This window comes from Tinamus guttatus, unplaced genomic scaffold (genome assembly GCF_059628265.1).
Source record: "Tinamus guttatus ecotype Peru unplaced genomic scaffold, ASM5962826v1 Tinamus_guttatus_pri_ptg000649l, whole genome shotgun sequence".
NCBI classification, from domain to species: domain Eukaryota; kingdom Metazoa; phylum Chordata; class Aves; order Tinamiformes; family Tinamidae; genus Tinamus; species Tinamus guttatus.
The window spans coordinates 872,830-1,158,547 of NW_028289183.1; the positions used below are offsets into that span (position 1 = coordinate 872,830).

The 285,718-nt window shown below is 43.1% G+C and overlaps 9 protein-coding genes across 15 annotated transcripts; 8 read left to right on the plus strand and 1 right to left on the minus strand.

Annotated features, from left to right (window-relative positions):
- Positions 1-1,059: 1,059 nt before the first annotated feature.
- On the minus strand, positions 1,060-77,522 carry MAP2K4 (mitogen-activated protein kinase kinase 4). 6 transcript variants are annotated; one of them, XM_088535932.1, is made up of 13 exons: positions 77,405-77,518; positions 65,784-65,816; positions 52,682-52,784; positions 39,419-39,514; positions 33,209-33,383; positions 22,817-22,936; positions 18,889-19,008; positions 18,037-18,088; positions 17,192-17,319; positions 6,735-6,812; positions 5,580-5,728; positions 3,308-3,353; positions 1,060-2,011 (listed from the first exon to the last, which is right to left on the minus strand). In XM_088535932.1, exons 1-13 carry the CDS (start codon positions 77,505-77,507, stop codon positions 1,898-1,900), a joined length of 1,317 nt encoding a protein of 438 aa, XP_088392058.1. In that variant the 5' UTR covers positions 77,508-77,518; the 3' UTR covers positions 1,060-1,897. The 6 variants fall into 6 exon arrangements, with proteins under 6 accessions (XP_088392058.1, XP_088392059.1, XP_088392060.1 ...); XM_088535933.1 differs by lacking the exon at positions 65,784-65,816 and having other exon boundaries at positions 77,405-77,522; XM_088535934.1 differs by lacking the exon at positions 39,419-39,514.
- Positions 77,523-83,623: 6,101 nt separating this feature from the next.
- Positions 83,624-88,148, plus strand: TMEM220 (transmembrane protein 220). 2 transcript variants are annotated; one of them, XM_088535888.1, is made up of 6 exons: positions 83,624-83,710; positions 83,838-83,867; positions 84,410-84,470; positions 86,458-86,581; positions 87,560-87,619; positions 87,977-88,148. In XM_088535888.1, exons 1-6 carry the CDS (start codon positions 83,624-83,626, stop codon positions 88,107-88,109), a joined length of 495 nt encoding a protein of 164 aa, XP_088392014.1. In that variant the 3' UTR covers positions 88,110-88,148. The 2 variants fall into 2 exon arrangements, with proteins under 2 accessions (XP_088392014.1, XP_088392015.1); XM_088535889.1 differs by lacking the exon at positions 83,838-83,867.
- A 4,093-nt stretch (positions 88,149-92,241) lies between these two features.
- SCO1 (synthesis of cytochrome C oxidase 1) lies at positions 92,242-98,008 on the plus strand. Its single transcript, XM_088535938.1, is given in 7 exon segments — positions 92,242-92,326; positions 92,329-92,546; positions 92,645-92,735; positions 93,633-93,830; positions 95,365-95,457; positions 95,583-95,698; positions 97,126-98,008. Coding segments are annotated over 7 exon segments (930 nt in total). The 3' UTR covers positions 97,255-98,008.
- Positions 98,009-99,201: 1,193 nt separating this feature from the next.
- Positions 99,202-127,400, plus strand: LOC104566362 (myosin heavy chain, skeletal muscle, adult-like). The gene is made up of 40 exons (XM_088535828.1): positions 99,202-99,235; positions 110,160-110,207; positions 111,487-111,729; positions 111,817-111,960; positions 112,054-112,210; positions 113,533-113,560; positions 113,661-113,772; positions 113,865-113,957; positions 114,091-114,154; positions 114,241-114,339; positions 114,445-114,548; positions 114,630-114,768; positions 114,997-115,115; positions 115,216-115,365; positions 115,757-115,927; positions 117,307-117,616; positions 117,712-117,785; positions 118,278-118,365; positions 118,460-118,577; positions 118,782-118,905; positions 119,328-119,464; positions 119,554-119,809; positions 121,008-121,250; positions 121,340-121,516; positions 121,602-121,747; positions 121,834-121,924; positions 122,013-122,402; positions 122,652-122,778; positions 122,876-122,994; positions 123,262-123,458; positions 123,976-124,159; positions 124,246-124,411; positions 124,576-124,700; positions 124,866-125,174; positions 125,275-125,478; positions 125,760-125,885; positions 125,978-126,148; positions 126,235-126,339; positions 126,487-126,582; positions 127,117-127,400. Exons 3-40 carry the CDS (start codon positions 111,523-111,525, stop codon positions 127,270-127,272), a joined length of 5,826 nt encoding a protein of 1,941 aa, XP_088391954.1. The 5' UTR covers positions 99,202-99,235; positions 110,160-110,207; positions 111,487-111,522; the 3' UTR covers positions 127,273-127,400.
- A 13,127-nt stretch (positions 127,401-140,527) lies between these two features.
- On the plus strand, positions 140,528-155,482 carry LOC104580538 (myosin heavy chain, skeletal muscle, adult). Its single transcript, XM_088535811.1, has 38 exons — positions 140,528-140,734; positions 140,822-140,965; positions 141,059-141,215; positions 142,510-142,537; positions 142,636-142,756; positions 142,845-142,937; positions 143,068-143,131; positions 143,218-143,316; positions 143,413-143,516; positions 143,614-143,752; positions 144,397-144,515; positions 144,605-144,754; positions 144,940-145,110; positions 145,539-145,848; positions 145,993-146,063; positions 146,516-146,603; positions 146,693-146,810; positions 147,167-147,290; positions 147,376-147,512; positions 147,612-147,867; positions 149,143-149,385; positions 149,492-149,668; positions 149,753-149,898; positions 150,013-150,103; positions 150,192-150,581; positions 150,732-150,858; positions 150,993-151,111; positions 151,669-151,865; positions 152,334-152,517; positions 152,604-152,769; positions 152,934-153,058; positions 153,214-153,522; positions 153,623-153,826; positions 154,109-154,234; positions 154,328-154,498; positions 154,585-154,689; positions 154,798-154,893; positions 155,308-155,482. The coding sequence occupies exons 1-38, from the start codon at positions 140,528-140,530 to the stop codon at positions 155,461-155,463; spliced, it is 5,832 nt and encodes a 1,943-aa protein (XP_088391937.1). The 3' UTR covers positions 155,464-155,482.
- Positions 155,483-166,927: 11,445 nt separating this feature from the next.
- Positions 166,928-183,043, plus strand: LOC104578057 (myosin heavy chain, skeletal muscle, adult-like). Its single transcript, XM_088535812.1, has 38 exons — positions 166,928-167,419; positions 167,507-167,650; positions 167,744-167,900; positions 169,746-169,773; positions 169,874-169,985; positions 170,074-170,166; positions 170,298-170,361; positions 170,448-170,546; positions 170,652-170,755; positions 170,838-170,976; positions 171,470-171,588; positions 171,687-171,836; positions 172,500-172,670; positions 173,191-173,497; positions 173,599-173,672; positions 173,930-174,017; positions 174,112-174,229; positions 174,550-174,673; positions 175,284-175,420; positions 175,527-175,782; positions 176,378-176,620; positions 177,138-177,314; positions 177,397-177,542; positions 177,619-177,709; positions 177,798-178,187; positions 178,327-178,453; positions 178,635-178,753; positions 179,180-179,376; positions 179,786-179,969; positions 180,056-180,221; positions 180,384-180,508; positions 180,714-181,022; positions 181,123-181,326; positions 181,576-181,701; positions 181,796-181,966; positions 182,049-182,153; positions 182,301-182,396; positions 182,808-183,043. Exons 1-38 carry the CDS (start codon positions 167,216-167,218, stop codon positions 182,961-182,963), a joined length of 5,820 nt encoding a protein of 1,939 aa, XP_088391938.1. The 5' UTR covers positions 166,928-167,215; the 3' UTR covers positions 182,964-183,043.
- A 2,819-nt stretch (positions 183,044-185,862) lies between these two features.
- LOC104574428 (myosin heavy chain, skeletal muscle, adult) lies at positions 185,863-202,571 on the plus strand. The gene is made up of 38 exons (XM_088535813.1): positions 185,863-186,069; positions 186,157-186,300; positions 186,394-186,550; positions 187,904-187,931; positions 188,030-188,150; positions 188,239-188,331; positions 188,468-188,531; positions 188,618-188,716; positions 188,813-188,916; positions 188,999-189,137; positions 189,607-189,725; positions 189,824-189,973; positions 190,636-190,806; positions 191,402-191,708; positions 191,810-191,883; positions 192,142-192,229; positions 192,324-192,441; positions 192,750-192,873; positions 193,442-193,578; positions 193,755-194,010; positions 195,270-195,512; positions 195,619-195,795; positions 195,880-196,025; positions 196,145-196,235; positions 196,324-196,713; positions 196,852-196,978; positions 197,160-197,278; positions 198,417-198,613; positions 198,863-199,046; positions 199,133-199,298; positions 199,448-199,572; positions 199,756-200,064; positions 200,201-200,404; positions 200,720-200,845; positions 200,940-201,110; positions 201,193-201,297; positions 201,443-201,538; positions 202,323-202,571. The coding sequence occupies exons 1-38, from the start codon at positions 185,863-185,865 to the stop codon at positions 202,476-202,478; spliced, it is 5,832 nt and encodes a 1,943-aa protein (XP_088391939.1). The 3' UTR covers positions 202,479-202,571.
- A 29,371-nt stretch (positions 202,572-231,942) lies between these two features.
- Positions 231,943-247,616, plus strand: LOC104574439 (myosin heavy chain, skeletal muscle, adult). The gene is made up of 38 exons (XM_088535814.1): positions 231,943-232,146; positions 232,235-232,378; positions 232,472-232,628; positions 233,790-233,817; positions 233,918-234,035; positions 234,124-234,216; positions 234,884-234,947; positions 235,078-235,176; positions 235,286-235,389; positions 235,466-235,604; positions 236,531-236,649; positions 236,749-236,898; positions 237,445-237,615; positions 238,348-238,657; positions 238,755-238,834; positions 239,289-239,376; positions 239,466-239,583; positions 239,729-239,852; positions 239,938-240,074; positions 240,173-240,428; positions 241,287-241,529; positions 241,636-241,812; positions 241,898-242,043; positions 242,128-242,218; positions 242,307-242,696; positions 242,889-243,015; positions 243,120-243,238; positions 243,485-243,681; positions 244,069-244,252; positions 244,339-244,504; positions 244,675-244,799; positions 245,032-245,340; positions 245,460-245,663; positions 246,229-246,354; positions 246,446-246,616; positions 246,704-246,808; positions 246,957-247,052; positions 247,461-247,616. The coding sequence occupies exons 1-38, from the start codon at positions 231,943-231,945 to the stop codon at positions 247,614-247,616; spliced, it is 5,835 nt and encodes a 1,944-aa protein (XP_088391940.1).
- A 17,149-nt stretch (positions 247,617-264,765) lies between these two features.
- LOC104564870 (myosin heavy chain, skeletal muscle, adult-like) lies at positions 264,766-279,084 on the plus strand. Its single transcript, XM_088535815.1, has 38 exons — positions 264,766-264,969; positions 265,060-265,203; positions 265,297-265,453; positions 265,826-265,853; positions 265,954-266,074; positions 266,168-266,260; positions 266,770-266,833; positions 266,914-267,012; positions 267,106-267,209; positions 267,291-267,429; positions 267,818-267,936; positions 268,037-268,186; positions 268,882-269,052; positions 269,302-269,608; positions 269,715-269,791; positions 270,326-270,413; positions 270,503-270,620; positions 270,767-270,890; positions 270,981-271,117; positions 271,216-271,471; positions 272,793-273,035; positions 273,153-273,329; positions 273,409-273,554; positions 273,630-273,720; positions 273,809-274,198; positions 274,458-274,584; positions 274,805-274,923; positions 275,215-275,411; positions 275,686-275,869; positions 275,956-276,121; positions 276,291-276,415; positions 276,645-276,953; positions 277,076-277,279; positions 277,892-278,017; positions 278,109-278,279; positions 278,367-278,471; positions 278,614-278,709; positions 278,929-279,084. The coding sequence occupies exons 1-38, from the start codon at positions 264,766-264,768 to the stop codon at positions 279,082-279,084; spliced, it is 5,832 nt and encodes a 1,943-aa protein (XP_088391941.1).
- The last annotated feature ends 6,634 nt before the right edge of the window (positions 279,085-285,718 follow it).

A 285,718-nucleotide genomic window follows, 5' to 3' on the forward strand; every position in this document is an offset into this window, starting at 1 on the left:
GGAGCTGAGGCCCCTCCATGTCCCACGGGATCATCCCGGCGGTTCCCTTTTCCCCGCAGTGGCAGACAGGGACGGCTCCAGCCAGCCACGCTGGAGATGACACTACTGCCCGGATGGCTAGGAGGGCATCGCATGAGCGGCCAGAGAAACGCCAGGAGTCCACGGGAGCGCTGCCCTTCTGGGGCTGTCTGCTGTCTCAGCTGAGCAGCTAGAGCAGGGATGTGAGCGAGGTGCTGTTCTTCGGCGCTTTCGGCCCTGTTCTTCATTTGGTAGCACTGGTTTCGCAGCTGGAATCCCCTTCCACAGAGATCCTGCCAGTACCACTGTGTTTTCACTCCACTTCTCTAGCCCGCTGTGTCCTGCATCCAGTTGTGCTGCACAGCTTCAACGATTAGTTGCTCTAATATTAATCAAGTCCTACCAAGTGCCCAAGCTAGTCAACTCAGAAAGACATACTGAAAGTCAGAGAGACCACAGGCCCCATTTCATCACTGGCATGCTACTAAATGTCTGGATATTGCAACATTTTGGAAAAAAAAAGTCTATTTTCATGAAAAAAAAAAATCATCCTTGAAAATGATGCCAAATTAAAAAAAAAATCTACCACCATTTCTGCCATCTTCCACCAAACAACCTTAGTAAACTTCACTATGGAGGAGCTATTCGGGGTCAGAAAAGAGGGTAAAAATACCCATAAGATGAACAAGGTCTCCAACAAGCAAAGCAGTATCTCAGATTTGCAGCAATGCAACTAGCCACAGAGCCCCAAAGCGGTGGGGTGGGAGAAGATCCCCACCATCCTGCTTGAACTAGAAGGAAATGCTGAGACTTATCTTTTACAGCATTCTAGGCTGGCAAGCAGCAGTGTTGCAGAGCTAGGCTTGGAGTCTGTGGAGAAGCGCTAGCGTCAGGATTCAGGACAGCGAAGAGAATGATGAAATCACAGACATTCATTTGTGGCTCATTAGAACAGCTGCACACTTGTGAACTGCACTTGTCCAAGTCAAAGCAAAGCCAGCTGGTGAGCACTGTGCAGCTATAAATCAGGTCACAAGCAGGTTAAATTCAATCGAGTAGTTTAATAATTCTTCAGGTCAAAGGTCTTATCTTACCAGGTAACAATTTACAGGACACCTAGTTAGAGTGAAGAGTGGCTGGCTTGGTAAAAGGAGAGAAGAATACATTATATCCCATCTCTGAATATTTTAATGTTAGCCTCTTTCAACGCAACATATTTTTGGTAAAGACATATTCACTATATTTAACATGATCTCTCTTTAACAGGAAGTTCAGCTGAGCACACTGTCCCCAGAAAGTACACTGCGACTGTAAAGCAACAGAATTTCATAGCAGTAAATCTATTGCACTTTGTGAAGAATAAAATTCTCCTTTGCCTTTCTAGCTCCAGAAGGCAAAGTATCTTGTTGGTTAAGCAAGTTCTTCTCCCTCCAGGCAAAGTCTCTTAATGTTCAGACAGACAAAGCCTAACTTTTGTTTGTTTGCTTTTTATTATTACTTGAAACAACAATTGGAAGAGTTTGAGAGAAAAATCTTTCCAGTAGCTGCTGAGAAGTCTCCAAGTTTCGAGTCTAGAAATGAATTTTAGGTGCTATCCAATCACAGTCAACAAATAAATGTACTTATTTCCACATTTCATGAATATGTCCACAAAAGAGCAAGATGAGGTCTCTCTTTGACCAACACTAACACTGTGTGATCAGGTATTACACGGATGCACTTTATATGTGACAACAGTATACAGACAGGATGGAAATAACACCAATATTATTGCACATGGTGTCTGGGCGAGCATTAAAAACACTGCAATATGTGATGAAAATTCTTTACAGCTTGTTTTCTCTCAGCCCTTTTTCTAGAGTTTGATGTAGCAGCAATATCAATCGACGTACATTGGAGAGCTGGGAGTTGCTGGCATTTGATCCAGGATTTTACAAACATAGCATGCAACATCCACTGTGCGTTCCTCATACATCAGAATGAAGGGATGTTTCTGGAATTAGATAAAAAACAAGGTTACTTCACTGCAGTGACACAAATTGGCTTCCCCAGTTAAAAGTATAGTATATAATTTGACTGAATCAAGAACAAAAGACTCAGTAGTGACTGCAGGACCTTAAGATATGGCCTTGCCTGAGGTACTTGCAAAAAAGGAGTTAAATGTGCAATACAGAGAGCTGCACTTCCAGAGCTAGCTTGGGGCAGCCATCCACGTGGCAACCTGCTGAACTGGATGCAGAGAGTAACACATTCACTGAAATACTGGGAACAGAGATTTTGACATCAGTCTCTTCAGCAATGGGGAGACAGGAGTGACAGGAATACAGGACCTGTAGAGCTCAAAAAACAGGCCAGGTCCTAAACCCAGTTGTCCTGAACCCTGATCTTCTGCTCTGCCCAGGAAGCTGTTTAAGCTGGACCTAACTCAGAGCAGCTGGGAAATGACATAATGACTTTTTAGGCAGGAACTGTTCTGCTTAGGGCACCTTGGTCCAGATATGCTTTCTGCTCGCTCTTTGCTACCTTCCCAAAACATCTCTATTTCAAACCTTAGGATCCACACTCTCTGTCCTGGAATAAGAGACCAATGATTATAAGCAGGCTGGCATGCTGAAACCACTGAGTGAATACTGGAGGACAGAATGCCATTGACCAAGGTGAAGTCCTGCATCACCTCTGAAGAGATGGCTTACATACCCTGAAGAGCTGTGGTTGCTACATGTGACCTACCCAACCATCAGCCCCTGTGAGTTCTCTCCTGCAGGACCCCACCATCACCAGCTCTGCTGATTCCTTGTTCCAGGACACTGTGTTGTCCTCTTGAGGACACAGTTTTGCCTGTACACTCACAACCTCATTGCATGGCTAGTGCATTAGAAGTATTTACATATTAATGTTCATGTGTTCGTCACCAATTTGCCAGTGGTTCTGAGTGTAGGTGCCAGGATCTCAAGCAAAGGCAGAATTTATAGGGCATATCTAGGTTTTGCCTGAGCCTGTGCACTTCAGTGATCTCACAGGCTAGCCATGTCAGCTAATTCACAACAACACAGCATTTCTCTATGTGCTGATCTCCTAAAACCCCTCAGCTGCTTATGTACAGACATTAATAATTATAAACTGCATAGGGCCAGGAACAACGGCATCAAGGAAGTGTTTTCCTAAGGCTGTGGAGATGGACACTCTGTCTTAATCCGAAAAAAAACCCCACAGAGCTACCTCAGATATGCAACTCAGCTCCACTGCACAATCCAAACAGCTGGCACAGTCAGCCGTACTTTGCACTTACCAGAAGCTCTTTGTACTTTGGCCTTTTGGACTCGTCCTTTGTAAGGCTAAAGAAAGCAGGAAAAAGTATTAGGATAAGGCAAACTTAGGAAGTTATTACAGTAAATGTTAATTTTTTACAGGATAGGAGATTGATTTTACACTGGGATTCATAGCTGGCCAAGCCGTTCAAGTCCAGGAATTTGGCTCCCAAAATGAACATAGTTTTCCTACTGTGAGTCACCACATGGAGTCCCTTCCTCTCCACATGACTGAAGGTGCTGGCAAAAGCCTAAATACCATGACCACCACCAAATCCTGCTGGAGACAGAGCAAGCTAAAAGCCCATCACAACAGCTGCTGTCTCCGTAAGGAAGCAGATTTGACTCCAGCCTAACTGGATTTTTCAGATGGCCGCAATTGGTGACTCCGGCCTGCTGTCCAGCCAGGACGGCAGCCTGGCACATGTGCAGAGGAGACTGGACGCAGCCTGCCATGGAGCACACACTCTTCTCAAGGTAAAACAGACAAAACACATTCTTCTTGGCATGTGTGAGGGCAAGGATGGAGCTGTAATACACAGAAGACACACAAGTCCCTCTGGCTAAGAGAAGAGCCTGTCATGCTGGCCTAGCTCCACTTCACCTTCTCAATCCTTTCTGTCTCCCTCACAGTAAGCTGAACCTGCTGGCTGCCACCTTGCCCCAGACCTGCAGGGTGGCCATCAGGATGGGACTCTGGGTGGGAGCACAGCCCCAGAGGCAGCTCTTCGGCAGCATCAGGCTTGATTAAAACCTGCTGCTGTTCAGATGTGTCCTTCATTACCAGACACCCAGAGACAGGCTGGACACACTTGCAGGGACATCTTCCCTGCAAGTAGGCACAAATGCCTTGCAGGGTACGAGATAACAGGCCACACAGATGTCCCAAAAGCCATCAGCTCTGAGATGATCCCATCTCCTGCCTGGTTCCTACAGCAGGGAGACAACCAGCCTAAGGACTGGGCCACTGCAGGCTGGGTGATAACCCAGATCATGGCAGGGACAGCAGGTGGCAGCAAAGGCCATGAGGAAAACCCGTGGTAGGTAAGGACAACACAGGGTGGGTGCCCAGGGACAAGTCTGGGGTGGCAGAGGCTGTCTGGGGTGGCAGAGGCTGCCTCAGGGTACCTGAGAAAGACACAGGCCCTCTGAGACCCAGTGCAGGGGCCTGCATGAGGACACAAGATGGAGGTAGCCCGTACCAGCAGGCCTAGACTGGTATCTGCAGAGCTGCTGGCCCTGGCACATGCCTGGTAGGCACAACGGGGTAAACTCAGAACGCCAGGCCTGGCACTGTGCCGGGTCTAACCAGGTCCCCTCTCCTGGGTGGCGAGACAGGCTCATCTGTAGTGCTAAGGCCCTCACAGACATCCTGGCCGAGTGATGGGAGCCAAGCGGATTCACAGGCTAATTGGAGATGTCCTCCCCTTCTAGAGAAGAAGAGAGGGTGCAGTGTGGTGCCACTGCAGGGCCTGGGCTGGGAAGGTGCTCAACAAGGTGACACACAGTCATCTTGACAGTTAGAATCACAAGGAAGAAAGAGGACAGAATTAAACTAAGGCTTGAGAGCATATTTTCAGGGAACATTTTCCATCAGGACTTGAATTTTTCAAATATTTTCTTGCTCTTCCAACCAGGCAAAGACACCCCACCTGGACTGTTGCACTCACCCCCAACTTTTCCTTCTGTGCATGGGGGGCAAGCTAAGGTGTTTGCAGAGGCATCCAGCAGCCTCCCAGCCATGGGGAACAGGAGGTGGGGACAGAGACAGCCTGAAGAGAGGGCTCCTCATATGCTGCCATGAGGACCACCAGTTCCAAGCCAGCAGTTATCTCTGCAGAGTCATGCTGAGAATGGCAGGGTTACATGGGGGTGCAATGGGATGCGGTGGGGTGTAGAGTCTTGCCTAAACTAGGAGAGTTAAACCTGATTTCTAACAGCAGCATGGATGAAGGATCTCTTTGAAGATGAGCCACAGTGTGGTCACAAATTATTCAGAGAAACAGAGGGTGACTACGGTACATGTCTCAGAAGTTTTCTCCTTAATCCTATCCTGAAGAGCCGTATCCAAAGGTTTGCCATTCAGACTCCACTCATCACCTCCCAAAGAAGTGAAATGCAAGCAGCCTTCACCCTCATGGTGGTGCAGGCATGTGAAACTAAGTGATGAAGCACTCAGCCTACGACTCTTACCAAATATCTGATCATGACAATACTAGTGGACTGCATGCACCTGAAGCAGGAAACACTCACCACAAGTTGACGAAGTTGATGAAACTTGGGGAGAACTCCCTTTCCTCTGAGTTGCTCAGCTGTGGTGGGTCTCCTTTTACTACTTGTGTCAACTGGTCAAACACGCTGTTCCATTTGGGGTAGGGGAATCGCCCCGTGGCCAGTTCATACTGCAAAAAGACAGCAACCGCACCAGATAGACAGGTTAAAAAAAGAGAATTTCAATAAAGATAAGAAAATCTCTGCAAGTACCTCAGAAGCCCCCAAGGGAGAACTTTATTCTATATCTCCTCTACAAAGCTCAACTGACAGAAACGGGGAAGTTACACTCAATAGCTGTTTTATGTGTCTACATTGGGAACTTGGTCTCCCCATACAATCAACGGAGAGAGACACCTTTCAGATTTAACTTGGCTGTGCCATACCTGCATGCTGTGAATGTTTCCACTGATTTTATAAAGTGGACCAATGTTCTTATTAAGGTGCTTAAAGGCTGGAGGGCAAAATCCTTCCCTAGTCCCTTCCCAAACATCCCACAGTCACTAGAGAAAATGGACATGGACAGAAGGATCATTTTAAAATATCAGCAGGAAAGAAAGCAGATTGATAGAGGATACTGACTCATACTCATTGCTCACATTTTCTCTTCAAATTCAACACCTTGGGAATGGATGACTTTTTCACACTATCAAGGCACATACCCACCAGTATTGTGGTTAGCCAGAGTGGAAACAGAAGCTGAGATCCAGGATTAGTAGCAGTTTTCTGCACAGCCCCAGCACCCTAGAAGCCAGGGCTACCAGAAGCTTATTCTACATGGGCCAAGTGCTCCATTCTGCAGCACCGCACTCACTAACTAGTCTTTCTGATCTGAGATTTTGAAGGGAAAAAACTCTTCTACCATATTTCCTGCTCACATCTCTTTTGCTGCAAAACATAGCTGCAGCTAAATGCATCCCCAGGGGTTCAGGGGAGCCATCTGCCTTGACAGGATTTCTATTCTTTATGAGCCAAGAGATGCCCACCTCAATCACAGCATGCAAATGCTTCACAGCAGAGGGGCTGGGCTTTGCTTCATGCACACGTTTGACACCAACTCCATTATGCATTATGGGTATTAAGGCTACCTACTAGGGAAGTACCACGTAGCAGAGGCTTTAAATGACATTCACTTACCAATGTAATTCCCAAGCTCCAGACATCTGAGCGGACATCATAACCTTGCCTGGATGCACTGGGATCTATCCTTTCAGGCTGAAACAACAAGAAGAACCAGTCAAACAAATATGCAGTGTGGGAAGGAATAACAAGCATCTGCAGACTCAGAAAAAACCTCTAACATGCCCCTGGGAAAAGCCTGGCATGTCTCTAGAGGCAAACCTGTTGCGAGGCCATCCATTTCCAGCAGAGAAACATCTTAAGACCTGGTGGAGGTCTAGTCTAAAAGGTGATCTGCAAAGGCAATTCAGCACAACCCACTCCTCTTTTTTTCTGCAAGTATCTCAATTAACTCTCTACTATTACTCTCTACTATTTATTTAACCTCAAGATCTCTTTAATATAAAGTCTAACTTTCTCTGTTTTTGCAGCAGAGTTCTCCCTAGGGAAACACATGAACTCAAATAAACATCATCTCATCCATCAGTGCAGGGGACTGAGGTTTAGCAGCATCTATCAGATCTCCTCTTCCCAATTGTTTTTTTTTTGGGGGGGTTCCTAAACCTCAAGAGGAATTAAAGATGCACTTTAAGAACCACTCTTTTCTGTGAGTTTTCAGGCATCCCTGCAAGGCAACTATGAGGTCATGGTGTTACCAGGTCTTCAGACATTCAAAAAGTCTTCTCTTTTAGATAGCTCTATTAAGTCAAATGTGAATGACCTATCAGCAAAGAATGGCATATGCAGAGAGACTACTCATCATCACGCGCCAGCTCATCATGTGTGCCCTCACATGCATGCACCCCATTTGTGCCCTGCTGGGAAAAAGGGGATGGAGAAGAGTTGAGAAGTGACCTCGTCCAGGCAGAAGAGTGACCTGGAAACAGAGGACAAGTCAGGAAACGTGAGGTGAAATGGAAGCACTAAGTCTCTGCTAAAATAATGAAAATGGCCACATGAATAGCCCTTCTTGCCAGGACTTCAGAGGTACATCCCAGTCTTTGAGCAGGCTAGACATCTCTGAGGCACCATAGGATCCTTGAGGATCATTGGGAAAAGAGCTGGCATGTTCAGGTCTGAACCACCTGCAGAAGGGCAGCTTTCAACTGTGACCAAGCAGAGAGGTAGCAACAGGCACTTGGCCCTACACAGTGGTGGCACAGTTATAGGGAAGGCAGGATGGACCAAAATAAATCCCGGCTAAATACAGAGCAGGAAGAATCCTGGGAATTTTCCATGTGGATGACATGGGGGCAATTAGCACCAGTGAAGGAAGAGTCAGTGTGTAACACTCCAGGGATCTGGAAAGAGAAATGTAGACAAAATGCATCTCTTGCCAGTTGTCCTTCTAATGCCAAGTGCAAGTGAGGAGACAAAATGGCTGAGATGGAGATCAACCACTGGAAGTGCTGATGGTGTAAAGAGGCAGGGTATGAATGCATGAAATATGGCTACAGATTGTCAAAGAAGCCTCTACTCATTTGAATATGCACCTAGGCACAAGAATCTGGCTTGAAATATATGAGCAAGGTGTGGAATAAAATCCTCCCTTCTCCTCCAAGCCCCCTGTCTAAGCAAATGCATACAAGTCAGGGTATGACACAAGCTTCCTATGTTATTTGGTTGTTTTGTGTTGCTAAAGAGTGAAATACATTTCTAGGAAACTACAATACTTGAATCTCAAATCCTGGATTTTTACTGGTTATTTAATTGAGGAATTTTATCTCACATGCACTGTAAATTTAACAGTTCTGCCTAGACAGCATTAAAAGGTGTAGAGCAATTTATTTGCATCTTAAACCAATGTGTCACTGAAGTCAAAGAAATAAATGGTTATAAGGAGTGAAAAAAATGGAAAGAGCTAAAATGTAACAATATAAAAAGCAGAATGAATTCTCCAGTATACAAACTTCCCTTCCCCCTAAAACACAGGAACAGATGGATGTGGAACAGAGGCCGCCAGCTTCCCTTGGAGACGGTATCTTCAGACACAGATAACGTGACCAAAGAGCTTTAGAAACAAAGTTAAAGGGACTTCCTTGCCTTTGATTGATAACAGGAGCAAGGTAAAGCATGGTACATCTGGAACCTGGTCATGCAGACTGCAGCTGCAGACTTATCTGTGCCAGATTCATCTGCAAGTTGCACACAGAGTTACAAACGGGGCTTGCTAGAGTTAATAGACCTTTACTGCTCTGCCAAAACTGGGTAAGAGTCTTGCAGGCAAGAACAGTGCTCCTCGCACCACACTGCTCTGCTGTCATGTTAACCAATATTACACATACGTATTTGTTTAGGGAAGGCTCATGACAAAAATGTCCCCCACTTCTTAGTGATGACCCCCTTACCATGGCTTTGCATTTACATGGCTGTGCCCTGTAACGGGCTCAGCATTCAACTCCAAACTGAAGCCACAGAAAGGAGGGGAGCGATGTTCCTGAACAGCTGCCTGCAGAGTCGTGCAACAGCAGTGGAAACCATCTTTACAACCATAAATAACTAGTTTGGGAAATACTTCTATTCAGTAAAGGAAAATCCCATCGCTCGCTTTTCATGTTTCTGTATTTCTCAAGAAGAATATTCCTATGGTGGAGAGCAACTTCTTTGGAGGCTCTCTGCCACACAGGCCCCTTGCACACTCACAAGCAGAGCACGAAGGGATGGCCAGTGTCAGCATAACATCAGAGAGCTAGGGTTGAAAGCCATGGGTAGAAAGGAGAGCAGGAGAAAGGCACTGACTAGCTGGGCTCTCAGCCCTCCCTCATGTTTCCTCCTTCTCCAAAACATTTGGATGCCAAGGGCAGCTCCCTCTTGCCTGCTGAGAGCTCTGAATTTTGTATTCCTGACTGTATAAATATCCTGGAAAGAACATGAGTGGAGGGACGCCCTTCCCCGAGTCCTTTACAGGGCTGGCATGGAGTTCAGGTCTTGTTAGATTAACTGGTTCACCACCAGCCCTGCAGACACAACCCCCGTTACAAACCAGCACCTTATGGAAAGGTTCTGCTCTGTGAGGTGACCCTCCTTGGGGGCACTTGCCATGTTGCTCCTCAAGCAGATCTTAGCACCAAGGCGCAGTGCTGGTGCTGGAGTGGGTGCTAGGCCGGTATGGACACCCGGCCTCCTGCTGCTGCTACTCTGCTCTACAGGAAGGTCTGGGAGATCTCCCTTAACACCTCCTTCTTCTACTGGCTGCTAGGGAGCTGAAGGGTCTAATTTCATTTGGATCTCAATTCTTCTGTAAAGTGATGCCTAATAAGCTTTCCGGATCTCATCCTGGGCATGTAGAGATTCACAGAATGCAACCTCAGTGCTGGAAAAGCCTTATCTTAGAACACAGATGCGAGTCATTCACACAAGCAGTGAGAGCAGTGCACTGTCACATTTTACTGGGTAATTTTTTTCTAATTATATTCTCCTGCACTAGGTGACTGATTTTCAAAAGTTGTTTACCTTTTATTTTCTCTGTGCCCGTTAACTCAGCATCAGTCACTATAGGGATCATGCAACATCTTATGCAACAGCCTGTCCTGGTTGCAGGAGGTGACAGAGCTCCTCCTAAGGTGTGACAAAGCGGGAAAAAGGCAATACAGCACCATGGAGGAGAAGCAGAAAACACAAGTGCTGCTGGCTGACTGTAGACAAGCCACTTCCCCTTGCTCCCCAGTTTACCATCTATAAGATAAGAGCAGTAATGCTCCTCTCTGCCTAAATTGCTTTCATACCTACTGATGAGAACACTACCTGAGAGATTAGAGTATTATGATTATCAAAAATGCATTAGCCAAAATATTCATCCATATTTTGACTTTTTATTCAGACATTCCTTCAAAAATCCCCTCTGTTCTTGGATTTCCTGTTCCTCCCCCTCACCCAGGTCAGCAGCGAGGCCTGTGGCTGCAGAGAGATTATCAGTAGAGATCATGTTTCTAGAGAATGGCCTTTCCTCCCCTCCTATTTCCTTTACATATTTACTCTGAGAGAATGTTTCATTTAAAACTTCTCCAACAGCATTTTCCAGGTGGAGACACCAGTTTCCGTTTGCATAGGAATACCATCTCCTCCCAGTTTGCTTTCCTACCAGAATCTGAATTCCTCAGTTTGGATCTCAAAAGCAGTAGAATCCCAGGAAAGCAATGGTCCAAGAACATTAACGAAGGCAACAAGGTTTTACTGAGCTTAAACTTTCTCATCCTGTTGAAAAAAAGGCAAATGTTTTGCCATAACATACTTGGACTAGTTCAGAGCATCATCTGGACCACAACTAATCAAGTGCTGATACTTGCATTAGTAAATGATAAACAGACAGAGTTCAAGAATGTAACTGCTCATGGAATGTCACTAAGCAGTGGAGAAGACAGCATTTATAATGGGCTCTCAACGCAATCTATCCTTTGCCTAAGGCCACTGATATCCTCTCCCTTCAAAAAAAATCTATTTCTGCTTATTTCTGTGTATTATAAAAATGTGTTAAATAAGGGTTCTTGGCAAGCTAGTGTGATTTGAACCACTTGATATAAGCTGGGCTCATTTTAATATGCCTGGATGTTGACTCACACAGCCACAGACAGAAAAAGCAGCACTCTGCGAGGAGGGACAAGGTCCTAGAAAAGGACAGGAGAGCACAAAATTCTGTAATAGCATCATGGTTAAAGGAGCATAACAGAGATTATGCACTAGCAGGAGGCATTCTTATTATATTCACCACAGGTGAGATGACTGCTGGACATTTGTCCAATTTCAAGGTCTACTTTTGCAAAAAAAAATTGCTAAGAAACCTAGAAAGGGTTTACAGCAGAGCCATAAAATGCAATCCAATCTACCTTAAGGGCATAAGCTGCTCAGTCTATTAATCTTCTCAAAGAAAAGCTTAAGAGGTGACTTCATCACAGTCAGAAAGTACCTACTGGGGAAAGAGTTTGTGGCAAGTAAATAACTCCTTCACTGTGCAAACAAAATAGGACCAAAGAGCCCATGGCCATCAATAAAATAAGACTTACTCATACTAAAAAGGATGGTAGTAGAAGGGTAATTACTGATCAGGCCAACTTCATGGGCAGTATGGTAAATTCCGACAGTTGAAGAGGAATCCAAGAGTAAGACTGAAGCCCTGGAAGGGCATCTGCGTCTGGTGTTGGTCCAAAAGACCACGCATCAGTATGAATCCAGCTCCATGAATCTCCTTCAGTGCCATGTTCACCACCTCTTCTAAGAGGTTGGAATAAGAGGGCCAAATTCTGGAAAGGAAGCAGTTTTGGAGGGTTGGGAGGCATTGTTTCAGCCCCATTATGCTGCATCAACACAGAATCTATCTGAGGGTCTCAAGTTTGGCAGGTTTGTTCTGCAATTTCTTGCATGTATGAATTCCTGACGTGCAGTCCATGATCTTTAGGCCTAATCAGCCTGCATGTGTTCAATACATAGTGATATAAAGGAGGAGTCCAGAAGAACGCAATGAAATGGGAAGATTTCTGATCCTACAGGATTCTCTGATGCAGCAGAAAAAGGAAAACAAGAGAAGGGGTCTAGAGACGGAATTTTACACATTCTAACTAGAAATGAAGTATGACAATCCCTCTTCAGCCTCAACATCATGAGCAGCAGGAGTCAGAGAGTCACACCAGGAATTGTCAGATAGGTCAGGAACAACAGGGGAGACTCAGACCTATGGGTAACCCTTCACCTTCATCCTTTACCTCCCTCTGCATCCCTGGGCCTGCCCTATGAAGCTGCATTGCTGTAATGATTATTTCCTGCTATGACTGGCTTTGAACCAGCTTTTTTATACGTAAATAGGATCAGTGGGGAGCTACCCCAGCCCACCTCAGCACAACCAGCTATGCCCCATGCAGAGCAAACCCATGTCAAGCAGAAGCTGCTGTTTCCAGCTTGAACTCACAGAATAGGAATGTGAATCAGATCCGATCTGCTTCCTCTTCGTTTAAAGACACAAGCTCTGCTCAGAAACCTGCAATACCTTCCTAAGGCTACTATCTCCAAAACCTGATTTTTAGGCACTACCCATATAAATCCCAGTAGCAAAAACTCCTCTACGAAGCTCACATCCTTCCCGAAACACTTCCAGCTGAATGGCTTGCTTACACAGGTGGCTGCTAACACATTTCCCTAGGTTTATATAAATTGTCTGTGCAGACAAGTGTTTAAATGGACTAGATGGAAATCCCTTCCCGTCTCCGCTCCAGAAGGAGAGCCTGGAAGTGCTGCAGCACAGACATGACCTCAGCGCCTGCAATGGAAGCAGTTCAGCATGGGCTGTGCATTGAGTGATGTAAGGAGCTAAGTTTGGAGAGGAGAAGTCCCACACGGGGCGAACCTCACGGACGATTTTAGCTTATGAATGAGTAAGCAGAGGTATGTTCTCAGCCAAAACCACTGAAGTATGTGAGTGACATCACCAGCATGCGAGTGAGTGACCGAAGGGGTGTGCTCAGAGCGCAGGCATCTCCCCAGTTATTTGCTACACTGCCAGTGTCAGAAAGTGGAACCAATCCACACTGCTCAGACAGGGACAATTTTCACCAAAACCCATTTTTTTTTTAAAATCACTGGGTGTCAACTTTCAGGCCAAAACCAAAACAAAAACAAATAAATCCCATGTGCAGAGTACAATCCAGAAGCATCCCAGGGGACTCCTAGCTGCCTGAAGTCAAACCTAGAAACAGCCTGACTGCTCGGTGCAATGACTGACTGAGCCCGATGAGAACCTGGGCACTGGGTCAGGAATGCGAGGCTGAAACGCAGCCTCCTGCCGCCGCTCCGACGGGATAGAGGGTTCACAGAGCTGCCACATCCACGCAGCTCTCCCTGCGCGCGCGGGGAGCCGCACAGAGCCACCATTGTCACTTGCCTTGGGAATTCTCCCTTTCCGTGCACGGGCTGTACCGGCCATCTGGTCACGGTGACGCGGCCTCCGCGCGGCAGTGGAGGCCCCAACCGCGAGGGCCCTTCTGCACCGAGGGAGAGGGGAGGTGAAGGCAGGGAGTCTTTGGGCCGCAGGGAGCGCGTTTGCTGGGACAGGCAGCGTGTTAGCACTGTGCGGCCTCTGTGTCGCTTCTCATCTCCGTGTGCGCTGCCTGGCCTTGGCCGTTTGGCCAGGAAGAGGACAGCAGCTCAGTTCAGGTCTCACAACCAAGGTGACAAGTCCATCCTTTGGCCAGAGCAAGGGGTGCTATGGGAGGGCCTCCCAAGCTAGGGGACTGCTTGATCCCCATAAAGGGTTTCTAACTACCAGTGTAATAAATCAGCCTCTCCAATAGCAGGTGACTAGAGGAAAGGGTTTGGGGGACAGAGGACAGTTCCAAATCTGTCTCTGTGGAGATCTCCAAGCAGCAGAACAGGGCAGATCACCTGTCTGCACAACAGCTGGTCCTGACCTACATAGAAACCAGATGCTTCTAATCAGGCTTGGTCATTTGCCTCTGATACAGAAATTGGGTTCACATCAGTATTAAGAAGGCAAAATGCAGCAATGCAACAAAGCTTGTAGGTCAAAGAAAGTCCAGGCCCAAATCTGAACCACTCATTCCAGCAGGAGACAACCACAGGGATCACAGGGAAGGTAGGGCCACTTGCCACACTCCTCAGGTTACTATTCCCAGAGAAAAAAAGCAAATGCAATGACGGCAGCAGAGGCAAAGCAGAGGGAACACATGGGGAGGACCAGGTGCTGGCAGGGAGCCATCTCACCCGTTAGCAATAATCTTTAAGACTGAGGATGCAAAAACTCACCTAGAGCAAGTCTACGTTGCTGGCACCAAAACAGGTGTTGCAAGAGCAGTGTGACAACTATCCACACAAATGGCCTCAACTACTCTGCGGCAGCTGGGGAGAGTCTCCAGTCTTCTCATGTCTTTCTTTCTTAGAATACAAGTCTTTACTCCTTACAATAATGATCACATCAAATGTAAAGTCAAATGCAAGATAACCTGTCCAGCATGGGTAGCTCCAAGGCTAATGCTCTGCCTTCCGTGAGAGCTCTAACAATTTGGGGTAAAATACCCAGGCACTTCCTCAGCAGCTGGACATGGCTCCTGCTGCTGAATCGGACTGGCACTCAAACTGGCAGACATCCAATGTTATTGTTATCGATGGCTATTTGGGGATCCAGCTCCAGTGGACACAGTGTTATCAGGTTCCTTTGATGGGCAAGTGCTCATGCAACAAGAATTACTGCAGGAGCCAAGGGTGAAGTGGGCCTTGCAGTGCGACGCGTTCCCATGGCCACAGAGCATCATTCTGCAGCCAAGATCAGACTCACCCTGGTTACACGTAGCTGCAGAGTGACAGTCTAGCAGGAACCTTTAACCTTTCTGCATTAAAAAAAACAAATTTTCCTTTTGAAAAGAACTTGTGACTGACTTGACTCCCTCCCAAGTACATTCAGGTTTGCTCGCAACACTTGCAGCCATGAACCCTTGCTAGGTCAGAGAAAGAGCTGGCAGTTGTAGCTGGGATTCTGTGTGCTGGACACATCTCCCCATTTCCCAGGCTCTCCAGTACGTGGAAACGCACATGTACTCGGAGGGCAGTTACTGAGTCCAGAGAGGAGAAGGGAAGAGGCCAGCAGTCTCCCACACCAGTTGCCAGCTGCTGGCTCGCCCACAAACCCTATACCATGCCAAGGCTCTTAAAAACACAAACTGAATTGAAACACTTTCACACATTTTAAAAAAAAAAACAAATCCAACACAATCTGGAGCTGGTAACAGGGATGCCCGAAGAACACAGTGGATGCATTTTGTCCAGTATGCACGGATCACGAGGAAGACCGAAGGGTTACCAGAAGCACACACCCACGCAAAGCCCAAGGGAAAGAGAGCAGCTCAGCTATTTGCAAGGATGCCAGCACCTGTAAAGCAGTAACTAAACCAACAGTAATTTGCGATCCTAGTCCACTGAACTTGTGGGGAAAAACAGATGAGCAACCATTTACAGAACATATATACATCTCAGAGAACCTATAAGCAATGTTCACATGTCAGCGTTACGACTATCAGAAGAACTACCTGCAATCTGAGGGGTGAAATGACCTGCCTTGGCTTTGGACATGTCAGTGACTTTGCACTAGCTCCAGTCCCTTCTTGGGGTACTTTGTTTTATAATCTCGGTTGTTGCCCTTAGGATCTCATTCCCTATATCACTGCAGCTCCTTCCTTATGGGGAGCTTGATAGCCCTGCAGAAAGTACTCAGAGAGGAGACTTATGTCTACCCTCTCTCCAGCCTCACAAGGTCTTTATTTAAATAAACTGCCCTGTTTCATTAAGTTATGGGGATCTGGAACTTGCACACACTGTTGTACCACAGCACAGGACTCCAACAGCAGATCTCTTCTGTATTTTCCCATCCACTTAGGTGAGTAAATAGTTCTGCTACATGGACAATAAATAAACATACAGCTGAGGTCAAATGCTTAGAAATACAGACTCTGTGTTTGCAGAGATCAGAATCAGGGTTCTGCCATGGGCAATGCAGTCAGAGGAAAACACATGAGGGCAGTTATCAGGACGAGAAGTGGACTTACTTAATCTTAAAAGGGAAAGATTTTCCTTTCTTTCTTCCCACCCTAAACTTCGAGAAAACTAGATAAGACAGGTCAGAAAAACACATTGTATTTTTCAGCATATTAAGGAGTCAGGATAAGCAATAACAGTTAAACAGCTGCTGTGAAGTTACCTTCACAACAGCAGAAAAATAACTACATACACCAGTCCCTCCTCAAACCCTGAGTTCAGGTGAAATCAAGAAATATGTTTTTAAAGTAGCTCTGATGTACAGAAGTGCTTAAACGCCTTAGAGCTGAAAAATCATAATCACAGCTTTTATCTCTTGGAGAGGGAGGGAAGCAAACAAGCAGAACAGACTCTCAGGAGCCACCGCTCAGACTGAATGATTTCCATGCAGCTGCTGTTCTAATGTTGCTTTCCAGAATTACATACTCCTGGAATAAGCCATGGCACAATTTGGAAATCAAATGGTTTTCAAAAATCACTATAATTCTGCAAGATTTTGCTTTGCAATAACTACTGTGACATAATCCCACCATAGCAAATGGATTTCTTGCAGACCAAGAAAACATTGTACACAGACTGCATTCCCTTTGCCACTGAGCTGTTCTGTTTATTTTGGAGCATAAGTAAGTGCTGCTGGAAGATGCAGGAGAAATTTTCTGTTCTGCAGCACTGGCAGCAGCAGAGGAATCTAGCTAAAAAAAAGGAGTTTGGTCACTTTGCCACAGCCTGGATGTCTCTGCTGATACTGCCAGCAACGGCACTCATTCTAGAGTTCAGTTTCTTTTGGGAAGGGAGTGTTTACTCACATGAAACAGGGTGACATTTGAGTCAGCTGGCAGATGACAGGCCCTGCCATGCTGAACCATGCCTGCAGAAGGTGGGTGGAAGCCTGAGCACTCCCCCGAGCAGGCCAGCTCCCTGCTGGCCTGCCCATCTCCACTTACCGCCATGTACGGCCGGCACCCGGCATCTCTTGTTTTGGCGATGGAGTCCACAAGCTGTCCACTAATGCCAAAGTCACAGAGTTTAATATTTCCATTTCTGTCCAGAAGAATATTGGAAGGTTTGATGTCTGTAAGGGAAAGAAATTAAACTGGTAAGTCATGGCTGAAGGTTTCTATTTCGAAAACAGCAGCTGCAGAGAATCAACACCAGTAGTGGTTATGTCACGCGGCCTGCCTCTTCGTGTGGGGCAGGTACCAACTAGATGGGTTCATCACAGGTATCTAGGGTGCCCAGGGACAACAGGAGATGGAACTAACCCCATATGATAGAACCACAGAACAGCTGGAGTAGTAAGGGGCTTCTGGAGAACATCTCATTGAACTCCCATGCCTAAATACATCGCATGGCTGTAGGTGGATGCAGCCATCCCATTCATTCTTGAAATCCCTTTGGAGCCTGCTCGACATGGCTGGGTGCAGGCCATGCCACTCTGCTCGGAATCAATAGTCAGATGGGAAATTTGGAAATAACAGGTAGCAATACTAGTCTGGAAATATTAGCACACCCCTACTATCTTCTCTTTTCTCTGACTGAATGGGAAATATATCTGTGCTACTTCATATATCCTACTCCAATCACTGGTTAGAATGAAAAACTTCTAATCAAAGAAGTGACGAAACATTGACCTAACCACGAAGGTCATATTTGTGCAAAAGCTGTAGTGCTCCCTCAGTGCTCACATTCACTGTAGTACGAATGCTTATGACATTTCAATTTGAAACAAAAGCCATTTAAAATCCTTACAACTATCCTTGTAGGAAATAAGAAAAAGACAAGAACTTACCTCTGTGAATGATTTTCAAGTTTTCTTTTAAGTGGTTTAGTGCTTTCACAGTCTAGGAAAGAAATATAAAATTAAAAAGTAAGCCAATGTCATAAGATTATTATGATTATTAAACTTTTGGATCTCCAGTAATGGGAATAGGAGAAGAATACTGAAGGCATTAAGATATCAATCCTGTAATACGTTATATAATGAAGCGTTTTTCTTGCATTTTTTTAATACAGAGGTGATATAAAAGAGGGCATGTGTTAAGTAAGACATATCAGCTGTCGCAAATTAAGTTTGGAAAAGGAGAACGAGATGAACTTGAATAATTCCTGATATTAATCATTTTTAGTAACATAATTTAAGCCCTATGCTGTATTTTTTACTACATTACAAGGCCCCTGATCTGCCATTCTCATTCTACTGCCAAGCACCACCTCATCCCACTGTGTGAGCAGCAGCAAAGGGGCCTGTTCTGCTTTACCTGTTTGCCATCAAATGCAAGAGATGCCAGAGAGCCTTATTTCATAGGACTGTTATAAAAGTATTGGAAGTTTATCATTTTTTTTCATGAAAAAAGAATGAAAGGAAGGTGAAGATGGTTTTGTTCTCTCCAAGTTGCTGGGATTCAGGAAATGGGGAAAATCTTCTTTATGGACTGGTTACAGTGCCCAGCACCTGCTTCTCTATCACGCAATACACTATGGGACAGTTAGTTATTAGCATACTCATCACCATTAAAGTCAATATAATGACAGCAGTTTTGCTGCATGCAGGGTGGCCAGCTTTCTCACAAGCAAGTGAAAGAAATTTGAGTGTTTAAGTTATCTTAAAAAATGTACAAAGAAGATTTAATAAAATACTCACAGCTAAAGTGATTTTGCCTAAGATTTCTTCTGGAATAACATCATCTAATACACTATATACATATTTGTAAAACTTATCAAACGAGGTAGACATGAGCTCCATACAGATCCAACAGTCACCCTACAAAAAGAAATAATCTCTGTTACTGTCAAGCTAAAATAATAAACCAAAATTTGGATAACATACAGAAATTCTTTGAACTGAGTCAAGCACATAAATAAGCAACATACATTTAATATGAAAGATTCAATTCCTGTTGATTAATTTTAGTGATCAGACTAGTTTTATTGATCAGCTCAGCAGCTTTTCTGCTAGTAGTAGTCAGCGAGGGCAGCAGAAGAATCACTCACACATGTACCTCTCCCCAACTCCCAGTTACCAGTGGAGAGGTATAACCAGCCAGCTTAGACTTCACATTTAATTTAAGATGTCTGAAGTTAGATGAATGCAAACCTCAAAAACTGCCTGGCTCTCAAGAAAACTGACAGCATACTGAAACACTAACATACACAATAAGACTAAAAAATTCCTTGGAGTTTATGGCAACTGTACAGAGGATGTTTCATACAAGACTAATAGACAGGATATGGGCAAAAGAAAATGTAAGTAAATCCAAGTATGAGCTATCTTCACTTCTGATTTACATTTTACAATTTAAAAGAATGTAAAGGCAGAGAAGTATAAAACAAACAGACAAGAAACTTTGTTCAATCAAAACCTAAACTAAATCAAACTATCAGAAAAATAACATGCTATTTTTTTCGAAACTCTCCCCGAGATCTGTGAATATACCCCACACTGTGAAGTTTCTGGGGATGAGAAATGGATCTCTTTAAAGATGATCTACAAAAGGATTTCATTTTTTGCTCTAATATGTATTCACATATGGTGAAGACTGGCTTATCCATGGATTAATCTTAATTATTTCAGTATTTCTGAATGTTTTATGTACAGCTGAGGACAACACATGGGTTTGTGTGAGCTATTCATGGTGGATTCTAAAGCACTTACAGCAACTTTTCATTGCGACAGATCCTAGAACCAGAACTGTCTTCAACAGAAACAACATATTCTTTCACACACTGTAGTGTAAGTGCTAGAAGTGAATTAACTTTCAAATACTAAGTGTAGAAACACTTCTGTAAAAAGCAAAACCTAATGTAGGCAACATTGGCTTCATCTACCTTGCTGTTGGGGAGTACAGGTCAAAGGGTTTCTGGTTATGAGTAAGCTCCACTCTCTTGTGATATAAGTAGTAACAAATATTGAAGACATTTCCCTATATAATAATCTTATAGAAGGTAAAGTTTTTCCGAACGGACAAAAACCAAGCCAAGCTATTTGTTAATATATGGAAAAGAAACCAGAAGGAAACTGGAAGATGCACAGTGGGAAGTTGCGACAAAGGCCAGCGCACTCACCTAGCAAACCTCGAGTCACCTCTGTCTGAGGTGTTCTCCTCAAACACCTCCAGGCGTTTGCAGCAGCCAGGAGGAATTCTAAACTTACATTCACATGATTAAAAAAAGTTTGTATAGCCATGGTTTTAAGATCAAAGGTTTGTATAGCCATGGGTTTGAAGTTAAAAAAGGATTTTGGACTTACTGAGAACGAGCTCCTGTGAAACATAAGCCAAGGAACTTAATCGGTCAGACCTTGCACCTCCAGGCCAAATGCTTGGTTTAGTTGGAACAGAACTGCGCAGAAAAGGTTCCCTCAAATGCTGTTTGCTTGCCCACTATGGTGCTGAGTATCAGCAGAAGCAATGGTAACATCCAGCTCTGCTGGGTTACTCACACACATGGAAAACTGTTTTCAGCAATGATGAATAGAACACAACCTCTTGTCAAAGGAGCTGGGTTGCCTTTGAGAAGATACACCTATTTGGAGAAGCAGTTACCAGACTCCCTAGGAAGGGCTGAGTTTCTCCTGTACTAGCCAGCGGGGAAGGCCCTAGAATTACAGTCATGGGAGGGCCCATTTTACACTGCTCCTTTAGTACCAGGTTTTTTATTTCAGCACATGGTAAAGCAGGATCTAATGACACCTGTCTAAGGGGAACGGGTGCTAAAAGCCTGGACCTAAAAAACAAGCATTTCACCTGGAGCAACACAAAAGCAACTGCTTTAAGAGACATCATGGCAGAAATGGTGATAGAGAAGTCACAGAGAAGGAGGAAACTGCAGCATGGGAGGACATTTCAAATAACTGACATGAAACATGGAGAAAGGAGCAAAGCTGAATCAGGCAGCTGGAGAAAGAGAACAAATTGGCAATGCTTAAGTCTGGCTGAGAACCTGTCCAAATTTAAACTGTAGAAATGAGGTCAGGCAATGAATGTAGAACTCGGTTTTCTTTTTCAGCACTGACAACAAATGCAAAGTGTTATTGCTGCATTTCATATTACCAATAGTGGCTCAAAGAAGGATAAGGATTCAGTGGTAGTTATGTATATAAATTAAATGAAACTTGAATCACTAACTAATCCTTAAAAACCTAGATGAAATGAATGAAAGCAAGCATGGAACTGCTCTACGGTAGAGTTAGTTAAGATACTGTTACTGTTTTTACCAGGCTTACATAAAAATCTCCGTACAACAAGGAAATACAACAAGGGAAACATGCCCTTTCATACTCATAGACCAGATAATGTGCAAAGAGCAGGTTGTAGGTCCCTTACATTTCTCCTTCTAGTGTCCTAGGTTTAGGCTGCAGTGGAAGCATTTACTGAATAACTCTTTCTACAGTATATGATATGCATGTGTATAAAAGGGCCAGGCAAAATTACAGCCCCTGGCCTAGCTACTGTTGATACTGCTTCTTTCAAGAACAGTCATGAAACTTGGTATCTGCCTCAAAAGAACAGAGCAGAGCTGTAGGAGACACCAAGAGTAATGGGAAAGAAGATCAAAGGTCCGGAATGGGTCTTGTCACATGGACTTGTCAGATTGGAAAAGACATGACAGAGGGGGAATACAACAAAGGTCCATGAAATCCTTGGTGGTCTGGAGAGAAGGAGTAATGGTCGTTTGCTGTCTCTTCAGATACAAAAGCTAGAGGTACCACCCAAAACTAGCAGAAAGCAAATTCAAAATAAACCAAAGTGGCAGGACAACCAAAGATAGCAGTTGCACTGGAAATATGAAAAATGTACATTCATTTAAGAGAAAAATGAATGTTTTCATGGAAAAGTAATCCATTGAGAATCACTATGTATACAGGTACTAATTCTCCCTCTGAAGACACCCACTACATATAACCAAAGCCTGAAGGGAAGAATCACGTAAGCTTCTGTTAGCAAAAACTCTGGGCCATTGCCAAAGACAGGACACAAGCCTAGCAATTCCATTCTGAACAACTGTAGTTGCCCTCATATTCTGCAGGTACAAACCACTAAAGATGAAGCATGTCAGCCAGGAGTCTCCTGACACAGCCCTGATACACGGTATGTATGTCAGAAGCTTATGAGGAGCTTATGAGGATCCGTGGCTACTATCACTGCAGCAGCTTTGCCGCAGGGGTGCCGAGTTTGTGCAGGACTTTCATTAGGCTGCATGTGGTAACAGCTCATATGAAGCACATTTGTGATCAAACGGGGTGTTGCAGAGTGGCAGCAAAAGCTCTGGAGAGCCACAAACTCAGGAGCTGCTCAGAAGGAGGGAATGGCAGGAAGGAAGGAGTGACTGACACATGCAGACAGACTGGATAGTGAGTGGGAGAGCACGCGCTCAGTTGCGCTCAGACATCTGGGCTGCTTACTTAAATATGCTTGATTAAAAGTGGAGGTCTAAAAATACCAACACAAATTAACTTTCTCCTCCTCACTGCAAGTGGAAAACTGTAAAAAAAAAAAAAAAAAGGAAAAAGAAAAGAGAAGAGAAGCAAAATACAAACTCTGCTATGAATGAAGCAAGTTTGGAGTGCCCACCTCTCTGAAGAGTGCGCCATAAAACTGAACAATATACGGGCAGTCACTGCTTCGCATTACTACATCAAGGTCCATCAGAAGCTGCTTCTGCTCCTTCTCATCCACTGTCGACCGAATTCTCTGAAAGAGGAAGATTAGCAAAGATTTTATCACTTACACGTCATTACTGTGCTTAAGAATGACTTTTGGAGAAACATGCTAGGGACCCCAAACTCAAAGCTGAGCACATAATCCCCAAAGCAGGCTCAAACACACTCTGGAGAATTAAACTATGGTCTCAAATAAGACAAGACCTGCGACTGAGAACCCTCCAGGCCATTTAATTTGGCCTATAAAATCTCAGATCAAATTCTACTCTAGTCAGCATTTCCACTTTCAGTTGAAATGTCAGCATTAATTGCAGCCCAGAGATTTCACTGAAACCTGCAACAAAACACTACACTTAGGCTTTCTTTTCAAAAGTAATTCCCACATAGTTGCTATCCATGTTAGGTGGGACACAAAGACAGTTTTGAAAGGTAACCATGAAATACTATGTTTAAAATTACTAAGGAAAGCCCAGAAGATAAAGTGGCTCCCTCCACCATGTCTACGCTACATTAGTGCATGTGCTCATTGCTTATCTCGGACCAGAAGGTCTTTATTGGGCAGAATACGTCTGGCATGGTGAAAAGGGACCAACATGTCACCCAGAGAAGACATGGTAATTTTAGAGAGGAGACTCTTCTCATAAAAACTACCTTTGAATTCTTTCTTAGCATTGGCCTAGGTATTACTAGCAGCATACAAAGGCCTGTATAATTTCAATAATTTTATCTTCCTAAAACACTGATTAGGCAAGATCACCTCATTAACAGCCCAGTTTCAGAGGCAAGGGAAAACATACTTTTTCCCATCTTAAAAAAAAAAAGAAAAAAAGAAAAAAATAATTGAAAACCCTAGGTTATTTACTTTTTAAAGGCTACCGTAACACTGAAACGGCTCAAATCAGAAAGACACAGCTGTCATGGAAATAATCTCCATTGAAGGACACTTTAGCACCACATCCCAGAAAAGTCTGATTTGGGTTTGAAAGAAAAGTACAAGCTTGAAAATAGGAAACTGTAGAATTTTAACCATGCAGCCTGTTAAATGAAGGATAGGGTAGACCATCCACACTCTTTTTCTGTAATGTTGCAGATATATTTAGCATCTTGTGGTAATTAATCCATTCCCTAAAATGGAGGTGAGGAAAAATGAGATGCTGAAAATGTGACTCACGTTGAGAAATCATTAAAAAACATGGAAAAAACTGACAAGAAGTCCAAGCCAACAGAAGCAGCCTGGGCTCTCTTTCAGGAAAAACTGCTGGACTATCCAAAAAGAGATTATTCGAGATACTACACAGGTTGTGGGGAAAAATATGCATGATAGTAGCACCCACTTCCACCCCCATTTCTTAGCAGAGAGCTCCGTGCCCTGTGTGCAACCTCTGGTAGCAGCAAGACCACACAAACAGAGCAAGCAAAGGCTAAATACATGAAGGCACTTTCAGGGCTGGCCATTTATATTGCATCATTTGAAAAATCAGCAACACAATTATGTACTTTAAGACTATTTTGTGATGACCGCCACAAAATGAGGACAGTATTGACACTACAGTTTTCCTTACCTTTGGTGTATCCTGATATTTTGGCATTTCACCATTAATTCTTAGTTTTCCAGCTTTAGTTTGGCCTAGACCAATAATCATTATGTTTATACTGCCCTTTTCCTTCCCAATGAAGTCTAGAGTACTTGGGAAAACTGGCAAGGGACTTGTCCAGCGCACCAGGAATCTGTAACAACCACATCCTGCAACACAATCGAGTGGGTGGCATTTTGTAGTTGCAAGCAGAGCAAGAAGATGGCTCAAGGGACAACTAATAAAACTAAAACACTTCACCTCTAGGTCACTGGTTCAAATCTATTCCACAAAGCTCTGTCCTATCAGTGAAGAAAGTCTGATAAGTTTCATCAATTCTTTGTCTTATGCCTAAATTGTATAAAGCAGTACAAAACCATCTGAGATATCAAAGACCAAGCAGATGCAATGTTACCTTCCAGATGGCTCACCATCAGCACTGCGAGTATGAAATAATATTGCCACTGCTGTGACATGGACAAAAAATGATGGATTCAAAGGACACTATGGTGGGATCTGTCAGGAACAGCCGAGGCTCTCATGGAGATGCTATCCATTTCAAAAAAGTTCAGGAGCAGGTGAGGAGCAACATTGAAAAAAGCTTTTCACCACTTTCCACTGCAACTCGGAGATCCCTGCTGTGCCATCTTTAGCTCCCTGCTTTCTGAAAGCCTCTCAGGGTGTTTGGCAGTCTCACCAACTTCTTTCTGCATTCCCATCCTAGCTTGCTTCTCAAACTCTACAGCTTCACCTGAAAGTATCTCTTCCTACTTCTGACATTTCCTCCTCTTCTGTTACTTCTCCAGCTTCACAAGGCATGCAAGATACCTGTTGTATGGAGGACATGATTGTAACTGCACCCCAGAACAACGCTGAACCCAAAGATTCCTCCTTTTTCCAAACACATTATCCCCAGAGCGAAATAGAAGTGGCGGGAAATTGCCTAAAGGAGAGGGGGTCAGATATAATGCAGAATTTGCAGGCAGAATGGGGAGTTGAATGATGCCTTGAAACGCCAGCAGACTCCTCAGCAAAGGACACTTCAGAGAGTGAAAATAGCTACACATTGCAGGACTGGGGGAACGGCACAAGGGTGCTCAAGACCAGAGATTTGCAAGTTCAAGAGGAGGGGAAAAAAAGACCGGAGGCAGCCTGCAGCACAGCTGCCGAGCTGGGGACAGCCCTGGCCCAACACGACGGCTCTGTACAGCCAGGGTGCACCAGGGAGCCTGCGGGAGGTATCCCAACCCACCAGCGACGGAACGAGCGTTCGCCAGCGAAACAAGAAAAGGAGAAACAGCAAAAGGGGCTGAGGTGAACAGCGGCCACTACCCAAACAGCACAGGAGGCCCAAATGAAGACGTGTTATCTAATTCCCAGCCAATGCAAGACTGCAGTAGCTCTCAGGCTGAACCCCCTGAGGATGCAGGAGATGGTGGAGGAAGCGAGGCCAGGCAAGGCAGACTGAGAATGCCACGTAGGAGAGGGATGGAAAGGTCTGACTTAGCTCCAGGTCTTTCATCTCCCAGCCTGGTTACTCTGCTGCATCAAGTCACTGTCATAGCCAAAGAAGTCACGTACATGAAAAAATGTTTTTGTAGAGGCTTACGGGAAGTCCCTTTTTAACATTTCTTTTTTTTGGCCTCAAACTTAAACTGCATCAAATCCTCCAAGACAAAATTTCAGTATAAATCCAGGTTGAGACAAAGCCTTCCGATGTCAGAAGCAAGAATTGTCTGCTCTGCCCTAGGTAGCATCAACAGGACCGAAATCATCCCCCAGTCCCACCATGCACAGGAAAAGATTCAGGTGCAGTGGGCAGTCAAAAATAATAATAATAAAAAAAAAACACCCAAAAAGCTATAAACGCCAAACTGAAAACAAACTTCTTGAGCTGACAGCAAGAACAGTGCTGTTCTGTTCACATGTCATAGGACTCACAGCTGTCCTCAGCTGTGTTCAGCTAAAAAGCACAGCACAGCAGTGCTTGCCAGAGTCACTGAAGGGCTGGATATTATCTGGGGAATTACAGTGATTTAAGGATGCAAAATGGCCAGGAAGAAGGGTGTTTTAGCCCATTCACTGCTCAGGAAGAGAAGGTTTACTCACCCATCTGAAATATTTTTACTGCTGACAGAAGTATGCAAGGTCTTTCACTGATCCCAAATAGCTTCCCATCTCCTTTAACAAGGCTTACTCTCTCTCCCCATTTCCTTTTAACCTCTTTCTCATCCTCTCCTTTCTCTGTGCAGTATCAGCAATCCTTGGAGCGCTGATCTGCCTCTCAACTAGCTACCAATACAGATGAATGACAGAGGAAAATCTGCTTAATAAACAATAGCAAAAAGGCATCAAATTCAGAGAGGATACATGTAAGTGCAAAGAATGGAAATAATACTTTAAAACAAAGCCATATCCCAGCTTGCAAAAGTCCCTAGACTTCTCTTCAGAAGTCATATGGGAAATAGGAAGGACAGAGAAATTTGCCCCTTGACTGAACTTAATACACTAATGTGTCATCTCGGTGGGTTTTTACGAACTATCTGGCTGCAGGATGAAGAAATTATGGAGGCATAAATAAATGTTACATTTCTGCTCTCAGGGATATCTGATATATGGCAACCTGTTTCAAAGTGGGAAACTGCTATCAGAGAAAACAATCTGCAAAAGCCAAGCAAAGACGTGAACATCTATTTAAAAGCAATGGAGAAGAGAGTAAACAGCAAATACAAAGCAAAATGATGTGAAAGAAGCACTATGCTTTGAGCAAAAAATGGCTCCACAGCTTACCAAGTCCTCTGGGAAGTACAGGAATCTTTTATGAATATTTGATAAGCTTGACATCCTACTGAATTTTATGCATCTCCAAACAGCACCTTGACCAGCTTCTCTGATTCCTCAGCTGATCTTGAAATTGCTTCTGATTTTTTTCAGGACAAGCTTATACAAGAAGAAATAGAAGGCTAACAAAAAAATGGTCAAAATACTGTAGGAATAAACAGGAAACAAGAAAATGGAAACCAGGTCAAAGGGCATTGGCTGGAAATGAAAACTAGACTAGGCAATGCTGCAAAGAAAGGCAACTGGATTGATTCATTCGGTAGATACTGGAATATGAAGAAAATTCTGGTGTATAAACAAAAAATATATATTTTCTTGGGTAAGGGAGAAGTGAAACACAAGGATTCTGGACAAAAATGCCCCTTTCCCAATTCACTTACATTCCTAGGCCCAGTAATTTCTGACAGAAAAAAAACATTCAATAGAAAAGTGGTGTAAGATTCTGCCCTGTGGCCACGACAGTATGTTTGAGGGTTAGCTGAACCACCAGCCATTCTGCCAGTCTCTTGACGGTTGATTTTTCAGACAGTTTAAAACAACAGAACAGGAAGAGGAAGAAATAAGTAGAAAATCCTAATACCAAAACCCAAATATCAGAGGATTTCCCTACTAACAATGGTCTAACAAAGAAGGTCTAAGGATGCTGATCTGATAGGAGAGAGGGTTTGGGCACAGACATCTGAACTGCACGTTTTTGCCAACCTTCCGAGGGCTCAAAGATGTCACTGTCACTCTCAGACTTCTAATCCTTTGCAGATTAAAGGTTCACTATTCAAAATATGATTATTTTCAGGGTGAACTCTTCAAAGAAGAAACTCTCCTAGCCTCCAAGGGATCTTTCAAACATCCTAGGTAATAAAATGCACACTATGTACAACATGTACTCCTTAAGTAATAAGCGTCCTGTTCCAGCAGCAAGAATACTGCCTAGCTTTCATTCAGGTTTAAGCTTTTATTTTATTTACACACATTTATACCAGTCTGGAAAATCAAGTATGTCAAAGATTTTCAAAGCCCTTTTTTTGGGACAATGATCGTTAAGGTCAGAAGAAAACCTAAGAACAGGAAAACAAACAAACAAAACCCTCACGTTCTCCTGAAATTTCACTTGAATGAAATGGGGCTTCTCTAAACTTTCTTTGATATACCAAAGACACTCGTATCATCAAGGAACAAGGTTCATAACCAACAAGGAGCGGTAAAACACATAGTGATATGAGGGGCAAATACCAAAGCAGGCTAGAAAATGGCACATGTTGTGAAGTCTCTAGACATGAACCGAAACAACCTGGCCATATCCTGGGAAAGGAGTAGGGTTCTCTGCAATGCAGACCAAGAAGTCAGACAGATCCATGAGTCACTTATGAACTTCTATGGACTGGCCAAAAAGAGTTACGATCAAAAAGAAAATGAGAAACTAGAAATAAAGTCAGAGGACACCAGAACTGGTAACCAGAATAGGCAGAAGTGTGGAGCAAAAATTCTGTTGGGGCTGTTGGCTAATGCCTGCAGCTTCCTTCACAGAAAACATGGAGTCCAGAAGAGAAATCTGCCAAGGAGGTGAGCAGTGAACGTAGGACCAACTTTGTCATCATGGATTTGCACAGACTGGGCTGCTACTGGACAAACTTGAGCTGTCTCTCTTCTATGTGGGAGAGTCTTCACTTAACATGGATGCTAATAAATTCTCAGAAAAATAAACAGTTTCTTCTGGCAAGCAGAAGACTGCAATACTAGCTGCCTGACAGGAAGGTCTGTGAGAGAGTATTATTTTTTATTAAGATTGTGAAAACATACTACAACTTTTCCCAGGGAGAGAGAATAAAAGGTTTGGACACTAATCCTTCACATTTCTCTTCCGGCTCCTTTGCTGTCTCCTTTCTGACATCTCTAGGAAAAGGCCTGCTTCGCAAGAGAGGGTAGGAGGTGCAAAAGCATCGCAGAAAACACCGGCCATCGACCTCCCAGAGGACAGCCCAGCTGCCGTCTCCGCCTCTGCGGTGGCCATCTTGCTGCTCCGGCCTCTGGCCTGCCCCTTGAGGAGTCTTGGTAATGCCTTTTTGATACTCAGGTGTGTGTTTATAGAGGCAAAGAACGAAAAAAGGTGAGGAAAGCAAGGAGCAGGCTCGTTACCAAAGGCCCCTGCTTGCTCAGCAGGGCTCTGGGAGGCCGGAGGCTTTGCTGAAGTGGTTTCACACCAGGCACATTCTCCTCTTCTCCCCCTGACGTCTCTGTACCAGTTGAGAGTTCTCTGACTCATGCAGAGGACTGGCAGGGCTGCTGGTGTGAGCAACCAGACACCCTCATTAAAGGTGCTAGAATCAACGCTGCCAGGATCCATAAATTGGCTGAGTAGGCCAAACTGCCTGAAAGACAAGGAAACTGGAAAGCAAAAGAGAACTGCATCTCCCTCTGGTTATTCTGGTCATCTTTTAGCACATGCGGGATGACAGCAGAGGCTGAGTGGCTTTCCCTCTGTGGTAAGAAATGTAGACAGTGAGGGAAGCAAAAGGCTTTGATGAGAGAGCTCAGGAATGATGCAAGTGAGGACCAGACGGCCAGCAGCAGGAGCCTGGGTGCTCGGCAGCATCTGTGTCACACAGAGAATGACTTACACAAAGCAGAGAGAAACTGGAAGGCTAAACTAAACCAAGCTTCAGAAATCAAAGACTGCAGAACCCCGTAAAAGTGGTGTGACAGGCTAAAAAATAAAAGCCAGAGGAAGGAGTTGGAAAGAGCACCTGGTTGTGTGCTATGGAAGAGACACATCTGCACAAGGTGAGAGGTGACAGGACAACTGTGCAGAATCCCCCGTCTGCCTCCACGTAGCAAGAACTGCAATCAGAGGGAAAGGGAGCACATTTGCATCTGCTCATGAAAATATAAACGTGGCATACTTGCAGAACAAGCAGAAGTTTAACCTGTCCACAGCAGAAGGAGGCTGAGAAGTCACAAGGGGTGGCCCTCTGAAGACAGCAACTGCAAACAGGACTTGGCCCTTTCAGAAACACATGGAGGAAAACTTAAAGATGCTTTGGAAAGCCGCCGTGGGTAGTGATGGCAGCTGGAGGAGGCCTATGTACCAATTTCCTCTGCATCTAACTAGCAGCTTCTGGAGACATCTCTATTTCACTCACCAGTAGAGAACAGCCAACAGCTTTTGGCTTCTGGCCTCCAAAAGCTATTTCCTCCAGCTGAATGTCCTTCCAAGGATGATTTTCCTGCTGCACTGATGTTGCTGTAATCAGCTCTTGGGGAAGCAAAGGAAAAGCAGAGCAGGTCCACCAAGTAAGGATGAGGGCTTGGAAATTCTGCAGGATTAAAAGCAGTCCCGAATGCCCTGCATATAGCACCATGCCATGGCAGTGAGTTATGAGCAGGTGCCATTTAGATCTTAGCTATGATCTGAAAGCACTACCTGAGCACTGTACTTGCGTGATTTCCTCTCAAGCAGCCATTCCCCTTCTAAACCTCCCTCTCTTACAGAAGGGCAGCGAGTGGAGGGAGAAAAAAATCCAAAAAAAAACAACGTAATGGGGAAAGTTCCTGTCTATAAAAGCAAGGAGAGACCATAGGGAGCAGATGACTTACTTAAATGCAGGTGAGGAACAGGGGCTTCTCCAAGCAACAGCATCATCAGCTGTCAGGACACTGCAGGCTTGAGTGACACACCAGAGCAGAAGGTACACAGGGCTCACAAGGTAGAATAAGATAGTGCAAGGGCACAGAGAGAAATGCACAACCTAGACTGCCCCAAAAGAAACAGTATAAGCAATCTCAGAAAGACAGACTTAATAGTCTGGGATCAACCCTGCCTTGAAAACTATCTATAACTATTCCAGCCTGGGAGACCTCACACACTGTTGCACTCACAAATTTTCCTTTTCTCAGTTTCATGCTATATCTCCCCTGGGCCATAGAGAACAGTCTTTTGTTTTGCTGCTTGAAGCTTCAAAACGAATACTGTTTCCCCAGACTCTCCATCCTTCCTTGCCACCTCAGGGGTAAAAAAGTGATTCTGGCTTAGCCATGCACACCCAAGGGGAGTGGGGTCAGAGAAAAGAAGGTGCCTCCACTCCAGCCCCAACTTGGACATTTTAAGGTTCAGACACTGTAAAAAAAAAAAAAAAATTGAAATGCCTTTTTTTTTTTTTTTTTAATATCGACTCCCCAAGTCAAGCACCCTACTGGGGTGCAACCCACCTCCCTACCGTTGGGACAGGTTGTGCAATGGGATGCTCCAGCCGAGCTCTTCAAGAACACAGCACTGGAGCCCTCCACCTCCCAGGTTGTTCTTGCATCACGGGTCTTTGACACGGGACACTGGCAGGACTACCCTGTGACCCGAGGAGTCCTTTGTGCAAACACAGACTGGGGCAAGAGAAATGCTGCACCGGTGGACCTGTCCATTCTCCATGATGGCAGCTACGCCAACAATCTTCTCAGCCTAGCTGTAACTACTGCAGAGCTTTTGCTAACAAAATCATTCAGTTATGGGTTTTTTTCTACCCACAACTGACATGTTCAGGGTAGCAATACTTGTCACTCAGGCCACATAACCTAGGCCTGAGGCTGGGGATGCCAGGGCAGCACCACTTCAACACACTGGCATCATTTCACCACATCTGCACTTTCAACCTCTGCTCTGCAAACTCCATCTAGAAGTTCCATCAAGGCAACTAACAGAAACAGGCCTTTAGCTACAAGGACCCTCTGCTTCCACTGGAGATTTTAAGGGGTAAAAAGAAAGGTAGAAATATCACTGTCCTGGGATCCAAAAAGCTCAGAGAGACCTGCCCAATATCCCTTTACTGTGAGGAAGTCAACATTTATCAGAGAAAAATTAGAGGACGGTGGTTACTCTGGGTGTCCTGACACACTTGAGACAAGTATGAATTGCCTTCACAGTAGCCAGAGCTGGGGCTTAGACATGTCTACCTTATACATGACACCAGCAGAAGTGAATATTTCCAGACCAGATCAGAGAATATCCCAAAGAAGGCAGAGCTGAAAAAGAAAGCAATGCAAAGTTGTGGAGTTTGCAGCTCTGTTCTACTCTTTCATTAGACCCACAGGAGCATTTGCAAACGATCTCATCAATGGAGCTAAGTCACCACCCAGCAACAAGCAAAGGAAAGGACATGAGAGAGAGGGAGGGAATGCCTGCTGTCCACCCCACCCAGCTCCTGGGACAAGCGATTCCTCCACAGCCCCCAGCGAGCTACTACAGGAAGGCAGGAATTACTCCCTATTGCCTAGCTAGGAGGTGAGGGGGCACGTTGTTCTTCAGATGAATTTCTGGATAGCATTAGGAACAACAGGGACAGTTCTGGAAACCACTACAATCTCCATCTTCAGAGCAGCTTCAGCATGGTAAGCACAGAGCAAGGACACTATCATATAGTGACACAGAAGAACACTCCCTGGAATGCATTTTCCCCATCCAGCTCCTCTTGGACTACAAGCTACTACACCATGGCCAAATGCTGCCCAAAACCCACAAAATTTAAACCACTACCTTATTTCACAAAATACACCAATGGATGTTAACTTGTGCCTACCATCAATCTAGGCTATATCTGAACCAGTGACCCAGAGGTGAAGGTCCATTTCATGTTATCAGTCTCCAGAGATATGCGGTCCCCTCAAAACAGTAAATTTCTGATAGGCATTTTCAAAAGGGCAAAAGCAATTATGAGATCTTCACAAATCACTGGACAATATGCCCATTATACAATGTATTTTCAGGGAAAAAAAAAAGCAGCCTTTATACTGAAAATAAATAGAAAAGAGCAGTGGATAGGTGATAGATGGAAGAACATTAATTCTCCATCACATTTCAACCCTAAATGGACTGAAGTACAAACGTAAGTATGGGCATCACCTACTTTAACTGCCATAATTTGCCCACTTGGTTTGTGGACCATTTTGTTGACAGAACCATAAGCGCCTCGTCCAATTTCTCCAAGGTCTTTCAAGTCCTCTGCTGTAAAATCCCAATGCTGTTCAGGGGAAATCTTCAATTTTCCTGATGATTCAATGCTGTGTGTTCTCAGTCTCTCTCTGTCAAAAATATTGGGAAGCAATTTTTCCACATTTTAAATAGTCTGTAAATTTCTCTTTTTCAGCACTTGATTAAACATTAAAAGAGAGGGGTTCACAAAGGCTACAGCAACAATCTGACTGCACGCAGGATTTTGGTTGGGGAGGGAAGGAGGGAGCAGGAGGGGGAGGGAGGATGTTAAATCAAAAATGACATTTGTTTGCTCACAGCTTCAATTAATGGCACGTTTCTCCAGCTGTGGCATAAAAATCAATATGTCTCATATATTAGAGTCATTCTACTCACTCATTTACACAGTTCTTTCTGCTTTGCACAAAATACATCAGGCTTAAAGCAGGATCTGGTAACATGCAGAACCAAGAGTCTGAAGAGCACTCCCCAGTCCCAGAGCCCCAAAGCTGCTACATCTTTACACCGTTCCGCTCCACAGCAACTGTCTCATTTTTAGTTTGATTTTTATTCCACCCGGGCTATGTCTTCTCTTTGTTATCAGGGGGACTTTAAAGAGAGCTTGCTCTTAATGGAAAACTGCAATTAATTTCAAAGCATTTTAGGTAACCATTTGATTAAAAAAAAAAAGCCAATAATTTATGTTCTATTAAAAAAAAGAAAAGCAAAAAAAAAAAAAAGGGCAATATAAGTTGTGGCATTTGAAAACACAAATTGCCTATTCAACTGCATCTTTCTCAAACACCTACATTAATACTCTTGGGCAAAAATCACTCCCACTAAAGCTTAAAGGATTTTGGTCAAGTAAGGAGCAGAATGATGCTCAGAGTCTGTGGGAGAAAACTAAAAGACTTCCACAGCTGATTTATTTAAGGTGCTTCCAATTACTCATTCAAATGCAGTAATGCTATCACAGGTTTAGTAGGTCATGTGCATGCATTTTCAACATTTTTCACCTTAAAAAGCCACTCAAGTTTCCAGGTTTTCATTAATTAATGAGCATAAAGGTCTTTGGTCATAAAGGATGTCAAAGGCCTGAGGTTCCTATTTTATAGTAGTAGTAATAGCATTAAAGATGCTTCTCAATGTAGGACACATGTTAAAGCAGAGAGGTATTTTTAAGAACCTCATGTACAAGGGAGATTCTGTCAAACTAATCGTTTGGACTCTGATCACTTCACCTGGGCATTTGACTGAGCAACTGGCTTTTCCAACATCTGCTCCCATGAGCCCAACACACACGAGGTATTTGATCAAATGGATAAAACTGATCAAGTTTATCAGCCAGAGGAATAAACACGTTACAGCTGATTCCACGCTGACAAATACAGCTATTTGTCAACCAGCAGCTGCAAGCGCTGCCCGGTTTGATGATATTGTGGACCCAAACCTGACCCTCACGGGTTTTTATTTGGAATCTGGGTTGTGAAAGGGCAATGAGGTCAGGTCCAAAGGTCAATTTACTGGAGTAACTAAGGCTCCAAGGGCTTCATCTGCTGCACGCTGGCTTCTCCACGGCACGTTGGTTTAGCACTCCCTGCGCTCTGAACAGCTGCATTTTCTGAACCTTTGACCCATCTGACAAACTATGTCTCCAAACTGCTCCCCGCCAACATTATGCTATGACTGTCCTGTTCTCTCCCCTTCTCCAATTTTCCTAGCTTCCCATGTCCAACCTGCCACTCTCTAGAGCCTCCCTTCAGCTTCATCGCCCTTAAATTCTTAATTCAGGGGAAGACCTATTAATAGTGCTGCAGATGTTAAGTACACAGAAGCCTGCAGAGGCAGAGGTGGCATCCATTAGTTAGCATTATTTACATTCTTTACGTTTTGGTGCATTTTATTCCTCAAACGAAACCCTGCATTTGGTTGGGTTTTCCCTGGAATCTGCTTACTAAAAAGCAATGAATAAAAATAAGTAAGTAAGAGCAGAGAAGGGAAAAGAAGAGCAGAGAAAGAAAAAGAGCTGAGAGAGAAAAAAGAACAGAAAAAGCAAGAGCAGAAAGAAGAGAAAGGAAAACGATAAAACAGAAACATGGTCTCCGTCCTGCCAGCTGTCTTTCAGGCAGCTTACAGTGGAAGGAAGGCTACACGAATCAGCTACTATTTAACTGTTCAACCATCCTGTTTTGTCAGTACCATAAAAATAGTTCTTTTGATAGAAGAACTAAGGTGACAAGCAGCCTGCCGGGGAGGCACTGCTAAATGGACATTTCCTGCCTACCTCCTGCGAGCTGGAGGGAAGGAAGAAGCAAGACCATTCAAAAAGAGCAAAATCTTGTTCTGAAAGGCAGGAAAAAAGAAAGGGCAAAGAGCTAGTTCCACGAGGAAATGAGAGCGTTGATTTTTTTTCTGAACAAATTTTCTCCCTCTTTGGTTTCTAAACGACACTCAATATTTCAGTTTTCAAGGTAAAAAAAATTTAAACGTTGACACTGTTTATTCAAAGAAAGGAATTAAACCAGTCTCACGTCTTTCCTTTGTCTGTTCCTCTGCCCAGGAAACTTTGCTTTTCTCACCCTATGGCAGAAGAGAAAGCACATCTGAATCCATTCATCTCTCGTTGAACAAGAAGCCTGTTTCAGCAAGTGCATGCACTGTCCCTGCAGCTGCAGGAGGGGGACCGAGCAGCAGGGATGAGGATGGGAGCGAGGAAACACTCCTCTCTTACGGGTTTGTTTAGGTGCCTTCTGCAGCTATTCATGAAGCAGAGTAGCTCCAAGGAACTACAACACTTCCCAGCCTATTGGGTATATGGTTTGAAATGGGATGTGCTGTCAATGTCCACCTATAAAAACTCAAATGTTTTAGATTGGCTTAATTCCCATTATTTATTTATGATGCCATCTGCCTTGCATCGTGATCAGAGTTCCTGCATTTTTTCTTTTTTTTCAAATACCCAGAGAAATGGTCATAAACCAAAGGACAAGCTTGACAGAGTGACAGACATTTTAATATAGGTTTTGCTCATTTAGCTAGTTGTCAAATATAAATAGTGCAGTTTTCCTTTAAGCAGCATGGCCTAGCTTAAAAATCGTAACCGGAACACAACAATTACTTTTAGCATCAAAATGCTATGCTTTATACCAGCAATTTTTAAATGTAAAGGAAAAAAAAAAGACCCAAAGGATTTCAGGAAGGCAGCTCAAGAATGCAAATCCAGCACTGACTCTCTGCATTGATATAAAACAGGAAAATTGTGATGTAAAACCGAGTGAAGCAATTCAAACAAATAAAGCATCAATGCATTATGTCTATTACTAGATTTGCACTGCTGCAGATGTACGAGTGCATAAATCCCCTGTGCAGACATGCTCAAAAAATACAAGGCCTGCCTAAACCCTACACTACATCCTATGGGGTGGGTATTATATTATCCTAGCTCACTCTAGAGAATAGAAAACTAACTGTACGGAATGGGGTCCAGTGAAGGTAAAATTAATGTCTAGTTCCTGTTTCTGCAACTCATCAGATTTCAATGACTGTGTTTAGTGCTCATTACATTTTGCACAGACATTACATAAATCTCTTACCATTTCTTTTTAATGCCGTGCAACCCAAATCTCTCTAAAGCTAGCAATATTTGTGTAAAACTGGGCATATATTTTTTAAAAGAACAGGATGCCTAGAATGGACTTGATGGGCTTTGATTGTTTAAACCTTGCATTAATACCTAGAGAACGTGGCCATATTCAGTTAATCCTCAAATAATTTTAAAAAGCAGAATTTTCAAGTATACCTTTGGGATTGTAACTCCTGCTGATTTGTCCAGCACTTGAGTTTTTAACTCTCTTTTTTGCCTTTGAAAAATTTTAAATGCAAAAACTATCATAGGCTTAGGAGGTGGTGGTGATGATTGCACTGGAAAGACACCAACGTATGGGGCTCACTGCAGATGGTTACTATGCTTGTCACAGCAGTTATCCCAGGGATTAGGAACACCGAGCAAGACAACAACTCCTCCTAACAGTTGCCCTTTGTCAGAAATAAAAATGTTTGTGGATCCAGCTTGGCAGGAGGCACACAGACTGCTGGCGCCAGGCACCACAGCTGGGCCAAGGACAGTGTCACACACAGGCGGGACATCAGTTTGCTCCCTGCAAGCCTGGGGAGCCAGACCCGCACCGGAGAGCCCGCCACGGCCACGAGGCCACAAGAGCTCCTGGAGAGGAACCACAAAGACATTCGGAGCTTTTGGACAGGCCGTGTTAGTTATTCAAGCCCCGCTATTAGCACCTAACTGAAGGGACACCAAAACTTTAAAACGAGCAGTTTTTTTGGCATGAAAAAAAGGAGGACTGGGGAGACAAGCAGAGAAAAGTTGGTGTGTTTTTAGCAAAATTGAAAGTTACCAGACATGAAGCAAGGCCAGAAAGATGCTACAGGTTAACTGCCTAAATCTACTGCTTTCTGCATTGCTTTCTTAAGAAATCTGTGGGATTCAGGGCAAAGAAACTCCAATGTGATGGATTCAACATTACAGTTGACATGAATAAAACAGATCTGCATAGGCAAAAAGATCCAGACAGACCAGCTGTGCTTTACAAATCTGCCTAATGCCAGATTTTTCAAGAAGGTCTCTCCTTAAAGCTTCTATTTATGCTTTGGCTAATGAAAACACAGCACAATTCTAATTCTCCACAAGTTTGGTAAAAAAGATGGTGGAAACGATGAAATTTTAAAAACGGTTCCGTGGCAGCATGGTCAATAAGCCCAACAGGTGCTAAAACTCAAATTCAAACAAAAAATCTTCCATGCAAACTTCCAAGTTTTTATAACATTGTGCATTGTTCGCAATTTCAGAGAAAAAAAATGAGGCTTATGACTCTGGCTAAAACCTTTCTATCAAGTATTGTAAATAGCCTAGAGAAATTGCATTCCTTCTATCTAAATGCCCAAGACATTTTTAAAACATTTCTTTTTAGACCTAATGCAGGCTAATGCTCATGAAACAGCAATCCTGCTTTAAATTTCACTGGAGAAAACCTCCAAAAGAAAACCTGCAGCTATTTCTGGAAGTCTGAAAATGTTAATGGTCTTGCAAGACTTCGACAGATTCACAGGAAGAAATTTATGCCGAACAGTAAAAAAAAGCTAATAGGCAATGGAGGTCCCTTCAAAAGGGGCAGAATTCAAGTGTTTTTGCTCTGACTCATTTAAGCTGTCTTGAGGCTTGTTCTTACCACTAATAACTCCAGATTCCTAGGATGAAGAAGAGCTACAGGAAACATATCAAAAGAGGAAATAATTTAGCTCTGCATCTCTTACCTAATCAGATTAAAAGCAAAAACACTTTCGCTCCCTATCACCAAGAACAAGTGGCTGAAGTTCCCTCTTAGTTTTTCTCTGTCTTTCTAAGCTCCTCTGATCATTAAAAGCAAGATAGCAACAAAGCATGGGAGGCTGCACAGGTCCTTGCACAGCCCCTGTGTCTCGGCCCAGCACACGTTCAAGCTTGTTAGGACTGTCCCTGAGTTTAGTGGGGTTTGGCTGAGGCATTAAAAATGTCAATATTTTATATTAAGCTCCCTTGGTAAACTACTGAGTTACAATGAATTTTGATTAACCCTGCCCTTGACGCAGAGGAACCCTCTCCATTCGTCATGGTGAGACCTGTCCTGAATTTAACTAAGCATATTAATCTCAAACTCATTTTTATTTGGACATGAGCCAGACCGCAGCACAGTCACTGAACCTTCCATCCTCGGCTGGGTATTCTGAGCCTACGCTGGTTTTAAGCATGTTGGAATAATACTGAAAAGTCTGCGCTAATTAATTTAAATAACCCTTCTGAGAAGGCCGACTCTTTTCCTGACACATTACATTTCCTGAGCCATGGCCAGCTATCCGTGAAAGAACAGGAAACAGAGACATGAGCACATCAATGAGAATCAACAAAGGAATCAGAATATATATATATATATTTATACTTTGGCAAATGATACTGAGATGCAATATCATTATCATTACACAGAAATCACTCATGGAATGACGCTATTTCTGAGACAAATTCCAATACTTTACAGATGCCATTTTTGCGGATATGGAAAATATGTGACAATGGCTAACAGACAGTTAAGCTTACTGTAGCCTGCTGGAAAGTTTCTGGATGAGGTCCGCTTCTCTCCTTTTGAAACTGAACGGGACAATGTGATTACTACCCAGTGTTGCTTGTGCATCACTTCAGCCAGGAAAAAGTTGTGAAAATGACAGGAAAACATGGTGCTGTTATCACATGACACAATAACGCATAACACAATACTCATCTAGTCACACTACCTTTGGAGTAGTTAACATTAGAAATTAGTGAGCTATGTATTTTTCTTCCAGATTTCACCTAAAGAAACCTCTCTCACTAGCAGCAAAACAACAGCATATATAATTGATGATCAAAACTGTAATTTAACACAGGAAATTGCAAGCAATTTTTTTTCTTACAACAGTGGCAATTATTATTTCCAATTGTACCATTATAATGATTAAGAACATGGCTAATTAGATTAACCTCACTAACCAAATATCCATACATAAGTGACACATTGCCTCAAGGCACATTGACCATCACTGCATTGCTATTCTTGTGGTACAAAAACCAGAACTTACTAAAAAAGAACCCTAGCTCCCATTTTGGATCCACCAATCTAAGACTGGTGGTCTCTTCCTTGTGGATTTGTCATTCCTGACCTACAAAGGTAGGTCAACTCATCTCTTAGTAAGTTTCCACCTCTTAAATACACTATGTAGTTAATTTTTACCTTTAGAGCTGCATAAGTGACAAATGAACCACACATCAATTACCACTCTATGTTATTAAAGTCTTTAAGAACAAAAGTCAGGTTCTGGAGCTTGCCATCTGAAAACGTCTCTTTCCAATATGTAGATCCATTATCTCAGAATGGTCCTAGTAGTTCAAGCAGGATGGATTTTTACTAAGCATTTTATGGATGACAAACAAAACAAACTTACAGGCACTTTACAAGTGAACAATGAGCTATGTCCAAAGGTTCAGAAATACCTACTTATAATTTTGTTCAGTTCCTTAACGGAAACACTTGACAGAACTGAATAACTAGGTTATTTTCTTATTTCACTATGTTCTTTCAGCTCCGTGAAGTATTTTTGCTTCAATTACTCTAATGAGGAATTTTTCTGATTTAAGCTTTTGCATGTTAAAAAGCTCCAACTCTAGCACCAGAAAGCTGGAATCTTTTTTTTTTTTTTTTCTGTTTGGGATAGAAAAGCTTTTAGTAATTTCACATGGATTAACTTGAAATTCAGTGCACCTCTGGAAAAATCTACCTGGCGATATAATTTTTCTGGTGACAGACAAGGAAAAGTGGGAAACAAAGGAATAACCCAACTGCAAGACAGATATTGCTTTTTCAAAGACGCATCTATCATATTCAGTGCTCAAAAGAGAGCTCATAACAAGACTAAATGAATCAAATCTGATTTATATTTTAAAAGTGCCTCTCCTATAAAACCTAAGATTCCTATACGCCTGTGCAAGTAACTGCCTGCCCACTGCCCCCTTGCTCCACAGTTAATGGTATCACTACAAGATTTAAAATTTTGATATCATCAGACAGCTGTTTGGGCACAGTTTTATCCACTCTCAGTTAGGGTCTAAGAGGTAATTAATATAAGGATCCAGAGCTCTGTAGGGATGCTCTGCTGGAGCTAGGCCAATAGCACAGAGTCACCTTTCCCATCCTGCACTGGCTTGAAAATCCACGTAGAACATCAGAGAGCTTGAACAGACCCAAATGGAGCAGGCAGAAGCCCCTCACATCCCGCAAAGATGGCAACACCTTCACTCTGCTCTAGCAGAAGGTATTCGAAAAAAACCACTTTCAAATGATGTACACTTCTGTCAGCAAATGTATTAGTTGTATTTGGCACAAGGGAGCAATTGTCTATCCAGATCTATTCCAAGCACATTTCAGAACGGAGAGAATTAAGACTAGCTCGAGGAAAAGACTATTTAGGGTCACAATGACAGACTTGGCCTTTTGGTCTCTTTTTTTTTACTTTTTTCCAGAGGTTTTCCAAAATGCAGGGACCTTCACGACAGGAAGCAACAACATCCAGCTGAATCTCAAAGAGGAGGCCTGTAATTTCTGGCTGAGCCCAGTTAATCCAAGTCCTTTTCAGAAGTCAACCCCGCGGAGCAGCAAAGCCGCTTCAGCCCTGCAGGCTGTTCCCACCTCCATCCAACGCACCCAGTGCGTACGCAAGCCATTTACATTAGGGTTTTTTTGTACAATGGCTGTTTTTCTCTGTGTGCATCCCATTCATTCAGCCTCTGCTTGTGCAGATACATGTTGGAAGTCATTCATATCACGGGAAGAAAATAAATTTGTTGATGCTGAGCTGCATGGTCGAGGCAGGCTCTGAATCTGCAGACTCTCTTTTCTTTTCCCTCAATTTCTTGGTGGCTACAAGAGCCAAAAGGGATAATCAAATCTATCAGTTTGGACTCAAAGCAGAAGACTCAGATCACTTCTCCGTAACAGAGAAAAGTGCGAAATATTTTACTAAAAAGAGGTGATCAATATTTGAAGAGATGAATTATGTAGCTCTTTTCTGAGGAAATATAGTGACCCTGAATATACAGAATAGCAGGGAGCAAAGTTTGTTTCTGCTCTTCGCAGTCCCTTAGGGTTTCCTGAAGAAATGCATTGCACCAGGTCCAAACCAGCAAACTTAGGGTTCAAGGCCAACTTAAATCACACTTATCACAATCATATTTACCTGTACATGAACCCTTTCTCATTTTCTCTGTGTCACAAGATGATCAAAGACTTCTGTGGCTAACCATGAAACATTAAGTGAAGCCCATCAGTGACCATGACTTAAGGTCAGACACTAGATAAACCATCCACACAATACAGCACAGATGATTGCTGCACACAGGCATTAAACTGGTTCCAGTGATGTATCAATGTCCTACTTTGATACCTGTAAATAATTATTCAAACAAAACATTCATCCCCCCCAAAATGAGAGTACAGAAAAACCTATTTATGTATATATACACATATACAAACACACAAACAAACACGCAGATGCATATGCATATATATACACATACACAGAGATTTTGCATAAGAACTGTAATAAAAGAAGGTATTGGTATCTGCTGGTTGGCTCCTAAAAGATAGTTAGACACTGATGTGCAGTCATGTAGTACTGGACAAGCAGCTTTAGGAGCAGCATGAGCAAGAGACCTGGATCTATCACAAGCAGGCTAAGTGCTAGGACTTGTCAGTTAACCCATATGGTGCAAAGTAGGGGGCATCTGAGGTTTCCTCACCTGAGCTTTGGTCCCTATATCGGAAACTAGAGTGGATGCTGTACATGCAGTTAGAAGACATACCCTGAAATTATTTCCTCTGCATCGGAGAGTAAAACATGCATAGGAGCACAGACTGCTGGACCATCATTTTCCTCTCATAAGACCAGCAGATTTTGTGTATTAAGAAAGTTGTTATTGTATCTGGAACAACATCCATGAAGAAGGGTGTAAACCTTGAATCTAGGCTTTCTTTATTCTGAGGACTTAATCCACATCCCAAGAGACTAAATTACAAGACATGCAGGATGGGACACTTATTCTCCCTGTTGAACTGGGATCAAACCACAGCTAAGAAAGTAAGATTCATCATTCCAGAAGAAAAAATGCTAAAATGAAAATGCCAAGAAAGTACTCTAGCCTCTAGCCTATTATCTAAAGATGAACAACAGCATCTCCTACCCCCTAGTACTGAAATCAGTAGCATCTTAAATGTTTTCAGAGCACACCTTGCAAAGTCTTGAATTCAGACATGGCAATGCTTGATTTCCTCTCTCCTTGATGCAGGATAGCAGCAATCCAGAAAGCTCAACGGATCCCAGTGGCACTTTGGGGGACGGGCCACAGTAACATACAGGTGCCACAAGATATTTTTATCAAAAAGCTCAAGTCCTAAGGACACCTCATTGCTTGAGGAAGGAAGGGGGAAATTTTGGGTCTCAGGCATATTTACCCATCTTGAAAAGCTTACTGCTGATTACAGATAATTAGACCCCTGAAGGCTGACTGAACATTAAAAAAGGTCAGAGATGGAAACACAGAACACTTCCTCTACAAGGTATCAAATAGAAGTTTTAGAATGGCTTGTAATATTTGTTGGGTAAAATGGTTAAGCTTAGTTAAGCTTAAAAAAAAATAACAGAATAATCTGAAAATACACTGAGATTTAAAAAACTCATTGGAAAATCCAGTATGAATGGACCTATGCTCCTAAATTTTCTCTCTCATCCTCAGAGGACCCTAGGCTGTTTTTGTGTGCTGAATGCTTTTAACATCTCCTCACATCAGGCTTTTATAACCTTTAAATATGAACATGTACACTGCTGTCCTTGCTAGGGGATGCAACACCTAGGAACAAAAGGAAGGAGAAGAGAGAAAAACGTGCTTGCATTAACAGAATAACACAAAAGGAACACAGAGCTGATACCGATTCTGAAACTACTTGACCTACTTCCACTTTTCTCAAATAAGCATTGCATTTGTTACATCTTCAAGTTAATAATACGGCTCTGCTAGGACCAGATGAGTTCTTCCTGATATACAAATAGAAAGCTGAAACTCAGGAATCCCTGGAGTCTCCTGAATACTAATGTTACATCTGCTTCTCCAAAAAGACCTAGTACATTTGAAAAAGCAGGATCCAAGCAGCAGAAACAAATAAACCCAAGTTCTTACACCACATCAAGCTCTCAAAACTTCTTAAATTTTAAGCTGCTTTCGAACAAAATCAGCATTGTCCCTCACCTGAAACACATCAAATCCTTAAATGTTGGGAAGAATATTTCTAAGTGGGCAAGAAGACAGACAGACAGACAACTTTTGCAACAACTTACTTGTTAGGTTACAGAAACTTACTGAAATATCCACTCCACACTCAAGTTTAGAAAGCTGGGCATTGAAACAGGACTGATTGAGCTCTGCAGGTCCCTCCAGAGCAGCCCCCTGAGCGGGCTGCAAGCTCCTGCCTTTTGCCATGGGTGTTCATGGTCTCCTAGACCACTAGTGTCCCAGCATTAGTGTTCTGTATAGATCCTTGTATGTGGATAAATAGACAGCAGATTTTGAGGACTAATAAAATTGAGTTTTCTTTGAAAACGAGCATTTCCACCTTACTTCTCTACCTCATAAATTTCTTATCTCCACAGAAGTAAATGCTTCGCCTCCTTCCACATTTTGAGTATAAGAAATACCACTCTGCAGGAAAAAAAAAAATGCACCTTAAAACTAACAGTCTTCAGAGGATCTCCTTAGAAGCCATCCAGATTTTCCTGGAGAAGGAAAACTGCAGAGAATAGCACTAAAAATATCGTTACAAAAAACACAAAGTAGCTATTTGGCATCTATCACCTCCAGAAAGGACCATTCCTCTGTTCCTGCTCTCTACAGGCCAGTGAAAAAAGCCTTAAAGAGGCAATGTGAAGCTCTGAATTAAAAAATTGAATTAATAAAAAATATTGCTGCAAATTTGCAGGAGTTTCCTAGGTGTGTTTCATATTCACATTGCTGGAGAGGCAGACTGCAGAGGATCATCAGAAGGAGGGATGAGTCCCACACCCATGGCACTAGGACAGGCTGGAGGTTGCAAGGCCAAATTCTGCTCCCAAACAAGCAACCCTGACAACCCTTATGTGCATGTGAGGGGCCAGGAAAACAGCTCCTAACTACATAAGGGATGGAACAGCAAAGTAGAAGTTAACCTCTGGGCCACAAATGAACAGGAGATTCATAGCAAAGTCCTACCCTGCCACAAGCTTCTTACTCAACCTTCATATTTCCCATATTGTGATACTCTCCAGATTCCCATCTACAAAATGAGGAGCATGGGTCTGTCTTTAACTATGTAGCCTTGCAAAGCTAAATCAAGGGACAAGTGTGAAGAACTCAAAACCCATGGTAATGGGAGCCAGATAAGCTTTTAGCATCAGTGAAATCACCCAAATGCAGGTGATTTCCAGGTTTCTAGGTTTCCAGAAGCTCTGAGGACTCCAGGTCCCACTACATTAAAAGAAAGCTACAGATGCTCAGCACCTTTGAAAAATCAGTACAGGTTAGCTTAATGTAGAGTTCCAGGCTCCAGATTTTGGTCTTTAAAAAATGAAAAGCTCTAATTCAGAATTAGAGCAGTACCAAACCCATGCAGAGAGACGTAAACAGTCCTACTGTGGCTCTAAAGGACATGGAGCTTTCTACGGAAACTCACTTTGAGAAGCAAAAAGCTCCCCTGCTAAAACAGAATTACCATGTCAGAGAAAGTGTGAAATTTAGAAGGTGAGAAAAAAAGAGCCTAAGGTAGTGTGTTCAATTAAAACCTCACACTAGCTTTGGTAAAAACCTCTCCAAATAGCAGACCTACTTGAAATCTAAGATACTGGAGAGAGATGTTTTAAAAACCATACCAGCTCTTTGTCATTGAGGCCACAGGGATCACTGGCCAACTAAAATTGATGCAAAATTCTGGAAAGATGCACAAGTGTCAAATACTGACAAAACTCATCAATATAACAAGAAAGCTCCTCAGAAATTATATGTAAAGAGTGCTGCTCTAGCACTCAATCTGCTGCAATGTTCCTGTTAAAAGTGCAAACCTATTTAAACATTTTCTGTGGACTCTCTCAAACATTTAAATGCTCTGGCTGAGTCCTGGTATCCCTTTTACTTCTACTTAGTTGAAAATACAAATAAGCTTCCTGGTAACTACATCTAGGTACTGCAACTCTTAAGAAATGTTGCAGAATGTTCACAAGGAAAAAAAACAAATCTCAAATGATACCTTTTCCACTGGAGTCTCCAAGATTTCCAGGCATTCAATCATGTAATAGGAAGGTATCATGCACCAGAAAGGTATGAGAAACTTGTAATATTAAAGATGTGGAATAACTGTGATAGAAATGAGGAACAGTCATAGAACTATTTGCAGGTAATTTCACCCAAGTAATTGTGAACATGACTGGTTCAGAAACTTTGATTCATGTTTTAACATTTTTCAGAAAAATACTAAAAAAGGAATTTCCTATGGAACGCAGCCAGCTGTAGGTTAGGCAGCCAGGGAGCAGCCTGAAACCAGGTGCCAAAAAGGTTTGGGTGAGGGTAAGAGGAGATTAAAAGAGAAGTAGACACTTGAAAGAGACTTTGGGACAACAAGAATTTTTTTTTTCCAGGTAAGGACAGTCCTTAAACTATGCTGAAATAAAGGAAGCAGCAGAGTCTGAAATTCAACTAACAGGACCTCATTCAGCTTCTGAGGAATCTAACCTCAAAGCCTGTTAAATACATGTTTGACAACACATCTCTTGTGTTGGGCATCTTTCTGGAGAGGATGTTTGAATCTCTCAGATGTCACAAGAGGAAGAAGGTGCACCATGCAACTCCAGAGGTTCAAGTGATGGTGAACGCAGAAAAAGACATTTAAGTGCTACAGGGAGGTTACAGACCAACACATGGTTGAGATGCTGGAATCATGATCATTAAAAGAGGTCATTTCACCTTGACAGCTTTCCAAATAGGACCACAATGTGCTGTGCTCAAGTTCTAGAGAAATGGTACACCTAAAAGACAACACATTTCCCAGGCAAAATGCTCAAGAAATAACATGCTGTGAAACAAGAGGCCAAACAAAATCCTTTGTGCATGCTCACTTTGTAGCAAGTGGATGGATCTAAAAGCTAATCTAAAATCAAAATTGAGACATCTGCACACCAGAAGAGTACAGTGCTTCCCAGAAAACCAGGGAACACATCCATAGCACAACCCAACAGCTCGCTCCCACTGTGCCCAAAGGCAGCCAACACCGTGCACACTGTCACCGGGCAAAGCCATGCCCAGCTCTACCAGTCACATCTCACACTGTTGTTCTAGGGTTAGTGTTATCTGAGCCTCCTTGCAGCAAAAGCCACCAGTTGTAAGTAGCTCTGTGGGCTTACATACAGATAATTTAAGTAATCTAATTTTGCTTGTGACCTAAATCCTACCTGGATGCAGAACAGAGGAAGTAAAAGGTGTGACTGTTTCAGTAAGTTGGAAGTAGCAATTAAAAAGCAGCAGTTCTGGTATTTAAGGGATCACTCTGACCATGGCTGGTGATCTCTAGCCTCTAGCATCTGCTGCAGTAAAACGCAGTGTTTAACCCTGTGTAAACCAGCAATGCAGGCTAAACTAGTGAGGCCATGCTAAGGTCTCGAGCACCACCTCTCCAGAGCATCCACTGCCACCCAGTCTCCAGAGCACAGCACCAACATACCAGCTCTCCTCAATCTGACCAGGCTTACGCAGGTGCAGATGCTTTCCTGGATTGGGAGTTCAGCTGTCAGTAAAGTATTTACATCACTCTTGATTGCACCCTTTCAAGTAAGAATTTCACTCTCTGAAGATGGTTTAACTAGCTGAACAACCACTCCGAAAAGACATTGCTCTGCTTTAATGTAGCATGCAAGACATAGATTTTATTTTTGCAGAAATAAACTGCTTAAATACTTTATTCTTCAAATTAATCTCTGTAATAAAGGCTTTATTCGGTCTTTGCTCTGCATAGGTTGCATGCAGAACATTACCATGCTAGATGCTCTGTAGACAGGCTGGGAAGCATACCATAATTAGAGAAAAAAAACACTCACTGAACTCATAAAATAGAATTGGTAGCAACAGTCACAGTTAGACTAACCAAGATGCTCACTCTTTTTAGCTTTTTCTTTACGTGGTCATGCTCCATTAGTCACATGCAGTCGCAGAAGCAGAATTCATCTTCATTTCAAAACTTCTGCCTTGATTCCTGTTGCTTCACTTCACCCTGGGGCCCAGCCCTGAAAGATGCCATCACAGGAACCAAAACCACCTCACCTCTCATAAGATCAGTTATTAGCTCAACTTCTGAGAGAAGTTCTGGATTTTAGCAGGCATCAGCATTTTAAAAGCACTGCTATTAGCACACAGATCATGATGAAAACTCCATTTTATTGCACAATATATTCTATCCATGAAAGAAAATCACAGGAAACACAAGGCTACAGTAGAGACTTTCAAAAGTCAGCTCAAGCTCTGCCCATGCATAGGGTCAGAGTGGTTTTTAGTCGCAAAAAGGCAACAACAACTCTCCACATCACCAGGATGGGAGATTTCGGGGAGCCATAGCCCAAAATACAGCACCTAGCAATGTACCCCCAGTTTCAAATCTCATTCAAAGAAAGTTCAAGTCAGTTTCCTGTTTAAAGGTCACTTTAAAGCCCCTAATTTTACCAGATGTTCTAATTCACAAAATATTAAAGGCAAAATCCTAGCCCCACTCACCCTGATGAGTAGCACTTAGTTCCATCCTACACGGAGCTCTGTCGGCCTCCTCCTTGCTCGGTGTCCTGCACATCTATAATGAAGTTTGGCTCCTTCACAGATGTCCCAGTGCAGCTGATAAGATTTCAGGGAAGGGGAAGGAAGGGCTGGGCACAGAGATGTGCTGGCAGGGGCAGAAGCCTGTTGAAATATGGGCATGGAGGGACAAACAGGAGCACTGGAGTCCTTGACAGTCCCCCTCGCTACCAGCCAGAAACTACAGTCCTGGCCATCTCTCCTCTCCAAGGCCCACACCAAGATGTCACTGCTAAGCCCAGATGTCCCAACCACTCATAGGCTCTGTCTGCTCCTGCATGCTGCATAACTAACTTGCCCTCACCCATATTGTCCGATCTTCCGTAATGTTGCTTTGCACACTCCTTTGCTCCCTATAGATCCATGGCAGCACATTGCTTTATGATATATCCCAGAAGGATGCAATCCCATCCTGAGAATGGAGCTGTAAGATGTAGTTCAAAAAACACTGCAGAAGATGGGAAAGATAAGATAGAATGGGCAATGGAGGGGGAATGATTTGGGCCAGAAAAACGTTTGAGATCCTGTGCTCCAGCTTTCTCCATTAGGTAACAACTTTTCTCCACCCAGTAGCAATGTGTTAGGTAGGATCTCTTTCCCAGGAAAGAACATACCAGGGATCCCTACATATTAACAAAAAAGCTTTTACCCAGGCAAACTGTGAAGTTCTGGAAATAGCTTGCTAATAGGAGTACGACTTTCCTGATCCTATCCCACAGCTCACTAGGTTATATAAGGTTTAACACATGGTTTGCAACAATAGAGAAACACAGCTAGTAGCCCAGGATATTCCAAAGCTCCTAATAATTTCATATCTTGAAATTTGGATTTCATAGCATTTCAAATATTTATTCCAGATAGCATGCCAATACAAACAAGCAACCAACAGGAATCAATGGAGTCACAGATCAAGCATACATGACTAGGGTCACCCTTCATCGCCTCCTGTGGAAACCAGACCAAGTCCTATCTTCAGTTCACTTCAGCCAATATGAGAATCATCTCTTTCTTGCCACAGTTGAATTCTATCCCTTGCTTAGGGGTAAACCCCTGAATTATTTCCTCCCCAGCTTCTTTTTCAACCCTTCTAAGACCTCTCACACCACGAAACAAACCCTAAAAACAAGACTAAACTCACACCTTGACAGGATATGCAAGGGCCACACACATTTCACACGCGCATGAAGCCAAGAAGCAGCTCCACAGACCAGTAAGAGAGATCAGAGAATGCAGATAATTTTGGTCTCTGGTGGTTACACCTTCTGCTTGATGATGAGAATGGCCACGACTGATGATCTGAAATTTTAAAGGTCGTGTCTGGCATGACATGTTTTTTCTGTTTCTTTCGCTTCAGGAATGTTGTTCATTTGGAAGCTTTCTCCTTTCTAACAAACGCTGCACTAGTACGAAGAACCCCGTTTTGTTACTTTGCTCTCTACTTACACAATAAGAATCCACATTCTTACCTGAATATCCACCAATCCAGCCTGATCAGTTCCCCGATCAAAACCTGTTAATCAAGCAAAATACAGCTAATAGGCAATTTACATCTTGTGGCACCTGCAGGTCACTAAACTGCCTCCTCTCAGCTCCCCATAGGTTATTTCCAGAGCTCAGAGAAGAATGAGGCGAAAGTGTTTGATGAGGGGAAGCTCTGCCCTTCTGGAGGCAGATACAATGGGACAGCCTCCGGATTGGTGGATCCAAGTCACAGAAACTGAAATTTCCTGTGAGAAACTGACCTCTCTGTATCTTCAGATCCACCCATCTGGACCAATAGGACCTACACAGGGAAATCCACAAAAGGAAGTGTTGAGCCAGCACTTATCATGAGAAGTCAAACAACAGCAACACGACCAAGTCCACTTAATTCCATCAGGCTGAGAATCAGTTCCATGATTCAGTAAACAGAATCATGAATTAAGAATGCATCTGAGCCAAGTGGTCTGGAATATCCAGTTTAAATTTAAAGTCTAGAAAATCTTCTGGACAACAGAAGACAAAAAAACCCCAAAACATTCCAGCCTATCCAGAGGACCTGAGGACCAGATAGGGAATGCAAATATATTGCAGTGATGCACCAACTGTGAGAGGAACAGCTCTTGGGAGAAGTGCATGACCAGAAGATGTTACCATTGCCTTTGAAGAACAGAATCCGTAACAGACAATATAAAGATGTGAGGATATAATAGTTATATCCAAGCTTATTCAACCTCCATACAGAGAAAGCAGTCCAACTCACAACATCCATCTCTTTCAACTAGGAATGGTTATTACAGTTTGTAGCCTCACAAGAAAGTTTTAGTGCAGGCACATGACTTTCATTTTCATTTTTTGATATTTCCACATCTCTCATATCCAACCCAAGACATTTCCAAACCTTCCACACCAGTTACACTATTCGCCAGCCCAAAATCCAACCCATGCCAGCAACTGCAGTCCCCACAAAGAGAGAGAAGCACCTTCTTAATGGAAAATGTAGGCAATCACTTGCACAAACATGGAACTTAAGATGTCTCCAATTACCAATGGAAGCTCTTCTATTCTAGACAGGAACCATTGTGACTGCCAATGAATCCAAGACAGAGATCCGTGTAGATAAACACAGAAAAGTCAAATCTATAGAGAAGACTGATGGGAACTCACTAGCTGAGACTAAACCCCTTATATATTGAAGTGAGGGAAGTTTGAGATAGGAAATGGTCCAAAAGGGGCTTTCAGAAAATTATTATGAGGGTTTGATGATGTTGAGGGAGAGATACAGAAAATGGAAATACAAAGCTTAACCCTACGACCAATTAAAAACTATTCTACAAAGGAAAAGAGAGAAAAAGAGAGAAGGAACAGTTGTTAGAAAACTCACTGGAGGTGGTAAGAGTAATCTTCTAAAGTAGTCATGTAAAAATCTTTATTTTTAATTACCAGAAACATATTTCTAACACAGTAAAAGCTTGCTTGAAAATCTTCAGCATGAAAGAAGCTACCAGAAATAGAAACAGACCATAGAGAGTATATCCTGGGGAAGCAGAAGGAACTCAGCAAAAGGAGAGAGGCAGCAACATGCACAGCAAAGCAGAAGCACGCTATAACCAAGGTCACCCCTGAAGAGTCCAGGCAGCAGGAAAGTTTCACGTGCACTTTGAGATTTGCCATTGACAAAACTCTTGAGACCCAGTAGGGAATCTAACAGGGAAAAATCTGGTCTATCTTTGCATGTTATTTGGGTTCTGCCAAATGTTCAGGCTGTGGGTGGGTAACCCATCAATCTAGATTGGTGGATCTGAGGATACAAAGCTAATATTTTCTGTGACAAAGTATTATCATTATTTATTAATGTCAGGAACAGCTCTGTGCCACACGTGTATTCAAACTTTAGACAGGGATGCGTCGTAACTATCTATCCTGAAAATTTGGTGAGGACTAATCACTGCATAACTCCCTCAAATCTCCATTTTGGTGGTTTTATATCCCTCAGTTCCTCCTTCTTTATTTAAGTGCTAAAGATTCTATCACAGTTATGTCTTTCACAAGTAACACAGAAATAAGATCTTCTCTCTAATGAAAAGTAATAAGCACTGAATAAAGAGACAGGAAAATGACAGTGAATAAGTCCAGAAATTAATTATAGGCATAACTTGCATTACTAGCTACAATTCAGCTAAAATTAAATAATTCTGGAAGACAGTAGCTCCAGTGTAAAACAGATGATCCCAAACTTAACCTTTTTTCATTCTGAAAAAAGCGTGTGTTGGGGGGGAGGGGGAGGAAATCACAAAAATTCTTTTACAGTGATTCAAACCTCATAACTTGAACAACCTACAGACACCTGAAGAAATTAGACTGCTTTTAAAATAACACTGTGTTGGCTAAATAATTTCAAAGATGTTCCACTATATGTGCCTTTGGCTTTATACTCACATGTGTGGATTTTGGAAAGGAACTCCAGAAGTATTTAGAGTAAATCTTGCTGTGGACTTGAAAGGTGGATTTGCAAAATTTAACTTCAGCGCTTTGCGTTTACCTGGGAGACAATGAACATAAAGTAAACTTTTTGTCAGCAACAAAATATTATTTTGTAAGAGCACCCAGAAATAAGCAGGAAAAGAATAAGTAAATAAACACACTGTAAGGAAAGGCAAATGTGTTTTACCACAACGTTAACAAATAATAACTGCTGTGAGAAAAACAGGAACAGAGAAATGGAGTCAGTTCTCATCCCAAGGGCCTCCTTGATCTCGCTGTACCAGGTTGGTAGGTTACTTAGAGTTGTTCAAAATCCATTCTTGGACAATGGGAATGCAGGGAATGCCACGCGTTGGCTACCAGCTACCGTGACCCTCGGTGCCCCTCCATCCCATGCCCCTCCACGCACACTCATTCCTTGGAACATGGCATTCCCTGGCAAGCCGAGAGCTTCATCCTGTTGCACCAAAGGTGGCCAACCTCTTCAGCACAGACATGTCAAACAAACCCAGAAACAACGGAGATTTCGTTAAGGAGGGAAGGGCAGCCACTGCATGTCAAGTGTTGGCTTGACCCTCCTCAGCCAAACAGCAAATAGACGTAACCAGGCTTCAGCTAGGACAGCAGAGATCTACTGAACCCTTCTGCTGCCAAAGCAGATCCCTGAGCCAAGCCGGGAGAGAAAGCTCTGCTCTGTAGTTCAACAAGAAAGACTTAAAGCGGGGGGAACCAGCCTAAAAACAAGGAAGCCTAAAACCAAGGCCGAGCGCACACTCTGACAGGCCACATAGGGTCACACCTGTGTGAGGGACGTACCTCACACCTGTGTGAGGGACGTACCTCCCGACCTCCCAAAGGCCTCCAGAGACCCTTTCTTATCCCTGTTCTGCCACAGCAAACTTGCATTCCTGCCCCCTGAGTGGTCTAGAAACAGGAACAGGAGACTGAAACCCCCTCAGGGTGAGCAGGGCTCAGCCCAGATTTGTGACTCGGTGGGTGGAAGCCTTAACCCTTCACTGTTCATTTAAAAGGTTCGTCCCGCCACCTCCCAGCCCAGGAGGCAGTGGCCATAATACCTTGAATCCCAACACCCTGCTTCTACTCACGCTTGTAAAACAGATGTCAGAATTCGCTATACCACAGGCTTCTTGGCCTGAAAAAGAACTTTAGAGCAAAAGCCCTGTGCAAAAGCGCCCATCAGCTTCTGTAATATTCTTCTCCCTTGTATGTGTGGTTTTAGTAGCTCCAAAAGCAAAAAAAAAAGAGAAAAAATAGAACTCATTACATGTGAAAGTGCTGAACAGCAAATTCAGAGCACGAAGTATTACAAGGATGGTGCCATTCATCTAAAACCAACATGATAAAGCTAGAAAACTTCAAACGAAGGATGTAGGCAAAAGACATTTAAGCGCAGTGCAGTCTGAAATGCAAGTCAAGGCAACAGCACCGCGATGTTGAGACCACCCGATGTTCACACACCCCCAACCAGGGCTCCTACATGGTTGCAATTCCCATTTATATTAACTAGATGTTACAAGACAGGTTAGAATATATTTGATTTAAATTCTGCCTTCCAGCACCAACTGCAGGACACAGTTACAGCTACCTGTGTTACCGCACCTAAAACACCGGAATTTCTGCAGTGCCAGTCTGACCTTTGTGGGTATCTGGTTTTCACTTAGAGCTGATTATGTATTTCTTGTATAATATCTTCTACTTTTAAATTACTGATGCATACTTTCAGCTATGATCCCACTGTGATAGAGCAATTGCTGTGGAAATACCCATACGCACTTGCCTTTATTTTTCTCTCTCTTTTTTAATAAAGTCACCCATGAATGCCAAGAAAGAAACTTGACCAAAACCCAGTAGTGTGAAACCATTTAGCAATAACTTTCTCAATCACCTAGAGTAAACTACAGATCACCATTTTTAGGTATCAATTCACAGACAGATTTGCCACAGAGTCGTTCACACTGGGCTTTTCATCATGAGTAAAGGTGCAGAAGAAAAACCCATCGCCTGAAAGTAAAGGGTATCTAACTTAAAGCCCACAGCTGGTTGGGGTGAGGACTGCTCTACTAAGGAGCCCAGTGTCACAAAATAGAGGGTTAGGGGGTCAAATTCCATTCCTGATGCATTTTTCTTGGTCACACTGCCCCTGCAGAGATGATACAGTCGGGTCTACGCTGCAGAACTCTAAGGAGACAACCAACAGACAATCTCCAAAGGTCCCTTCCTGAGAAGACTGCAACTAGACAAGCACTAAATGGCTCTCTCCTTTCCAGAGTAAAAATAGAGATGTCTTTGTCAGAATATGGATAAATATCACTTTTGGTCTGAGAGCTGCTCTGATTTGGTTTATTTTGCCTTTCACAGCATCCTCTTATTTTGCCTTTTATTAAACCCACTCTAAAAACGTAATTTCTTTTGCTCTTATGTTAGAAAGTGAAGGAATGCCCAAACTAACCATTTAACTACATCTGTCCAATATTCTGTAGCCCAGAAAACACCTGATCTACTGATCTACAAAACCAACTTAACCTCACAAATAACACAGAGGAGGGCATTTATAAACTTAATACTGTCATATTTCTAAGCAGGACAATCAAGTCGCAGCTACTACTATGACTTTGTCACTCCAAAGCCTTCCAGAGCAGGCAATGCAGCTGAAGTCCCATGTAGACAGTGAAAGCCAAATACCTCTGGATGGAGAGAGCAACAACGTGACCTTCCAAAGAATGCCAGGTGTTTTTAACATTTCTTTCTTCTTTAAATACTTGCCTATCCACATGTCCTGATCTCCATTCCTTCTTCCTTGCATCCCTGGCATCCACCAGCTGAGAGGTGCCAATCATGCATTTACAGCAACACACCCAAAGGAGCAAGATAGGTCTCTTGTGCAAATATCAGAGAGAAGAGTTTCTAAGCGCAGTGGTAAACACGAGCCCAGTGAACTAGTGGGGAATCACTTAAACAAAACGTGGGAGATCAGTCCTCTCTCATGTATAATCCAGAAACAAAGGAGTTGACCAGCACCAGCAAGGTGGCAAAATCAAGTCTACCATATCCTGTGTAATGAAATGGCAGGACTCATTACCTCCCCACACCTTCGAGGCCAATCACCTAGGAATATTCTTAAAGATCAGACATTTGTGGGAACAACAGGAATACCCAGATAACACTAACGGGTCTCTGAGCCAACAGAGAAGCAGAATAATTTACATCTCGCACCTGTCTCTTGGCAAGTCCTGCCGCTTTCCTCCGGAGCTCCCAGCACGGGGCAGCTCTGACACCGGAGAGGAAACAGCGATTTCCTGGCAGGGGCCCCCGTGAGCAGCCCCAGCCCCGCACCAGCACCCAACTCATCTCTTCCAACAACACCCTTGACAGCGTCTCCCTTCTTAGGGCAAAGCACAAACACTGAATTCCCTCCTGTGAGGGATTTCGGATACTTCCTAGTCTCAGAATGCATTCCTAAAACCTTCCCCTCCTTATTTTTTCTTTCTCGGTCCTGCCCCTGCCGTTGTGTCGACGTGCGTGGGTGTTAGCTCCTCTTGGCAGGTACTTGCAGATAATGGTTATTCAACCCCTTAGTCACTTTTCCTGTTACGGCTGCACAAATTCTGCTCTCCGACGAGGTCCGATGATTTACAGCTTTCATCATTCTTGTAGGTTTGTTTTATTCACATGCCTGAAACACTATCCCTCTCTTTGAAGGGCAATAGTACAGTGGCATAAGATTTTCCATTTCTAACTACAACATTTACACAAGTTAATAGAATGCTTGTCCTTGAAGTGGCACAATATTTTAAGTGACAAAATGCCTACCAATAAAATCTCTTCTTCTCAAAAGCTTCCCCTATTCTTTCCACAGTTGAAAAGTCCCAAAGACTTTTAATATCAAGTCTCCCTCTGTTTTCAAACTGTACCAGAACACTTTCTGTCCAAGTTAAACTCCAATCTATTGACTTCTGTCTCAACAGTCTTCCACTAATAGTTTCAATATCATAATTCCTCCACATAGATCTAGATTTCTCAGAAATACATAAATAACAGGATTTATCCCTGGGACAGAAATAGAATGGCTTCTTTTTGCTCAAGTGATGAACAAGACATGTAGTAAAGAAACGTATCCTGAGGAATGCCGGGAATTCCCGTCTAGCACAAGCCATGCGGAAACACACACTGTAAATGAAACGGCACCTGCAACAACACAACAAAACGAACGAGGAGGCAGAGGGAATCAAAACAAGTTGTCATCTCTGGCAGCCTTTTGAAATCAAGGATTTCAGATAGGAAGCTTAAGCTTCAAATGCTGCCCTTGGACTAAAAAAAAGACTGACAAATAGCTTTTTGATGGTAAATAATTTTACATTCATAAAATTACAGCCTTCCTTGCCTCAAATCACTGTACTCATAAAATAACAGTTTTCTTGTTTTCCTACTTATAAAAAGAGGCTGTTTTAGCAACAGGCCACTGCATGACAGCAGCAGTGGCTTGACCAACCAACAACTCTTGCTGTCCAAATTGTCAGATCTTGTCCACAAACAAAACATAGGCTTTAATGTACAGACATAAGAGGAACATTCATCCACATTCAGAGTTGTAACCCTGATGTTGCCGATTTGCTGATACATAAGAAATTCACTGCTCATTATCTCTAGTGCTGCTAGCACAGTTCTACCTTCCTATAAACTCTTCCCAGCTACAGTCCTCCAGCTATATTTCCTTCCCTTCCAATCTTGATGATGGATGTACTCCAAAATCAGCACTACTAACATCCAAGCAAGGTAGGCTTCCAGCCTTAACCTCAAGGCATATTGAATTAAAATTTTCAAGATAACAACTATTTTGAACCAAAACGTGAAGAAACTCAGTACATAGAGTAAGTTAATTTGGGAGTCTGAATGAAAGTGAAGATTCTGTTAATAGCTCTAAGAACTGTAAGAAAAGGAAAGGGGACTTGGTCTTGATGACCTTAAAGGTCTTTTCCAGCCATAATGATTCTATGATTCTATAAAAGAAACCTACTTTTCAAAAGTAATAGCACAAACATTTTCACTATGTCTTCTGCAGTCTACTGACATGTATTGCCCCTTTAATGCACATGTTAGAGAAAGAGAACCTTTGATTTACAATAACCTCTGAGTCAGAATTCAGCTGAAGATCTGCTCCAGAAACATACTAGGCATGTTCATTTTTAGAAGTCATTTCATTAGAAACAGGGTTTATCCATAATTCATTTACAACTCCAAGCATGTTTTCACTTAAGAGTTCAAAAAAGAGGCCAGATCAGCCAGGATTCCAGAACAGCTCTTAGTTGTTACCTTCTCATGTCATGAAAGCAATAAGCAATATAACTTTTCTCCCGAGTAATACCTTACCAAATACCCTTTGGTAATTTAACCATGAGGGATAGCTAAGAGTTGCAGAGATGCTCTCAGCACCAGCATTCATTCACCTACACAGCTTGCAATATATGTTTTATGCCACATCCAACAGCACTTGCAACAGCTTCTATAAATACCTTCCCAGGAAGCCTGTCTAAAGTAGGTTAGGCTTCAAGTGCAAGAAATTCCAATCAGATTAAGATTAGTTCTCTCAGACTGAAAATTCCCCAGCAGCAAAGATCTGAGAGCGAAGTCCTTCAAATCTCTAAAATCCACCATTAACCTTTAGCATTTTTTATCCCTGATGCTGCCCTACACAGAAATATCATTCGTATGAATAGCCATAAACAGGGTCAAAACTATTTGAGTCTTGGGAGCAGATGAGCTGCAGTAAAAGAGCTTAAACCTGTGACCTGGGCAAGCGTTCTGGGCTGATTATAGCTGTTTGTACCAATGTGCCCAACTGTGTCCATATCAGGCCATGAGGAGCAGTTCTTTGCCAGCTGGATAGAGCCAAACAGTTATTTTAGAAGGCAAATTTCCAAAGAAACTGGAAATTGGGAAATTTCTAGATGGAAATATCATTCCTTAGTCAAACAACGAGTTTGGCAAAACCCTGTAGGAGACAACTTGGAAAGCCCTGTTCAGCCAGCCTACATTTGGAGGCAGTGCCAGACCAGGTGGCTGTGAAAACGGGGATGCTCTCAAAGAAGTGCTTTGTTTAAGATGCAAATGTTGAACATTTTTCATGAGGCAACTTTGCATTTCCTTCTGCTACAGCATAAGCCTGTAAAGACTGTACTCGAGCAGCTGTCAGAAGGAAATGGTGATGTTCCTCAGGGAAATTTACTGTGAGGCACCTGGAGCCATTCTGCAGAAGACCATGCCAGGTACTTTTTCATCATAAAATGGCATAGCAAGAATTTATCCTGTGGGGAAGAGAACTGGGCGATACATATATACAGTAATATATACATATATAGAGAGATGAATATAATGTTAAGAGCACAGAGTTAGATTAAATGTTAATTTAAAAAAATCTGCCCTTGAGGCCCTTGCTCAAGGTCAACGGAAAGGATTTGGTTTCTTTAGATAAAGCAACAAGTATGTTTCCACCATCTCTCTAGTTACCTTATGCCAGAAAAGTGGCAGTGTCAATCACGGTCTCCATCCCGCTAGCTGTGAAATACCTCGGACCGGCCACTGATCGGCTGACCAGCTCTCAGGAAGAGCAGCACAAACCAGTGCGAGGGCTCTTCCATTTTAAGACACAATTACCTTTGGGGGAAGCAACTGAATCTGTTTACCTTAGTGATGGAATTACTATTTTTTATGGTGCCTTCTGAAGTCTTCCTTACTAACGTACTGAAAAAAGAAAAAATATAGGAGGAATCCATATGTTTTACACTGCTGACACATGTAGGGAAACCCAAGAGACAGACATTGTTACTGCAACCAAATTTGCAGTTTTAATAGAACTGCAGCACCAAAAAGTCTTCAGAAACACGCACAACACTGGCATTTTTCCCTAAATTTTCATTCAGCTGTCAAAACAACTGAATGTTAGTAGTAAATCTTGCTGCTCTATTTCTGTACTACGCTTCTGGAAGGACAGAACTCACCCTGGTAGCCAGTATCTCATATGACCCTCAAGCTGACTGCTGGATACAGCAACAAAGATGGTCAGAGCTCTCAAAACCTTGCAGATAACCTGCAATTGCCTCCAATAGGACAACCACAGGCCGCTACCATAACCTCAGATGCTGGAGGATATTTATCAGCTGGCATTTTTGTACTCTCTCCATAGTATGACAACATTTTTGCACTCCTGGGATGGACAGAGAACTACCTGGAGATGCAGATTCAACCTGTTATTCTTGTTCCTTTCTTTTGGACACTCGTAGAAAAAGCAGCCAGTGTCACTGAGACCTCATACTTACTGCGGCAAACCTTGAACCCTTTCTTTTAGAATAATCCTGCCCAATAGCTTCCTAAATTTCCAGTTAGCCACTAATAAGCTGTTTTGATTGCCTCAAGGAATGCATGGAATTCTTAAATCACTTCTGGTCACTGTGTTACCAAACTGGATGGTGACTGGATGGTGTTCAAAGAATAAAGACGATCATAAGGCTGGAGGTGATTTGCAGGAAGACAGATTAAAGAATTAAATGTCTCTGCTGTTTGTCAAATGAATAATAAATAGAATAACTTACTGGAACTGTGTAAATACCAAAGTGGGAGCTGATACAAGAAAATAATCAGCAGTGATAGGAGACAGGAAAATCCTGTGGCATGACATATTTTGAACAATCTCCCAAGGAAAGAGATGAAGCCCTTGAAAATGAAAGCAAAATTTTAAAACCAATTCTTCAAAAGAGCAACATGCTCCACTAACACTAAAACACTGAACAGTGGAACGAGGAATGTGAAAGGCCCTTTGAGGATCCACGTACACAACGAGGAGAAGCCAGCCTGACTCCAGCTACCCGCACATCCTGTGCCATGAGCACTGCCCCGCTCAGTGCCGAGAGGGAGGCCAGCTCCAGAGCCTCCGTCGATGCTCTTGTTCCTCTGAAAACAGCCTGAATAAAATGGCTAAAGCTCCTTTCAAAACGAGAGGCAGAAAGAAAAACAGTAAGGATCACATGGGTTTCATTCTGCTGCCACTTGAGAAACCCCAAGACACTCTACAATGAGGGTCTCCTGTTTCAAAGTTTTCGAGTGGTCCTCTAGGCATGAGACATCCCGCAGATACTCTGCATGCTTCACCTCTAGCTACCTTTTCAGCTTTTGTGCCTGTTATTCTTTACAGTTGAGCTATATTATGCTTCAAAGTGTTATTTTTCCCTTCAAAATATATACTCCTAGTTACTGCTGGCACTTTTGAACAAGAAGTTGCTTAACTGAAAATACTAATAGTTTTAAATATGTATTACAGTAAATAGCGAATTTAACCTCCCTGAAAAAACACAACTGCAGTGGTTCCCTATCTTCCTAAAATCACAGGCTCCACCAATTTTGTGTTCAAACCATTGAAGAACTGAATCAGTGACTGAAGTTTACTAACAGAAAGCAGCATTTTGTGTCTCATCCAAAGCGATGCTTCCCAAGCTCTCCCAGTGTCATTCCCTTACAAATGCAGTCAATTAAACCTCCCAAAAAGCCCAGTAACCCCTGAAGGGTTCACTTCCATCTACTGGAAACCTCTGGACTAATGTAGTCTTTAAGCCCATTTTAATTAACATCAGGATTTAACATCTTTGATGGGGGAAACAAAAGTCAGTATCCTGAAAATCTGTTCATATATATATAGGTAAAGTAAGTATGTATTGGGAATATCTTATAACAAATGCCTCTGTTACAGCTGCATCTTTCTTCATTTACAGGAAGAAAGATACATATGAAAACTAGAAGAATAGCCTTTTCCCCCTCAAATCATTAAACCCATGTTCTGGCTTCTTGTCATCAAAGGGATCAACCTCTCTAAATTATGACTCAAATCAGTCTGTTAGAATCAAGTACCTGATCTTTTCCTCTACAATCCAAGTATAAAAGCGAATTTCACCTGCAAGAGGAAGAACCTGCCCCTTTGAAAATACATCCTCATTGACTCGTTGCTTGGCCAGAAGCTACAATCCTTTCCTTTATCCTTCACTTTCTTGAGAGCAGCTCATCTTTTATTCAGAAGCCTCTTGAATAACATATATGCTTTCCATTAAACCTCCTAAATATGCCCCATCAAGTCCAAGATATGCAGAATACTGCACGATGTGCATGCTTTGAAGAATATCCTTTTGAGCAACATTGAGTCTGATTTCGTATTTCAGTCTCAAGGGCCCCTTGAAGCCCACTCTGTATCAAACCCTTTACATACTGAATATCCATCCTGAAAGATTAGTGAGCCTGTTCCACAGCAGGAAAAGACACACAAGTTGATTAATTATCAAAACAAAACCTGAGAAAGAAGCTCACGATAAAAGCAGAAATTTGGCTGCTATGAAAGTACAGTATGTTCCGATCACACATTTCTAATGTGTGATCGGAAACACACAGTATTAAAATAAGAATAATAATATAAACTTATGCAGCAACCAAGCACTGACAGAGCTACCCTAGAAAACACAGAATATTCCTGTAATGTTACCTGAATGCCTCAGGTTTTTAGCAGAAGAAGTAAAACTACATGGGGAAACTTCCTTAGTATTGAAGTTTGGAAAATGCGCTTCCAATAGGTTTAACATTTGCATCCACTAAAGAAACAGGGGGGAAAAAAGTACGGAAAAAAAAAAAGAAAAATAGGCTCTGGTTACGTTCTTGTCTATTGTAGTCTTAGGTGTTTTTTCTTACAATATATAGACTTATTGACAAATAACAATAAATGAGAAAAAAAAAAAGATAGCTATAAGAATACTCTGTGCCCCTTCCTACTGAAACTTTCATAGCTGGACAGCAAGGAAAACGAGGTGGGATCTGCAAAGGTCTTGGTGCTGCGCACGAGCAGACTCCAGCTACTCAGTTACGGGGCATTTGATTACGCTACGTGTACCACCTTTGCAAAAAATGCCACGGAAAAGAGAAATAGAAATGGATTTAAACTAGCTACACAGTTTTTGCCATGCAAGGTTTAGTTTTGCACTCAGTTACTTGCAACTACTGCACACAGCAGAAACTGCAGAGGGAGGAAAAAAAAAAGTGCTTTCTTTTTATGGGAGCAGGAAGTAGATCACATTGCAACCTTTTTCCTGCCCTCATTAAATACTTTATTAATAAAATGACTGTTTAGTACTTTGGTCTCTCAACTACCGTCCAACAGAAAATCAATATCCCTCATTGGAAACATGCAATTTTGCCAGATTATTTGGAAAGGGAAAGGAATAGAGATATTCACTATTCTTTTTCCACAAGAAAATTGTAGATCACATAGTGCCACTTCTCAATGCCTTACAACTGAAATGTAGTAGTCTCTTTTACTTTCATTTATAACAAAAAGAGAATCTGCAAAACAACCCCCTGCGCTGCACATCTTTGATCTTTGCATATGAAGAACAGCAACAGCCTGTTCAATTCTCAGTGTGAAGAAACATCTTCAGATAAAAAGGTTAGATTGGTTTTTCCTGGTTATAAAAAACAAAAAAGAAAGGAGGTCTGCAATAGAAATCATTGCTTCTCTGGAGAAAGCGGAGTCAGGAGGAGAAGCAGATATATTTAATTTAGTATCAGATGAAACTCGATCATGCCAGCACACTGCAAGCTCCACCAGTTTATCTAACACTTACAGAGCATCGATTGCAGACTTAAAAAGAAAAATAAAAAGAACAACAACAAAAAGGAAAATCTCCTGTCATTCTCATCAGAAGCTGGTAAACACTTCCTAAAACTTTGCCTGTAAGACAAAAGGCCTTTAAGTAGGTAAGGGAATTCATAAATACATTAATGCCCTCATTACCCTTTCATTCTAAATAAATGTGACATTTATGTATAACATGCGGAAAATCCGCTAATACTCCGCTAACATTTTTAAACCAGTGCTAGGAGAAAAATGCAAATAAAATACATATCGGGGCTAATTCAAATGAACAAACTGTCACTGGGTAACAGGCAACAGCGTTTTTAATGGAAAACATTCAACATCAAAGTCGGCTTTTGCTGGAAATCCACTGACAAAACGGTTGAGATTTTTTCTTCCTAAGCTATTAGATAGTCAATGTATTTAACAAAATATGTTGTTCAGAAATGACACGCTAGTTATTCGATGCTTAATCCTCAGAAGTTGCCATCTTCTGCAGTGGGCAAAGTGACAAACCCGTGACAATCTCCTCCACCTGAGATCCTGCTACCAGGCTGCCTCGGGGCTATCTATTGCTGATGACTTTTGGAGCACCTAAACACTGTCCAGAACACTGCGAAAGGCAAAGCTTATTTTGTGCTGAAATGCCTTTTCTGATGAAATTTTTTTCTTTCTTTTTTTTTTTTCCAGATTTCAGCTCCTCCAAAGCACAGGGACCACCTATGCCCAACAAAACGATCCCAGCCTGAGGTGCCAGGGACTAGCGGGGAAGGAACTAACACCCCACAGAAGCATTTACAGGGTTTTGATCACACAGGGCAACAGGGAATTTGTAAAAAGACTGACACAAGAGCAAGATGGTGTCCTAAGTAAATATTAATCCGCCTTTTTAATTTGCCAAGATTTATATAAGAAATGACAGGCCAGCTGCTCCCAGCAGCAAATTCCGTCTCTACCACATAATTGAACCTGCAGAGCCATTAACACATCTCCATCAGCCAAACGCCAGCAGACAACTGCTCCTTCTGCTTGGCTGATTTTCTTCCATCACCTCTTGCATTTCAGGATCCTCCGTCTTAGGGACTTACTAGAAAGGTCTAGAAGCCTAATTCAACTCTCAACAGATTTGAAACAGATTTGAACTCATTCCTTCATACATTAAGTTCCCTAAACATGTATATATGTATATTAACAGAAAAATATTAGAGGGTAAATAGGTGTTTTCAAATCTTCTCTTAGGGAAATATTATGAGACACAGGAATCACTCTGCATTGCAACTCTTTGCCACTTTTTTTTAAAAGAGACAACTTCTGGTCAAGCTATGGACAACAAAGCATTTTCTATGTGTAAACACCTCAGAAGAAATGTTTGGGAACACTGGTCACATTAACTGCATGGGATAAAACCCTACAACACCAACTATGAATAAAACAGGAACAATGATCTCCCTAAATATTCCAATTATCATAACACATATGCATAATAAGTGCAAATAAAACAATCTAAATGCAGATTGAAAGAAATGCAGAGTCAAAAATTTTCTACAATTCAGCCAAAAAATCCAAGCACAGACTAGAATTGCTGTCCAAACTTTTACTTTTTCTTCTAATAAAGCTTTTGCCTTATTGCAAAGGGTTCTTAGACTGAAGGACAGAGCAACAGAGAGCATGAGAAGCCAATGAAAGAAAAAGAAAAAAAATTGTAAAGAGCTTCCATTAGTCATCACAGATTGTTCTGCAGTATCTAGTGTCCTGCTGCAGATTTTAGTGTTAACTTCTGCAGCATCAACCTGAGCTGAAATAGCAGTCAACTTTTTACTGGTTTGAAAACCCGCTATACTCTTGTAACATCTCAGAGGAGAGTGGACAGAAACAACTTGATAGAATCCAGTGGCAATGCTGCCAGCTGTTAAGAGGAAAATTTTCAGTAATTTTAGAGTATATAAGCATACGGTATTCCTCAATTCCATTTTTTTTTTAAATGAAAGAGTACATACAGAGTCAGGAGTTTATTTAGCAGAAGGTTTAACTACTGTAAATCAAACTGCCAAATCTTACCTAACACATTTCATAGCGATTTGTCTGGGAGCAGATTTCCAACATCTCCTACCCTTGCTGTAAGTCTAGTTCACTTGTGTATTTCCAGAGCATTGTTCATTTGTTAGGGGCAAATAGAAGGCAAAAGGCCATTTTTTTTCCAATTAATGACCTTTTAAACCTCTTAATTTAGTTTTTATTTTATCAGCACTGTGAAAAATGGAAGCTCTCTTAGAAGTAGGACTGCCACAGTTGGTTAGTTGGAACAAAAAGTGGACACATTCCCAGAACCAAGATTGATTTAAAAGCAGGATAATACTATAAAAATATGTAGCTTACTTTGTGCCTTTTCACAGAAGTTTATCTGAAAGCCTAAAGCAAAAGAGACAAGTTCTTATTCATTCACTGAAAGCCAAAGAATCGCACAACTATTAAGAATCATGTTTTATGTTTCAACATTCATTATTTAACTCTAAAATCATAAATAAATCTACTTTATTACATAAATTTTTAGCCTGTGCTGAATATGGAACAATCCCATCATTGCAGGATCCCTCATTCATAACAGCCTCAGGCAACTGCACTGTTCAATGTACCAGGAAGGCAACCAGTACTTGTACCCATCAGGTAAAGAGAAAATCAGTTTACATTAAGGAGTGTTGTTAATACTGGAATGGGAATTATTCTGGGACTTCTTGCTAATTGGTAGTAAAATTACTTGAATATAACAGTTTCATTATGAGAATTCTGTGGTAACAGGTAACACTTTTGAAGATCAAAGAGGTTGTTCTTGTCCCCACAAAAGTCAAATGGTTTCATTACATGTGCTGAAAATCAGTGGTGTTTGAGAAGGAGCATATTATAGTACATTTTAATACCCCAGCCTTCTCTCTTCTCTATCCAAAGACTTCTTTACCTAGATAGTGGTCATCTCTCACGGCAATGAGCTAAAATTCACAAGAGCAGTAACTACATTAAGTACCAGCTAGACGGGCAGTTATTTGGGGGCACAAATGGGAGCCATGGCAAAGTTCGAACACGTCTGAAAATATACTCTGGGTTCACACATTTATCATTTACAGTTTATTTCTGCAGGGTAGGAACAAAGCAGCAATAACAAATCAAATAAAATTTCCAGTTTGAAGCATAAACAATCCCAAATCCTGTCCCAGCATGTGCACCCTGAGTGCAATAAGAATTCGATTGCCAAGCTGCTGTTTTAGGGTCTCCAACCCTTTACTTTTAACCACCTTTTCTTTCAACTGAAGTCAGAGATCTCTCCTAATTCCTTTGCATAAACTTGTATACACACTTCTTGTACTGTAGAGTCGTATTTTCTAGATCTAATAGTTGGACTACATTAGAACAGAAGTTCTCAGAAAGGCGAGAGTTGTCCTCTACTCTTCCTTGTATCAGCAAGGAAACCAGCTTTAAATCAAGCTTCCCAATACTCCAGTTTACACGGGATGAGGAACTACCCTGAGGAAAAAATCCTTTGAAGAAAGAACTAAACTCCCATACCCTGAAGCAGCATGTTCACTTCTGAACAGCAGGACTACATTTAATTATGCACCAACTTTTTTCTGGACAGTAACACCTTTCCAGCAGCACAAAACATTTGGGGTGTATTTAGTCTCTACAGCTGCATGAGGCTGTGAAAAGAGGAAAGGCCACTCCAGGCTCTGGGCTTCCAGCCTTGACCAGCTCTATGAAGCAGTTCAGGTCATCCTCCTGCACAGTTTTCCCCTCAAACAGCTCTTTCTGATTTTCCATAAGCCACATTTCTGAGGGGAAAGGGAAGACAGGAGAGGACATCAAAGGCAGGAAAAGGTTTCCAACTGTTTGGCAAGATACCAGGTCCTGCACTGACATTGATTCAGCAGGGGAACTGGTCGTTACAGGAGAACTCAGACATGGTTCCATCATTCCCCAGAAGGGATTTCCAAATGTGATGCTTTTATCTTAATCCATAACCCCTCCCAGGTCAAAGAAACATAGTCATGTGTTTTTAAAGGAAACTGTTTTATCTCTGTCCACAAACCCCTTCAAAGTACAAACACTTTGCTCTCCAGTCCAAAAGCACAGCGATGGCTAACTCAATTCAGAGAACCTTTTCCAGAGAATCAGGTCCAAAGCAAACCATAAAACCCTCTTGGTCCACAGGAAAAGCCTGGACATAAACTGATAAAAAAGGCCAACTCCTCTGCTGAGCTCTATCTGCTCTCTTCTTTATGCCAAAGGGCATCTCAGAAAGAATATTGGATGAATTATTCAAAACACAGGCTAATTTTTGGTGCTTGGATTCTGTGCTCACCCTATGATCAGTGCAAGACGTGCGCTTTCAGAAGGGCTCGCACTGCCTCCAGAAAAGGGCAGATACAAAGGCTTTGATTTGGACAGGAGGAAATCAATTTAGCGGCTAATAAATATGCAATTTGTACACTATACATACTCTTTGTCTCCCTTGATGCTCATACAAAAGTTAATGTGTCCTACCCTGCTAAGCACAAAGTTATTGCACACATTCATGTTAAGTGCTATTTAGCTCCTTTCAAAGCAGAACCGGGCAGCAGGCAGGGAGTAGATGCTTGGCAACATCACGTTGTATTTCCTCATAAATAATCATAGCGGAGTTCCCTCCAAGAGGGCCGAAGTTGAGAAAGTCCCGGTCACACATCTTGGAAGGAGCTCGGCAGCATCAGCCGTCGCTCCTGACATACGTGGGCCAACAACACACATGTCCTGTGCACGGTCCATGCAAGCACGGAGCCAGCACCCAGGGGGCTCGATGGACTCTGCAGAGTCTTAACAGGACATTTGCTTATTGATGTCTGGTCTTTTTTGAAAAATTCTCAAACTTTGTGCACAGAAACTTAATTGATTCTAGGACACCTGACAAAAGTCTTATTTGTACCTTTCAGCTTAACCACAGGGAGGCACAAACACATGCAGCGGTGCTAATAAAAGAAGGCAACTGAAGCAACAGAATGACCTAAGGAGAGGTCACAACTCTACCAACAAAAGCATATTACAGAAAGCTTTCAAGTCTGAAGTCTCCCCCCTACAGGGGTCTGTTTACAGACAAGAACTGACTTTGGCTGAGATTAGTTTAGTAGGAACAGCATTTAGGATAGCCATTTGCCCAGTGTTTCTGTGCACAGGTATGGTTCCACAAGCGAGGCAGCCAGGCCAATCCAAAGCTAGGCAGCTACCTCTGAAAAGGTGTTTTTTCTCCTCCGTGCCACCTCCAGCAGCACATTTGTGTCTGCTCCCTCTCTGCAGTGCTGGGAGGAAGCTCTGCAGAGCACTTTGGGAAGCTCTGCCACTTTTGGGGGTACTTAGATAAGCAGCATGGTCTGAACAAGGGAGAAGGCAGAAACATGCAACCATGGGCAGGTCAAAGCCCCTTCCCACAGTAACCACCTTCTGGATCCATTCAGTTGAATCAGGCAGCACCCAGTGATTCATCCACACTGGTTTAACCACCAACAGGACTGCCCCACATCCAGCTCTGACCATGTGCTCAGTTCTCTTCCTTGTGCTGGCACTGGCGTTTGTGCAGCAGGGAGCTGAGCCAGCTGCCAACTGACTTATTTTCCTGAGCTTCACTTTCAGCTGGAACAGTTTCCTGACCCGGCTCGCTGGAGGGAAGGCAGCAAGAAAGGAGCAGATTGGGGAGCCAGGCTGGGGCTGATGGGAGCAAAGGAGCCACCTCATCCAGGGGCAGGACAGACTTACGAGAGATTAAAGCAACCGCGCTACCTGTGTTGTTGTTTTCCTATATAAGCAGGCAGTTTTGTTGGCTACAGTCCCTCTCTGTTTAAATCCAATGAAGACAAAGCTGAAGTGAACTCAGATGGTCATAACCTCCAGGGCTGATGTTGAGACACAGGCGAGGTTGAAATACCCAAGATCCCACTTACAAAAGGCTGTCTATATTAAAGGTTTAACTTTATGAGCCCTTACAGTCAATATGAAGCTCCTAACACGGGAACCTTGTGCTTCTCATAACACATATCCCTTACAGGGGCTGCCACGTGTCATGCCACCTGCAGTGTCAGCTTTCCAAGCTTCTTATACACAGTTTATAAAGCAAGTTCACCTAGCAAAGAGAATCAGCATGAGATTAACGACAGAGCCAAATTTTCAATGGGATCGCGAGGTGGGGCAGGGGCTCCCAAACATGCCAGAGTCGCAGCAAAAATTATTTTGTCTTGTTTATACCTCCAAAAGAACACTGAGAAAATGCAAAGGGGGTTTCAAGGCTACACAAATCCTTCCTGCAACTGTTTCCCAGAAGAATGCAATTGAGTGCACCCTCCCTGCAATTTCATGCTTTGCAGGCAACTACTTAACCCCTAAGCACCTTCAAATTAAGTCAGAACACAGTCTTTCTTACACATTTTGATAATTAATCATTTTGACCTAATCACCCTAAACATCCAAGTCTGTTGCCTATTGAAGGGGGCAATTCTCACAGCAATTTTTTCAAGCACTCTGCAAATAGAGGTGTCAACATCACTGAAGACTGGCACATATATATAGGCAGATAACTGACATGCATTAGCTATACCACTGTCAAGGCCTAGAAGAGACACTGCATTCAAGCTTAACTACAAAATGAACTGAAGAAACAAAGTGTTTCTCACTAGGGATTTACCATGAGTTAACTACCACACAGTAATTAAACCAGGTTCAGCAACACACCTTTTTAAAAGGAAGAGTTTTCAGGGCTCAGCAGGCATTGCACTGTCAGCTACCCACTGTTCACAAGTCTCTTCTGCAACCAGACCAGCCTGCAACGTTAAAAAGAAACCTGAGGATCTAGAAGACAAACAGAGGCCCTATGCAGGGAACAACAACAAACTTGAATAATACAGTGTAGGATTTGCCTCACTGAAAGTAGAGCTGCCAGGCAAACAGACTAATGTGGTCAGTAACTGCACAGGAAGATTTCTGAAAAAGGGCTACCCGGCCAGCAAAATAGCGCAAATTGCCCAAAATGTAATAGAAATCTACTTAAAAATACAGGAACTACTGGAACACCATACTCTGGGAAGCAGAAGATTCTCCCACCTTGGCACCTTTACAGGAATTGGGTTTCTTTGTGTAAAAGGGATGCTGTGACCCAATCACAAACGATCAGCCTTAACAGACAAATTACTGAAACTCTTGTTCATTTTTCCTAATTAGGGAGCCTGTGTGGATAGTTATAATAACCCTTCTTGACCATGATATCGAGGGAGGACCCATGCCCAAAGAGTCTATGTGACAATCTCAGAATCACAACGAAAAGGTTCAACTGACAAACTCTGCTTAGTTTTCTCCATAATTTGTTGCAGCCCAGTAACTACTACCTCCCTGAAAAGGATACTGTGGTCTCAGTACGCAACTGAAATGCACGTATCTAGGAGGCATTTATCTTTAGAGAACAGTGTAGGGTATTTCAAATAAGGTATAAGAGATCTGGGAACTTAGAGAGAATGCCAGAAGTGCATTCGTTCAGAGATTTTTTTGATACCCTATTTGAAAACATCACTTCAATGAAACCTGGACGGACATCTGCTGCTGCGTGCTTCCCACACTGCCGGACAGAGCAGGACACAAACACATGGAGCAGGTTTTCTCTCTCTTGCATAGATTTTGGTGGGGTTTTTTCCCTAACTTTCACAGGTTACAACAGCTACCCTCCCCACTGGAAGGGAGGCCTCCTGGAAGATGCCAGCTTCAAAAGCAGTGATGATGTCCCAGCTAGAAGATATAAGCAAGATGTTTGTATTTGTTTGAAGCACTGGGAGATGGCAATGGCTACACAAGACTTTCACGTCAAGCAGCCATAGCATGCCTTGGTCATAGTCCCTCATGTAGAATAAGTTTAATTTTGGTGGTCCCTTTTCAAGAAACTCCATTTTGGGAAGTGCACAATCACTGTTGCTGCTTCCTCACACACACTCCTCTTTCTTTCACAGGACGGTCACAGTTTTGACAAGCAACGGGGTTGCTTGTCAATCCTGTCAACTCAATCAAGACAGGATAAAATAACTTGACAAAAAAGCATTCTAGCACTTGATTAGACTAACTAGCATTTAGGGGGGCCTTTGCTCCCCTTCGCTAGGAGAACGGATGTGCAGGAATGTCAGTAGATTACAAGTAAACCAAAAGGTAAAGCTGAAGTGCAAAAACATACACTTACATATAAATATGATACTGCATGCACAGGTGTAAACCAAGGCACAAACACATAAAGCAGACCTGGTCAGCTATATCCTGGCAGAACTACTGCATGTGAATAAACTGGCAGGTACAAATGGGTTAAAACATGTCGATTTGCTCACCACACAGTATAATCATCTTCCATATTAAATGCAAACAAGTCCAAGATGAGACACACACACATCTATAACAAATCTACAAATGTCAGCTTGCAACAGCCGTTCACATGAACAAAAACTGGTTTTATAATTCCACGGTGGGCAAGAGTAATTGCAGTCAACATCAAATTATATTCAGTCAGTACCTACATGTTAACAATATCTCACTTTGCCTACATTAGAATAAGAACAGCTGATTAATATGCATTGAAAGATAATATGTATTTTACTTACTGAGTACAAGCAGTATTTCTCCCTTCCACTCCCTTCTAATTTTATCATGTTCTTTTCTATCTTCCATCTTTTTTATCTAAATTATATGTTTCATTTTCCCGGGCTATTCAAACATTGCTTCATACCTAATCTACCCACTTACTGCTCCATTTGCTTCATGACCTCTCCACATCCTGACAGTCTGTCCTCTTCTTCCTCGAATTCTGGAGCTTCCCTAAGCAAACGTCTGTTTACTGGGACTCGTCCTTCTTAACTTCCCCACAGATTCTGCTTTTCACTCACAGACCAAAGTCCATCCTCCAGACTTCTGGCCTTTTATCTGCCTGCTGCACCCTACACACACTCAACTCCCACGGCATCTTTCTCTCACTTTTGCTGGGCTGGCATAAGCTCCTTGCCAGTAAGGTAAAGAAAAGTGCAAGGTGGAACTTCCTTAGGCAGAAACATACCTACCAACCCCACCGCTTCACATGATGTTCTGGATGGCAGCCAAGGGCAAGAGCTGACCCAAATTAGTCACTTGGAGCACTTGGACAAACACCCCTTTGCCCTTTCCCTGCTATTCTTCCACACCAGGTTCCTCGCCTCATATCCACACAGGAAAAAAAAAAAAAGCCTGTCTAAACAAATACCGCACATTACTGATTTTCACCGAAACCAAAAAGATTAAGGCTGGAATAGGGGCAAGGGAGTAGAGATGGAACAGGCCTGGATGGGTGTACAAAAAAGATGATGTCTGAGAATCCCAACTTCCAGTGAATATTTTGGGAATTCCCAGCCCACCTAACATGCCTGATCTATTCCTGCACATCCTGAAAAGATGCATTCAATATATATTTTTTGATTTTCAAAGAAAAGAGCATATTCCAAGGAATGACTATTTTAAAAAGTCCCAGCTACCCTCCAACTTCCACTGAAGACAGAATCTGATTCTGCAATAGCTTGTCATAAGCATTTCTAAGTTTTACTTGGATATGGAGGTATAATGAGAGATTCCACAGGTTGTAACTTGAGCTGTTTTTCTCCTCTGTCTTTGAATTGATAAAATTTCTAAATTTCATACAGTAATTCTTCAAATGATAATTTTCCATATAGCATCAACAGAAAAGACTATTATTAGTTTTGGCAGGAGAAATTAAAATTGCTCCAATTATAGTTTGAGGTGTTTTTTTTACTCACTTTCAAAGTTGCATATCCTAATTCCCACAGAATCTCAGTTTTCTCCATAAAACATCTAGGACACAAAGCACACGAGACTTCCTGCATTTTTAACATCACACACAACTGAGAAGACAACAACCCTTCACACCAGCAGTCACTGGTATCCAGACAAACTTCAGTTTGTAGATGAAAAAATGAAAACTACAATTTCAATAATGTTGAAATCACATCTATTTTCATTATGAAGTTCCAGCTCTTCTTTGTTTCCAATCTATCAGCTGTGCATTGTCACCACTGTCACTTAGACTTGCCAGGGGAACCTTTTGGGAAGGAGGGAGGCTCTTGGGTGCATGGGCATGAAAGGCTAACAGAGTTAGCCAGGAGAAGACACACGGGCAGGAGGCTGGGACACGCACAACGCAGGGATGCAAAGATCTGAAGCAATGCCCTGTTTGACCGCAAGGCCTGAGCGTCATCACTGTACAATAGGCCTAGTGTGAGGACAGTGAAATGTCTCTTCATCTCAGTAGCTCCATTTGAAGGGCCTCTTGCCTGTGTACAAAGGGAGAAATGATATAGAACATCCAGTAAAAATAAAAGAAACAGGGTGATGACCTGTATGGAGGCTCTCCAATGCCCTGGGTCTGTCCCAGCTACAGAAACCAGCATGAGGGGCCTATGAAGTCTTCCATAAAGCCTTTTCCCCCACGCTGCAGGACTTCCAGGGCTACCCTGTATCCCACTTATCCTCTCTGGCAACAGATGCCCATTACAAAACCGCAGCCCCTGTTCCAAAACAGAAAATGCCCAGCAAAAGGCTCGATCACAGGGCAGCCTTTCCAAGCATGTGTCCTATCAACACAATCATCTACAGAAGTAATCGCAGGCTAAGGGAGTGGTTCTAAAGCCACTTTGAGGCTCATACAAGCGTGGGCTGAAGCTAAGGGAGTCGTCCCACCCCTTCCGTCTCCACGGCCTCTCATCCCATTACTGCCTTTGCATCAGCCGTTGCACAAGCTGGATCGGAGAATGTTTCTGGCTGAAAATTAACCCAAACTGTTTTCTTGTTTTTGCTGTTTTTTTACTACAGTTACTTTTTTCCAGCCTAATGACTTCCCTGCTCCACCCCCCTGAACAGTTTAAGCCAATTAAGTCAACACCAACACAGCCTTACTTTCTTTTCTCCCTGTCCAGCACCGCATTCCTGCCGCCTTCCTTGCACCAGCGCTCACCGGAGCCTACAATGAGCCAATGCCCCTCATATCCACACGACAGAAAACTTTCCACTTCTCTTTGCTGGGTTCATTTTCTCATAGCTTAGCTCACTGAACCAGCCTTGGTATCAACATGGAAGCAGAATCAGCGAAGGAGGTAGGAAACACCCCTTAACATGCCGTGGTACCACAGCTTCAACACACTGCTCAGCAAGCACTTGAAGCCTGACGAGGACACAGAGTCACCCGAAGAAATGTTCCTTCCCATCCCACTGTATCCCCCCTTGCTCTGCATGGAATGCTGGTGGAGGGTTATCCCCCTGAGAAAGAGCTTCTTGACAGCTACAGGAACTTTCCAAGCAACTTTTATTTACCACAATGTTACCGTAGTCACTTCTGCTACTAGGTCTCGCTTTCTAGAGCCTGCCTAGGATACACACACTCAATTCCTCCCAGGTTACCACAACACACGTGTTACCTTAAAAGACATTACAGATTTGGCTAACACCATCCTTCTCTGCAGATGCACGTGCACCATAAAACTACCCTTTGTCTTCTGAGCATTTATCTTCCCTTTATATTTAAATACACAAATGAACTGCAGAAGAAATAACTGCCCTTCCTCTAACTGGAGCAAGATGTGGATATTTCTATGCCATCACATAGTTGCATTGAATCACATATTCGTTGGTCACACAAGGGCACAAAAACAAACGATCAGCCCCAAAGATGCATCAGCATTAGGGGAATGATTCGTAACAATAAAAAGTATTGGCCAGGTAGAAATACAAGGGGCAACACAAAGAGTTATAAATTGCATTGCAATCCTTCCATCTCTAGTTTTATTGATATTGTTTTTGTTTTTCCTGCCTGCAGTCAAGTTTTAATTGATGCAGTTTGCATAGGAAGTTTGAGGCTATAATTTTTGTAATATATTATAAACACACATAACAGTAACTTCCCAAGGCCCAGTAGTGCCCAACTCGTTAATCTAGCAAGTGTGAGGCATTCATACAGCTGAAGTTGCTAACAGCATAAAATCACCATCTTGTTGTAAGTACACTAAAATCTTCAGTTTATATAATGAGTTCTGTACCCAGACAACTCCCCACACCAGTCTCCATTTTCAGCACAATCTAATCTAACAGGACAGAATACTCCTGAGTATAGGAGACAACTGCAAACAGATTTGTTATTGAGAGCACCTGCACCAACGCTATCATCACGGTGAGCTATTTTTCTTTTTTTGTTTTGTTTTGTTTTAAATTTAAAAAGTTCCCTAAATAGGGCAAACAGCTTCTTTAGTATTACAATTCCTGCATTAAATAAAAATAATAATTCCATTCTGTGTGGCCACAGTCTGATGTTGCTCAAGTACAGAAATCTCAGCGGCCTAACTTTAAAGAAAAAAAAACTCCTGTGGCTTTTCTGAAAATTAAACATCCACTGCTTTTGCAAGAACAGTCAACCATCAAAAAGTACAGATGGGAACTCTGGCAATATTACTCTACCATAATACTCTTAAGTTTCCACCAAAATAAACCAAAGCGTATTTTAACCAGAAGTTCACCATTAAACTCTTCTTACATCTGCCTTACAAAAAATATATATAAAAACAGATATAAAGGAGTACTACACATCAAGCAATAACAACTGCATGGTGACTGAGGAATACGCCAGGAGTCAGAGCAGAGCCATTTCCCTGCCGTGAGCAAGACGCTGGCTACTGAACTGGAACACAGGCAGCAACACTGTAAAAATATTAACCCAGTTGCCCCTGTGGCCGCCCTACTCGCCACAGGTCTACCACGTCTTGCCAGCACAAACACCCATGTGTCCATAAGGAGAGAAGAAGACACGGGACGTGTCACGCTTCCTTTGTCAGACCGGACCGGCCATCGGGAAGCTGCATGGGGGCAGAGGTGGCCAAACGGTGCCGTGCACCCACCTTGGTGACCCTGCCGCGCGCTGCCTTCCAGAGCGGGTTACGAGCAAGGGAAGAGGGGAGGAAGGGCACAGAGCAGCGCGGGTCCGAAGGAAGCCAGAGCAGAGCCCACCCGGCCTCCATCTTTCTCCCGGCCGTTTTCCTTCCCCTCTTTCTCGCACCAGAAGAGTCCTGTCCTCTCGGGCAAGCACACGCGGGGTGCAGCACCTGCTCTGGCTCAGCGCAAACGGGAAGAGACAACTGGTGGCCCCAGAGCCACAGCCCCAAAGCTGCAGTTCGGGCCCGCACGTGTGGCAGCGGCACCGGCCCCTCTCCCAGCAGCAGCGTGGGCAGCGCGGGGGACACGGCCGCCGCGAGCAGGACCGCGCTCCCTGCCAGGGGCACCTCCAGGTACGGCCTGCATGCCCCAGCAGGCCAAGCACAGCCAGGAACGGCCTTCGGAGAAGGACCGTGGGGAAAGGCCCTGTGGCACCCACGGCGCAGGGGGGTGAGGAGCGGGCCCAGCGAGCCGGCATGGCCTGGGCTGCAGCACTGGGGGTGGCGCTGGGGAGACCAGAGAGCCTAAGGACCAGGGGCGCAGTACGAGGTGCGCAGGGGGCACCCAAATCGTGGCCAGCGAGAAGCGCCGGGGGCAGCACGGGGCTCCGGGTAACCCCGGCACCTCCGCGCTGCCCCTGCCCCGGCGCCGCCGCTCCCCGCCAGCCCCAGCCCGGCCGCGCGTGGCGGGGCCCGGCGCCGCCTCCCCGGGGCCGCGGGGAAGCCGCGACGAGCGACAGGGGGGCAAGACCGACCCCCGCGGCGGGTGGCCCCGCTTGTTTACGCGCGGCGGCGGAGCCGGGCACGAAAACGCCCGTCTGGCCCCCAAATAACCTGCTGCTCGCGCGCGGGGCCCGGGCAGCAGCGCCCGCCCGGCGGCCCGGGGAGGCGGCGGCGGCGCTCGGCGGAGCGGGGCCGCGCCGAGGCCTAGAGCGGGGCGCGCTGCCCGGCCCGGAAGCGGCGGCGGGCGCGGCGCGGCCTAGCGCGGGGCTCGCTTACCCTGCATGCTGCTCACGGCCGTGTGCGGCGGCGGCCCGGCCGAGCCCGCCGCGCTGCTGCCGCCGCCCGAGCCCGAGCCGCCGCTGGCGCTCGGAGTCGCCATTGTGTGCGCCAGACGCGGAGCAGCGCGGAGGCTGCAATGCAGCACAGGGACCCTCCTCCCAGGCAGGACACCTAGAGCCCCGACTCCGTATAGCAGGCGCCGGAGCCTCCCCGTCCGTCTGTCCGCCCCCGGGCTGGGGCTCCCGCTTAACCCCTCCCAGGCAGGGCAGCCGCGGCCCCGGCTGCGCGGAGCAGCGCAGGGCTCCGCGCTGCGGCGGGCGGGCCCGGCTCCAGGGAGCCCCTCACCGTGGCCGGGACCCCCCAGGCCTGCGGGCGCGCGCGCCGCTCCGCAGCCAGGCCCCCCGGCTATGGCCCCAATATGTCCTGGCGCCGAGGCGCTCCGGTTCGGCCGCTGGGAACTCGCCCCTCTGGGCCTCTTCCCGCCAGGATGGCAGTGCCCCCGCGCCGGGGTAGTGAGGCAGGAGTTCCTGTGGATCCTCTCCCCTCCTGTCCTGCGGCACCATGTCACCTCGTTCCCCTGCTCGCAGAGGGTGCCCCAGCTCTGGCCCAAGGAAGCACCACTTGCCCCTTTCACCATCAGCTCCTTCTGGATCGCCTCCTTCCCTCCAGTGCCCTGTGGCCCCAGTATGGCAGCGATGTGTCCCTGGGTTTTGCCCCAGCAGCCTTCTTGACTGCGGAGGTGCCCACCCCGCTCCAGCTCCCAGCTTGGTGCTCCATGAGGTCCTTTGAGGGCTTTGAGTTTGTCCAAGTGGTTGTATCAGATTTCTCACCTTCACCCAGATTTTTTCTCTCGCACAAGCAGCTACTTTCAAACTTATTTTTTCATGTTTTGTTTGAAACTCTCTCCCTGTGAGGGAGCAGAGAAATGTGAGAAATCTTATTTGAAACCTCTGTGGAGCATCACTTCACCTTTTGTTTTCCATGGTACCCAAGACCTCACCCCCTTTCTGCTGCCATCAGTCTTCAAATCCTTGTGTTATTTCTTCCATTGGAGTCTGTTGTTCATTCCAACACAGTCTCTGCCTCATTTCTGACCCTACCTCTATCTCCAGCTATCTTCCAGCTTAGTTTTAGGGACAGTATATTCCAGGGATGAGAGCACTGAAAAGGGCCCCAAGAGATGTGCGCTGTCTTCCCAGTCTACTACATGACTTGGTCAGAGCCCTTCATTTACAAAAGCCACTGTTTCCTCATTTATATAATACCAACGTCCTTTGTAAATTGAGATCCCCTGATGAAAGAGCTGGATATCTGAGAGCTAGATAGCAGCATTGGAACTCTTTCCCTGTTCCTCCTTTGCCCAGACTTCTCAATGCACCTCATGAAGGCGATGATAGAGCAAACATCCTCAGATCCTGAACTGGTATTGGATGTACTTCTGAAAGTTGCCTGACTGGTTAGCATTGTACAACTGCAAATGTGAAGAGGAAGAAAAAGAAACACAGAATCACAGAATGGCTGAGGTTGGAAGGGACCCCTATAGATCATCCAGTCCAACCCCCTGCTCCAGCAGGGACACCCAGAGCAGGGGCACAGGGTGGCATCCAGGCAGGTTTGGAAGATCTCCAGAGAAGGAGACTCCACAGCCTCTCTGGGCAGCCTGTGCCAGGGCTCTGTCACACTCATAGTAAAGAAGTTCTTCCTCACATGGAGATGGAACTTCCTGGGTTTCAACTTGTACCCATTACCCCATGTCCTGTCACTGGCCGCCACCGAGAAGAGTTTTGCCCCGTCCTCCCTACATCCTCCCCTCAGGTACTTGTACATGTTGATCAGACCTCCTCTCAGCCTTCTCTAGGCTAATCAGGCTTTGCTCGCTTAGTCTTTCCTCATACAATAGATGCTCCAGTCCCTTAATGATCTTTGTCACTCTGCGCTAGACCCTTTCTAGAGGCTCCACGTCGCTCTTGTACTGGGGAGTCCAGAACTGCACACACACAGCTGAGTAGAGGGGCAGGATCCCCTCCCTCAACTTGCTGGCAACACTCCTAATGCAGGCCAGGATCCCATTGGCCTTCTTGGCCACAAGGGCACATTGTTGCCTCAAGAAAAAAAAAAAAAAAAAGAATGCTTCACGAATTTGCATGTCATAGAATGGTCAGAAGGGAAAGCAGAATTGAGGGAAACTGAGGACAAAACAGAAAGAAGGAATGACTGGAGGGTAAAAGACTGATGTTTTCTCTCCCACCTCTACTAATAGAGAGAGATCAGCTACCTTCTCCTCCCATTCATGCTGGCTTTGTTTCGCCTTGGCTAAATAGCATTATCCCTCTTCACACACTCAGGCCAGAATCCTACTAGCCCATTTGCTGGATTTGATCTTAAACTGCTACCCTGCAGCATCCCACCCTGTGCTCTGCTCTCTCTAGAGACTTTGATGGCTCTTTCAAAGCTCTATGTTGTCCTCCACATCTTCTGTTATAAGCCCTCATACAGCACTTTCCACAAAAACAGGCCATATTAAATGTGCTGCTTGAGCATCACTGTTGGTACTTGTCAGTGCTGTAACTTGGCACAGTCAGTGATAACGACCATAGACCCCACTGTATAGGGCAGTACAAGCACATATGTCCAGGAGAAGGTATGCCTTTATCTTCTCCTCCCAATTTCCATACAGAACATCACACCACCTTGCAAAAAATAAGATGCCAACCCTCTATTCTCACCCAACTACTGGCAGGGAGCAGCAAGGAGAGCTGCTCCTCATGAAAGGTGATGCAAGAATCTAAAGTGATAACAAGGTAAGCAGGGCAAGGACCCAGTCCTCAGCAAGGCAAGCAGAGCAGATCCTATGACAGTAACCAGGTTCAGCCAAGAGCCCAGACTGACAGATGACCACAGTCATCAAGCAAGTCTGACGTTAAGCTGGGATTTCAAGTGCACAGGTCAGGGTCTGGAACCAGATCAACAGGGTATGTGGCCAGGCACAGGCAGAGCTGCAGTGCAGCTGCAGTACAGCTGCAGCGTAGCTCACTTTGGGGCTAAAAGCTTTGGTTTAAAAGCAGCTCCCAAGGGAAGAAGGTGAGCACTCCTGCTGAGGCTTCTTCTAGATTTTTTTCAAAGTGCTCCAAGGCTAACAAAGACTTCTAAAATTGCTTACTCTTATCAGCAAAATGACCTTAAGTGCATAAAGATAAACTTGTAATAATAGGGTATGAAGGGGTGGGTGTTCCAGGCCCTAACACCTAAGATATGCCCCTAGCTCCACAACATTCCTTTCTTTTCCCTGTCTTACTTAGGCCTTCTCTTATGCCCCAACCAAGAATGCTGGTCCAAAGCTGGGTCATACAGACTACAATAGAGAAACACCAATATCTGTTGATATTCTGAAACACTGACAGAAGCTGACAGCTGGCCTCATGCCACTGAGCTGTGGCCTGCTTACAATTACATACAAATTATAGAGTTTATCCTTCCCCTGCAAATCTGGCAGGATCAGGATCAAATCTTTCCTGACAGGTATTTGTGAAACACGTTCTTAAAGGCCTCCAATGATGGCAATTGTAACATCCCCTCAGAAATCTCTTCTGGTATGCCACTATCCTGACACTCAAAATATTATTCTAAAGCCTAATATAAGCTTTCTTGACTCAGCTGAAACCTATTATATCCTGTTGTGATCACTATGGCCCTGGAAGATGTAATTCCTTTCCTTGTATTCAACTCTTACAAGATCCTCAGATCAGCCAGTGTTAAAGCCTTCCTAAAGTCAATGTGTGCGACATCTATTATTTTTCACTTCACACACACACATAAAAATGTGCCATACCAGGAAATTAGATTGATTTTGACAGCATTTGCTCCTGACGCGTTCGTGATAACTGCTCTTCATGCTCTTGTTATACTCCAGGTGCACACGAGTGCCTTGTTTAATGATTTGTTCCAGAACTTTTCTGGGAATTGAGAAGGACTTTAAATTATGATGAAAGAAAGCAAGTGACAAAAACATAAACAAGATTAATTTGATTGATTTTTAAAAACTAATGAGTTAGGAAGAGGGTTGTTCATATAGGATTTTAGTAGGACAAAAAGGAGGCCAATCACACTGGTTTGAATATAACAAATGAGTGAGGGTTCTTCCCCTTCTGAGGCAGGTGATCTGCATCCTTCCCTGACTGCTCATGGGACTTCAACCACTGGTTAAGGAGACTAAAGCCTTTTACAATATCAAGTGTGTAACCATGTATGTATTTGCAGAATTTCTCTACTTGAATTTTAGTCTAGACCCTTGGAAACAAACAAACAAAACAAATAAACAAATAAAAAAGCCCAGTCTCGTGACTCCTTCACCTTTCCACCCAAAACCTCAAAACCTGTTTTCATCTAGTTGAAGACAGTCTGTGGTTATCCACGGTAGTGTCAGCAGTATCTACAAGAGTGAGCATTATAATGAAGTGGTCACTGGAATAGAATAACATCTCTGGTACAGATTCCTGGGGAGGCAACATGGGTCTCCCACTATTACAGCCTGGTTCTTGAATCTGTCCCTCCAGTACTATCGTTTAAAAACCTCTGTCTTTTAGTGATGGATTCACCTGACTGAAGAAAACTCAGGTTTCTAAGGGCTAACTACTAGACTCCAGAAAGTTATAAGGAGGAAGGATGTTTTATCCCATATTGAGGAACTAATTTTCCAGTGGCTTAAATTACACTCAAGAGTACTAAATGTTCTTGGCCTCCCTCTAATGGGAGAAAGTAGTATTGCTCTCAGAGAGAGCAATTCCCTTTTTATCCACTGAAGGAGAGGTTACAGAAGTGTTTGTGATGGGCTTGTGAGTTGATGATACTTTGAAGCGAGCAGCCTCTGCCTTTTATTTATTTATTTTTATTTCAGTAACTACACAAAAACACTAAAAAGCGTTTGAATTTCTAAAGCAAACTACAGGAAGATCGCTTTTGAAATAGGGAAGCAAAGAATGAGGTTCAGATGAAACGATTTGTAAACCCTTGCAAAAAAGGGATCTTTTGCCCTGTCTTGCTATTGGGTTGGTGAACCTTGCTAGCTTATAGGGCTGCCAGACACTCCACGCAGTCCCTTCCAAGCGCCTGGAAAAACTTATCTTCTCCGGCCCCACAGCAAACCCTCTCTGGGACAGTCCTGCCTCCATGGCTGCTTCATAAAACTGCAGCAGGAGTGTGGTTTGCTTCATGGGGCCTCGTGATGAGGCGGCTCTGTGGGAACACACAGAGAAACTGTTGCTTTTGCTAATCCACATTTCAAACTGGGTCTGATGAGAGATAAGCAAGATGGATGGATGTATCCCGGGGCAGTGTAATCCCCCAAGTTTTTTGAAAAGAAAACTAAGCATTTGTATGTCCTCCCAGAGGGCCTGTGAGTCAGGAAGTTGTACTTAAGGGCACCTACAAAGAGTTGTTTAATTTTCCCAGGCTTCAGGGTGGAAATGTGAATCAATTTAAATGTTGGGATGGATTTTGTTTTACTGAGCATGGTTTTCCTTCCAGCTACCCAGCAGTTTAATGTACAGAATAGCTAAATTATTATGGACCATAAAGCCCACTCAGTGAAGCTGTACGAATGGCAGCCTTTTACAGGGAGGGCACTTCCAAGGGATGTTCTCTGCAATAAATTAATTTCTCACAACCTGCACATGAAAGGAATCCATTGAAATGACAAGTGGAGAGGAGTATTAATTCTCTCCACAAATGCATCCACATGTGTCCTCTGTATGATAACCCAGTGAGATCCAGTTTTACACGAGATATGAACAGGGTTATTATCCTGTTGCTGAAATTATTGCATGAAAGAAATGTATCTGAACGAGACTTGGACTTGGTGGGTGGGTATGGTAGGTAGTACATTTTCTTAAGGTCTCACTCATAACTGATCATTGCTTTGGGTCATAAGCAGTCAGCAACTGATGAGGAAGTATGTGCTTCTGAGAAGTATACTTTTTTTCTTCTTCAGATATACAAAAAAAAAAAAAAAAATCGAATCTCTCCTTAACTTGCAGTCTGGTAGCAGCGCAGACACCAAGAAGCTCCCTGCCCCTCACGTTCCCCATCTTTCACTTCATGCTCCAGCTTCCCGCCCGCTGCCCAGGCCGGCCCAACGGCGACACGCGGCGGCGCCTCAGCCCGGCGCCCTCCGCCATGAGGGAGGCGGCGGCGGGGGCGGGAGCGGCCGCGGCGCCGGCCATGGCGGGCGGCGGCTGCGCGGGGCGCCTCTGGCGGCTCTGCAACCTCCTCATGGCCGCCTTCTTCGGGCTGGCGGCCGTCGTGCAGGTGAGGCGGGCGGCGGGGGCTCGCCTGGGGCTTGCCGGGCCCCCGCGGGCTCTCGTTGCCCGCACGACGAGTCGCCAGATCGGGGTGTCTCCATTAACGTGCTCTGCGCTCTGCTTCCTCCCCGCAGGTGAACGACCCCGACGCCGGACTGTGGATAGTGAGTATGGCTGCGTGCCCCGGCCCGCCAAGCCCTGCTTGGCTCTCCGGGAGAAGGCCTGTGGCAGGGCACAGGTCCAGGGCAAGCAGAGCCCTGAAAATGGTCCCTTTTCTCCCCGTACTGTCACTGAGCAGTCACTGGAGCGATGGCTGAGGTGTGACACTGTGTCCAGGATTTTTTATTTTGCCTCAGATTTGCACCTATCCCTGTGCCAAGCACTGCTTGTCTTGTTCCTCCTTCCCTGGGTCTAAGGCTGTCTGACAAAGCCAGCTCCATCTCCACATCAGTGGATAAAGTTGCTTTAAAACCCTGGCTTGACTGCCTTGTGTGCGGCGCTCAAACCATGAAAGTATAAAAGTACTATTGGTCTAGAGGTATCTGGACCAGTGAGAGAAAGATCTACAACATTCCTGCGCATCAGACGAACTATTGAAATGGAAAAGAAGGGGAGCCTGGACTCAAAACTAGTATCCCCGTGGATGAATGTTTCTACTTCCTAATACTGGGGATGGCTGCAGAGTTGATGTGTGTCTTGTTAACAGGTTGTCTACCTTGTGCCAGCTGCCCTTACGCTGCTCGTTGGCCTTAACCCCTCGATAACAGGTACGATACTGTGCGTACGACAGAGTGTCTGGGCAAAGTTCACCCCCCACACTTCTTACTGAGTCGCAGATTAAGGTTGGGCCTCATGGAAAGTCAACCTGCTGGTAGCCTTTTTCTAGAAAAGATGCCCTTTGCTTTAGTATTTGTGGTTGACGTGTCTGAGTGAAACGTAACTCAAAGACCCCGCAGAAGACATACCACTGGGATACTCTTATCACTGCACTCCAACAACAGTTCTCCAAGAACAAATGAAGTACAAGCCTGGGGGTGTGTTTTAAACCTGACTCTGATATTGACATGTGCAAATTGTTTAGCTCACATTGTTTCCCTGTTGTAAAATTGGAATTTTGCTTATTTTAAAGCAGTCAAGCTCTGTACAGTATTTTGAAGAGCTAAAGGCGTTACTTAACAGTAAATAGTAATAATATTTAAATATTATGACTATCACACAAAGTGCATGCACAGCAATGCAGCCTTCTAGAGAATTCTGTGTTATGGTTGAATTTCCACAGATGTACACTAAGAGGGCAAAATTAGGCTAAAGCTCCTACGTGTAGAGAGAATCTATGAGATCACATTAGACCCAGGACTCAAGAAAACATGCATTTTTAAAAAACAGTGAAAACAATTTCAAAATATTTTTGTATGGAAAAAAATGATTGTACCTCTCCTGGATGAATACTGCTAAACCACATTTATGCCCCAAAATAAATATTTTCAGGAGTGCAGGTTATTGTCACAAATCATAACATGGAAGTCTCTCAGCATTTCGGCTAGCACAGCATGTAAGCTGGCAGCATTCAAAAACCTAAGAGCTGGTGTCTGTGTTTTTGAACATTTCAGAGGAGGTTTATGTGGTATGTGTATCTTCAACATGTGCCATTTGCCTTTTCAAGAGAAACTGCATGATACAATTATAAATAGGCTCCTGGTGCTCATACCAAGATCAATGTAACTAAAGATTACAAATAGTACAACTGGTGCACAGCTGGACACTTCCATAAATTCACTAAGGTGGAGGACCCAGACCCTGTCCCTACAAAGCTGCAGCAAGCTTGGCCAAATGATTAGTTTTCCATGGAATTGCTGACAAAGTTGAGAGTCACAGTGAGTTCCTGAATTTTGGCCGCCCATCATCTTTAATGCTTGTCTGGAGGGGTCAATGCCTAGAAAAGACTGTTTTTAACTTCGTGGTTTCCTGCTGTTGACATTACAGAGGTCAGCTGGCAAACTGCCTATGTTGTTTGCTCACCTCTCTTCCATAGGAATGGGAGAAAAAATCTTCCTGGGAATGAGCATGAAAAAAAAACAAAAGAATCTCTAGGCCCATTCAAATTTTTCATATCATCTGCATTTCTGTTTAAAACATCAGTCCCTAGCCCACAGAGATGTCATTAATATTGCTAGTAATCACAGGCAAAAGTTCAGAGTCTTATCTGGGAGTGTAAATGAAGGTAATAAATTCCCCACAAGGGGATAGCTGCAGTTGCAAATCCTGGATGATTAGCTGGTAGGAGTTGGGAATTGCTCCCCTGGAGTCCTGGTTTTCCTCTGGTATCACTGCCGAGAGTCTGGCTAGTGCTATAAGCTCTGGGGAAACCATTCCTCCTGCTTTAGAGAACTTCCATTTGTAATCCTCCTCATCATTTTCTGTATATATTGGATCCTGGGGCCTGTCTCATTTGCTAGGGAGAATCTGGAGTTGTTTTCATTTAGGCACTGCTGCCAAGAAATTGCATTTCTAGGAAAACAAGCCTCCAGTCCACTGGCTTACATTTTCAACAAGACTTTTTAGCAGCTTTGCTTGGTCATAAAGATGCTGGTATTAATTCCATCCTTCCTGCTTAAGACAAATATGGAGGCATCTGTTTGCTTGAGACATCTGTTTTTCAGCAACTCAGATGTTATTCAGTTTCCAGGGTATTGTTCATTATACACTGTAGTTAGTGCCAGTCTGTTTGTTTGTTTGTTTTTGTTTTTTCCTCAGATAATCTTGTTTGGAGGACCCTCTGTGATCTTCATTCTGCTGGTTGTATTGTTGGGGCCATTCTCTTGGCTTATTCTTTGTTTGCTTACACTCGAACAAACATCTTGCATGAAGAGGAAGGCAGGTGAGTAATGAAATTTATCTGTGCACCAGGGCCTTTCTGAGGTAGCTGTGATAGGTCTGATAGGTCATGATAGATCTGATAGGTCATCTTTAAGTGGAACTGTATGTGCTGAGCTGTTGCAGTGAATAGTTTTGGTCCAGAAGAGTGAAGCCAAGGAGTATCAATCACAGTATTACAAACCAGCAATTTGCTGGGCGAAAGAGCTAAACAGACAGTGAATAATTTTGCTTTAATTCCACCTGATTGGGTCAGTTAAATGTAATTAGGTGCAGTTCTGGCTTTCAAAGACCACTACGGTAGCACTGTGAAATCATAGAATGCTTAAGGTTGGAAGGGACCTGTAGAGATCATCTAGTCCAACCCCTACACTTGATCGCTTCTCGGCCTTTTGGCTAAGATCAAGTGTACTGTAGTGTAGTGAAATAACCTTTTGTTCTGTTATTGGTGCTGTAGAAATTGGAGTTATAAAGTGCTACAGACTCTTGAGATGATTCCATGTGCATGCGTATCTGGCAGGTTCTGTTCGAGTCCTGAAACCCCTAGGGACTGGAGGGAGAGAGGAACAAATTCTCACTTGGTAAAGACTTAAGATACCCATTTGTTTGTTTAAATTAGGTGCTTGTTCACTATAGAGGGTGAAGTACTGGCAGCTGCTGCTGCTGTTTACAGTATGAAATCCTGGGGTGTTGTTTTGCTGTATAGTAATGAGGTAGATATATTGTAGAGTATAAGTTTAGTGGTGGAACAAGAGTTGAAAGCAGGAATTTCTGCAGCTGTATAGCTGGGTTGTACGTTTGCAGATTTGTGGTATGAGACAAAGTTACTCAGTGCAAATGCCTTTAGAACTATTATCCTTGTAAAATACAATGAACTTCTACAAAGGAGGAGTGTATACTTGCCCTGCTCTTGGAGGCTTTTTTTTACAAGCAAACATCTCCATGCATCATATTCTGATGTAGTTTTCGTTTGTCTTTTTAGAGAGTTATCTGGTCTGCTGATTATTACAATATGGATGAGCCTTTGCCGCAGTTCAGCAAAGTGAGTTTTTTGTTCTTTTGCTTTTTTATCCACTCATATATTCATATTTAGTTGGCCACCTTCTTGAAAGCATATGATATTGGCTCCTTGTTTTTCTATTTCACGTTACTGTCCAAATCTTCTCAAATACTTAAGCAGTAGTATTTGGTGTTGCAGCCTGTAAGATCTTGCATAAATAAAAGTGTGCTGGGAAAAAAAAGTGAAGCTAAACAAAAGATTTTTTTCTGCTTTCTATGCATGGGGCTTTCCATGCAGGTTCTCTACTGTCTCTTGCCAATATACCAACCACAGTCCTATATGAATGTTTGGTAAGTGAATCTGATTTGAAATAGCACTTACGTGTTTGTTTCTTTGTAGGAATCCACTGGGTGGAATTCGTTTGATTGCTGCAGTCCTGGTCTGTTTCTTTCCCTTTTTTATGTGGCTGTACATTTACATGAACAAAGAGATGCGAGCATCTTGGCCAACTCACTGTAAAACAGTGGTTTAATCAGATGGGAGAAAATACACAATAAATATTATGACCTTACTTGCCTCTGCTGTTCAGTTCTTAAAGCAAGGCCAGTATCAGTTTGACAGGACCCAAGAATTCCTGCCTGCTTGCCACAATGTGGTTTTGAGATTTGTTAATGAGGACTGGAAAAAAAACAATGCTGCCAAACCTGAGTGGAGATTTTTTTCCTATGGAAACTATTGTTCAAACTGCTTCTCCATATGTTTTCAAAGTACTGCTGAAGTAGTGACTCCTAGTATCAGTTATTCAAGATATCCTGCCATCCCTGGTTTCTTCCTTCCTAAGGCCTAGTTATTTGTTAAACATTCTACTATGTGGCTTACAGGAAAAGTAGTTGCAAACTTTTTGTTTCAACAAGTAACTATTTGCAGCTGTAAAATCTCCAGCTATCTCTCTGAATAGTCTACTAATGAGACTAACTGAAAAAATAATTTAAAAAAAATCTGTGCTACGATCAGATATAGAATATTTCCGAATTATTACTAACATTTGTTTCTATTATCTCTATATTACTGCTTTTATGAGTAAAAATATTATATATATAAAGTAATAAATATTATTTTTATAAAGAAATTCAAAGAGAGCTTGCCTATATTTATTTTCTGTGAGATCCATGCTCAGGACTGCCACCAGCAGTCATAGTGACCACCATAGTCACAACTCTCTTGTTTCACGGAATGTCTCTGTTTCTGGAAAGCAGAGAATATACAGCAGTCCAGAGAGCATGCCCTGTCATCAATAATCCTGGAACAGGAAGCACAGATGAATACCCTGGACACACAAAGTGACTGGGTGAGGGCCCATATAGATGGGCCATATGGAGCACAGCACCATGCGTTAAGTGTTTCCAAGTTAGGAGGTTTTAGCTTAATGCTGACACAAGATAACACAGCTAGCAGATGTGGATTGTGGCTGGTGTATCTGTAGCATTATACGATGCCACAGTCTTCCTAGCTTGATGATTTTTAACTCAAGTCTCTCAGTACTGTGTTGATGTAGCACAGATAGTCCCTATTTTCCTTGGGCTTTGCTTTACAAGTCTAAGGTAATTTTGAAAAAAAAATCTATTCTAAGAAGACTGTATTAGGCTACAGGACTATTTTTTTTTCTGCCAAACTGGAGATGTATTCTGCATGTCATAAATCTGACCAATATTAAAAAACAAATAGGTGGATTTTTAATAAAACCTTGTTAATATAGTATGTTTTTTCACAGTAAGTAACAATCTATTCAGGATTGGGTATTTAGAGCCAATGCTTTGCAATTAAGTACATTTATTTCACAGTTACTGACCCTCTCTGTTCTGCAAGAAGAGACCAGATTTGCTTCCTTACAAAATAAATAACGTATAAAATTTTGTATCTGAGAGAAAAATGCTTGAGGACAAATTTGTGAGCATCAGCCACACAGATCTTTCTATAAGCAAAGATAGGCTGAAACCCACTGCTGCAGATGCCATTATATTTTAGTTTCAATATTTCCTGAAGAGCATTTGTAAACTTACCATTTTCAGTAATACATTACTCTGTCTGAAATTCTGCCCCTTCCCTTTAATACCATTTTATCATCATAGACATAAATAGTTCCAAAGGCATTGCTTTCTGGTGGAGTTTCAATAACCCCCTCCAAAGTTAGATGATGAACTCCATGGGAGTCTAAGCAATAGCCACCGTCGTGCAGGTGCCCTGCAAGGTAGCACACCACGCACTGATGAGCGTGTATGACAGAAAGGGCCTCTTCATAATTCCAGGCTAGGCAAACTCTATCTGAACAGTCTGGATGAATGGGAAGATGACCTGCAGTTGGGAGGGAATGAAAAAAAAAAAGGAAAAGAATTACTTCAAGTACATAATAGACATACTAGCAACACTCATTACAGATACCCCCATGTTTGGGATGACAGAATCACTTTGGTTTAATGCCCAGGGAAACAATTAGAGCATCTTTAAAGTTCTCATTTCTCATTTTATGAAATTTGCTTAATTTGCTTCTTTATATAGCATCTGGGTATCTAAATACAGAGTCCCCTCTCAGTGGGACTCACTGATACGTCTAAGATCACTTCAGGTTTGTCACTCGGTCTAAATACATATTTTGAACAGCAGCAGCAACAACTGCCTGTTCATGGGAAGTTTAGCCTTCTATCTGTATTCAGAAAGCCCACATTTAGTGTGAAACAGCATTGCTTTTTCCATACTTTACAGGTTACATGCATATCTCACTGCAGCTATGAAGCTGCTGCACAGCACTGGATGCATTTTCCCCAGCTGGCATACTCTGGCCACACGGCTTTTTGTTTGTTTGTTTTGGCATATAACTTGTGTTCACCAATACTTACCTACCTGCTCTGTGCTGTTCTTCTCTTTACTGTCATTTAGGTATTTTTGGCATGGTAGCAATTTCCCTATCAGCTTCCCAGAACTAGTTCCCTAACAGTTATTCCTCAAGTACCTGTCATGCTGTTTTCTGCCCCTAATATGCCAGTCCCTCAGTAACAAGTATAATTCTCAGTAACATTATTGATACTTGCTGAACAACAGCAGTGTTTTTCCCCAAGCCCAGGACTGTTCTGAAGATTCTGAATGTCCTCAAAGCAGTATAAAGTACTGGAGAGAATAAGTGTTTTCAGTTGAAAGGACAACTAAAGCATGCTAAGATGCTCAGCTTCTGCAGAAATAACAGAGCATGAGAACAACTGGAATATCCATTTCTCGCACCCTTAGTGTCTGATTAAGATGAACAGATGAGACTCCCTTCTAAAAGCCTCAACACACATGCATTCAGTCACATGTATAAGCAACAGACCTACCCATAACTACAACTTTTTCTTGGTTTTCATCAGAGATCTTAAGGACTTCATTGAACCAGTCCAGCTGGTCTTGGCTAAATCCCCCGTTAAACTCCACAAACTGCGGTTCTTTGAGCCCTGCAACAAAGAGAGAAGGTCAAGCATATGCACGTGCACCCAGTGCAGCTTCTCTGTCTGCTTTTTTTTATGTGGATCTCTACACATGATAAATGGTTTTCCTTATTCTTATACCTCCTTTTGCATCTGTGGGATCAAAACGATCAGATTCCAGGAAAAAATTCCAGCTTACATGGATAAGCAAGAAAAAAAAAAAAAAAAGAAAAAGAAAAAAGAAAAAAAGGGGCTGTGAGTGTTTTGGGAGAGGTTGGCCATACAGCATGCAGAGGATTTCCACTCTGTAGTCCCCATGCTCCGGCACTGACCGGGCTTCATGGGCTTCACTCCCAGCAATGGCAGCTGTGCCAAGAGGTCCCTGTTGTCCCGATCCCAGAGGACACACAGAAAGCCCTAGAATCCTAGAGTGGATGAGGTTGAAAGGGACCTCTAGAGATCACCTAGTCCAGCTCCCCTGCTCCAGCAAGGACACCCAGAGCATGTGGCACCAGAGCAGCAGGACAGCTCCGCAGGGCACATCCTGCGACCCCCTGCATCTCCTGCCATGGCTCTCAGATTGCTGACAGGAGACCAGAGAAGGTGGAAGGTGTCACAGGCCCTGTTTGCCCGGACAGTGTCCCTGGAGCACAAGGAGCTGTGGAAGCGGCGCGGGCCCCGCGCGTGCGGCCGGCGGTACCTGCGGGGCTGTTGCGGTCTGCGTTGGGGTTCTTCTCCTGCAGCAGCCGCAGGGCCTGGCGGTAGCGGGGCGCCGTCGCCTCGCGGCCCAGCACGCTCACCTCGTAGGCGTCGAGCAGCACGAAGCGGAACCGCGGCGCCGGGCTGAACGCGTAGGCCTGGCAGTCCCCGCCGGGCGCGGCGGCCGCCTCGGGCCGGCTGTTGAGGCCGCTGCGGGCCAGGCGCTCGCGGCTGAAGTTGTAGAGCTCGTGGTTGCCCCAGACGTGGTGCACGGGCGCGCGGAGCGGCCGCAGCGCCGCCAGCACCCGCTGCAGGGCGGCCTCGGCCGCGGCCGCGCCGCTCCGCGCGTTCGCGCCGTCGATGGCGTCGCCCAGCTGCAGCACCAGGGCGGGCGGCGGCCGCTCGGCCGCCCACGCCTCCACGGCGGCCCGCAGCAGGCGCAGGCTGTGGCGGTAGTAGCGGCGCCGGCTCCCGCAGAAGTCGTAACCATCCTCGGTGTCCGCGTACTGGATGTCCGCGATGACGCCGAAGGAGAAGAGCGGCGGCGGCGGCGGCGCCTCCCCCATGGCGGCCGCCGGAAGCGCGCGGCGGCGGCGCCCGGAAGGGAGGGCCGCGCGGGCAGCATGGCGGCGGCGCTGAGGTGCGCGCGGCTGCCGGGGCGCCTGGCGGGCGGCGCCGCCGCCCTCGCGTGGGGGCGGCCGGGCTGGGCGCGGACGTGGGCGCCGCTGCCGCCTCCCGCGGGGCAGCCCCGCGCCGCCCTCGCGCACCTGCCGCCCGGCGGCGGCCCCCGCGGCGGCGGCGGCCCGCAGAGGAAGGTGAGTGCGGGCGGCCTCGGTGGGGCGGCCGGGACGCGGGAGCCTTCCCCGCTGCCCCGGGCCCCGAGCGAGGCGCTCACGCGTTCCCTTTCCAGTAGCTGGTGTCCTGGCGGTCGCTGGCGGCCACCTTCGTGCTCTGCGGGGGCCTGCTCGTGGCCATGAAGAAGATGAAGAAGATGAAGGAGGAAAGTGAGTGCTCGCCTGCCCCCCGCGGCCTCCCCACAGCCCATTCCGCATCGCGCTCCTGGCATCATCCTGTGCCCCGGTGTGGGGTCTGGGCCCTCCTTTCCCCTTCCAAACCCTTCCCTTTTTTGCCAGGCAAAAAAATCCCCAAGCTATAATGGCCTATTTTTTTGGTGTAACTATTCAGTTTTGCTGTCATTCTGTAGCTAGTTCTGAAATGAGTTGGATCATGATTTATTCTGTGCTGTTGTGTGAGCGGTGTGCGCATAAATGCTCTTATACTGCAGAAAACTTGAAAATTAGGTATTATAAAATCCCCCCAAAACACTTTTGCTGTTGAAATGGTTATGCTTACTTATATTTGCTGTTATGAGTAAACATGGTATGGATCAGTGCAAAAGCTGGAAAGGAGAAATCTCTTTGTAATCATGGGGCACAGATCTGCAGGTAGTATTTTTTGAACGCATTGATTTCTATATATGTTATTTCTGTGTGTGTTTACTCATTCTGCAGCGACTGCTTACTGTCTTAATTTTCATGTTTTTAAGCCAGAAACTCAGGTATAGCATAGTTGCTCTCATATGTTGAATTTATGAAGTTGCCTTTGCTTGTTTGTTTAAAACCAGCCCAGGCCATGTACTTGTCTGTCTTGAAAAAGAAAAAAAAATGAAAGATCTGTTTGGATGGCAGTGAAAGAGATGTATATTTCAAAGGAATTGTGATGCATTTGATAGAGGAATTCGCTCAAAATCAGATGCTCTACTCTGAAGTCTTCTTCGTGTTGGGCTTTACAATGACTATTGATCTTGATGTTTTGAGGTGTTGTTAAATGATTTTGAAACGTGACTGGGAAGGGGTGAGTACGTGTCCTGGAACTTTATGATCTACAGTTGTTTCTTTTAGAGCTGGAGAAGGAACGGAACCGAGGTATTGGGAAACCACTCCTGGGAGGGCCCTTCTCTCTTGTTAATCATGAGGGACAGCCCAAGACCGACAAGGACTACCTTGGCCAGTGGGTGCTCATCTACTTCGGCTTCACTCATTGCCCTGATATCTGTCCTGATGAACTGGAGAAGATGATTGAAGTAGTAGAAGAAATTGGTATGTGAATTTGAATAATATGGAGGTTATATTTAGAAGAGTTTGTTGTGAAATGCTAGGTATGATGGTAAGTGATGATCTTGTGAAAAAAATAGCGTTAATTACTAGTTAGTGTCTGAGTCGAGGAAAGGATGAGAGAGCTGGGGTTGTTTAGCCTAGACAAGAGGGCTAAGGGTAGGGTTTTATCGATGTGTATATATATCTGCAGAAAGAATATAAAGAAGATGGAGCCAGGCTTTTTTGGTGGTGCGCGGTGACAGGAGCATGAGGCAGTGGGCACAATCCAAAATGCAGGAAGTTCTAGCTGAATGCTTTTAAAAAAAAAAAAAAATCACTGTGAGGATGACAGCATATGGAACAGGTTACCCTGGAAGATTGTAGCGTCTCCATCCTTGGAAATGCCCAAAAGCCACCTGGGCACAGTCCTAGGTTACCTAGTTGAGCTGGGGAGAGTGGATTTGATGATTTCCAGAGGTCCTTTCCACCCTCAGCGATTTTGCAAATCAGCAGATTTATGCACGAACCTGTCTGCAGCTTGGTGGAATGTCAGTGAGGTTGATGTTTAAAGCATGATGAGGCTGCCCTTTCTGCAGCTGGGGACTTAGGGACTTCTCAGGAACATGATGGAAGAGAGAACAGTTCCCTCACAGACTAAATAATTTTGCCCAGAGATGTTATTTCTATTGCTTATTCTTTCTCACTTGTGCTTTCTTGTGTTCATTCACTGAGTATTTGTTTCTTTGCAAAAATACTTGCGTGTTCCTGGGAAAAAGCAGTCTGCTCAATGTTGATTTAATAGGAGGTAAAGGCTATGGAGCAACAACACTGAATTTAATTGGACTTAGCACAGTAACATGTTGCCAGTCTCTATGGTTCATTCTCTTAAAAGACTTTTCTAGCTTTCATCTTTACTTTGAACCTCTGTATGACACTGAAGGTTGATCTTGGCCTCCTTTGGGTATTTTCCCTTGTTTTCAGGAATCCTGTGACTCTAATACCCTTTTAGACTTCTGAGAATCACTGTATTTTGGTGCAAATGTTTTTCTCAGGCTGCAGAGTTACAGAACAGGAATAATAGTAGCTAAGCAGGTAGAAGGATGAACTATAATACAGAAGATATAATGCAGGAAGCAGGGGTGTGGAGGATATGACTGGAACGTGAGGAAATGATCCTGGACTACGGCTTTACCTTTGCACCCATTCCGTTGTCACTGGCATGATTTCACTGTAGCCACCATCACACCTTGATCTGTGGATCGTGCCCTGGCACGAGAGCTGGTTTTTCACTTCTTATAAGTATGGCAGGGTGTCCCAGAGAGTCAAGAGAGAGAAGTGTAGCAGTGTTGGATTTTGTGTCCCTGACTTCTTTCAGAACTTGTAATATATAAGTTCATCTGCACAGAATATATATATTTTTTTTTTACTTAGAATTGATGTAGATTTATGTTACAGTAGCTTGATTGTTACTTTTTTGGAGGGAGCTGCGAGGTGGTTTTCTGAGGAAAATAACATTTGTTAATCTTTCTCATCACAGATAAAATTCCATCTTTGCCAAATTTGACTCCACTCTTCATCACCGTTGATCCTGAAAGGGACAATGAAGAAGCTATTGCCAGATATGTTAAAGGTACTGAGTTTTTTTTCTTCCTCATTGTTTTATTACATGTAATATAGAGCATTGAAAAGGAAGATCTCAGTAGTATTCTTTTCACTAAAATATGTAAAATGTCTAAATGTCTTCTTCCCATGTAGAATTTTCTCCTAAGCTGATTGGATTGACTGGTACCAAAGAACAGATTTGGCAAGTGGCCAAAGCCTACCGTGTGTATTACAGCGAAGGTCCCAAAGACGAAGACAGTGATTACATAGTGAGTAAATGTTGGGCCATTGCCTGATAGTAGACTGGGAATAAAGTAGGTTGTAGATTTTAAATTGGAAGGCAACTGTTACAGTATGTGCTGAGCTCCTATATGATAGAGTCATGTTAAATATTCGTGTTTAGATTTTCTCAGTGATCTCAGTCAGAATGTTGTTCTATGCCATTTTCCCATATTCCTCAAAGTGAAAATATAGCTGTGGAACTGTGGAAGGTAATAGACAAGAAAGAAAGGAAGAAAAAGTGAGTAACAAATCATCCCATGCCAAACTGAGATCAGTAAGTTACTATTAAATAATGAGGCTCTATTTAATCTTTCTTAGACGAGAAAAATTAAGATATTCCGAGCAGGCAACTTCATTTTTTGCCCTGGTTTCCAGCTGAAAGACGACAGGATCTGAACTGTGATTTAATCTTTTAAAAATTATAGCTCCTGGTAGTTGATTTTTGTGATCGTATCTTGAACATTTAAAAATCTAGAGGAAAATAATTGCCTTAAACCTATTAAAATAGTTGACTTAAGCCTACATCAATAAAAATACTAAGAAACAAAAATTCCTTTGACTGCAGAAAAGAACTTAACACATTTTAGCTTCTATTGATGCAGATGCTAATGTGCTTTCTTAAATGCAAAGGCAAACTTACTTTCACAAACAGCTTCTTTTTCTCCAGTGAGCCTAAAATTATGTACTGGAGGAAGGGCTTGCCGATTTGTGGCTGCAATTTTCAGTATATTATGTCTTTGCTCTTAGGAAATGCCGTCATAGTTAGGTGCAGATCATACCTGCAGTGATGTTATTTAGATTATTTCTGATTCTTTCCAATTACCACTTCTCTGACTGCACCGTGATTTCTGTAAATGTAGATAAGCAGACAGTAGAGGGAGCCCCTTCCCAGGACACTGCATTTCCTTCCTTGCCGCATCCTATATCCACAGCTTTCGCCACCCAGTGGTGTCCTTAGACCTTTGTTTGCTCCGACAGGGTATTTGGTTTAATGAAATACCTTAATTTATATAGAATTTGCATCATACTCACATCAGAAGCTTGAATACCTTGGGAGTTAAGAAGGACAGGGAGAGTCAGAGGAAAATGGTGAAAAGAGAGGAGGGCAAAGTGCCTTAGTTTGTACCTTCCTTACATTGTCCTCAGTCCCATCTGTGCTGAGGGGAGGGTGCATGCAGCTCAGGAAAGACCTTTCTGCTTTCAGTATTCTTTCACACATCTTGAACATACTAGTTTTCTCTTTTATTGATGGGGTGGGGGCATGATGTAAAACAACAAATTGTATGAGGTGCTGCTAAGTTGTTCCCTGGTTGGCTCTAGCTAATGAACTGGAAGCTGAGTGGGGCACTGTTGCTGCAGACATTGACAGGCGTGTGGGATCTGTTTTACCAAGCAGCTGTGTGCTCTCTTGCAGGTGGATCACACAATCATAATGTATCTCCTTGGGCCAGATGGTGAATTTGTGGACTATTATGGCCAGAGTAAGAAGAGCACTGAGATTTCTGCTTCTATTGCTGCACACATGAGGAAATACAAATCCTAAACCAGAAGATTTTCCAAGATTGATGCAAACATCCACTGTAGGCTTGGCTGTAATTGCGCATTGTTTTCAGTGGAGTTACCATTATTAAAAATTGGTAAACAGCCTTCCCAACGGATGTCATTTGCATCAAGATTTCAGCCATGAGATGAAACTTGGGACTGCTGTGAAACGTTGTTGGGAACAAAAAATAGAAAACACGTTTCATTTCGAAGGGACACTGTATCACTGATAAAATTACTTTGTATCTTTTGGGCAAATATCAGAGAAGGATGTTGGCCGTAGGAAGGTGATTACTTGATGAAAAGCCATGTAAGCCATGGCATCCTCAGAGGACCCTGCTGTTCTCATTTCTGCACTATTTTGCCTGCTGGCAGAGGCACTGTAGACAGGAAGCCTTAAGAGTACTACTTTATTTACGTTCAGAAGATGGAGAACACTGAAATCATTAGCAGCTTGCACATATGGGACCAGCCCTGTAATCTGTCTGATCTTCACCATTTGAAAACAGAAGTGAAATGTTTCTTCATGACAGTTTTCCCCATTATTAGCATTAGTTGTAAATGAAAAGGGTATTGGATTGCCAATATATTTTTCTTCTGGTCTAAATGTTTTGGAGTGTACTCTTAGCCTGACTTGTGCTATGCCGAATAGTGAAGTGATGGGGATAAAGAGAGTCTGTTTCCATGCATAGGGCTGTTGATCAGATGAATTTTATGCAGTGCTGCATTTGAAAATAAAAGATTGCTTTGTACAATTGCTTTATTCTTTTTTACATTTTGCAGGAAATGCCTTCTAGGCAATGAGAGTGGATGTAGTATGTGTGTGTGGTACAGTATGAGGTCTTCAAATAATGATCTTCCAACAGGGACAACATGCAGAGGAGAGAATCCAGACTGTCATCCCTTTCAGTTGTACTAAGGTTTATGCAAAATGATCTCAATTTTAGTATGATTGTGGAGGTGTGTTTTCTTTTTATTTCTTAGTTTGAGATAACTGGTAATAGAATATTACTAGTTTGCACATGCATCAAACTTCATATTCTTGTTTTTTTTTTTTTTAAATGCCTCTGCAGAAAGTTGTGCTGATCGATACAGTATCACAAATCATGGCATAGGCTGTTCTATTTATTTATTATTTCACTTAAACCTAAAGAATGACTCATAAGACATATAAGAGAGAATTTCTTGTTATAAGTTCCCACAATATTTCAAAGTGAATACAAGTGCTACTGCAGATGCTGTTTTTATGAACTCCTTTGTGCACAAAATTACCTTATCTGGTAAGATACTGAGTGGAAAAGGATTGAGTGGAAAATTGCAGATGTCAACAGAGATAAGGAAAAAATTAGAGAGAAACGCATGCAGATACTTTGAACATGTGTTTTTATGTTTCAGGTAGAGTTGAACCATTGATACTCAGTACAGGGAAGAGCCAGATCTTCTTAACTCTCTGTCCTGTGTGAGGGTCCAAGTCAATTGCTGGTTAATGCTCCAGCTCTAAGAGTCAGAACCTGAGCTGGAAGGAGAACATAAGCTGCAGAGGCTATGAAAAACATTTGTAAATATAAATGGCCTGTCAAAGAACTTTCCAGATGGATGTAATTAGAAAGCCATTTTCCTAATATTTTATCTCCCAAGGACATATAATTGCACATTCCCTTTCTACAGAATGAAGAACACAAGAAGAACATTATGAGGTTGCAAGATCTGGCAGATAAACTGCAGATGAAAGTCCTATCCTGCAAAAGACAAGCTGAGGAAGACGTGAGTCACCGAACTGAAGCAAATACTTACTCAGAGTTTTCTAGGACCCTCATTTCAAATTTTATCTCTGTGCCTGGACATGTTACTGGACGGTTTTAATTCCTTTTGTTCTGTAATTTCAGAAAATACAGGATAAGCTGTATTGTGGCTGAGGAACATGTAGGTATTGCTGACACTCAATGTGAAAAGCTCAGGTCAAATAACTTCCTTCTACAAAGGTAAGCCTTTAATGCAGGCAGCAGATATACAGTTTATTTTGAATTGCTCTAGCAAGCCAACCAGTGGATACATGCTTTATAGACAGATATAGCTGTCTTGCAGGAAAGACTGTTATAGAAGGAAAGGACTTCTGCATTTCAAAAACTGGTGCATTTCTTTCTGGCTATTGTCATCACTTCAGTTTCATCAGTTAAGAGACTTTGTGAAAGGAAAGAAACAGCAATGTCCAGCGTTAGGTTAGTTCTCAACATTCCCAAAACAGCTTTCCTTTAGTAGATGATCTATGAAGATTTTCCTAGCCGTCCTTGTAGGAGGAGATCCTAGGAAAACTGCACTGCATTTTACCTTTCACGATCCCTCCCCTCTGGGCTGCAGACTTCTTTAGCTTACACATTTATAGATAGTCATTTTAAATGTGCTTCCCTCCTTCTGTGCCCTAGACCTCTTTCTTCCTGTCCAGGTAGCTGTGTGCAGGACAAAATTGTTTTTCTCCTGTGCTGCTTCCTACATATCTCAACCCTTTGACTCTGTAGGAATATGGGGGGGGGGAAAGTCTAATGTAGATGTGGTTCTGGTTGTCAGCTTTAGGCAGAATTTATGTTCTGATCTAGAAGTAGTCTTGAATATGCATCAGCACTGTATCCTTAGCTCAGCTTACCTGGCAGTTATCTGTCTCCATTCTAGGACTGGTACTAACTAGTGAGAAGAGGTTCATATCAGTGTTGGTTCTGCAACTTTCAGTGAGCTACTTGGCCACATTCCAGTATGGCAGACCTGGCAACCTTAGGAGAAAGGCATCTCCAAGGGGATGTGGCTTTGGCAAGATAACCACCATCTTCACCTCACCATCTCCCTCCTGCAGGCAAAGGAATTCTTTCTCAGTCCAAAGTACTCGGTGAACTCCCATCCTCCTTTCCTCTGGCCTAGGGCTTTGGCTCTGACTCACCACAGGTTTGGCAGAATAACAGGCAAATGAGGCTACCTGGCCTGTTCAGTGCACAGTCCCAGCTGCCAGCAGCACAGAGAGAGCCTCTGAGGAAAAGGTAGGGGAGCTGCAGCTGACATGCCCACTACACAGCCAGCTACTACATTACACCCAGAAAGAAGCGTTGAACAAATTTATTTAAGATCCTGCCTGAGGCTCCTGGTATGATTGTATTGGAGGAATACTGTAGAAATCTGAGTCCCCTCATATGGGTCAAGCCTTTGTGTTATAGTCAGCCTGATCTTTAGGCAAACTGTCCAGGAGGGGCTTTTCACACCACCTACACCCTTTCCTGGGCAAGCTCCAGAAGTGTGGGATAGATGAGTGGACAGTGAGATGGATTAGGAACTGGCTGGATGGCAGGGCCCAGAGAGTGGTGATCAGCGGTGCAGAGTCTAGTTGGAGGCCTGTAGCTAGCGGGGTCCCCCAGGGGTCAGTCCTTGGTCCAGTCCTGTTCAATTTATTCATCAATGACCTGGATGAAGGCACAGAGTGCTCCCTCAGCAAGTTTGCTGATGATACCAAACTGGGAGGAGTAGCCGATACCCCAGAGGGCTGTGCTGCCATCCAGAGGGACCTGGACAGACTGGACAACTGGGTGGTGAAAAACCTCATGCAATTCAACAAGGCCAAGTGCAAGGTCCTGCACCTGGGGAGGAATAACCCCAGACACCAGTACAGGCTGGGGACCGACCTTGTGGAGAGCAGCTCTGCAGAGAAAGACCTGGGTGTCATGGTGGATGACAAGTTGACCATGAGGCAGCAGTGTGCCCTCGTGGCCAAGAAGGCTAATGGAATCCTGGGCTGCATTAAGAAGAGCGTCTCCAGCAGGTCCAGGGAGGTGATCCTGCCCCTCTACTCAGCCCTGGTGAGGCCACATCTGGAGTATTGTGTCCAGTTCTGGGCTCCACAGGACAAGAGGGATGTGGAGCTGCTGGAGAGAGTCCAGCGCAGGGCTACAAGGATGATCAGGGGCCTGGAACATCTGCCCTATGAGGAGAGGCTGAGGGAGCAGGGCCTGTTCAGCCTGGAGAAGAGAAGGCTGAGAGGGGACCTGAGCAGTGTCTAGAAGTACCTCAAGGGAGGGAGTGCAGAGGACGGTGATGGTCTCTTTTCAGTGGTGGCCACTGACAGAACTAGAGGAAACAGCCACAAACTGAAGCATCCAAAGTTCCACAGGAACTTAAGGCAAAATTTCTTAACAGTGAGGGTGACAGAGCGCTTGAACAGGCTGCCCAGAGAGGTGGTGGAGTCTCCTTCTCTGGAGATCTTCAAAACCCGCTTGGACGCAGTCCTGTGCCACGTGCTCTGGGTGACCCTGCGTGTGCAGGGGGGTTGGACTAGATGATCTCTAGAGGTCCCTTCCAACCTTAACCGTGCTGTGATTCTATGATACACACAGTTGCACTTGCTTGTGATAACGCCTGGGTTGGACAAAGCTAGTACGGGGGTGCCTTGCAAAGCCAGGCCTCTGACTATTGGAGTAATCAGCCTAGCTCATTAGCTGGTGCAGAAAATAACTCACATATCAATGAATAATTGTGCCTCTGCTCTGTCAATTGAATCAAGTGGTTTTTCAGCTGCGGGAATGGATAGAAATAGATAGAAACAGGTCAAGAAGCTGCAACTGTGCCAAGGGGTGTTTTGACAGGCAATCAGGTCAGCATCAGGTCAGTCCCCTAAGGCTGTGGCTTCACGTATAATGGCAACACTTTTTTAAGATACTTAATACTTAGTCACTGTCTTGACCATTTGTTTTTGGCTGATACTCCCTGGCTGTGCATTAGCCTGTGTGAGTGTGAAGTACTAAGAGAGACTCACTGAGCATCAAATAGGCAGCAGCAAGACCCAAGCTCAGGGACAGGTGCCTGCCCTCAGGGAGGGCTTGTCATAAGTGCAGCTGGAGAGTGTTTGTGCCTGATCTTGTGTCCCCAGCAAATGGGCAGATCCTGGGCTGTGAGATGCCAGCAAGTCACCCAAGAGCTTCCTGCAGCCCACGCTTGGGAGGAAGAAGCCCCTCCTGTCCCCCAGGGGTTCAACAACCAGTCGAGTGGGACTTCACAGGTAAAGAATCTGTCCCCCAGAAGGGGAGACGAGGCAGTGGGGGCTGCACACAGAGGCCAGAGGCTGCCCCTGCCAGGAGGGTCACTCAATCACTTGTCTCCCTTCATCTTCAGAGTCATAGTTAAAAATAGGTGCCTCTTGCAAGACTCTGGAGCTGGGTCGTGCCTGCTGCTGTAGATGATACGCTTCCACTAATAGCTCTCAAAGACATTCCTCAGAGGGTAGGTTGCCATCTATATCCCACCGCAATGTGTTGCCCTGTCAGAGTGGGACAACTGTGTTGTGCCCTAAGAAGGCAGATGCTATTCTTGTCTCAGAAAAATTTGCTCAGGCACAGCTCCTTTCTCTGCCAAAATGTTAAAATTCAGCAGCAAGACTGAATGTTCTCTCACTTGCAAGGGTATAAATCAAGTAATCCCTGTGAAGTGACACTGCACAAACCCAGCAAACGGGCTTGCACTGTGCTGTCCTGGGACATGGCATGGTCATTTGAACCCAGTCTTGATTCCTGCTTGAGAATTGATTTGGGATGGGTGTTCATCGTTTTTCTTGGACATTAGCAAATGAAAAAAAAAAAATAGTCGTCTTGTGGCCCTGAGCCCCTTTTGCAGATCAGAAGGAGAGTCCTGGTTCATAAGTCCTACTCCTGCATGTGAAAGAACTGTTGGTTACTGGAGGCTTCCTCTAGCCTGGCTTGTCAGGAGAGATGGTGCTGTAGAAAAACATTTTTCTTTGCTGGTCCAAGCAGAGCAGGAGCAGTCCTTGAAGATCTTTAGATCAAATACAAAATTGGGGGCCACGTGCATTAGGTGTAATGAGAGCAAGAGGCTCTTGCAGAAAGAATTAATTAGCTGAGAGTGAGAAATGGAGAGAGTAACCACAGTGCTGAAGTAGGGTTTATGCTGTACTTGGGAGCGCAGGGAGGTGTCTGGGTTGGTAAGGAGATGAATGTGTGTGAGAAGAAAGGACAAGTGATTTAGATGCTGGGGAATGACGAGGAAGAAGAGGCGTCATCTCAGTGTCAGGTTTGGGAGAGTTGAGAAATCTGAGGGGAAATAATCTGAAACTGGCAATCTGATTTTAAACGTACCTCGACAGAGCTTTTTAAAGCTTAATTTTAGTTTTGAAGAAATGACTCATTATTTTTAGTTTGTAAAGTAAAAATATGTTGTTTTGTTAACACTGCTCATGGGGCAAAATTCACTAATGATCGTGCACTGCGCTATGTGGTGCTGGCTGCACTGTTGAGAAGGAAATATCCCCAGGGATTTTTTCAAACTAAGCACAAACTGTATTGGGAGGGAACTGTGAAAAGTCAGGTTAACTCCTTGCCTTTCCAGAGAAAACAGCCTAATAAATGTAATGACTACAGGGTCTGCTGCTGTAGTGTGGAAGCTGCCATAGAGTACCAGACCTCAGCTGTCCCTGAGCACTCCTAGAGCAGGGAAAGTAGCCTAAGTTGGGATCCACTGGCCACGGCAGCTACTGCTGTGTCTAGCAGGGAGCCCATGGATGGGGATGCGCAGAATGGCCCGAGTTGGGTGCTGCTCTTGGTCCTGTGGCTCTCACCACGGGGACCTGGACTTGTCAGTGTGTGAGCCCTGCTCGTGGCTACTTCCCGTGCATGCATTTTCTGGAAGTTGAAGAATCTGTAAAGGAGAGATTAAAAAAAAAAAAAAACCCACAGGAAGAGATGAGAGTAGGGACTGAGCAGCTCTGAGTGCCCACACTCTTCTGGGGAGGAGAGTGGAGATGCGTAACAGAGAAAGGGCTGAGTTAGTGGGTCTGAGGCAGGACAGGATGGTGCTCAGAGCGTGTTCAGAGGAGATCAGGGACAGAGGCTGGGAATAAGAACTCTCTGATGGTATCACTGTAAAGCCTCCTGGATTATCGGGATCAAAGTGGAGCACTGATGTGAGGGAAATGGAACATGAATCTCATTGCTTTGTGGGGAATGAGAGTCATTTTGTGTGGATACTCTATTTGTGGAAACAGGCTGCTTGTCACCTGATAGGTGCTGGTGCAAAGGTCTTGAGAAAAACATCGGTCCATAATGGCCATAAACAAACATCTCTCAGAGAAAGTTTAAAATAGATGGATCTGATGGGGTCGTATACAGCTTCTATATGGACTGCAGGGGATCTCTTGAACTCAACAGCAGCAGTCCAAGAACAGCAATACCAATGGTAAAGAACGTTTCCCTTCCAACACTGTCAGTAAAGCCAAATTCAACGGCTCACCCCATGAGCTCCTATCATACCCCATGGGAAGGAGAAATCATCTAGCAATTGAGCCTTGCTGTTAGGATTTCCTGCCAGTGCCAGTGCCCACCACCTCACACATACCCGCAGCCCTCCTGAAGTGAGAGCAGTGCTGTCAGCAGAAAACGTGAATCAGAAGGCACGAAAGCTTTGGAACTGGGGCATAAGGGGGCAAAGACCAAGCTTAGCAAATGTATGAGGAAGACAGTAGTGCAGGGTCACAAGACAGCTTTGTTCCGAGATGCCATGTGGCATCGTGCTCCAGGAAACTGGCCAACCCGAGGGAATTCTCAGCATTGGACAATTTGAGGGACCTAGAGGGGCTAATTTGGGAGGAAAGCAATATATACTTGTGTTGCATGAAAAGCAGTGACTGAGCAAAGCTGGTACAGCATCTCAAGCTGGAGAGGATATGGGATATATTTTCTCAGAGCAGAATCCTTATTGAGATTTGTAATAATATTCCCTTCTCCTTTGGACTAAACACAGATCTTCACTCATCTTCTGTGATAAGTCGCTTGGATAGAAAGGACTGACCTGTGTAGCTTTTAGAGGGGAAAACAAGGAATCTCCTCAGTCTGTGGGGATACTAGCGCTGTTAGACCCCCTAGTAACTCGTCTCCCGTAGATGAGCACACTGAGGCCCTGGCTGCTGGCGAGCTGGTGGAGTGTCTCCATCGTTGCCTCCTGCTGGAACTGTTCTGTTTTGCACAACTGACTTTTCTCTACAGAGGGAGGAGGGACTTGCACCATTCCCTTTGCGTCTCAGATGGATGCTCTGAAAGCCATTAAGTGTCTAGGCTGGTAACCAAGGTAATCCATCTGTCAACACAAAGTGTGCAGTAATTCAAAAATTTCCTGAGGATGCAAAAGGAACTTTTTTTTTGCAGTATAAGAATGAGAAGTTGTTTTGGAAAATGTCTCTGGGAAATCCTTCTATGTATTTTGTTGGTAACTGCACTGTAGCAATTCTGGCACTCACTGTGGTCACCTAATGGGGGTGTCTTACCCTTGAAAAGAGTAGTGTTTTACATAAACAGATTTACACAGCTTCCAGTGCAATTAAATTCCGCCTTACAGCACTGAAACCTGTGGTATTTCTGTGGTATTTCGGCTTCTGCCACAGATGAATGTCAGCAAATGACATTTCTGGTTGCTGTCTTTTTTAAGATCCATTTGCTGCTGGTGCTAATATTGTGCATCTAACCCTGATTTTCCTTCCCTCCCTCCCTCCCCTCTTGCCACTTGCTCTTTTTTTTTTTTTTTCTTTGTCTTATCCTGAGGCCTCCAGCCTGCCCACCCCACTCCCTTGCTCTGTAACAGGAGACCCTCAGCTGCTTTGGTGGGTGACGGAAAGGACATTCTGAATGTCACCTCCTCAGCCAGGAGGAGTCTGAGTAATGGTGCCACTTAGAAACTCGTTCAGGAGAAGCTGATCCTCAAATACCATGTTGCTGGTTTACCTGTCTCCTTTGCCCTGTTAGCTGGTTCTCTCTCTCTCTTAGTTGGCCGCCCCTGGGTGTCACTCACTGTCGCTTTGTTGAAAGTCACTAAGATGTCATCCTTGTAAAGCAGTCTGTGTAACCACTAGCCATAAAAACAAAGAAACAACAAAAACCCCACCCAGTCCTGTGTAGCTGAAACACAACATGGACTTCTCCGTCCATACAATGTCCTTGACTGCAGTGGGGCCAAGTACTGTAGAAATTCAGTGTCCAAAAGGAGAACTAGAATTAGAAAATACAAAAGTCACCAGAATAGAGAACGGCTGCCTGCAAACATTGAGTCAGTGCTCAATACTGACTCAGTCAGTGCTCACTGGTGGCCACAAAAGGCAAATAGAATATTAGGAATTACTAGGAAATAACGAAGAACAAAATACATATTATTTTATAAGGGTAACAAATCACCTGCTACCTGCAGTTCTACCCTGTACAACTAGAAAGAATATGAAGAAAGGTGAGAAGGGTCATAGGAACCTTGTAGGGAGAGGTTGTCCAGGTTAGGACGTTTCACTCTGGGGAGGCATCGGCCAAAAGGGAAGATGATATACTTGCATAAAATTATGAATACTTTGGAAAATTAGAAATCAGATTTTCACTGGTCAATATACACTTATGCAAAAACTACTACTGGACTTCTGCTCTGGACTGGCTTGACTGCCCATACTTTCTCAAATTTATGAGACAATGTCTCTGCATGCTACTGTCCTGCTCTGATTTTCCCACAGTGGAGCAAGCCTTATAGAGATACTGTCTTCAGCTGGGAGATGGACAAAGTATCACACACAGCTGCTGTTTTGTATCCTCTCAAATGAGCTGGTGGTAAGTTTCATAAAGTAGTCAGCAGAGCAAATTATTTTGGAGTAAAATTCTCCGAAGCTGTGAGGAAATGGAGGGAGGGAAGAAAGAAGGTAAAACAAAAGCTTATCGTTTAAGAAAACCCTGCTATAGTCAGCAATTCTTTGAAGCAGTGGAGGAGCATAATTATTGTAGCAAAACCGTTTTGCCTGTGCCAGACATCTGCAGAGCCAGATTTGGCACCATGGGAAGGCATACAGGAACAGTGGGTAGTGCTAAATAGCTGCTCCCAGATACAATGGTCACGGTTCTTTCTTGTCTATCCTACCAGCTGCGGGCTGCATGCCCAGCAGCTAATTCCTCTGACAATAACTAACATGCAGCAGAGACAGAAGTCTCTAAATTGCTCAATATCCAGTCATATGTGGTACTTATAAATGAGAGATGCATATACAGGCAAAGCTGCTTGTGACCACATCTGTCACATCTGTAACAGTGTTTAGAGAGAGCTGATAATATAACAAGTGTTGATGTGTGCATAAACATTGAACAGGTGTATATAAATATTACCTCATGGAATTTTCACTGTGCTTTATGAGGGTCTGGAAATTGGTCACCCAGCAGGCTGATCAGGTTGGAGCAGGGCAGAGCAACCAGCAGTTAGCACCCAGCACAGGTAGGACTGACTTCATTTTACTTTAGTTCAGGTGTCTACATCACACGTGTCAAGAGTAGCATCTAGGTTTGCTGTAGTCAGACTGAGCTTGACGCTCAAAAGCAGGTAACTCTTGTATTGCCCCGTACGTACCCTCTGCCAAGTGAGGACCTCCTTCAAGACTGGATGCAGTGCTAGGTGGGACAGTGTGTCCTGCAGTCTCTTGACACCCTGAACATTCAGACAGCATTCCCAATCTTCCTTTCAGGAGCTACTGTCTGTAGTTTTCTGAGTTCTGTTTTGAAGCCCTCCTACATGTCTTCTCATCTACCAGCGATGATCTTCTCCTGGAATTACTTTCACTCTGTATGTGAATGGGAGTCAGTTTCCCTACCTCCCTTGACTCCATGTCCACAGTCATTTGGATTCACATTATCTTCACTGGACCCCCAAAGCTGATTCCTGTGTCCCATCAACCAGGAATAGTGTCCTCTGCCCATTCATGTTAACAGCTTTCCAGACCTCTTCCTCTAGAGCAGCCCTCTGTGCCAAGATACTGCAGGTGGAAACACCCAGACCTTCCCAGTTCTTGTTTAAATCTTGCATCATTTCTCTGTAGGCAAGGCAGCTTTCCCTCGTTATGTGGTGACCTCAGACATAGCATCGCTGCAGTGGTAGAATCCCAACGTCTGCGGCCTCAGAGCGAGGGCGATTGATGGGCGGAAGGTTCCCTCCTTGTTGACTCTGGGGCAGGGAACCCACTCCTTACCTTTTCAGTGGAACAGCTTTATAATGACCATTTATGACGACTCTGGCAGCTTCCCCATAGCAGAATGAATCACCAGGTTCCTTGACTCAAAATGGTTGTTATAAGGCTATTCTACTGAAGAGATAAGGAGTGGGTTTTCTATCCTCAGAATCAACAAGGAGGGAACCCTCTGCCAATCCGTCCTGCTCGCTCTGAGGCTGCAGACGTTGGAGTCTGCCGCTGCAGCACACTGTGCTGGTGGTTACCCCATAACAAGGGAAAGCAATCTTGCCTACAGGCAACCCTCCCTGGGTAGGGTCGAGGGTATTGCCATTGATTCCCCACGCAGGGGAGGACCCCAGGAGTGAGTTCTGGGACTCTAGGCTGGGGCCAAAACACCCCAAACATGGGTGTTGCAGTGCCAGAAATCTCCTTGGAACGGGCTCTACATGCAGAAAGCATTGACCAATGCTCTTGCAACTGTCTTGCATCCCACTCATCGTTTTTTCTCATCTTGTCCATGTGTTTTTCACTGAAGTCTTTTATAACGAATATGCCGGTGTCCAGGAGAGAAATGTGTTTTAATCCAACAGGATTTAAAGTGCTTCATGTAACAATATGAAACTTTCTTCTTTTCTAGAACTCTTATCTGTCACACCAAAACTACCAACAAATTCCCCCTTTCCTGCATTGTCAGTATTGTACAGGCATGCCTGCCACTTCTAATGCGCTGGTGTAGGTAGTACCATGTTTCTATATTTTGAATTGTGTGAATCTGCAAGTTTACAAGGTATTTGTGGTGAGATGGCAGTGGGGAACTGAGGAGGTATCAGATGCATCTAGACTGAATATTTTGTGTGCATGTTCCTAATTTTGTGTACAAATATGGCTGGCTGGAGGAATTCTTTTGGCAGTTTTAGGTAGAAACCTGCAAGGGCCCTTCCTAGAACAGAACAATCTTTCCTGGGGTTATAGGCATGGAAACACCTGGATGAAATCAAATCTTGTCAGCAAAGGAAAAAAAAAAAAGGATATATAGTATGTGAAGTATATAAAGAGAGGCAACGTGCACGTGTGTATGTGTGTGCGTGCCTGCACTTCTCATACCTGAGGTTGCTTTACATCTCTTGGAGGATCCAGCTTAAAAATTCAGTTAGACCCCAGCCTCCTGGTACTTTGGCTCTTGGCTGACTGTCTTGCTGTTTCTGTGATGTTTGTGAGCTGCTATACAGCTTTACACTTGTGCTTTCATCACTTTACCATCAAAACTGCCGAAAGTTTTTAATAAGGTTACTTTATCTTTTAATGAACTGTTTTATCTTTTTAACCGCTGGGATAATTGCAGCTCAGACATACCAAGCAATCCATCCTGGATCATACAGTGAGTCGGTGGGAAAGCCAGCAATAGAATCCATAAGTCCTGAATCCAAGTTCTCTAAGTGCCTTGACTAGTCCAGATTCCCCCCTTAACACCCTTGTCAAATTGTTTATAGGAGATGTATTCATACAGTCTGTAAGACATCAAAATTTTCTAATTATATCTAGTCATGTCAAATGACAATTATGCCCTTAGTTCAGTTTGCCAGACAATGCTTTACCAAAGAAGGTTTGCCAAAAATGTTTTGACCGAAGAAAGAGTAGGCATCTGCAGCATCTGCAGGCTAGATCCTATAAAATGTCCCTGTGACAAGTCTGCCCTGTCTCTGCGGAAAGCTTCAAGGTAAGTGTACGTATGGGGTCTGCAGGATTGCAGAAAGAGGATGGTGCCCACTGTATTCCTTCAACTTCCAGTACAGGAGGGGACTCTATTTCTCAATTCAGGCTTTAAATTTGCTTTTAAGGCACCTCTGTATTTTCCCTCTGGAACTCTGTACAGTAATAAATTCTGATTTGCTATGTCTATTACACAGTACTGACCAGCTGTCAGCGTGCAAGTTGCCTACCTGGTATCACAAGAGGTAAGGAGCAGATTTATTAAATCTGAGAGGACACAGAGAGACACTGATTTCTGCATGGCTGAGTGAGCAGTTACAGTTTCACTCTATATTCAAACCCAATATGATTACAGTAGATTAATGCTAGCATGGCTTTACTAGCTTGGCTAGTAAAGTGGTTGGGTTTGAAGCCTCTGGCCACTGATGGCACAGAAAGAATCCTCATGGGGGTATTCCTTTTTTCCTTACCTGTTATAGCAGAGATATGCTGACTTTCCATCTTCGATATGGCAACACTAGAACTGGACAGAAATTGACAAAGGATGCAAAAGTGCAGAATTGTACATTTTGTCTGATCAAATATGAATTAATAAATTATTTGAGCATATGGACCTATTAATCATCTGGAAGATGCCAAAATTCTCTTTGATATTCGTTTCATTACTCCAGACAAAAAGATTTATTAACTGATGAACAGAGGGAATCTTTATTTAACTAATATAGCTAGAGAATTTTCAAGCTTAGTGGGCTGAACTTAGATACTTACATATTTATTAAAGACTTTAAAAAATACCTGATTTTATTAAAGTTCTGAGAATGTATCTATTCTTAGATTTTTTTTAAAAGTCAATGTTTCAAGTGTTTATTGAGGAGCTTAATGCAGTCTTGAAATTTCCGTTTCTGTGCTTCAACTCAATTTCAGCAGAAGTTGAAACTTTGAGCTTGAAATTATTTTAGTTACTGAAGAATGACAAATGTGTAAGCAAATTAGGTTATGGCTATTAAAAAGTAGTAAAAAATTCCCTTTCATACCTGCTTCGAATTTCATTAGCATAATTCATTCATTTTCCAGTCACTGCTGTAGATAATAAACATCTGACATGTTAAATGTTTTCAAGAGTTTGTAGTCTCCTGAACTGCAATTTTTCAGGAAAATTTCTGTTTAGTTCTTCCTTTTAACAAAATGTTCCATCTGCATTTACATTTCTAATGATCATGTGAAATGAGTTCAGCCACTTCACTCTCAACTTACAAACACAGTATTCCTAAAAGAGCCAAACTGGAAGTTGTGAAAGGTCATTAATAAGTTATCACCTGTAAGTCTGAAGACATAGATCACTTCAGCACAAAATTCTTGTTTTCTAAATTGACCTAGCAATTATATTCTCCAGTTAGCTCATGTTAGATATTCCAAATGTGAAACTCAGAGCAAGAACAGAAACCCCTGTACAGGATATAAAAATTTTCCAAATCTTACAGAATAGAATGAAATAATCAATGCTATGTTGTTGTTCTCCATTAGACCCTTCTGCTAACGTACCTTCGGTAAAGCGCAGCCATGGCCTCTTCAGACGCTGAGATGGCCGTCTTTGGGGAGGCAGCTCCCTACCTCCGGAAGTCAGAAAAGGAGAGAATCGAGGCCCAGAACAAGCCTTTTGATGCCAAGTCATCAGTCTTTGTGGCTCATCCTAAGGAATCCTTTGTGAAAGGGTTAATCCAGAGCAGGGATGGAGGGAAGGTCACTGTCAAGACTGAAGGTGGAGAGGTGAGTGAAAAGGAAGCTTCAGAGCAGCATTTACTTCTCACTCTGGGCTCTTAGCTGACATGCATGGATCTCTCATTTCCTTGGCAGACTCTGACCGTGAAGGAAGACCAAGTCTTCTCCATGAACCCTCCCAAGTACGACAAAATCGAGGACATGGCCATGATGACCCACCTCCACGAACCCGCTGTGCTGTATAACCTCAAAGAGCGTTATGCAGCCTGGATGATCTACGTAAGTAGCAGCCACAGGCTTCCTGCAACTCGCTAGGAAGAGCCAGTCTGCTAAAGCCAATGGAAGCCAACTTGCTGTGTCCTGTCCTTGCAGACCTACTCGGGTCTCTTCTGTGTCACTGTCAACCCCTACAAGTGGCTGCCGGTGTACAACCCGGAGGTGGTGTTGGCCTACCGAGGCAAAAAGCGCCAGGAGGCCCCTCCCCACATCTTCTCCATCTCTGACAACGCCTATCAGTTCATGCTGACTGGTGAGGAAACTTAAGGGAATCACAAAATCATCTGGAAAACATAATACTTGTTTTATAAAAAACTGAACACATTCAGAGAGGTAAAACTCATCATGAACCTTACTTTTTTTAGCAGTTATCACTACAGCTACTCTGAAAGAGACATGCTCTTTTCTAAATGTTTATAAAAATTAGCTGATGTGTAAAGTTAAGGGCACTGAAAAAGTTATGGTTTAGGATAATTAATGGATTAAATTGTGTCAGATGAAACAAAGGTTCTCCACTACAAATTTTTTAGGTCTGAACACTGGTCAAATTGTCACACAAAATATTGTTTTATCATTGAAAAATGTAATTCAATTATTTAAAAAATACACTTTTACTTAAATTCTTGGTGCCTTGATTTCATGAAGACTTAGATTGCAAAAAAAAAGCTCTGATTTCAATTGTTCTGATATTTTCAATGTATTTGTAAAGAACAACAGCAGAATTATTGCACCACCAAGAAATCACGATAAATATTTTCATTTCTAACTAGCTAGTAGTTAATACTCTTGTATTATGGATTTATTTCTTCTGAAATATGGTATGAAAACTAGAACAGATTAGGATTCTGTACATAGAAACTGCAATATGGAGAAGGGAATCAGTGATCTGATGTCCACACATTTGTAGTTTCATGAATACATGTCAATCTAACAGAACATTACAGTGATAATGCTGTGTTTAAAAAAGGCCTTAAAATTTAGGGAAATCGAATGATCATCTTTTTTTCTCCTTCTCCATGTTTTCTCTCTGTCTCTGAAGGAGGATTATGAATTACAAGTAGGAATTTAGCCTCTCATTTTCAGATTTCTTCATTATTTTCAGTATCAGCCCTAAGGCAGAAACTTTAAACTTTAAAAACACTTGCAAAGATGGAAATACACCAAAAATGAAATAAACTGAATCAAGAAAATAAACAGGACAGAAAATCCTGAAATAGTTAATATACTTACTCACTCTGGAAATAATTCATTCTTTTGCATTCTTGGTGAGATGGAAAAAAAGAATAGGAAGCTTGTAAAAATGTTTTTAGCACTGGTGAAATATCCAAATTTGCAGGAACCACAGGTTATCCAGAAGATAACATTTATAAGAACAGTTGGTGTGGAGAGAAAATCAGAATTCTTTCGACCTACAGTTTTACACACAATCTCAATTACTTTTTTATGCATTTATTTAATAAGATGAAAAAAGGAATGAAAAAAAGGAATACGTGGAAAATTCTACTCTGGTGCCTCTGTTGCTTGAATGTTGTATTCATTAGCACTACATATCGTCCCTTTCTGTCTCTTTCATAGATCGCGAGAATCAGTCAATCCTGATCACGTACGTACATTCCCTGCTCCGATTCCCAAGGGCTGGCTCTGTGTCTGGGGACCTGCTGCCTGACCAGACGTTCTCTGCTTCTCTCTCTTTTGCTTCCCAGCGGAGAATCCGGGGCAGGGAAGACTGTGAACACCAAGCGTGTCATCCAGTACTTTGCAACAATTGCAGCTAGTGGGGAGAAGAAGAAAGAGGAGCAGTCTGGCAAAATGCAGGTAAATTAATAAATACTGCCTTGAATGATTTCTATTTCTTGTTCTTTATATGATTTTTGAAATGATAACAACCACTGTTTATCATGCTCTAGGGCACGCTTGAGGATCAAATCATCAGCGCCAACCCCTTGCTGGAGGCCTTTGGAAATGCCAAGACCGTGAGGAATGACAACTCCTCACGCTTTGTAAGTTGTTGCTTGGGGCAAAATCTCTCCCTCTCCTTACAACAGTAACGATGGACCTCGTGCTTTTCCTATCAAGGGAGATGGCACTGGAATGCAGCTGGGCTGAAATGCTTCTTTTTTTCCACCTTCCCAGGGCAAATTCATCAGAATCCACTTTGGGGCCACAGGGAAACTGGCTTCTGCTGACATTGAAACATGTAGGAGAGCTTCCTTGCCTGATAATGTATTTCCACCCCCATGCACTGTTCACTTCTCGGTTAACTCTTTCTCTCTTCCTTACCAGATCTGCTGGAGAAGTCAAGGGTCACTTTCCAGCTCAAAGCGGAAAGAAGCTACCACATATTTTACCAGGTCACCTCCAACAAGAAACCAGAGCTAATTGGTAGGAAGGGTTATTGAGCTTTTTTTGGAGGAAGGTCACTGAGTAACAATTAATTACATTAGATTTACAATGAAATTTAACCCAAGAATATCCATTTGTTTTCAGAAATGCTCCTCATTACCACCAACCCATATGACTTCCCTTTTGTAAGTCAAGGTGAGATCACTGTTCCCAGCATTGATGACAAGGAGGAGCTGATGGCTACAGATGTAAGTAACATATAAAACAGGTCATCTGTTGAGTAGGTTACCTAGTATGCATACATTTTACTCTTCTGATTCTGTCACCAGAGTGCCATTGACATCCTGGGCTTCACTGCTGATGAAAAGACAGCTATTTACAAGCTGACAGGGGCTGTCATGCACTATGGGAACTTGAAGTTCAAGCAGAAACAACGAGAGGAGCAGGCAGAGCCAGATGGCACAGAAGGTATTAAACTGAATAACACATTTCTGTAAGTTATTCAGTGTGTCAAAGACATACTATTAGTCACCAAAATTTGGTCTTAGGTGGACTTTAGGGTCCAAAGGAAAACAGCGAGAACTGAGATTAACAGATCGCAATAACAGATTGAAACTGCAGCTTCTTGGAGAATACTTGAGAATTCAAAATCCGAGTCCATAAATTCTTCCTTTTTCTTTTTGTTCCAATCTTTAGTTGCTGACAAAGCTGCCTACCTGATGGGTCTGAACTCAGCTGACATGCTCAAGGCCCTGTGCTTTCCCCGAGTAAAAGTTGGAAATGAATATGTGACCAAAGGTCAAACTGTGCAACAGGTTAGAAACATATGGTAGCCTAAAACTATCCTTTGAATTGACACTCCACTGACTTGCTTCCACTCTCCTTGGTAACTCCAGACCTTCTCCTGTGCTTCAGGTTCACAATGCTGTAGGTGCTCTCGCAAAGGCTGTCTATGAAAGGATGTTCTTGTGGATGGTTGTTCGCATCAACCAGCAGCTGGATACCAAGCAACCCAGACAGTACTTCATTGGTGTGCTGGACATTGCTGGATTTGAGATCTTTGATGTAAGAAACAAAGCCAGTGTACTTGGAAGTGGATGTGCCCACTCAAAAGTAAAGAATGGCCCAAGTACAAGATTTGTTTGCTTTAAGGGATCAAGGACAGGATGGTGTAAAAACATATATATCATGATAGGCCTAACATTCTGCACTTTCTTTCCCCGCATAATTCCTTTTTAGATAGTGTAGGAAATATGTTTTATGTTTACTTTTATTTCAAAGAGAAGATTTGATGCATTGTTCTGTTTCATTATACAGATATAAAGTGCACTGAAGAAATGCAAATACTTGACAGTGAAGCCAAGATAACTGAAATTCTGGTTTTTAAAGGAAAAAGGAGTTGTAGTCATTGCTATCTTGCAAATATGCATCTTTCTCTTTTTTTTTTTTTTCACAGTTCAACAGCTTTGAGCAGCTGTGCATCAACTTCACCAATGAGAAACTGCAACAGTTCTTCAACCACCACATGTTTGTGCTGGAGCAAGAGGAGTACAAGAAAGAGGGAATTGAATGGACATTCATTGACTTTGGGATGGACCTGGCTGCTTGCATTGAGCTCATTGAGAAGGTATCCTTTCTGTTCACTAGGTGTACACAAATTCTCTTATTCTATATCTTGGCCTTATTACTCAAAGAGCTTTTCCTTTGTCCAAACATTCAGATTTTGCTCTTCAAAATACCATGTCTTGTACTTTATTTTTCTGTGAAGGGAGACATCAGAATGTTTCACAGAATTTTATGAGGGCAGCTCTTTACTGATCTCTTTTCAAGTGCCAAAAGATTGCTAAATTCCAAATAACAGTATTCTTTCAAAACAGATAGAATCAGTCTTCCATTTAGAGTGTCTTACTCATTCTCCAGCTCAAACAGACTAGGACTCAGACTTATATAGCAGAACAGCTATAGAATTGTAAAATGAAATATAAACATTGTATATGCATAGCAGTTAGCTAACAGTCACACATCCTTTGATTGCATCACTGAGAAGGCAGTCACATTGCACATGGGATGCAATTCTCAATGATAGCAAGATAGTAAGAAATTAGAATCACATAAGGTCAATAGCACCTCTGGGGACTATGTAGGCTAATTCCCTTCCTCAAAGTAGCGTCAGTTAGAGCAGTTGTGTCCAGCTGGGATTTGAGTATCTTCAGTGACAGACTCTTAACAAGCTCCATGTGCAACCTTTCCAATGTTTGACCACCCGCCCAGCAAAAGTGTTTTCTCTTAGGTGTGAATGGAATTTTCTGTATTTTGATTTATACCCACTAACCTTCCTCCTGTCACTGGGTATCATAGAGAAGAATCTGACTCCTCCTTCTTCTCTCTCACTCATCAAATATTCATACACATTTATTGATAAGATCCCCCTGAGACTTCTCTTCCTGAGTCTAAATAATCCCAGGTCTCTCAGTCTCTCCTCATCCGACAAGATGTTCCTATCCTCTAGTGGCCCTTCAATCCAGCAGGTCTATGTCCCTCTGGTACCGGTCAGCCTTGACCAGGAAACCACACTACAGATGTGGCCTCACCTTTGTTGAGTAGAGGGTAAGGATCACCTCCCTCAGCCTTCAGAGAACACTTTTCCTAATGCAGTCCAGGATGTGTAGGCCTTCTTTACCAGAAAGGTGCACTGCTGACTCATGTTCAGATGTCAGATAAGACACCTGTGTGTACTGTGATGTCCTTTGGATAAGGTTTTGTCTGTGTTTTATAAAGAAGGTTTTTGATATAACTAGATGAACTTCCATTAATCATTATGATTTATCTGGAGCTAAAACACATATGTATCGACATATTTAATCTCACTTATTAGGAGAAAACATTATATAATAATAATATTTTCTGATGTGTATCTCAGCTTGTGCTCCTCCACTCTGCATAACTGAAAACCATATTGTCCTGAAAATTAATTTGCAATTTGTCTCTCTTGCGCATTTCTTCCAGCCCATGGGCATTTTCTCCATCCTGGAAGAGGAGTGCATGTTCCCCAAGGCAACTGACACCTCTTTCAAGAACAAGCTCTATGACCAGCATCTGGGCAAGTCCAGCAACTTCCAGAAGCCCAAGCCTACCAAAGGAAAGACAGAAGCTCATTTCTCCCTCATACACTATGCTGGCACAGTAGACTACAACATCACTGGCTGGCTTGAGAAGAACAAGGACCCCCTGAATGAAACTGTCATTGGGTTGTACCAGAAATCAGCACTGAAAACACTGGCCTTACTTTTTGCCAATTATGGTGGAGCAGAAGCAGGTCAATATTTTAACCATATTTTACAAAAGGTAAACTATTAAAGGCAAAAGCAAAAATCTAACACCCATTTAATGTTTTTTTTTTCAATTTTGCAGAGGCTAGTGCTGGTAGCAAGAAAGGTGGCAAGAAGAAGGGTTCTTCTTTCCAGACTGTCTCAGCTCTTTTCCGGGTATAGTATCTCTTCCTAAGATAAGGTGTAACCACATCATTTAAAATGGTAGGCTTCCTTTTTGCTTACTTGTGTAAAAAGATCCCTGCCTCTATCCATTAATTATAGAGGCTAATTACTTTTTAATAAATTTAATATAATAGTTATAATTCATGAGATTCATTTCACTTAGTGGAAGATGGATCTCATTTCTACTGAACATTTTTAAACTAGAGTAAGCCAACTCCTCAGTCTAATTTCACACAAAATATACTGAAATGCCATGTATGTTGAAAGTACAATATTTTCCACTTGTTAAACAGTAGAACTTTATATCTTAATTTAAGAATAATATTTTCCATGGAAAGTAGGAAAAATGGGTACAGGTGGCACCAATTCAGGATTTTGCAGGAAAAAAATTGTCTGTATTATCATTACCTCATTACAGAGGGCTTGATTATTATAGTGGAAATAACATTTGCTAATATAAACTTTCGTTAATGACTCTCCCAGGAGAATTTAAACAAGCTAATGACAAATCTGCGGAGTACTCACCCCCATTTTGTACGTTGCATCATCCCAAATGAAACAAAAACACCTGGTAAGAGACTTACATATAGAAGGTTATAAATATGTTGGAGCTTTTCCTCTCTGTAGCAGAGAATATAGTACTCATATGTGCTCTCAACTCTTAGGTGCCATGGAGCATGAACTGGTGCTGCACCAGCTGCGGTGCAACGGTGTGCTGGAAGGGATCCGAATTTGCAGGAAAGGATTCCCTAACAGAGTCCTATATGCAGATTTTAAACAGAGGTTAGACTCCCCCCCTCTTCCTGCGTCCTTTTGGTAATGTATAGCACCTTGTGGAATTTAAGCATCTATGGTGACTAAAGCCATTTGTAAAGTTTAGATTTAACAGCTGTTTAATGTTCTCAAAAGTTCTTAAATCATTTCTTGCAGTCTATTGTCTAACTAGTTTCAACAATAGACATCTTTATATTCTGTTTTCTCCCCCAGATACAGAGTATTAAATGCAAGTGCTATTCCAGAAGGACAGTTCATTGACAGCAAGAAGGCTTGTGAGAAACTTCTGGGATCAATTGATATAGATCACACTCAATATAAATTTGGTCACACCAAGGTATCAGAACTGTTTGGTTCAAAAACTGTGTGTGTTTTGATTTGTATAGACTGAGAATGATGCTCAAATTCTGCAGGCAGGGTACTGAATGATCAAATATTATATTTAAAACAAATCAAAATTAAGTGTTTTTGGACTCATTATAACTTGGAAATTCATTGCATAGGATCGTAGGATGATCCTGTTTCAGGTTTCCCAATTTAAGACATAGTTGTAGAACAAAAAAACAAGAGCTATCAAAAATAAAGGCATAAGGTCTAGCTCATATAGGTTCTGAACTGCAGGTTAATAGAAACTTAGGGATATCACTACATGCTTTTGCTCTTTTTCTTAACTTCCCATATTATCTACCTATTCCAGGATACTGGACGACACTGAACAGTGATCAGATACACAGTACCTATTTTTATGTTCTATCTAAGGTGTTCTTCAAAGCTGGACTGGTGGGTCTCCTGGAGGAGATGAGAGATGAGAAGCTGGCACAGCTCATCACCCGCACACAGGCCAGGTGCAGGGGCTTCCTCATGAGAGTGGAGTACCAGAAAATGGTGGAGAGGAGGTACACATTTCTTCAAATTAGGCTCACTGTACTTGGCTTGCTGGGTCATCACTGTCTAAATATTTTAATTCTTTTGCATTACCTTTTAGAGAGTCCATCTTCTGCATCCAGTACAACATTCGTGCATTCATGAATGTCAAGCATTGGCCCTGGATGAAGCTGTTCTTCAAAATCAAGCCTTTGTTGAAGAGTGCAGAATCTGAAAAGGAGATGGCCACTATGAAACAAGAGTTTGAGAAAACTAAGGAGGAACTTGCAAAATCAGAGGCAAAAAGGAAGGAGCTGGAGGAGAAAATGGTGAAGCTGGTGCAGGAGAAAAATGATTTGCAGCTTCAAGTGCAGGCTGTGAGTACTGCCAATGCATCTGATCTGAACTGTGATTATCAACACAGGTTTATATGTAGAGCTGCATTTTTATAAGACATGTAAAAACTATGATATTAATGATATAGTATTTCCTTAAGTGGTGCTCTTAAAAATGTAATTAGTTGCAATGAGGATTGTCACAACATTGTGGTCAAGGCTTCACAAGATGATCTTTATACCACAGGTGAGACTTTTCTAGGATGGTTCCTGAGTTTTCTAACATTTACCTTTGATGAAAAAGGAAAAGATAAAAGGGCATATCATTATTTTCTTTATTCTCAACTAAACAGAATTTAATGTTCTCGTTCATCATCCTAAAAGCCTCATGAACATGAATTAGAATCACTGTACAGCATTAGGATATATCTAAGACATTGCAAACCTGTGATTTCTAAACAAAACCATCCATAGAATCAACTGTATCCACAAAATAATATAATGCAATACATATGATGTAGTTAAAGATAAGTGGTCCCCTTATTAAAGCATCTTTAACTGCAAAAAGATTTCAGATCTGTTCTCCGCTAAAGTTATCATTTTTCTAACATAGAATATTTGCTAGATTGAAGAGGGAGGTAAAATGCCAACAACAAATACTGCAATATGTCTGCTACGAGAAATCCAGAGTCAGGTTTTCAAAACGGTTCATTTTCCAAAAGCTCCCGTTCTTCTTAGTTGATGGGATGCTAAGCATTTTTGAGAAATGTTGATGAAAATCTAAATCATAAACAGTTGCTCTCAAAAGAGTAGGGTAGACAAACAAACACAGGACTGATGTCAGCACAACTTTGACTTTGGTATTTATATGTAGGATAGCATACACTCATGGCTCAGCACTTTATACATATGTGAAAACACAGGAGATCTGTGATTAAACCAAAATTTATATCCTTGTTGTAATGTTGATCTTGATGGGATCTACACATTATACATGTATATAAATACACAGGCCCTCATATATATTGAAAACAATTGTTTGTTGTTAGCTTTCAATACTAGTTGTTAGGAAAAACAGTCAAAACAATTTAAAGACAATTTTAGGTTACTGTACTTTATGTTACAAAATTGCTATCCAACAAATCTAATTGCTATTGCAGCAAATGATGCTAAAAGGTAAAGATAAGAATCTCGGTATCCCTCTGAAGACATATCCAGAAAAAAAATACTTTCCCAACAGGAAGCTGATGCTCTGGCTGATGCTGAGGAAAGATGTGACCAGTTGATCAAAACCAAAATCCAGCTGGAAGCCAAAGTTAAGGAAGTAACAGAAAGGGCAGAAGATGAGGAAGAAATCAATGCTGAGCTGACAGCCAAGAAGAGGAAACTGGAGGACGAATGCTCAGAGCTGAAGAAAGATATTGATGACCTTGAGTTAACACTGGCCAAAGTTGAGAAGGAAAAACATGCCACTGAAAACAAGGTATAATGCACGAGATGTGCTTGTCATGCCAGAAAAGAACTCAGTGTTGTTACAGCAGTGTTCCGTATCCATTTGCTCCCTTCTCACAGGTGAAAAACCTCACCGAAGAGATGGCAGGCCTGGATGAAACCATTGTAAAGCTGACAAAAGAGAAGAAAGCCCTCCAAGAGGCCCACCAGCAGACACTGGATGACCTGCAGGCAGAAGAGGACAAAGTCAATACACTCACCAAAGCTAAAACCAAGCTGGAACAGCAAGTGGATGATGTAAGGACATGCACATTAAGTGAGACCAAAACAACTGTGAATTTAGAGCTGACTGACGGAGCGTTCATATCCTTGTTGTGTTTAGCTTGAAGGGTCCCTGGAGCAAGAGAAGAAAGTGCGCATGGACCTTGAGAGAGCCAAGAGGAAACTCGAGGGTGACCTGAAACTGGCCCATGACAGTATAATGGACTTGGAAAATGATAAGCAGCAGCTGGATGAGAAACTGAAGAAGTAAATGTGGTTGTGGGGCACCTTTGGGTTTTGTAGGTGGGTATATGTGTTTTGTTGGGCTCTAACGCAGTTTTCTTCGTGCACAGGAAAGACTTTGAAATCAGCCAGATCCAGAGCAAGATTGAGGATGAGCAAGTTCTCAGCATGCAACTGCAGAAGAAGATCAAGGAGTTGCAGGCAAGTCTCCGTTCCGTCCATTCTCTCACACTGACAGAGGTCCAGTTGGAGCAGGGCATGGGTGTGATTGGTGCCTACTGTTCCGCAGGCCCGAATTGAGGAACTGGAGGAGGAAATTGAGGCCGAGCGGACCTCTCGCGCCAAAGCAGAGAAGCATCGGGCTGACCTCTCCAGGGAGCTGGAGGAGATCAGCGAGCGCCTGGAGGAAGCAGGGGGAGCTACGGCAGCTCAGATCGACATGAACAAGAAGCGTGAGGCGGAATTTCAGAAGATGCGGCGCGACCTCGAAGAGGCCACTCTGCAGCATGAAGCCACCGCTGCCGCCCTGCGCAAGAAGCACGCGGACAGCACAGCCGAGCTCGGGGAGCAAATAGACAACCTGCAGCGTGTCAAGCAGAAGCTGGAGAAGGAGAAGAGTGAGCTCAAGATGGAGATTGATGACTTGGCCAGTAACATGGAGTCTGTCTCCAAAGCCAAGGTACAGAGATGTTTATTAATAGCCATATGAAAACAATGGAATATTTATGTTAATAACCTTACCTTTAAATATAATCGGGTTATAATATAAATGTCTTTTTCTAAATCTATTATGTGGAACAGAATTCGTAGACACAATCTCCAAAGGAGAAATACAGGATTCTGCATCTTCTGATCACATGTTTCTGCTAGAGGAGTTAGGAACAATCTTGATATTAATCCTCTTTTCTTATATCTACTTGACACTTAGGCAAACCTGGAAAAGATGTGCCGCACTCTGGAAGACCAGCTGAGTGAATTTAAATCAAAGGATGAGCAAAATCTGCGCATGATCAGTGATCTCAGTGCTCAAAGGGCTCGCCTGCAAACAGAATCTGGTGAGACACTATCTGTAGTTTGGAAATGGAACTCTCTAAAAGGCTTTATAAGATTATGAATAACTACTAAAATATTTCTAACTTCAAACTTCCCCAGGTGAATATGCACGTCAGGTGGAGGAAAAGGATTCTTTGATTTCTCAGCTTTCTAGAGGAAAGCAGGCTTTTACTCAACAGATTGAGGAACTGAAGCGGCAACTAGAGGAAGAGATAAAGGTGAAAATATTTCATACTGCGTATGAAATACATATTAAAAATATAACAACATAGTAGGATACCCATTCAAGGCTAGTGTAAAATTCCTCCGATATATATACTTCTCCCTGATATACGTATTGTGCAGAGAATACCTTCCCTTGTTTCAGCTTTAAATGATTAATGCAGTGGTTTAACTACTACTTCACTGGGATAACATTCCAGCGTCTGAAGGAAAGTATGAGGTGATTTTCCTTCTAATCCTTGTTGCCATCCTGATCTCCTTAGGCCAAGAATGCTCTGGCCCACGCCTTGCAATCTGCTCGCCATGACTGTGACTTGCTCCGGGAGCAATATGAAGAGGAGCAGGAAGCCAAGGGGGAGCTGCAGCGTGCCCTGTCCAAGGCCAACAGTGAAGTGGCCCAGTGGAGGACCAAATACGAGACGGATGCCATTCAGCGCACTGAGGAGCTGGAGGAGGCCAAGTATGTGGTAGTGGCGTGCAAGGAAACCAGAGGAGACTGGAAGTACGAAAGGGACTTTCAACTATAGAACGTGTCCTTTGGGAAGGCAAAGACAAATATGCTCATCAGGCTGAGAACGGCTCCATGGGTGGAGAAGGCTGAGAGACACTAGTAAGGGAAATTTGAAAAGACCATTGAGAAGGTGACTGAAAGAGGCCAAAAGTAGGTTGGGGAACATGGGAGGGTAGAGCAGAGTGCTATAAAGCAGGATGCAGTTAGGAAAAGGCCAAGGCAAATAGGCTTTCTGAAAAAAAAGCAAGAGAGACCATATGTGGGATGTGCAGAGAGCAGCAGGATCACTAGCACCCAGGGAAAGGAAAAGGGAGCAAAATTACTTTCTGGGACAGAGTATACACTGTGTGTGCATGGGACCAAATACAGAAAAGTGGCTATGCATGCCACTGTGAGAAGTACCATGTCTGCCCAAAACCTGTTCCCCTTTGCTTCTTCACTGGGAGCTGTATTTACCACCTCCCAGGAAGAAGCTGGCACAGCGTCTGCAGGAAGCTGAGGAACACGTTGAAGCCGTGAATGCCAAATGTGCTTCCCTGGAAAAGACAAAGCAGCGGCTGCAGAATGAAGTGGAGGACCTGATGATAGATGTGGAAAGAGCGAACGCTGCCTGCGCAGCTCTGGACAAGAAGCAGAGGAATTTCGACAAGGTAAAATGGGCTGTAGCCTTGTGGTCTGGTGAGAGAGCATCCTCTTGTGATTGTCAGGTCCATAATCAGGCCCTGCTGCTCTTCAGATCCTGTCAGAGTGGAAGCAGAAGTATGAGGAAACGCAGGCTGAGCTGGAAGCCTCCCAGAAGGAGGCTCGCTCTCTCAGCACGGAGCTGTTCAAGATGAAGAATGCCTATGAGGAGTCCTTGGACCACCTGGAGACCATGAAGCGGGAGAACAAGAACTTGCAGCGTAAGTCCTGAGCACTCTGCTCCTTACAGGGTTTTCTCACAAGTTGTTGATCCACCAACCCACAGGGATCTGGGCCTGCAGTCTTGCGAGGGTGCGTGTCACCTATGCATGACAGGGCCTTTCCCCTCCTCTTCAGTGCCTGACATTTTTCTCTGTCTCTACAGAGGAGATTTCTGACCTCACGGAGCAGATAGCAGAGAGTGGAAAGGCCATTCATGAGCTGGAGAAAGTGAAGAAGCAGATAGAGCAGGAGAAATCTGAAATCCAGGCAGCTTTGGAAGAAGCTGAGGTACATGGCAATAGTCATACGAGCACCAGGGACATTTGGTTAGTCAATGTGCTCTAGTTCTAGAGCAAAACCAACTCAGATTTCCCAAAGCACTGTGTACGAAAATTCTGGAGGATTAAGCAGTAGGTTTAGTCATGCAATAACTCCCCCCATGCATTTGTCCAGGCCTCCCTAGAACATGAGGAGGGGAAGATCCTGCGTCTCCAGTTGGAGCTCAACCAGGTCAAGTCTGAGATTGACCGGAAGATAGCAGAAAAAGATGAGGAAATTGAACAGCTGAAGAGAAACCATCTCCGAGTTGTGGAGTTCCTGCAGAGCAGCCTGGATGCTGAGATCAGGAGCAGGAATGAAGCCCTGAGGCTGAAGAAGAAGATGGAGGGAGACCTCAATGAAATGGAGATTCAGCTGAGCCATGCCAACCGTCTGGCTGCAGAGGCCCAGAAGAACCTGAGAAACACACAGACAGTGCTGAAGGTCTGTTAAGCAAAGCTACATGTAGAGGAATGGTTTATCTGTCATTTTCAGGACCCAAGGATGCTGAGCCACCTCATAATTTCTCTTGCCTCTTTTACAGGATACACAAATACACTTGGACGATGCTCTCAGGACACAGGAGGACCTGAAGGAGCAGGTGGCCATGGTGGAGCGCAGAGCAAACCTGTTGCAGGCTGAAATAGAAGAGCTCCGGGCAGCCCTGGAGCAGACGGAGCGGTCAAGGAAAGTGGCTGAGCAGGAGCTGCTGGATGCAACGGAACGCGTGCAGCTCCTCCATACCCAGGTAAGGGTTTGCTGTGGAAACCAGCTGTGCAGACACTTAATGCTGAGGACTGCTCACAGGTCAGAAGATTGGCCATGACAATGGTCTAGAGTCACCTCTCCTGCAGTCTAAAGGGAAGGAATGCTCACAGAACAGTCCTTCGAGTTGCCACTGACATTCTGACTAAACCACTTAAAAAAGAATTCCAGATAGTATTTTGGATAGAAAACTGGAAAAGCAGAGACTCCATTCCAGTGTATTGAGATCTAGGAATACAAACCATGCAATTTCTGTTTGCACAGAATACTAGTTTGATCAACACCAAGAAGAAGCTGGAAACAGACATTTCCCAAATCCAGAGTGAAATGGAAGATACAATCCAGGAAGCCCGCAATGCTGAAGAGAAGGCCAAGAAGGCCATCACAGATGTGAGTTGGGGGCTCCTTGTCTGGCTGGTGGTGGATGAATTCTGACCCAGCATGTCCCTGTCTCAAACTGGTGCTGTACCTTTGCTGTGCAGGCAGCCATGATGGCAGAAGAACTGAAGAAGGAGCAGGACACAAGTGCCCACCTGGAGAGGATGAAGAAGAACTTGGACCAGACAGTGAAGGACCTTCAGCACCGTTTGGATGAAGCTGAGCAGCTGGCACTGAAAGGAGGCAAGAAGCAAATCCAGAAGCTGGAAGCCAGGGTGCGTAGGGCTGAAATTTGTGCATGGGGCAGCATGTCCCCTGACACCCCATGAGTGAAGGTGCATGGCTGGGCTTCTCCTTGCAGGTGCGTGAGCTGGAAGGGGAGGTTGATTCTGAGCAGAAGCGCAGCGCTGAAGCTGTGAAGGGTGTGCGCAAATACGAGAGGAGGGTGAAGGAGCTGACCTACCAGGTAAGGCAGGAGGCCTCCTTTTGCTGACACTGCCATCCCCCAAGCAGCCAAAACATTTTCACGTGATTCTCATGGGGAAATGTTATTTTTGGTGTGGGGAAACAATGTACTCCCTTTTCTCTCTTTTCTGCTCACCACCTGCTCTAGTCTGAGGAAGACCGGAAGAATATTCTCAGGCTCCAGGACCTGGTGGACAAGCTGCAAATGAAAGTGAAATCATACAAGAGACAATCCGAAGAGGCTGTAAGTCTTGCACTGAGAACTGAGAAAGAGTCCTTAGTTAAGAATAGAAGAATTGCAATGTCTCAAGTAGCTTTTAAAAGAAGAGGTTCTCTGGAATTTCATCAAAAATGTGTTAAATTTCACATAGAGATCTCTACGAAGGGTACCTGTGTGCTCTTAAGAGCTCTGGGTAGATGATGGGTGAGATCTCATAGACTCGCCATCTCTTAAAAATTCCTTAGCTTGTCTCAGCAACTTAAAAGGACCAAGGGAATTACCAGAGAATTAGTGAAATCTTTAATTGCCAAACTAACATATCTTCAGTAAAAGCACTGTCCAGTGCAGAACCCCTTTCCTTCACTGGACAGAGCGCCTTCTGCTCAGTCTGGAGATCTTCTTAATTAAGGGAGGATGAGGAGGTCCATGTAAGATCTATGGGAAAGCCGTGGTGGGTGGTGGATGGAGGGTCCTGTCCAACCCCTCAGGTCCCAGTGGCAGGAGCACTAGAAAGCTCTGACCTGGGCTCTTCACCACCATCTCCGTCTCTCCCTACAGGAGGAGCTGTCCAATGTCAACCTCTCCAAATTCCGCAAGATCCAGCACGAGCTGGAGGAAGCCGAGGAGCGGGCTGACATTGCAGAGTCGCAGGTCAACAAGCTCCGAGCCAAGAGCCGCGAGTTTCACAGCAGGAAGATAGAGGAGGAAGAGTGAGAATGTCAGCAGGCAGCAAAGTGACATGGGTGGTGCACAAAATGTGAACCTCTCTGTCACTCTCTTCTGTAACTAGTCTTTGTAATCGCCTCAGTGCTTAGAGAATAAAGACCATAGAATGCTTTGCACATACACCCTGAGCAGTGGCTTCTTTTCTCCCTTCCTGGATCCCTCATTAGGCTCTGCATATTGCTGAATGGTTAACCTTACCTCCCACCATCAGCTACCAACATTGCTGCACATGTTTTCAGTGTCCAGTCAGGACAGCCTGCATACTTTTCCTGGCTATTGCAAACTCTGGATGGAGGAACTGTGAACACTTGTGGTGGTGTTTTGCATTGTGAATCACAGACGGTTCCATAGGAGAGCTGATTTTCAGTGGACACAGCACTGTAATGACCCTTCTGTAGACTCCTAACGGTGCAGTCTTTCCTACCCTAGATGCTATGATGGAAGGATTCCCCTCCATGGCCCATTTCCCATATGCTGTGTAGTGCCAGCCCATCTCCTCAACACATCACCTCATAGACCAGACTTGTCACCTCCCTGCAGGCTACCTGTGGCCTTTTGACTAGGCAGGAGGAAGGGTAAATCTAAGGGGCATATACCTCCATTTTTGGTACCTGCACCTGCCTTTTGGCCTAGGTACCGGCTAAGCTGCCACAACAGGTTTGTTGGGCACAAGAAGAAACTAGCAGATACTTTTTCCTTCGCTTGGACCCCAGAACAGGGGAGGCACAGTGGGCTCTATGGCTGAAAGCTCTCATATCAGTCCAGGCTGTAGTATGTTGACCTGTTTCACCTTGTCCCTAATTTGAGCAAAAGACACACAGGCAGTGTCAAGGTACGTTAAGAAAAAGCCATTCACACAGACACATCTTACCTGATATTTTCACAGCACCAGTGGCTCTGCACTTCCAGCTAACTTCTGTTCCTTATTTTCAGGAGGACCCGAAAGCCTTGGAGGATTTTCTCATCAATCACAACAACTTCAGGGCTGTGGAGTGAACCAGACACAGGATAGCAGTACCCGAGAATTCCTAAGTTATTTTCTGTACAACTGCATCTACCCTTGAAGGACTAACCCTGTCTGAAGTGTTCCCTGGCAATCTCCTACACTCTGGCTCCAGAATGAAGGGGCTATTGGAGAGTTCATTCCGCAACAGAGTGAACCAAACACATGTTAGCAGCAAGCGAGGAGTGAAGGGCAGCTGGCACTACAGGGAAGCAAGAAGCACATTCAGGAGCAGAGGCCAGAACACCTTCTGAGGTTGGACACTGTGAGAGTCTACAGCTTGAGGACTTGATCTAATCATGTAGAAGCCCCAGTAAAGGCCTGGGCTTTGTTTGCAATGGAGCACGCACACTGCTGGGAAATTGTGACCAACTGCTCTGAGGCTCTATGCTTAGGACAAATTATCCCAGGGGATCCCAGGTTACCTGGCTCCAAGTGCAGCCTCTCCAGTTCCAGCCTGCTTCCAGAGTCAGTGATGAGGATGGACAAGTAGAAACTCAAGATGCTCTGTCATTGTGGCCTGGAAAAATTGGAGATGTTTCTTTAGGAGAAGACCCCAGGTTTCCACCTCAAGAACCTTAAGAAAACCTCCTGACACACCATACAGATGCTGGCCTAGTCCTCTAGCACAGTCAATTCTTTTGTCTTCTAGTCTCTTGTGTGTTTTGCTGGTGCTAAGTTACACACATTCTGGTATCTCTCAAGCTCCCAGAGCCCTGGTTTGAAAATAAAATAGGCAGCAGCATATCCTAAAGCTCAGGGACAAGTGCATGCCCTCAGGGAGGGCTTGCCATAAGTGTAGCTGGGCGGTGTTGGTGGAATTGTGGCCTGGACTAGTGTCCCCAGCAAATGGAGAGATCCTGGGTTATGAGTTAGCAGCAACTCATGCAACAGCTTCCCATAGCCCACGCTTGGGAGGAATAAGCCCCTCCTGGCGCCTGGGAGTGCAACAACCAATTGATTGGGACTTGATGGGGACACAAGACAGTAGGGGCTGCGCACAGAGGCCGGAGGCTGCCCCTGCCAGGAGGGTCACTCAATCACTTGTCTCTCTTCATCCTCAGAGTCATAGCTAAAAACAGCTGCCTCTTGCAAGACTCCAGAGCTGGGTCGTGCCTGCTGCTGTAGATGATACGCTTCCACTAATAGCTCTTAAAGACATTCCTCAGAGGGTAGGTTGCCATCTATACCCCACCGCAATGTGTTGCCCTGTCAGAGTGGGACAACTGTGTTGTGCCCTAAGATGGCAGACGCTATTCTTAACTCAGAAAGATTTGCTCAAGCACAGCTCTGTTTTCCCTCCAAAATGTTAAAATTGAGCAGCAGGCCTGAGTGTGTTCTCACTTGTAAGAGCATAAATCAAGTGTCTGCCTCACTTCTCTTGGACACCAGCATAGGAAAGAAAGGTCCTATGGCCCTGACCATATATCATTTTTCCTCCCTCACCTCATAAACACCATCCACTCTGTTTCAGAAGCACGACAGGACTGAGGGGGCTGCTCCAAGCTTCTTCCAGCCCAACTTATCAGAAGCGACAGCACTGCTGCAGAAAGCCGTGTCCCTGTGCTCAGGCTGTGTCTTCCCAGCACCCACTGAAGGAAGGAAATAGGGGTGTACACCAGAGATCCCTTCTGGGCCAGGGGAACTAGGAGAGCCACGTGACCACCTCTGGCCCAGGCAGTGGCTACCACATGGTGCTTAGTCCCGCTCAACCCGCAGCCCGGCTCTAGTAGCCCTTCCTACAGCTCGGTAAAACAGGTCTCCCTGCTTGCTACTATGGACTATCAGGCAGAGAGGAGCCAAAGCCCGCGGACACCAGCAGGGAGGGTGGCCACCCCGTCGCCACTTGCACTGCTGCTCTACAGACCCAGGATCAGCAGCTTCCTCCTCCGGGGGCACCCTGGGCTCCCGAGGTCTCCTCCCTGTCAGGGGGCCCGGCCAAGCTCCGCCTGTCGCTCTCCATCACGCAGGGCACAAATTGCCAGGAGGTGGCAGCAGGGAGCCACAGAGGTGCCCCCTCCTCCGGCCAGCCTGACTGCTGGGGACCTGCAGCTGGGTCCTGAGTGACAGTGGGTGGTTTGAAACCTGCTCAGAATTCCTGGCCAAGGTGTTATCACCAGAGTCAAACAAATCATTCAACTAACCCTGTACATTCACTGGAACAGCACAGAGGGAAGTGGAGTGAATCCAAGAAAGACTGGAAGTGAGATAGTCATTTGATGTTGCGAGAAAAGACCCTGAGGTAACAGAAGCCTCCACTTGTCACTGCACAACGGGCTCTCTGCTGAGAAAGGGCGGCCGTGTAGACGCTTGGAAGGATGTGAGCTCTGGGTGGATGGAACTTAAGAATGCGGGTCCTGGCAGAGGCTCGGGGCCTTTTGCAGGGTGAAGGGTAGAGGAGTGATTCTCGGAATCTGCTTTTCAGCTGTCGCCCATGAAATGTATGTGAAAAGAGCAGATCCTGTAGGACTATGAAACCAAGCAAAGCTGATCTAGACCTCTTGTTCACACACAGAGACAGAGCAAGGATGGAGGGAGGGGAAAAAAGAAATTCTGCCCCTCATCCTCTTCCACTTCGCCTGTCCTGCTTCATCTTGCAGAGAAAACTGAGCAGGTTGCACAGTTGTGTATCTGCTTCCACTTGCCTTCTGTGGCCTGTGAACAGGACCAGCTTTTTTTGACACAGATCCGCTGAGAGAGGCAAGGTCAGTCATTAACTGCTACTCAAAACAAAGGCTCGCTCTTCCTTAGCAAGGGGTCTGGGGGCAGAGCACTAGGTGCCGAGGATCTGGCACCTATAGATTTTTTTTTCTTTTTTCAATGGGGAAAGGGTGTGATCCTACAAGGTGATTTAGAAGCTCCCTGGAATACACTGCTGTATGGATTAAAGTGTGAAATGATGCAGGACTCTGCTTTAGGACTTTCTCTGCCACTGTTGTGTAGTAAGCTGCTCATGACTGTAGAAGGTGAGGAAGAACAGACACTTTCCTCATTTAGGCGGGTTGTGAATCCTGCGCTTGGCTCTGCAGCCCCCGCTCCAAGGATGCGTCTGTGTGCTGGTGGCTCAGAACACTGTGTTTCCTTCACAGTACAGCCACTGAGATGGAAACACCTGCCCTAACATGAGCCTATGATGGACCTATTTTTTCCAAGGCAGGAGGATCTGGAATAAAATTCACAAACACCATTAAAAATGCACTTGGGCATCCTGCTTTGTTGGCTCATAAAATATAAAACATAAAGCAGTAAGGACCCACACAGTATCACTGCCACAGGACGGGCCCTTTTCACTGCATAACGGCAATCACCTGCTCCCGTCTCCTGGAGGGACCATTACACTGAAGACTTTGGGAAGGGCCTCAATCCTGGGAGTTTGTGTGAGAGGACTATTAAAAGGAGCTTTGGAAAATTTGAGTGAATGTTCCTAAGTTTTGAGGGGAAAATTTAAGGAAGAGGAACAAAGCCCTTTGGGGAGATGAAGTAAGACAGAGAAAAGCTTGTGGAATGGTATTTACGCCTTGGAGAAGAAGAAATGTGGGCACAAGATTCATTTACAGTCAGAAATGTGAAACTGTTACAAATATATCTAATTACTGTGAGTATCCATAGAAATGTTATTTTTAAGATACAGGATGTGATTGTTCACTTACTCTGTAATGGACTATCTTGGCATAGTATAAGGTACTCTGAGTACAGTATATCGTAGCATTAATACAGCATATTGTAGTAAAAAGAGAAAATCTGTTTTATGGAGTAGGGAGAGTAGAAGTCAGACCTGTAAGTATGGAGAATATGATTTAGGAAAAGCTATGGATGGAACTTCATGTGTTTAGTCAACAAAGATAGGGTGAGATTTTTGAGAATAATTTTCTCGCATAGAAAGATCTATTTGAAGAGGTAGGTGATTCTATGGCCAAGGGTGTACCTTTTGAATTTGCTATAAATTTGTCATGGAATAAAGACTGGGAAAATATTAGAATTTAAAAAACTGTGTAAGCTGGCCCAGAGTACTTATAACCTTCAACCTATCTCCTTTAATGAATACTTTCCAGGATCTGCTTTAGACAAGCATCTGTCAAGGATCATCTAGATATGGCTGGTACGATATGCACTTTTATAGAAGAATAACACGTACTTCATCATCTTTCTTGCAACTGAACCCGGGATGATGTCTGTATCTATTTTTATGCTCATATTTCATAGTCAGTTATTAATCCTGCCTGGAAAGGACATATATCCCACTTTGCCTGATATCACTTGTATGCAATTCTGCTGGTTATTAATGCCTGTAAAATGGTTTGAGTCCTCTTTTTCCAATTGGAAGGAAGTTCCTCTTTCAGGCTTCTATTTATTTGCTTATCTAAACAACAAGGTTATTTGGTGAAATATATAAAAACAATTTTGGAAATTGTTTAAAAAACATCTTTCTTTTAAAATGTGAATTCTTGTTGTTTTTATGGGAATATAATGAGATTTCTTTGTGTAATTAATTTGTAAAAAAAAAAAAATCTCTGTGGTAGTGCAGTATAAATTATATACTTGAATGTGCTAGTCTAAGTAAGATATACCATATACAGATAGAACAGCCGGAAATAATTCACAGCTTTAAGCTTTGTTTTCTGCTTAGCTAACAGTACCATTCAGTGGGGGATCCCTTAATTACCAGAATTAAAATCATGTACCAAAGGGTGGAAATTAAAGATTCCTTCCCCTTGGTTGTTTACTGCTATAGCTGGAGAATGATAGTCCTTTTGCGCAGACATACTATTTGTGGAGTTGGGTTGCCTTTCAGCTGGCAAGCGCTGATGCAAAGATAACTGTTGATGAGGAAAATATTGTTCCAAAATGACCATAAAGAACCATCTCTGAGTGAAAGTTTAAAATAGATACTGTCCTTCTACTCCAACAACTCAAGAAGATCTGAGATCTGTGACCTCTGGGTCTAGGGAGCTATGTGTACCTCCTGAGCAAATAAGCACCGTTCCAGTTCTTGTCAAAGAGTGTGAGGAGGTTAAATTCAACAGTGGAGTTTTCCACGAACCTGCAAACCATATAACAAAAGCCCAGCTTGGCAAATGTGTAAGGAAGACAGCAGTGCAGGACCCTGAGACAGCTCAGCTCTGAGACCCTGTGAGGCCTCTTGCTCCAGGGAGATACTGGCAAATCGAAGGGAGTTCAGTCTCCACGTCTCCATCACTATCTCCTGCAGGAGATTTTCTGCTTTGACAGATTCATTCTTCAGGGGAGCGGGGCCTTGTACCTCTTCCCTTCACATTTCTGACTGATGTACTGAGAGCAACTAAGGAAACATTTAGGCTAACCACTGAGGATACCTTTCTACTAACATTACATAGGTGGCTGCAGAAGAATCTGGAGTGAAAGGAGACTTAGTGTTTGGAAGAAACTGAGCTAGGAAAGTACTAATAGAAAAATATCCTGCTGAAGTATAACTATGTGCTGTAGACTGTAGTATAGGTTACTCCAGCACCTGGGAGATACTTTTTGCAGGTATTTTGTTCTTGGTCAGGTGTACAACTTCTTAGGGAAAGGACATATTGAATTTTGGATAGAGTGCAAGGAAGATAGTTATTTGCAGCATTCAAAGGGGACAGGATAGTTAATTTAAGGTTCTGCTGCGTAACTTTACTCTCTCTGTAGGACCCAATTGCCTGCAGGGGCTAATATCATGCTCCTTCCTTACTTTCCTTTCCCTCCCCTTCCTTACTCTTCTTCTACTCTTACTCTTTCTTACTCTCTTACTCTGCCACATAAAGTTTCCATTATCTTTTCTAGCTGGAGGACCCCCAGGCTACCCACCCTACTCACCGATCTGTAGCAGGAGCCCTTCAGATGCTTTGGTGGGCGATGGAAAGGGCATTCAGAAGGTCGTCCCCTGAGCCAGCATCTACTGGCCAGACCTCTTCCGATGATGTTAGCCGTGGATTCAGGAGACGTGTGAGTAATGGTGCACCTGTGCTGCACATTTGAAAGCTGACCATTCTCTAAGACCAGATTATGGATTTTATGTGCATCTCATGTTCAGTTAACTTGTTCTGTGGACTTCCAAGAATGTCACTCTGTGGGAAGTCACTTAGCCCTGTCACAGGAAGAAAAATTCATTAACGCAACGAAAGTTTATCAAATTACCTCTAGGACAGATGCATTCACCTTCCCTTTCTTACAGTGAAGGTAAATCACAACTGTATTAAAAATCTGAGAAAATAAGATCCGAGTAGAGGAAGAGGGATAGAGACAGCAAGGTCATTGCAATTCTTTCCTGGCCTGTCTTCACAAGTGATTAAATATAGACCTAGAAATTTCAGCTTGCCTTTGCCAAGAGAAAGGATGGCCCACACTGCTTCTTATTTTGCGGGTTTAAGTCTCATTCATTATGACCCTCAGTAACTTGTCCTGGGAAGTCACCTATACTTCCAGCAATTCTCTCACCCTCTTCTTTCAAGCAGTTTGTCAGAAATGTTCATTTAATGACATATTTCCTAACCAGACAAAGCATCAAAAAATATGGACAAAACACATTTTGCAGGGAACACTGAAAACATGCGCTATAGCAGGTCTACACTGAATGGATAAAGAACCTTTTAATTGGGAAAATGTGTCCTTACCATCTCCGCTGTTCAGTGCCCAGCCACATCCTAGCAGAAGTGTAGGGACAAGAAGTTTTGCTTCAGAGCAGTGTTCTAACATTTCTGCTTGTCTTGTGCTAACATTCTTGCAACCTCTCATTTTACACAGAGATCAGCAGAAATGCTGCTACAGCAGAGGCTGGACATTCTCCCTCAGACTGTCCATCATGGGGCTACGGAGCAAACTGATCTCTCCAGACATGCACTGCTATAATGACAGCATGGCTAACAAAAAACCTTGCAAGGTGCTATGATTTTTTTTTCTTTTATGCCAGTCAAGCAAGCCAGAGAACTTCATATTCTGTACTGTATCTGCATTCTTACTAGAAGCGCCATAAGCACAGCCCTGTTTCACATGAACATTTTGGTATTTCCTGGGAAATAATTTGTTGCTATCCCAGACTCTGCACTTTTGGGGTGATGGTTTACTATTTTAACTGAAGAATGCTGTATGATAATACCCTCACTTCAGGAGAGGAATAATGCCTGGTGGACACTTATTCTGGCAGGGTACTATTCTGCTATGTATAAAAACTACAGTATTTTACAAAAAAAAAAAAAAGAGCATTAGACCTAAAAGTGGTCCCTTTAGGAACTAGATCTCACACTGTTATACATATTCCTAAGCCAGAATCAAGGCACTGAGATAAAACATTTATTTCTAGAGTATAAGGAGAGTAATGAAGATAAATGCTTATTTCTTTGTGAAAGTGATTCCAGGCAATCCAGGCTTAAACAACACTCTTGAAAGACTCCTTCAAGTATTGCCTGCTATCTTAAAGGAGGGGTTAGGAAATGGCTGCTGTTTGCTATCCTGGCCCTAACATCAAACAGTTTGGAAGTGACAGGGGAACAGCTATGGTTCCTGTCTCAATATCCTTAACAGAGGAAGCTCCTGTCAACCTAGCAGCTACAAGGGAACATAGGGAAATAAAATAATTCAAAGAAATCAGTGGATAGGAAGTTGCCCTTTGTTCCAACAATTGCTCCTCATACCGAAGGGTTGCTGCTGGGAGGTCAGCGCAGAAACACCTGGTTGCTCCAACAGCAGTCAACTAGGGTACCTAACCCTGGTTCAAAATCAGCTTTGTATCTACAATATCCAACCTCCAGCTTAGGTTTCAATTTAGTTCATTTGCCCAAGATCTGCTTTATGGAGATACGAAGATAAGGATTGAATTAGATCTTTTCTCCTGAGCTGCAGCCCACCTGAAAACCAGAAGCACTGTTTAATGCATTCATTTGCTAGGCTAGTAAGGTCTGCAGAACAGACACCTCGTTCACAACACGGACTGCACAGGGCTGCCCAGTGGTTTCTGCAGTACACAAGTGATCTGAGTCCCTTACTGTGTCTGATAAGAGTGAGATGACTTCTTCTCTCACCATATTCTGCAATGTAGGAAACATGAGAAAGGTCCAATATTCTGACTATGTAGCTTCTCGGCTAACATCTTCAGAATTGTTAAAGGATTCTGCAATGTACTACTGGAGCTATGATCAGAGAAGGATGTTTAAGCTCATCAGAGCTCTGATAACCTACTAGAGAATGGTAAATAACCTACGTCACAAGAGAATGCTTCCAAGCCAAGCAGAAGTCTAGCAGCTCTGAGCTCTCTACAGCCTCCAACGGGACTGACTAGCAGAGAATGCAAAGGTATCTCAACAGAGATCAATCAATCACGGGATCTTAACAGGAACATTACAGGAGGCTCATGGGTTACCTGAGGGTGAGAAAGCCATGAGTTTCATGCTTTGTACAAGAAACAGAAGAGATGGGACTTACCTGATCAGAGTTTTCTTCTGTAATGCAGGTTGTTGCCCATAGGCACTCTTTGACTCCCCTGCTTCTCCTCCTTTGCTCTCCACTTGGGAAGAGCAAGTGGTTGCTCTTTAACTAGTGGGAACACTGAGGATGTGGACTCAGAGGGGTGTGGTAAGACCATGGTCATCTTGAAATCTCCTAGTTGTAGCTGATGTGAATGAACTCTCTCCTGCTTTGTAGTCAGGCAAAAGATTAATACCAATTCTGGTTTTCAGAAAAAGCTGCATGAAATAGTTTGGGAGTCCATGGTGCAGCTGCTCTAAGAAAGCTGCATGATCTAGCGGGACTGGCAAAGGTACTCAGCGATACTGTGAAATTAACAGACTGAATGATGGTGACCTCAATGAAATCACTGCTGTGCTCTTTCAAATGCCTAGATGGGAGCTCCCTAACAGCTACTTTTCAGTACTGGAATCCATGGGTTTAGACCATATATACTGACAACCCAAAAGATACCTTCCTGAATTTTTCTGGTCGAGTTTGCAGTGGTCCAACTCTGTTTTCTTTAGTTGCTTCTGTCTGACAGAGGTGGCTTGAAGTCACTTTTCCTTTCTTGTGCTGGAACTCGCCAGGAGTTTCTGGCATCTGACGATTGGAGGGCCTCAGTATGAGGCCTGCAAGTAGTTCCAAGAGAATGGCATGGAGGTTATGGACTGTCAAACTTCCTTCCAGTTTGACAGACTGCAGAGCTGATGTTCCAGTTCAAAAAAGTAGAGATGACAGTGAGGTTCTCATTAATGCCGTAAATTCAGAGTCTTTGGCAGCATTCCACTCTTACAATCAAGCTGTGCTTAAGAGTGTCTTTCTTTCTTCATTCTATGGTTGCAGAACACAGGGGTAGGGAATTTGCATGGTATGAGCTGGCAGAAAGTGGGGTAGCGTCTACTTTCAGCTTGCATGAATCTTTTTCCCATTAGGCAAATATCAGCCCTCCTGTGCCTTGGCCACGTTGCATTGCTGTGTTCACAGTCTGTATTTGGGGGCTGCTCTCATTCCACCTCTTCTCTTTTGGTTGTGCTGTGGTTTGCTTCTGGTGCCAGCAGAGTCCAGTCTTGTAGAGATGGAAACAGGCAGAAGGTTGATGGCTGTAGGATGCATTTTGCTCTTTGTTTTGCGTCTGGGCACTGTGGCCTCTTTCAGCAGATCTCTCCCTTCCTAGGTTCAGGCCCCTTCCTTGGACAGAAGAAAAAGAGTTTCCTGTGGTATACAACTCAACAAGAACCAGGGAGCTAAACCTGGAGCTTGGGTATTTCCCAACCTGGAGATTAGAGAGTTCTTTTTTTGAAAGAAGCTAGAAGGCCCAATTGGTCTTAATCACAGAAGTTTATCATCCGGATGGGATATATTAACTTCATGAATTGAAATAAATCCAAAGCAGATGCTGTTTATCCCAGAGCCTTCTACCATCCAGTAGTGTCCATATGACTAAGCACTCTGAAATACTGTGCCCTGTTTGACTCCCGCTAGCTCAAGAGGGACGTGGAGAATTAAAGAGGGTCTAATGGAAGGTGAGCAGCATGGCCAGAGCCCAACCCTGCTCAGTAATGGCTGACAATACACCAAGAGTCACACACTGTTGCCTGGGGCTTCAGGCTGGACATTATTTCTTCACTGTGAAGGTAGTGCAGACCTGATATATGTTACCCAAGGAGGCTGCGAGATCTTCAACCCTGGAGGTTTTCAACATTCAACCAGACAAAGCTACAGCTTCTATTAGTGGCACATCTGTTTCAAATGAAAGAATGGATTATAGAATGGAGGTCCAGAGATACCTTCCAACCAACATTTCTGTGCATCTGTGACACAAGTTCTGCGAGTTTGCTAGTTCTCATATTCATTAAATGAAATGTTAATAACCAGGAAAATAATGTGTTTAGATTTGAAAGATTTAAAGTAGTTTCAGTGATGATGCTCTTTTTCTAATACAGTTACTCTCCTGGACTTCCAGCAAATCTCCCATTCCTATACTGTCAGCATTACACAAGACTGCTATCTCTAATGGTCTGATATATGCAGAATTCGGTTGCTAGTGTTTTCTAGGACTGTTTGAGTGTCTAAGTATAGAAGAAATTTTTGATGGGATGGTAGTGCTGGACTAAGGATTTATCAGAATGCAGAGTATTTGGAAGTATATGCTGATATATGTGTAATGGTACCTACAGGTATAGGTGAGTTGGGGATTCTTGGAGAATCATGGTTTTAGGAAGTATGCACACAGGTATGTATTGTGTATGCACACACAAAAATATATTTTAATTTGATACTCCAAAAGTCAGGTATCCATTCAAGAACTAATTTTTAGAACTTGTGTCTCCCATTACCTGGACCAACTACATGATTTCAGGATTTCAGTTCACTGTATTTTGAACACTCTCAGGTATCAAGACTGTCCTATACAGAAACTTGCATTTTGATGCATTTTGTCTCTCAGTTTTTAAGAAAATCTCACTTTAAGAGATTGGTTACTACATTTACTGGTTTCGATATATTTTTGCTGTTGCTCTCAAGGACTGAGTTCCTAAAGCATCACAGAAATGTTATCATCCTCACTCTATGACCTGTGATATAAACATACAAAGCAAACTGCTATGGGCTGCAAGTCACTGTGAAAGTCAGCAATAAGAACTGCAATTCCTGCATCCAAGTTCTCTAAGTGCCTCGAGTAGTCCACATTCTCTCCTTAGCACTCTTGACAAATTATTTATAGGAGATATATTCACATAGGCCGTAAGACATAAAAATGTTCTAATTATATCAGTCAAATCAAATGACAATTATGCCCTTAGTTTAGTTTGCCAGACAATGCTTTGCCAAAGAAGTTTTGCCAAAATGTTTTGACCGAAGAAAGGGGAAGCATCATCAGCATCTGCAGACGAGACACTATAAAACCCCGCAGGGATAAGTCTGGCCTGTCCCTCGGAAGATTTCAAGGTAAGCATAAGGATTTTGTGAGTGTGAAAAAACAGGGGAATGCCATTACATTCTACATTTCCCATTCCATTCCTCCTGTCTCAGGCAGTCATTTTGGTGGGGGGATTTGCAATATGAATTAAGATTTTCAGTATAATTTCAAAACATGTCTGTATCTTTGATCTTGAATCTATACTTTGTTGCTGAAATTCATTATTATTTTACAGAGTTGGCCAGTTTCCAAGGTACAGGCATTCTCTGGTGTCTGAAAAGGTAAGATCCCAACTCATTTATTTCTAGAGTACATGCAGAGACTGTCTAAGTGAGGATTTCTGTATAATTGCATGAACTGTCTTAATAAATCCTCTTTAATTTCTGCCCAGTGCTGCTTCGGGTAGATTGTTGAAAATAGGGAAGAACCGAGAAATGAAGTTGCTGTTCACTTATAGCACAGAAAGTAGCATTCTTACGAAGGAAGTGTTCTTTTGAAGATTCATCAGTCATAACTGAGGATGAGATGAGAGAATGTTTTTCTCTGGCTGTAGTTTTGTTTATGTGAAGGCATCAAAACTGGTCAGAATTTGTCAAGGCAAGGTGACAAACTGCAGTCAATATTTAGAAGATATTTTATTCATTTTACAAGACCTAACTGTTTAACAATACTAAGTCTTACTCTCAAGTGGACTTGGGTACATAGAAGCTAAAATGAACCTGGATTTCGGTGGCGGCTTTTGAGAGCTATTCTGAAAGGCTAGCTGGCAATTCCTTAGATGAAGAGGGCTTTGCTCACTGACATAGATAGTGTCACATAACTTTTTTTCCTCACCAGAGTGTTTGTTTATGTACCTTCAGTAAACTGCAGCCATGGCCTCTTCAGACGCTGAGATGGCCGTCTTTGGGGAGGCAGCTCCCTACCTCCGGAAGTCAGAAAAGGAGAGAATCGAGGCCCAGAACAAGCCTTTTGATGCCAAGTCATCAGTCTTTGTGGTGCATGCTAAGGAATCCTTTGTGAAAGGGACAATCCAGAGCAGGGAAGGAGGGAAGGTCACGGTCAAGACTGAAGGTGGAGAAGTAAGTAAAATACAAGCTTCAGAGCAGCATTTACTTCTCACTTCGAGCTCTTAGCTACCATGTATGGATCTCTCATTTCCTTGGCAGACTCTGACCGTGAAGGAAGACCAAGTCTTCTCCATGAACCCTCCCAAGTACGACAAAATCGAGGACATGGCCATGATGACCCACCTCCACGAACCCGCTGTGCTGTATAACCTCAAAGAGCGTTATGCAGCCTGGATGATCTACGTAAGTAGCAGCCACAGGCTTCCTGCAACTCGCTAGGAAGAGCCAGTCTGCTAAAGCCAATGGAAGGCAACTTGCTGTGTCCTGTCCTTGCAGACCTACTCGGGTCTCTTCTGTGTCACTGTCAACCCCTACAAGTGGCTGCCGGTGTACAACCCGGAGGTGGTGTTGGCCTACCGAGGCAAAAAGCGCCAGGAGGCCCCTCCCCACATCTTCTCCATCTCTGACAACGCCTATCAGTTCATGCTAACTGGTGAGTGATTGGTCTCTGAATTGCTCTTCGCAATAAGCACTCTGTAAGGTGAAATGCACGATTCTTTATGGAAATGGAATGTAGCATGTTTAAAATACTGGGAGTGAGATTAATGTACTTAAAAGTAGGGGTCTGTGTGATCTGTGTGTGAGCTCCCATTATAATCAGTAAACAGCTTGTCATCGTAATCTATGGAACACATAGAATAAATTGTAATAACTTAATAAATATATGTAAGTATTTATGAAATATAATGAATAGAATAAATTCAAAGGAAGCATCTTGTATCTGGTTTAGACTCCACTCATCGTAATGGGATCTTACAGGTGGACACATTCCTTAAACAGAAAGTATTAAAAAAAAAGAGTATACTGATGCCATTCCAGTGATTGTATACTAGTCATTTTAAGTTTGCAAGCATCAGTGCTATTGAGTGAAAGAGGCAAATATTCGTTAAATTGAATTCAGAGTTTTCTGGACTGAACAGGTAGATAAGCTTGATTATTATTAAAATGGAAATTCATAACAGAAAATGTGACTAGATGGTCTACAGTATGTGCACACTTTAATGGTTATATTAATCTTTATAACATTAGATCAATTATACTGGAAAGAAAACTTCAAAGAAGTAAATTTATTTTAGCCATTTATTATAGTAAACTATAAAAGGAATCTCTCCTGTTTAATAGAAAAATAGTATTATAAAAAATAAAAATCTTCTGCTTTTAAATTGAATGGCTTTCAGCTGGATTGTCTTCTATTTCTTATTTTTCCAATGAATGATGTGTCAATGATGCACAAGATTTTAGTTTTTCATTTTACCTACTGTTTTTACAAAGTGGCAGGTAGATTTAGAATGAAGAAAGAAAAATGAAAAATGGTCTACCATAGAAATATGTAATTTCTGTATATGCAATGGGTCAAAATGATGAAATATAGTGAAAGATGTTGTTTAGTCATTTCTGTTACTGGTGAGGTCCCCAAATTTCCAAATTAGTCTGGACATTTTTAGCTGTAAAAATATTTAGATGCTATCGAAAAGAAAACGAGAATATCCTGATGGGCATAAAATCAACAAGAAAAGCTACTCTGAAGTGATGTCTCTGCAGACCCAGTTTATATTAAAAATAGCGATACTAGGAACACCAGAAGTACTACTGGAATTCCCAGGGAGTTTCATTGCTTTCAGTCCCTGCCACTTTTGGAAGCTGCTTTTCCTATTTCTCTTAATGTTTGTGTTCTTTGTTATTCATTAGCACTACATATTGTCCCTTTCTTTCTCTCTGTATCACAGATCGCGAGAATCAGTCAATCCTGATCACGTACGTACATTCCCTGCTCCGATTCCCAAGGGCTGGCTCTGTGCCTGGGGACCTGCTGCCTGACCAGACGTTCTCTGCTTCTCTCTTTTGCTTCCCAGCGGAGAATCCGGGGCAGGGAAGACTGTGAACACCAAGCGTGTCATCCAGTACTTTGCAACAATTGCAGCTAGTGGGGACAAGAAGAAGGAGGAGCAGCCGCAACAGGCGGGCAAAATGCAGGTGATGTAGGGGGAATGGACTGAGCAATTGTCCTGTAATTAGCACATGGATTAAACACTGTAAATTAACAAGACTTATCATGCTCTAGGGCACGCTTGAGGATCAAATCATCAGTGCCAACCCCTTGCTGGAGGCCTTTGGAAATGCCAAGACTGTGAGGAATGACAACTCCTCACGCTTTGTAAGTTGCTGCTTGGGATAAAATCTCTCCCTCTCCTTGCAACAGTAATGATGGACCTCGTGCTGTTCCCACCAAGAGAGGTTACACTGGAATGCAGCTAGGCTGAAATGCTTCTTTTTTCCCTTCACAGGGCAAATTCATCAGAATCCACTTTGGGGCCACAGGGAAACTGGCTTCTGCTGACATTGAAACATGTAGGACAGCTTCCTTGCCTGATAATGTATTTCCACCCCCATGCACTGTTCACTTCTCGGTTAACTCTTTCTCTCTTCCTTACCAGATCTGCTGGAGAAGTCAAGGGTCACTTTCCAGCTCAAAGCGGAAAGAAGCTACCACATATTTTACCAGATCATGTCCAACAAGAAGCCGGAGCTAATTGGTAGGAAGATTTTTTGAGGAAGATCATTGAGCAACAACACATTCTACTACCTAGGTGACAAAACTAAGCCTCTTTCTCATCTGTTCTTGTGTTCAGACATGCTCCTCATTACCACCAACCCCTACGACTATCATTTTGTGAGTCAAGGTGAGATCACTGTTCCCAGCATTGATGACCAGGAGGAGTTAATGGCTACAGATGTAAGTAACATACCAGAAAAGTTCCGACTAACACCATCTCAAGGGTGACATGGTGCTCTACTGAATATGTGCAATTACTTCTTTGTTTCTACTGCAGAGTGCCATTGACATCCTGGGCTTCACTGCTGATGAAAAGACGGCCATTTACAAACTCACGGGGGCTGTCATGCACTATGGGAACTTGAAGTTCAAGCAGAAGCAACGAGAGGAGCAGGCAGAGCCAGATGGCACAGAAGGTATTATCTTAGTAAATATTCCAGAAGGTAACATCACCAAAAGGAGGTTTTACGCAGATTTCAGGCTTTAAATACTAAATACCTTATATAAAATAAATGATCAATTTCCATATAAGAATTGAACACCTCTCGCACCTAACAACATCTGCATTTTATCCTGGTAGTTAACAACTAAAGTTATTGCATAGACTGTCAAGAAGGCAGCAACCACCGATGCCTCTTCCTGTAATATGCTTAAGCATACTTAGATTGGAACGCACCTTGTAATCTTTGCTTTACTGTGGAATAGTAATACTGCATTGAGCTCTATTTCAGCTTCACCTGTGTTAATTGTCACCTGGGTGTGAGGTGTGTACTTCATTCCTCTCAGCTGAAAACACGCTAGAACCATAATGTCTCCTGGTTTCTGAGTAAAGGCTGCTGATGCTGGAGTACTGGGCAGAAGATGGGATGCCTGAAAAACAAACGTAGAAACTAATGCTCAGAAAGACTTTTTAGACTCTGGATGCTCAGGAGAACACAGACTTTGTGGTTTGAATTAACATATTTTTGTGCAATACTTTTGAGACAGTCTCTCAAGGACCAAATTTTAGATACTGTCCAATATTCAGTTCTTCTCTCACTCTCTCTCTCTCTGTGCTTAGTTGCTGACAAAGCTGCCTATCTGATGGGTCTAAACTCAGCTGATTTGCTCAAAGCCCTGTGCTATCCCCGAGTCAAGGTTGGGAATGAGTACGTGACAAAGGGTCAGACTGTGCAACAAGTAAGAAACGTGATAACCTGCAACCTCTTGAATTAAGATGCCTATGATTCGCCTCTGTTCTGTTTGGTAAATTTAGACTCTTGTTTTAGGTTCATAATTCAGTGGGAGCTCTTGCAAAGGCTGTCTATGAGAAGATGTTCTTGTGGATGGTTATTCGCATCAACCAACAGCTGGACACCAAACAACCCAGACAGTACTTCATTGGTGTCCTGGACATTGCTGGCTTTGAGATTTTTGATGTAAGGAACAGATTTTTTTTCTAGTGGTTTCTTAAAAGGATGAATAGGAATAAAGCAAATTTTGAGACATATTAACATATTTTTATGAGGGGTTAGTATCATTGTACACTTATATTCAGGGTTTTGGGACTGTCTTACATTTCTTCTACCAAAAGAAGCTCTTCATCTCTTTTTATGCTTGGCAGTTCAACAGCTTTGAACAGCTCTGCATCAACTTCACAAATGAGAAACTGCAACAGTTTTTCAATCACCACATGTTCGTGCTGGAGCAAGAAGAGTACAAGAAAGAAGGAATTGAATGGACATTCATTGACTTTGGGATGGACCTGGCTGCTTGCATTGAGCTCATTGAGAAGGTAATCTTTCTGTTCAGTAAATGTGCAAGAAGAATGGGAGAATATGATTTCTCTTACTGTGCCATGTGAAAATGGCAAAAGGATGTAAGTGGTTCTGGAGATCAGTCTTGAAATTCAGGACTTTAGGTGAAATTACGTAGTTCAAGTGTACAAAATGAGCTTTCATGAAAGGAAGGTAATGTACTGATAGTCCCTATCAGCTAAGAATTTGTCATGTTCTCAGCAGGAAAGACATCTATAAAAGCTAAAATGAAACACCAATGCTGAAAAAATCCCAGTTATTCTTTTTCTCACTTGTTTTCCAGAAATGCAGGGAAACATCATCTTTGAATTTCTTTTGCAGTTCCCTGTCTTGAATGCATCCTTTTTCGCACCAAACGATGTATGATTTCTAATTTGGATTGCCTTCTTGTCTATTGCCTCTACAGCCCATGGGCATCTTCTCCATCCTGGAAGAGGAGTGCATGTTCCCCAAGGCAACTGACACCTCTTTCAAGAACAAGCTCTATGACCAGCACCTGGGCAAGTCCAACAACTTCCAGAAGCCCAAGCCTACCAAAGGCAAGGCTGAGGCCCACTTCTCCCTGGTGCACTATGCTGGCACAGTGGACTACAACATCTCTGGCTGGCTTGAGAAGAACAAGGACCCTCTGAATGAAACTGTCATTGGGCTGTATCAGAAATCATCTGTGAAGACACTGGCCTTACTCTTTGCCTCTTATGGTGGAGCAGAAGCAGGTCAGCTATGTAAAATCCATATTTTCTGTGAGGCTCAGTGTTGAAGGGGCATGAAAACAGAATCCACAAAGCATTTACAGCTGTTTGCTCTTCTGTATGCAAAATCAATATTTTAATATTGCTTTATTATTCTGGCATTTGCAGAAGGTGGTGGTGGCAAAAAGGGTGGCAAGAAGAAGGGCTCTTCTTTCCAGACTGTCTCAGCTCTTTTCCGGGTACAGTACTACATTCATTAACTCTTTTTAATATGAAGAAAACAGGTCTTTTAAAACAAAAAAGGACTATCCTTGTCTTTAATGCAAACTATGATTAATGCAAAAAGGCACTTATCCTTTTTGAAAAGAAAAAGAAATGATTTTCAAACAGATATATTAACCTTAGTAGGTGGACTTTAGAAAAGCTGAAAGCTAATCATTTTACATGAAAATGTACAGTTCTACATTACAGTTCTGACTGGATCAACAGCATAATTTCTCGTTCTTTCATATTGATGTTCAGTGTTGATGTATATTGTTTGTACAAGCAGAAGGTGGTTTCATTTCGTGTGCCTTTACCTGCCTGTTCTGAATTCTAGCTAATTTTGTAAGCGATTAATTCATTGCAATGGACTTGATGGATCAAGAAGTGCACATAAAAAAATACTCACATTACTTACTGATCTCTTAAGGAGAACCTGAACAAGCTGATGACCAACCTACGGAGCACTCACCCCCATTTTGTCCGTTGCATCATCCCTAATGAAACAAAAACGCCTGGTAAGAAGCTCAGTAAAAGATATTCCTGTGATACAGTCATTCATCTCTGTGCTAGAAATTCTAGTATTTACTGTGTTCTGAATTGTTAGGTGCCATGGAGCATGAACTGGTGCTGCACCAGCTGCGGTGTAACGGCGTGCTGGAAGGGATCCGAATCTGCAGGAAAGGATTCCCCAGCAGAGTCCTCTATGCAGACTTTAAGCAGAGGTAAGAGGGATACCCCTTCCTATCAATTTTATCTATGCTGAATAGATTGTATATCCAATTAAAACATTCTGTTTCCTACAGTATGTAGTACTAATAATCTGTTATCTTTCAGAAATATCAGCATTTCAGTAATAATAAAGATACTAATTCAATGGACATATTTTGATAAATAATAGCATCAGACTTAGTAATATTGAAGTGTTGCACATAACATTATTTCATCTATATGATGGAGTGGCAGTCCCTTACCGGTTTCATTAAAGCTTTCATTTACTACCCAAAATGGCAAAGTGTTCTAAAAAGCAGTGGCTTGATTGGTGGCTGAATACCTCCTCATGTTCTGTTTTTATCCACAGGTACAAGGTGCTCAATGCAAGTGCCATCCCAGAGGGACAGTTCATTGACAGCAAGAAGGCTTCTGAGAAGCTCCTTGGCTCCATTGATGTGGACCACACCCAGTACAAATTTGGTCACACCAAGGTACAAACACTCCTTGACTCCCATCCTGTGTGGCCGTGTTTTGTGCCACCTGACAGTGACAAGTTGCAATATTCCCCTTCTCAAGGTGTTCTTCAAAGCTGGGCTGCTGGGGCTCCTGGAGGAGATGAGAGATGAGAAGCTGGCACAGCTCATCACTCGCACACAGGCCAGGTGCAGGGGCTTCCTCATGAGAGTGGAGTACCAGAGAATGGTGGAGAGGAGGTACACATTTCTCATCTTGACCTAAAGTCACCTTACTTGCAGGAAATGTGTGCACTCATGAAATCCTAAATATTCAATGTGTATTTTAATTACACTTAGGGAATCTATCTTCTGCATTCAGTACAATGTTCGGGCATTCATGAATGTCAAGCACTGGTCCTGGATGAAGCTGTTCTTCAAGATCAAGCCTTTGCTGAAGAGTGCAGAATCAGAGAAGGAGATGGCCAATATGAAAGAAGAATTTGAGAAAACCAAGGAAGAGCTTGCAAAGTCTGAAGCAAAGAGGAAGGAGCTAGAGGAGAAAATGGTAAAGCTGATGCAGGAGAAGAATGACCTGCAGCTCCAAGTGCAAGCTGTGAGTATCATGAGTTTATTTTTAGAAGAAAAAATTTTAGAGGAAAATGAGTGAATAAGATCTTCTTATTCACTCTTCTTCCTTAGAAGAAGGAAATCTAATCTTCCTTATAAAATACTCTAAGCTGAATTGTATAAAACTAGGGATAAAATTCAGGCCATTGGCTTTGGGCTCTCAGTATCTGCATTGTAAAGTGGGGTTCAGTTTAAGAACAACTTTTAAGTTTTAGTCTTAGAGTCTATGTGTACATGCGTCCGTGTGAGCTTAAATTATAAGGTCCTATTATGTCACTGCGAAGTTTATGTTTCAGTTTATAAAGTGGGGACAGTGGTTAAATTGACCATTCTATTTTAATTCAGTTTTCTACTTAAAAAATACTGCCATTTCTTATGATGTAGGGTATCTCACCTGTCCTCCTGCAGCTATGAACCCAGCAAGGCACAGATGCCCAATAAATCCCATGACACATGTGCTAGTCGTGTGTGTATGTCTCCAAAGCCATCTAGCATCTCGAAAGTATAGGCAACATTTCACAGAATCACAGAGTGGTTAAGGTTGGAAGGGACCTCCAGAGTGGCACAGGACGGCATCCAGGAGGATTTTGAAGATCACCAGAGAAGGAGACTCCACAGAAATAATTTTTACTTTCAAACTCATTTATGAGAAAACATGTTTATGATACCCCCAAATACTCCAAAGATTAAGAGCATGTGGTGACCAGCTGAAATCAGCATATACTTACTACACAAGACACAGTATGGAAACAAGTTACACAGATAAATGCCACAAATAAATGTAAAGAAGCCATTTGCACATGCAACAAGGTATAGAAAAAATAGCCATCATTTTTTCAGCAATTTTATCTTAAGACTACTAAAGTCCTCACACAATACTGGGTTCAGCATGGATCAGTTACAAAAGGCTCTTAAATAATGTCTGTGAAGGAAAACTCCTGCAAGCTCTTTCTCCAGATAAAATTAAGTAATAGAAGTGGTCATTATTCTTGCAGTGCCAGTGAATAAATGAGGTATTCTCATAGTTGACTCTTCGAGGCATGCTTTGAAGAGCCAAGAAAATTTGGCGATTAGTTTTTCAGCTGGGAAAAAAAAAAGTGAATCACCATCCTAGAAAAAAAATACGATTACTTTCAATATTGAAATACTTTCAATACGATTGAGTTGTTTGAGTGATGGCCAATGCCATGCTTCATTTTAACACACATGTGTATAAAATGTCAAAACATTACAGCCCCAAAAATCTATGTCTCCCTGCCAGGAAGCAGATAGCTTGGCCGATGCAGAGGAAAGATGTGACCAGCTGATCAAAACCAAAATCCAGCTGGAAGCCAAAGTCAAGGAAGTGACAGAAAGAGCAGAGGATGAGGAAGAAATCAATGCTGAGCTGACAGCCAAGAAGAGGAAACTGGAGGACGAATGCTCAGAGCTGAAGAAAGATATTGATGACCTTGAGTTAACACTGGCCAAAGTTGAGAAGGAAAAACATGCCACTGAAAACAAGGTATAATGCACAAGATGTCATGCTCAAACCAGAAAAGAACCCCCGAGTTGATACACTATAAAATCTTAAACAATATTTTTTATCTACACTCGTTCCCTTCTCTCAGGTGAAAAACCTCACTGAGGAAATGGCAGCCCTGGATGAAACCATCGCCAAGCTGACAAAAGAGAAGAAAGCCCTCCAGGAGGCCCACCAGCAGACACTGGATGACCTGCAGGCAGAAGAGGACAAAGTCAATACGCTGACTAAAGCTAAAACCAAGCTGGAACAGCAAGTGGATGATGTAAGGACATGCACACAGTAGGCAGATAGGACAGCTATGGAGGTAGACTTGTTGGGAAGAGCATTCACGGGTTGTGGTGTTTAGCTTGAAGGGTCCCTGGAGCAAGAGAAGAAACTGCGCATGGACCTTGAGAGAGCCAAGAGGAAACTCGAGGGTGACCTGAAGCTGTCCCATGACAGTATAATGGACTTGGAAAATGATAAGCAGCAGCTGGATGAGAAACTGAAGAAGTAAGCATGCTTGAAGGACAATTCTGTGCTGTGCTGGTGTGCATGAGTGCTCTAACACAGGTTTCTTTGGGCTCAGGTTGCTTTGGGCTCTAACACAGGTTTTTTTGTGCACAGGAAAGACTTTGAAATCAACCAGATCCAGAGCAAGATCGAGGATGAACAAGCCCTGGGCATGCAATTGCAGAAGAAGATCAAGGAGTTGCAGGCAAGTCTCCGTTCCGTCCATTCTCTCACACCGACAGAGGTCCAGTTGGAGCAGGGCATGGGTGTGATTGGTGCCTACTGTTCCGCAGGCCCGAATTGAGGAACTGGAGGAGGAAATTGAGGCCGAGCGGACCTCTCGCGCCAAAGCAGAGAAGCATCGGGCTGACCTCTCCAGGGAGCTGGAGGAGATCAGCGAGCGCCTGGAGGAAGCAGGGGGAGCTACGGCAGCTCAGATCGACATGAACAAGAAGCGTGAGGCGGAATTTCAGAAGATGCGGCGCGACCTCGAAGAGGCCACTCTGCAGCATGAAGCCACCGCTGCCGCCCTGCGCAAGAAGCACGCGGACAGCACAGCCGAGCTCGGGGAGCAAATAGACAACCTGCAGCGTGTCAAGCAGAAGCTGGAGAAGGAGAAGAGTGAGCTGAGGATGGAGATTGATGACTTGGCCAGTAACATGGAGTCTGTCTCCAAAGCCAAGGTACATAATTTTTGTAAGCTTGCAGTCCTATGATACAGTACATTTCCTGAACATCTGATCGCATTTGTCTGTTATACCATGGTATTATTATTTTTCATCAGAGGAACAGCGATCTAGGTTTTAGTGACAGTCTTTTTTCTTTTCATCTAGGCAAATCTTGAGAAGATGTGCCGCACTTTGGAAGACCAGCTGAGTGAGATTAAGACAAAAGAGGAGGAACACCTGCGAATGATCAATGACCTGAATGCTCAAAGAGCTCGTCTGCAGACAGAAGCAGGTAAGGCTTTTGTTTGTCTCTTGTGTAATGTTAAAGCTAAACATACTTACAAGAAAAAAAGAGTGACTTTTTACTCAAATTTGTCACATCAATACAGCTGGTTACATCACAGTCTATCTGCAATATTTTCTCAGGTGAATATTCACGTCAGGTGGAAGAAAAAGATGCCTTGATATCCCAGTTATCCAGAGGCAAACAGGCATTTACTCAACAGATTGAGGAATTGAAAAGACATCTAGAAGAAGAAATAAAGGTACTTCCTACAAGATTCTAGATTTTGTAAACAAACTGCTTTATTCATTTTTCTTTAAGCTCACTTACAGTCAGAATATCTTAGTCATTTAATACTGGTTTTGGAGACTCCAGTGTGTGGACAGTTTTCCCATATCTTTAATTTGGGAAGAAAGACACCACCTCTAACCTGGATACTGAGATAGGAAAGAACATTTACAGGACCTTTCCTCAGATTAACAATACTGTAGAGGAAATGTTTGACATGTATCCAGAAAAATTAAGGAAGAGTTTCTCCTACTCTTCTGTAGTAGAAGCTAATGCTTTAGAAAATATTTAGAAAGGACTTATCAATACCCAGCTGTACATTTCTGTTTTAGAGTTTACCAATCATCTCTACTGGATAACATTCTAGATTATGACAAAAGAATTGATAAGAAGCTTCTCAGAATATGTACTTAATGTACTTTATCCCAAAGGCTGCATTTAAGATTCTGATTCAAAAGATTTTCTCTGATTTTCTTTCTGATAGATAGTGTTTCACATGCTAGTCATTTTCTCAAACCCACTGTCTCCCAGGCCAAGAATGCCCTGGCCCACGCCTTGCAATCTGCTCGCCATGACTGTGACTTGCTCCGGGAGCAATATGAAGAGGAGCAGGAAGCCAAGGGGGAGCTGCAGCGTGCCCTGTCCAAGGCCAACAGCGAAGTGGCCCAGTGGAGGACCAAATATGAGACCGATGCCATTCAGCGCACTGAGGAGCTGGAGGAGGCCAAGTATGTAGTAGTGGCGTGCAAGGAAGCCAGAGGAGACTGGAAGTACAAAAGGGACTTTCAACTATAGAACGTGTCCTTTGGGAAAGGCAAAGACAAATATGCTCATCAGGCTGAGAATGGCAGAAATGAGGCTCCATGGGTGGAGAAGGCTGAGAGACACTAGTAAGGGAAATTCGAAAAGACCATTGAGAAAGTGGTGGAAATAAGCCAAGAATAGGTTGGGGAGCATGGAAGGGTAGATGAAAGGGTGCGCTATAGTGGATGCAGTTAGAAAAAGACCAAGGCAAACAGGCCATCTGAAAAGAAAGCAAGAAAGGCAATTTGTGGAGTGTGCAGAGAGCAGCAGGACCACTAACACCCAGGGAAAGGAAAAGTGAACAAAACAACACCATTGTGAGAAGTACCGTGTTTGCCCAAAACCTGTTCCCCTTTGCTTCTTCACTGGGAGCTGTATTTACCACCTCCCAGGAAGAAGCTGGCACAGCGTCTGCAGGAAGCTGAGGAACACGTTGAAGCCGTGAATGCCAAATGTGCTTCCCTGGAAAAGACAAAGCAGCGGCTGCAGAATGAAGTGGAGGACCTGATGATAGATGTGGAAAGAGCGAACGCTGCCTGCGCAGCTCTGGACAAGAAGCAGAGGAATTTCGACAAGGTAAAATGGGCTGTAGCCTTGTGGTCTGGTGAGAGAGCATCCTCTTGTGATTGTCAGGTCCATAATCAGGCCCTGCTGCTCTTCAGATCCTGTCAGAGTGGAAGCAGAAGTATGAGGAAACGCAGGCTGAGCTGGAAGCCTCCCAGAAGGAGGCTCGCTCTCTCAGCACGGAGCTGTTCAAGATGAAGAATGCCTATGAGGAGTCCTTGGACCACCTGGAGACCATGAAGCGGGAGAACAAGAACTTGCAGCGTAAGTCCTGAGCACTCTGCTCCTTACAGGCTTTTCTCACAAGTTGTTGATTCACCAACCCACAGGGATCTGGGCCTGCAGTCTTGTGAGGGTGCGTGTCACCTATGCGTGACAGGGCCTTTCTCCTCCTCTTCAGTGCCTGACATTTTTCTCTGTCTCTACAGAGGAGATTTCTGACCTCACGGAGCAGATAGCAGAGAGTGGAAAGGCCATTCATGAGCTGGAGAAAGTGAAGAAGCAGATAGAGCAGGAGAAATCTGAAATCCAGGCAGCTTTGGAAGAAGCTGAGGTACATGGCAATAGTCATACGAGCAGCAGGGACATTTGGTTAGTCAATGTGCTCTAGTTGTAGAGCAAAACCAACTCAGATTTCCCAAAGAACTGTGTACGAAAGTTCTGCAGTAGGTTTAGTCATGCAATAACTCCCCCCATGCATTTGTCCAGGCCTCCCTAGAACATGAGGAGGGGAAGATTCTGCGCCTCCAGTTGGAGCTCAACCAGATCAAATCTGAGATTGACCGGAAGATAGCAGAAAAAGATGAGGAAATTGAACAGCTGAAGAGAAACCATCTCCGAGTTGTGGAGTCCCTGCAGAGCAGCCTGGATGCTGAGATCAGGAGCAGGAATGAAGCCCTGAGGCTGAAGAAGAAGATGGAGGGAGACCTCAATGAAATGGAGATCCAGTTGAGCCATGCCAACCGTGTAGCTGCAGAGGCCCAGAAGAACCTGAGAAACACCCAGGCAGTGCTGAAGGTCTGTTAAGCAAAGCTACATGTAGAGGAATGGTTTATCTGTCATTTTCAGGACCCAAGGATGCTGAGCCACCTCATAATTTCTCTTGCCTCTTTTACAGGATACACAAATACACTTGGACGATGCTCTCAGGACACAGGAGGACCTGAAGGAGCAGGTGGCCATGGTGGAGCGCAGAGCAAACCTGTTGCAGGCTGAAATAGAAGAGCTCCGGGCAGCCCTGGAGCAGACGGAGCGGTCAAGGAAAGTGGCTGAGCAGGAGCTGCTGGATGCAACGGAACGCGTGCAGCTCCTCCATACCCAGGTGAGGGCTGGCCGTGGAAACCAGCTGTGCAGACACTTAATGCTGAGGACTGCTCACATGTCAGAGGATTGGCCATGACAATGGTCTAGAGTCGCCTCTCCTGCAGTCTAAAGGGAAGGAATGCTCACAGAACAGTCCTTCGAGTTGCCACTGACATTCTGACTAAACCACTTAAAAAAGAATTCCAGATAGTATTTTGGATAGAAAACTGGAAAAGCAGAGACTCCATTCCAGTGTATTTGAGCCCTAAGAATACAAACCATGCAATTTCTGTTTGCACAGAATACCAGTTTGATCAACACCAAGAAGAAGCTGGAAACAGACATTTCCCAAATCCAGAGTGAAATGGAGGAGACAATCCAGGAAGCCCGCAATGCTGAAGAGAAAGCCAAGAAGGCCATCACAGATGTGAGTTGGGGGCTTCCTGCACGGCTGGTAGTGGATGGACTCTGACCCAACATGGCTCCCTCTCCAAACTGACTCTATTCCTTTGCTGTGCAGGCAGCCATGATGGCAGAAGAGCTGAAGAAGGAGCAGGACACAAGTGCCCACCTGGAGAGGATGAAGAAGAACTTGGACCAGACAGTGAAGGATCTGCAGCTCCGTCTGGATGAGGCTGAGCAGCTGGCACTGAAAGGAGGCAAGAAGCAAATCCAGAAGCTGGAAGCCAGGGTGCGTAGGGCTGAAATTTGTGCATGGGGCACCATGTCCCCTGACACCCCATGAGTGAAGGTGCATGGCTGGGCTTCTCCTTGCAGGTGCGTGAGCTGGAAGGGGAGGTTGATTCTGAACAGAAGCGCAGCGCTGAAGCTGTGAAGGGCTTGCGCAAATACGAGAGGAGGGTGAAGGAGCTGACCTACCAGGTAAGGCAGGAGGCCTCCTCCTTGTGATTCTCATGGGGAAATGTTATTTTTGGTGTGGGGAAACAATGCACTCCCTTTTCTCTCTTTTCCGCTCACCACTTGCTCTAGTCCGAGGAAGACCGGAAGAATATTCTCAGGCTCCAGGACCTGGTGGACAAGCTGCAAATGAAAGTGAAATCATACAAGAGACAATCCGAAGAGGCTGTAAGTCTTGCACTGAGAACTGAGAAAGAGTCCTTGGTTAAGAATACAAGAATTGCAATGTCTCAAGCAGATTCTATAAAAAGAGGTTCTCTGGAATTTCATCAAAAATGTCTTAAATTTCACTAGATATCTTTAGGAAGCATTCTTGTGTCCTCTCAAGAGTTCTGAGGGGACAATCTCACACACCCTGTGTACAGAGCCTCTTTTGCTCAGTCTACAAGGGATCTTCTAAGTTAAGGGAGAATGAAGAGGTCCATGTAAGATTTATGGGAAAATAGTGGTGGGTGGTGGATGGAGGGTCTGTACCTTCTTGTTCAAGCCAAGGAACAGTCACAACCCCTCAGGTCCCAGTGGCAGGAGCACTAGAAAGCTCTGACCTGGGCTCTTCACCACCATCTCCATCTCTCCCTACAGGAGGAGCTGTCCAATGTCAACCTCTCCAAATTCCGCAAGATCCAGCACGAGCTGGAGGAAGCCGAGGAGCGGGCTGACATTGCAGAGTCGCAGGTCAACAAGCTCCGAGCCAAGAGCCGCGAGTTTCACAGCAGGAAGATAGAGGAGGAAGAGTGAGAATGTCAGCAGGCAGCAAAGTGACACGGGTGGTGCACAAAATGTGAACCTCTCTGTCACTCTCTTCTGTAACTAGTCTTTGTAATCGCCTCAGTGCTTAGAGAATAAAGACCATAGAATGCTTTGCACATACACCCTGAGCAGTGGCTTCTTTTCTCCCTTCCTGGATCCCTCATTAGGCTCTGCATATTGCTGAATGGTTAACCTTACCTCCCACCATCAGCTACCAACATTGCTGCACATGTTTTCAGTGTCCAGTCAGGACAGCCTGCATACTTTTCCTGGCTATTGCAAACTCTGGATGGAGGAACTGTGAACACTTGTAGTGGTATTTTGCATTGTGAATCACAGACAGTTCCATAGGAGAGCTGATTTTCAGTGGACACAGCACTGTACTGACCCTTCTGTAGACCCTTAACGGTGCAGTCTTTCCTACCCTAGATGGTATGATGGAAGGATTCCCATCCATGGCCCATTTCCCATATGCTGTGTAGTGCCAGCCCATCTCCTCAACACATCACCTCATAGACCAGACTTGTCACCTCCCTGCAGGCTACCTGTGGCCTTTTGCCTAGGCAGGAGGAAGGGCAAATCTAAGGGGCATATACCTCCATTTTTGGTACCTGCACCTGCCTTTTGGCCTAGGTACAGGCTAAGCTGCCACAACAGGTTTGTTGGGCACAAGAAGAAAGTAGCAGATACTTTTTCCTTCATTTGGACCCCAGAACAGAGGAGGCACAGTGGGCTCTATGGCTGCAAACTCTCATATCAGTCCAGGTTGTAGTATGCTGACCTGTTTCACCTGGTCCCTAATTTGAACAAAAGACACACAGGCAGTGTCAAGGTACGTTAAGAAAAAGCCATTCACACAGACACATCTTACCTGATATTTTCATAGCACCAGTGGCTCTGCACTTCCAGCTAACTTCTGTTCCTTATTTGCAGGAGGACCCGAAAGCCTTGGAGGTTTTTCTCATAAGTCACTGCAGGACTGAGAGTGGAGTAAACCAGACACAGGATAGCAGTACCCGAGAATTCCTAAGTTATTTTCTGTACAACTGCATCTACCCTTGAAGGACTAACCCTGTCTGAAGTGCTCCCTGGCAATCTCCTACACTCCGGCTCCAGAATGAAGGGGCTACTGGAGAGTTCATTCCGCAACAGAGTGAACCAAAAACATGTTAGTAGCAAGGGAGGAGTGAAGGGCAGCTGGCACTACAGGGAAGCAAGAAGCACATTCAGGAGCAGAGGCCAGAACACCTTCTGAGGTTGGACACTACAGCTTGAGGACTTGACCTAATCATGTAGGAGCCCCAGTAAAGGCCTGGGCTTTGTTTGCAATGGAGCGTGCACACTGCTGGGAAATTGTGACCAACTGCTCTGAGGCTCTATGCTTAAGACAAATTATCCCAGGGGATCCCAGGTTACCTGGCTCCAAGTGCAGCCTCTCCAGTTCCAGCCTGCTTCCAGAGTCAGTGATGAGGATGGACAAGTAGAAACTCAAGATGCTCTGTCATTGTGGCCTGGAAAAATTGGAGATATTTCTTTAGGAGAAGACCCCAGGTTTCCACCTCAAGAACCTTAAGAAAACCTCCTGACACACCATACAGATGCTGGCCTAGTCCTATAGCACAGTCAATTGTTTTGTCTTCTAGTCTCTTGTGTGTTTTGCTGGTGCTAAGTTACACACATTCAGGTATCTCTCGAGCTCCCACAGCCCTGGTTTGAGAATAAAATAGGCAGCAGCATATCCTAAAGCTCAGGGACAAGTGCATGCCCTCAGGGAGGGCTTGCCATAAGTGTAGCTGGGCGGTGTTGGTGGAATTGTGGCCTGGACTAGTGTCCCCAGCAAATGGAGAGATCCTGGGTTATGAGTTAGCAGCAACTCATGCAACAGCTTCCCATAGCCCACGCTTGGGAGGAATAAGCCCCTCCTGGCGCCTGGGATGCAACAACCAATTGATTGGGACTTGATGGGGACACAAGGCAGTGGGGGCTGCGCACAGAGGCCGGAGGCTGCCCCTGTCAGGAGGGTCACTCAATCACTTGTCTCTCTTCATCCTCAGAGTCATAGCTAAAAACAGCCGCCTCGTGCAAGACTCCAGAGCTGGGTCGTGCCTGCTGCTGTAGATGATACGCTTCCACTAATAGCTCTTAAAGACATTCCTCAGAGGGTAGGTTGCCATCTATACCCCACCGCAATGTGTTGCCCTGTCAGAGTGGGACAACTGTGTTGTGCCCTAAGATGGCAGACGCTATTCTTAACTCAGAAAGATTTGCTCAAGCACAGCTCTGTTTTCCCTCCAAAATGTTAAAATTGAGCAGCAGGCCTGAGTGCGTTCTCACTTGTAAGAGCATAAATCAAGGGTGACTCCTCTGGAGCCACTGGAATGACACAGTGAAAACCCAGCACCATGCCTTCTGGGATGCGGCATGGTCATTAGGAACACAGCAGCTGCTCAGGTACCTGGAGTGGTCAGTTGGGGATTAGTTTCAGATGAGTGGCTGTGTCACTTCTCTTGGACACCAGCATAGGAAAGAAAGGTCCTATGGCCCTTACCATATATCGTTTTTCCTCCCTCACCTCATAAACCCCATCCATTTTGTTTCAGAAGCAGGACAGGACTGAGGGGGCTGCTCCAAGCTTCTTCCAGCCCAACTTATCAGAAGCGACAGCAGTGCTGCAGAAAGCCGTGTCCCTGTGCTCAGGCTGTGTCTTCCCAGCACCCACTGAAGGAAGGAAATAGGGGTGTACACCAGAGATCCCTTCTGGGCCGGGGAACTAGGAGAGCCACGTGACCACCTCTGGCCCAGGCAGTGGCTACTACATGGTGCTTAGTCCCGCTCAACCCGCAGCCCGGCTCTAGTAGCCCTTCCTACAGCTCGGTAAAACAGGTCTCCCTGCTTGCTACTATGGACTATCAGGCAGAGAGGAGCCAAAGCCCGCAGACACCAGCAGGGAGGGTGGCCACCCCGTCGCCACTTGCACTGCTGCTCTGCAGACCCAGGATCAGCAGCTTCCTCCTCCGGGAGCACCCTGGTCTCCCGAGGTCTCCTGCCTGTCAGGGGGCCCGGCCAGGCTCCGCCTGTCGCTCTCCATCACGCAGGGGACAAATTGCCAGGAGGTGGCAGCAGGGAGCCACAGAGGTGCCCCCTCCCCCGGCCAGCCTGACTGCTGGGGACCTGCAGCTGGGTCCTGAGTGACAGTGGGTGGTTTGAAACCTCTTCTATATTCCTGGCCCAGATGTCATCATAAACGCCATTAAGGAGCACTTTGGCATCCTATTCTGCTGGTTGATAAAACATAAATCAGGGATGTTCAGTGCTGCCGTAGGGACTCGCACAGTACCGCTGCTTTGGGAGGGGCCTGTTTCACTGAGTAATGGAATCACCTGCTCCAGTTCCCTTGGGAGGCCATTACATGGAAGACTTTGTGAAGGGCATCAGTCCTGGGGGTTATGTCAAAGCTTGAGATCAACACACTTTGGCAGGAACTCAGGGATCGGAATTAAAAGGAGCTTTGGAAGGATGGAGAAACTTTCTTAAATTTTGACAATATATCTTAAAATCCTAAATATATCACAAATTATTAGTGTATCATATATATGATCTGGCTTACTTGAGAATTGTGATAGGATTTTAATGTGTCATTGTTCTTGCAAGATCAACTTCAATTATAAGTGCTGGAATTTTCCATCTAACTAAACATCTCAATCAAGGTGAGCTGTTCCTAAAGGCATTTTTAGAATGATTACTCTAGTCCTAAATATTGCCCTATGCTTGATTAACTATACTGGAAAACTGAAGACTCCTTTGATATATTATTAGGACTTAAGTTGAATACCAGTAAGAAAGAAAAGTTTTATATTTCTTGACGGTGTTGTTTTGTGCTGTACATGGATGTAAGAAGTTAATTACACTAACAGTATTTTTTGAGTCAGACTGCCTGTCACCCGCTAAGCGCTACTGCAAAAGTCCTAAGAAAACCATCAGTTCCTATTAGCTGTAAAGAAAGATCTCAGAAAATAGATGCAGCTAATTTTTTCAAATTGAACTTCTGTTCTATATGGACTGAACTCAAAAACATCCTGAGCCCAAAACCATCATTTCAGTAATAGCAGTGCAAGTGTTTGAAAACATTTCTCTTCAGATACTCTTTGTCAGTAAAGCCAAATTCAGTTGTTACTTTTTCAGAAATTGATGAATCTCTCTGCTAGAACCCCAGAAACACTGCCAGCTCCACAAGTGGAGATGAGTTCCCCATCACTGAGCCTTGCTGTTAGGGTTTCATGTCAGTGCCCTTACACCTTCTGGGGAGCAGGCACCACCATGCCAGCAGCACTCCTGAAGTCAGGACACTACTATGGTAGAAATTATGATTCAGTACACATGGAGGCTCGGGAAGTGGGGTACGAAGAGACGAATGTGTGAGGCAGAGATTAGTTCAGGTTCATGAGATGGATCTCCTTGGTGATCCAATGAAGCATTCTGCTCCAGGAAGATATAGGCCTACTGTAGAAACTTCTCACGGAGCTGAAGACACTGATTTGGAAGGGAAGTAACATACACCTGTGTTTCCTGACAAAGTAGTGAGTGAGCAAAGTTAACAGTGCACCTAGAGCTACAAAGGTTGTGGAATACATTTTCCCAAACTACAGCTCTTACTGAGATCTATGTCCCCTTTTATGTAAAGCTAAACTCATACCGTGCCAAGTGCTTTGCAGCAATCTGTGCCTGGTAGCTTTTAGCCTGGTAGCGTAGCAAGTTGGGAATCTTCTCAGGACACAGGATGCAGGTGTGATTTGACCTCCCCTAACTGTTAGTCTCCTGCATGAGACCCCTGAAGCTCTGACTACTGGTTCTTTGGTGGCATATCTCCATCACCTCCATCTCCAGCAGGATCCCCCTATTGAGGATATTCTGCTGTCTGCACCTGGTTTGTTTTTCAGGGAAGAAGGAGCTTGAACCTTGCTTCTGCATTGCAGTTGAAGATTTTTTCTCTAAAACAGCAATACAATTTGTACTCCACTGAGAGGTACTATGCTGTAGATTAGTGTCCAAAATGAAGAAAATTTGCAGGACTCTTTTTTGGTAAAAATTTGATATGGAAAGTACCAGTGAAAATATCATACATTGTATCAATACTGCAGTGCTGCTGCATTTGAGAAGACCTTTTGTAATTTAAATAGTTTTAATTGATTTTTTTAATGAAGAAGGCATATTAATGTTTTGAATATAATTGTCCTCTTATCACAGACTCACAGAATGGTTGAGGTTGGAAGGGTCCTCTAGAGGTTTTAAAGATCTCCAAGGAAGGAGATTCCACAACCTCTCTGGACAGTCTGTTCCAGTGCTCTGTCACCCCAACAGCGAAGTTCTTCCTCATGTGGAGGTGGAACTTCCTGTGTTTTAATTTGTACCCATTGAACCTTGTCCTTTCACTAGCCACCACCGAGAAGAGGTTGACCCCATCCTCCCCACATTCTCCCCTCAGGTATTTGTACATGTTGATAAAATACCCTCTCTGTCTTCTTTTCTCCAGGCTAAACAGGCCTAGCTCGCTTAGTCTTTCCTCACAAAATAGATGTTCCAGTCCCTTAATCATCTTTGTCGCTCTACGCTGAAGTTCCCTCTCTAGATGTTCCACATCCCTCTTGTACTGGGGAGCCCCGAACTGCACACAATACTCCAGGTGCAGCCTCACCGGAGCTGAGTAGAGGGGGAGGATCTCCTCCCTCCACCTGCTGACAACACTCCTCCTGATGCAGGCCAGGATCCCATTGGCCTTCTTGGCCACAAGGGCACATTGCTGACTCATGGTTAACTTGTCAATCAGAGCTGCTTTCTAGCAGGTTGACCCCTAACCTGTACTGGTAGCTGGGGTTATTCCTCCCCAGGTGCAGGATCCTGCACTTGTCCTTGTTGAACCTCATGAGGTTCCTCTCTGTCCAACTTTCCAACCTGTCAAGGCCCCTCTGAATAGCAGCACAGCCCTCTGCAGTGTCAGCCACTCTACCCAGTTTTGTATCGTCTGCGAACTTGCTGAGGGTGCACTCTGTCCCCTCATCCAACTCATTGATAAACATGTTGAACAGTACTGGGCCTAGTACTGACCCTTGGGGACACCACCGGCTTATTGTTGGCTTATAAAAATAATAAGTTAGTCATAAAAATCTAAACAAATCTATCTCCACAGTGCATTTCTCTCTGCATCTCACACATTTGAGGCTCATCGGGGAGATCAACCAATTAGTCTGTTTCTGTTAGTCTGTTTCTTTTTGTAATTATCCTGTAATTCTAATTTATATTGCTATCCTTATTTCCTTTCCCTTTCATGTTATTCTCTAACTCCTTTTGCTTTTCCTTGGAAGCCTGTTGAAGCCTGTCCAACCCACTCACCTGCTTTGTAACTGGAGCTGTTCAGCTGCTTTGGCCTGTGATCGAAAGGGCATTCTGAATGTCACCTCTTTGGCCATGACCCACTGAGGACATATCTTTGCCTGACATTTGCTGTGGAGATAAGAGGAATTTGAGTAACCATAGAAATCTGATGCATCTGCAAGAGCTGTTCCTCTTCAAATCTCATTTCTGTGTGTTAAATATCTCCCTAATCTCTAGCTGTTTTTGCCCTCCCTCTTTCCTTTCCTTCTCAAGCTTATGTCACTTCTACTCTGTGTGCAACTACTTAGATGTCATCAGAGAAAAGCAGACATTCCTGTTTATAAAATCTACAGGCCAAATTTCTGAAACAGAAGTTGTTCCTCTTTTGCTTGTTCTGTGGTCAGATAACAACTGCATTGATCATTTCATAAATTGTTGTCAAAGGGAGGAACAGGATTAGGATATAGCAAGGCACAGTCCATTCATAGATAGCCTGAGATACCCTCACAGGCAATACACTCAAAGCTTAGCTCACTTAGTTGCAGGAATGCATTTGTCTTTCTTTGCCATAGCCAAACCAAAAACTGGCCCGAGATGATCAAATTAGTCCAAGTCTTTCATGTGTTAGTTTCATCATACAGTTTTCCCTAGAAATCATTCCCAACTCTTTTTCTGCTCCATCCTTTCTAGGACTGCTCATCTGGAATGACAGTGTAAATCCTCAAAGAACACATCTTACCAAGATAAGAACAAACAAATATCCATACTGGACAAGCTATGCTGGAAACAAAGAATGCACTCATCATATTCAAGGTAATTTGACATAACACCCACCCATCATGAAAACAAAGAGTTTTTTATGTGGAAAGTGTTCTTACCATCTCCAGGGACCAGTGTACAGCCACATCTTAGTAGAAGTGTAAGGTTGAGAAGCTTTGCACCAGGGAATTATGATTCTGGCATTTCTCTTTGTTTTATGCCAGCATTCCTGAGAGGTCTTATTTTATGCAGAGATCTTCAGCATGAGGCTACACATTCCTTGTCAGACTGTTCACTATGACTTCACAGGCACAAAGATCACTCTTGGCATGTTCTATAAATATTGACAGCATAGCTGAGAAGAGCATTTGCAAGCTGCAAATCCCACCCGGAGTGATTTTCAAGATTAATGTAAAAATTAGCACAAAGTAGTAAAAATGCTGCTTATCTTTCAATTTTATCAGGAAACATGGGTGTGTTAGCCTTATGCTCTATGAGTGCTTCAGCATTATGAGACAACCTATTTTGTTACAGATTTATATTTTGATTCCTTTATCTGCCAAGTCTCACTCTATCCTAGCACTCTAATTCTCAAAATAATTATTCTAGTAACCCTATGGCTGCTAAAAGTTTATTCCATAAATACACATGTTAGATAACACATTTTCACACAAAGGAGAAGAAATGTGTTTTCCAACAATACTATTTCTCTAAGCTTTGTTGCTGAGTTCAGTCTACTGAAGCAAAACTACTACTACTGCTAAACTGAGAGTAGGTATTAAAATATTCACATCTTAAGAATTTTGCCCTATATTACACAGAGAGACTTTAGATCTGAAAGTGCTAATGGCACAAATGAAATCTGTGGAAAGTTTGGAGAAAACCTATTTTGTGCTGTCAAGCAGTGATTTATCCGGGACTTATATCAGTAGTAGGGATCTACTCATATATGACCTGGAATTTGCTTGATTTTTCTGAGTAGATGACTTTTTTTTTTTTTTTGGTCAATATTCAGAGACAGAACTCAGAAACTGCTCTCTCCTAAGGTTTTGGTCTCTTGGAGATCACACCTTCTTGATATTTTCCTCATCCTCAAGCTATTATCTGCTCCTCAGTCTCTCTCCGTCCTTTCCCCAAACTGCCCTGATCTTCTCCCTTTTGTCAGAGGAAAAACTGGTATGTAAGTGGGCAGCTCAGCCCACTCATCAGTTCCAGGAACATCTATCCACAAGAGAAGACTTCCAACCTGAGCACAAGTCAAGCAACTCAGACCTCTCTGTCATTGCCCATGGCGATGTCTAGCTGGGATGCAAAGGGATCTCTGTTAAAAAGAGCCTCTCACAGGAGGCTCACAGGTCACCTGGAATCATAAAGGTCAGAAGGGACCTTTAGAGATCATCTAGTCCAACCCCCCTGCACATACAGGGTCACCTAGCACATGTTACACAGGAGGGTTTTGAATATCTCCAGAGAAGGAAAGTGAAGAAGTTTCATGCTTTGCTCAGGAAACAGAGTTGGTCATAGATTTCCTCTGTTGGCACTCTTTGGCTCAACCTCCTCAGTTGAAAAAAGCTTGCCAGTGGGAACCACGGAGGATGTGCCCTTGAAGGAACAGACTGAGACGAAGGGTTGAGAGGAGGAAGGATTGAATGAACAGATAGTGTGTGCCTGGCCTGGCAGAGGTTGGGGCCTGCAGTCTCAGAGCATCTCATTGAAAACAGCTCCAGTCTGAGGGGGGCAGAACCATCACTAGAACCGTATTGTGTCATCTGGATTTTCCTTCTGGTGGAGGATTTAGGTCAGAGTGAGGGGCAAAGTGATAGCTTGGTTGCTTTCCTCAGGGACTGGGCACAGTTCTCCTTTTCCACAATCCAGCTAAAGCCAGACTTTAAGCTTCCCAATTAAGTCTTTGAACGTTCTGATAAATACTATTCTTTCAGACCTGCTTTATCTAAGGTCAGCACTCACCATCTCATGGCCTGGATTCTAGAATGTGAATATAAACCCTGGGGTCTTGCTCCTCTTCAGCATGAGTGACTCAGAACCTCAGCTCCAATCCTTCTCTGCTTCTCCCAGGAGTTGTTATGTACACTGCGCTGAAAAAAATAATTGGAAAACAGAAGGTAATACTGGGAAGCAGGCACTTGAGTCCAAGGTCTCCCTTTCCAAGTGCCCTAGTCATTTGCCGATTCAGACTTGCTCTTCTTGAATTTTTTTCTCCATCCTGCACTCTTAATTGCCAAGGCCCTCCTGTCCCCTTTCCCTTCTTGTTCAGCACCTGGAAGTACTGGGCTATGAGACTATCAGCAGTTTTCTGCATTCTCCTGTAAAGACTTCCTATTTTTCTCTTCACCTACAGGCGATCTTCTCTTGGAACTGCTTTCACTTGTATGTGCATAGGGCTCAGAGACTACCCAGAGAGCCAGGATTTCAGACACATTTCTGTGCTTGCCGTTTCCTGGTGGCTGTCTGAGGCCTCTTCCCTGGGCAGGGTCATGGGATTTCCATGAGCTTTTCCAGGGATGCCAAACCTCTGGGTTTGGGCTCCAGGCTGGGTCCAGGACAGCCCCAAATGTGGGTGCTGCAGAGCCAGAGTGCCCCTCGGAACAGGCTCTTAACGTACAGGGCCTGATGCTGGATTATTACCTTGGATCCCACACATCATTTTCTGACCATGTGTCTGTGTTATTCACTGAGCTTTTAAGAACCAAATGCCACGACCAGGAGATGAACATGTTTTGATCAGACAGAATTTAAAACAGCTCAAGTGACAGTGCCCTTTTCCCAAAACTAGATCAGTTACTCGCCAGGACTACCAGACGAGTAACTGGGATCAGGACTACCAGCCAATTCCCCCTTTCTCAGAGTATCAGCATTGTACTGCTTACCACCTCTAGGGCTCAGGGATAAGCGTCCTGTGTTTCTAACACTTTTTGCTGGGACTGAGAATGTGTAGGTGTGTGAGGTATTTGTGATGAGATGGGGCTATTGGACTGAGGCTCCTTTGGAAGGCAGGGTATGTGGGGCTGAATGCTGTGTGTGTGATCGTGTGTGCAGTTATGGCTGGTGTGGAGCAGGTGCTGTGGGAAGCTGCAGTCAGGCAAGGGAGCCTTTTCTGCTCCCAGCCTTGACTGAGGTCATTGGTTGATGTATGATGTTGTTAGTGGGCACATGCATACCTGAGACACAGACCTAAGCTGGGTAAAGGCTGCTTATTTCCAAGGAAATGGAAATTGCTGCACATTGAGGAGTACTAGATACTGTAGAGTGTGTATTTTTGTGTATTGCGGAGAACCACATATTTCAGGGTGAAGTTATTCCCTGGCCTAGGTTACTTCTGCATGTTTGGCTATTTTCCTGCAGAATGTCTATACAAACATGGAGAAACAGCAATGATTTTGACTTTTAGTGACTTCCCTATTGCTAAAAGTACTAGACATTAATTGTTACATAATATTTCCAGCTCAGCTCTGTAATAAAAGCATTACAACTATTAAAATCATTTTTTTCCATATTAGGCTACATCATTTCCTCATTTCTGGTGTGGGTACTGTGAGTAGTTTGCTTGAAACTATGTGGGACTTCAGTATCAGTTATTACAGAGCTTAACAACTGTAACCAAACACTCCTCTAGTATGTACCTGTTGAATTTGGCAATTTTGCAAGATATTAAGTGTAGATACTCTCACACACAGGTTTTGTTCCTTTTGATAGCCAGGGAGATACTGAAAAAAAGATAGCTGTTATCTGCGCCATGCAGCAGGGATATGCCAAAAAATATGAGCTGGGTCAAGAAATAAGTCACTGGAAAAGTCAGCAATAAAATCCATAAGTAAGCCCTACATCCAAGTTCTCCAAGTGCCTTGACTAACAGAGATTCTCTCCTTAAGACTCTTGTCAAATTACTTATAGTAGATATTTTAACATCACTGGTAAGATATAAAACATTTCTAATTATATCTGGTCAAATCAAATGACCATTATACCCTCACTTCAGTTTGCCAGACAATACTTTGCCAAAGAAAGTTTGCCAAAAAATGTTTTGACCGAAGAAAGAGGAGAAATCCAGAGCATCTGCATCACAGACTCTATATAAGCCTCTTTGGAGCGCTCTGCCCCGTCTCTAGAAAAAGTTTCAAGGTAAGTGTGCTGTGTCTGGAAATTTGTTAAAATCAGGCATCCCCCTTTATTGCATATTTATGCAGTGTATTCTTACCACAGCAAGAGGCTTCCAAATCAGTCTTTCCATTTGCTGTCAAGGAGCCATAATATTTTTAATTATAACTATTTTTAATTATACATTGCAATCAGAAAATGCCTTTTTCTTTTGAACTTACACTAACTGTGCAATCTGTCCAATGCCACAAGACACAAACAAAATCAAATTTTTAAAAAGTTCCTCCCTATTATTCAGGTTTGAATATAGTATATTTCTCTTTTGGCTTCCAATTATTAGATAATAGGAAATTTATTTATAGTAGACATTTCAGACTTCGTCTTAGAGCTTTGTAAGATGTATCCTTGCTAACACAGAATATTTTTGATCCTCGGATACAACATTTCTCTTCCCACACAGGGTCCTCTGCTGACGTGCTTTCAGTAAACTGCAGCCATGTCTACGGACGCTGAGATGGCCGTCTTTGGGGAGGCAGCTCCCTACCTCCGGAAGTCAGAAAAGGAGAGAATCGAGGCCCAGAACAAGCCCTTCGATGCCAAGTCATCAGTCTTTGTGGTGCATCCTAAAGAGTCCTTTGTGAAAGGGACAATCCAGAGCAGGGAAGGAGGGAAGGTCACTGTCAAGACTGAAGGTGGAGAAGTAAGTAAAATACAAGCTTCAGAGCAGCATTTACTTCTCACTCCGAGCTCTTAGCTGACATGCATGGATCTCTCATTTCCTTGGCAGACTCTGACCGTGAAGGAAGACCAAGTCTTCTCCATGAACCCTCCCAAGTACGACAAAATCGAGGACATGGCCATGATGACCCACCTCCACGAACCCGCTGTGCTGTATAACCTCAAAGAGCGTTATGCAGCCTGGATGATCTACGTAAGTAGCAGCCACAGGCTTCCTGCAACTCGCTAGGAAGAGCCAGTCTGCTAAAGCCAATGGAAGCCAACTTGCTGTGTCCTGTCCTTGCAGACCTACTCGGGTCTCTTCTGTGTCACTGTCAACCCCTACAAGTGGCTGCCGGTGTACAACCCGGAGGTGGTGTTGGCCTACCGAGGCAAAAAGCGCCAGGAGGCCCCTCCCCACATCTTCTCCATCTCTGACAACGCCTATCAGTTCATGCTAACTGGTGAGTTGTTTGGTTTTCTTCAAAATTATTTGGACACAAATATTCTCAAATAAGACTTTTTTTTCTCTGAAAATGACACAGTTTTTTTGAGGATGTTGTGAGGGTGAATGTCCTCTCATCACTGCAAACATTTTCTTTATTCATGCCGTATTTACAACAACCAAGGCTGTAACTTACTACCCAAGATATTTGGGAGGCTATAGTTTAACGCTGAAAACACTGTCAGTTTTCCCTTCAAATAATTTGGAATATACTTCTGATTTGGTTATAGGTAGGACTGTGCTATTAATAATTTGCTTTGCAGGATTGCAAGTCACTTGGGTGGAGTTCTTTGAATAGGATTTGGTCTTAATGGAATGGAGATATCAAACCTCATGCTTCCTAGAGTGATTCTATGAAACTGCAGGGACCAGGCTCAGCTAGACTTCACTGCGAAACCTGAACCTCAGAAAATTGGAGAAAACTCTCCCCATTCTGTCCAGCTATATAGCCTATGAAAGGATGCTGTTAAACACACCTAGGCTTTTTTTTTTTCTAAACAAAACAAAACAAGAAACACTTTGCAATGTTCAAATGACTAAAATAGAAAGCATCATAAATTCTGGCAAGGCATCTGTGAAAACACAGGAAGGCATGCAAAAAGAAAAGTTTCAGAACCAAATTGCAGAAAGCATAAAATTTAATACTTAAAAAAAATTAAAATACATAAGAATCAGAAAATTTTCAAACAGATCTGTGGATTCACTCTGCAGGGTCTGCAGTTCTTATTTAAAAGGACAACTTAGAAAATACAAGGCCACATCAGAACAGTTAAATTAGCATTTATGCCTGTTTATCTTGAAGGCTAATGAGAAGTATTCATTTCTGGAACTCTTTGTTCTAGAAGAATTCCCCAGAGGAACTGCTTCTCATTGAAGTCTACTTAAAAGAAAGTAGAGAACAAACCATCAGAATAAATTTTAATAAATTGCCAGGACAAAATTCTCCCAAACATTCCAGGGGAATGCTAAAGATGAACTGAAATCTCCTTGGAAGATGACGAGTGCTGTAGAATTTTTTTTAAAAGATTGAGAGCAGAGAGCATACCAGTAAGGGTGATGATCACTTGTGACAGCCCAACTGGTAGAAACTTCTAAATTAAGTGATTACTGGACATGTGAGTATATGTTACTTACCAAGAAAAACTGATGCAATTCTTTTAAAAGGCATCATGACTCACAAATCCTCTGCCTTTTTTTTTTCTTTTTTTGATCAAGGCAGAGCCCAAACTGTTATGTATGAAAACTCGACTCTAGCTGTGGAGAAAATAAAACTTGAATATTCGAGCATAACGAAGTATACTTTAGCGAAAGGTTGCTACATGTTTGCGATTTCATTTTCTCTAGGCAATAGTTTACTAGCTATGGAAAGAATGATCACGTAATAGAGGCCTTTAGTCTTACAGTTGGTTGTCCCTAAGTTATTCAGGTTGTGAGAAGCACTTTCACTACTTCATTACAGTTTACAGATAGTTCAGTATTATCTTTACAGATAGTCCAATATAAACTGGTAATGCTACCTAAATGTACTTCAGTTTCGACTCCTTTATACATACAAGTATAATCTGTCCTGACATGAAGAGAATATCCTAGAAAGAGATGTACTACATGTGATGTTCATGTCAATATTGATGAAAATAAAATTCCACTTATTAATAATGATAATAATGATAGGTAATAGGCCAAAAGATTATAAGAGCTTGGGTGGAATTACCAAATATTTTTAGAAGGAATAGGCTGTCCAGTACTCCTTCACAGCTATTATTGTTATATAAGGTGTTCATGTGCCTCTATTTTTTTCTCATAGATCGCGAGAATCAGTCAATCCTGATCACGTACGTACATTCCCTGCTCCGATTCCCAAGGGCTGGCTCTGTGCCTGGGGACCTGCTGCCTGACCAGACGTTCTCTGCTTCTCTCTCTTTTGCTTCCCAGCGGAGAATCCGGAGCAGGGAAGACTGTGAACACCAAGCGTGTCATCCAGTACTTTGCAACAATTGCAGCTAGTGGGGAGAAGAAGAAGGAGGAGCAGTCTGGCAAAATGCAGGTGAGTTGAAGGGAATGGCCTGAAAGCTTGCCCTGTAATTAGCACATGGATTAAGCACTAAATGTCAACAATACTTACTGTATTATAGGGAACGCTTGAGGATCAAATCATCAGTGCCAACCCCTTGCTGGAGGCCTTTGGAAATGCCAAGACCGTGAGGAATGACAACTCCTCACGCTTTGTAAGTTGTTGCTTGGGATAAAATCTCTCCCTCTCCTTGCAACAGTAATGATGGACCTTGTGCTATTTCCACGAAGGGAGATGGCACTGGAATGCAGCTAGGCTGAAGTGCTTCTTTTTTTCCCTTCACAGGGCAAATTCATCAGAATCCACTTTGGGGCCACAGGAAAACTGGCTTCTGCTGACATTGAAACATGTAGGAGAGCTTCCTTGCCTGATAATGTATTTCCACCCCCATGCACTGTTCACTTCTCGGTTAACTCTTTCTCTCTTCCTTACCAGATCTGCTGGAGAAGTCAAGGGTCACCTTCCAGCTCAAAGCGGAAAGAAGCTACCACATATTTTACCAGATCATGTCCAACAAGAAGCCGGAGCTAATTGGTAGGAAGAATCACTAACTTTTCTGGAGGAAAATGTTGAAAAACAACATATTCTACTATCTAGGTGACAAAACTAAACCTCTTTCTCATTTGTTCTTGTGTTCAGACATGCTCCTCATTACCACCAACCCCTATGACTATCATTACGTAAGTCAAGGTGAGATCACTGTTCCCAGCATTGATGACCAGGAGGAGCTGATGGCTACAGATGTAAGTAATGCACCACAAAGAGTTCCAACAAAACCCATTTTCACTGTTCTTTCTTATACTGACTTTACTTTTCCTACTGCAGAGTGCCATTGACATCCTGGGCTTCAATGCTGATGAAAAAGTGGCCATTTACAAGCTGACAGGGGCTGTCATGCACTATGGGAACTTGAAGTTCAAGCAGAAGCAACGAGAGGAGCAGGCAGAGCCAGATGGCACGGAAGGTACTGGAACGCTCACTTGTTCAAAGAATGCTGCCAGGGCAAAGATGATATGTTAGCCTTCAAAAGCAAATCTTAGTTGAAACTGCGAGGAAAAGAATCTCAGTGGACTGTCTAACTGTGGAGGCATTTTTCTCGTCAGAAGAAGTAACATACTTTTATCTGTTCATTTGGTAAATCACAAATACTTAGCCTCAAGGGAGAAACCCTTACACAGGATATCTCTCCTCCACTACAACCTTTACCTGTTAAATTAGAGTCATGAATACTCATATATCTTCTGAAATAAGCCAAAATAAAAGGCAAGATCAGCATTATATTTCATGTATTTCCTTCCCTCCCAGATCTCCTATGTGAGACCAGACAGAAATTTTTGCCTTTCAAGAAAAAGCACAGTAGATTTTACTCTGAAAAACTCCATGTTGGCCTAATTATGGTCATTGTCCAATGATCTGTTCTTCTCTCTCACTCTCTGTATTCCTTTTCCCTTGTTTAGTGGCTGACAAGGCTGCCTACCTGATGGGACTAAACTCGGCTGACCTACTCAAAGCCCTGTGCTATCCTCGAGTCAAGGTTGGGAATGAATTTGTGACCAAAGGTCAAACTGTGGAACAGGTAAAGAAAGTATAAAGCACTTGTCTTGAATGAAGACTTTTGATTTCTTCTCTGGTCCCAAAAGGTAACTCCTAAGAGTAATTTCTTCTATGCCTTAGGTGAACAATTCAGTAGGTGCCCTGGCAAAAGCTGTCTATGAGAAGATGTTCTTGTGGATGGTCATTCGTATCAACCAACAACTGGATACCAAGCAACCCAGACAGTACTTCATTGGTGTGCTGGACATTGCTGGCTTTGAGATCTTTGATGTAAGGAAGAAGACTGTGGCATTGCTTCTGTGGGAGGGACAAAGAGTAGTCATAAGGATTCAGAAAAGTGTTTCTTTTTATGAGAATACAGAAGCATGTCTTCATCATCTGTAGTTTTCTGGAATCACCTTTTCAGACTTAGGACTAAGGTTCACACAGAGCAGGTCCAAAGGTTTGGATGTTCTTGGAGAAGCTAAGCAAAGGGTTGTGCTCTGAGAGAAAGCACAGCATATTTCCCATGTTGTGAATGCCCTGATGCTAGAGCTATTATGTCAGAGCAAAGAAAGCCTAAGGTATTCATCAGAAGGCTGAGAAATTCTTGGGTGGAACAGTGAGGATTTTTGCATTGTCCTGCAGATAGGAGAGGGGCAACAGCTTTATTTTGCTGCAGCTAAGGTTACTGAACTGTTTAGCTTATGAGTAGCACAGCAAAGAAGAAATTCCACTTTCGGATCAATTTCAAAAAAATTTTCACGCTAACAAAAATTCCTTGAGGATGCTAAATTTCACAACAGAAATCCTACTAGGGAAACACACACCATTAAAACACAGTAAGGCGCAGAGTTTCATTTGGGAACTGCAGGTAGAATTAGCATGTTGTTTATGAAGCTGAGATAATTGCTGCATCTTGAGAACCTCTCCATCTCTCTTTGCATTGGACAGTTCAACAGCTTTGAGCAGCTGTGCATCAACTTCACCAATGAGAAACTGCAACAGTTCTTCAACCACCACATGTTTGTGCTGGAGCAAGAGGAGTACAAGAAGGAAGGCATTGAATGGGAGTTCATTGACTTTGGGATGGACCTGGCCGCTTGCATTGAACTCATTGAGAAGGTACCTATTCCATCCAGGTGTATGATGCACTCAGAATTTTGTGATGTTTCTAGGCCAGATTCAGCTGACATGTAATCCTTCCCACCCACTCCCAGACATTCAGTATCAGCTAAACCTTCTATCTGGTCTTGAGATTTATTTTATCTTGAGGTAAGGAAATTAGGAAGGCCAAAAACAGATCTGTGTTGTCAATCCCATTTTACCCTGTCTTCAAGCATGGAAAAGATCCTCCAAGTAACAGAATTCTTTAAAATAGATTACAGTTGGTTTCCCTTCTCTTTTCCTCCTTCCTACTGCCCCGTCTAACTAGATTTGCACCAATGTTCTTTCCAGTTCTGTGAAGACAGGCTGCAGGAAGGCAAGGGAAGGAAAGGGAAGAGAAAGGAAGGGAAGGCAGAAATCAGTTTTCTAACTGAGAACAAGCCCTGACTAACGTAGGCACCCTGGTACCTCTGGTGCTCATGGCCTGAGTCTCGCACCATTGTAATCTTTCTCGGGCTTTTCTTGTGATGTCTTCCAGCCCATGGGCATCTTCTCCATCCTGGAAGAGGAGTGCATGTTCCCCAAGGCAACTGACACCTCTTTCAAGAACAAGCTCTATGACCAGCACCTGGGCAAGTCCAACAACTTCCAGAAGCCCAAGCCTGCCAAAGGCAAGGCTGAGGCCCACTTCTCCCTGGTGCACTATGCTGGCACAGTGGACTACAACATCTCTGGCTGGCTTGAGAAGAACAAGGACCCTCTGAATGAAACTGTCATTGGGCTGTACCAGAAATCATCTGTGAAGACACTGGCTCTACTCTTTTCTGCCTATGGTGGAGAAGCAGGTAAGCTCTTTAAAATCCACATGTAGCATCTGTTCATAATACAAATGGGGCATCTCCAAGGTAACATTGAAAACATCTGTTCTTTTCCTTCACTTTTGCAGATGCTGGTGGTGGTGGCAAGAAGGGTGGTAAGAAGAAGGGTTCTTCTTTCCAGACTGTCTCAGCTCTTTTCCGGGTAAGTCCAGAGTTCATTGGCTTTGAAAACGGTCTTTGAAAATATTAAGTAAACTCTTTATCATTCTCAAAAAGTCTCTTTGAAAATTTTCAGTATTGCAGCATGGTAAAATTCATAATCCAAGATTCCAAAAAAGAAAATTTATTTCAGGATTATAGTGATGAGTTGTCACTATGAGACACACAGTTTGATGTATTCACTCGTAAGAACGTAGTGCTTATAATTAATGACTTAAACTTTACTTCGTGACCTCTCAGGAAAATCTAAACAAGCTGATGGCCAACTTGAGAAGCACTCACCCCCATTTTGTACGCTGCATCATCCCAAATGAAACAAAAACACCTGGTAAGGGGATAAAGCGGGAGGAAAACTGGAGCCACAGGAGCTCTTCCACAGGTTGCCCAGCAATGGGGTAATCATTAATGGTGTTGCTTGTTAGGTGCCATGGAGCATGAGCTGGTGCTGCACCAGCTGCGGTGCAATGGCGTGCTGGAAGGGATCCGAATTTGCCGGAAAGGATTCCCCAGCAGAGTGCTCTATGCTGACTTCAAACAGAGGTAAAAGTGCCAAACCTTTTGCCCATTCTGCCAAGATGAGTCGCGTGAGCATCCGAGCCTATTGCAAATATTATACTTTACGCTGAACTGAGGAGTAATATAAGAACATTTCATTCTCAGTTAATCATGGCATAATGTGGCTTGGGGTTGAGATTACCATGGATTTGGTCTTAACAGTATGAAAACTTTCTACTCCCTGTCCTGAAAGCATGCACTGTTCCCAGGCATGAACTTGTGTCAGTCAGACATTCTGAGAAGGCTTCAGACACAGTGGTGGTCGGTATGATGCGAATTTATTCATGTTCTGTTTTCTTCTCCAGGTACCGTGTGCTAAATGCAAGCGCTATCCCAGAGGGACAGTTCATAGACAGCAAGAAGGCTTCTGAGAAGCTCCTTGGCTCCATCGATGTGGACCACACCCAGTACAGATTTGGTCATACCAAGGTAGAAAGCAACTCTTGGTTTCAAAGGCTCTGTCAGAGAGCAGTGAGGGCTGACTCCTCCCTCTGGGACAGGGATCCAAGACTGATGACACAGATGGCAGGATGGAGGGCTCACCAGGCAGGCCTCAGCCCAATAGCATGCAAGGAAGGCAGACCCAGGCATGGTAGTCAGGTTCAAGCAGAAGTCCCTGCTGTCAGGCAAGTCTGTGGCAATGTGGAGAATGTCCAAAGTGACGTCAGAAAACCAATCTGCAGGCCAGGTGGGGAAAACTAGTGTCAAAGATAGTAATCACCAGTCAGATCTGCAGAGTTGAGGTGAAGCCAAGATGTTAGTGTGCAGGTCAGAGTTCAGTTCATTTGGGACTATGGCAGGGCAGAGGCACTACTGTAGGTGAACTGGAGACCAATATTTGTACAACATAGCCTAGGCACCTAGAGACTCCATGCAGCACTTAAAATGGCTTTCATAGTCAGAGGGTGTGGGTAGAATCTTGAAGTTAGGCTGCTGAGGGCCATTAAGACTTATTTGTGTGCTCACAGACCTCGACAGAGTCTCTTACTGAGATTTGTACTACATGAGGTTAATGTGCTACTATATTCCATTTCTCAAGGTGTTCTTCAAAGCTGGGCTAATAGGTCTTCTGGAGGAGATGAGAGATGAAAAGCTGGCAGAGATTATGACCATGATACAAGCCAGGTGCAGGGGCTTCCTCATGAGAGTGGAATATCGGAGAATGGTGGAGAGGAGGTACACATTCCTTACCTTGAATTTGATCTCATGGTTATTGTCTGTTAACAGATTCTCAATAAATCCTTTCATAAGGTATATAATAGATGAATGAATTGTATTTCAGGGAGTCCATCTTCTGCATCCAGTACAATGTCCGGTCCTTCATGAACGTTAAGCACTGGCCCTGGATGAAGCTGTTCTTCAAGATCAAGCCCTTGCTGAAGAGCGCAGAATCAGAGAAGGAAATGGCCAATATGAAGGAAGAGTTTGAGAAAACCAAGGAAGAGCTTGCAAAGTCTGAAGCAAAGAGGAAGGAGCTGGAGGAGAAAATGGTGGCTTTGCTGCAGGAAAAAAATGACCTGCAGCTCCAAGTGCAGGCTGTGAGTATTGTCATTTATTTGTCCATAGGACCAGGAGTTAGCATGGTCACATTAGTCTCTGGCAAGCACAGACTGAAAAACTCCATCACACTTAACATATCTCTTTGAAAAGGGAAGAACTGTACCATACATGCTGCGTTTTTATGGGAGAAATACATTATTTTTCTGAGATATTATGAAATACTACCAGAAGCAGCATGATTTAAAGAATTTCTGCTAACCTACATTGTTTACGAAGGGAAAAGATGCTGATACTTCTTTAAGGAGATATAGTTTCAGGGACCATTCTTATGCGATGCGTGTGAATTTCTGAGTATCTCAAAATTATGAACTTCTTAAGCATATTTTGAAAATTTAATATATATAAATGCATATATTTTTGACAATAAGATAGACAAACAGATCAGATAGATAAAAATACTCTGGGAGGATTTATTCCCTTTAGAGGAGATATAAAGCTCCACAGAAAAAAGAACGAGACTGTTTTTTGGATGGAAATGCCACATCAGCCTGCGTTCTCACACATGCCTACTTGGTAACAGAGCTGAGAAACTTCAGAATCTTATAACCCCAGAAAATCTCTTTTTGTCTATAGGAAGCAGATAGCTTGGCCGATGCAGAGGAAAGATGTGACCAGCTGATCAAAACCAAAATCCAGCTGGAAGCCAAAATTAAGGAGGTGACTGAAAGAGCAGAGGATGAGGAGGAAATCAATGCTGAGCTGACAGCCAAGAAGAGGAAACTAGAGGATGAATGCTCAGAGCTGAAGAAAGATATTGATGACCTTGAGCTAACGCTGGCCAAAGTTGAGAAGGAAAAGCATGCCACTGAGAACAAGGTACAGACCTGGGAATACAAAAAAAAGGCTGAGACAAGGAACTGTCTCCCACAGCCTGATATCACAGAATCACAGAATGGTTGAGGGTGGAAGGGACCTCTAGAGAGCATCAAGTCCAATCCCCCTGATCAAGCCAGGTCACCTAGAGGACGTTGTACAGGGTTGCATGCAGGCAGGTTTTGAAATCTCCAGGGAAGGAGACTCCACAACCTCTCCTGGCAGCCTCTCCAGGGCTCTGTCACCCTCACAGTAAAGAAGTTCTTCCTCATATGCAGATGAAATTTCCTGAGTTTCAGTTTTTTCCTGTGTACTCGTTACCCTTTGTCCTTTCACTCGACATCACCAAGAAGGGTTTAGCCCAAACCTCTGTACACATCCCTTGCACAATGCTAGTTTTGCAACGTGGCAGCCCAAAGGGAAACCAATATCTTGACTGAGCGTTCCAAAGTGATTAAAGGGACTGCATCAAAAGATGTGTTTCCTGTCTGTTTATTGGACACTTGCTCATAATGTGCAGGTGAAAAACCTCACTGAGGAGATGGCAGCCCTGGATGAAACCATCGCCAAGCTCACAAAAGAGAAGAAAGCCCTCCAAGAGGCCCACCAACAGACACTGGATGACCTGCAGGCAGAAGAGGACAAAGTCAATACGCTGACCAAGGCTAAAACCAAGCTGGAACAGCAAGTGGATGATGTAAGGACATGCACACAGTAGGCAGATAGGACATTTGTGGAGGTAGACCTGGCAGGAAGAACATTCATGGCCTTGTGTTTAGCTTGAAGGGTCCCTGGAGCAAGAGAAGAAACTGCGCATGGACCTTGAGAGAGCCAAGAGGAAACTCGAGGGTGATCTGAAGCTGTCCCATGACAGCATAATGGACTTGGAAAATGATAAGCAGCAGCTGGATGAGAAACTGAAGAAGTAAGCATGCTTGAAGGACAATTCTGTGCTGTGCTGGTGTGCATGAGTGCTCTAACACAGGTTTTTTTGTGCACAGGAAAGACTTTGAAATCAGCCAGATCCAGAGCAAAATCGAGGATGAACAAGCCCTGGGCATGCAATTACAGAAGAAGATCAAGGAGTTGCAGGCAAGTCTCTGTTCCGTCCATTCTCTCACACTGACAGAGGTCCAGTCGGAGCAGGGCATGGGTGTGATTGGTGCCTACTGTTCCGCAGGCCAGAATTGAGGAACTGGAGGAGGAAATTGAGGCCGAGCGGACCTCTCGCGCCAAAGCAGAGAAGCATCGGGCTGACCTCTCCAGGGAGCTGGAGGAGATCAGCGAGCGCCTGGAGGAAGCAGGGGGAGCTACGGCAGCTCAGATCGACATGAACAAGAAGCGTGAGGCGGAATTTCAGAAGATGCGGCGCGACCTCGAAGAGGCCACTCTGCAGCATGAAGCCACCGCTGCCGCCCTGCGCAAGAAGCACGCGGACAGCACAGCCGAGCTCGGGGAGCAAATAGACAACCTGCAGCGTGTCAAGCAGAAGCTGGAGAAGGAGAAGAGTGAGCTCAAGATGGAGATTGATGACTTGGCCAGTAACATGGAGTCTGTCTCCAAAGCCAAGGTATAGATCTGCCTTTGGGTTTTTTTGAACTCAGCCATATGGTATGGCATACAGGCTGCATCTACGAAACATGGTCTCGTATAAGAGTCCCCCTATAACCAAGAGTCATCTTTCCTCCTTCCATGTGTTCGATCCCTAGGCAAATCTAGAGAAGATGTGCCGCACTCTGGAAGACCAACTGAGTGAGATTAAGACAAAGGAAGAGCAGGATCAGCGCACGATTAATGACCTCAATACACACAGGGCTCGTCTGCAGACAGAAACAGGTGAGACATTCTCATCCCCGAGGTGCCCAGCGTGATCCTTCAAGTCATGAGAGTTCACCAAAGGGTTCAAAGTGGTGGTTTGTCTTGTCCAAGCCACCAACAGGTTTACAGGCACCAATTGTCATGCTATTGCTAGTGACAGAACAATAAGAGTTTTGCTTGTTTCTTTTATATTTCCCAGGGGAATATTCACGCCAGGTGGAGGAAAAGGATGCCTTGATTTCTCAGCTGACTAGAGGCAAGCAGGGCTTTACCCAACAGATTGAGGAACTGAAGAGACATCTAGATGAAGAAATAAAGGTGATTGTTGTTGCTGTAAAAGGCTTCTTTATCCTTCGGGCGAGAATTTTGTTCCAGAAAGGCTTTCCCTGAAGCCAAGTATTGCTGGCAGAAGTACTAGATCATAGCCCAACTGACTGTATCCTGGTTTCTACCCTAGAGGAAGTTCTCCACATGGCTTTCATGCACTTGGTGATGCTGTCTCATATAGCATTTAGACACAGGTGTAGAAACATTTATATAAAGAACAGATTATCTTCTCCTTCAGTGCCACAGTCTGATTCCCTAGAACATATCTAGGAAGGATTAATCACTCCTAGCTTTAAATTTTTCTGTGAGAACTTAGCTGTACTTTCCCCTAGGGCGCTAGGCCAATGACTGACATTTTTACTGTCAAGAAGCATCTCAGAATACGTGCTGAAGTTAACAGTCCTAATGCTTCCCCAGGCCAAGAATGCCCTGGCTCACGCCTTGCAATCTGCTCGCCATGACTGTGACTTGCTCCGGGAGCAATATGAAGAGGAGCAGGAAGCCAAGGGGGAGCTGCAGCGTGCCCTGTCCAAGGCCAACAGTGAAGTGGCCCAGTGGAGGACCAAATATGAGACGGATGCCATTCAGCGCACTGAGGAGCTGGAGGAGGCCAAGTATGTGGGGACTGGGATGTGACAGAGCAGCAGGACAAGGGCAGTAAAAGAAATTATGATACTGCCTGAAAATATAAGGCAGGTTGATGGCATAACTGAGACTTGTTAAAGCTGCTCAATTACATGCTTTAAGGTGTGTGAGGGAGGTAAAGGGTGCTCTGAAGAAAGGGAGTTGTAAAGACAAATATACCTATCAAGGTTAGAAATTTTAAAAGGCTAATACTCTGCATAGGGTCAGGGCACAAGTGCTGGGCTCTATTTTCCATGTAGTCTTGGGGAAAAAGCGGCTTCTGTTAAAAAAAGAGACAGATTTCCTAATAAATGGTAAAAAGGACTAATGCTCTCTTGTGAGTAATAACACTGGCTTCTCAGTGATCACTGAGTGGCTACTGTGTTTACTGCATCCTAGGAAGAAGTTGGCACAGCGTCTACAGGATGCAGAGGAACATGTGGAAGCTGTGAACTCCAAATGTGCTTCCCTGGAAAAAACAAAGCAGAGGCTGCAGAGTGAAGTGGAGGACCTGATGATTGATGTGGAAAGGTCAAATGCAGCTTGTGCAGCTTTGGACAAGAAGCAGAAGAATTTCGACAAGGTAAAATGGGCTACAGCGCTGTACTGTGGGAACAGAGCATCCCCTTGTGATTGTCAGGTGCATAATCAGGCCCTGCTGCTCTTCAGATCCTGTCAGAGTGGAAGCAGAAGTATGAGGAAACGCAGGCTGAGCTGGAAGCCTCCCAGAAGGAGGCTCGCTCTCTCAGCACGGAGCTGTTCAAGATGAAGAATGCCTATGAGGAGTCCTTGGACCACCTGGAAACCCTGAAGCGCGAAAACAAGAACTTGCAGCGTAAGTCCTGGGCACTCTGCTCCTTTCTCACAAGCTTCTCTGTCCACCAACCCGCAGGGCTCTGTGGCTGCAGTCTTGTGAGGGTGCATGTCACGTACATGTGACAGGGCCTTTTTCATCCTGCTCTGTTCCTAATCCTGCCATTTGTCTCTGTCCCCACAGAGGAGATTTCTGACCTCACAGAGCAGATTGCAGAGAGTGGAAAGGCCATTCATGAGCTGGAGAAAGCGAAGAAGCAGGCTGAACAGGAGAAATCTGGAATCCAGGCTGCTCTGGAGGAGGCAGAGGTAAATGATAGTAGTCTTTGGTGGCAGTACTCATTGGTGACAGTAGTCACACTAAAACTATGAGAGACGCAGACATTTGGCTGTGAAATTTGTGGTTCTTGTCTGCCCTGGCTGTGGAGTACAGCAAACTCAGATTTCCCAAAGTACTGTGTAAAAGAGAAATTGGCAGGTAAGCAGGAGATTTAGTCCCCATCTACTTCTTTAGGCCTCCCTAGAACATGAGGAGGGGAAGATCCTGCGCCTCCAGCTGGAGCTCAACCAGATCAAATCTGAGATTGATCGGAAGATAGCAGAAAAGGATGAGGAAATTGACCAGCTGAAGAGAAACCATCTCCGAGTTGTGGAGTCCATGCAGAGCAGCCTGGATGCTGAGATCAGGAGCAGGAATGAAGCCCTGAGGCTGAAGAAGAAGATGGAGGGAGACCTCAATGAAATGGAGATCCAGTTGAGCCATGCCAACCGTGTAGCTGCAGAGGCCCAGAAGAACCTGAGAAACACCCAGGCAGTGCTGAAGGTCTGTTAAGCAAAGCTACATGTAGAGGAATGGCTTGTCTGTTATTTTCAGGACCCAAGGATGCTGAGCCACCTCATAATTTCTCTTGCCTCTTTTACAGGATACCCAGATACACTTGGACGATGCTCTCAGGACACAGGAGGACCTGAAGGAGCAGGTGGCCATGGTGGAGCGCAGAGCAAACTTGTTGCAGGCTGAAATAGAAGAGCTCCGGGGAGCCCTGGAGCAGACGGAGCGGTCAAGGAAAGTGGCTGAGCAGGAACTAATGGATGCAACGGAACGCGTGCAGCTTCTCCATACCCAGGTGAGGAACCCTGACGGAAATAACTCCCATAAAGAAGAGAAAGTTTAGAATGACATGAAAAATGATTACTGTAAAAAAACTTACGTGCTATGTTGTCACAAGACAAGGCCAGCTAGTCATCAGGTTGTAAATATGTCTCTAAAGACTGTCTGAGTTAAAGATTTCAATAAATACTTCCCTTAAATTTTCACTTCTTGAGGCAGAAGAGTCAGGTCTGACAATAGAAATTATGCTCCTTCTTTTGCACAGAACACCAGCTTGATCAACACCAAGAAGAAGCTGGAAACAGACATCATGCACATTCAGGGAGAAATGGAAGATACAATCCAGGAAGCTCGCAATGCTGAAGAGAAAGCCAAGAAGGCCATCACAGATGTGAGTTGGGAACTCCTTTCACTATCAAGTGGAGGACAGATTCTGCCCCTACATGTGTCCTATCTCCAACTGGTGCTGTTCCTTTGCTCTGCAGGCGGCCATGATGGCAGAAGAGCTGAAGAAGGAGCAGGACACAAGCGCCCACCTGGAGAGGATGAAGAAGAACTTGGACCAGACAGTGAAGGACCTGCAGCACCGTTTGGATGAAGCTGAGCAGCTGGCATTGAAAGGAGGGAAGAAGCAAATCCAGAAACTGGAGGCCAGGGTAGGTCTGAAATCTGTGCATCGGGGAACATGTCCCATGAGGCACTATCAGCAAAGCACTAAGGATGGGCTTCTCTTTGCAGGTGCGTGAGCTGGAAGGGGAGGTTGATTCTGAGCAGAAGCGCAGCGCTGAAGCCGTGAAGGGTGTGCGCAAATACGAGAGGAGGGTGAAGGAGCTGACCTACCAGGTAAGGCAGGAGGCCGCTCTCTGCTGGCACAGGCACACCTACTTCCTAGGGAGTCAGAATGTTGGCACACAGTTCCCAAGGGGAATTGTTAACCTACTGCAGTGTGGAAAGCAATGTGCTCTCTTTTCTCCTCACCACCTGCTCTAGTCTGAGGAAGACCGGAAGAATGTTCTAAGGCTCCAGGGCCTGGTGGACAAGCTGCAAATGAAAGTGAAGGCCTACAAGAGACAATCTGAGGAGGCTGTAAGTACTGACCCAGGTAGAGCCAGATTCTGGGAACTGAGGCACAGAAGCATGAGCAGTCCTCTTGGTTGAGCTTGTGCTGCCCCACCACAAGGAACTCCTCCTTCTGGAGCCTGTTAGGGAGAGTTGAGCACAGCAAAGATACGAGGGACTGAAGGCTATTTGCAGAGACTAACATATCGGCCACCAGGTTTACCCTGGTACTCTAAGACCTTGCTGTCAACTGAGCATGTTGCACTGTGTGAACAGTTGAACTCTATGAACAATGCCAAGGGTCACATCCACCAACTGAGAAGTCGGTGATTCCCTGGTGTCACCCAAAGTAGAGCTGCAGCCCCTCAGGTCCCAGTGGCAGCAGTACTGGAAAGCCCTGCCCTGGGCTGTTCCCCACCATCTCCTCTTCCCCTGCAGGAGGAGCTGTCCAACGTCAACCTCTCCAAATTCCGCAAGATCCAGCATGAACTGGAGGAAGCCGAGGAGCGGGCTGACATTGCAGAGTCGCAGGTCAACAAGCTCCGAGCCAAGAGCCGCGAGTTTCACAGCAAGAAGATAGAAGAGGAAGAGTGAGGATGTCAAGATGCAGCAAAGTGACACGGGTGGTGCACAAAATGTGAACCCCCGTCTCCTCTCTAATTAGCTTTTGTATTGCCCCCAATATCTAGAGAATAAAGAACAGATTCCTTTGCTTGTCTACCATGAATAACTGCAGTGTTTTCACTCTTTCCAAACATTTCCAATCTTTTTTTTTTTTCTTTTCCCCATTAGCTGATAGATGCCATTTTATGTCGGATAATGCTGTAAGGTTAACTTTAATTATGTCCATTAACTGTCAGCTCTGTTGTACACTTTTTTATTTCTCAGATTGATCAGGTAAAATCATACTTAATCTTATTTAGGGTGTGTAAGAGATACAGTTTAGAGCATACATATCACTGCTGTGCCATTTCCATGGCACCACACTATCATTCAATCTTTGTTTACCTTGGGCTTACCTTTCCCCTTTCAGCCCTGAGCTGCCAAGGTTCACCTGGCCCTATTTTCTTCATAGCCAGCACCTGGAAGCACTGGGCTATGAGACTATCAGCAGTTTTCTGCATCCTCCTTTGAAAACTTCCTATTTTTATTTTCACCTACAGGTGATCTTCTCTTGGAATTGCCTTCCTTTCTATGTTCATGGGGGTCAGAGACTATCCAGAGAGCCAAGAGTTCAGATGCACCCCTGTGCTTGCCATTTCCTAGTGGCTGGATTTTCTGTTGGCAGGGTTATCATGGGCATTTCTATGAGCTTCCCAATGCATTCAGCAAGGATCTCAGAAGGGGGTTCTGAGTTTGGACTCCAGGCTGGGTCCAGGACCCCCAAATGTGGGTGCTGCAGAGCCAGAGCACCCTTTTGAACAGGCTCTTAATGTACAGGGAATTGCCTGGTGCTGGATATTACTTTAGATCCCACACATCATTTTCTGACCTTCTGTACCTGTTACTCACTGAGCTTTTAACAACCAAAATGACATGACCAGGAGATGAACATGTTTTGATCAGTCAGGATTTAAAACAGCTCAAGTGACAGTGCCCTTTTCCCAAAACTAGATCAGTTACTCGCCAGGACTACCAGGTGAGTAGTGAGGTGAGGTGATCAGGACTACCAGCCAATTCCCCCTTTCTCAGAGTATCAGCATTGTACTGCTTACCACCTCTAGGGCTCTGGGATAAGCGTCCTGTGTTTCTAACACTTTTTGCTGGGACTGAGAATGTGTAGGTGTGTGAGGTATTTGTGATGAGATGGGGTTATTGGACTGAGGCTCCTTTGGAAGGCAGGGTATGTGGGGTGAATGCTGTGTGTGTGATCGTGTGTGCAGTTATGGCTGGTGTGGAGCAGGTGCTGCGGGAAGCTGTACTAAACATAGAGAAACAGCAACGATTTTGACTTTTACGGACTTCTCTGTTGCTAAAAGTGCTAGACATTAATTGTTACATATTACTCCTAGCTCAGCTCTGTAACAAAAGCATTACATCTATTAAAATCAGAAATGTTTCCATATTAGGCTATGTCATTTCCTCGTTTCTGGTATGGGCACTGTGAGTAGTTTACGTGAAACTATGTGGGAATTCAATATCAGTTATTACAGAGCTCAAAAACTGTAACCAAACGTTCCTCTAGTATGTACGTGTTGAATTATCAGTTTTTGAAAATTATTAAGTGTTGATGCACTCACACGCAGGTTTTGCTTATTTTGATACTCAAGGATTCATCTGTTACTTACTAAGCATAAATTATTCATCCAAAATTGAACTTCTGCCCTGACTTGCTTTCTTTTGGAGTCCCCCACTATCTAGCATTATAGTCACAATCCTGATCTACGATACATATCTGCTTTTCTCCTTTTCAGCGTAATACGTAAAAAAATACTGAATGGCATTTAGTTATAAATTCTGTTTTATACAAAGCACTTTTTGATGCTGCATTCTTTAGATTTACAGCATTGTTTGTAAAAGATAAGAGGTATTATTCCCATTTTAAAGCATAGTTGCAGTACTGGTGCCGAACAACCCTCATTGGGTTCAAAGACTAAGTTATCAGTACAGAGAGCAAAGGAACATCCAAATTCTGCCTCCAAGCTCTCTAAATATCTTGACTAATCAAGGTTCCCTTATTAACAACCCTTCTTAGATTATTTATAGTAAATGTGTCCACAGGAATGATAAGATATAAATCATTTCTAAATATATCTAGTCAAATCAAATGACAATTATGCCCTTAGTTAAGTTTGCCAGATAATGTTTTGCCAAAGAAGGTTTGCCAAAATATATCTTGAGTGAAGGGAAAAGGAAACATCCAAAGCATCTGCATACCAGACTCTATAAAAGTGTCTAGGGAGTGCTCTGCCCAGTCTCCACGGAAAATTTCAAGGTAAGCGTCTGGCTTCTCTGAGCTACTGGACAAAACATAAGCCTCATTCTACCTAACATACTACAGTTCTTGGATACCCATTTCTATGAGGGGCTGTCCCTGTCATCATTGATTTTACTCTGGGCTTGAAGGCAGTATTTTGCTTTCAGTTTCTATTTAAGCCTGGAATATTACATCTGTACAGTCCCCCCAAAAAGAATTACTAGGTTTTCAAACAGAAGTCACTGATTTCCAGCCTCTGCTATCAGACGAAGTGATACAAAGATCTACTAATTCTCGAGAACCAGGAAGAAATTAAACAGTATAAGAATTTTAGAAAGCTGAGTTAGGCAGTTATGGCATTTGTGTTCTTTAGAGCACAGGATGAATTTTCCATGGCAACTGAAAGTATTGTGGGTTTTTTTTTTTTTAGTCTTGTTTATATCTATTTAAACATTCACAGGGAAGAAAGCATGACAGATTTTCTGTCTTCCACCAAAAAGGTATTTCCTCATTGATTCCACATATCTTCTCTTTCACAGACCATTCTGTTGACGTACCTCAAGTGTAAGCGCAACCATGAGCGGTCCAGACGCTGAGATGGCTGCCTTTGGGGAGGCAGCTCCCTACCTCCGGAAGTCAGAAAAGGAGAGAATCGAGGCCCAGAACAAGCCCTTTGATGCCAAGTCATCAGTCTTTGTGGTGCATCCTAAAGAGTCCTTTGTGAAAGGGACAATCCAGAGCAGGGAAGGAGGGAAGGTCACGGTCAAGACTGAAGGTGGAGAAGTAAGTAAAATACAAGCTTTAGAGCAGCATTTACTTCTCACTCCAAGCTCTTAGCTAACATGTATGGATCTCTCATTTCCTTGGCAGACTATGACTGTGAAGGAAGACCAAGTCTTCTCCATGAACCCTCCCAAGTATGACAAAATTGAGGACATGGCCATGATGACCCACCTCCACGAACCCGCTGTGCTGTATAACCTCAAAGAGCGTTATGCAGCCTGGATGATCTACGTAAGTAGCAGCCACAGGCTTCCTGCAACTCGCTAGGAAGAGCCAGTCTGCTAAAGCCAATGGAAGGCAACTTGCTGTGTCCTGTCCTTGCAGACCTACTCGGGTCTCTTCTGTGTCACTGTCAACCCCTACAAGTGGCTGCCGGTGTACAACCCGGAGGTGGTGTTGGCCTACCGAGGCAAAAAGCGCCAGGAGGCCCCTCCCCACATCTTCTCCATCTCTGACAACGCCTATCAGTTCATGCTAACTGGTGAGGAAACTTAAAGGAATTACAAAGTCTGCAGATTCTTTTTTTGGAAATATAATTCCTGGGGAAGTGGGGGAGGTCTTTAAATTAAATGTGTGCAGAGATGTCATATTCACCATGAACCTTAAGTATTTTAACTATTCTCATTGTTCCTACTCCACATGAGCCAGATTTCTGTCATATATGTTTTTTAAAGTCTAGGTTATAAAGACAATGACACAGAAAAGGTTATAGCTAATAATAATTAATAGGATGATCTGGATTACATGAAAAAAAATTCTACTCATACCCATTATTTAGATAACAGTCAAAATGTCACAAAATATATTATTACAGCTCTGAAATATTGAATTCATTTCTTTAAAGTGTAGCTTAAGTTCTTGGTGTCTTGGTTTCATTAAGACAGATTACAAATCAATTTTTTTTTTCAAGAGTGCTCTTGGTATTTGAAATTTATTGGGAAACTACAAGAACAAAGGAAGATCTTAGTGACTTCCTAAAAAATGAAAAAAATAAATAATATATTTTTCTCCTTTTTCACTTTTACTGTTTAAGTCTTGAGCAGATAAATTAACAGCATATAGGACTATTTAATATTTTGTTTTTACAGTTATCTTCTTCATTATTTTTCCTCCTAAGCACTGCCTTTAAAAACAGACTTGTCAACACCACCAGAAATAAACCATCAAATCAAATAAATCCACCAAAACAGTAAAACAAACTTCCTTCCCGTCTTGGCTAGACTTAATTATTTTGAATTCACTAGTTAATCTAAAGATAACCCCTAGCAACCATGGTATAATCCACAAAAAAAAATTCAATAGGGTTGAGTGAGTGAGTTCAAAATTCTTAGGATCTGTGTAGTTAATGGATAGACCTCTTTATTACACAGAGAAATTAGTATTTTCTTAATGGGAAATGGGAAGAATTCTTATAATGTTTGAGGACAATGATTTATTAGTTTTTAGTAATGCGCTGGGAGATCTTCAAGGCCATATAGGAAATATATAACTAATCTCTATAATTTCCACAGTGAGTTACACAATAGCACTCATCAGAATCTTTTGATGTTTAGTACAGAAGTATAGATGTCACTGCTCAAATACAACCTCCAGACCACTCATTAAAGTAGTTTGGAAGGCTCAGGCATTCTGCAGTCTGAATGCAGTCTGCATTCTGCAGAAATTCATGCTCAGAGTATTTGAAGAGTTCAAATTAAGGAGAAAAACCCAATGAAAAAGCATTCAGAAGAAAGGGCACTGTAGAAATGTTAACTTTCATAACATTAAATCTCTCATATCTTTGGAACATGGGATCACTGATAAAAGCATCTTTTTTTTTCTGTCTCTCTCACAGATCGTGAGAATCAGTCAATCCTGATCACGTACGTACATTCCCTGCTCCGATTCCCAAGGGCTGGCTCTGTGCCTGGGGACCTGCTGCCTGACCAGACGTTCTCTGCTTCTCTCTTTTGCTTCCCAGCGGAGAATCCGGGGCAGGGAAGACTGTGAACACCAAGCGTGTCATCCAGTACTTTGCAACAATTGCAGCTAGTGGGGACAAGAAGAAGGAGGAGCAGCCGCAACAGGCGGGCAAAATGCAGGTGATGTAGGGGGAATGGACTGAACGTCTTTCCTGTAACTGCCACATGGATTAAACACTGTAAATTAACAAGACTTATCATGCTCTAGGGCACACTTGAGGATCAAATCATCAGCGCCAACCCCTTGCTGGAGGCCTTTGGAAATGCCAAGACCGTGAGGAATGACAACTCCTCACGCTTTGTAAGTTGTTGCTTTGGATAAAATCTCTCCCTCTCCCTCTCCTTGCAACAGGAATGATGGACCTTGTGCTATTCCACCAAGGGAGATGGCACTGGAATGCAGCTAGGCTGAAGTGCTTCTTTTTTTTCCTTCACAGGGCAAATTCATCAGAATCCACTTTGGGGCCACAGGAAAACTGGCTTCTGCTGACATTGAAACATGTAGGAGAGCTTCCTTGCCTGATAATGTATTTCCACCCCCATGCACTGTTCACTTCTCGGTTAACTCTTTCTCTCTTCCTTACCAGATCTGCTGGAGAAGTCAAGGGTCACTTTCCAGCTCAAAGCGGAAAGAAGCTACCACATATTTTACCAGATCATGTCCAACAAGAAGCCAGAGCTAATTGGTAAGAAGATTTTTTGAGGAAGATCATTGAGCAACAACACATTCTACTACCTAGGTGACAAAACTAAGCCTCTTTCTCATCTGTTCTTGTGTTCAGACATGCTCCTCATTACCACCAACCCCTACGACTATCATTATGTAAGTCAAGGTGAGATCACTGTCCCCAGCATTGATGACCAGGAGGAGCTGATGGCTACAGATGTAAGTAATGCACCACAAAGAGTTCCTACAAAACCCGTTTTCACTCTTTTTTCTTATACTGATTTTACTTTTCCTACTGCAGAGTGCCATTGACATCCTGGGCTTCAATGCTGATGAAAAGACAGCCATTTACAAGCTGACAGGGGCTGTCATGCACTATGGGAACTTGAAGTTCAAGCAGAAGCAACGAGAGGAGCAGGCAGAGCCAGATGGCACAGAAGGTACTGGAACGCTCACTTGTTCAAAGAATGCTGCTAGTGCAAAGATGATATGTTAGTCTTCAAAAGCAAATCTTAGTTGAAACTGTGAGGAAAAGCATTTCAGTGGACTGCCTAACTGTGGAGGCATTTTTCTCGTCAGAGGAAGTAACATACTTTTATTTGTTGATTTGGTAAATCACAAATACTTAGCCTCAAGGGAGAAACCCTTACACAGGATGTCTCTCAATTAGAGTCATGAATACTCATATATCTTCTGAAATAAGCCAAAATAAAAGGCAAGATCAACATTATATTTCATGTATTTCCTTCCTTCCCAAACCTCCTATGTGAGACCAGACAGAGATTTTTGCCTTTCAAGGAAAAGCACAGTAGAGTTTACTCTGAAAAACTCCATATTGACCTAATTATGGTCATTGTCCAATGATCTGTTCTTCTCTCTCACTCTCTGTATTCCTTTTCCCTTGTTTAGTGGCTGACAAGGCTGCCTACCTGATGGGACTAAACTCGGCTGACCTACTCAAAGCCCTGTGCTATCCTCGAGTCAAGGTTGGGAATGAATTTGTGACCAAAGGTCAAACTGTGGAACAGGTAAAGAAAGTATAAAGCACTCGTCTTGAATGAAGACTTTTGATTTCTTCTCTGGTCCCAAAAGGTAACTCCTAAGAGTAATTTCTTCTATGCCTTAGGTGAACAATTCAGTAGGTGCCCTGGCAAAAGCTGTCTATGAGAAGATGTTCTTGTGGATGGTCATTCGTATCAACCAACAACTGGATACCAAGCAACCCAGGCAGTACTTCATTGGTGTGCTGGACATTGCTGGCTTTGAGATCTTTGATGTAAGGAAGAAGACTGTGGCATTGCTTCTGTGGGAGGGACAAAGAGTAGTCATAAGGATTCAGAAAAGTGTTTCTTTTTATGAGAATTCAGAAGCATGTCTTCATCATTTGTAGTTTTCTGGAATCGCCTTTTCAGACTTAGGACTAAGGTTCACACAGAGCAGGTCCAAAGGTTTGGATGTTCTTGGAGAAGCTAAGCAAAGGGTTGTGCTCTGAGAGAAAGCACAGCATATTTCCCATGTTGTGAATGCCCTGATGCTAGAGCTATTATGTCAGAGCAAAGAAAGCCTAAGGTATTCATCAGAGGCTGAGAAATTCTTGGGTGGGACAGTGAGGATTTTTGCATTGTCCTGCGGGTAGGAGAGTGGCAACAGCTTTATGTTGCTGCAGCTAAGGTTACTGAACTGTTTAGCTTATGAGTAGCACAGCAAAGAAGAAATTCCACTTTTGGATCCATTTCAAAAAAATTTTCACGCTAACAAAAATTCCTTGAGGATGCTAAATTTCACAACAGGAATCCTACTAGGGAAACACACACCATTAAAACACAGTAAGGTGCAGAATTTCATTTGGGAACTGCAGGTAGAATTAGCATGTTGTTTATGAAGCTGAGATAATTGCTGCATCTTGAGAACCTCTCCATCTCTCTTTGCATTGGACAGTTCAACAGCTTTGAGCAGCTGTGCATCAACTTCACCAATGAGAAACTGCAACAGTTCTTCAACCACCACATGTTTGTGCTGGAGCAAGAGGAGTATAAGAAGGAAGGCATTGAATGGGAGTTCATTGACTTTGGGATGGACCTGGCTGCTTGCATTGAACTCATTGAGAAGGTAACTATTCCACCCAAGTGTATGATGCAGTCAGAATTTTGTGATGTTTCTAGGCCAGATTCAGCTGACATGTAATCCTTCCCACTCACACCCAGACATTCAGTATCAGCTAAACCTTCTATCTGGTCTTGAGATTTATTTTATCTTGAGGTAAGTAAATTAGGAAGGCCAAACACAGATCTGTGTTGTCAATCCTCTCTTACCCTGTCTTCAAGCATGGAAAAGATCCTCCAAGTAACAGAATTCTTTAAAATAGATTACAGTTGGTTTCCCTTCCCTTTTCCTGCAAAGATAGATTTCCCAAATAAATACCGTCTAGACTAATTTCCCAAAACAAAGCATCTCTTGCAGTTGTTCTTCCACTTGTTTTCCTCACTGTCGCTCCTGACCCTACTGCCCCTTCTAACTAGAGTTGCACCAGTGTTCTTTCCAGTTCTGCGAAGACAGGCTATGGGAAGAGAAGGGAAGGCAGAAATAAGTTTTCTGACTGAGAACAAGCCCTGACAAACGTAGGCACCCTGGTACCTCTGGTGCTCATGGCCTGAGTCTCGCACCATTGTAATATTTCTCGGGCTTTTCTTATGATGTCTTCCAGCCCATGGGCATCTTCTCCATCCTGGAAGAGGAGTGCATGTTCCCCAAGGCAACTGACACCTCTTTCAAGAACAAGCTCTATGACCAGCACCTGGGCAAGTCCAACAACTTCCAGAAGCCCAAGCCTGCCAAAGGCAAGGCTGAGGCCCACTTCTCCCTGGTGCACTATGCTGGCACAGTGGACTACAACATCTCTGGCTGGCTTGAGAAGAACAAGGACCCTCTGAATGAAACTGTCATTGGGCTATACCAGAAATCATCTGTGAAGACACTGGCTCTACTCTTTTCTGCCTATGGTGGAGAAGCAGGTAAGCTCTTTAAAATCCACATGTAGCATCTGTTCATAATACAAGTGGGGCATCTCCAAGGTAACATTGATAACATCTGTTCTTTTCCTTCATTTTTGCAGATGCTGGTGGTGGTGGCAAGAAGGGTGGTAAGAAGAAGGGTTCTTCTTTCCAGACTGTCTCAGCTCTTTTCCGGGTAAGTCCAGAGTTCATTGGCTTTGAAAACGGTCTTTGAAAATGTAAAGTAAACTCTTTATCATTCTCAAAAAGTCTCTTTGAAAATTTTCAGTATTGCGGGATGGTAAAATTTATAATCCAAGATTCCAAAAAAGAAAATTTACTTCAGGATTAGAAGTGATAAATTGTCACTATGAGACGCACAGTTTGATGTATTCACTCGTAAGAACGTAGTGCTTATAATTAATGACTTAAACTTTACTTCATGACCTCTCAGGAAAATCTAAACAAGCTGATGGCCAACCTGAGAAGCACTCACCCCCATTTTGTACGCTGCATCATCCCAAATGAAACCAAAACACCTGGTAAGGGGATAAAGCGGGAGGAAAACTGGAGCCACAGGAGCTCTTCCACAGGTTGCCCAGCAATGGGGTAATCATTAATGGTGTTGCTTGTTAGGTGCCATGGAGCATGAGCTGGTGCTGCACCAGCTGCGGTGCAATGGCGTGCTGGAAGGGATCCGAATTTGCAGGAAAGGATTCCCCAGCAGAGTGCTCTATGCTGACTTCAAACAGAGGTAAAAGTGCCGAACCTTTTGCCCATTCTGCCAAGATGAGTCGCGTGAGCATCCGAGCCTATTGCAAACATTATAATTTAAGCTGAACTGAGGAGTAATATAAGAACATTTCATTCTCAGTTAATCATGGCATAATGTAGCTTGGGGTTGAGATTACCATGTTAGTATGAAAACTTTCTAACCCCTGCCCTGAAAGCATGCACTGTTCCCAGGCATGAACTTGTGTTAGTCAGACATTCTGAGAGGGCTTCAGACACGGTGGTGGTCAGTATGATGGGAATGTATTCATGTTCTGTTTTCTTCTCCAGGTACCGTGTGCTAAATGCAAGCGCTATCCCAGAGGGACAGTTCATAGACAGCAAGAAGGCTTCTGAGAAGCTCCTTGGCTCCATCGATGTGGACCACACCCAGTACAGATTTGGTCATACCAAGGTAGAAAGCAACTCTTGGTTTCAAAGGCTCTGTCAGAGAGCAGTGAGGGCTGACTCCTCCCTCTGGGACAGGGATCCAAGACTGATGACACAGATGGCAGGATGGAGGTCTCACCAGGCAGGCCTCAGCCCAATAGCATGCAAGGAAGGCAGACCCAGGCATGGTAGTCAGGTTCAAGCAGAAGTCCCTGCTGTCAGGCAAGTCTGTGGCAATGTGGAGAATGTCCAAAGTGACGTCAGAAAACCAATCTGCAGGCCAGGTGGGGATAACTAGTGTCAAACATAATAATCACCAGTCAGATCTTCAGTGATGAGGTGAAGCCAAGATGTTAGTGTGCAGGTCAGAGTTCAGTTCATTTGGGACTATGGCAGGGCAGAGGCACTACTGCAGGTGAACTGGAAACCGATATTTGCACATCATAGCCCAGGCAGAAATTACGCAGAGAGTATGGGTAGAGTGTGCAAGTGAGGCTGCTGAGGGCCTCTTCGTGCGCTCACAGACCTCAAGAGAATCTGTCTGTGTTTTGCACTACCAGAGGTTAATGTGTTACAATGTTCTTTTTCTCAAGGTGTTCTTCAAAGCTGGGCTACTGGGGCTCCTGGAGGAGATGAGGGATGATAAATTGGCACAGCTCATCACTCGCACACAGGCCAGGTGCAGGGGCTTCCTCATGAGAGTGGAATTCAAGAAAATGGTGGAAAGGAGGTACACATTCCTCATCTTAAACTTCTTCTTGTGATAACTTCAGTTTAATTTGAATTATTGAATTGAATCTATTATTTAGTGAATTCTTCTTTACCCCAAGGTATATAATAGGCATGTTAATTGTATTAAGGGCGTGTGTTAATGTGTGTGTTAACACATGTGTCAATTGTATTCAGGGAGTCCATCTTCTGCATCCAGTACAATGTCCGGTCCTTCATGAACGTCAAGCACTGGCCTTGGATGAAGCTGTTCTTCAAGATCAAGCCTTTGCTGAAGAGCGCAGAATCAGAGAAGGAAATGGCCAATATGAAGGAAGAGTTTGAGAAAACCAAGGAAGAGCTTGCAAAGTCTGAAGCAAAGAGGAAGGAGCTGGAGGAGAAAATGGTGGCTTTGCTGCAGGAAAAAAATGACCTGCAGCTCCAAGTGCAGGCTGTGAGTATCTGTTTTTTTGTTCCCATTTTTTTGTTCCTGGGAAGAGACTGCTTTTTTTTCCCCCACAAGGGAAACTCACAAGAGGCAGATTATCTTGCAGGAGAATACAAACAGTATTATTATATAAGGAGCTCTAAAAGTGAGAAAATTGGCACTTATACTCACTTATTGGTGAGTCCTGTGCCATCCAGGGGAGATTGCTAGCAGCTGCCAATGAGATACAGCCTTCTTGCTGTCTGAGGATAGTGCTCACCAAAAGATAATACATTGAAGAATGCTCTGTCTAAGCTTCTGCCCCTCCTTTAACCTCAGAAAATATAACACAGGCCTCAAAGTGAAGTATCTCTATGTCTACTGATGTTTCCTAATTATGATTACACTGTCAAGATTTGGTTGCTTCCACAATAAGGATATTTGCCATTCCAGCTAATTTAAGATAAGTCTCTTAATATATCACAAAGCACTAAAACCTAAGATTATGTGATGATGAACAAAAAACCAAATGCAAAGAAAACAAAATGCAAAGATAGCACATCATTAATTAATTGCAAGGGCAAGACCTCTGTGTCATGTCCAATAAAGTTACTGCATGTAGAAGAGTGATATATTTCCTTCCCCATTAAAGAATTCTTCAAAACAGCAGGGCTTTTACTTTCCACGTATGAATGAGTCAATGAGAAAAGTTATTGAAGATACTGTGTTTGTGAAGGAGAAAAAGACTCCAAGACCTCTCTCCTGATAAAATCAGTAATGACACTGAAGTCCCTGAGAGTACATGAGCTTTTTTCACAGCTACAACTACTATTAGATGCCTCTAAAAGATCCAAGAGTAATTCAAAACCAATGCTGATTTCAGTTGAGAAGCTATATTATCATTTCCCCCTGGAATATTTCCCTCAAATTTTGGGAGAAAGATCAATTTCAGTACATGTGGTGATTTTAAGGAATAAAGAAAGTCCTCTTCCTCTAAGAAATTATTAAATACCATCAAATGCAGGATAACTTAAGTAATTAAAGCTAAGCTATATTGTTTACAAAGGGAAAGGATACTAATGCATCTTTAGGGTTAAACAAACAATCTCAGCGATCATATTTATGTAGTATGCATGAAGATCTAAGTATCTCAAATAAAATTAAAGATTTCTCGAGCAGATTTTGATTTTTTTAAGAAAACGTGGCCATACTTTATTCTTATTTTCGACAATAACATAGCTGAAATATATCAGAAAAAAAATACTCTGTAATGTTCTTGCCTCCAGGAAGCAGATAGCTTGGCTGATGCAGAGGAAAGATGTGACCAGCTCATCAAAACCAAAATCCAACTGGAAGCCAAAATTAAGGAGGTGACTGAAAGGGCGGAGGATGAGGAAGAAATCAATGCTGAGCTGACAGCCAAGAAAAGGAAATTAGAGGATGAATGCTCAGAGCTGAAGAAAGATATTGATGACCTTGAGCTAACGCTGGCCAAAGTTGAGAAAGAAAAGCATGCCACTGAAAACAAGGTACAATACAGAATTTCTCACTCATACAGCAGAAATCAATGCTTGGCTGGTACAACGCATCTGTAGGTACTTTCTTGACTCACCACCTGCTCTCTTCTTATCACAGGTGAAAAACCTCACTGAGGAAATGGCAGCCCTAGATGAAACCATTGCCAAGCTGACAAAAGAGAAGAAAGCCCTCCAAGAGGCCCACCAGCAGACACTGGATGACCTGCAGGTAGAAGAGGACAAAGTCAATACACTGACCAAGGCTAAAACCAAGCTGGAACAGCAAGTGGATGATGTAAGGACATGCACACAGACACGGATAGGACAGCTGTGGAGGTAGACCTGGCAGAAAGAACATTCATGGCCTTGTTGTGTTTAGCTTGAAGGGTCCCTGGAGCAAGAGAAGAAACTGCGCATGGACCTTGAGAGAGCCAAGAGGAAACTCGAGGGTGACCTGAAGCTGTCCCATGACAGCATAATGGACTTGGAAAATGATAAGCAGCAGCTGGATGAGAAACTGAAGAAGTAAGTGAGCTTCCAGGGCAATTCTGTGCTGTGCTGGTGTGCATGAGTGCTCTAACACAGGTTTCTTTGGGCTCTAACTCAGGTTTCTTGGGCTCTAACACAGATTTCTTTGTACACAGGAAAGACTTTGAAATCAGCCAGATCCAGAGCAAGATCGAGGATGAACAAGCCCTGGGCATGCAACTGCAGAAGAAGATCAAGGAGTTGCAGGCAAGTCTCCGTTCTGTCCATTCTCTCACACCGACAGAAGTCCAGTTGGAGCAGGGCATGGGTGTGATTGGTGCCTACTGTTCCGCAGGCCCGAATTGAGGAACTGGAGGAGGAAATTGAGGCCGAGCGGACCTCTCGCGCCAAAGCAGAGAAGCATCGGGCTGACCTCTCCAGGGAGCTGGAGGAGATCAGCGAGCGCCTGGAGGAAGCAGGGGGAGCTACGGCAGCTCAGATCGATATGAACAAGAAGCGTGAGGCGGAATTTCAGAAGATGCGGCGCGACCTCGAAGAGGCCACTCTGCAGCATGAAGCCACCGCTGCCGCCCTGCGCAAGAAGCACGCAGACAGCACAGCCGAGCTCGGGGAGCAAATAGACAACCTGCAGCGTGTCAAGCAGAAGCTGGAAAAGGAAAAGAGTGAGCTCAAGATGGAGATCGATGACTTGGCCAGTAACATGGAGTCTGTCTCCAAAGCCAAGGTATAGATCTGCCTATGGGTTTTTTGAACTCAGCCATATGGTATGGCATACAGGCTGCATCTACGAAACATGGTCTCGTATAAGAGTCCTCCTATAACCAAGAGTCATCTTTCCTCCTTCCATGTGTTCGATCCCTAGGCAAATCTAGAGAAGATGTGCCGCACTCTGGAAGACCAACTGAGTGAGATTAAAACAAAGGAAGAGCAGGATCAGCGCACGATTAATGACCTCAATACACACAGGGCTCGTCTGCAGACAGAAGCAGGTGAGACATTCTCATCCCCAAGGTGCCCAGCGTGATCCTGCAAGTCATGAGGGTTCACCAAAGGGTTCAAAGTGGTGGTTTGTCTTGTCCAAGCCACCAAGAGGTTTACAGGCACCAATTGTCATGCTATTGCTAGTGATAGAACAATAAGAGTTTTGCTTGTTTCTTTTACACTTCCCAGGGGAATATTCACGCCAGGTGGAGGAAAAGGATGCCTTGATTTCTCAGCTGTCTAGAGGCAAGCAGGGCTTTACCCAACAGATTGAGGAACTGAAGAGACATCTAGATGAAGAAGTAAAGGTGATTGTTGTTCTTTCTCCTTTGGGCGAGAATTTTGTTCCAGAAAGGCTTTCCCTGAAGCCAAGTGTTGCTGGCAGGAGTACCACATAATCATAGCCCAGCTGATTGTATCCTGGTTTCTACCCTAGAGGAAGTTGTCCACATAGCATTCATGCACTTGGTGATGCTGTCTCATATAGCATTTAGACACAAGGAGAAGTGCAGAATAACCCCAGGCACCCATACAGATTAGGAAGTTGACCTGCTGGAAAGCTGCTTCAGGGAGAGGGATGTGGGAGTCCTGGTTGACAAGTTAACCATAAGCCAGCAGTGTGTCCTCGTGGACAGGAAGGCCAAGGTATCCTGGCCTGCATCAGAGGGAGTGTTGCCAGCAGGTGGAGGGAGGAGGTCTACTCAGCTCTGGTGAGGCTGCACCTGGAGTATTGTGCGCAGTTCTGGGCTCCCCAGGGCAAGAGGGATGTGGAACTTCTAGAAAGGGTCCAGCATAGAGTGACAAAGATGATTAAGGGACTGGAGCATCTATCATATGAGGAAAGACTAAGTGAGTGGGGCCTGATTAGCCTGGAGAAGAGAAGACTAAGAGGAGATCTGATCAATATGTACAAGTACCTGAGGGGAGGATGGTGTCAAATTCTTCCTAGTGGTGGCCAGTGGCAGGACAAGAGGTAATGTGTATAAATTAAAACACAGGACATTGCATCTCCATGAGAGGAAGAACTTTTTTCCTGTGAGAGTGACAGAGCCCTGGAGAGGCTGCCCAGAGAGGTTGTGGAGTCTCCTTCTCTGGAGATTTCAAAACCTGCCTGGATGTGATTGTGGGCCATGTGCTCTAGGTGTCCTTGCTTGAGCAGGGGGGTTGGACTAGGTGCTCTCTAGAGGTCCCTTCCAACCTCAACCATTCTGTGCTTCTGTGTGATTCTGTGATTCTTTGATAAAGAACAGATTATCTTCTCCTTCAGAGCCACAGCCTGATTCACTAGAACACATCTAGGAAGGATTCATTACACCTATCTTTAAAATTCTGTGTGAGAATTTACTTGTACTTTCTCCTGGGATGCTCAGCTAGTGCCTGGCATTTTTACTGTCAAGAAGCAACTCAGAATATGTGCCGAAGTTAACAGTCCTAATGTTTCCACAGGCAAAGAATGCTCTGGCCCACGCCTTGCAATCTGCTCGCCATGACTGTGACTTGCTCCGGGAGCAATATGAAGAGGAGCAAGAAGCCAAGGGAGAGCTGCAGCGTGCCCTGTCCAAGGCCAACAGTGAAGTGGCCCAGTGGAGGACCAAATATGAGACGGATGCCATTCAGCGCACTGAGGAGCTGGAGGAGGCCAAGTATGTGGTAACTGGGATGTGACAGAGCAGGAGACTGACTAAGGGTAGGGACAAGAGTAGGCCGATAGAGAAAATTTGACAGCATCTAAAAGTATAAGGGCGGTTTAAAGGTATAACTGATAGATAAAAGAAAATGATGAAGATACTGATCAGTCAACTGAGGTCATTGATGGTAAAATGCTCTCTTGAGTAATGCAACACTGGCCCTGCAGTGATTGCTGAGTTGGATCTGTGTCTGCTACCTCCCAGGAAGAAGCTGGCACAGCGTCTACAGGATGCAGAAGAACATGTGGAAGCTGTGAACTCCAAATGTGCTTCCCTGGAAAAGACAAAGCAGAGGCTGCAGAATGAAGTGGAGGACCTGATGATTGATGTGGAAAGGTCGAACTCAGCTTGCGCAGCTCTGGACAAGAAGCAGAAGAATTTTGACAAGGTAAAATGGGCTGTAGCCTTGTGGTCTGGGGACAGAGCATCCTCTTGTGATTGTCAGGTCCATAATCAGGCCCTGCTGCTCTTCAGATCCTGTCAGAGTGGAAGCAGAAGTATGAGGAAACGCAGGCTGAGCTGGAAGCCTCCCAGAAGGAGGCTCGCTCTCTCAGCACGGAGCTGTTCAAGATGAAGAATGCCTATGAGGAGTCCTTGGACCACCTGGAAACCCTGAAGCGTGAGAACAAGAACTTGCAGCGTAAGTCCTGAGCACTTCGCTCCTGATAGGTCTTTCTCACAAGCTCCACTAACCCGCAGGGCTCTGTGGCTACCGTCTTGTGAGGGTGTGACAGGGCCTTTTCCCTCCTGTTCCATGCCTGACCCTGCCATTTGTCTCTGTCCCCACAGAGGAGATTGCTGACCTCACAGAGCAGATTGCAGAAGGTGGAAAAGGCATTCATGAGCTGGAAAAAGCAAAGAAGCAGGCTGAACAGGAGAAATCTGAACTCCAGGCCTCGTTGGAGGAAGCTGAGGTAAGCTGAGTACTCTTTGACGGGATAGAAATTCAATGAACAAGGAAAGGAAAGGACACTAAGAATTATATAGTCCCCATCAGTCCTGGTGTGGAGCACAGCTACGTCAAACATTCTTGTTCTCTGTTTGACAGAACAACAGTGTTTAATCCTTGATATACACCCTCCCCTTTCTGTTTTTAGGCCTCTCTTGAACATGAAGAAGGGAAGATCCTGCGCCTGCAACTGGAGCTCAACCAGATCAAATCTGAGATTGACCGGAAGATAGCAGAAAAAGATGAGGAAATTGACCAGCTGAAGAGAAACCATCTCCGAGTTGTGGAGTCCATGCAGGGCACGCTGGATTCAGAAATCAGGAGCAGGAATGAAGCCCTGAGGCTGAAGAAGAAGATGGAGGGAGACCTCAATGAAATGGAGATCCAGTTAAGCCATGCCAACCGCCTGGCTGCAGATGCACAAAAGAACCTGAGAAACACACAGGGAGTTCTGAAGGTCTGTTTAACCAAATATGTGAATGCAGGGATGAAGTTTGGATAGTATTTTATTTGCATTATAAGTACACATATAATTATAAATGTCTCTTCCCTGTAGTGATTAATTGTCTTAATTGCTGCTGCATCTTTTATAGGATACCCAAATACACTTGGACGATGCTGTCAGGACGCAGGAGGACCTGAAGGAGCAGGTGGCCATGGTGGAGCGCAGAGCAAACCTGTTGCAGGCTGAAGTTGAGGAGCTCCGGGGAGCCCTGGAGCAGACAGAGCGGTCAAGGAAAGTGGCTGAGCAGGAGCTGCTGGATGCAAGTGAGCGTGTGCAGCTCCTTCACACCCAGGTCAGGAATTCTCCTGTAGATGACTCCTTTTTAAAGGGGTCTTATTTTAAAGTAGAGCCTTTTTTTAAAAAAAAAAAAAAAAAGAGAGGGGAAGGAAGGGGGTAGATATACAGCCTCTAAATCCTCGTATAAATGCTTGAGGAAAAGTGCTCTAAAATGGTCAAACCTAGTTACTGTCCATGTCACATTTGCAACTGTGACTTTAAAGTAGACTCTTGCATTGAAGACATCAATAAATACTTCTCTTAAATTTTCACTTCTTGAGGCAGAGGTGTCAGGTCTGACGGTAGAAATTATGTTCCTTCTTTTGCACAGAACACCAGCTTGATCAACACCAAGAAGAAGCTGGAAACAGACATCATGCACATTCAGGGAGAAATGGAAGATACAATCCAGGAAGCTCGCAATGCTGAAGAGAAGGCCAAGAAGGCCATCACAGATGTGAGTTGGGAACTCCTTTCACTATCAAGTAGAGGACAGATTCTGCCCCTACATGTGTCCTGTCTCAAACTGGTGCTGTTCCTTTGCTCTGCAGGCGGCCATGATGGCAGAAGAGCTGAAGAAGGAGCAGGACACAAGCGCCCACCTGGAGAGGATGAAGAAGAACTTGGACCAGACAGTGAAGGACCTGCAGCACCGTCTGGATGAGGCTGAACAGCTGGCATTGAAAGGAGGGAAGAAGCAAATCCAGAAACTGGAGGCCAGGGTAGGTCTGAAATCTGTGCATCGGGGAACATGTCCCATGAGGCATTATCAGCAAAGCACTAAGGATGGGCTTCTCTTTGCAGGTGCGTGAGCTGGAAGGGGAGGTTGATTCTGAGCAGAAGCGCAGCGCTGAAGCCGTGAAGGGTGTGCGCAAATACGAGAGGAGGGTGAAGGAGCTGACCTACCAGGTAAGGCAGGAGGCCGCTCTCTGCTGGCACAGGCACACCCACTTCCTAGGGAGTCAGAATGTTGGCACACAGTTCCCAGTGGGAATTGTTAACCTCCTAAAGTGTGGAAAGCAATGTACTCTTTTCTTCTCACCATCTGCTTTAGTCTGAGGAAGACCGGAAGAATGTTCTAAGGCTCCAGGACCTGGTGGACAAGCTGCAAATGAAAGTGAAGTCCTACAAGAGACAAGCTGAGGAGGCTGTAAGTACTGCTCAAGGCAGGGCCAGAGTCATCCTTCTGTGCTGCAGCAGTGTCACTGATATCAATATGAAGACCAGAACCTCTGGTCAACAACACAGGGCTTTAGGGTCTTTATGACCCTGATATTTCACCCTGGCGCATGGTCATCAGACCGGGAAGAGAGTCAGCAGGCAAATGGCAAGGGAAATGTAAGGTCAGATGTATAAGGGTTTTCACAAGCAAGTTACCAACATATGGGACACAACATGTAGAATCATAATTTGGACATTTGGAAAGCATGGCATCCCAACACTATGTTTTAATCCAATCTTTTCTGAAACAGTAGCCTCCATTTTTTTTTTTACTCTGAAGCCTTTCCTCCAGGCTTGGATGTACTGAGTATCACTCAAGCTAAAGGCAGAGTCTGGGAACTGAGGCACAGAAGCATGAGCAATCCCCCTCGTTTTGCTTGTGCTGTCCCATCACAAGGAATTCCTCCTTCAGAGTCTCTTAGGGAGATCTGAGCACAGCAAAGATAGGAGGGGCTGAAGGCTATTTGCAGGGACTATCATATTGGCCATTGGGTTTACCCTGGTACTCTAAGACCTTGCTGTCAACTGAGCATGTTGCACTCTGTGAACGGTTGAACTCTGTGAACAATGCCAAGGGTCACATCCACCAACTGAGAAGTCGATGAATCCCTGGTGTCACCCAAAGAAGAGCTGCAGCCCCTCAGGTCCCAGTGGCAGCAGTACTGGAAAGCCCTGCCCTGGGCTGTTCCCCACCATCTCCTCTTCCCCTACAGGAGGAGCTGTCCAACGTCAACCTCTCCAAATTCCGCAAGATCCAGCACGAGCTGGAGGAAGCCGAGGAGCGGGCTGACATTGCAGAGTCGCAGGTCAACAAGCTCCGAGCCAAGAGCCGCGAGTTTCACAGCAAGAAGATAGAAGAGGAAGAGTGAGGATGTCAGGAGGCAGCAAAGTGACATGGGTGGTGCACAAAATGTGAACCCCCCCTGTCATTTTCTTCTGTAATTAGTTTTTGTACCCCCTAAAGTGTAGAGAATAAAGAACTCCTTGGCATACACACTGTGAGTAGTAGGTTTACATTTCTTTCTCTCTTTTATTAATTAGGTCTGGGTCACCTTTAGCTTTTAGGCACAAGTTTTGCTTATAGTCCAATACAGATTTTTATCACTGATCTCCTGACTACTTATGCCATTTATACTACACTGGTAGCTGGATCATGAATAGAAATAGAACTTCATAGACAGAGAAATGCAGGGAAGTAAGAGTGATTTGTACCATTTTAGATTACCTACTGTTCCATATCAATAGAATATCTAGTATTTCCCTCCCTCAGCACTTTCCAGTCATGATCAAGTGATACAGCTGTCAACTATACACTGTCACTTACTGTGTAGACACTGTCAGGTGTGAGATTCACTTTTTGCTGGCCTCCCTCCAAAGGAGGTTTGTGGAAGGCTGGATACTGTATTTTAGATATTGGAGCCTGGACCACCAGTTTCTGTCTATAGTCTTTGACAAGATAGTGAGGATAGAAGTGGCATCTGCAGTAGCCCATCAGTGAAAGAGAAACATTGTATTGTTTATTCATAGCTGTCATTTCCCATCTATTCTATTGATTTTGCATTCAAAGTATACAGATACAGCAACAAGAAAGGTAAGTAGCAAAATAGCTTGATTCTGGGCTTGACCAGAGCTCAGAATGAATGGCAGTGAAGACTTTGGACCTTGGCTAAAATGTGACAATGTCTAGTTTTGGGCCTCTGCCTGTTGGGACAAGGTTCTTAAGGCTGGAGGTCACTGTTGCAGCTGAGGGTCCTGAGTTCTCCATGAGCACAGGGTCAACCCAGCATCTGTAGCACCTTCTGTGAATGGTGAATATGTGGAGATGAAGACAGATAGTCAATACAGATAAACACAAAATGATACACTTGGGGAAGATAATCCTGTGTCACAGGTAAAAAGGTGGGTTCTGAGCTGACTGTTATCAGTAGAAGCACCTGTGATGGATATCAACTGCACAGAGATCCTGCCTGTAGCACAAAGGTGATATAGAAATAGCTATATAGCAAGAAATTCTAAGCATACTTAAGAAAAATACATGCATGTTTGATGTAGTTTAGTCAAGGAACAAGCCTTTGCAGAGGAAGAGAGGGCAAAACCCACGCCCACCCCATCATTTTCAGGGCAAAAAATGATGCTGCCAATCAGAACATGCCCATCAAATCAGGTCCCCCCAGAGCATACAAGGACAAATGCATGATGGGAACTAGAGGGTGGCCCTCTGTGTTGCTCTCATGAGTTTAAATGCTGGCTCTTTGGATGCCCACCTCCTACTTAGATGTTGTTCAAAAGGGATTTGTGCCCTCAAGCAGTTGCTGTGACTGTACTCGCCTCAGGGCTGCGTCTTGCAGCAGAAAGCAGTGCAGAACAGCAGCCCATCACCTCCTCAGAGGTCAGCCCTTTTCCATTTGTGATATGCAAACCGTGACCATGATCAAGCCTGAGGCAGGTGGCCTATGAACACTTTGGAACATGATTCACCTGCTAAGTTTTCAAAGGACAGCTCACCGCAGCTTTTGGATTTCCATTATAAGCGGATTATAAGGGTCAGCAGTACTCTCTCAAATCTACCTGTGCCAGTGTACAAGCTTTGCTTCCAGAGAGATGTTTGCACTGCTGGATGCTTCCAGCTGACAGCTCCAAGGCTGTATGCCTAAAACTGAATTATTAAAATGAGGCTGACCTTATTTGGCTCCAAGGTACCATCTCATCAACATACTAGGCCTTGTGAAGCCCGTACTGCTGCCAGTAGTAAGGATTGGACTGCAGAAACCCAGAGCGGTCTGTGATTGCCATCTAAACAGGGAGTGAGAGTGCCCTCTTTAGGAGCAGATCTCATTTTTCAACCACAAACAGCCTAATAAAGCCAGCTGCCACCTCGAGTGATGTCAGCATGCCTCTTTCTTCCCATGACATTTTGGAAGGTTTCCAATGCTTCCCTAATAGACTTCAAATCTCTTTCACACCTTTTTTTCCTCTGAACTCATACTCTGCAGTAGGGACCATTCCTGATACTCTTTGTTGGTGATTTATCTTGCTTTCCTTTATGGCTCCGACAGAACTCCTGAACATTCTCTCTTCACGCCAAGATAAATAATGTTGTTAAAATCTCCATTACTGTAATACAGTCAGATGTCAGAGATTAATAGGAAAAAAAAAGTGTGAGGCTTTCTATTGATCTGACAGAGCAGGGTTTCAGGGTTTGCAAGGACCTGAAGTGAAAGAAAGAGTTAAGAGTCAGCCTTAGGGCAGAGGCGCATCGGAATGGTAAGCATAATGCCAGAGAGGAGATGTAGGTACAAGGAGATATTTTGTAGAGGAAAAAAAGTACTACTGAGGGTTTTCTGTAACATTTAGGTAACATATTATTAGACTGTTGGAACATGAACATACATTCCACATGCATGGTGTGCTTCAAACTGCTTATAACAAGATTCTCTGTGCAAGAATTTGATGCAGGAAATACCTCTTGCATATTCCCACTGGTCACAATGTGTGGACTTCCATGCCAAATAGATTTTAGAGACACTTTAAAATTGTAATCCACAGACAATGCACAACTTAATGAAGAAATCCTAAGGGTGCATCAGCAACACCTTAAGGGGCCAACTTCATCAGAAAGGATATTAAGACATCCTAGTTTGGACCCCTCTTAAATACAGTTTTCTATTTTGAGACAACTTCTATGTTAAGCTTGTACACAAAGAAAAAAAAAATAAGGAAACTGTACTGCTGCAGGAGGATATAGTGTTTACTGGAAGCATCTGAAATTACAAAGCAGATCCTTCTTTATCTCAACAACTAGAGTTCATATCTTTACCTTTCCACTGGTCTGTGGCAGTGAGCTGGCTGTGACTGCAGAAGGTGAAGCCTTTAGAAGGCCAGGAAGAGCAGACACTTTCCTCATTTAGGTGGGTGGTGAATCCTGTCTTTGGCTCTACAGACTCTGCTTTCCAAGGAGGCCTCCGTGTACCTCTGGCTCCTTCATGATACAACCACTAAGGTGGAAACAAGCTATCCTAACATGACCCTGCAAGGTACCTTTAACTCCAGGGTCTGCATTGGCATAAGTACAACCAAAATTTTTCTATGGGCATATTCAGGTAGAGTTTAGGATACGGATGCATTAGGCAGTATGAGAACATAAAAAAAAAAAAAGATGTTTTTGTACTGATTTTTTAAAGTAAAAATTAAATTATACCAGAAATTAACATGCTGCTTATGTACAGTAGCAAAAGTGTTTAATAGCCAGCTATCCCTCCTGATTGTGCCACCAGGATACACATATCCAGAATAAGCCAATTAATAAGCACTATCTGTTAAGCACTTATTTATATTAAGGAAATACCTCTCATTCAGAATTAGATTTTATGTCCCATGCCTTTGTAGTGTAATGGTATACATTAATGTTTAGAGTCAGTTTGTATAAACACCCAGTTTGTGGAATCAGACTCCCTACTAGCTGATAATTGCTGATGCAAAAGCAGCCTATTGGTCTATAGTTACCATGAAGGAACATCTCTGAGAGAAAGTTCAAAGTAAATGAAGCTGGCACGCTCCTACAGAGCAACAGTCTGAACATCAGTGATGTGCCTCAAGTAAACAAGCAAGTTTTCATTAACAGAATATCATTATCTGAAAGTATCCCCATTCAGCAAAAATAAACTTTTAAGCAGTGAATTTTGAGTAACAAAGTTGCACAATTAAATTCCTCATAGCTCACAAATCTAACAAAACCCAGCATAAACTACCAGCTGAAAGACAGCACGTCTTTCTCACAAAAAAAAAAGAAAAAAGAGAGAAGTCAGGTGAGGTGCCTTACTTCACTTTGGGTAGTGCCTTGGAAGCCTGATCAGAATAAACAATTCGACATGCATAAGGGTCTCAGACTCTGGGTACCAGCAAGGAAGTGGAGCACGGAGCATATTTATCCAGCAGCCAGCTCTGCTCAGAGGCCCCTAGGGGTCACCCCACTCCAGGGAGATACAGGCAAACTGGAGAAATTCCCAGAGGGAACAGCGTCCCCTTAGTGAACTGATAGTGTGCATGCAGAAGGGAAAGGTTATTTCCGTGTGCTTGGCAAAGCAGCGACTGAGTGAAATGCTCTTTGTAGTTTAAGATGGATAGCGACTCTTCCCACAAAGTTCTTACAACACACAGCTTAGTTGTATTTTCCATTCGCAGCATTTGGGAATTGCACATCACAGCGACGCTGACTGCACTACAGCACCTCTGTCATCTTGTCACAGAGTGGCAGCTAAGGAACACACCATCTAATGCCTTTCTCTGCTTGAGTTATTGGCATCCTGACCTTAAAATCATACTAGTAACCCTAATTCGCCTTCCATCCACCCGCCCTGTCCTTCTCTGACTCTTCCTGCCACCTGTTGTCCCTTTGCTTTCTGCACTCACCCCAGAGGCTTCTAAGCCTTTTCACCCCACTCACCTGCTCTGTAACTGGAGTCACTCGGCTGCTATAATATGTGAAGGAAAGGGCATTCTGAATGTCACTCTCTTCAGCTAAGAGCCACTTAATGCTTGCTGTGGAAATAGGAGGTGTCTAAATACCCTTTCAGAGTACAGACAGTACTGCACATTTTCGAGCGCATGTTGCACGTTTACCTAGCTATCTACTCTCAGTGGACTGTTCCAGGAACTTTCAGGATACTAAGGTGCCCTAAGTCAAAGCAAGTTGCTTTTAGTTGTTTTTTATGTACAGTACTGAGAGTTATTACTGGAAAGAGCCTTCATCTGCATCTAAGTCCATTATCTAAATTCCCTCTGTGGAGACATTAAGTGTTTTTTTTTCTTTCTCCACAGTAAGACTAAATTACAAAGTCAGAAATTAGTCCTTGAAGACAAGAGCAGGATTAGGAAAGAAGGTGGTCATCTCTGCTACTGCCATCTCTGAATGGCAGTACAAGATACTTTTCATCAATAATATTCCTAGAAATCTCGTATTTAACCCTAGTATTGTACCATTCATTGATAGACATAGACAAATAATTAGTCCGAACTGTCTTTCTTCCTGGAAGACTAGTTCACAGTTCACATTAATAATGGCCATTTCTTAGCTGTCTCCAGATATTTGTTTAAGTTTCCATCTTCTCTCATACGCTCCTCAATATCTTAAGTCTTTATCAGGAGCATTCAAATAGACTTTTAGAGAACATCTTAACAAGACAACACAATGAAGCTCTGTATTTAACAAGCACGTTCTGTAGTAAATACAGAAAACATTCCCCATAAAAATTAATCTGATATAATACTTATCAAATCTAATAAAGAAATTGTGTCCTTACCATCACTAGGTCCAGTTCACAGCAACATGTTACTAGAAGTGTAGCAATGAGAAGATTTGCTCTGAAGGATTAGTGTTCTGGCATTTCTGCTCATCATCTGCCAACATTCCTGGGACCTCTCCTTTTACCCAGGGAACAGCAGGATGAAGCTGTTTTCTGCATCAAACTATGCACACTGATATTTTACAGGTCTACATTGATCTCTCCAATCACACTCTGCAAATTCTAATAGCATGGCTGACAGTAGCATTCGCAAACTATCGATCACATAAGTACTCTTTTTTGAAATGCTTGTGCCAGTTAGCCAGAAAAAATGCAGATTTATCTCAGATTTTTTTCTTTTCTGGAAAAATAGCAGGCTTAATTTGCTGGATGAGCTACTAAAAGCAGGCAAAGTAATGGCATTCTACAAACACTCTGGTGACTGGTATCTGAAATGTAATTTCACTGTTTTTTTGAAAAACAAAATGTGTTAAGCTTATTGGTCTCATTGTCAGTGATAAAGATACGAAATATTCTAGAGTATTCAAAAAGTTTATGTCAGTACTTCCACCACTGGCTAAAGGCTATAGAGGCTTTAGACCTCCTGTTGCTAACCTGCTTTTTTATGCCTTCCAATATATCTAAACTGCTAATATCCTCCTCTTTTTAATTTCTTTTGAATTTTTGCTTTTACTATTCAGGAATAGCATAAAACTTTCAAAATAAAATTGTAAAGTTGATTATTATCTAAATGTTACTGAGATCTACTTTTGAAAACAAGTACAGCTTCTACATTCATGTTGGTGGGTGAAACAGACATGTATTCTCAGCTATGTCAATTTGTGCTAAACACATACATTGTTGAAAAACATTAAGTATCTCGAACAAGAACCTTCTTTGGAACATTGACATGACATCAGGATGCTTTGATGCAGCTCTTGCACTAAGGTTTTCCTCACTCATATTCAAAATCAAATTCATGGGCATGCTAATTCATTCTTTATGCTAATTATTTTTGTTTAGAAGGTTATCTCTTCTGGTGATTTGTAGGTGGCTTTTTCTTGTCTTCAGTTACAGAATCACTGAATGGCTGAGGTTAGAGGGGACCTCTAGAGATCATCTAGTCCAAGCCCCTACTCAAGCAGGGACATCTAGAGCACGTGGCACAGGGTGGCATCCAGGCAGGTATTAAAGATCTCCAGAGAAGGAGACTCCACACCTGGAGTCTGGGCAGCCTGTTCCAGTGCTCTGTCACCCTCACAGGAAAGAAGCTCTTCCTCTCATGCAGAAGGAACTTCTTGTGTTTCAACTTGTACCCCTTATCTCTTGTCCTTTCACTAGCCACCACCGAGAAGAGTTTGGCTCCATTCTCTTTGCATTCTCCCCTCAGGTATTTGTACACGTTGATTAAATGCCCCCTCAGTCTTCACCAGGCTAAACAGGCCCAGCTTGCTTTGTCTTTCCTCGCAAGATTGATGCTCCAGTCCCTTAATTATCTTTATTGCTTACTTTCTGTTTCTAGTTCAATCATCCACTTTTCTGGCCCTAAAACCCCAAAGATTCAGGCAGCAGAATAGCACCTGTCTCCGCAGGGTGAGGCTATGAGCAGGTCACCTAATGCTGAACAGCTAAGAACATTTCCAGCTGGCATATCTTTAGGCACGGTGAAGTTCAGGCAGTGCTACAGAAAAGGTAGGCAGGATTGCTCTGTTTAATGGAATTTAGGCAGTTGGGGGTTTCTACAACTTGTAAAGTTTTAAGGGAAGCTGCTTGATACTCGCTGCTAGTTCCATATGCAATATGCTTATGCTTCTCTCCCTGCAAACTTCTTTCCTTCTGGCAAAGACAACCTTCTAACTGGTCTTAGCTGGGCTAGAAGCGCAGTAACCGTGACTACAGATATTTTGGCAGTGTCTTAGGTGAAAGTGAATGTCAAGCATATTTGGAAAGCTCCACTGTATGACTGGCTTGTAAGATACAAACCTTAGTATTTCTTGTCTATTTTAAACACACCGATTAACCAGTCAGTGTTGACAGTTAGGAAGCTTGTTGGAAAGTAAATCAGTAAGAGTGGAAGGGAGAGCAACCCATCTAAATGGACTGGACTCAGGGAGGCAAACTGCCTTGCCTAAGGTCCTCTGAATCTTACGTTTTCTTTTGGGGTGGACTTTGAGTTATTAAGCCAAATTTAGATACATTTTCATGCACACTATCGCCTTAGGTATCTGAGCAGATGGTAGAAAATATCTACAGAGCATTTGGCTTCTAAAAGTTACACATACAGTCAAGGAGAGTTTTTTTCTATTCAACGCTTCATTTGAGTTACAGATGTAATTCAGCAATGAGTCTACATTTTCCCCTGTGTTCCTTCTGCTGCTGATGTACCTCCAGAAGGTCTTGTTGCCCTTTGCATCCCTTGCAAGATTCACTTCCAGGCAGGCACTGGATTTTCTTAGGCTCATCCCTGCCAACTCAGACAAGATCTCTTCTGGATCTCCAGACCCTGCTTCCACATCCTGTATGCCTACTTCTCATGTTTGAGTTTAGTCAGGAAAAAAACATACCAATATCAGGAAGGCTTTTAGATTCTCTTTTTAGACATTTACAGTGTAAATTTCCACATTTGACTTAGTCATCCTGCAGAGGAGAAAACTGAATTCCAGTTTTAGGGCAGCATTCATCTGTGGTACTTTAGATATCTACTTTAAGCTGAGATCAGTTGTCCTTGGAGGGGCAGAAATTAATGTAACAAAACTCAGTGGGAGGCGTTATAGAAAAGAAAGGTCATATTTATTTAAAATATCTCTCAGTTCATTCGTTGTACCCATTCATACTCTCATTTGTTAATAAGTTGCATTTATTCACACACTCATCCATGTTTAAAAGCAGCAAGTTGCATATGCCCAAATGATCTGGCTAGCATCACTTTAGTGGAAGGCAGAAGAACTTTGGCCTTCATTTTTTTTAATTTTACCTCTGAGTTTCTTCTGAACTGGTGATAAAGACTAGTTTTTGGACATATCTTTCATAATATCTAGGAGTCAATGGTTGTTGCAAGCTGGTCCTTATCTTCAAAATTCTGCTTACTTCAGTTCCAATAAAACCTGTGCATGCTTACTGCTCATCATTTATTTTTTCCTTCTTTGAAACATGTTTGTATACATATTTTTATGGTTGTAATCTATTTTCCTGGCAAGCTAAAATAGAAAAGGAATGACATATTTTGTATGCTGCAACCTCACTCCCATTTTTCTAATGTGGGAATGCAGGGTTTTATGCTGATGAGTGAGTCATTTGTGCTGGGGTCTTATCAAAGTGACAGCCTTCGGCCGTTAGAAAGAGCACATTACTCAAATTTATTGCTGGGAATAGATTGCTGGTGTTCTTCATTATCAATACAGAGCATCTTTTTTTTTTTACCTTTATGCTGATGCTCATTCCAGTGCTTAAATATGCTCATTTCCATTCCTACTTTATTAATGGAAATCCGAACTTTTTTGTTGTAAGTCTCTACAAGTGCATAGACAAAATTGTTAATTGACCATAAACAGATTTTAAATGATGAGTTATATGTTGATGCTTTATACAGTTGAGGTTTAAAGTCAGGAGACATTTTATTTTCAAGGGCTAGGTGGAATAACTTTCCTTCTATGAGTAAACAGCAAAATATCTCAGGGTACAGTTTATCGACATCTTTAAAGAAAGTTTCAAGAGAAACAAGTAAGTGAATATAAATGACCAACAGAACTGCTTGTTCATAAAGTGCTTCTCATAAGGATTTTACTATAAGCTAATTGTAATTCCTTTCCATGTTCCGAAAACATTTATGTCAGCTTGCAAAGGTGACAACATTTTGAGCACTGGCAGACTTTTAATTTTTTGATAATGAGCTTCATAAGATCTGAGCCAGGTGCTTCTTTTGCAGCATATGGCACTTTGCAGGTTATGATTTCTGCATCTATAATAATATAGGTGTGGTGGGGGGGGGGTAGAACATAGGCCTGAGCACAGGAACAAGGTCATTTATTGCTTATCAGATATTCCATGCCCTAACACTATTTCAGAAAGTACCTGGGAATAGTTCAGGAGACAGTAAATAAGGACAAGGATTTGCTCCTGCTAATCACTGTGGAAAAGGCCACAATGCCCTGGAGAGAGAGAGTATGAGTGCCATGCTGCGCATCATGCCTTTAGGGCCAAGGAATGAGACTGAGCCCATATTATTTACCAGTAATGGCATAGCCTGAGTATATGTACTTTATCACAGTATCCTTTTTCCCAAAAGACCTGAGGACTTGTTAATAATGCCATAATGAAAGGACAGTTGAATACATCGGAGCGTAGACCATGCTGCTAAGGAAATCTTCCACTGTAAAATTAAAGGAAACTTTTCATGGAAGTTTTACTGAGTTAAGGCTTATAACACCTTTGATACCAAAGACTGGAGAGACAGAGAAGCTTCTGCAGTCATTTATTAATGGCACCTGTGTTTTGCCTAATGTTGCTGCTGTTTCCCTAAGTAACACTGAGGCCACATATGAGACCTCCCTCTAGCAGTATTCCTCTGAGACTTATCTATCACCTCATTCTTGCTGCCAAAGCATGAAATGAATCCACTTACCAGGGAAAAAAACAGTAGTGGAGAAATCTCTGAGGAGCTCTTCTATCTGGTCAGCCAATGGACATTTTCACAGTTCACACACAGGAATCTCCCTTTTTACCAAAATTAAATTTGAATGTGATGCAACAAGGCTGAAGAGAATACTTATGAGGTCCATGCTCAGCAAAGTTCACTTTTTTTTTTTTTTTTTTTGAGGAAACAGTAGCCAGTCTGCACACTAATGCAGAGATTTCTTCCCAGGAAGACACCAGGCTCCACACAGCAATGGTAAGACCAACCCAGAAGAAAAATTTTAGAAAACTATAAATGGTGCATAGGCACATGCAAGTGTAAGTGAATATGTGTGTGTACATGTGTGCAGGGAGAATCATTTCTTAAAATGACCTTATGATGTCTGAAACAAATGTACAAATCCCCGAGTTCTTATATTTGGCTCAGATCATGTTCCCATTGCAGCTGACAGAGCCAAATGCTTCACTTATTCCTCAGAGAGCTCTAAGCCCCCCCTCATATCTTAAGATGTCAGTGAAAGACTAGCTTCTTTTTTGCTGAAACCCAACCCCAAGGAGGAACGACACTAACATACATAAAAATAAATGTCTGGGCTGGGGTCCTTAGAGATGTGTTTATTAGATTCCTAGGCTCAGTATAGAACAGGGATTTTCAGAACAAGTCAGCCCCTCTGTAGGGTCTCTGTTCAAGCTCAGTCCATTTAAAGTAATCAATGCACATTGCATCTGTGGCAGGGAGAGGGGTAGCTTTCTCTGACCAAAATTTTTGTCACCAGAAAACACTGGTGACACAAACCACTGAGAACGAGCATTTGCTTTGCAAATGCGCTAACAAAAACTCCAGGCACCTCTGAGCAGAGAGTTGAGTCCAGGATTGACCTTAGATAAGTCTTACATGGAAAAACGGGTCCAACTGTGATCTCATGGGATGCTGGAGCTAAGTGTTGAGGCAGAACCTGATCTCAGATGACTACAGTGCATCAAATGGGGGACAGCATCCATAGAAGAGCAACATGGGGGAAGAAATCAGTGACTGGCCTTGGATTACCAAGGCTGAGCAACCAGAAAACCAGGAGGTTCCTGGAGAACATCAAAGACAACTTTCTATCATAGGTGGTAGCGGAGCCAGCAAGGAGAAGTACATATCCTTGCAAAGAAGATAGTTGGAGAAGTGAAGGCTGGGGAAACCTTGACTGCAGTGACCATGAAAAGGTAGAGTTCAGGATCCCGAGAGGAGAGAGCAGAGCAAACAGCAAAAGCAAAACTCTGGACTTTGGGAAAGCAGACTGGCATGGTTAGGGACCTGCTTGGAAGAATTCCATGGTAGAAGGTCCTAGATGGAAGTGGGGTGCAAGAGAGTTGGTTGATACTCCAAGATCAACATAGGTATATTTTGATTTCCCTCCTCAGGGGAAGCGGTGGATCCATCTGCCTGCCAGAAAGAGATTTCTAGCATGGCATATTCTGCCCATGGAGCCAGATCAATAGGGAAAAATACCAAGGCCAGCTACTTTCTTACTGGTGAACAGGGTTTAAGACAGATGAAAATGTTTCTGCTGGGTTTCACGTGGCATCTAGTTACTGCCTGGATCCTATCACACCAGGTTGAAGAGGTACCTCTCTGAACAGCTCTGAGCTAGCCCACTTGGGCTAGACTGAGAGCAGTGAGGTCCAACTCAGAAGTGGATGCCAAAATCAGAATTCATTATTGGGTTTGCTCTTCAAAAGACACTTCCAGCAAGCTGTGGCATAGTACTTTGCATTCATGCCTTTTCTCTCTGGGCTGTGACTCCCATTCTTACCAGGCATCTGGTCCTTTACATCTTCTCCAGCTTTTCCCAACATTAAAATTCCTTGTATTGGATGAGAATCTGGTGATTGCATAAAATTGTCTTTTATTGAGAATTTTGTCCTCTGGTGACCCAAAATTTCTGGTGGCCATTGATATCTTTTTCTATCTGAGTGCACGTGACTGTATCAGGAGAAACCACTACATAGTTTTAAGCCTTACTTTTGTGCTCAAGGCTGAGGAGAAGAAGAAGAAATGCCAGATTAGGGTGGTTTAGGTAAGACCTTTGCCAGACTCGCAGGGTCTTTTGCTGAGACTTTGTCTCAGCTGAGTATGTCCATGATCCCACTGTATGACCACTAGCATAACTCATGGTGTAACTATACACTTTTTTAGCCAAAACCTGATAAATAAGCCATTGGCCAGTCTGAAAAATGCTCAATTGTTTGTTGTGTAATTTTCAATTAAATTAAACACTCCTGGAGATGTGCCAGAGATATTAGGGTGATGCACCTGTTTCCCTTTCACTGTCAAATAAAGTGTCAGGTTTCTTCTATGATTTACTAACATGCTATGTCACATGGACATGTTCCAGCATGAACTCTTGCTACAGTGCAAGAACTGGGCTATTAAAAAATTGGCATTTGTGGAAAGCTCTTCTCCAACAAAGTCTTTTACAAATACTTTAAATGTATCACTTTGCGGCTCTTTCTCTATAATGTTTTAGTCTTTCTGTTTCTTAATTATTTTAGCTAGAAGGATCATTTTAACTCTCAGTGTTGGTGAAAAATAGAAAAAAAAAGTTTAGGACCACATGCTGTGGTCCTAAAACCATTCTGTGTGCAACAGAACAGGCTTTAGATGAGTGTCTGTGCTAGAAAATCCCAAAGCCAGAGGAAGATATTGTGTATGGGAGAACATGCCACAGGCTTGAAATTTTCCTATGTCATTGCTAGCGGATGTTACAGAAAGTTCTTTTGCCACAGAATGGATAAAGGTTTCCTCCCGGAAGATGTGTGCATACACATATGTATATGTGTATATATACACATATGTTGGACTTTGAACAGAGAGAGGGACTGATGTGCCAAGAAATAACTTTGATTGCTTTTTGGTGCATTGGCCAGAACATAATCATAATGATCTTTAGAGCATCATTTTTTTTTCCCATGTTAACATCAACAAAAAAATCCTGAAAAGCATCTTTGTTAAAAAAAAAAAAAAATGCTCTGCCTTCATGGAACTCTCAGTATCAGTTTACTCACTTATTCAACAAAAGCACATTTTAAATAAAAGACAATTTAAAAAACAGGTTTAGGATCTTACTTTTTCTTCCACACAGGTATTTTCATGTCATTATTTGATTAATTTTACACGGATGTATGAATGGTATTATTAAACTTGGTGTGAACTTTTTTCTAAATAAAAATAAAGAAAATACTTGTCAACTTTTGTTTAATCATACTTCCAAAGACCTATACTAAATGAAATAAAGCTTGGTTAACTATGGATGATGTCACAAATATAAAGCAGATGACATGGATTTATTCTTAAAGTGTAAAATATTTTAAAATTTAATCCTGCTTAATATTTATTTATTCTATACTGTTTTGCACAACAGTATAGAATAAAAAACAAAACCTTTTTTTTTCATAAGAAAACTTAGCAGTTTTTTCAAAAAAAAAATCTCCTTCAGGTTTACTGCTATAAATGGCACATTCAGGAAACACAGAGTTCCCACACGTTGTACTCTACAGACCTCATCTTTCCACTAGACATCCTATGAAGTGTACAGGGGATTATCGGGATCAAAACAGAACATTAATAGGGCTGGAATGGAAAATTAATTTCTCCTCACTTTGTGATTTGTTGCCGTACATGGAAGACAGGAGTCACCTTGCACTGACACACTATTTCTGGAGTCAGGCTGTCTGTCAGCTGGTAAGTGCTGATGCAAAGGTAACTGATCGTAGGGAAAACATGGGTCCATAATAGGTATAAAGGAACATCTCTGAGAGAAAGTTTAAAATAGATGCAGCTGATACCTTGTTTGTATTGCATAGACTTTCAAGTTCATAATTATACGGATGTGAAACTGATGTGCATTTCCTAAAACATGCTAGTTTCATTCTCTTTGCTATCATCAGAGTTCGTTGAATACACCTCTGTTTCACAATAAATAAATAAAAATCCTTCAAGGGGTTTTAGCTTTCTAAGACTTATGAAATTGCTTTAACCTTAGTAATCCGATTCCCAGAAAGAAACTGAGTCTCACTCCTGAGATGTAAGTTAAGACTTGATATGGAGCCTTTTCTCACCATAGAGAATGTTCACCTCTTGCACTTGCTGCTGGGATCTTTTGAAATCAAAGAGACACTAGTGTGAATAAATAATATCTAAACAGTAACAAATACAAGTTTGCAATCCTTATAAGAAAATGTATAACTGAAGAAGCCAAGAATGAATGAATATATGGGGGGGGGGGGCGCTCCTTGCCTTGGTATGACCTGGTTTTGCCCATCCACTCATTTCTTGCCCATCACCTGACTGCCTGAATGCCTATCTGACTGGGTAGAGAAAAAGTGCACTGGGAAACAGATCTGCTTTCTGAATGTCTAGTGTGTATTTGCGCTCCAGGAGGGCCAGCCGAGCAGCCTATGCCTGGTGCTTCCTCACACTCCGAAGAGTGTGGTCACAGCACCAAAAGAAATGGCTGAAAACAGCAAAGGGAGATGCACTTTGGGAAGCTGAACTACAGGTAGGGATTGGGGGACAGACAACATGTGGGAGACTTCCAGGAGATCCCAGAGAGCGGGGAACACCAGGCACTGCATGAGATACTACTCCGCAACAAGGTAGTCTGAATATGATCTTCATTCAGGCAACTATGGGCCACAGAGACAGCACAATCTGTCCAGAAGCAGAGAAAGTTTTGGGCAGCAGGACATGGAAAACACTGTCAAGTAACCATAGGATCTGAAATACATTTCTGAATGAGGGGGGCATTATAGGTACTAGTGAGCATAAAGAATTTACCTCCATATTTAAATCCAGCTTTCCTTTCATTCACCTCTCTTGCTTTTCAGCTTTTCCTGCTTCCTGCTCTGTAATGCAATTTCCTCTCTCATCTATTTCATCCCACTCATTTGCTGTTGCTGAAACATTTCAGTTGTTCCAGTGTGTGACAAAGTGTTGCCAGTGTAACTGTTCCAGCACAGCTCACACCACTGAGAATTTAACTCACCTTTTCTGTGAAAGTAGGATCACTCTGAGGATGAAACTCTAACGTACCATCTCTCAGCACTACTACTCTCAGCACACAAGAGAATGAGACATAGTTTTGAGATGTTATGCTTCATTATAAACCAATTTCCTTGGTTAAGCCTCCCCCTATTTCTGAACAAAGCACATTGGGAAGAAGGGGCTACTGCTGGCTCTGCAAGACAACTCTTGATCTCATGGTGAGGGAAGTTCACATTGGACTGATTTTGATCCCCTTAGCCTTGTGGTTTTATTATTCCCAACAACATCAGTAAGGTTTAGACAGGGTGATACCTACAGGAACAAAAAGCTGCCGTGTCTAGGTAGCATTTGTAGAGAACTCAAAGGAGACAGTGGGACCTGAATCTTCCCTTTGAGCTGCTGGTGAGTATTTATTCCACAGCCAGCAAACACAGGCACCTATGTCAGAACCTGATGTCTTTGATCACAGGAAGGACAATCCCACTTCTCTTCTTGGCTCTGGGGCCAAACCACTGAAGCAGGATGATAAAGGTCACTGGAAATTTGGAAACCAGCCGAAAGTGATGAATTCTCCTCTTTGTGAATGTTTTACACATTTTAGTATGATGACCCATTCTCAGCATAGTTTTAAGACAGATTTTTGCTCTTTCTTACAGTCATTCCACATAGATCGCATTAACTAGTTTTTGAATTATAGCATTTATTCTTCTCTGAATTCACTCCAGCTAGTTCCCAGCCTTTTTTTTTTTTTTTTTTTTTTTAAAAAAAAGATACTTTGCCTAAAATCAGGAAGCATAATACCAATAGCTTACACTGAGGTTACAGGCCATAATTAGTTCCAGTTCTTTATTTTCCAGAAATGACAGTTAACAAGTTGCTCTCCAGCTTATAAAAAGTATTATTTATTCTTATTTTTAATAGTTTGCATTTGTCCTTACAGCATTCTATTTTTTTCCACCTAGTTTATTCTTCCAATGTCATTTTATGGACTCCAGCATTGTCTTCCAGTAATTCACCAAAATTCACCAGAGGGATATGCACTGTCATCAGGCTCTTGAAATATCAAAGTGTGGGGAGACAGAAAAGGAGACACAGACCAGCAGCCCCTTCTCATCCCAAGATATTTCAACAACCTTCCTAATCTTCTACAGGTGGCCTCTATTTCCTCACATCTCTATCTTCCACAGGTGACCCTTATTAACATCTCACCCTTTGTATTCCCATATCATCTAAACCCAATTCAGAATACTCATGCAATTAACTCATCCTACATTTTCCCATATTGCTTGGCCTCAGAAGATCCTTTATCCACCAAGCTATCAGACCACTGTTTTCATCCCTGGCCACACCAATCCTACATATTCCCATATTTCCCCCTTTTTTGTTTTCTAATAATTAAGTATTCACTATTCTGTTGCTTCCTTTAGTTTTTTTCTGAAGTACTCAGTCCCTAGAGCTTGTCTCTTTCTCACAGAGCTGGTCTCTTTATCCTCTTCCCTTTTTTCTGCTCCTTAGTCATAGAGCTTTCACTCCTTACTTACAGATCACCTTATCATCTTCAAGAGCTAGGCTCCTGCTTTCCAGTAACTAGAGCTTTTGAGACTCACACTCCCACGTGGCTAGAGCTTCCCCAGCTCACACTCCATTCCCGAGTGGCTCAAAGCTTTGTTACCCTTTACATTGCCTCCCGTTCATCCTGTCGAGCTTGCTTCACCACACAATCTTCCCTGATCACCCATCTCAGTCCCTGTTCAAGCACCATCTGTGGAAAGACAGAGGAGCAGAGACAGCCCAGCAGCCCCTTCTTGGCCCTGGGTATTTCAACAACCTTCCTCATCTTCTACAGCTGTCCTCTGTTTTCTCACAGCTCTTCCACAGGTGACCCTTATTAACATCTCACCCTTCGTGTTCCCATATCTTCTAAATCCAGTTCAGAATACTCATGCAATTAACTCATCCTACATTTTCCCATATTGCTTGGCTTCAGAAAATCCCTTATCCACCAAGCTATCAGACCACTGCTTTCATCCCAGTATGTAGGATTGGGTACACCAATCCTACAAATTCCCCTATCAGAGAATCACACTATTATTGGACTCAGAATCAAAACTAACTGTATTCTGTAGCTCCACTGGTAAGACCATTCTCCATCAAAAAAAAAATTTTTGACAATCAATGAAGAATCAAGATATTCTGCAGACTGAATGATAATGGAACAGGAGTAGATTAAAAAAATCTAAGACAAGATTTCCATAAAAATTAAAGTATCAGATAATTTTATGAAAGTGCTCCTTTGGCTTCTTGCAAATACAAATATACTTGTGCTGGTAATAATGACTGATAAGAACTAGACCTGTTCTTACTGTGCTAACAAGTATGGCAGGAATCCCTCCCCAGGGGCAGCGGGGAAGCAGGGGCTTTAAGGAGGAATGCCTTGATCCCTCTGACAGGAACAATAGATTTAGCAGATGCAGAACACTGTTACTTAACCCATAATCCTGTTTCAAGTTTTCCTTAAACAAAGGCATGTGATATCTGCTTTGGCCAGTGAAAAAAATAAAAGAAAGAGCAAAAGTCATGCAGATATTTTGCTCTCCAAAACAGCATGTGGAGCAAATGATGCATGTAGGTTTGTAGAAAAAGTTGAAAAGGGGTTGGAAGAATTCAGAACCCTTACTTCTTAAAAAAGCATTGAGGGATAAAAATAGATGAGGATATAAAGCTGAGATGACAGTACTTTCTTCAGAATGCCTTTCAGCTTAAAAGTTATGTTACGTGTTATTTTCATGCCTTTCTATTGTTGTTGTAGAGAACAAGAGCTAAAGTCTAGGTCTATATTCTCCACTCTGCCTCTGGAGTATCCCTGGCTCCTCCTTATCTGATCTGTGACTTCTGCATTCCTTTTGCATGCGGTTCCACTCCAGCTGGAAGACAGTAACTTTGACCAGTACAAGAGTTGTGCTGCCTGCTCTAACTTCCTAGAAAGTAGGAATTGCAGGTTTGATCCTATCCAGTCTGAGAAACAGAAACCTATTTATGTAATTTGGGCTCATGTGCTATTAGAAATTTATCAAAACTACTGTAATACAACAACAACAAAAATGATGCAATAGCTGTACTGAAAATGTGTTCATTATCAAAACTGATAGTAAAACAAGTATGGATGAAATCGTTGAGAAAGAATCACTTAACTGGAACAAGTGCAGCTCAGGATTATTAAAACAGCCAGCGCTATAGACAAATTAGTGTATGATGAGTGACTGTAAATGTTTGTCTTATTTAGTCTAGCAAGATCACGTAAAGAAAAAAATAAGGATGAAATAAACTCTTTAGGCTGAAGGAAAAAGTTAATAGAATTAGACAATACAATTCATAATAGAATGAATGACTATAAAAAGACCACACATTAATTCATTCTGAGAATTAGTTCATTTCTAGTCCTCAGAGAGCCATATGCTGGATCCAACTTCCAAGAGACGTAGTGGTTAACAAATGAGTTATATGGAAATACAGAGCTGGAACGCTGCCATCAAATTCTGGCCACTACCATTGTGAGCACCATACCATAAATTCTTCTCCATCTCTATGTTGTGCTTCAGTGTACAGAAGTGTCTACAAGACATGATGACTGCTATAGGTAAATGAAAGCCTTGCCTAGGAAAGCCTCTAATACTGCTTTCCTATTCTTTCATTTTCCAAGATGCAGCACTCTTGCTTCTGATTTTAAGCTCATCCCTCCTTTTTTTCTTTTCCCAAATGGACTATCAGAAGTTCAGTGACCTGTTACTCAAGAAGTTTTGCAGTGTTAAAGACAAAAATGAATGGCAGGGATATTTGTGAAGTTTCTATGGCCAGATTTGTGGATCAGAAGTTGTAGTATTTTGTAGATAGCTTGGTAAGCCCAAATATTCAGTCAGTAATAGGAATATGTAAATTGCAAATATTATTTGAACATAAATTTTCATTACATCATTAACATTTCCCACCTCTTTAGGAGAAAATTGCTAGTGGCAAAACCATGTCTTCTAAAAACTGAATTTATTTTCAGCTGTGTGGATATTATACTCATTGTCAGCGGCCTCTCACCTGTTCTTCTAAAATGACGGGTGCAATGCCTCCTTTTCAAATTTGCCAAGGCACGCATCATTACACTTATGAAGACATTTGTTTTATAATAAGTCATTTGATAGAATTTGTCTGTCTTTGTTTACAGTATTAGATGGAAAGATACAGCTTCTTCTGCTCTCCAACACCCTCCTGTGTTCCTCTCTGGATAACTGCTCTCTGGGATTTACTCCACACCATGCTATGGAAAGGGTTCACTCGTGCTGCATTGTACTCACTGATTGTAAAACTAAAAGTAGAATCACATTCTGGCTGCTCTTGCCTGCCACTTTGATGACCTGTATCTGAAGCAGCCTGAATACTTTGCATAAAGCAGAAGCCAAACCTCCCTGTTATGCAGATAATCACCTCTGTAGAACATGCAATGCTACTAAAACTATTCTCAAACAATCCCAGTAGCAATTCTATGTGTGGATTGTTTCCTTGGCATGTTAACAGGACAGGACAGAACTGCTGATCTGGCAAATGAACTGACAGAACTCAACCACCTCCCCAGCTAAGTGCAAAGCACTGTTAACAGTCCCTTCTGCTGTAGCACGACCCAGAGCAGGGTGGCAATATTGTAGCAGATGATCAGGATTTTTCTCCAGGAGGGATGAGATTGCCAGAATGACGCAGACTCAGAGATGCATTTACACTCTGGAGAAGGTGTGTTACATTAGCTGCAGCATCCTCGAGCGGCTCCTGGCAGCAATGCAACTCCAACATCCATCCCTCCAGCCTTCCCGCAGTCCCTTTCCCGCTCAAAGAAGCAAGTCCATGCTGCTCTGCTCCAGTTGCTCGTAGAGACATGCCCAAGCAGGCTGTGTCATGCTGCCTGGGACCTGATGTGGCAGTGAGATCTTAGTCTATCCTGCCCTCTCCTTGCCAGTCAGTGGCCTAGGGGTGACACCAGAAGGGAGCAGAGCATTCCTGTCACAAAGTTTGGGGAGACAGTACAGATCTGCAAAGGCTGGTTCTTTCCTTAACACTCCTGTAGGGATGGCTATCCAAAACTTTGCTACTGATCACTGTCTCCTTTTCCCCAAAACTCTGGGGACTGTTGGTCACGCCACAACAGAGGCATATTATGACATGTCTGAGCAAGGAGCACAGTGCTAAGTGAAATCTGCTACTGTAAAATTCAGGAAAATGTCTGTGGTAGTGTTGCTGAGTTAGGGTCTGTTTAGACCTTTGATATGGAAGACTAGGGGACAGAGAAGCTGCCTCAGCCTGTTCTGAGGGGTACCATGTTGTGCCCAAGATATGATGGTTTCCTAAGGAACTCTCATGCTCCGTCTCTCCAGCAGTACTCTACAGAGAGTGGAGAGGGAACCATTTCTACCACCTCCCTCCTCCTGCCAAGGAAAGAAAAGAATCCATCTCCCAGTACAAAACCAGCAGTGAAGAATCTCTTTCCAGGAGCTCTTTGATCATGTCAGCCTGGGAAAACTGAAAAATCTGAAACTTTCATAACTTGAAAATCCTTACTACTTTAGCCGAAGCCTGCAGGTGTTTAGTACGGCATTTTACAAGGTGCCTTATATTCATTGCCATCTCCTCACACAATCATTTTAGGTAAAGTTTCCCATTTGTGATTTGGATGGCACCAATCAAACAAACATAAGACGGAGATCCGTCGAGGGACACAAACCAGCAATCTAGAGCTACCTCTACCTTCACACCAAAGGTGTACTGCTCCGATAAAATGTGGCTTCTCACTCCTAGACTCTTGGACAGCCACAAAACGTGAGGAAAGTGAAGTCATCATAAGGGCTGGCACCAAGTGAGGCAACTGGCTGATCTCTGTCTCAAGGAGGATCTGCTTTCAGCATGCCTGAATCTCTTCCAGAGCCATGTCAGTGCTCCAGCACCTTGCCCGCACCACACTGCTGTGCAGGATGGTATGCATCCAGCGGACTGGTCTCATCCCACATTTTCTCTTTTGATAGTGTTGTTTTTTATTTCCGGTACTAGTGGAGGCCAACCCTGCAGAGATGAAAAGAGGACTGCCAGAAAGTTGTTGGGAACCATTTCATTTTTCTTTTTGTATCAAAGTATTATTACCTCTTCCAGAAGATCCTTCCCTTCCCAAAGACAGGTCTCTTTGTGGCTATTCCAAATCTTGATACAGTAATGCTAACCTACATTAGTAAATTAAACATGTCCAGAAATATTCCCAGGATCTTAGGCCAATTGGCATGGGACTTCTCGTGCTTACTGCAGTAAATTATGTCACTATTAAGAATAGTGAGGCTCAGTGCAGAATTTATACTGGGAACAGTCCCAGAACATGCCAACTGTCCAGTTATGCCTTGAATCCATTTAGGAGAGTGGTAGCTGGCACAAGTCAAAAGCTTGACAGGGAATGTGCTAATATTTTATCACTGTAAGTGATTACATTCCATTTCCTCCAACTGTTCCCTGGCACAGTTCAGTTTTACTAAAAAGACATAACATGAGACAGCATTTTCTCCACCATTAATCACACAGATCTATGGAGTTACAGCAGAGCATAATTAGAATTGACTACTTTTGATCATAGACTTTTTTATAAGAAGCTGACAGATATTAAATACTAGGAAATATAAAATAATCACTGGTAGGAGGCAGATCAGCTTTGTGAAAAGAAAATAAGCCTAGAATCAATCTTGAGTTACCCATGGGATTCTCATGTCACTGAATATAAGTCTTTGTGGCTTTTACTTCTCCAGGACAGGTGGTCTACAAACTTCATTAATATCACCATGACTTTTCCACTGCAAGAATTTGTAAGAAACGATACCTCTATTAATAGTTTTAGTGGAACAGAAGTGCTGAACATACAATGCTTTTCTATGATGCTTATCTAATGGTAACTTCCATCTTCAATCTCTAGAAGCATAGTCCAGATGTCTTTTCCCTGGATACCTTGCCATGAAAGTTTATGTCTAATGTATAGGCTACTTTTCTTGTAAATAATGGTATAAGTTAATTCTGAATTTCCTCAATCTTTGACCAAGGAGCAGAGCTGGACAGAAAAACAAAGGTCAGTGAAATGTTTTGCCTTTTTATTATTATCATTGATTTCAAAAGCTGCAGAAAGCAGAAACTTTCCATGGTATTTTTACAAGGAGTACCTAAGAATGCTTCAGGCTATCTTCTTCAGGTGATTTAAATCACAGTTTCCAGGTGAATTACTCATCAATATTTCTTGTTTGTGTTTCTGATGTCCTTTCGTTATCTAGGCTCTCCCAAGTCAAGAGAATTACTGACAATGCTAAATAAATTCCTGACAAACAAGTGTTTGCTGTGGACACCAGTTGTTTTTATGTAGCAGATTCAGCAGGGATTCAGTCAGCAGATTCCCTGCAGGGAAAATGCTTAAATATAAATCTACTTTCACAAGACCTACCTCATATTGTGATACTATCATGGGTTTCAAAGTTGGCCATATGTCCAAGTATTTTTATGAAGCTCTGACAGATTTTACCACTTAACTTGTAAGTAAGATATGCAAATAAACTACATTTTTTCACCTTGCTTCCTTTCCTTCATACTTTTTATATTATTTAATCAAAAAATGTGGCTAATATTTCTCAATAATCTATAGTTTCTTATTTCAAACAGTATCAGCTTTACTACTCATTACTAAAACATCAAGTAAGGAATTTCTCTTTCTTAAAAAGAATTTTATTAAGTTGAAGATAAAAGAAAAAGGACAACTGATAAATTAAATAAAATATCATTGGCATTTTTATTTTGAAATTTTCAATGTGGCAAATTCAATGTGTGTTATGTGATTCCTCTAAGATGGGAAACAACTTGTGGGATGTTACTGGGATGAGGGTCATTCATGAAACCAAGTGACTAGATCTGCCAGAACTAATTACAGTCCTCCTAAAGAAATAAGACATTAAAATGTCTTTATTTATTGAATGTTCTTACTGCTAGGTTGGTATGTAATTAAATGAGTTTTAAAAACACTTGGAACAATGAGGTATTTTTCCATCATATTCATAGGCTGACTGCCAATTCATTTTTAGTCTTCCTGGTCTGGCAGAGGTTACAGGACGTTGATGCTGACTGGGCTTCTGACTTTGCACCCATGTCAACTGCAAGTGCTGAATAGCATGAATCTAGACCAGTGAGTTTAGCTCCAAGTTTCGGCTATTTAACTACACATTTCTTTGTTCTGACATGGAAAACATTGTTATTTAAATATCCTTCCATATGGAGGTACTTTAAGAGTCTACCACAGAGTTTAATCTATTCTTTGGTTCATCAGATAGCTGGAAGTTTTCTCTGAGACATGAGACTCATTTCTTCTCTTGTAATTTGTAGCCAATCTGTTTCTAATATATCACCTACCTTTTGCAGAAATACAGAATACTGCCTTATATGACAAGACAATCATACACTGTAAGAGCATGTGTTTATCATTGCCTATGGGGGTGGGTTACATAGTGTGCTCAAAATAATGTCATTAAAGTATTTTTAACTGGACTGAATTTTCTCTGTTAGCTAGAGCTAAGGCACAATTCACTCAAATGTAAAAGAGCATTCCCCAATGCACTCAGTACTGGCCTAGCCATGCCCATTTGAGTGAAAAAAAACTACTATTGAGAGGACCAGACTTTGGCCAAGAGTAAACATACTGGAGAATTTCACATATAAGAAAACATTCAGTTTTATTAACATATCCCTCTGTGACCATCTCCATCACTGTGTGACAGAGACTGCTGCAATACAAGCTTCTGCAACGCTATTTCAACGTGGTGTTTTCTCCCCAGGGAAATGTGCTTGTACACAGAGAGCAAGCTGAGGGGGAAAGGCTTCTGCTGTCATCATGTCAGTGAAGCAAAGAGCAGACGACATTAATAGCAGAGTGAGGACTTAAGAAGGAATGAATTTCTCCTTGGCTGGGGCTCCATTAAGTTTTGGCAGCACAGGGAATCTGCTACTATTTTTCTCAGCTGTTGCTGTAACCTGGAAAGAGCTCCCGACCCCGCACCCCACCGCCTGCATCACTTCAAGGTCGTAGTGAAGGGGAGATGAGTTCTGCACTCGGCCATTCAACTTCTTGAAAAAGCAACAAGACAATTTTCCTTATGAAAAGGTTTCCTATTTTAAAGCACGGTAGATAGGCATTTTCCCTAACATTGCTGGAAGGGTACAGACAATCTCATTTTTCTCTTTGCAAACCGAAAACAGACTGAATTTGGCATTCTGCCCGAGTGCACATTTGAATGATCATGTTTAAATTGTTACTAATCTCTTCAAATCCATTTCATTGAAAGTGCAGAAATCATGTATAACACTAGGAACTAACTGCAATTTCTTTATCATTTAGTATTTCATCTTTTTTTTTTTTGCATTATATTTGGGCAAAACAAGGTGACTACAATGGGGAAAACTCAGAAAATGCACTTTAATTTATTAGTAGTAACACAAAATGGCATCTGAGTTTAGAACTCTGAAATATATTGACAGATAGTAATGTACATGCTCATATGCAGAAAAGATATAAAGCAATTTAACAGTTAAGATCTCAGTACTGTCATATTGATATATTGAGATATAACTTGTTATAGGACTGTGGCATAGGAGACTTAACGATATAATATTTTCCCTTTTTTTTTTAATATTTACTACGAATCCTGTTTAAATTCTCTTCCCTGATATTCATGCTATGCTGCATGAAAACACACGTTTTTTTTCATTAAATTAAGCTTACTGAAAAACATGAGTGATCTGCAGCTAGAGGAAATGTCCTCTGACTGCTGACAGGAAGTTAGGGACATGGAGGTGTGAAGAAGGAATCCTTCTCCTCTCTTTCTATGGCCTGGCTCACACAGGAGGCCCATGCACAAGATTATGGCCACTTTCAGAAGGGCTTTAGGTTTCTAAAACTGGCTCATTTAGAGATGACGCTGCCTCAGGCCAGCCACCCCAAAAGCACCACTGAGTGACTGCACATGCCAAGGGGACACCCCAACGTGCTAATTCCTTTCCAGACTAGACCTTCCCCAGTGGCTACCATCCTGCTCTGTCTGGACAGCCTCACCATGGGCCTTCTGGCTACAGACATAGCTGGGGCCACATCCTGCACAACACAGTATTAACAACCCAGAAAAGGCCTACTGAGAAGGCACACAGGCTGGATTCATCACTGGGAATTGGAATGTTAACGGTTTTCAGTCAGCTTCTACACTAGGAAACTCCACTACCCGTGGAGACACGGATACATCCTAAAGACACTTTGTCCCATCCTGACAGCAGTCCTGTGTGTCAATGAGAGGGACCCCACAGACATGAGACAGCAGCTAGTTCACACCTAACCTGTGGATGCGAGTGGTTGAAGGATGCTGCCACCTTTGCAGTGCCGCTTCCCTGGAAATGGGAGGCCTAAATTCCCTCAACTACGCAGTATCTAGACACAAGGTAGCACTGCTAGCACCCACAGTGCCTTGTCTGGGAAGGGGTGAGTCCAGCTCAACTTGTCAGAGGAAGCCAGGTAGGCCCCACTGTGGGGAGCTCTGGGTTCCATTGGAGAGAGGTGCCCCCTCAGAGACGCAGCATTTCAGGTCCACCCCCATGCTCACCAGTTCTTGGTGACTCACTGGTTCTGGGCTCCACCATAGATTTTTCAACAGCCTCCCCATATCTTATGCAGGGACTTCAGGAGTAGGTTCTTGGGTTGGAATCCAGACTGGGGCCTGCACATCTCAAATGCGGGTACTGCAGTGCCAGAGCCCTCCTTCGAATGGGCTCTACATGCACAGAGCTTTCGGTGCTGGGTATTACCTTGGATCCCACACATCCTTTTTCTAACCTTGTGCCTATGTTATTCACTGAGATCTTTCAATAACTGAAATGCCAGTGACCAGAAGCAGAACATGTTTCGATCTGACAGGATTTAAAGTAGCTCAAATGACAGTGCCCTTTTCCTAAAAGTAAGCCAGGCATTCTTCCAGCAAATCCCCTCTTCACAGAGTATCAGCATTGTAGAGGATCGCCTGCCACCTCTAATGCAGGCAGCACTGGGTTTCCAGTTTTTTGGAGGTACATGTGAATATGTAAGTGTGCAAGACAACTGTGATGCAGTGGGAATACTGAGGATACATCAGAGTGCAGGGTATCTGCGACCATATGCTGAAATTATGTGTATTTAGGATCATGTGAACAGCTATTGATGGGTGGAGGGATGTTTTGGGGATTTGTAAGCAGGGAAGGCCTGCTGTGGTCTCTACTCTTTCCTGGCTTGTGCATGTTGACAGTGGGCACATGCATAGGGGATGAAGCTGAGGTTGTTTTTTTGTGAGGAGAAATAGAATGAAATTCTGTGTATTTGTGGAGGAAGAAGATATCAGAGTGCAATTTCTTTACCTGGATTATTTTCTTCATGTGTGGACTGAGCTCTGGAACGGCAACACTTCAGGAGCAAAAATATGTGTAAGAACAGAAATAAATTTGGCTGATATTTTGATTCTATAAGCACTCTTTGTTGAAAAGGCATATGAACATTAGAATAGCATATATTTCTACAGGCCCAGTTATTCATTACCTGAGTGATTTGCTCTTTTCACTGAATAGACTGACAGGACTGACTTGAAAAAAAGAGACATACGAAGGAAGTTAGGCCATTTCCTGAATTTCCAGTTTTGGGCTTTAACCTTAATGAGTTAAAATGTCACCAAGAAATGAAGGGAGTGTATCTTACTCACCTACACTGCCCTGCATATCTATCTCCCACCATATTTTATAAGCTGTACCCTAGCACAGATTCATAAACAGCCTCATAATAACATTTCTTAGCAAATCTCACACTTCTTTTTTCAATTTGAAATGCACATGTGAGCAATCCTCTGTATGCATGAGTGCATTCATGCTCTTCTTCATACCTCAGAAGTTGTCCCAAATCTTCCGTGCATGTCTCTCTGAGACGTGCACAGAAGTTCAGTGAAATTTCAGCATCCCATTTCTGCAAAGCCTTGTCTCTTGGCCATCTTACCATGTCTGTGACTCTCTTCCGCCAGCACCATCACACTGAGGAACCCACATTACTCCTCTAATTTAAGGATTTTCCTACTGCACTGGCCAGATGTTTTTAGTAATGTTTATTTCTCTTTTAGTGACCTGATTAATGTATTGCTCTGAAGCATTTCTTACAAGCTTAACACCATCACATGAGGAAGATGAATGTTTTTATCCCCATTGTACAGCTGGGAGAGTTGCTGCAGAGACATACCAAGCAATCCACCCTGGGTCATACAGTGAGTCGGTGGGAAAGCCAGCAATAGAATCCATAAGTCCTGAATCCAAGTTCTCTAAGTGCCTTGACTAGTCCAGATTCCCCCCTTAACACCCTTGTCAAATTATTTATAGGGTATGTATTCATATAGTCAGTAAGACATCAAAATTTTCTAATTATATCTAGTCATGTCAAATGACAATTATGCCCTTAGTTCAGTTTGCCAGACAATGCTTTGCCAAAGAAGGTTTGCCAAAAATGTTTTGACCGAAGAAAGAGTAGGCATCTGCAGCATCTGCAGGCTAGATCCTATAAAATGTCCCTGTGACAAGTCTGCCCTGTCTCTGCAGAAAGCTTCAAGGTAAGTGTATGTATGGAGTCTGCGGGCTTACAGAAAGAGGATGGTGCTCTTATGTTCCATTGCATTCCTCCTGCCTCCAATACTTCTTTACAGAAGAGAACTGTAATTCTCAGCTCAGGTTTTAAGTCTGATTTCAAGACACCTGCATATTTTCACTCTGGAATTCTGTGCAGCAATAAGTAGACATTTGCCATTTATATTTTATAGTATTGTTCAGCTGCCGGTCTGCAAGCCACTTGCCTGCTATCACAAGAGGTAAGAAACTGATTTATTAAATCTAAGAGGAGTGAGAAAGACCTTTTCTGGATGAGATTTTTGTGTGGCTGAGTGAGTAGTCACTGTTTCACTCTGTGTTCAAAATTGATGTGATTAGAGTAGATTGATGGTGGCATGGCTATCCGTGGCTAATACCCTAGCCACTTACCATGGCTAGTAAGGCTATCAAGTGGCCGCCTCTGAAGTTTCTGATCACTTACGGCAGACTAGAAAATCCTCAGGGGAGTATTCCCTGCTTCTACTTGACTCTGCTTAACAAAGTGAGACATGCTGGCTTTAAATCTTTGCTACAACAGCAAAATAAAAGGGCAGAAGAAGAAGAAATAAAAGATCATACATTTTATATTGGAGCAGGTCAATCAGTGCATTGTTTTGTTCAAATATTTTGTCTTAGTAATTTAACTAGGAAGTTAGAGAAGAAAGAGCTGTAATGTGAGCAACAAAACTGTTGTGGTCTTCTCTGTAAAACTTGATGAACCATCTAGATTTCTCTTGCTACTCTGCATATTCTGTGCTTCATAAAAAAATGGAAGCTTCAGACCTCTGTCTTTCTGTAAGGCAATACCTGGTCCTGCAGAGAGAAATAAATAATTGTTATGTTGATAATTCATTTTAGTACAACATATCATAATTGTTGTAACTTTTATGTATGTAAATGAACAGAGGAGGAATAAGTAAATATTTTCCTGAACTGCTCACTGTTATTTCTGAAAAGAGTAATTTTTTAGGAATTTCTTAGGAAGACTAATAATAGTTTCTTCATTTCAAATCCTTTAGGTGAGTTTTGAAACTTGGCATTTAACTTATTTTTATTATTAGAGTATTAATTTTAAAAAATAAAAGGAAATAACTGAAAAGGATCTGTGTCAGTGTATCCAGGAACAGCATTGCTCCTCTTTTCATAGACACTCACCAATCCATGCAGTTTAGATGTTCACACCTGCATTCAAGACCACTAAAATAATATTATTATCCTACCTATGATTAAAGACTGAAACTGCCATTCAAGTGCAAAAATTGTCTATAAGATAGTCTTAACACTGAAGTACAGTAGAATTCTGCCCCAGTTTCCCGAATTAGGATGAATGGGAAGGCATTCATTTGTAGCCATGACATTGTAATTGTTTCAAGCAAACTTTCAAAGAGTAGATAATTCAAAATAATATCAGGATTCTTTTTCTTTTCATTACAGTGCCTAATTATCTTGAATGGATACAGCCTATTTAAAAAGTGATTTTGGTACTGGGAACCCTCAATCCAAAAAACGCCAAAGAAACATTTTTCACATTTTTCCCAAAAAATTATTAATGAAAAAATATACAGAAGTTTTTCAAAAATCTTTGAATAATATTAATATAATATCTTTCTTTTGCCATGTTGTCTTCTTCCAGAAAGCCCCTAATAAAGTGCAGCCATGTCTTCAGACTCTGAGATGGCTGTTTTTGGGGAGGCTGCTCCTTACCTCCGAAAGTCAGAAAAGGAGAGAATCGAGGCCCAGAATAGACCTTTCGATGCCAAGTCATCAGTCTTTGTGGTGCATGCTAAGGAATCCTTTGTGAAAGGGACAGTCCAGAGCAAAGAAGGAGGGAAAGTCACAGTCAAGACTGAAGGTGGAGAGGTGAGTGAAAAAGAAAGTTTAAGGAGAAAACTCAGTTCTCACTCTGGGCTCTTAGCTGACATGTATGGATCGCTCATTTCCTTGGCAGACTCTGACCGTGAAGGAAGACCAAGTCTTCTCCATGAACCCTCCCAAGTATGACAAAATCGAGGACATGGCCATGATGACCCACCTCCACGAACCCGCTGTGCTGTATAACCTCAAAGAGCGTTATGCAGCCTGGATGATCTATGTAAGTAGCAGCCACAGGCTTCCTGCAACTCGCTAGGAAGAGCCAGTCTGCTAAAGCCAATGGAAGGCAACTTGCTGTGTCCTGTCCTTGCAGACCTACTCGGGTCTCTTCTGTGTCACTGTCAACCCCTACAAGTGGCTGCCGGTGTACAACCCGGAGGTGGTGTTGGCCTACCGAGGCAAAAAGCGCCAGGAGGCCCCTCCCCACATCTTCTCCATCTCTGACAACGCCTATCAGTTCATGCTAACTGGTGAGTGACTCCATCTGTCTCAGAGGGTTTGTATCCTGAAATTCTAAATTGATATACTGCTGCAGAAATATAGTGTGACTTTTTCAAAGCTCTCATCATTCTCCAAATACATGTCATTGTGAGCTTACACCATTGCTTTTGCTATTTTAAATGAAACACACTTCTACACGTTTTTTCCCTTCTTTATATGAAAGCATGGAATTTGAAACAGCAAAAGAGAAACTGAGAGACAAATTGAATCAGAAGAACACATTCCCCTCCTCACTCAATGTATAGACTTTTTATTTTGGGAATGGTTTAAAAGCAGTTCAAATCAACTCTGAAGTTCTTGGTATGTCAGTTGCTCCTTATACTTGAGCAACCATACTGTGTTTTTTACCCTTGGCTTCAGAAATATTGTTCTTGAAAACTAAAATGCTGGAGTCTTTTGAGAGGTCCCAGGATCTTGGATAAACCTCTGCTTTGCATTTTTTTCCACTTCTATACTTATTTGTTCTTGCGAAAGACATTTTTTCGTATGACCGCCAAGAAGAACTTGCTGAAAGGAAGTTAAAAATTAGATGTTTATAAGCCAAATGCCTTTTGGTAGTTTGGGGAAATCAGGTGAATGTAACTCTCATCTATTTACTCTGTTGAAAACTTAGTTATCATTGAAGGGATGCTGTGGAACATTTCCATTATGCCTTAAAAGAGTTTCCCTTGCGATATGGAATGACTATTAAAACACTGATACTTGATTGACTACCCTGATTTTCTTTATTTTTCTCTTTGATACTCACTGGCAAGAGAGCAGAGGATTACTAGATGCATCATTTTTGTTTCTTTTTCATTCTGTCTTTGCTCTTTACGTTCAAAAATCTACAGCTAGCTAGGAAAGCTACAGGAATGTAAAGAGAAATAGTAAAAAGATGGATTCAGAAAGAATTAACCCCTTCCTATCACAGTTCACTGTTCTGTACTCATCAGCAAAATGAAACAAAGGGATAAAAACAAAAATTCCATCATAAATTTGAATTATGTTAAAAAACAATCAGCATTTTCTAAAAATAGAAACAAATTGCAACTCTTCTGATTCACTTAAAAGATACATGATTACTTTTCACTCTTTCTGTGTTGTTTATTGAGTATTAATTAAGCCCTTTGCTTCTGTCTCTTTCACAGATCGCGAGAATCAGTCAATCCTGATCACGTACGTACATTCCCTGCTCCGATTCCCAAGGGCTGGCTCTGTGCTTGGGGACCTGCTGCCTGACCAGACGTTCTCTGCTTCTCTCTCTTTTGCTTCCCAGCGGAGAATCCGGGGCAGGGAAGACTGTGAACACCAAGCGTGTCATCCAGTACTTTGCAACAATTGCAGCTAGCGGGGACAAGAAGAAAGAGGAGCAGCAACAGGCGGGCAAAATGCAGGTGATGTAGGGGGAATGGACTGAACTTGTTTCCTGTAACTGCCACGTGGATTAAGCACTAAAAGTCAACAGTACTTACTGTGTTATAGGGAACGCTTGAGGATCAAATCATCAGCGCCAACCCCTTGCTGGAGGCCTTTGGAAATGCCAAGACTGTGAGGAATGACAACTCCTCACGCTTTGTAAGTTGCTCAACATAAGGTTCCTGGATAATAATAAACAGGAGTGTGTGACAGTTATTATTACCCGTAGTTCAAACTCTGATTTACAATATCTTAATATTTAGAAATCAATAATTTAATGAAATTAACCTATTTTATATCAGGATGCAAATTTGAATAGAAGAGCACACATTTCTTCTCTAATAATGCATTTCAGTACGAAACAATATTTTCTAACAATTAAAATTGTTCTGTCCATTTATGAAAGAGAGAAATAAGGAAAGAGCTATCTGAATATAAGAACAATCTTTGCTTGCTATAAGTAAAGTTGCTTATTTTATACCAAGAGAAATTTAAGCAGATGAACTGGTTAAATGGATATTCTTTTATCATTCAGATGAATGCTTTCTCTATGCAGGACATAGTTAGAAGAGCATGGAATGAGATATAAATGGCCTAATGAAGTCCATCCATTCCTTTCCATCTCTGCATTCAACATAAATGAAATACACAGCTGTGGCTCTGTTGGCTATTTTCATGGTCAGGGACGTTATCTTAATGGTGGAAATTTATCTGGCTCTTAAGAAAATACCTCTAATATAAAATCTTTAACCCAGTAAAGTAAATAGCAAAACATAACAGATACATTTTTGGTAGCAAATTTTAAGAGAATTATATTTCCTTGAAGGGCAAATTCATCAGAATTCACTTTGGTGCCACAGGAAAGCTGGCTTCTGCTGATATTGAAACATGTAAGACACTTTCCTAAACTTTTCACAATCCATCTATCCTATTTTTTCACCCAGCCTGCTTTTCTTTGTGCCTTCTCTTTATTTACTCTTTTGCTGTTTCTTCATGTTTCTAATGATATTTTTCCCCTAGACCTGCTGGAAAAGTCCAGAGTCACTTTCCAGCTGAAGGCAGAAAGGAGCTACCACATATTTTATCAGATCATGTCCAACAAGAAGCCAGAGCTAATTGGTAGGAAGGATTGCTAAGTTTTCTTGAGGAAGAGCACTGAGCTCACTCTATCATCTGAGCTATCTAGTTGATGAAACTAAGCCTGCATGATGCCTCTTCTTGCTTTCAGACATGCTCCTCATTACCACCAACCCATATGACTATCACTTTGTGAGCCAAGGTGAGATCACTGTTCCCAGCATCAATGACCAGGAAGAACTGATGGCAACAGATGTAAGCAACACTCATAAGCATTTTATCTATTCTCATCTTTCCAGACAAAGCTTTTATTTCATTGTTTCTATTGCAGAGCGCCATTGACATCCTGGGCTTCACTGCTGATGAAAAAGTGGCCATTTACAAGCTGACAGGGGCTGTCATGCACTATGGGAACTTGAAGTTCAAGCAGAAACAACGAGAGGAACAGGCAGAGCCAGATGGCACAGAAGGTATTAGCAAAATTTGCTGTTGATCTCGGTGGCAATAATTTAGTCTTTGGAGATGGTCAGAAAACTGAGACAACTAATTCAGTGTCACGACTTCTCTCTTACTAGGGATTTTGCCTAGGAAAAAGGGAACACTTTAACTTCTTTTTTTAGGAGATGCAAACCCATAAATATCATCACATAGTAGAATCCTCTGTCTATAAGAAGTTAAGGTACACTAGTCTAATGAAGAAATCTGCTCCTCAGTTGACTACTGAGTCATGCGAATGTTACATAAAAAGTTAGCAGTGAGGCACGATATTTTTAAAATGACTCAGGCTACTTTTTCCAAAGAATTCTCTTAGATGCTTAAGTGTGGGATTTGATAATTGGATGTTGATTCTGAATGAATAAATATGCTTATGATTTGTTTTGAGTATAACAATAAATCTCCACAGAGACACAGATTTCAGAGGAATATCTCTGCTGAGTATACCACACTGTGGTACTTCAAATTTCAGAAACCCCGGCCTTTTAGTACTATACCTGCCCCCAAAATAATGTGCAGAGAGCCCAAGTACTTACATACATATTTTAGAATACACTGAAGCCACCTTTCTTTTCTCATTTTGGTGTTCTGCTGCCTGTGTACCAATTAACTCTGGATAGAAGTGATGAACTACAGCTTTCAGGAGCAATTTTCAATAAATAATGTATTTCCAGATACTTTGGAAAGTTTTTCAAAGACAAATATATGTCCTTAGGGTTTCGTTTTTTTTTTAAAAAAAGATGAGTTCTATATACATCACTGCCAAACTTCCTCCACCACGCAGTAAGCAGAATTTCATGAATAGACATTCACTGTTTTAGAAATTACTTTGGAAGGAGTTACTCTCTGAATATGGTCCATGTCTTCTTAACATTTTTTTTTCCTTTGTTCCTCTGTTTAGTTGCTGACAAGGCTGCCTACCTCATGGGCCTGAACTCAGCAGACCTGCTCAAGGCCCTGTGCTATCCCCGCGTCAAGGTTGGGAATGAGTACGTGACCAAAGGTCAAACTGTGCAGCAGGTAACAAACACACACATTGTGGGACACAGACCCTGTGGCTTGTATTCCATACTGTGTAGTCACTTATTTTTTCTTTTTCTCATTTCTTCCTTGTTTTAGGTGAACAATTCAGTGGGTGCTTTGGCAAAGGCTGTCTATGAGAAGATGTTCTTGTGGATGGTCGTTCGTATCAACCAACAGCTGGACACCAAACAACCCAGACAGTACTTCATTGGTGTGCTGGACATTGCTGGCTTTGAGATCTTTGATGTAAGGAATACAGGTTTGAAAGCAGCTCTTGGAAAGGGAAATTAGAACATCAGAGGACTACCAAGGTTTTTTTTTAAGACTTAACAAATAATCATTTTGACAGAATCAGAGAATTTGCAAATTTCTAGAAAAAAACCTTCATTTTCTGCAGCACAGAACAGAAGCTTCAGAAGCTTAGCACAAAGGCTTTTTTGAGTGTCTAGAAGTATCAATTATAATTTTATATACTGTAATATTTTAAGAGCTTGAGCTTAGTGCTAATTATATTAAAAATAAATAAATAAAATAAAATAATAAAAATAATAAAATATCCTATGAGTTTAAGAAGATTCACTGGGAATACCTGATCTGCAATTTATACATCTTTTATTACTCTTTTAGGTAAGCACTTCATAGGGATGTTGCATATAGGTCCTGTTATTGTGCAGTCCTGATTAACAAATTGTGTTTTAAGTAGGAAGTTTTATAGATAATTAAAAATGTTCCAAGAAAACGATGGCAATTGTGCATCTTGACAATGGGTGTCTCTGTTTTTGTATTGGAAAGTTCAACAGCCTGGAGCAGCTCTGCATCAATTTCACCAATGAGAAACTGCAACAGTTTTTCAACCACCACATGTTCGTGCTGGAGCAGGAGGAGTACAAGAAGGAAGGAATTGAATGGACGTTCATTGACTTTGGGATGGATCTGGCTGCCTGCATTGAGCTCATAGAGAAGGTAAATTCCTAATTCAAAATGCCCTCTTTCCCAAAACTAAAAAATAAAAAATATATTAAAAAAATAAGTAAAAATATAAGTAAAAAAAATATATTAAAAGATCTCTTCCATGGTTAGCTTCATACCATCAACCTTAGTTACTGAAACATCTCTTAACATGAGCTATTGCTTATTAAGCATTAGAGATATTATATTCCGCATATTACATATAAGTACACAAATAGCTATGGAAGTGATTCCCTAAAAAAATATAACTGCATGAAAGATATTTGAGTCTGCACTATGGAAGGACATTATTTTCAGAACCATGCATGAATTCCCATGAAGAAATGAACATATCTGCTTAAGATTCTGAAATAAGGAGATCAGGAAAACAGATTTTTTTTCTTGATGGATCATAGTAAAATAACTATTGGCCAATATAACCTGCATCTGCAAGACAGTGGAAGAGATCTCCATAGTGCAGTAGAATTAAGGGATTTGGTTAAAAGTACTAAACTGGAGTAAATACACAATAGACATCTTTGTAAAAGACATTTAAAGATTCACAGCACCAGAGTTTGAGTCAAACAAGTGAATCTTAGCTCCTTAGAATTCATTTTTTAGAAGGAATTTCTCTTCAGGAAAAGTCTGCTGCTTTGTTTCTCAGCTTCCTGTCTTTACTATATTCACCTTCTGACCAAGGGGTCAAAGTGTTATCTTAGAGGCACAATCTATGTTCTATACTTCCAGCCCATGGGCATCTTCTCCATCCTGGAAGAGGAGTGCATGTTTCCCAAGGCAACTGACACCTCTTTCAAGAACAAGCTCTATGACCAGCACCTGGGCAAGTCCAACAACTTCCAGAAGCCCAAGCCTGCCAAAGGCAAGGCTGAGGCCCACTTCTCCCTGGTGCACTATGCTGGCACAGTGGACTACAACATCTCTGGCTGGCTTGAGAAGAACAAGGACCCTCTGAATGAAACTGTCATTGGGCTATACCAGAAATCATCTGTGAAGACATTGGCCTTACTCTTTGCCTCTTATGGTGGAGCAGAAGCAGGCTAGTTTTCTAAAATTTCTAAAATTCTGTTCTCAAATTCAAAATATATAATGATGAACCTGAATAGCTAACACTGTTTTTTAAATTATTTTTGCAGAGGCTAGCGGTGGTGGTGGTGGTAAGAAGGGTGGCAAGAAGAAGGGTTCTTCTTTCCAGACAGTCTCAGCTCTTTTCCGGGTACAGTATGAAATTAATTATTTGTAAAGTGACGTGACCTTAATGATTTTACATACTTTGCTTTTCTGAGGAACCAGTAAAATTGAGTAGAATCTAATCAGAGTAGCAGAATATAATCATAGTCTTTTTCTTTTATCATTGTGCTTGAATTAAGGATATATTTCAACTATTCTATACCTAATGCCTAATTCTCTTTCAAAAGAACGCTTTTGTTCCATGCTAAAAAGGAATACTTATGCTAAAATTTTGATACAGTAGAATTTCCAAACTAAGGTATAGAATTTAAACCTTCCATCTAATAAGAATACATAAAAAAAGAAGCTTTAGATAAATATAAATTTTGGATTTAATTGCTACTTTATCTGTGTTAATTCATTATATTAGTATCCTGACATCTAGAGGATGGGTGTGCAGAAGTAAAATTTGTTGATCTAAACTGCACACAATCCCACAGGAAAACTTAAACAAGCTGATGACCAACTTACGGAGCACTCACCCCCATTTTGTCCGTTGCATCATCCCTAATGAAACAAAAACGCCTGGTAAGAAGCTCAATAAAAGATATTCCTGTGATACAGTCATTCATCTCTGTGCTAGAAATTCTAGTATTTACTGTGTTCTGAATTGTTAGGTGCCATGGAGCATGAACTGGTGCTGCACCAGCTGCGGTGTAACGGTGTGCTGGAAGGGATCCGAATCTGCAGGAAAGGATTCCCCAGCAGAGTCCTCTATGCAGACTTCAAGCAGAGGTAGGAGGGTTCCTGCACTGGGATCATTTTAACCAGTGCCAAGTGCCTTGTAGGTTCAGTCAGGCTGGACTCTAGTGTCAAGTGACAGTAGCCACCAGGCGCTTGTTGGGAAGAACAGCCTTATCTCGTCCTTCTCTTTGAACAGGTACAAGGTGCTCAATGCAAGTGCTATCCCAGAGGGACAGTTCATTGACAGCAAGAAGGCTTCTGAGAAGCTCCTTGGCTCCATTGATGTGGACCACACCCAGTACAAATTTGGTCACACCAAGGTACAAACACTCCTTGACTCCCATCCTGTGTGGCCGTGTTTTGTGCCACCTGCCAGTGACAAGCTGCAATATTCCCCTTCTCAAGGTGTTCTTCAAAGCTGGGCTGCTGGGGCTCCTGGAGGAGATGAGAGATGACAAGTTGGCACAGCTCATCACTCGCACACAGGCCAGGTGCAGGGGCTTCCTCATGAGAGTGGAGTACCAGAGAATGGTGGAGAGGAGGTACATATTTCTCAAATGCAAATAATCACTGTACTTTGGAGAAAGTGTCTACACCATTCACAAGCAAATTATTCAATGTACATTTAACTCTGCTTCAGGGAGTCCATCTTCTGTATCCAGTACAATGTTCGTGCATTCATGAACGTCAAGCACTGGCCCTGGATGAAGCTGTTCTTCAAGATCAAGCCCTTGCTGAAGAGTGCAGAATCAGAGAAGGAGATGGCCAATATGAAGGAAGAGTTTGAGAAAACCAAGGAAGAGCTTGCAAAGTCTGAAGCAAAGAGGAAGGAGATGGAGGAGAAAATGGTAAAGCTGATGCAGGAAAAAAATGACCTGCAGCTCCAAGTGCAAGCTGTGAGTATCATGAGTTTATTTTTTTATAGTGGAAATAGAGGGAATAAGACCTATTCATTCTTCCTTGGAAAAGAACTCTCAAACTACAACCTAATCTGATTTACCAAATGTTCTCAGCTGAATTATATTATTTAAAGGTAAAATTCAGGCCATCTGCTTTGGACTCTCAGTGCCACCATTGCAAACTAGGGGTCAGCTCCACTCTAAAGGAGTGTGCCTACATGTTCATGTGTCCATGTGACCTTACAGTAAAAGGTACCACTACAGTAATTGAAAACTATATTTATGTTTCAGTTTATGAAGTGGGGACAGTGATTCAGCTGAGCACTCTGCCTTAATTCAGTTTCCTACTTAAAATAAACTAATGCCATTTCATATGATGCAGGATATCTCAACTGTCCTCCTGCAGCTATTAATCCAGGAAGGCACAGATGCCCCTGACGAGTCCTAATCCTGTGTGTATGTCTCCAAAGCCATTTACCATCTCAAAAATATAGGCATAATTTAGGCAATGTGTTGGGCAACAAGGGTCTATTTAGGATTAGAAGAATCTTGATAATCTCCATTAATTGCATTGAATAGTTATCCAAAGACTAATTTGAGTTAAGACATTCAAATACCATGCAGGCATTCACCTTTCCAGATGTGAAACTCTGTTTTGAAAATAGCAAGCTATAAAAAACAATTATTTTGAACAGTATCACCCATATCCGAATAAACCAAAACCACATCTTGGATAAACAAAGTGAAAGACTGGGGTTAGGAACAGTATATGATGATGCAAAAGAGTGGAAAATTAAAAGTGAATGAAAACTCATTGTGAATTTGAGTTGTGCAGTAATTATACATATCTAACAGGAAGCTGATGCTTTAGCTGATGCTGAGGAGAGATGTGACCAGTTGATCAAAACCAAAATCCAGCTGGAAGCCAAAGTTAAGGAAGTGACAGAAAGGGCTGAGGATGAAGAGGAAATCAATGCTGAGCTAACAGCAAAGAAAAGGAAACTAGAGGATGAATGCTCAGAGCTGAAAAAAGATATTGATGACCTTGAGTTAACACTGGCCAAAGTTGAGAAGGAAAAACATGCCACTGAAAACAAGGTACAACACAGAATTTGTCACTCATACTGCAAAAATCAATGCTTTGCTGGTACAACACATTTGTAGTTACTTCCTTTAATTACCACCTGCCTCCATCCTCTCACAGGTCAAAAACCTCACTGAGGAGATGGCAGGCCTGGACGAAACCATCGCCAAGCTGACAAAAGAGAAGAAAGCCCTCCAAGAGGCCCACCAGCAGACACTGGATGACCTGCAGGCAGAAGAGGACAAAGTCAATACGCTGACTAAAGCTAAAACCAAGCTGGAACAACAAGTGGATGATGTAAGCACGTGTGCATGTGGGAAGATAAAAGCCGCTATAGAGTTGGACTTCTCTGTCAGGGCACTCACCATGGTCTTCTCTTTAGCTTGAGGGATCTCTAGAGCAAGAGAAGAAAGTGCGCATGGACCTTGAGAGAGCCAAGAGGAAACTAGAGGGTGACCTGAAGCTGGCCCATGACAGCATAATGGACTTGGAAAATGATAAGCAGCAGCTGGATGAGAAATTGAAGAAGTAAGTGTGGTTACGGGGCACCTTTGCGCTGCGCAAATATGCATATATTATGCTTTAGGCTGTAACACAATTCTTTGTGCACAGGAAAGATTTTGAAATCAGCCAGATCCAAAGCAAGATCGAGGATGAACAAGCCCTGGGCATGCAATTGCAGAAGAAGATCAAGGAGTTGCAGGCAAGTCTCTGTTCCGTCCATTCTCCCACACTGACAGAGGTCCAGTTGGAGCAGGGCATGGGTGTGATTGGTGCCTACTGTTCCGCAGGCCCGAATTGAGGAACTGGAGGAGGAAATTGAGGCCGAGCGGACCTCTCGCGCCAAAGCAGAGAAGCATCGGGCTGACCTCTCCAGGGAGCTGGAGGAGATCAGCGAGCGCCTGGAGGAAGCAGGGGGAGCTACGGCAGCTCAGATCGACATGAACAAGAAGCGTGAGGCGGAATTTCAGAAGATGCGGCGCGACCTCGAAGAGGCCACTCTGCAGCATGAAGCCACCGCTGCCGCCCTGCGCAAGAAGCACGCGGACAGCACAGCCGAGCTCGGGGAGCAAATAGACAACCTGCAGCGTGTCAAGCAGAAGCTGGAGAAGGAGAAGAGTGAGCTCAAGATGGAGATTGATGACTTATCCAGTAACATGGAGTCTGTCTCCAAAGCCAAGGTAAAAAACATTGAAAATGATAATAAACTTGAAGAAATAACATTTAATCATATCTTTTAAAATATGGTCAGGTCACAGTATACATTTGTGTATCTAAATCTAGTTTTCCTAATCTAACATAGGATGTACGTTCTGGCCTGACAGGGAAGTTCTGATATTAATGCTTTTTCATTCTTTGTATTTTACACATAGGCAAATCTAGAGAAGATGTGCCGCACTCTGGAAGACCAGCTGAGTGAGATTAAGACAAAGGAAGAGGAGCATCAGCGTATGATCAATGACCTCAGTGCTCAAAGAGCTCGTCTACAAACAGAATCTGGTAAGAAGAGTATCTGTGATGTTGAATGGGGATAGCATCCAAAAAGAAATTAATTCTGGTCATAAATGGCAAACAACATATTTCTTTTCTGTATGTTTTCCCAGGTGAATATTCTCGACAAGTGGAGGAGAAAGATTCTCTGATTTCTCAACTGTCTAGAGGAAAGCAGGCATTTACCCAACAGATTGAGGAACTCAAAAGGCATTTAGAGGAAGAAATAAAGGTGATGACTTTTCCTATAGCTTTCAGCTGAAAGGATGATGTATTTCATGCCGTCTATTTAGCACAAATCATGCTCAGAGCGCATTACATGCAGGGAGAATACATAGTGGAGTGCCCTCTAATCTTAAATGTGTCATTCAGTGCAAACATGTTTATGTTCCTAGTAGTCATATTCCAGTGTTAAATGCATACACTGACATTTCTTAGGATGTACCTACCTCTTGTTCTAATATGCCTGTCATCCCAGGCCAAGAATGCCCTGGCCCACGCCTTGCAATCTGCTCGACATGACTGTGACTTGCTCCGGGAGCAATATGAAGAGGAGCAGGAAGCCAAGGGGGAGCTGCAGCGTGCCCTGTCCAAGGCCAACAGTGAAGTGGCCCAGTGGAGGACCAAATACGAGACCGATGCCATTCAGCGCACTGAGGAGCTGGAGGAGGCCAAGTAAATGGGGGCTGTGGGAAAGGCTGGCTACAACTAACAGGGGAAATCTGAAGGGACCAGTGAGCTACTGTGGGGGAAAAAAAGGACAAGGCTGTGCTTTTGGTGGGAATGCATCGTGTGAAGGACTTATATATCAAAAATGAATGAGATTTAGACAATCAAAGCAGACACCAGCGATGCTTGGTATGCACAGAGAACAGAGGGATTGCTGGAGCAAAGGCATTGTACATGGGAACACAATGACTGCTTGGGAGATGCCTTGCACTCTTTGTGCGCAGGAACCATAGAGTGAAAAAGGCTAAGCCTGCTGTTGTGAAAAGCACATTTGCTGCCCAAAACTGCCTCCTACGTAGTCCCTAACAAGGAGATTTGCTTACTACTTAACAGGAAAAAGCTGGCACAGCGTCTGCAGGATGCAGAAGAACATGTGGAAGCTGTGAATGCCAAATGTGCTTCCCTAGAAAAGACAAAGCAGCGGCTGCAGAATGAAGTGGAGGACCTGATGATTGATGTGGAAAGGTCGAACGCAGCTTGCGCAGCTCTGGACAAGAAGCAGAAGAACTTCGACAAGGTAAAATGGGCCTCAGTCTTGTGGTATGGGGATGGAGCATCCCCTCATTGCTGTGAGGAACATTTTCAGGCCTTGTTGCTCTTCAGATCCTGTCAGAGTGGAAGCAGAAGTATGAGGAAACGCAGGCTGAGCTGGAATCCTCCCAGAAGGAGTCTCGTTCTCTCAGCACGGAGCTGTTCAAGATGAAGAATGCCTATGAGGAGTCCTTGGACCACCTGGAGACGATGAAGCGGGAGAACAAAAACTTGCAGCGTAAGTCCTGGGCACTCTGCTCCTTGGTGGTCTTTCTCACAAGCTTCTCTGTCCACCAGTCCACAGCAGTCTGTGCCTGAGGCACTGAGCAAATGCCTGTCATCTTCATGTGGGGGTTCCTTTTCCCCCTACTCAGTGCCTGACCCTGCCAATTGTCTCTGTCTCTACAGAGGAGATTTCTGACCTCACGGAGCAGATTGCAGAGGGAGGAAAGGCCATTCATGAGCTGGAGAAAGTGAAGAAGCAGATAGAGCAGGAGAAATCTGAAATCCAGGCAGCTTTGGAGGAAGCTGAGGTAAATGGCGCTAATCACTGGTTTCCAGTTGAGAAACAGTGTGAAAACTAATACCTTAAGGCTGTAAGGCATATGGTACTGCTCTCTCCCTTTTGAGTTTGAAACTTCAGCCTCTATTTCCAAATCATACCTGAATAAATAGGCCTAAATTAATTTTGCAAGAGGCTCTACCAGATAGAATAACATTAGGAAATTCACTTTTATTAATACGGCCTGTTTTGTTCTTTTTTAGGCCTCTCTAGAACATGAGGAGGGGAAGATCCTGCGCCTCCAGCTGGAGCTCAACCAGATCAAATCTGAGATTGACCGGAAGATCGCAGAAAAAGATGAGGAAATTGAACAGCTGAAGAGAAACCATCTCCGAGTTGTGGAGTCCATGCAGAGCACGCTGGATGCAGAGATCAGGAGCAGGAATGAAGCCCTGAGGCTGAAGAAGAAGATGGAGGGAGACCTCAATGAAATGGAGATCCAGCTGAGCCATGCCAACCGTCTGGCTGCAGAGGCCCAGAAGAACCTGAGAAACACCCAGGCAGTGCTGAAGGTTGGTTAAGCCCAATACGCGTATGCAAGCATTTAGCTTGGGTAATATTATACTTGCATTATAACTACACATGCAAGGGTAGCAGTGATGCATTGTATTAATTTTTGCTACCTTTACAGGATACACAAATACACTTGGACGATGCTCTCAGGACACAGGAGGACCTGAAGGAGCAGGTGGCCATGGTGGAGCGCAGAGCAAACCTGTTGCAGGCTGAAATAGAAGAGCTCCGGGCAGCCCTGGAGCAGACGGAGCGGTCAAGGAAAGTGGCTGAGCAGGAACTAATGGATGCAAGCGAGAGAGTTCAACTTCTCCACAGTCAGGTCAGATTCCTGTGTGAAAATAACTCCAATGGGTGTTGATGGAGGTCACTACTTTATAAATAAGATACAATGAGAGACTGTGCTTCTTCAGAAGTTTATTGTTAAAGGCTAACTCTTTGTGATTAAGTAGGCTTTCTCCAGGAATTAAAAACAAATATATATAGTACATTAATTTAGCTTCACATTTCCTTCATGGTCATGATTTGAAGGTTTAAATGCCTTGACCTTAATTATACCTCCTGCATAGGATTTTCCTTTCCTGATTCTTCATTATGTAAATTCTTTAGACAACCTGAACTTAAATTGTTACTTTTAGACCAGTAATTGGAGTATAGCTCAGTGAATATGATTTCATTAAGAGGAGAGAGAAGTATTTTTTAAATGTTGAAGTAGTAGTTTTTAAAATGTTGACAGGTCTCTCTTGACTGGCTGTTTTTAATCTAACAAGGTAATTCATATGAAGAAGAATTATATTCATCATAAATGTAATGTTAAACAGTAGATATTTTGATATAAGTGTTGTGCTTTGGAGATAAATGATTAAAAAAATATTCTTATTCCACAGAATACCAGCTTGATCAACACCAAGAAGAAGCTGGAAACAGACATTTCTCAAATTCAGAGTGAAATGGAGGAGACAATCCAGGAAGCCCGCAATGCTGAAGAGAAGGCCAAGAAGGCCATCACAGATGTGAGTTGGGGCTCCTTGCTGGCTGGTGGTGGATGGACTCTGACCCAACATGCCTCTCATCCCAAACTGGCTCTATTCCTTTCCTCTGCAGGCAGCCATGATGGCAGAAGAGCTGAAGAAGGAGCAGGACACAAGTGCCCACCTGGAGAGGATGAAGAAGAACTTGGACCAGACAGTGAAGGATCTGCAGCTGCGTCTGGATGAGGCTGAGCAGCTGGCACTGAAAGGAGGCAAGAAGCAAATCCAGAAACTGGAGGCCAGGGTGAGTGAGGGCTAGTATTTGTTCATGAGGGAACATGTCCCATGAGACATCACGAGTGCAGCTGCATGGATTGTTTTCCCATTGCAGGTGCGTGAGCTGGAAGGGGAGGTTGATTCTGAGCAGAAGCGCAGCGCTGAAGCCGTCAAGGGTGTGCGCAAATACGAGAGGAGGGTGAAGGAGCTGACCTACCAGGTAAGGCAGGAGGCCTCTCTGCTGGCACAGGCACACCCCCTTCCCAGGGAGTCAGAATGTTGGCACACAACTCCCAATGGGAATTGCTAACGTCCTGCAGGAGGCAGGAAAGCAATGCACTCTCTTTTCTTCTCACCATTTGCTCTAGTCTGAGGAAGACCGGAAGAATATTCTCAGGCTCCAGGATCTGGTGGACAAGCTGCAAATGAAAGTGAAGTCCTACAAGAGACAAGCTGAGGAGGCTGTAAGTACTGCACAAGGTGGAGCCTGAGTCACTGTCAGTACAGGTGCTGAGGAGATGAATGTGAGAAACCTCGAAACTGTTCCAGCTCAGCATAAGAGGGTTTGGCTTCCTCATAAAACCTCTAGGATACCGGAGTAGTAAATCAATGAGAGAATAAGTATAGAAATGTCAAAGCAAGTGAGCAAATTCCCCCTGTCAAAGTGATGCATTATTGCAATGGGGTTCTAAATAAGGGACACTGAGAATGTTTGTGTGAGGTTTATTGGTAATCCATGGTAGGTGAGGGATGGAGAGTTTAGGCTATGCCCTTTCTCTAAGGAACATTGGCTGCTTCTTGAGCCCCACTGGCAGCAGTACTGGAAAGCCCTGCCTTGGGCTCTTCACCACCACCTCCCTCTCCCCCTACAGGAGGAGCTGTCCAACGTCAACCTCTCCAAATTCCGCAAGATCCAACATGAGCTGGAGGAAGCCGAGGAGCGGGCTGACATTGCAGAGTCACAGGTCAACAAGCTCCGAGCCAAGAGCCGCGAGTTTCACAGCAAGAAGATAGAAGAGGAAGAGTGAGGATGCAGCAAGCAGCAGTGACATGGGTGGTCCACAAAATGTGAACTCCCCTGTCATTTTCTTCTGTAATTAGCCTTTATATCCACCCCAATGTCTAGAGAATAAAGACTGTAGATTACTTGCATACACAGGTTGTGCAGTTGCTAGATTACTTTGCATGTGGCTTTTTTTTTGGGGGGGAATGTTCTTTCTGAAAGGGTGTTGTGCATAGGGGCTGTCTGTTATCCAAAGGAAGTGATCCTTCCCCTCACAGCACTGGTGAGGTCACAGTTGGAAGTCCTGGGATTGGTTCTGGCCTACTCAGCACAGGACATGGATTTACTGGAACAAGTCCAGCGAAGGGCCACTTAAGGGATGCAGTATTGCTCATATGAGGAGAGGTTGAGAAAGTTGGTATTAGTTAACCTGAAGAAGAGAAGGTTCAAGGGATCTTATCAGTGTTTATATATATCTTAAGTGAATGTGTCAAGAGGATGGTGCCAGACTCTTCTCAGTGGTGCACAGTTACAGGACGAGAGTCAATGGGTGCAACCTGAAGCACAGAAAATTCCACCTGAACAAAAGAATACACTTTGAGGGTGGTTGAAAACTGGGACAGATTGTCCAGAGAGGCTGGGGAGTCTCCATTCCTGGCGATATTCAAATCCATCTGAACAGAGTCCTGGGCAGTGTGCTTGAGGTGACCTTGCTTGAGCAGAGGGATTGGATCATCTCCAGAAGTTCCTTCCAACCCCAGCTAGTCTGTGATTCTCTGATGTTCCCATTTTCACTTTTGCAAGCTTATATTGGAGGACAGATACCATATAAAAACTCCAGAGCTACAAGGCTTCTGGATAGATCTGAGTCCAGATGGCGCCCTGAGGAGTGAGGGCAGCTGCACAAGGCAGCTGAAGGCCATGATTTCTGGAAGGTGGCCCTTTGTTAATAGAGAAAGATAAAGGCAATAGACTTCTTTTTTTGTTATGTAAAAAGTTGTTAACAACTAGTTTTTAATCAAAATAAATAGTGTATTTAGATAAGTAAACATTGCTATTCCTTACTAATAGGAACAGAATATAATAGTAAGAGATTATAATCCTATTAAATGGAAGCTGATGAACAGATTGGCGCATAATGTGTGAAAAAAGAGGATTCACTAACAGATAAAGCCCTAACTGCTGTAGCAGGTAGAGCCACCAGGAGAACCTGCAGTACTGTGTTGTCTTTCCAAGCACTGAAATACTTATTTAGAATTTAAACTATTTTTTACAGCAAGGAAGAATTTGGAGCCACATCTAAATGAAAAAAAAAAGTAACAGAAACTAGTTTTAATCATGTAAAATAAGACTTCAAGAGGCAATAATTCTGGGAACGTTACATCATGAAAGAAGCCTCCAAGCCTAGTCGTATAGGTGAGAAAACACCACAAATGGTAATTCCACCTTATGTCTTACCTGTCTGGCTCCTACAGCAACAGATGAATTGGAAAGCAGACACAAAGTGAATCATGGATGGTTGGAAAAAGCCACAAGCTGTACACACAACCAGTGTGGGTCTAGTTACTGCCTGATACCTGCAGGGCCAGGAGCAGTGCAGGTTACAACACTGAATAGACATTCTGGCAGCCCTGGATCCTGGCGCGTGGAGTATCTGCAAAGAACAGATTCTTATAAGCAGTTGTCAGAAATGGTAAAGGAGAGTTGGTTCTCTCTCAGTACAGGGACTCTTGTTACCTCTATGCAGTTACACTCTGAGGAAGTTCTACAAACAGCTCTGAAATTGTAGGGAAGAAACTGGAGAGGAGAGAGCGGGAAGAAAACTGGTGTGCACTGACCACAGTGGTCAGTGTGGTTGCAGCGCCAGTGTTTAGGATTAGTTTTCCTTCTCCTAAGAAAGCTGAGCTTAGGCCTAAGGAATCCTTCCTTGGTAACTAAACATGGAAGTACTTTCTGAGGCAGCAGCTAAATATATTAAGGAAAAGATGGCACCCTGTGTTGACTCCTACATCATTGTAGGGTTGCTTTTTAGAGACACTCAGTGTGAAGCCGAAAAAGTTGCATTGATGCCAGTGACATCTGGGCACCAAAGAAGGGAAACAATCCCTCCTCCTTCTCTTTTTCGCATTTGCTTCAGAGAAATAGGTGATTCATTCTCACAAGACAAAATCTTTGTTTCCATACCTTGCAAGGAAACTAAAGAATCTCCTTTGTTCTAAAATTAGTATTTTTTTAAATGCTAGGTGAATCTTTTTCATAGTGCACTGCAATGGAAACATTTTGCTTCTGGTGTGGGCCAAAAGGATATTTCTCATCTGTTCATTTTTTGCCTCCTGAACTGCAAAGATTATTAGTCACATAGCACAAAAGAGATGCACTGCACGGCATTCAAGAACATCCTGCCTCAATCACTGTATACCATGCTGTGAGGGGAAAATCACTGTATTTTATTTATATTTATTTTATATTTATTTATATAATATATAAATATATTTCATTTATATTTATTTATATAAGATGACACGGCAGGTTCCTTGAATTATAAAATCTCACTCAATTACCTACTCCAAAATTCATATGTGGGAACTGAGAGAAATCCCACATAGTGCACTGTGCTGACCTGGCTATGCCCCTAACATTCCAGAAAGCATGATCTGCAACTTACTGAAATCAGAGTATGGGACGGGTAGAGAAAGTGCATTGCCCCCCACTTTGTGGCAGGCTGCCCTACATGAAGGACAGGAATCGTTTTGCATTGATGCACTATTTCTGGAGTCAGGCTGCATGTCACCCTAATAAGTGCTGATGCAAATGTAACTGATCTTTAGAAAAACATGGGTCTATAATAGCCATAAAGAGCATCTCTAAAAGAAAGTTTTAAATAGATGCAGCTGATGGTCTCCGTTGTAGCCATTGCCCGCTATGAAACTCAGGCCTGTGACAACTTGGTCATGAAAGAGGAAGCTCTACCTCTTGAGTCAAAGACAAAGGTCCTGTAATAGCACCAGGACTGTTGGAAAGCATTTCTGACCTGCAGAAGCAAGGTCCTTTTAGACACATCCTGACAATAGCACCAACCTGAGCATTTCTCCATTTTCTTCTGGCACTTCCTAGCTTTCTGCAACAGTGCCTTGCCAGAAAAGTGTATTCCTCTTCAGTGAGAAAGAGGGAACGAACAAGAGCAAAAGAGAAAGAAAGAGAGGGGAAGAGAAAGGAAGATAAAAACATAAAAAGACAAGAAGGAAGGAAGGAAAAGGATAGCAAAATGCAAATTGGGAGAGAGAGAGAGAAAGAGAAAAAGAAATAAAAAGGAAAAAGAAAACAATTAAAAGAATGATCCAAAAATGAATGTCTGGCTGTTAATGCCGAGCCTTTAGATTTTGAGTCTATGGCTTTTGACCTCTTTTGGAAGCATTTGTACAACCTTGTCCTTCTTCTATTAGTTGGATGATGGTGTAGGTAGCTGCTTTTCCTAACTGTAGAATAGTTGCCTCATTAGCCAACAATGCGATAAATAAAACCCAGGCATGTAGAGGACTCACCTGGCAGTGTACTGCACTGGCTGCACCTATGCTAAGGAAGGGGAATCCACATTGCCCTTGTGAACTGGTGTCATCTATTTCACACTCATTGCCCAGCTACCTGTATAACTATCACGCTGGTCAGAGGACAGTGCTCTGGGACACAGAGCCAGATGCTGAATCTCTGTTCCGTGTTGGTGCTTCAGCAGCGCCAGCCAGTCAGGCTTTGTCTGGTGCCCCCTCACACTGAGTATCCAACTGTAAGAAATTGCTGAGGACAGCAAAAGGAAACCTTGGGAAAGCTGCATTACATGTGGGGACTGGTAAGACAGACAGTGTGTGGGATATTCGTGGAAAAGCTAAGAGAGTGGGGGAACACTAGGCATGACACGAGATGCTATTTTATAAGCACTTAATGCTATGAAGTACAGAACATTTGAATGTACTTCATTCGAACAACAGTTTGAATGTTCTCATTTTGAGCAGTGAGGTCAGAATCCTTCTCTTTAGGGCTCCAGTTGAGCCACAGTAGTAACATACGTATGTCCTGCAAGGTAACCACCATAACCCAATTAAGACTCACATCATGCCATGGGTGAGGTAATGAGGAATTTAAAATTCACCTTTTAAAGATTTTTCATAAAGAATGTGTGTCAAAATTTTAGATGAGGCTCAATGTCCGCAAATCTTCTATTCTTATCATGAACAGAGTCAGTGTTGAAAATGAAGCTAGTCTACTTCTGTATGGAGATCTCTAAGTATCTACAGCAGGAAAGTATACCTCATCATCTTATTTTTTCTCTTCCTAAACCCAGTTGTTTGCTCTTACTAATATTAAACTCTTCACATTTGCTTATTTCCTCCGTTCTTCACTCTCCAACACCTCAACCATTTCCAGACAACATGTTCTGCCAATTTTCCTCTCAGTTTTTCCACCTTGCTTAAGTTTGCTTTAACTCGAGCTCCAGTGTGGTGAAAAGGTATTCTCTATATCGCTCTCATCGTATTTAAAATAGTTCTCAGATATCTTCTTCACAGACCTTCTGTGGTGGTAGGAGGAGTTTGAATAATCTCTCTGATAAATAACTCTGATGCACTTTCCCAAACAAGATTATCCTCATATCTGAGGACAGGTTTGTTTGTTTGTTTCCTATCCTCTGCTTAGTGAATTGTTTCTTTCCCCTTCCCTTCCACCCCAAGAGAAGCAACAACATTGCTTTCCATGGACTGAAGATGTGACAAGTATACCAAGCACTACAAAAGGAGGGACAGGATTGAAAGAGAGAAAAGTCAGTCACTGATAGCAAGACAACTTCACCTCTGGCGCCAGGGATCTTAGCTTGCATCTATCACAGTCCAAGTAACAAACATCCTTAACTGCCTTTCACCCCAGGGGATAAGTTCAAGTCTCTCCAACTTCCTACTTCCTTCTTCTGCACCAGAATGGAATTCTTTGTTCGGAATGCCAGAGTAGATCCCTACAGTACACTTTGCAACCAGACAATACAGCATGCCGACCACAGTGTGATGTACAAACAGTTCACAGGAAATACCCAAAGTCTTCCCCTCCTTTTACTTAATCTAAAACAATTCCCATTAATTTCTATGTGGAAAGCATGTCCTTACCATTACCACGGTCCAGCGCTTCACTGCATCCTAGCAGAAGCGTAGGGATGAGAAGATTTCCTCAAAAGGATTATGCATTTCTCTTCAGCTTGCGCTAACATTCCTGGGAGCTCTCATTTTACGCAGAGAGCAGCAGAAAAGCTGCTGCAGATAAGGTTAGGAATTCCCTGTCAATGGGGCCCATCGGGTGCACTGATCTCTCTACTCATTCTCACACCATGGCCAGTACTTTCAATCTGTAGATCTGGCAGGGGATGCTTCTGAAATAAGGGGTGATGTACCAGATAATCTAGGAGAGTCTAAAAATTGATTTAACTGGAAATGTTGCTGCATTTATCTTTGTGACATTTTTAATGACAGACTGTTGCACAGGAGATGCATAGGAGTCTCTGTGGCTCTAAGTATTTTAGTATTTGCCATGACATATCTAACTGCTTTAGTATTTAATCTGGAAATGACAAAATCTAATCCTGAAGAGTGATACAATTAACCCTACTGGGAAAAGAAAAAGTTCTAAAATATGATCCAAGTGATCTAGTCCAAGCAACTAACATGTGTCTAGATATTTATATATGCCCATTATACACATTTTATGAGCAGAAAAATGGTATGAGGATTTCTACTAGGAATCAGTAAAGACTACAGTATAAAAAGACCATTGAATGAAAATAAAGCTATTTCAGAAAAGAAAGAAATTATTTCCACTGGAGTTTACTTCAGAAGGGAAGATGTTTCCAGAAAGAATATCCATTAATAAAAATGAATCAGAGAAACTCTTTCAACTTAGAGATCTCTACTGAATAGTTCTGTTTTTATGAAATACCAATGTATTAAACAGTAGCACATTTGCTGCATCAAATTATATATACTCAATGATATTCTCAAAGAATTCCAATATAATTGTCATGGAGTGATCAGTTGTTTAAATCATTCAGTATGAAGGGATTAAAATGTTGTAACTGGGATATTAGACTTTTAAACCTGTCCTAATTTTAGGGAAAATGGATCTGTCAGACTGACCTCTGCATAAGGTGAATTGATAGAAAGCAAAATAAGAATAGAATACGAAAATGAAAGGCATGTCCCACGATCAAGTTAAAAATCAACAGGATAGTCAATATAGTATGACGAGATTTTTTGGAAAGCGTGTGCACGCCCCTGCATTAAATGACCAAACTTGCTACATGACCAGAAAAAAAAAAAAATCCCTCCTTACCTTCTGGATTAAAATACAGAACAAAATGAATGCATATCTCGTCAGTTTTGTGATAGTTCTCTGAAATTGTCAACCCAAAGACAGGTTAACAACGCAAAATAAAAAAGTTGGATTTTTAATGGAAAAGACTGAGAACAAATCAGAAGATATCATTATGTCATGGCATAAATCCATCATGCACTTAAACCTTGAAAGCTCCATTTAGTTTTGGCAGCCAGATCTCAGAACGGTACAGGGAAGTATCCCAAGTAATATCAGAGACACAGAACTGCTCCCATACAAGGACTTCCAAGGACACACTCTGGGGTTTAGAACTCTTCGGATGGAAAAAGAGATGTCTGAGCTGGGATGGACAACTATAAAATCAACAGTTGTGCGGAGAATTGGAAGATAAATGGGTTGTGTCATGTGTACACATGAAGCAACCAGCAGCAAGTAAACTTATTTTTAATGCTAGTAACACAACCACTACAGACCAGCCTTTCTACATTTCTTTGTCAGCTGCTACGTGAGGGAACAACACATAAATCTTCCTGTGCTGTCTAGAAGTGTTATAAAACAGCACCCCATGTGAAGGTTTACAGGGCCAGAACTGGCGTGTCTCTGGGAGACACAGCGGGATGTATCCTGACAGCTGATAGCCCAATTAAGCACTCTGGAGACCGTTTTTCAAGCATATTGCTTGCCTCAGAGTGGTTATTCAATAGCAACATGTACACTGCTTTTGTGCCATGCCCAGGAAAACAAGTCTTGGTCACAGGAGCATGTGGTACAGTAAGAAGACTGTACTGATGCCCTGTTACTTTATTATCCCCTGTATCAATAGGGATCTGCAATTAATTCAGAGGTGCCAATGAGATCTCATGGCAGAAAGCTCAAATGGAGATCACCAAGCTGTGACAGAAAACATTGAACTACAGTGTGTAAATAATAGGCATAAACAAAGTGGGAAAACATTGCTTTGTAGATAAAGGCAGAAAGAGGATATCGGAAATAAAGCAGGCAGAAGAGAGGATCATACACAGATTAGTTGCAAGAAACAGTAAAATACCTTGTCTCTCTCCTGATATCTACACCAGGCACAATCCCTCCTCAAACAGCATTTCCAGATCTGCCTTCTTGCACACCATGGGGAACACACAATGCAGGGCCTGGAACAGTATAGCTAGAGCAGGAACAACTCTCCAGAGGCTGGGGAGTTAAGCAAGAGGTAACAAGTGAACAAGTCTTGGACAAGTGAAGGACAGGCATATTTGGAAGGCTCCTTCGTCAGACCTGACTTGGAAGGCATAACCCTCAGTGCTTCTCGCCCATATTAGCCACAAATGTTACCAACTCAGTGTTGACAAGGAGGAAGCTTGTTGGAAAGCAAATCAATCAGAATAAAAGGGAGAGGGACTAAGACAGTGGACTGCTTGGGATCCAACCATCCCGCTCAGTATGCTCAGACAGTACGATAAATGCATTTTGCCTACATCAACCAGCTTGTTCATTAGGGAAATATTCCAAATCTGCCTAGAGAGAACTAGAGCTTCCTGGCAAAGCCATGGTGAAAACCTTGCATGTCCTCTGCAGTGAAGTCTAAATTCCTGGGTGGAAGACAGGCACATTTCTGCGCAAAGCTCACTCTCAAGTTGCTGGGCAAGTGGAGGGCACGTGGTTCAAGACAGAAGAAGGTGTACAAGGTATATGCAGGCATACACACACACACTTACATACATACACACAATCTCTTATATATATAGGCTAAAAGGGCACCTTCTTCTCATCTGGAAATTGTCCATCACAACTCACAAAACATGCTTCCAGCATTTCTTCTTCTCAACAGAAAACATCCTAGGGACAATATCCTCCAGCTCTAAGGAAAAAAACCACGCTAGTATCAACAACCAGTCCTGGTGCATGCTGCGCTCCTACTGCACTGTGCATTTGGCCTGCACTGGAAGAAGCCTAAATGCTTTCCATAATGCGGAAACCAAACTCATAGGTGCCAAATTTTCTTGTTATGCAGATAATCCACTCTGCAGAAGATGCAATGCCGCTCACACTATTACTGCCACACAATCCAAGTAGCAATTCTATGTGTGGATTGTTCCCTAGGCATGTTAACATGCCCTTTCCTACAAGGCTGCCTCCGGCACAACTGCCACGTGGGCATCTCCGCTGAGGATATGAGGGAACTGCTTAGAGCCATTTTCTGCTGAAAGCAAGTCCACAAATATTTGGACTACATGAAATTCCTGACACAAAACTCTCTGAGGTTACAAGTCTTCACAGGTGTGTTTCTGATGGAATTTCATAGGCCAAGACACAGTTCACATGTCCATACTAAAACACATATCATTTATCCTCACACCAGCTGAGTCCATTTCAACACGATTCACTTGACATCTGGGGGAATAAGGACAGCTCTCTGTCTCATATCAGCCTTCTCCTGGATCAAAACAAAGGAAGAATGAATCCCTGAATGCACCACACAGTGAACACCCTGGCTTAGGAAGTGCCTGAGCCATGAGCCACTGGAAATGGAGCAGTGCACAGGGAGATCATTAGTTGGTTTTACCTTTTCTCTTTATACTTTCTTCACCTCAGATACCAGAGATGTTCTTAGCCACTGACCAGAAGACTCTGGTCTGGGCAGGACTTAGGCCTGATCCAGGCCAGAAGCCTGACCTCTGTGTCCGGACATGACTGTTACCACCAGCCAATACACAGCAACACGGCAAGTAGGCCCCAATCAGGATTAGTACCTTCCCTAAAACCTGCCCTTCTTTTTCATCCTTTCTTTTTTGTTTTATCTCTTTTTCTTTCAAAAATATATCTGTGCCTTAAACTTCTAGGAATAACTTTGTGAGCTGGGTGCAGTGAAAATTTTGTTATGTGACTTCTGTGGCAAAAACTTTACAAAATTTTATCACCTATGAACCTGATCAGGCACCAGCTTCCAGGGACAGATTGTAACTTCTCTTTCTGCAGTGGGCAAACATCATAACTGCAGTGGCAGAGGCTTTTCTAGTTGCGACAATCCCTGACTCTTCAGGGATCCTGAAAAAAATAACACTGCTAGATACAACCTTCTTTCTTCCACTCAGTTATGTTGAGGAAAGCTTGTTACCATGCTGAAATTATGCTGAAACTGCAGAGCTGTGATTTTCTTTTCTTTTACCTAGCCACAACTGGAGTACTTTTTCTATGAAAGACATTAGTTTTTGCCCCGGAGCAGCATATAGTGTTTTTAGTGTCCTGCACAGCTGTTCAACTGCAAAAAATGGGCAAATTCATAGAACAATTTTAGATATTACTTGCAAAGACATTATGTCAGGCTCAGAAAGTCTCTAAGCTACAAAACCATGGGATTGAGGGAATATTCTCAGCAAATATCACTAGATTCTTGCTCTTTTGATGTATTCTGACTGGCCACCTTCCCCGGTTCAGAGCCAGAGACAAGATCCTGAGCTAGGAAGACATTGATACAGCTAATTCTTGCATTCTTTCCTATAGTATGAACCAGCACTAAGGCTCAAACATGATGGGGAGATTTCCACTGGATCAAAGTCTGGCAGTCTTGAGATACTTCGCCTTACTTTCACCAGTCTAGCCATGCTAAAATGTGTTCTCTCACTCCTAAACTCTTCAATAATCACAGAATATGGGGGAGGGGAAGTCGTATCTCAAGAGCTGGCAGCAGGCGAGGCAGCTGGCTGATCTCTGTCTCAAGACGGGTCTATTTTCAGCGTGCCCGAATCCCCTCTCCTACAGGGGAATGTCAGCCCTCCAGCTCCTTACCCACAGCACATTGCTGTGGAGGACATTCTGTGTGCAGAGGCTTCCTCCTCTCTTTTGACAGGGCTCTAGTTTGCTTCAGTGCTAGTGGAGACCAGCCTTGCAGAGCTGGGGACATTGCAGGTGGAAAATTAGTGGCTGTCAGGAACCCTTTCATTTTTCTTTATTGCTGCGAAGTTTGTGTTATTATATTCTCCACATTTTCAAGATATTTTCCATACTAGATCATTGGTGATCTGTTGGGCCACCCCTTGCGTATGTGCATTGCATTCACTTGTATCTAATGTGACACACACAATTGCAGAATCAGGAATAAGCCGTCGCAGTTAACCTATACTTCAGCATAGTAACAGAACAGACTCTAAAACTATTTAACACAACTAAAAGGAAAAGAAGTGGAGCATCATTCAAATTAATGGATCGGTTTTAAGTGATTTTAACTATTCTTTCTTTCTCAGTAGGTTGAGAAAACAATAAATGGTTCCTGTTACAGTGGGAGCTGTAACTTGTCCTCTGAATGTTATTGTAGCTGCTTAAAGATGAGAATGACTGAGAAGATTTGTAGACACAAAAGGAGCAGGAACAGCTCCTCAAAGCAGGGTGAGATGAAATGGCAACTAGGTTTGCAACGCTAAGAGATTTCACTCCTCCATTCCCTCTCCTTCCCTTACAGGACTGCATAGAAATGAAGGGCAGGGGAATGAACAGGGAGAATGAAATCTCCTTTTTACATCAGTGTTACAGACATTGTCATAATTATCAATATAAACCAAGAGATTAATAGATACTGACAGTGCAGACTGTCATGGTAGCTTTCTGTTATTGAGGCTTTCCATGAAGAAAGGAGAAAACCAAAATCACTTTCATTATGCCAAGCATAAATAACAGGAGTCAGTAGTCCCTCATGTGAGATGCCTTAGAGATTCCTGGAATTTTGCAAAAGGCAGGAAAAAGAAAGGACTCTGCACTGACATAGCATATCATACCCAGAAAGGACTGGAATTGAAAGGTTAGAGTCATACAATATGGAAAATAAAAATTGTTAACAAGTAACACAGAATTCCTTGAGACTGAAATTCCAAGGCTAAGTAACTCAGTAAATTCAGTAAATGATTCCATTACAGATCACCTGACAAGGATGGTGAAAACATCCTAAAGGTGTACAAAAGGCTACCTGGCAAGAAAGACGCTAGTGATGGTAAATACCATTATTCCCATGTTGATTAGATAAATGATATGACAGGGTGAAATACAAGGATTGAATGTTGATGATGGCTTGTAACATGGATTGCTGAATGGATTCATTTGCTATACAAGTTTCCCTATGTGAATTACCTTTTTAGAGATGTTTGCGTTTCCATTGCTGCTCTTAGAGGCAAATCTGGAGGATTTCTCTTTGCATAAGAAGAGGGAGTTCCGGGTGCCCTAAATATCAGGGGAATAACAGCAATGTCATTTATAGTAACCCGTCCTACCCCATAGATTTTTCACTTTTCATGACAACATCTGCCAAGTGTGTTCAAGAATCCGTCTCTGCCTTTCAGAGTTTCCAGAGGGTGATTATTACTCTTACAGCAGCTAGAAGCCTCCAGGCTTTCCTTGAAAAATCTGACGACAATGATGCTGCTCTTCCATACACCCCCTAACTATGAAGGCTAGTCTCCTGTTCCTTATGCTTTGGTCCTGAATTCATGGTTTTATCTGATGCCTAGTTGTCAAGAGATAAGAGACGTAACCTTATTTTCTGATCATGTAGCTCATGCTAAAGACCACAAATGGCACTGACTCTCTTAGGCTGTATAAGATGGTCACAAGAAACAAAGCTGAGCTGTCTGTATGAATGGAAAAATATTCAAATCATCATGCATTTAATTCAGATTTTGGGCCAAAGATATCTGGAAAAAAAAAAGATTCTTTAGAGCCTCAGATTTGGGGGATGTCTGGAGGATTGTTATGAACATCCGAGGGAGAATGTCCATGTACACAGAGTGAGAAATAGTTCCAAGTGGTTCTTGTCACCTCTGGTGAACCTGTTCTACAGGACTGGAGAAGCACCAATAAGGTACACAATTTGCTGAGTGGGTAAGATGTTAGGGTAGTGAGGTCTCCTCAAGTAGAGTTCCATGGAAAGGGGTTCAGTCTAATATCAGAGGAATAAACAGATGACAGAGAACATGAAACTTAAATGCAATCTAGTTGTAATGATATGAGCAGTTTTCTTTCCTCTATTGAGACACGGCTAAAGACAAAATCTTTGGATGCACTGGAAAAATGCAACAGATACTCAGGAGGACAGCAGCACTGTCTCCTTTGGTACACTTGTGTCTGACACCTCCACTCACAGCCTAGCACTTTCATTTCCCTATGAAATTTTGCACTATAGGTATATATTTAACTTTTGTACTGCAATGCTTACCCTTAGTGCCTTAATACTTAGTAAAGCTGCAACTGTTGTATAAACACTTTCACAGTGATTTTTATAATTTTGTTCCTTTCTCCTTTCTAACATCGTGTATGTGTTTTGTTTCTATTACTAGCTTAATGTTACTGAAGAATTGTCTCTAATGACTTCTAGACCTTTCTTCTGAGTTCTGGTAATAGCTAAGTCAGCATTTTGTAAACTCGTATTATTTTTTCCACATGCAACACTTGGCATAGATCAACAGTAGATTATCTCTACCATAAAATTGTTTAATCACTCTGTATCAAGAGACAAACTTGTAACAGAATTCAGCTGTATGTCAAGCCAATTAACCATAATCTTTAGTTATGAGTATTTTGAATGCTTCTGTCATGAACAAACTTTGTTGTTTCACTTCCTACCTATTGGTTTTTTTCTATCATTTATAAATACATATTTAGCAGCACAGATTCAAGCACAGATATAGGATTCTCCTAAACATTTTACTCCATTGTGAAAACTTGATTTTTTTATGATTTGATTTATGTCCATTGTTTCTTACATTCTACAAGTCACAAAACCTCAAAACGACCTTCCCTTCTTTCCCATGGTGACTTATTTCTTTAACTACTTATGATAAGGAACTTTGTTGAAAATGTTTCAAATATCTAACTGTGGTATTTCAAAGAGGTTTCTTTCTTTATGTACTTGAATATTCCTCCAAAGAATCCAAATATTTTTATGAGGTACAGCTTTTGACTGATTTTATACAGATTTAACCAACTTTCCAAGTATGAAAATTCAATTGCTTAGAATGATTCACAACTCATATTTAGGTATATACTCAATATGCTAAAGAAGATGTTTCTGCAGTCTGCTTCAGTCTTCTCTGCTTTCCAATACAGGATCGTGATATGTCTTCATTCAAGAAAAGTGGCCAGCATTTTTTTGCCTTTAGTCTAGCAGTTGCTATGCTTTTCTGAGAAGTTTCTGCAATGAAACTGGATAGATCTAGAACTCAGGTTTCTTGCCCTGAATTACTACTCCATATTTGACACATGCTTCAATAAAGGCAGAAGGTAAAATTACTTTTTGTTATGTATGGAGTTTCACATACTTGGGGTTCACATATTTGAGCTCTGGATTCTATCAGCTAAGAATAAAATATTTTTGGCCTTGAAAAGCTAGGTTTAGGTACCTTAGAAACTCTGCTGATTATAAAAAATATATATTCTCAGTGAAAAGAGAGAGAAAAAAAAATCTTGATACTTACACTGGGCAAGAAAAATTTTGGGCAGTGCCAAGTAGTATACCTAGAAAAAAGCAACACCACCAAATGTAATGATGGACAGTGAGTGCAGTATGAACATTGCATGATATCAGACCTTGGGAGAAATACGGTAGAACTGGAAGACTACAAGGGAGGATGACAATGATAATTAGAAGTAAAGAATGATTTCCATACAAGAAGAGATCAGACAGATTTGCACCCATTAACCTGATATGTGGAGGAGGAATTTGTACTGTTTCTTTGTTTCCTTTATCACAAGTCAGGTGTCTATATTGTCCTACTAGGAATCCATAAACTGAAGATTTCTAGAATGTTGGAAGATACAAAAAGGACTATCATTTTATATTTATATCCTGCCTACTGACCATCAGAGATGGGATGCAATGTAATGGACATGTAGTTTTATTCAAAGAGGTTATTCTCCTTCATATGATACAGTATATTATGTTACAGAACTGAAACTTAACAATTTGATGAAGCTAAGCAGTGCAATTAACAGTAAAATCTTCATCTCATACCCAAACTCTGTAAGTGGACAGCTCCGTAAAAGGAGAGCTCTCATTGGAGTTGTGATGACCTCAGAAAAGTTTAAGGCATGCCCCAAAATGTCATCCTACTTGTTTAGTGAATGATTTTCCCTACTCCCTTAGCTCAGATTCATGAACCATCCATGGCCTACAGCTATGAACAGTAGCCTTCATCCTGCCAGTCAGCATTCGTCAAATTTCCCACCTTAAGAATCTTCTCATATTATTTATAGGAGATTTATTCACATAGCTAGTGAGATATCAAAATTTTCTAATTATATCTAGTAACATCACTTTATAGTTTTCCCTTCGTTCAGTCTGCCAAACAATGCTTTGCCAAAAACATGGTTTGCCAGAAATGCTTTGCCCAAAGACAGAGGAGGCATCTGCAGCATGTGCTGACCAGATTATATAAAAGAGTCCTTGAATATAGGCTGTCCTGTCTCCACAGAAAACTTGATGGTAAGTGGGCATCTGTAACCAGCAGAAAGGGACAGTGTCTCTGCAGTCTATTTCCACTGCAGTTTTACTGCTCCTGGGACTCATTTGTATGCCTGTATGGCTTTAAAATCTGTAGCTTAAAGCATATTCATATTTTCACTTTATGACCTGCCTGTGGAATTCTATGCAGCAGTAACAGGGATTTGCCATGTCTATTTTGCAGCACTGATCACCTTCCAGCCTGCAAGCCATTCTTCTCATATCAGAGAAGGTAAGAGCCTAATTTACTCACACTTAAGGGACAGACATGTTTTTCATGGTGGCAAATTTGTGTTGAATTGTGTGATTGCTGTGTCCGCACAGATTTCTGGCTACTGCTCTGTTATGGTAAGTACAGTGCACTTCTGTCTGAGTAGGCTGCTCATGGCTAGCAAGCTTTCCCAACTGGCTACATTGGAAGCTGCCAGGTACACACTCCATGCCAGGAAGTGCTGCTTGGGTACTGCTTATGTTTAATTATGGATCAATGATCTGTTCTGGCATAAAGCTTGACAGAGCCTGCCAGAAGGATTAGCTCAAAATCTCACCGATTTTAACGAGCTATATGCATTACTGTATATCATGCAAGACAGAAATTGCAATGAAATGCCTATCAAGATTATACTGAAGGAATATAACCTGCATATGGTATTCATATTAGGAAATCTTGTAAGTATAAAGACAAACAAGGGAAAAAAAAAAGGAGGTAACCAAATGCAAGATCTGCACACTACTAGAGCTTGTGGAAAATGCTGTCATGTGGGTTGTTGGCCTAACTGACTAAGAAAGATATTCTCTGTTCCTGCACATGCACTCTTTCCTTCAAAACCCAGTACTGCCTTGAGGATTCCAGCTTTGAGTTGAAAATTCTTGAACCCAGGCTAACAACTGTATCTTTAATTATTTTCACAAATCATTAGCATCCACAGAAATAACTGGTTGTTGCAATATTTTCACATACAATATTATTCATTAATCTTTGCTCTTTTACTACTTCCTAGAGTTACTGCCTTCTGCTACATACAAAGAAATATCAGTACAGTTGATTTAAATGAGATCTACCCTAAAAATTAGTCACAACAATGTACAAAGTAACTAAACTATGATTTATACATTCACGTTTTTCAAGAATAAAACCTTCACTCTCCTGGAGTATATTGGTCTAGCCATACAGAGCAACGCTTTGAGGGGGGGTTAGATCCAAAATATAAAAAGGAAGTCCAAGCTATCCTGCTTATCCTGAGAAGACAAGAGTATCTTAGATATCTTAGCCGTTTTCCAATGCAGGCACCTAGGAACATAAGCTGAACTTTCATTTGGCACAATCACATTATAAAACACATCCGCACTAGAATAATAGAGCTGATATTTAACACCTCTGTTAGCAACCCACATGGTGGATAGAATGAATCCTTAGGAACTGGGCAGATGAAAACAATGGTGGGACCAGTAAATATGCTGCAGGGGTAGGGTTTCCCTTCAGAAGGATGTGAAAAAAATGTCCTGACAGGAACTTCATGAATTTTAGAAATGCAGTGTCAGGCCCTGCACCTGGGAAAGGATAGTCTCATGCAACAGGACCGATTTGACCAGTCTGTCATTTGACTAGAAAATAGTTTTGCAGAGAAGTGGCTTTGCGGACAGCAAGCTCAACATGTGCCACCTTGGAGAGAATGAAGGCCAACAGTGACCTGGCAGGCATAGGGAACAGTGTAGTCAGCAAGTCGAAGGAAGGGATTCTTGCCCTGTATTCAGCACATGTGAGCTCACATCTCAAGCACTGATGTTCTGGAATGAGTCCTGTGGAAAGCCACCAGGATGATCAGAGACTGAAGCAAATCATGTATGAGGCTGAAAGAGAAGGGTTTGTTCACTCTGGAGCAGAAGTTAAAAGGCAACTTTTTTACTGTTATTTTCAACAACTATGTGGGAATAGGGAAGAAAGAAATGGAATTTTCTTGGATGGGGTTGGTGGAAGGTGCAAGAAACACATGTTGCAACAGGAGAAATTCTGATCAGGTATTTGGAAAAATATGTTCACCATGAGGGTGATAGAACAAGGATTCAAAATTTCCATCATTGGAGATGGTCCGAACATCCTCAATGAGCCGGGCTCTGGCTGACTTGGTCTAACCTTAGCCCTGTTTTGAACAGTAAAAAAGACTAAAAGACTCTCTGAGATTCATCACAACATCAGCTGTTGAAATACTTTGTATCTTTATAAATTTTCCAATGAGCAGAGTGGCAAGAAATACTGATGACTCACCTAGCTCACCTATCTTCTCTTTCACAGTGACCTCTGCTGACAGGTCCATAACAAAGTGCAGTCATGTCTTCAGACGCTGAGATGGCCGTCTTTGGGGCGGCAGCTCCCTACCTCCGGAAGTCAGAAAAGGAGAGAATCGAGGCCCAGAACAAGCCTTTTGATGCCAAGTCATCAGTCTTTGTGGTGCATCCTAAGGATTCTTTTGTGAAAGGGACAATCCAGAGCAGGGAAGGAGGGAAGGTCACTGTGAAGTCTGAATCAGGAGAAGTAAGTAAAATGCAAGCTTCATAAGAGCAGCATTTACTTCTCACTCCAAGCTCTTAGCTGACATGCATGGATCTCTCATTTCCTTGGCAGTCTCTGACCGTGAAGGAAGACCAAGTCTTCTCCATGAACCCTCCCAAGTACGACAAAATTGAGGACATGGCCATGATGACCCACCTCCACGAACCTGCTGTGCTGTATAACCTCAAAGAGCGTTATGCAGCCTGGATGATCTACGTAAGTAGCAGCCACAGGCTTCCTGCAACTCGCTAGGAAGAGCCAGTCTGCTAAAGCCAATGGAAGGCAACTTGCTGTGTCCTGTCCTTGCAGACCTACTCGGGTCTCTTCTGTGTCACTGTCAACCCCTACAAGTGGCTGCCGGTGTACAACCCGGAGGTGGTGTTGGCCTACCGAGGCAAAAAGCGCCAGGAGGCCCCTCCCCACATCTTCTCCATCTCTGACAACGCCTATCAGTTCATGCTAACTGGTGAGTGGTTCTCAAAGTGATTCTATCAAAAAGACATTTTAAAAGTAATCAAGAGGTTTCCCCATAAGTACATTGTTATTTTTAATACAGCATTGGATTTTTTTTTCAGTCATAACATTAATCATTGACTATTTAGAAAGGATTTTATTTCAGCATTCCTAAGTAGTAAGTAGAGAACCACAGATAGTATTTAAAAAGCAAAGCACTGGAAATTATTTAGGAAAGTTAGTAGACTGAAAAATATCTGCAACTAATAAATAAAAAAATACACTCATAATTGCTTTTTATCATAATCTACACTTGCTACATTAATTTTCATTTTTGTGTGTGTTCTTCATTTACGAAGTGTCTTTGCTTCTGTCTCTTTCACAGATCGCGAGAATCAGTCAATCCTGATCACGTACGTACATTCCCTGCTCCGATTCCCAAGGGCTGGCTCTGTGCCTGGGGACCTGCTGCCTGACCAGACGTTCTCTGCTTCTCTCTCTTTTGCTTCCTAGCGGAGAATCCGGGGCAGGGAAGACTGTGAACACCAAGCGTGTCATCCAGTACTTTGCAACAATTGCAGCTAGCGGGGACAAGAAGAAGGAGGAGCAGCCGCAACAGGCAGGCAAAATGCAGGTAAATCAACAGATACTGTCCTGAAAGGATGCTTTTCTCTGCACTTGACCCAATTTTGAGAAGGATAACCATGAATACTTATTCATCTTGTAGGGCACACTTGAGGATCAAATCATCAGCGCCAACCCCCTGCTAGAGGCCTTTGGAAACGCCAAGACCGTGAGGAATGACAACTCCTCACGCTTTGTAAGTTTTTGGTCAGAGAAGTTCACATTTACAGGTGAACAACAATCATGAACTCTCACTCCTGAAATGCCATGGTAGAATGCTTATAGTCATTCAGCTAATGTTTTTCTTATATGTCTGTCCAAATATGGATATAGTCTATTTAGTCTTATTGCTAAAGTGCATTCTTCATAGAACACCTGCAGCTTTTAGGGCTCTTATTTATTAAGAAGGATTGTATTTAATAAAATAGCATTCAAGTGTATTATAGCTATGATTCCTTCAAAAATCAGCAAATGTTTTAATTCAGATTTAGTTCAAGTATGCATTGTTCTTTAAGTGTATTAAGATGTCATTTTTTAACAACATAGCCATGTTGAAGGGAGGAAGGAAGGGAGGGAGAGTTGTGCAGGGAGAGGGACAAAGATCTCTTCAAGACATCCTACAATAGTGCACTACATAATGTAAGTTCACAAACATTTTCTTTCTTGTGAAATTCCAAAGTGTCTTTTTTTCTTTCACTTCTTAAGGGCAAATTCATCAGAATACACTTTGGAGCCACAGGAAAATTGGCTTCTGCAGATATTGAAACATGTAAGAAAGCCTCTTTGCCTGATAACAATCCTTTCTCATTTCCTCAAATTTTTGCTAATTCTTTCAATGTTATTTGCCAGATCTTTTGGAAAAGTCCAGAGTTACTTTCCAGCTCAAGGCAGAAAGAAGCTACCACATCTTTTATCAGATCATGTCCAACAAGAAGCCAGAGCTCATTGGTAGGAAGTAGTATAAATTGTTTGATGTAATCAAATGAATGGATAATATTATCTTCATTCTTACACCCATGTATGCCCTATTGTTCTTTTCAGACATGCTCCTCATCACCACCAACCCATATGACTACCACTATGTGAGCCAAGGCGAGATCACTGTTCCCAGTATTAATGACCAGGAGGAGCTAATGGCTACAGACGTAAGTAGCACATAGAAGGTTTTACACATGGATTGCTACATATAATATGCTTGGTTTTCACTTTACTGATTCTGTTACTAGAGTGCCATTGACATCCTGGGCTTCACTGCTGATGAAAAAGTGGCCATTTACAAGCTGACAGGGGCTGTCATGCACTATGGGAACTTGAAGTTCAAGCAGAAACAACGAGAGGAGCAGGCAGAGCCAGATGGCACAGAAGGTACTAGCAAAACGTAGAACTTTCAATAATAGAAACATTAACACTAGTAGATGGCAAAATGCAAGATAACGTCAAAATATCATATGCAGTTCTGTTTAAGGAAACATATTCAAAACAAACAACTCTGCACGTACTTAGCTGAGGATTTTCTGGGTCACAAATGCCGCTTAGGATTCTTACTGCAATTCTGTATTATAAAACCAGCAACTGTGGTTTCCATAATTTTAATGCTTCTAAATTCCTAGGCAGGCTAACATAGGACTGCAGTAGCAGAACATATAGAACTGCACATACTTCTTAGAGAATGTACACTGACTATGTTCCAGGCACTATTCACGGATCATTTCTCCTCTCCTGCTCTTTACCTCTCGCTGTCATTTGTGCTTAGTTGCTGACAAGGCTGCCTACCTGATGGGTCTGAACTCAGCAGACCTGCTCAAGGCCCTGTGCTATCCCCGCGTCAAGGTTGGGAATGAGTACGTGACCAAAGGTCAAACTGTGCAGCAGGTAACACGCACACACATTGTGGGACACAGAACCTGTGGCTGCATTTACAATCTTAATTTGCCTAATATTTTTTTTTCTGATATTTCTCTCTTTGTTTTAGGTGAACAATGCAGTGGGTGCTTTGGCAAAGGCAGTGTATGAGAAGATGTTCTTGTGGATGGTCGTTCGTATCAACCAACAGCTGGACACCAAACAACCCAGACAGTACTTCATTGGTGTGCTGGACATTGCTGGCTTTGAGATCTTTGATGTAAGTAGCTCAAATATCACAGATATCATATCGTGTCTTAAAAAGGCAATTAGAGATCAATAGTTGCAGCTAGATAATGAAAAAAAATCCTCATATTCACTGATAGGCAGCACAGAAATAACAAAGACACAATTCAAACAGAATTTACAAAGAGAAAAATAGATGTAAGACCACCAAGATTTCTGCAAAGAGTCTAGAAGAAGAAAGCTATACATAATCTTTCCTTCTGAAGAGCAAAAGGGTGATTCCAATTAAAAGATTGCATTGGATCCCTTTACGCTGGTAAAGAAGTATCTAAAAGATTAGGAGAAGTTAGGTCGGTCCAAGCAAGAGGTGACAAGCAATGGAAAAATAGAGAGGGTTTTTTTGTTTGCTTTGGTTTATTTTTTGTTAGAGGAATGGGACAATTTACACAATTTGAGAGAAAAGATGTAAATTCCACTCTGCTAGGAATAAGGCTACCAGCATCTTTTTTCTTTTTTGGAATTTGCTTTAAAAATAAATGATATATGTAAACAGAAGTTCACTATCAAAGAGCAATAAAAATCTTTTTAGGAAGAGTGAATGGCAGTTCAACATTAAAAATCTGTGTTTTAACTGGATGTCCCTTTGTAAGATGCTGAGTTCACAGAAAATGCCCTACAGACAGTGCTACATCTAGAACAATTGGTGATTCTCATATTTCCATTGAGCAGTTCAACAGCCTGGAGCAGCTCTGCATCAATTTCACCAATGAGAAACTGCAACAGTTTTTCAACCACCACATGTTCGTGCTGGAGCAGGAAGAGTACAAGAAGGAAGGAATTGAATGGGAGTTCATTGACTTTGGGATGGACCTGGCTGCCTGTATTGAGCTTATTGAAAAGGTATGTTATGTATATTTAAGATGTTGTTACTTCCTGTTTGTGACGTAGGATTTTAGGATTTCTCCTCAACATCATATTTTGTCCTAACTATTAAAAAATCTGTTTGTTATTATCATTTGTGTTACTAACTACTTGCACTGAGAAAGTACCTTTTCATTTCAAGTATCTTACATATTCAGGAAGTAACTTATAAGAACATTATGATCAAAGACTCAGTGATCAGTGTCCACTTGTTCATGTTTCCTCCAGCCCATGGGCATCTTCTCCATCCTGGAAGAGGAGTGCATGTTCCCCAAGGCAACTGACACCTCTTTCAAGAACAAGCTCTATGACCAGCACCTGGGCAAGTCCAACAACTTCCAGAAGCCCAAGCCTGCCAAAGGCAAGGCTGAGGCCCACTTCTCCCTGGTGCACTATGCTGGCACAGTGGACTACAACATCTCTGGCTGGCTTGACAAGAACAAGGACCCCCTGAATGAAACTGTTGTGGGGCTGTATCAGAAATCATCTGTGAAGACACTGGCCTTACTCTTTGCCTCTGCTGGAGGAGAGGCAGGTCAGTTCTCTTAAATGTCACCTCTTTGATGCACAGTGGTTTCACCAAATTATGATGCCACAAGTAGAACTCAAAAAAATAAAATATATTTTCTTCTAATTTCCAGAGGCTGGTGGTGGTGGTGGCAAGAAAGGTGGTAAGAAGAAGGGTTCTTCTTTCCAGACTGTTTCTGCCCTTTTCCGAGTAAGTAAGGATTCTTCAACTCTTAATCTCTGAAAATCAGGGATTTCACGCTTCACATGAAAAAAAGACAGTACTTCCCACTGGTTCAGTCACAATATTAACACAACAAATAATAATAATAATAATAATAAAAGAACCCTATAATACCTTAGGAAATACCTTAATAAAAAGCAAATTTTCTTCTGGAATGAGAAAGTACACTTTAAAGTCCAAATTTGAGCTTAAGAATATATGACATTTTTATGTTAATTCAAAAGTATCGAAAATACTCATTTTATTAAAATGCACTTTAAATTTTGATCCCAAAGGATAACTTAAATAAGAACTTTCTTTAAGAGTACTTTAATACTAGTTACTTCTAGTAACAAAGAAAACATTAATAAGAATACATAAAAAAGAAGCTTTAGATAAATATAAATTTTGGATTTAATTGCTACTTTATCTGTGTTAATTCATTATATTAGTATCCTGACATCTAGAGGATGGGTGTGCAGAAGTAAAATTTGTTGATCTAAACTGCACACAATCCCACAGGAAAACTTAAACAAGCTGATGACCAACTTACGGAGCACTCACCCCCATTTTGTCCGTTGCATCATCCCTAATGAAACAAAAACGCCTGGTAAGAAGCTCAATAAAAGATATTCCTGTGATACAGTCATTCATCTCTGTGCTAGAAATTCTAGTATTTACTGTGTTCTGAATTGTTAGGTGCCATGGAGCATGAACTGGTGCTGCACCAGCTGCGGTGTAACGGTGTGCTGGAAGGGATCCGAATCTGCAGGAAAGGATTCCCCAGCAGAGTGCTCTATGCTGACTTTAAGCAGAGGTAAGAGGGTTCCTGCACTGGGATCATTTTAACCAGTGCCAAGTGCCTTGTAGGTTCAGTCAGGCTGGACTCTAGTGTCAAGTGACAGTAGCCACCAGGCGCTTGTTGGGAAGAACAGCCTTTTCTTCTTCCTTCTCTTTGCACAGGTACAAGGTGCTCAATGCAAGTGCTATCCCAGAGGGACAGTTCATTGACAGCAAGAAGGCTTCTGAGAAGCTCCTTGGCTCCATTGATGTGGACCACACCCAGTACAAATTTGGTCACACCAAGGTACAAACACTCCTTGACTCAGGTACTATCCTGTGTGGCCGTGTTTTGTGCCACCTGACAATGACAAGCTGCAATATTCCCCTTCTCAAGGTGTTCTTCAAAGCTGGGCTGCTGGGGCTCCTGGAGGAGATGAGAGATGAGAAGCTGGCACAGCTCATCACTCGCACACAGGCCAGGTGCAGGGGCTTCCTCATGAGAGTGGAGTACCAGAGAATGGTGGAGAGGAGGTACACATTTCTCAAATGCAAATCATCACGGTACTTTGGAGAAAGTGTCTACACCATTCACATGCAAATTATTCAATGTACATTTAACTCTGCTTCAGGGAGTCCATCTTCTGCATCCAGTACAATGTTCGTTCCTTCATGAACGTCAAGCACTGGTCCTGGATGAAGCTGTTCTTCAAGATCAAGCCCTTGCTGAAGAGTGCAGAATCGGAGAAGGAGATGGCCAATATGAAGGAAGAGTTTGAGAAAACCAAGGAAGAGCTTACAAAGTCTGAAGCAAAGAGGAAGGAGCTAGAAGAGAAAATGGTGTCCCTCCTGCAGGAGAAAAATGACCTGCAGCTCCAAGTGCAGGCTGTGAGTATCATCATTCATTTACCATTCAGAAAAGGAGTCTGTATAATCAAACTTCACTTTCCAAAGTTGAATATCAGACTGTAGTTGACTATAAATCAATTACTTCATTAATTATCCATTATATATTGTGAAGTAAAGAAAACTGGTGTCTGGATTTGCATGGTAAGCCATCTGGCAGACAGTGCAGAGAGGTAGTACTCTTGCTTTCTGTCAAGGTAGCCATTTACAGCTAGCCCACAGAATATACTCAGAACTGTGAGGGTGACAGAGCACTGGAACAGGCTGCCAAGGGAGGTTATGGATTCTCCTTCTCTAGAGATATTCAAAATCTGCTTGGACACAATCCTGTGCCACGTGCTCTAGGTGACCCTGCCCATGCAGAGGGGTCAGACTAGATGATCTTTAAAGGTGCCTTCCAACCTTAATGATTCTATGATTCTAAGTAATGTAACAGGGTTGTGCCTGACTCCCCAACTCTCTTGAAGCAGGTAAGTATCCACATCTTACCGAACGTAGAATAATTAATTCATTTTGGAGGATAAATTTAACTGAGTTCCTAAGCTTCTGCCCAAAAAAGTCTCATATCCAAGGGTTGTTTTTTAACCTGCACAAGAGAAAAAAGCTCATTGTTTCATCGGAAGATGCAAAGGGGCTGGTAGATACCCCCACTCCATGACAGTTGACATGCCTCCCTTGAGAAATGACTTTTTGAGCATTACCCATCCTGCTTTATGTGGGCTTTAGCCAATAACCCTTAAATGCAAAATGCATAAACTATTGCTGAAGAGCATATAAACGTATAAAAATACTAAACTGTCACCTCTGGGTAATTACATCATAACTTGGTATCCTTTAGATAGGGAATGAAGAAAAACAATAAAATAGATTAGTCATCAAGCAAATTCTTTCATTTCTGAGTACTGCAGCTATCTGCATCGTTATTTGGATTTTCTTCTTATGTTGTATGATTGTGCTGTTATTAATAGTATATCATGTGAGCTTTGTAGGCAGACTATATTTTGAAAAACAAATTACTGTTTAAGAATATTCCTACAGCATTTGATTTTCAAAGCCCATCTTACAAAGCAATTCTACATTACTCATAAGTTATAATAAAATAATTGAGGACATGATTATTAACAGAAATTTGTGAATGCATGATGTATTATCATAGCTACCACATGGATAAGATATTATTGAAAAATACAAACAAAAATTGTAATCAATCAGCTGAGAAGATACATAACTATTTTCCAGATAAAAACTATTCTGAGATAATTTCAAAGGCTATAATCAAAGAAAACTTGTGTTTCTACAACAGGAAGCAGATAGCTTGGCTGATGCTGAGGAAAGATGTGACCAGCTGATCAAAACCAAAATCCAACTTGAGGCCAAAATCAAGGAAGTGACAGAAAGGGCTGAGGATGAGGAAGAAATCAATGCTGAGCTGACAGCCAAGAAGAGGAAACTGGAGGATGAATGCTCAGAGCTGAAGAAAGACATTGATGACCTGGAGCTAACGCTGGCCAAAGTTGAGAAGGAAAAGCATGCAACTGAAAACAAGGTACAACACAGAATCTGTCACTTAGACTCCAGAAGTCCATTCGGTGCTGTGTACAGTCCCTTAGAGCAGATTTGCAGCTACTTCTTTTAATTATCACCTGTCTCCATCCTCTTACAGGTCAAAAACCTCACCGAGGAGATGGCAGGCCTGGATGAGAACATTGCCAAGCTGACAAAAGAGAAGAAAGCCCTCCAAGAGGCCCACCAGCAGACACTGGATGACCTGCAGGCAGAAGAGGACAAAGTCAATACGCTGACCAAGGCTAAAACCAAGCTGGAACAGCAAGTGGATGATGTAAGGACATGTGGGGAGATCAAAGCTGCTATAGAGTTAGACATGACTGGCATGGCACTCATGATCATCTTCTGTTTAGCTTGAAGGGTCCCTGGAGCAGGAGAAGAAACTGCGCATGGACCTTGAGAGAGCCAAGAGGAAACTTGAGGGTGACCTGAAGCTGTCCCATGACAGTATAATGGACTTGGAAAATGATAAGCAGCAGCTAGATGAGAAATTGAAGAAGTAAGTATGCTTGCAAGGCTAGCTGGTGCACATGTGTTTTTCATCAGATTCTAACAGAATTTTCTTTGTGTACAGGAAAGACTTTGAAATCAGCCAGATCCAGAGCAAGATCGAGGATGAACAAGCCCTGGGCATGCAACTGCAGAAGAAGATCAAGGAGTTGCAGGCAAGTCTCTGTTCCATCCATTCTCTCACACTGACAGAGGTCCAGTTGGAGCAGGGCATGGGTGTGATTGGTGCCTACTGTTCTGCAGGCCCGAATTGAGGAACTGGAGGAGGAAATTGAGGCCGAGCGGACCTCTCGCGCCAAAGCAGAGAAGCATCGGGCTGACCTCTCCAGGGAGCTGGAGGAGATCAGCGAGCGCCTGGAGGAAGCAGGGGGAGCTACGGCAGCTCAGATCGACATGAACAAGAAGCGTGAGGCGGAATTTCAGAAGATGCGGCGCGACCTCGAAGAGGCCACTCTGCAGCATGAAGCCACCGCTGCCGCCCTGCGCAAGAAGCACGCGGACAGCACAGCCGAGCTCGGGGAGCAAATAGACAACCTGCAGCGTGTCAAGCAGAAGCTGGAGAAGGAGAAGAGTGAGCTCAAGATGGAGATTGATGACTTATCCAGTAACATGGAGTCTGTCTCCAAAGCCAAGGTATAAAATACACTTCATAGGCTCACTGTACCTTGGGTTTTTTTTACGTTATAAGGCTGCTTAATGCAGAGTCTGCTTTGGCAATATTCAAAATCTCCCTGGATGCAATCCTGTGCAGAGTCCTCTAGGTGACCCTGCTTGAGCAGAGGGGTTGGACTAGATGATCCCTAGAGGTCTCTTCTCAAATCACAGTAAAGTAGTGTGTATTTTCTTAGAGGAAAAGTAACCCAGAATGCGGTATCTTTTTTTTTACAACTAGGCAAATCTGGAGAAGACGTGTCGTGCATTGGAAGACCAGCTGAGTGAGGTTAAGACAAAAGAGGAAGAACATCAGCGCATGATCAATGATCTCAATGCTCAAAGAGCTCGTTTGCAGACAGAATCAGGTAAGATATCTATATCTCTGATATGCAAATAGAACAACATAAGACATGATTCTTTTGAGGAAATTTTAAGTCTAGCTCACTTCCTCTCACTTAAAAAGAGAAAAGCACTGAAAAAAGATATTTATGCAAGCTCTGCAAATTATCTTGGTTGACAGTCATAAATGATCGTTATGCTATAATCAGTAGCAACTTAAGGCCTCTATATCTGTGTACTTTCCAGGTGAATATTCACGCCAGATGGAGGAGAAAGATGCTTTAGTTTCTCAGTTGTCCAGAGGAAAGCAGGCATTCACTCAACAAATTGAGGAATTCAAGAGGCATTTAGAGGAAGAAGTAAAGGTAAGCATGTTTTCCAAAAGGCTTTATTATTTTTTTGAGTGTGGCTGCAGCAAAATACAAAATCAGAGAATCATCATGATGAAAGGAGAAATAAACAATTAGGTAATTCAGTGCAAACCTTCTCATGATAGCTTTGTTTCCTGTTCCGTCCAGTCCAGCAGCTATGAATATATTAGGAAATATCAGATTTTCCCCTCTTAAGAAGAATAAACCAGTGTCTGAAAACAGCTCAGTCAGGAGATTTACTGGAGTGTAGCTACTCCTTGTGCCAATCCTGTCATCCTTCCCCAGGCCAAGAATGCCCTGGCCCACGCCTTGCAATCTGCTCGCCATGACTGTGACTTGCTCCGGGAGCAATATGAAGAGGAGCAGGAAGCCAAGGGGGAGCTGCAGCGTTCCCTGTCCAAGGCCAACAGTGAAGTGGCCCAGTGGAGGACCAAATATGAGACCGATGCCATTCAGCGCACTGAGGAGCTGGAGGAGGCCAAGTATGTGGGGACTGTAAAGAATATTGGCAGAGACTAAGAATGGAAGTCAAGATTGTGCTTTGGAGTGAAGAAATAGGAAGAGGGAGATTATATCCCGTAGTGTATGGAGGTAGGGAAAGGAAAAGGAAAACACATGTAGGAAAGAGGTAAAGGAAATAGGGACAATGACTCCAGATTTCAGAATGGCTAAGCATGCTATTTCACAAAGCTCATCAGCAATACAGCATTGCTTCCATTTGCTCCCTAACCCTGAGCTGTATTTACCACCTCCCAGGAAAAAGCTGGCACAGCGTCTGCAGGAAGCTGAGGAACACGTTGAAGCCGTGAATGCCAAATGTGCTTCCCTGGAAAAGACAAAGCAGCGGCTGCAGAATGAAGTGGAGGACCTGATGATAGATGTGGAAAGAGCGAACGCTGCCTGCGCAGCTCTGGACAAGAAGCAGAAGAACTTTGACAAGGTAAAATGGGCCTCAGTCTTGTGGTATGGGGATGGAGCATCCCCTCATTGCTGTGAGGAACATTTTCAGGCCTTGTTGCTCTTCAGATCCTGTCAGAGTGGAAGCAGAAGTATGAGGAAACGCAGGCTGAGCTGGAAGCCTCCCAGAAGGAGGCTCGCTCTCTCAGCACGGAGCTGTTCAAGATGAAGAATGCCTACGAGGAGTCCTTGGACCACCTGGAAACCCTGAAGCGCGAGAACAAGAACTTGCAGCGTAAGTGCCGGGTGCCCAGCTACTGACAAGCTTCTCACAAGCTTCTCTATCCACCAACCTGCAGGGGTTTGTGTCTGCAATATGGTGAGGATGGCTGTCATCTTCATGTGGTAGGACATTTCCTATGTTGTTCAGTGCCTGACCCTGCCAATTGTCTCTGTTCATATAGAGGAGATTTCTGACCTCACGGAGCAGATTGCAGAGAGTGGAAAGGCCATTCATGAGCTGGAGAAAGCAAAGAAGCAGGCTGAGCAGGAGAAATCTGAAATCCAAGCAGCTCTGGAGGAAGCTGAGGTAAGTAGCCATAATCACTGGTTTCCAGCCTGGGAGAACTGGGAAACATTGTGGAAAATAACTGCTTGAGGCTGTAAGCCATATGGCGTTGCTCTCTCTCTGTTGAGTTTCAAACTGTAACCTCAATTTCCAAATCATACTTAAAAAAATAGGCCTAATTTGTTGTGCAGGAGGCTGTCCCATTAGGAAATTCACTTTTATTAATACGGCCTGTTTTGTTCTTTTTTAGGCCTCTCTAGAACATGAGGAGGGGAAGATCCTGCGCCTCCAGCTGGAGCTCAACCAGATCAAATCTGAGATTGACCGGAAGATAGCAGAAAAGGATGAGGAAATTGAACAGCTGAAGAGAACCCATCACCGAGTTGTGGAGTCCATGCAGAGCACGCTGGATGCAGAAATCAGGAGCAGAAATGAAGCCCTGAGGCTGAAGAAGAAGATGGAGGGAGACCTCAATGAAATGGAGATCCAGCTGAGCCATGCCAACCGTCTGGCTGCAGAGGCCCAGAAGCACCTGAGAAACACACAGGCAGTGCTGAAGGTTGGTTAAGCCCAATACGTGTATGCAAGCATTTAGCTTGGGTAATATTATACTTGCATTATAACTACACATGCAAGGGTAGCAGTGATGCATTGTATTAATTTCTGCTGCCTTCTTTACAGGATACCCAGATACACTTGGACGATGCTGTCAGGACACAGGAGGACCTGAAGGAGCAGGTGGCCATGGTGGAACGCAGAGCAAACCTGTTGCAGGCTGAAGTTGAGGAGCTCCGGGCAGCCCTGGAGCAGACGGAGCGGTCAAGGAAAGTGGCTGAGCAGGAACTGATGGATGCGAGCGAGAGAGTTCAACTCCTCCACACTCAGGTCAGATTCCTGTGTGAAAATAACTCCAACGGGTGTTTATGGAGGTCACTACTTTATAAATAAGATACAATGAGAGAATGTGATTCTTTAGAAGTTTGTTGTTAAAGGCAAATCTTTAGAGATAAATAGATTTTCTCCTGACATTAAAAAAAGAAACAAACAAAAAAACAATCATAAACTCCCTAATGTTATTTATCATTTTCCTCATGGTCACAACATTAAGGTTTAAATGTGTTAATCTTAATTATGACACCACCACTATGACTGCTACCAAAATGTATCCTGTGAGCCACAGGATTTTTCCTTTTCTGATTCCTTGTCTATGTAAATTATCTAGATTGTCTGTTCCTTAACCTGAACTGAAATTGTTACCCTGAAACAAGGAATTGGATTGTAAATATGACTTAATTAAGAGCAGACATAACTATTGTTTTAAAATGTTGAGAGAACTCTGTTGACGGGCTGTTTATAACCTGGCAAGGTGATGCAAGTGAAGGAGTCTGCTGATATTAGAAACACTGATAATCATAATGTTAGATTTCTTAATATGAGCTTTAGAACTTGTGCTTTAGAACTGAGTGAGAAAAAAAAAAAACGTATTCTGCTCCACAGAATACCAGCTTGATCAACACTAAGAAGAAGCTGGAAACAGACATTTCCCACATTCAGAGTGAAATGGAGGAGACAATCCAGGAAGCCCGTAATGCTGAAGAGAAAGCCAAGAAGGCCATCACAGATGTGAGTTGGGGCTCCTTGCTGGCTGGTGGTGGATGGACTCTGACCCAACATGGCTCCCTCTCCAAACTGACTCTATTCCTTTGCTCTGCAGGCAGCCATGATGGCAGAAGAGCTGAAGAAGGAGCAGGACACAAGTGCACACCTGGAGAGGATGAAGAAGAACTTGGACCAGACAGTGAAGGATCTGCAGCTGCGTCTGGATGAGGCTGAGCAGCTGGCACTGAAAGGAGGCAAGAAGCAAATCCAGAAGCTGGAGGCCAGGGTGAGTGAGGGCTAGTATTTGTTCATGAGGGAACATGTCCCATGAGACATCACGAGTGCAGCTGCATGGATTGTTTTCCCATTGCAGGTGCGTGAGCTGGAAGGGGAGGTTGATTCTGAGCAGAAGCGCAGCGCTGAAGCCGTCAAGGGTGTGCGCAAATACGAGAGGAGGGTGAAGGAGCTGACCTACCAGGTAAGGCAGGAGGCCTCTCTGCTGGCACACCCCCTTCCCAGGGAGTCAGAATGTTGGCACACAACTCCCAAGGGGAATTGTTAACCTCCTGCAGGAGGCAGGAAAGCAATGCACTCTCTTTTCTTCTCACCATTTGCTCTAGTCTGAGGAAGACCGGAAGAATATTCTCAGGCTCCAGGATCTGGTGGACAAGCTGCAAATGAAAGTGAAGTCCTACAAGAGACAAGCTGAGGAGGCTGTAAGTTTTACTCTGTGCAAGAGTCTCTCAAAAGAAGAAAGCAGACATTGTGTTCTAAACAGGGAAAGAAAAGGAAGTCTACTGACCTCCCTTTCTTGGGAAATAGTGATAGTTGGGAGGTGGAAGGGTTGGGCCTTTCCCCAGTTTTCATCCCGAACCCCTCAAGTTCTATTCAGAAGGTAAATCCCTGCTCTTCACCACCTTTCTCTCCCACTACAGGAGGAGCTGTCCAATGTCAACCTCTCCAAATTCCGCAAGATCCAGCACGAGCTGGAGGAAGCCGAGGAGCGGGCTGACATTGCAGAGTCACAGGTCAACAAGCTCCGAGTCAAGAGCCGCGAGTTTCACAGCAAGAAGATAGCAGAAGAAGAGTGAGCATACTGAGACACAGCAATTTGACTTGGGTGGTCCACAAAATGTGAACCTCTGCCATTTTCTTCTGCTATGGATTTTGCAGCTGCTTCAGCGTCTAGAGAATAAAGTCAGTAGATTCCTTTGCATATACAGCACAAGCAGTGTTTTTGGTTATTATGTTTCAATTCTGCAGTTACATACATTTTAGACATTTTCAAATGATTAATTTTAAGAATAATTTAGAATTTTAAGTAAAACCATTACAGCAACCTAGGAATTCTGCAGTACTTTCAGTACAGAATTCTGCATGTTTTCTCAGTAACACAGTTTTAAAGTTAGATTAGGCTAGAATAAAATAGTCCCAAAGATTTCACTGTGCTGTCCTGGCTGTTCCCCTGGGCATAGCAGAAATTATGACATGGAATCACAGTACAGAATGGGCAGGGAAAAAACATTTCTCACTTTGTGACATGCTGCCCTACATGGAGGATGGGAGTCCTTTTGCACTGATGCACTATTTCTGGAGTCAGGCTGCATGTCACCCTAATAAGTGCTGATGCAAAAGTAACTGATCTTTAGAAAATCATGGGTCTATAATAGCCCATAATAAAGAGCATCTCTAAAAGGAAGTTTTAGCAGATGCAGCCAATGGACCCTACTGGAGTCACTGCCCACTCTGAAGCATGGAGAGCCTTAAAGCTATGACAACTTGAGCATGAAAGAGTCTCCCGACTCTATCTCCGGAGCACAAAAGCAAAGGCCACGTAATAGTACCAAGACTGTTTTTGAAAGTATTTCTGACCTGCAGAAAAGAAGGTCCTTTTAGACACTTCCTGTCAACAGCACCAAGCTGAGCATTTTAAATCTCCGGGCACTTCCCATCTCTCTGACACCGTGCCTTGCCAGAAAAGTGCACTCCTCAATGAGGGAGAGGGAGGAAGGGCGAGAGGGAGGGCATGAAGGGAGGGAAACAGAGAAGAAAAGAAGAAAGAAAGAGAGAGAGGGAGAGACAGAAAGACAAGAAGGAGGGAAGGAAGGAGTTGACCATGAGCTAGTAATGTGCCTTTGTGCCCAAGAAGGCAACTAGTATCCTGGGGTGCATTAGAAAGACCAGTGCTGACAGGTCCCCTCTACTCAGCCCTATGTCCACTTCTGGGCTCCCCAAGATAAAGACAAACATGGAGCTGCTGTAGCAAGTCCAGTGGAGGGTTGCTGCCTTACTTTAGGACCTGGAGCGTGGCTTCTCATATTAAGAATGGCTGAAAGACCTGGGACTGATCATCCTGGAAAAGAAAAGACTGAGGGAGATCTTATAATTGCACTTAAGTATCTGAAGGGAGGGTATCAAGAGGATGGGGCCAGACTCTTTTCAGTGGTGCCTAGTGATGAGAAGCAACTTGAGGAAAACTAACACACAGAAAGTTCCATCTGAAGTTGGGGAAGAATTTCTTTACTGTGAAAATGAGCCCCAGAAATGTTAGCTTATTTTTGCTACAGTCAGATTAGCGAAGGATCCAAATTGCCCTGTATCATTCCATGTCTCCTCCCAAATATGTTTAAGTTTTTTTTAATTATGATACCCAGCCTGTTTGGCTCGAAATTTAGTCAATACCTTCACTTTCATCTCATGCTTATTTTTTCTAACTACAGTACACAACATCAACTCTTTGGTCTAGACACTTCTGGCAAGGAATATTTTAAAGCATTTATTTCATTTGTCAGCAGGAGAAAGAGGTTTTTAATACAGAAAGTGTGTCCTGCTGTCTCCAGCCTTCACCGCACAGCCACATCTTTGTAGAATTACAGGGTTGAGAAGTCTGTCTCTGAAGGACTAGCGTTCCAGCAATTCTGTTTGGTTGGTGCCTAACATTCCTTGGAGCTCTCATTTTACACTGACAGCAGCAGAAAATGCTGCTACAGTGAAGGCTGGACATAACTTGTTAGATGGTTCATCAGGGTCCACAGAGTGCACTGATTCCTCCAGGCATGCCCTATTCATACTAAAAATGTAGCCAACAACAGCATCTGCAAACTGAAAACTGCACAGGGAATGTTTCTGAAATAAAGTGAGATAAACCTCCTGATGAGGTTTCGGAATATTTGGAAGAGAAAGAGCGCAATAGGACCATATAGCACTTAGCCAATATGGTTAAAGAACCTGAAATAGCAGAATTATTATTCGTGGCGCATCACCAGTGCTTGAGTATGTGCCAGCAATATGGAAATGATGAATCTGACATAAGTCTTTAAGAAGATTTCAGGAGGGAATCTGAGAGCACATCCCAACATCCCTAACGGATACTGATTAAAAAAAAAAAAAAAAAAAAAGCTGAATGGATACCTTGCAAACTATCTTCATGTGGCATGGTCAACCAGCAGAATTCATACCTTTGCACTAGAAATGTAGTTTCTGCACTAGAAATGCAGAAACAACGACAGCTCTAGCAAGAACTGCAAAGTAACTAGAGACATTGGAGAATTGGAGCCATGAGGACCGTGCATACAAAATGCTTCTGGAAAAATTGCAGATGGCAAATGTCTATGGGTTTCAGGAAATCAAAAAAGCTATGAAAGGCAGTATTTCAGGCCGGGGTGGTGATTGGAAGCATTAAATGCTGTTAAAAAGACCGTGACAGAAAACGCTGAACCACAGCATATAAATAATAGGCATAAACAAGTAGGGAAACATTGCTTTGTACAAAGGCAGAAAGAGAATATAGGAAAGAAAGAGTGCAGAACAGAGGATCAAGAACAGGTTAGTTGCAGGAAAGAGTAAGATATCTCTCCTCCCTCCCAACATGTAACAGCAGGCACAGTGCCTCAGCAGAAACATTTCCAGATCTGCCTTCTTGCACACCATGGGAAACAGACCAGGCAGGGGCTAGAACATGGCCTGGAACAACAAGGCTTGAGAAGTAATAGCTCCCCAAAGGGAGGGAGTTAAACAAGAAGTAACAAAGTCTACTAAAGACATCACAGTACAAGGAAAAGGGGCAGATGGGCAATTTTCCAAAGACAGGCCATGACAGATCAACCTGTCATCTTTCTCAGATAAGATGCCCATTGTCTGGCCAAAAGAACCATGACGTTGCTGATCCAGCTGGACATTAGAAACAGCTCTGGAAAAAGGCCATCTGGGAAACTGCTGCTGAAGTAAGGAAAAAAAGAGGAATTCAGACCTAGGTTGTAAAGTGGGGAACATTTCCTCCAGGAAAGTGAGCTTTCAGGTTGACCCTTCTCAATTGGCAAAACTTCAGAGAATTGCTGCTCAAAATATTCTGGCAGAGTCTTGGACAAGTGAAGGACAGGCATATTTGGAAGGCTCCTTCGTCAGACCTGACTTGGAAGGCATAAGCCTCAGTGCTTCTCGCCCATATTAGCCACAAATGTTACCAACTCTGTGTTGACAAGGAGGAAGCTTGTTGGAAAGCAAATCAATCAGAATAAAAGGGAGAGGGACTAAGAAAGTGGACTGCTTGGGATCCAACCATCCTGCTCAATATGCTCAGACGGTACAATAAATGCATTTTGCCTATGTCAACCAGCTTGTTCATTAGGGAAATATCCCAAATCTGCCTAGAGAGAACTAGAGCTTCCTGGCAAAGCCATGGTGAAAACCTTGCATGTCCTCTGCAGTGAAGTCTAAATTCCTGGGTGGAAGACAGGCACATTTCTGCGCAAAGCTCGCTCTCAAGTTGCTGGGCAAGTGGAGGGCATGAAGTTGAAGGCAGCAGAAGGTGTAGAAGTTAATGTAGGCATACACACACACACTTACATACATACACATAATCTCATATATATAGCCTAGAAGGGCTCCTTATCCTCTGCTAATTTTTCCATCACAACTCACAAAGCATCCTTCCAGCATTTCCTCCTCTCAACAGAAGCCATCCTAGGGACAAAACCCTCCCACTCTGAGGACACAAAGCTGCGCTGGTATCAGCTTCCAGCCCTGGCTCTGACACTACCTGTTCCATGCATGCTGCGCTCCTACTACACTGTGCACTTGGCCTGCACTGGAAGAAACCTAAATGCTTTCCATAATGTGGAAACCAAACTCATAGGTGCCAAATTTTCTTGTTATGCAGATAATCCACTCTGCAGAAGATGCAATGCCACTCACACTATTACTGCCACACAATCCAAGTAGCAATTCTATGTGTGGATTGTTTCCTAGGCATGTTAACATGCCCTTTCCTACAAGGCTGCCTCCGGCACAACTGCCACGTGGGCATCTCCGCTGAGGATATGAGGGAATTGCTTAGATGCTTAGAGCCATTTTCTGCTGAAAGCAAGTCCACAAATATTTGGACTACATGAAATTCCTGACATGAAACTCTCTGGGGTTACAGGTCTTCACAGGTGTGTTTCTGGTGGAATTTCATAGGCCAAGACACAGTTCACATGTCCATACTAAAACACATATCATTTATCCTCACACCAGCTGAGTCCATTTCAACACGATTCACTTGACATCTGGGGGAATAAGGACAGCTCTCTGTCTCATATCAGCCTTCTCCTGGATCAAAACAAAGGAAGAATGAATCCCTGAATGCACCACACAGTGAACACCCTGGCTTGGGAAGTGCCTGAGCCATGAGCCACTGGAAATTGGAGCAGTGCACAGGGAGATCATTAGTTGGTTTTACCTTTTCTCTTTACCTTTTCTCTGTTACCACCAGCCAATACACAGCAACACGGCAAGTAGGCCCCAATCAGGATTAGTACCTTCCCTAAAACCTGCCCTTCTTTTTCATCCTTTCTTTTTTATCTCTTTTTCTTTCAAAAATATATCTGTGCCTTAAACTTCTATGAATAACTTTGTGAGCTGAGTGCAGTGAAAATTTTATGTGACTTCTGCGGCAAAAACTTCACAAAATTACCTTTTCTCTTTATACTTTCTTCACCTCAGATATCAGAGATGTTCTTAGCCACTGACCAGAAGACACTGGTCTGGGCAGGACTTAGGCCTGACCCAGGCCGGAAGCCTGACCTCTATGTCCTGACATGACGGTTACCACAGCAGCATGGCAAGCAGGCCCCGGTCAGGATTGGAAATACTGCCCTATGAACCCACCTCTTGTCTGGGCAATGCCACCCACGAGTCCTGCAGGCTCCAGGCTCTGCTAATTTCTGACATAGCAAGCTCATTGCTGTGGAATGCATGAGAGAAAGACCAGGAAATCTACATCCTAAAGGTTTGCTTTTGCAGTTTCATTTACACAGAATCGCAGGCTCACAGAATGGTTGAGGTTGGAAGGGACCTCTAGAGATCATCTAGTCCAACACTCCTGCTCAAGCAGGGACACCTAGAACACATAGCACAGGATCACATCCAGATGGGTTTTGAATATCTTCAAAGGTATCTCCAAGATTTACTTGGCAATATGTGAGATTTGGAAAGATGAAACGGGGGAGTAGGAACAGCTGGGACATGGTCAACAGTGTTCACAGCTCTTTGCATGAAAACTTGTCTGTCTTACACTCATACAGAGATTCTCCCCCTTTACAATCCTTTCCGGGGAAAGGTCAATCCGGAGGGGAAACACTGGAGCCCATTGGAGTGAGGTAGGCAAATGTGAGAGGATGGGTGTAAATGGAATCACTGCTTTAAATGAGCTTCTAACATCTGAAACAAATGTATAAATCCCTGAGTTTTTTTATTTGTCCCAGATCATATTCCTTGTACAGCTGGTGGAATCAAATGCTGCACTTAGCATGCGGAGGGCTCTATCCTTCCTCTCAACTCTTAAAATGTCAGTGAAAAATTAGATTCTTTCTTCTGAAACCCAAGCCCAGGAGGGTAATGATATAAATAACCGTAAAAAAAGAGGCACTTTGGCTGGGGTTCTCAGAAACATATTTGTGTTATAATTGCTGAGCCAGGCTCCACTGCCTTTCCCAATATGGGCAGGTCCATTTTGAGAAGATCTTATAAACTGATATGTGCAGTGGTGAGAGGGGCAAACTTTTCACTTATTCCACGCCATACCTGAATTAGGATGACAAATTTTCAAGCACCCCATAGGGGCTGCCTCCACTGGCATGGGCTTCTCAGAAAAAACGTTCAGTGCCATCTGGCATGGGCATTTTAAGTGACTTTCAGCACTTGGAAAGGCCAGGTGAATCTTGAGACCCTTCAAGCTGGAGATGTGGCAGTGAGCAAAGCTAAGAAAATGTCTTCAAAATCATGAGAGGATGAGAAGGAATAGGGAGAGGATGGATCACTGAATCTCCCTGTATAAGAAGTAGGGACATCAAGTGAAATTAGCAGGTGGCAGAAGGAGAACATGGAAGCACATGATTTATAGAATCCTTGCCACCAGAGTAGATGATAAATATGTCCACCCAGGCAAAAAGTCACTGCACAAACTCATGAGAAGATAATTAGCTGCAGACTCCTGAGTGCCTCACGTAACAAACACACCTGGTTTGGGAAGTTTCTGCTGGAAAGCTGAAAACCTGCAGGAAAATGAGGCACTGTTTAGGAAGAGCATCAGTGCATCTTGCCTCTTCTCAAGCTTTCTATACTATCTGCCTCAGACACTTGGTCTTCTTGTCCAGCCCACGTCTCAGCGCTTGGCAATAAGCTGACATTGGGATACTGTATCAGTGGTCTTGCTAAAGGCAAGATATACAACATTGACTGCCCTCC

Coding starts and splice junctions, on each gene's coding strand:
- MAP2K4 (XM_088535932.1), bottom strand. CDS start 77,507: ATGGCGACTCCGAGCGCCAGCGGCGGCTCGGGCTCGGGCGGCGGCAGC. Junction 65,817..77,404: donor GGCCGTGAGCAGCATGCAGG/GTAAGCGAGCCC, acceptor CTTTTGCTTTAG/GCTTTCAGATAAACTTCTGT. Junction 22,937..33,208: donor GGCAAATTATGGCAGTTAAA/GTAGGTGATGCC, acceptor TTCCTCTTTCAG/AGAATTCGGTCGACAGTGGA.
- TMEM220 (XM_088535888.1), top strand. CDS start 83,624: ATGGCGGGCGGCGGCTGCGCGGGGCGCCTCTGGCGGCTCTGCAACCTC. Junction 84,471..86,457: donor CCTTAACCCCTCGATAACAG/GTACGATACTGT, acceptor TTTTTTCCTCAG/ATAATCTTGTTTGGAGGACC. Junction 87,620..87,976: donor CTTTGCCGCAGTTCAGCAAA/GTGAGTTTTTTG, acceptor GTTTCTTTGTAG/GAATCCACTGGGTGGAATTC.
- LOC104566362 (XM_088535828.1), top strand. CDS start 111,523: ATGGCCTCTTCAGACGCTGAGATGGCCGTCTTTGGGGAGGCAGCTCCC. Junction 121,925..122,012: donor AGAAGATCAAGGAGTTGCAG/GCAAGTCTCCGT, acceptor ACTGTTCCGCAG/GCCCGAATTGAGGAACTGGA. Junction 126,149..126,234: donor TCCAGAAGCTGGAAGCCAGG/GTGCGTAGGGCT, acceptor TTCTCCTTGCAG/GTGCGTGAGCTGGAAGGGGA.
- LOC104580538 (XM_088535811.1), top strand. CDS start 140,528: ATGGCCTCTTCAGACGCTGAGATGGCCGTCTTTGGGGAGGCAGCTCCC. Junction 149,669..149,752: donor TGGAACAGCAAGTGGATGAT/GTAAGGACATGC, acceptor TGTGGTGTTTAG/CTTGAAGGGTCCCTGGAGCA. Junction 151,866..152,333: donor GAGGAGCTGGAGGAGGCCAA/GTATGTAGTAGT, acceptor ACCACCTCCCAG/GAAGAAGCTGGCACAGCGTC.
- LOC104578057 (XM_088535812.1), top strand. CDS start 167,216: ATGTCTACGGACGCTGAGATGGCCGTCTTTGGGGAGGCAGCTCCCTAC. Junction 170,977..171,469: donor AGAGCCAGATGGCACGGAAG/GTACTGGAACGC, acceptor TCCCTTGTTTAG/TGGCTGACAAGGCTGCCTAC. Junction 174,230..174,549: donor TATGCTGACTTCAAACAGAG/GTAAAAGTGCCA, acceptor TTTCTTCTCCAG/GTACCGTGTGCTAAATGCAA.
- LOC104574428 (XM_088535813.1), top strand. CDS start 185,863: ATGAGCGGTCCAGACGCTGAGATGGCTGCCTTTGGGGAGGCAGCTCCC. Junction 192,874..193,441: donor ACAGATTTGGTCATACCAAG/GTAGAAAGCAAC, acceptor CTTTTTCTCAAG/GTGTTCTTCAAAGCTGGGCT. Junction 197,279..198,416: donor ATCTAGATGAAGAAGTAAAG/GTGATTGTTGTT, acceptor ATGTTTCCACAG/GCAAAGAATGCTCTGGCCCA.
- LOC104574439 (XM_088535814.1), top strand. CDS start 231,943: ATGTCTTCAGACTCTGAGATGGCTGTTTTTGGGGAGGCTGCTCCTTAC. Junction 233,818..233,917: donor AATCAGTCAATCCTGATCAC/GTACGTACATTC, acceptor TTTGCTTCCCAG/CGGAGAATCCGGGGCAGGGA. Junction 238,658..238,754: donor TTATGGTGGAGCAGAAGCAG/GCTAGTTTTCTA, acceptor TTATTTTTGCAG/AGGCTAGCGGTGGTGGTGGT.
- LOC104564870 (XM_088535815.1), top strand. CDS start 264,766: ATGTCTTCAGACGCTGAGATGGCCGTCTTTGGGGCGGCAGCTCCCTAC. Junction 269,792..270,325: donor CTGTTTCTGCCCTTTTCCGA/GTAAGTAAGGAT, acceptor ACAATCCCACAG/GAAAACTTAAACAAGCTGAT. Junction 273,721..273,808: donor AGAAGATCAAGGAGTTGCAG/GCAAGTCTCTGT, acceptor ACTGTTCTGCAG/GCCCGAATTGAGGAACTGGA.